Below are 215,414 nucleotides of genomic sequence, written 5' to 3'. Positions count from 1 at the left end.
TACAGCCTATAGGCTATGTTTTACCGTAGCCTATGTGGTAACTTACAGTTAACCAACTTACAGGTTTTCAATATAGCATGCATTCATTTCCCTTCATCCTTGTTTTTATAGAATGATTTGAGGGTTGTATTTCAGAAGTTAACCGCCGTAAGAAATGGCTCAGACAGTAATGAGCCGTGGCTGTGGATCAATAACGTGATGCTGCGCCGAGCGAGCGCAAAGCCACGGATATGTGAAAGAATGCGCGAGGGGTGGAGTTCTACTCTTTTACTTTCCACTCCACACAGTACGGACAGAGAGATATCACCGCTGTCAGAAGAGCCGCTTACTTGCACTCTTCTTTGAGTTTTTCATTTAGCGTACCAAACCCGTTGTGTAGTAATCTTTTTTTCTTGTAACATTGCTGATATCGTATGATAAAGCGCATCACAGGGCATCTGCGCTCTCCAGCGCGCGACCAGCACAGACGCTGATTTTCTGACACCCTGCTGCGGTCTTGCGCGCTCCCGCGTCTCCCTGGAGCTGTGAGATTTTAGGAAGCACTGCAGCACCACGAACTGCTAAACTGTTTGAAATAGAGAGTGTCCTCTTGTCCCGCGCGCAAATGGAAGGGGACGTTATGGATAAACTGGAGGACATGGCCTCAGTGAGCGAGTTCGACCCTATCACGGGGAGTATTCCCGCCACCAAAGTGGAGATCACCGTCTCGTGCAGGTATGAGATAGAATCATATATAATTAGAGTATGATTACATTCGCTCACTCAAGTTGAAATCACTTTAATTTAATGGCGTTTATAGTTAATATGGACCCCGTAATGTCAGGTGTTTGACTAGAGAAAAGTTCTTAAAAGGTTTGTTTTTATTTTTATTTTCAGCAAATAATCATTGTCTTCTATAGAAAACAAGTCTACTTTGTATTAGTGGTCTTGACTGGTTGGTTCTTTAGAGAAAAAAGTTCTTGAATTTTCTTATTGGCTCTGTTAACTGAGAAAAATTATGCTTTTGTTCTTTGAATCACCAGTATGTAGATGGTTTTGTAGGGAAGCATAGGAATGCTCTCTTTTTGCATGAGGCTGTCCTCTTTTCTTTTTTTTTTTTAACGCCATGAATTATATATATATATATAAAATAGTTTTAGAAGTAGCAGTTCACATGCAACAATTATGATACAAGACTTTCTGGCTCTACAATATTGATATGAGCGTAAATATCTAATATATCCAGTGAGCTGCGTGTATGTACTTGCCCAAAGCATTTAACGTTGCTGCTCAATTGTCTCCATACCGAGATGCCATAAGTTGTCAGATGTTCTGAACATCAAGTCCCCACAAGCATATCATCGTCCCCATATCATCGCTTTCCATCGATAATAAATGTCACATGTTTGTGTATTTAGTTGTATTATAAGAACTGCTTGTTAGAGGAAATATATCTTCAGTTATTCTTTGTTGGCTTTCGAAATTTGTATTACTAGTCGCCAAATCATAGCACTGTAGTGCTGAAGCAAGCAGTGAATATTCATAAGAAGGAGCATAAAAACCCCACCCAGTGTCTTCATGTCAATGAATACAGCATTCAAAACAGCATAGAGGGGTTTATATGTTGTATGTAACGCAATTTCTTTGAGTGAACAATTTTTCTTTTCTTTTCTGATGCTTATAACATCATCTTTACTTTTAGAGCAGAGGTTGGTCTTGATAAGAATGCATCACTGAAATGCTGCTGTTACTGGAAAAGCAGGTTCTGAGATGTGGTGAAAAAGAATTTCAGCCAGGACCACAGTTGGCTCATTGCTCAGAGTGATAGGTGGGCTATTGGTTTGGGGTTTTAATCATCTTGAGGTGTAATGGATACGGCTGGTGTACTCAGCATCTGCCATGCCTTTAATAGTCGCTTATAGTCAATTATACACGCTCCAGTCCAATTTAGACAAAATGATTTTACTGAATTTCCCAACTTGACAGTCAAACCATCTATTTAATGAGAGCAATTTCCCATGCAAGTAGCTAATAACCATAAACTCGCCAACTTCTCAGCTGCAAGTTAATATTGCATGCTGTCTGCAATAAGAAAGAAAGAATACTAATTATCGGTGTAATTTGGTCTGATTGTTAGCTGAATAAATTTCTCTGTTAAAGACCAAGACTTCACCACATTAGCTAAATGTGATCTCAACTGTTTTTAATTAACCAGATATAAATAGATTTTTAGATTTGAAATTAAATTTTCAGCTTTTACATCCACTAAATGATTATATCAATATACAAGCAATACATACTGTACTGTGCATTACACAAATATTTTGACTTCAGTGATAAATTGCATTTTAATTTGAACTCGACATTTATTTGACAAGGGCCTTAAGTGTCATGCACATGCATGTAAGAACATATTATTTATTTTTTTCCCCTACCTGTCTCTTCATTCTTTCTTTATACTACTTGTAAAAAAAAGGAATACTGCATGCATATAAGAAGATTTCTTTCATATATCCAATCCTTATGGGTGCTAATAAGATTCTAATGAATAAAAAATATAAAGATTAAACTTAAAGTTGGAATTTCAGTTTGTACAGTATGATCTCATTTGATTCTAAGAGAATTTTTAGAGGATTCTTGTTTGATCTCACCAGGATTGGCTCCCATTTCTAATTATGAAATTCCATTAGCATTCCCTTTATATGATTTTTCTACCCTTCTTGCTTCTACACCCCCACATAACTGCAATAATTCAAACACAGATAAAAAAACCATTAGTGTTATCAAATATGCAATCAAGTTATTGATTTGTAGATTATTGTTATTATTTTAATTGAATTAGATTTTTGCCTCATCCTCGCTTCTGAGATTGAATCAATGAATAAAGAAATCTATTGGCCCTGAACCATTATGGCCCTCTCTGTCAGCGCAGAATTCTCTCCAGGTTTGTGATGAGACTCTGCGAGGCGGTGGTGGAAATCATCGCCTGTGTTTGTTCTCTGTAATTGATTTAGTTTGGGCTGATTATCAGGGGATTGTGGCAGACATGGAATTGAATCGCTTCACTTCCCCCTCCAGATTCCCTTATAACATGCCGATGTTATTGGAGTGCAGAAAGTTTGGCCTGACAAACCAGAAACTCTATGATAACCCTTATCACAAATAAAAGCTGCCCTGTGGCTGTGAGATATGCAATTGATCCAGTTGTCTGGCACTAATTGGGTTTTGGGTTCCGATTGTTTTGTGTTTTAGTGTAGTCTAGTGGCAAGAAAAGTATTTGAGTGGGTTTTGAGCATTTAAACTACTACAAATATGAAATATTCAAAAGTGTGCTGTTCAAGAATCAAAGAACAGTTTCCACTAAATGGCCGTACACACCGGGACGAATATCGGCACGCGTTAATCGCCCGCGTTTTTCAATGCGTTTTTTGTGTTCACACCTAAGCGATTTTCGCTGACGATGAGCCGAGTGAACATGCAAATTCATTCCCTGACATTAGGTGGCGCTTAACCCTTTCACACGTAAGTTTAAAATATTCTAACTGACCCCCCAGCGTGAGTTTTTCAAGGCGACCGTTATTTAGAACTTGTCACTTTAATGTTTCCATGGTGACGCAACACAGCGCTGAATGAATGATGATCTGCTTTTATGTCATTTTTCCTTTTTTATTAAAAATATTCACAAATGTATTAACCATAGCATGAAACACTGATATTCCGATTGTCAAATATGTGCAAGTGGATGTGTTTTGTTGTTTAAACACCTTTATAACGATCGCGTTAGTTGAGCTGTATGCGCGAGAGGCGGCGCCATGTTAGTTTGCTTCACAGTTCAGAGGATCGGATCTGTTGGATTTATAACACGTCAATTCCTCCACTTCTCACGAAATACATGAAAGTAAGTGGCCGGTGAACTGGCAGAAGAATAGGGTAACATGTAAAGCTACTTAAACAACTCAAACATCTTGTCTTCTTCCCGGCAGTGTATAGACGCTACTTGGCGTATAACTTCTTCGCCATTACGTATGTGTGCTCGGCAAGACCGTTTTGTGTTTGAGCGCCCCCAAGTTGTGTTTTACTGTAACTTCAGAAGTTCCATACACGTGAGCAAAAGTGGCAATCTCATTGGTCGGATAGTTTTTGACGCGGCGCGTCAAACCAAAAAAACGAACCCGAGGCGTTTAAAAAAAAACAGCCTGTGGTGTTTTTCGCGTCGGTGTGCACACTCACATTGCCGCCCTTTGTTTAATCACTAGGCGTTAAATGTCGGCGAATATCGCGCGCGAAATTCGTCCCGGTGTGAACAGGCCTCTAAGTTTAATGTTTTCAACATTGATAATAATAAGAAATGTTCCCTATTATTATTATTCGCACCAAATCAACACATTTGAATGATTTCTGAAGGACACTGAAGACTGGAGTAATGGATGCTGAAATTTTAGCTTTGCCTTTACAGGAATAAATTACATTTTAAAGTATATTCAAAAGGAAAACATTTATTTTAAGCTGTAATAATATGTTATTATTTACTGTTTTTAATCAAATAAATGGAGCCTTGGTGATTTTAGATCCAGTTTAACAAAATAAAACCTAACATTTAATTACTTTGAATTCTGAACATTGAATTTTGAATTTAATTCTTGCTACAGGGTAATGCATGTCCTTGCCAAAAATCATGTGTCCCTGTTGTTACTATCCTTCATGAGTTGCTCCATAAGTAGCTCTCTGTAATGAAAAAGTGGAGGAATAAAGTTGCAGTTGTTGGCAAGCTTCAGTTTCACTGCAGATCTACGTCCTCCTCTTAGTTGACCTTGCAGGTGAGGAACCAGATCATGGAATGCATCTACATTCACTCTGCACTGCTCTGCTGCTAGACTCTCCACTGCTGAGAAGTGCTCTGTCTGGTGGGTATTTGCAAGCCTGGAGATGATTTACAGTTGGGGTTCAGCTCCCTTCTCAGCATGTGACTTGATTCCAAATGGAGCCGTGGTGTATTGTAACCCGTTATTGTTTTTTTTTTTGCTATCCGTTCAGCTCCAGTGCCTTTTATTGCTGGATTTCCCCAGGTTATACTGTATATGCTAGAATAGCAGAGTACCTATTGTCCCATATCTGTGAATATTAGAGCAGACATTCACGTCTTCTTATGTATCCTGCTTCCAACATGTCTTCATTCATAGATTGAAATACTCTGCCACCGAAATGAAAAACAATCAGGTTTGATTTTACAGACGTTACTTGAACCTGAACTGGTGAAGAAGCAAGTAACACCAATGTGAGACTGAGAAAAAGAGAAATGTAGAAAGAAGATGGCTGAATTAATTGACTGGATGGATGGATGGATGGATGGATGAATGACAAGTATATCAGAATACTAAGGCTTCTACATGATGGCATGTCAGTCTCTCAGAGTCGGAGCCTTTCATGGTGGAAACTGAAACCCACCCTGAAACCCACATGCATCATCGCACCCACCCTGTTTTCCATCTTCATTGCTGCATACTTCATCTCATTGGTGAAGAGCTGCCATAGGGTTTCTAATCATGTACAGAACTGAGGGCAGACTCTTGAACCTCAACAGGTTCAAGTCAACTACACCAATGTCTTTTCCAAGGCACACAGAGCCCTGGGCCTAACCTTAAACATCAAGAAGACCCAGGTCCACTATCCTATATCTCTTGAAAACGTGGACCACTTCCCTTACCTCGGCAGCCTTCTTTCCTCAAAAGCTGACATCGACTCTGAGGTCAACCATCGCCTGAGTTGTGCCAGTGGAGTCTATGCAAGACTCAGGAAAAGAGTCTTCCAAGTCAAAGACTTAACAGACTAATCTAAAATCCTGGTCTGCAGAGCTGTTGTCCTCCCAACCCTGCTGTATGGAGCCGAGTCATAGACCACCTACAGCAGCCACCTGATAGCCCTGGAACAATATCACCAAAGATCCTTACGAAAGACCCTGAGGATCAGCTGGGAGGACAGATGGCAGAACAACAGCGTCTTGAAGGAAGCCAACATAACCAGCATCACCACTATAATAATACAGTACCAACTTCGATGGACAGGCCATGTCATTTGTATGTCCAATACACGTCTCCCCAAGCAGATCCTGTACTTCCAGCTGAAGGAAGGTCATCTAGCCACTGGTGGGCAAAAGAAACGTTACAAGGAAAAGATCAAGGTCACATCACATCAAGCAACTGGGAACACATTGCACTGGACAGGAGCTCCTGGAAGAAATCTGTCCAGAAAGGTGCTGCACATCATGAAATAGAAATCCGCCGTGCCGCAGAGACAAATTGACAGCTTCACAAGGAGAAAGACAAAAAGGCTCAACCACCAGCAATTGGCCTCTATAGCCATCTGAAGACCCACAAGTAGACAACCCAATAGAGAGGACAGTCATACTTGCCTTGAGTGACCGTCAATGATGATGATGATGGGGCGTAAGATAGATGGTGAGGTCTTCGGCTTGTGATAAAGAAGCTGAATCAATGCCAAAAAATGTGAGAGGCTGAATGAAGCTCAGATATTTACAGTCATTATGTATTCACACTGTAATCTACTGCAGAAGTGATTGTGTGTGTCCTAGTTTATGTATTGGTTCCATCCAATCTCTTTGTCCGGTTTTTGTAGTGTTTTTTTGTCTATACGGTTGACTGGCATAATTGACATCTAGAAGAACCAACCGATATTACACTGAAGCAGTAATTTTGAACCTTAAGGAATAAACAAGCCCTGGGATGTGTCCAGTATGTGATTAAAATAAAATCATAGGTTGGTAGATAACAGTTTTTAGGAGGAGGGACTGAGTGTCTGACCTCTGCATGTCGCAGAGGGAAGCACTTAATATGGTGAATAGTCTAACAGATGGTTGAGCGAAAAAAACAGCTGCTGAACGGATGGATGAACTGGATGAGAGCTTGGCCAGTTGTTAATTGAGCTGGCTGATTTAGTATGCATATAAATGTGTTAGTCGGAGAGCGACTGAGGGTATGCCTGCGTTTTGACAGAAGATGGTGTTGAATCAAAGAGCTCAAAGCGGCTGTCTCACAAACCCAGAATTCTCTTGTGTGGTGTTTGGGAATATTGTGTGATATGACAAAGATACTAGGAATGACAAAAGGCTTGTCTATATTTGCTATTAATCTCTGTTGTTACACTTTATTTTGATGGTCCACAGTCTATTCTACTAACCATAAGTAACTTTGCAACTACATGTCAACTACCTCTCATTAGAGTATTAGTAGACAGTTAGATTAGGTTGACATATACGTAGTGGCAAAGTTACTTATAGTCAACAGAATTTTTGTTTGGGAACCATCAAAATAAAGTGTTGCAGATATTAAGTAGACAATCTTGTAAGGGGACTTATAGTTTAGGACCCTAGGACCAGATGTTTGAAAGAAGATCCGGAGTCCAAATTATAATAAATTGAAGAAAAGTTTTACTGAAGATAGTTTGCAGTTTCATCAGCAGAAGTCAGCTTCAAGACTCACACAGGAGTTCGTAGGCCACCAGCTTACAGTTACAAAGATCACAGCAATTATACCATTCACAAAGGTCTAAGCTACGTCCTTGCTTCAGGTTGCAGTTTCTGATTGGCTGAGAACACAAAGTCTAAGCAAATTTCCACACATGAATACATTGGAGAGTATGTCGCCATTATAGTAGTCAAGATAGTTGTCGCACGATTCATTGATTTAGGTCTGCGGTGACCTCGGAGGTCGGAGAAAGGCATCTTCGGGTCTGTTGTTGCATGCCGAAGTGTCCTAGCTCCTATACAAGACCTGCACAGAACATTCAACGCACACACAAAAGCACTAGGGAATCGCAGTTTCTCCAAGGTTGAAGAGGGCCTGAGCTAACTATCATCAGGACAAACTACCAAAACATACTGATAATACATTCCCTCCTCAGGAAGAAGTACAGATACTATTCACTTTAGTTTCTAGAGAAATACACATGAAAGAGGTACCATTCTGGTGACGTCACGTATAGTTGGACCCCTGTAACCTTAACTCGTCAGCTAGAAACAGATATATATCAGGTCACATCAGAATGTACCTAAAAGCAGCTGGTTAACACTAACAGCAAACATATGATTTAATGTATATTTGAATTACTCCTTTAATATAGAAATGATTTATGTAGAAATGCTTATCCTTGATTATTAATCACTCATTACATATACATTGAAGCAGCAGTGGATTCCAATCCTTCCCCTTCAGTCTTATAATACTCTATATATACTCTAATGAAAGTTAGTTGACTTGCAAAGTTACTAGTAGAAGGTCTAAAGTGGACTATCGAAATAAAGTGTTACCTTGATCCTTATTGGGCTTATTCAGTTGAGTGTGACTGCCCCACATTGATTGGCATCACAGTTTTGAACTCCAAAACAAGAACTGACTCAATGAGATGTGCTAAATATCAGCATTGATATTTTCACATCACTACTAGTAGTTTTTGTTTTTTTATCACCGGATTGGGAGTTTTTGATTGTTGCACAAGAGTCAACATGAACTGACCCCATTTACTTCTTGTTTTCTTTAATTAAAATATAATTGCTTGCTCCAAAACTACTACATTTAAATTACTTTTCATTATTGTTGACATCTTCATGAGTGCACTGGCAACTTAAGTGGACCACCAGCAAACACTGTTTAGCATAGCAAGTAGAGCTGGCGTGGAGGTCAATATTTGGCTTTGGGCATCACTTATTTTAATTCTCATTTCCTTTGATCTACTTCCATAAACAATAAAAATGGTTTTCAGTCAATATTATCTGGTAACAATTTCTCTGGTAATTGTAATCTGCATTTCTCTAACCTTCTGTGAATTTTTGTTTTTTAAATCTTCATACATAACACATGCTTTTTATGATTTTATTAATAAATCAGGCCATGCCCCTGTGTGACGACAAAACAATAATTTGCGTATCTGACTCCGAGTAATATTTAATTTGTTATGACGGTTTTGATGTTAAATAAAGCTTGCAACATGACTGAACCACTAGGCCTACTTCTGCTGCACGAGATGAGAGGAGATTTTTTTTATTTTCTGGGTCATGAAAGAGTCTGCGTTTGTGATATAATTCCTTTTTCCTCTCCTGCTAAACGCTCGCTCTGTCTGGTTGTGTTTAAATCTGCACTAAGGATCCTGTCACATTTCACACATGCGCACTTCAATAAGCCGACAGAAAGCAGGTTAATGCGTTTACATACCGTGTGAAATTGGAGTAATAAGAGGCAAAAAAAAGTTTCTGTTTTTAGCTGTTTTAAATGACCTTACTCTGTGTGGCGAACAGGACAAGGCCGAGGGCCGTGAGAGAACGGCGCGAGGCCGGTGGAGTTATTGATAACAAAGAGTATAGAAGAACAAGAGGTGAAACTCTGATGCTTTTTTGGTAACAGCCACTAGGTGGCGCTTCGGTAGCGTGGCCACCATTTTGGGGTGAAGATTCCAACTGGAGTTACTGGACAACAGCACAGTTGCTTTATTGAGTATTTCCATTTTAATAAAATTTGTACCTTAATGTTTTTTTTTTTTTTTTACAAAGCAGCTGATATTGCCATAGCGACAGCAAGAAGCTACTGGATAGTGATGGGAAGTCTTTTCAAAGAATCGGCTCTTAGAGACGGCTCGTACGACACATCACTAGTGGACTGCCGAGTCGCTTTCACCCCAAAATGGCGGAAGAGTAGCGCTGCTGCTGGGCACTGGTGTTGCAATGGAACGTTCTATTGGCTTTCACTTCTTGTCAATATACGTTCTTTGTTGATAATGAGCGACACCTGCGCGACGCACCGGTCCCGATCTTCACTGTCGTCGCTCCTCCTTATGTTGATATCAATCATGCCACCTGCCTCGTGCCGTTATTTCACGCCACCGGCCTCGCACCGTTCTCTCACGGCCCTCGGCCTAGTCCTGCTCGCCACACTGATAAAAGTATAACGGGCTTCCGTGTTTACATGACCACGTGCGTTGTTGGCTTATTACGCATAATCAGATGTTTTCAAATAAACACTGACGGAAAAATATACACGTTTTAGGGCTGGACGATATGATGATATATAGTAGTCAACATTTTAAGTGGATCAAAAACTTTCATCAAAGTTATACATGAATTTTGAACAATACCCGTTCTTGTCTTATAGGACAACTTTGATGAACTTTTTTGATCCACTTTAAATGTTGACTACTACTGTATATAACAGTGATATGACACACTCGGATTTAGACACACTAGAACACTAGAAACACTACATTGAGTCCAACCTTTAGTTTATATTGATAATCGTTTGTTTTACTTGTATTTTCACAGTTTCCCCTATAAAATCCAGTCACGCAGCAGGCTCTTTTGCCACTCTGTCCGGCTGAGGGGGCGTGTCCCGGCGGGAAAGTGACGTCAATGCATTCCCTCTATTGTAAAATGTATTGCTAATGTATTACCACTCCAATTACTTAATCACATATTACCATCATTTTAGCCATTTTAATGACTTTTTTTAAACCACTTTTCCTTTTTATTGTGCAATCTGACACTTTATTAATATTTAATCTGCTGAACTCAAGTTTTATTGTTTGTACTGTCCTCTGTAATCAAATAAACAACATGTTTATCCTATAAATTCAACTTAAATGAGCACCATAGATCAGGATGTGCTGTGTAACAGTGATTAAGTGTAGCATTTACAAGCTTGAGCGAGAGACATGCAAAACGAGACCATTGGCCCTGTGGCTTCTAACTTCACCAGAGGTTTTTGTGTAGATTTATGCCTGGTTTATGAACAGGGCTTGCCAGGATTTAATTACCCTGTTTCAATGACGAGCTGGAAAAATGCTGACACTTCTGTTCTTCTGTAATTACTTCTTGAGGTGAAGACAGAGGGATTGTAATTCATATTACATTTAATGAAACACTATAACAGGAATTCCTATAGGTCTTAGACGTGGCACAGGACCTGTGAGAGACATACTAAGAACGCATTGGTTGATTGCCAGTACCCTATGTGCTGTAAGGTGGCAGTTAGATGGAGCCCTAGGATGTTAAATATGCCCTGCTAGCCATCTTTTGTTTTGATTCATGGGAAAAGTTTTGCCTAGTGTTGTTCGTACTCAGACCTGCTCTGGGTATTGTTCAGAGTTCATCAAATAGCCATGATGATAAGCACTCTCCATTGACCGGAGAGTCTGTCATGTTGGTAATACCCCTGCCAGGTTGGCTAGACTACAAGAGTTTTCATTTCAGACGAGCGACATGATCCTTTCCTCTCCTCCACCTCAACGTATGTGGCTTTTGGCTGAGATGCACTCTGAAATTTCTCTTTGCCAGATAGCAACTTGAATTACTTTTTCCTGCTCCTTTGAACCAATGAGGATTCATTGGCTGAGGAGTTTAGAATCTATTTTGATCCCCTCTGGCTGAAATAGCTTCTCCCGCATGAGGGTGCCAATTACAGTGCCACTGGTTCTGGGAGAGCGGGGGTGAGATCGAGATTGGATCACAAGCCCAATAGTGTCAGACCACTTCCTTGGCAAAGAGAAAGAACTGATCTGTGGTGCTAATATCACCTTTCAAAGTGAGATGTGTTACAGCACACAGATCAGTCAAAACATCAACATAGAACACTACACTACAATTACAAGTCTGAGCTGAGTTCAGAAACATTTAGTTTTATTTAATTGAATTGTTTTATTCCTATTTTTTATTTATTTTTGGCGTCCTTTCCTGGCGATTCCCTTTGTTGGTGGATGAATGGAAACAGAGTCTCTCTCGTGGCTGAAGTTTGAGGCTGGGAAAGTCTTTAGAGTCGTTGACTGGAGCTTTTCAGCTAAAAATTTAACTTAGAAAACGAGACTCAATGGGAAAGAAAATAAACTAAGTAAAAATATGAAAAGCAAGTGAGATGAGAGTAGGCCTAGTCTTGGCTTGCATGAAGCTATTCGGTCTTAACCCATTTTCAAGTCTGATCTTGATCTGATCTCTGTCTCGTCATCTCGTCTTAAACTCAGAGGTCTGTCCAACCCTTCAGAAGAGTTGTGACCAATAAGACATTGTCTTAAGTTCGGGGTGTGACCTCACCTCACATAAATGATCTGATTAGTCACATGATCTCTTAACTCTCCCACTCAAGCAGAGTACAATTTAGAAATTATACCTATAATAAGAGTACAATACATTTTACATAGATTTGATTCATACGATAATTAAAGAAATGAGAAAACATTCATGCTGATATCAAACAAGACTCATCCCCAATGGCATAGGCCTACTATGTTATTAGACTACATAGCCTATAATAAAAGACAATGAATTTCAAACCTGAACCAAACATATTTTTATTCAAAGATCAACAGTCTGTCATTAGTCTTTAGTCTGCCACAAAAGAGCAGCATGTTAGGGTTCCGGTACACCAGACATGTCAATGAAACGAATGAATGAAAATTATCATATCAATGCATATATAAATTCGCGCCTACGGTATCTTTGTAGAACTTAAAAAGAAACAAAAAAGATGCTGCAGCCAATAGGCAGCCAGCAGGGGCTGGCTGCAGGATGACTCAACCTCCACGGACAGTTTTTAATGTTTTATCAGACAATAACTACTCAAGATTTTGCTTTAGTATAATTTTCAGGACAATTAGGGCCGGATTCGGGACAACAGCTTAGATTTTGGGACTGTCCCGAATTTTTTGGGACATCTGGTCACCATAGTTCTTTGTCTTATATGTTGAAGAATCAGTTTCAAAATGTCCCAATTAGTCCCAAATGACAGATCATCTGATTTAGGGTCATGAGTGTTGATTTGGAATTTGGTTCTTTTTTCAGTTTGGAGACAAATAGTATTTTTTTCCTAATTAGCTCTCAGTTCCTTCAGCACATTAATTGGTAAATTAAATTAAATTAGATTTCATTGTTGCGTTTATTTTTGGGACAACTCGGTTTGTCTTTTTTTCCTTTCTTCTGTGGAACACAAGATATTTTGAAGAAAATCATCTTTTGCATTCCACAGAAGAAATTGTACCTTTAAGACTGATATTAGTCTCTTTAGTAGCTTCACTAACATTTAGATGTGGACGTCAGAAAAAAAATGACATGACAAGCAAGGCATTGATGAATGATTTATGTGTAAATCTATGATTAATGTCTTGTCTTGTATGGCTAAATTTAATCCTTTCTCACAAACCTCAGACATTTAAACTACTGTTCTAAGATTCATCTTAGAATGCAGTCTTGCCTCAAAGCCCAAAGGAGTTAATTTGAACTCGTGGTCTGTGTTTGAACATCACAGATCTGTCAGAGCTTCTATATGTTCAGACAGTAAAGCCCATTTCAGCAGAATAATGGCTTTCCAGAAGTGTTTTAATGGTAGGCCGCAAATCATAGAACATTGTTGATTCTCTCTTAGTAGTGGAGATTTTCGGCCGATACAGATAACCGATAATTCTTTATATTTGAAAGCCGATAACCGATATATTGGCAAATAAATCTAAATCCAAATTCATGTCCCAAGCACACAATTATAATATTCTCATAATTTTATGTAGCCTAAATGACAGACTTGTGCTGCACATGTTGCACCTTTTTTGAAGTGAGCAATTCAAAACCATTATGGCGAACAGTGCGCAATCCATTAATTATCGGTTTTTATATATATCGGCCAAATCTTCTTATCAGGCCGAAAGTGATAACATTAAAAATGAACATAAATCTTCCTATACGGTTGTGGCCGATATATCGTGCATCGCTATATTTTTAATGCCGACCTCTTTGAAATACAGAGAGAACAGAAAAATAATAAAATAATACACATGACTTTATGTGAGGATTTTTATCTTGTTTTTCTAAAACACTGCTTGTGTGCAGTTAAATTATTGGTTTTCTCATTAATTAAAGCCTCTATTTTCCACTGGTGAAGGATTGAGAGACTCATTTAAAAGGTTTTCATTTGCAGAAGTGACAGTGTTTTTCTCCTGTCTTTGTCTGTTGGAGGTTTGATATGACAGCACACATTAACAACCTGTAGTTGACACTCATCTGTATTAGAGAACAATTTCATTTTCAAACAGCCATTATATAGTCCAGAGCCACATATACAATTTAATTAAAAACCAGTTTGTCTGACAGTGATATTGTGACAAAGATTAGATATTATTCAAGCCTGTCGAATCAAGCGATTGTTTTTTGTTGAGCCCCTCTCAATTTCTAGGTGTGTATAATCATGCAACTATTATAGTGATTTCAGACTCTCAGAGAGTCGATTGAACCTGTGTGCCAGAATCACTCTCTGATTCAATCAACTCTGATTCAAAGATACAGTTTACGAGAATAAGATCAGATGCCAAGAGCTGAATGGAATGCAGACATCGGCGTCATGCAAGCCAAAATTCTGGGGGGGGGGCACAATCTGAGACGTAAATATTCACAGTACGAACATTTTTAAATTCTGGCTGCTAAACATACCATTTCAATGCAGTTTGGGAGGGACAGAAATACCTTAATGGAGCTAGCAACAACCCTCCTCTATCTGAGGACTAAGCTAAAGTATCTATTTTGTAAGTTTATGTAAAAGACAGGTTGATGAAAGAACTGTAAGCTCAAATTCAAAAGCTTTTGAAGTCGACTTCATTAAAGCATGTTTACACACACACTTACTGTACATTCATCAAATCAATACATATTCTTCCCTTACCACTAAATAGGAATTCTCACTAAATCCCACAAATTACTTACCTGCCCTCTCAGTTTCTTGACAGGATACACTAGGGCTGTGACCTTCTGGCCTTTTCTTTTGAAAAAAATAACAAAATATTTCTCTTCATCATGACCTGTACCAAATAGAATTCAGTGTTCTGCTCATTTTAACATGTGTTAGTGGTCATATAGGCTATATATTATCTTACTGGCATAATATTTGAATAATATTGAGGCATTGAATCTATCATATTACTGCCATACTCTTTTACTAATGATAATAATATATTTTGTATTACTGCATTACTGTTGTATTATGGCAAGTAGTACCTCAGTTGTAAGTTGCTACTTGCGAATCATGAGCAAGTAAAGTGACCTGATAATAATAACAGAAAATATATGAGCACATGAGAGAGAGCCTGACTGCTACACTTTCTGCACTCTAAGGGCCCTTTCACACCTGCCTTGTTTGGTCCGGACTTTCGGACTTTTCAGTTTGGTCCGAATCAAAATTACAGGTGTGAAACCTACCCCGGACCACGGTCCGGACCAAACAGATGAAATTTGGTCCGACGAAAAGAGGTAGTCTCGGTCCGGATCAAACTGAACAAAGGTTTGGTTCGTTTCTAGTGTGAAAGCATTTCTGTATGGTTCGGACTTTCAGACCTTTTACAGGAAGTTCCGGTGGTTCCCACATAGCCGAAAAAACAGAAGGTGGCAGGAAAAATGAGCCGTGATAGCACATGGGGAAAGGAGGAGACGAGGTTTTTAATTGAAGTATGGTCTGATGACATAATAATAATAATCGCATGATTGCTTGCAGTCTTCTCCTTTCCTGCCGGTGACGATAAAATGTCCGCACAACGAAAAAATAACAATACAGTTGCAACGATATGCGTCTGTTCATTCATGTTGTCATAGTTACCTGCCGAATTGACAACACGCTGACGTCAGACGCACGTCCGTTTACAAACCAATCAATGTCGAGATGCAGCCCACATAGATGATGACGACAGGACGCAAGTATGTCACGTAAAGTTCTTTAGTGCGCTCGCATAATTGCAGTGTGAAACCAAACCAAAACTTTCTGAAAGTATAAAATGTATTAAAACGTGAACTTTGGTTCGGATCTTTACATTTACATTTACATTTATTCATTTAGCTGACGCTTTTATCCAAAGCGACTTACAATTGCTATATTTCAGAGGTCGCACGCCTCTGGAGCAACTAGGGGTAAAGTGTCTTGGTGCGGACTTTTAGGTGTGAAAACGCCCTAAGCCTACATCACGGTCATAGCGATCTGTATAACAACTATGCTGTAGCTTTCGAACGGGTTGCCTATCTTTTTTCACTGCATTTGAACTAGCTGCCTTATCCGTGAAGAACCGTGAATAACAGTCTATGGGAGAAACATCAAGTCGATGCCTTGATAACATTAGGTTGGATTTTGCAGTTAGCCTACAACAAATTTATCACCCTCGCTTCTATGAAACTGAAAACAATTGAACCAGCTGGAGAATTAACTAACAGAACAGATGTTTCAAAACCGATCAGATAACGTTACTATGGCTTATTGGCTTTGTATGGCAGGCAGTAACTGTCACGGAGCGCTCAATTACGCCTCCCTCTGGTCTCATCCGCTCCACCTCTCCGGAATTTTAGAACTGCACTTCCCATCTCTCTCTCTGATCATTATTCATCTCCATCCCTGCCTGGTTTATCTGATCATCCTCTCATCACCTGTTCATCATTATCTCCCCTTTATCTGGACTATCCCTTTCATTGTTAGTTTGCGAAGTCTTGTTTTGCCCCGCAGACATTACCAAGCGTCTCTCCTCGTCTCCCGTTATTATCTGTTCCTTAGATCTTTGCCTGGACCCTGGACTCTGTGAACCTTTGCTGCCGGCCTTGACCCTTGCCTGTCTTTCGTCTCGAGTACTGGATTGTCCCTTTATCTGAGCCTGTTTCAGTTCATGTCTGCTTTTCTCTGCTTTATTTCATGTGTGAATAAATTACTGCAAATGGATCTAAACGCCTCTGACTCACCCTTACAGTAACGTTAGCCAACTAGTTTACGGTTAGACTAGGCTAGCTATCGATAACGTTACACTGACACAACTTAAGTTAATGCTCTGAATTCGCAGCTAATATCAAATCCATAACTTTTTGATCAAGTTAAAATTTCCAGGTCAACCACAAATAATCCCACTACCTTTTAATATCATCCGATAAATAATTCAATGCCGATTTGTTGCTTTGCCCACTTACCACTTCAAGACCATCTGTAAAACTTTGCCAGCTCAACGTGCGAGACGAGTGAGTTGCTTGAACATACACAGCAAAGATTCTAGAGCGTTACACGCGTAGCGCTCTAGATTTGATACACAGACACCATATTAGGAAAAAGGGGCGTGCTGATGCTGACCGATTTATTACACATCCAGAAGAATACATTTGAGTCGTTATAAGCTCTGGTAATTATGGAGCATAATAGGAATAAAGTTGTGACAAAAAAAGAAAAATCTGAGGGGGCACGTGCCCCCTCACTTTGAATGGGCATGACGCCACTGGATGCAGAATTGTTACATTCTGCAAAAGATTCAGTTTTTGAGCATATTTTAGATTTATTTTTGTTATGTAACAAATGTAAAGACATTGTTTTTCTCTTTTTAATCAAAACTTGTCAGGTACTCGTTTAGCAGATTGTAAAATTCAGTAGCAGCCAACGATGGGCAGCTAAGTGAAAAATCACAGCGGCACACTGAGAATCTGTCATTTCGGCTCCGTTTTTAACCAAAGGTACAAAGATAGATTTGTGATTATCAGACTAACTTTCTACTTCTTGATGGAATCCTACCTGGATTCTAAGTGGTACCTTTTATATTATTCCTTTAGAAAGGCCCAAACTAATGTAAGGTAAATATAATGCTTCGTGAGATATAATTCTCAAGCAGTTTTATTGATATCTTCCTGCAGTTGAAACACTGGTTGAGAGATGTAAACTGCCAAACATTGTCTCTTCTTCTTCTGCACTTTTTACTGGTAGCAAACTGCGTTACATTGCTGCGTGCCCCCCTTCCGGAATGGAGTGTGGATCGCCGGTGACTGAATGTATTCATCTTGCGACTGCGTGCACCGAACCGTGACGTCTGTACCGTACAGTTTGGGATGATTAGATGTACCGTTACATCCCTAATATCTTAATGAAGATAAGGCTGTTTGATTGCTTGTAAAATACCTGTACATAAAGATATTTCATTACATGATGAGTGTTTTTGCGAGTATACAATTAAAACAGATTTCAAATGTATGTTATTGAGTTATTGGGGTACAGTTTATTTGCCACCCAAAAAGTGCATGTGAATGTATGTGTTTTATGAAGCATTGAGAATAGAGTTTGTGCTCTGCTAATGCTCCTGGAGCCAAATGTAGAATTTTTTGAGTGACTGGAGAACAATGTGCGTCCATTAAAAAAAGCGAGATGCCTTCTTTATTTCATATATCATGATGGAAGCGTAATTTGCTTCAAAACACAGTGACATTGACAAAATCTCATGTCAAGAGATGTTTTGTGGCTGCTAATAGAAGAGAATGAATGGATTTGGAAATAACATGTAAATGAGAGCTCCATCTGGTTTATTTGTGAGGCCTTTTATTCATTGTATGGCTGAACTTTTTGACCGAAGTGACCTAGTTTATCAGCCCTTAATTTTACTTTTTTTCTCTCCTGTTTCCCTAGAAACCTGTTAGATCGAGACACGTTCTCCAAGTCTGATCCTTGTAAGTATTTCTCTTTTTTCCATGGCTGAAGTACTTATTTTTTAACCTAAAATCTCTTTTTTCCCCACACACATACAATCTCGCTCCCCAGGCTTCGTACCTCACTGAAATGTTTTCAGGTTCTCAGGTTCTCTTCAGGTTCCACACACCTCTCTGACTTTCTTACGCTCTCCACACTTTGCAATTTGTCTACTCTGTTATTTCTCCAAGTTGCCTTAAACACATGCATAGAATTTGCATCACAATGTGACAGCTTTTCTTCACTATCAAGAAAAATGCAAAAGTGCTTAATATATGCAGATAATGATCTCAGCCCCTTGAATACAAATGCTGCATGAGTCATGGGGACTTGTGTACAGTAAATCTCTCGCTGAAGACATGAGATTATGAAATAGAGAGCAATAGGTCAAATAGTCTGGCCTCCTTTTTATTTCTAGTCCTTGCAAAAAAGAGCATTTCTTTCTTAGAGGTTGCTTTTTCATTAATGAAACTTGATGTTAAATATTATTAATTTATTAGAATTCTCAGTTCAGTTTCATTTAACCTTCATGTTGCACAGTACTGAGTGTGTGTAAAACTAATCATTTTAAAATTGTCCTTGTTTATTTTTACTTCAAACTTATTTTTTTTATTAAAAAAACACAGTAGTTAGATGTTGACCTTTTAACCTTCTGTTGAATCATCTGAGAACCTAAATTCAAATAATGTTTTTAAATTTGTCATGAAACTTGAGTGTTAAATATTAACTTGATATTTAGATACTTGATATATCTTAAATATTTTCTCCTAAAATTCTTAATCAGAAATGATTAATAGACCCACCAGATTACATTGTACAGAGTATCAATATTAAAATAATTGTATAAAATAATTTAAAAAAACATTCCATTTATTGGAAGAATGTAATGATAGAAAATGATAAGGTTTATTTCTCAGGAGAAAAATGTAAGCAGGAAACTCCATTTGTTCTCTGTCTAATTTAATTTCGGTCTATAAGAAACAATTAAGACATTAAAAAAGAGATCTCATTTGAGACGTTTCTTTTCCATGGGTCTGTTTAACTTACCTTGTAGTATTAAATCAGTGTTAGTTTAGGTAAATGTGTTGATTTGATTAAAAAAAGTTTGTTTTAATCATGAGCTAAGCTTCTAGCTTTTAAGCTATTCTTCAGAGATGCATCTACAGTAACTGTAACCTAAAAGCTTTTAAAAAAAATGAAATAGATGTTGATTTCTCCCTTTTTTCCCCCTTTCTCTTCTTCTCAGTGTGTGTTCTGTACACTCAGGGAGTGGAGTCTAAGCAGTGGCGTGAGGTAAGTGTCCACGTTCGGGAACAAACTTACAATCAGCTCTGACAGAGACTCCCTCATTTCCCCTAATCAGCTCTGCATATCCTCTCTGTCTCTTGCACCCTTCACTCTCTCCTCAGCCCTCTGGTGCCCATCACTGCCCATTGATTCTCCTTTTGAATATTCATGATTCTGTCCCCATGGCCCTTAGTGATTGGCTGTTAAGATGATTGTACACTTTCCGTTAGCGATTAGCATTTAAGTCAATCTTGCTCTAAAGTTACAGGCCAGGGCATTTGTAATGCTTCCAAGCTCATTGAACGTGATTTTTCACACTTAAGCTGTGTTGAGCTAGAGGACCCGGCCTTTGGATTTGGCAGGTCATTACAATCAGCTGAAAAACGGACATCCTCGGGCTCTCATATCCATCACTGAGCTTGCAATAAAGACCCTGAATATGAAAAATCGCATTGCGGCACTTTTTTGCAAGTTTTGGTTTGTGTTACCGAGACCCTTTTAATTAAATCCCTTATTAGCAGGTGACAGTTGTTCCAGCAGGTGTTTTCAAGGCCGACATGAATGCGTCAAAGCGGTCGTAAATGACACGATGTGCGCATGAAGAGCTGTAACAACTTTTTGACCCAAAACAAAACCGAATTGGTGTCAATCCTCCTCCTTCACAGTGGGTTTTGATGGAACACCTTTCTCCTATGATGAAAGGCGACTGCTTACATAACACTGAGCAAGTTGCTAACTACGATTAGCTGCGTAGACTTTCTCCATGCCTCTGCCCATGTAAGATGCCTCTTGTTTGGGTATAATACTGACCGCTGTGGAAAAGAGGCAGTCAAGCTGTAAGGGATTGATAAGGATGGAATTTTCTTTGTGCGTTTCTCTGTCTAAGCTGGAGATTTGGGAGTATGTGTGTCTGTCTCTTTGTTACTAACAGAGCATAAGCGCCTTACTTTCAATGAATGATTGTGCCCAGGGTTTCACTACTGTATTTCACTTTCTTTTAACTTTTTTCTTGTTTTTTTCTATTTAATTCTTTATATATTAATAAGCAATGAGACCAGAGGTGGAAAGAGTAATAAAATATTCTACTCAAGTAAAAGTACTACTACTTCAATGAAATTTTACTTAAGTACAAGTAAAAGTACCGGTCTAAAAATCTACTCAAGTAAAAGTAAAAAGTAGCTCATTTAAAATTGACTCAGAGTAAAAGTTACTGAGTTACTTTAACAGCGGGGGTGGGGTGGGGTGGGGGACCCTCCCGTGTAGGGTTGTAATGGTATAAGATTTTCACAGTATGGTAACGTCTCAGAAAATATCACGGTTTACAGTATTAATCAATTGTTAAATAAATAAACTGTATTATTAAATTATGGGTATTATTATTATTATCATCAGTTAAAATGACAGTTAAATTAATGTTTCTTTTTATTAGGGGTGTAACGATATTCGAACCAAACCGAAGAACCGCGATACAGAACCCACGATTCGAATGGCGATACTCTCATGGCGTACCGAACACGCCCCGCCCTGCAAGCTACCCCGGCCCCGCCCAGCCCATTGATTGGACCTGGAATCAGTGTTGCCAAGTCCGCTTATTATAAGCGACTTTGGGCTTGTTTTTCTGTAAAGTCGCTTACAAATATTGGTAGTCGCGGGTCGCGTTTTTTTTTGGGCTTGTTTCTAAAGTGTAGTTGCTTATTTGGGCTTGTTCTCAGCTCGTTGTCAAGCAGATATTTTCTATATGTTATTTAAACGTAGGAGTTTGTCTTGCCTGTTCCCTCTGTCTCTCCCCTTTCCCTATACACAGAGTTTTTTTCCCACCCACATCCTGCTTCTAATTGGCTCTGACCCAGATGGCAATGAGTACTAGCCAATCAGAGGCAGAGCAGGGCAATCGTGTTTTTTTCTGGTTAGGAAAACGTCAGTGAGTGACGTTTAAATGAAAATACGTGCGAGTCGCGACCGATGGTGACTGGACTGTAGGAGAGTTTTTATATATAAATTATATTTTAGATATTATAGATATAGATATAATAGTTTAATATCGTTTAACCCTTTAACTGTCACTCCCCCTTTTTTCGCATAGACATGAAAATCACTATTCAAACTTAAATGGTTGTAATTCAAGAATGCTTTGGAATATAGACCTATGGTTGGTCTTGTTTTAAAGAAGACATTTGCCAGATTAATGTTGAAGTGAAGTATTATGAAGTTATGAAAGTGAAACAGAAAAAAAGTTATACAAGTTTGAGTTTATGAAAATGAACAATTTTTAAAATATAATTATTTATATTTTATATAAAATATATATTACAAAATATATTTTACCCTAAAACTGCCAGAAAATGTAAGCCAAAAATCTGAAGAAGTTGTGTTCCAAATTTTAGGTTGATATCTCAAAAAATGAGCTTTCAGTAAGATTTTATTTGGCCGCAGTACCAACATTTTTCACTAGATGGACAGCCAAGCTTCATTACAGAAGAAAAATAAACTACCGTGTGCACAGTTTTACAAAACAGGGCACAGTTTACCAATCTGTCCACTTGGATGTAAATTGACAATCTGTACCCAAAGTTTAAAACTATCTGTCACCACGGATTGTAACAGTAGCGGCAGCGCGGAGTAAACGCGAGTAAACGCGATCATCTCTTCCTCAGTTACAGAATAAACATGAATGGACACCTGAAGGTATGCTGAAAAATACAGTATACTTACTGAAAGGCATCATAACTCGTGTAATCGCTCAATCAGTGTTTCAGCAGCGCAAAGACGTCAATAAAACTGCATAGCTTGTCACTAGCATTTTATTTACCTCAGCAGGCAAGTGATTCAGTGTCCACAACTTGTTGGTTCCTAGAGAAATTAACTCTTGCACTAAATAAATGCACAATATTATCCTATATATTATATTTTACTTAACCTGTTAATTATATCTTGATTATTTAAAGTACGTTTAAAATATCTTTAATGAAAATGACAGCAACTGTGTAAATTATTATATTTCAATAACAAATTAGAATAAAGTTAATGCAAAAACTGCCTTATGTTCAGTTTACATGTTTTCATACAATGCGTTGGGTGTTGATTATTATATCTAAAAAATAAATAGCATCTAAATTTAGGCTCTGTTGTTAACCTTTAATGTTATAGTAATGTGCGGCTCCCTATACAGCATTAGCAGATTTTTAATCCTTGCAAAACGTTTAATTGTAATTGAATTAATTTTAAGACAAAGACAGCATTTTTTCATTAAACCACTGTTTAATTTTTTTTTTTAGCTTTCTAAACCGAACCGAGACGTCAAAACCGTGGGAAATCCGAACCGTCAGTTTTGTGTATCGTTACACCCCTACTTTTTATGATTTAATCCAAATATATTATCAAAAACGGTGGTAATCAAATGTAAATTTAAACTTGTGTCCTTTTATTTTTTGGGGAAGCGCTGCAAAAACAGATTTACTAAATTAAACCATGAACAAAAAACAATATTCCTTTAAATAATGTTCAAATAAAATGTATTATTATTGTTGTTATTATTATTATTTTGAGAAGTAGGCTACGTTCTACTGTATGCCTACAATAGTAATATATTTCTGTCATAATTTCTCCTAGTAACACCGAACTTTTATTTTGAGGGTTGTGAAGACCTGTTAAAAGTGTATTTGACAATGGATTTTCTCAAATAAAATTATGAAAATGCTCATTAGGCGTTCTCTCAGAGCAGCTCTGGTAATGTTCACGTATTCATATCCTCAAATTGTTTGTGAGACGCTGAAAACACCATGAACGTCACGAGTACTTGAGTATGTAGTAGACAAACGCAGCTCAGCAGAACAATAGGGTTATATATTTACATGCAGTATTTTTGTGCTTAGCTTAAATATTCACAGACCATGTCGCGATTGGATTTATTGCACAGTTCTACTTTCCATGTATTCATCCATCCATTATTTTACATGTTTTACGTGACATCTGCATTAAGTGAATTCCATTTTCATGACTGGATTCCGGGATTCCCTTTGCATCACGTAAATCGGGACATACCTTTATCTGCAGGAGGGATGGTGTCCTATATCCTCTTTTTGCAGCCACTTTGCGTCCACATTTTTTGCAAATTGGATATCTATCCTCGAGGACAACCACGCTTTTTTTCTACTTTTCATACTGGCCATAATTCGCTTTGCGCTTAGCTTTCAGCTTCAGCTGGGCGTCACCTTTTTTGCGCGTTTGTTCTCCCGCCCTTCAATCAATTCAGTAGTTTCCGGAGTGTGTGATTTTTTTCCCCCCCCTTGTATTATTATTTTTTACTCAGTAACGGATATGATTTCAAATGTAGCGAAGTACAATACTTCTAAGAAAACGTACTTAAGTAAAAGTAAAAGTACAGATTTTAAAAACTACTTTAAAAAGTAGAAGTACACAAAAAAACTACTCAATTACGTAACGCGAGTAAATGTAATTCGTTACTTTCCACCTCTGAATGAGACCACTCAGTTATTCGCATTACAGAGATTTTACCATGGAAATGAGTGTTTTTTTCTGCTTAAATGTAGTAAAACAATGTTGCTTTGATTAAAATTTTTAATTTGATAAAAGACACCAATGTTCGATAAATGAATAGTACTATATATATATATATATATATATATATATATATATATATATAAACAATAAGGTACGAGAGGCTGTGCTGTATCTTGTATAAATCAAGGCTGAAGAGTGTACCTCGTGTACCTTATTGCTTTTATAAAACGGTTACCACACAATACAAATATTAAAGCCAAAAAAATATGTATTAGTGCAACTTCCGTGAAGTAAAATCAGTAAAAGCCTTCCTTCCACTGGAAAAAATAGTCCCTGACCGTGAACAGCTGCAGAAGTTAAATTTTTTCGCCATTAGATAGCGGCAAAGACTGTCTTTATGAGTTAGTCAGTCAGTAGAGAAGACTTTTATGTTGAAACGACAGAACACAGAGAAACAAGACACAAATGACAAATGATTAGCATGTCATGGCACGGGTAAACCCCTTAACTGTTAAAATGACAATATATTGCAGCAGACATTCAAACAGATTTTTTTATTATGAATATAACTGTTAAGACTGACCTGACGGAAAATGCTATACTGTAAATGCAGGTACACTCGCTCCCTCACAATACTACTCTATAAACTTCAATGAACAATATCAATGAGAACAAACATGTTTACGTTGCTAGCAGTGTTGTGTAGACATAGGCCCTGTGGGACTTACAATGGCTGCCACGTGTCCGTTAAGTCCATGAGACCGCAGAGCAGAGGTCTTCAACCCTGCTCCTGGAGGGCATCTGTCCTGCAGAGTTTAATTCCGACCTGCTTCAGCACACCTGCCTTTGTATATTCATGCGATCCTGAAGAGCTTGATGAGCTGATTCAGGTGTGTTTGATTAGGGTTGGAACTAAACTCTGCAGCGGAGCGAAGCGCCAGCACTTTGTGGTTGATTTGCACCCTATATGCGCACTTTTGCCGAGCCCGCACTGATGCAAGCTCTACAGAAGACTTCTTCCCTGTCAAGTTATTTGTAAAAAAACAAAAGGGGTTCGTACAACAACGTATTTGGAGCTTGTCTTTATTTAGCCACCAGCACATTAACAATTGGGCGAGAACCGGAATAACACTTTTTTTTTTAATAAAAGCATTCTTTTACAGTATTATTCAATAATACCACATCTCCCTTTCTTTGAGAACAAAGGGTAGACTGCCTTTGTCTCTGCAGATCTTAAGGGGTTTATTCTGCCCTTTTGCTGGAAGACCTGTCCCTGATCTGTCCCTTTTTTTTCTCTCTCTAGACAACCAATCAATAAATCACCAATCGAGTCTCTGCGGCTTTCTAACCTCTCTCCCACACCTGGTCCGCACAGTCTCTGTGGTGGGGCCCTCTCTGCTTGGAGTATTGTCACTGGTGGAGCTGGCTCTGGTGATGTTGGGTCTGGACCCCCACTGTTGGTCTGCAGTGGCACCAAGTGATGCCGGTTCCTCCTCAGTGTGCCCTGAGGCACCTGGATGATATAAGAGTGAGGGGTGTTGTGTCTAGATATCACTGTGCCCTGGACTCGTGCATCAATGATCCACACATCCTCTCCAAGTACGAGCGGCTAAAGGTTTCTCGCGCCGTGTCTCTTGTTGAAGGATTTTGCGTCGTTCCCCCTCTTCTCCCTTTCTTTTGACTCCAGCGCGTTGTAGTCAGGCAAAACTGGAGTCAGCAGGGTTGGAAGGGTAGGAACTGTAGTGCGAAGGCGGCGCCCCACCAACCGCTCCGCTGGACTATAACCGTTCTGTAGAGGGGTTGCTCTGTAAGCCAGCAATGCTAGATATGGGTCTAAAACCTTTGTTAGTAGGTTTGTACCGCGCGTTCGGCCTCCCCATTGCTCTGAGGGAAACTTGGGGCTGCTCGTGATGTGCACAAAGCCATACTCTGCTGCAAAGGCTTTAAAATGGCTACCAGAGAACTGGGGCCCATTGTCACTTTTAAGAACTTCACAAATTCCATGACGAGAAAAAATGGATTTCAGGTGCACCACCACATTTGTGGACCTTGTGGGTGACAGCAGTGCAATTTCCACATACCTTGAGAAGTAATATACTACTAGTAGGTAGGTCTTGCCTTTCAGCGTGAACAGGTCCGCTTCCAACATTTGCCACGGCCTGTCTGGCATCTCCGTCAGCATCAGCGGCTCTTTGACATTCTTTCTCTCTTGAATGCAGGTTCTACATTTCAGTACCATGTCATTCTGCTGGCTGCTGAGCCCTGGCCACCATACCGTCTGTTTGGCCCGGCCTCTGCAGTTTGTCACCCCCTGGTGTCCCTCATGTAGTCTCTGTAGCACATCACCTTGTATGGCGAATGGGATGACGAGCCTTGTGCCCCGCAGCAGCAGTCCATCATGCACAGTCAGCACTGTTCCCTCGGGCCAGTAATGTCTCAGCTCTCCCCGCAGTTGGCTTTTGTCAGGCCAGCCGTCTGTGCAGTACTTCATCAGTGCAGAGAATGTGCCGCCTGCCTTCAGGTGCTCGCGTAAGCTGCTCAGATAATCTCCACTGGCAGGAATGTTGCCGATGACAGAGTCTACATAGATGTTGGTGTCCTTCAGTAGGCTTGTATCTGTGTGTGTTCCTGCGGTTCTTATGGGAGCACGAGATAAGGTGTCGGCTGTCCACAGGCTTTTGCCAGGGACATGATTGACTGTATAATTGTACCTCATGAATCGCATCCTAAATCTTTGGTTTCTTGGTGGGAGGTCATCCAGAGCCTTCCTGCCCAGCAGACTCACCAACAGCTTATGGTCAGTTTCCAGCTCGAATGGTCTTCCCAGGATAAAACAGCTGAACCTTTCACATGTTGCAGCTAATGCCCTCCTTCTCTACTTGAGCATAGCACTGCTCTGTCGGTGTCATTGACCTGGACGCATATACCACAGGTGATCATCATTCTTCTGCAGCAGGACTGCCCCCAGGCCAAAGGAAGAGGCATCAGCAGAGATTTTTAGTGCATTGTTTGGGTTGTATAGTGCGAGCACTGGTGTGGATGTCAGCTCTGTTTTTAACTGATCAAAGGCGGCCTGCTGCTCCGTCCCCCAGTACCAGTGGTTCTTCTTGGACAGCAGGCCTCTTTGCACTTTGTCTTTTTCAGCCAGGTAAGGCAAGAAGCGGTCCAGCTGATTGACCATGCCCAGAAAACTCCTGAGTTCGCTGACATTTTTGGGTGTGTCCATCTCTTGCACAGCTCTCGTCTTCTCCTGACTGTATGGCGTGCAAGCCTCACATTTGTCCATGTTGAGCATAATGCCGGCCTTTTGTGCCTTCTCTAGCACCGCATGTAGCCGCATATCATGATCGTCCTGCGTCTGTCCCCAGACCAGGATGTCATCCATGTGACACAGTACCCCCTCTAGGCCATGGTCACTTCTGTTATCATCATCCTTTGAAAGTGCTCGGGGGCTGAAGCTATGCCAAAGGGTAGCCGGTTAAAATAGTAGCGCCCAAAAGGCGTGATGAAGGTGATGTATTTGTTCAGTCTGTCCTTGTCGGTCCTTGTTGATGTTACGATTTGCTATTGCCGGTGTGTATCTCCTGCCTGTTTGTTCCCTGAGAATTATTATTATAAGTAAAAGTTTTTTGTTCTTGGAAATTCGACTTCTCGTCTTCCTCTGCATACACCCACCCATGACAGAAGGACCGACCACAAAATGGACGAAGCGAGTCAGATTCTGTGTCCATCTCTCAGAATGGCCGTAAGATTGAATCCTACTTAGAGGAATTTATAAAGTACAGCCATCTAACCACGCTTACAGATCAGCAGTTGATGGATTTATTTTGGATTGGACTAGACCCACACTTCTATTCATAGATGCCACCAGGAAATCCCGGTATGACCATTGAACAATATCTCGAGGCCGTGTTAAGATGGTTTGGCTCATCGTAGATGGTCAGTACTGTTGAGTCAACGCTGGTCCCGTCCAGCCCAGAGCCCTCACCGCTGGTCCCGTCCAGCCCAGAGCCTTCACCGCTGGTCCCCTCCGGCCCAGAGCCCTCACCGCTGGTCCCGTCCAGCCCAGAGCCTTCACCGCTGGTCCCGTCCAGCCCAGAGCCTTCACCGCTGGTCCCTTCCAGCCCAGAGCCTTCACACGCTGGTCCCTTCCAGCCCAGAGCCTTCACCGCTGGTCCCGTCCAGCACAGAGCCTTCACCGCTGGTCCCGTCCAGTCCAGAGCCTTCACCGCTGGTCCCGTCCAGCACAGAGCCTTCACCGCTGGTCCTGTCCAGCCCAGAGCCTTCACCGCTGGTCCCGTCCAGCCCACAGCCTTCACCGCTGGTCCGTCCAGCCCAGAGCCTTCACCGCTGGTCCCGTCCAGCCCAGAGCCTTCACCGCTGGCCCCCTCCAGCCCAGAACATTGTGCTGACCCAGTCACTCCCCCCAATTTTTTTTTGGGGGGGGGGGGGCATAGACCCTCGACCCCACCAGAAGGGTCTCCACCGCTACGGCCGCCCGAGGGGTCCTCACCGCCGTGGCCGCCCGAAGGGTCCTCACCGCCGTGGCCACCCGCAGGTCCTGCTCCGCTCTGGCCGCCCGCAGGCCCTGCTACGCCCTGGCCGCCCGCAGGTCCTGCTCCGCCCTGGCCGCCAACACATCCTGCTCGGCCCTGGTCGCCCTCTGGTCCTGCTCCGCCCTGGCCGCCAGCAGGTCCTGTTCCGCCCTGGCCGCCTGCAGGTCCTGCTCCGCCCTGGAGGCTTCCGGCTCCAGATCTGCCACGCCCTCGTCAGCCTCCAGGGCTGTTCTATGGCGCGAGGTCGCGCCTGTTTGAAGGGGGGCGTTCAGTCGCAGTCTTTGTCTGCACCTGTCTGTCTTAGTCTGCACTACACTCCCCAGAATCCTCCTTGTCTTCACACCTGTACTCACTCCCTCACTTACCAGCCTGTTCATCGTTATCTTCATCCGTGTCACCTGTCTTCACCTTGTTATGTTTGATTTGTGCTTGTATTTAGTTTGCTTCTGTTCAGTCTGTCCTTGTCGGTCCTTGTTGATGTTACGATTTGCTATCGCCGGTGTGTATCTCCTGCCTGTTTGTTCCCTGAGAATTATTATTATAAGTAACAGTTTTTTGCTCTTGGAAATTCGACTTCTTGTCTTCCTCTGCATACACCCACCCATTCCAACAGCAACGTATTTGGAGCTTGTCTTTATTTAGCCACCAGCACATTAACAATCGGGCGAGAACCGGAACAACCCTTTTTTTCAAAATAAAAGCATTCTTTTACACTATTATTCCATAATACCACATTCCCAACAGTCAAAGCGGCGTTACGTCACTAAAATGCGGACTCTTAGGAAGACCGTGAGTGCTTAGGGTGCCATTTGGGACAGGACCATAGAACCATAGGGTGAAGAGGTCATAGCTGTGTTTTATCGTGAATAAAACACAGCTATTGACCAATCAGAATCAAGGACTGGAACTAAAGTTAACCGTTTTATAAATATTGTGCCTAACAGCGCCCTTCAGCCGTGACACTTATTCACGATACAGCACAGCCTCTCATACCTTATTGCTTGAATAAAATATACTGTGTGTTTGTATATATATATATAATATATATATATTTATTATTATTATTATTATTATTATTATTATTATTTAAAGGTTCTGTAAGTGATGTCATCCTTTCTGGAGTTTCCTCCTGACTGAGTTAGACACGCCCCTTTTTAAATCAAAATAGCGTTCTCACACCCCAACCTTACAACTACTGACGAAGCTGAAAATAGTGTTAAACATAAATGATAATGCTTCCACTACCACACTCAGTTTAAGAGCTGCCCATGATTGCACGGAATCATGGACAAGCAGAAAGTGCATCAATGTCTTTTGTCTGACTAAACAAAAAATCCAACTGGCATCCCCTGGCACATGCCAATAATGTCAGTGACACATGCCACTATCCATTGGCACATGCCAATGAAGACCGGATGTGCCACCGGATGTGCCAATACGCATAGTGACACATGCATAGACAGTAAAAGAAATGGACACAGCGACACCCTTGATTTCAACAGAGAAAACTGAAGCCCAGTAGAAGCACTCACTTCCTGTTGGCTGAGCATCAGGCTCAGGCTCAAACTGAGCTTGTGCACCTGCGCGGGCCGAGGACTGAAGCTCCTTTCAGACAGGATGCGGAATTTGCGGCGCTGCGCTTTGAAACCCATGAATTTCAAGGACTTCCAAAGATACATAACACCTACAAGTGTATGCACTATGCAAGCACTATACAGGATTCACCCTATTATAGCCTACTTTATCGACACAAATTGATAAGTCAAACAGCAAACAGCCACCCACAAAAAGTCCATAAATAGGCTGTCTTTGAGTTCACTTGAACAAGGGTTAAATTACTCGTCAGGATACAGAAGAATACCATAATTCCTTCGTTAAATTAGGCCTAAGACATCGAGAGTCACGCAGACCTACAGTATAACAACCCAGCCAAACCATTATTGGGAATAACATGCCTTACCTTAAAACAGAATGGATTTCCAGTACTTCGCACGCAGATCAATGGCCTCCAACGTTTATATTTTTTCTACGAATCTTTGAGTTAACATGTACTAAACATGATTGGAATTTACACCGCAGCGCCACCACACCTTGATGCTCATGTCAAGAATAGCATGTATAGTTATCTTTATTGAAGTGAATTAGGTTTAAATCGCCTTTGTGCATGAATGAATGATATTTTTACTATTTTACACATAATAATCCACGATGATCACATTACACAAAACTGAAATTGCACGTCAAAATAAAACCAGAATATTTTGTGAGACCCCCCAAAATTTCACAATCACGTTTTCAGGGGAGCCCATGTCTTATTAAGGGGAGCCGAGCTCCCCCTAGCTCCCCCGTAGTTTGCACCCTGATGAAAACGTCTAGAAATCCCAAGTATCTTAAATCTCATTTTCTAAAGTCACAGATTTTCTTCCTTCTTATATTATCGACTATTGACAATCAGATCACATCATGATTAATTTTCACTTAGTGTACTTTTTCATCATTGTCATTTTAAAAAGTAAATTTTCTTTATTTTTCTCTTGCATCAAAATTAACTTTATGAACCTTAATTTTTTACACCTCTTGTGATTTCATCTTTTTGTCTCATCACTGCTATTGCGGGAATCAAAATTTACAAATCATTTCTGAATGTGACCTTGTGCTAATTCTCCTGTTTTGCACAGTAGTCTGAACAACACACTTCAGCCCCTTTTCTCTGCCTCGGCTTTGTCTCTAATACTCAGTGGGTGGTAAAGCTTTTCCAAAAGCAGTTTGGTGATTTAAGTTAAATGTTTTGCTTTGCATCTCCTCTCTCCGATGGGATTTCTCTCCAAAAACAAAAAGAATGTTGGAAACCAGTGCAATACTTGCAGAATAGAATAATGCACCACAAACATAGAAGGCTTTATGGCTTTATATAGCAGCAGGTCAACAGAATAATTCATAGCAGCCGATGAAATGATAAAGTAAAGCCAGACTGTGAGGTCTTATTAGCAGTACATAAAGCATTATGCTGTGAATGCTAATGACTAAGTGCTCTGCTATCACGGAGCCTTGCTTGAGAATGTTTAGTCATTATGTTTATGGCCTTGAAATATAAATTTAACCTAATTTTTATAGATTTAGGACTTCTTGTGGTTTAATTCTGTTTTCTAATTCTATTTAATTCTAGAGTTTATGCATATCTAAACTACAGCAGAGAATGTCAGACAGACATACCTCAGGTACTAACCATATATTGCACTGCATGTTTGTAAGAAAGTCAGACTGTTGTGATACAGTGTTTTTCTTTATCCCTTACAAGATCACTGTGGTCTTCAAAATCACCTACAGTATGTTTAAATCACCACATCACTCCCGTATCCCTCATAAGCTGTCTCCTTCATTTCTGCGTGGCCAGGGTGTTGTAACACCCTTCCGGTGATTCATTTATTTATGCATTTCTCATCTGCCTCATCTTGTTTAATTATTCATGGGAAACACAATTAGCTGAGGGAACCGACTGCAGAGCAGCCTTCAAGAATACAGTGCAAAGACAACAGGGTTCTGTATTCTCTTCTCTTATCTTCTCTTCTCTTTCACTTCACTTCACTTCTCTTCTCTTTCACTTCTCTTCTCTTCTCTTCTCTTCTCTTCTCTTCTCTTCTCTTCTCTTCTCTTCTCTTCTCTTCTCTTCTCTTCTCTTCTCTTCTCTTCTCTTCTCTTCTCTTCTCTTCTCTTCTCAACCACCCCAAACCAAACCAAGCCAAACCATTTGTCGATGTTGGGCAGAATCCTTGTATCTCCAAAAACGCTGACATTTTACCACAACCAAGCTCAATGGAGTTATGAGGATTTTGACCAGAGAATTTTCGGTTTTATCTGTCATTAGACCGGCTGAATTAAGTGCATTGCATTACTTTCATCATCAACTTACAGGTTATAAAGTTTATGATGTATAGTTTATCAGTTTTCATTTAAATGTTGTGATCTTGTGAATTTTAGTTTAGTTATATAGTTTAGTTTATTTATAATTATATATAAATATTATATATATTATATATATATATATATATATATATATATATATATGTGGCCACAGGAAAATGACACAGGACCAACAAATACAAATGGGGTTCTTATTTTATTCCTTATATATTAGTTAAGAGTCTCTGTTTCTTTTCTGGCGGTTACAGACAGAAAACTCACAATAAAACAAAATACAGTGCCAGTGTATTCTCAGATCACACAGCAAATTGTTCCCCAAAATAAAGGAAATATAAAAAGAAAATACAATGGGTCATCTCTTTTTGTGTGCAGTAATCAAAACGATGCAAATACTGAAACACCAATGACAATAATACGGTAGTGGTACTTTCTATAAAGAAAACACATAACATCTTAGAACTACATAACAATTAAGCTGAAATAACACTCACAAAATACACCTGAAATTACATAGTATGTATAATACTCACTTTTGCCTCGTGTTTCTCACATTACACACTATGAAATCACTTCTTCAATGAAAACAGGCCTCGTCTGTACACGCGGTGCGTTATCTCGATTACACTCACACGTTTACGCAGTCCGGCATAATCATCCAACTCCCTACATATATAAATCAATATTCTAGGAAATCTTCTAGAAAGCAACACATATACACTATCACAACTCTATTATACACAGATCGGTACCTGAATACCTGACGGGTACCTGACGGATTAACTCGAACCGCAGTCACAAACACATTAACAGCATACTCTGTAACTTCCTCTTTTTTCCGCGTTCACGTTAATTTTTCTCATACGTATACACAATGACGTCACCCGATGCCTCTTAAAGGACCCTTCAATACTTGTAATACACATTCTAGAAAGATACATCTTATTCAGAATAAAAGCATAAAGGACCCTAACCAGCACCTGGTTACATTCTCCCCTGCATATGAGTAAACGACCTCGATTACTCATTAAGGGTCAAAGTATTCTTAACTTCTTTAACTGCTTCTCGGAACAGAACAGAACTTAACCCGGCTAATATCTGTGAAACTGCTACCGGAGTTATAGATGGACAATCTAAGACAGATCTTGGCTCATGGTGCACATTTGAATGTTGGCCAGCGTTTGGTCTCCTGCTACATCTACGGGGTGCCGCAACAGGAAGAGTCAACACCCTGGTAGCCGTATCCAGCCTTTCCTCCATTTCCAAAGCCTCAGCAGGGTCTTGTTGAACATTGACATTGTCAGAACCAACTGATTCTCTGCTGTGTACCACATTGGGCACATGAACTATATTTTGTTGGTCAACTGGCGAAGTGCTAAGCCCTTTTACTGCAGGCGCATGAGGTCTCTCTTCCCTCACAACCACACCTTCCTCTGAATCCTCAGATTCCGCTTCACTAAGGGACTCAGACTTCTCCTCTCGTAACTTTGGCAGTCTTCTAGGGGCAGGAGTAGGTGGACTCACACAGGATCTGATGTCTACTCTGTTTACTCTCTTTGTAGGTCCTCCTTCCAACGGTTCCACTGTGTATGTGTTTTCTATGACTCCTACTACTCGATATACGATTGGGCACCAGGCATCCTGGATCTTGTGACGGACTACTGGTCTACTCCTCAGGTACACAAGTGCTCCAACCTCGATCTTCGGACAAAAGACTCTATCCTTGTGCAAGGAGATGCGTTCAGCAGCCTTCTGTTCAGAATATTCCCTTGCCCTGGCGTGAGCATCATTCAGACGTCTCTGGTGGATCAACAACCAGTCATGTTTCTGATCGCAAACTTGCTCCTGGCCTAGGAGGGCATCCACGGGTAGGTAAGGATCAACCCCAAACAATAAATAGTATGGAGATTATCCAGTGGTCGCATGAGGCGTTGCATTGTAAGCAAAGACCAACTCTGGTAAGTATTCGGGCCACCGTCGTTTCTTTTCAGGGGGCAGTGTTCTCAACAGGTCATGCAGCGTCCTGTTAAAACGCTCACACTGAGCGTTGCCAGTGGGATGATAAGGGGTGGTGCGGCTCTTCTTCACCCCATAGAGCCTACAAAGTTCAGCTACAACTTCACTCTCAAAATTACGCCCCTGATCGGAATGTAGACGTGCGGGAATACCATACTTCATGAACCATTCCCGAAGCAATACCTTGGCTGTGGTATCCGCTTTTTGATCTCGGGTGGGGAAGGCCTGGGTGAACTTCGTAAAGATGTCAGTGACTACCAGAACATTCTCCTGAACATTTTTTGCGGGTTCCAACACCGTGAAATCCACAGCAATTACCTCAAGCGGTCTAGAGGCCAAGAACGATTTCATGGGCGGGTGGACCCTTGGCTGCGGCATTTTGGTCAGCACACAACGTTGACAATCTTTAATCCACTTGTCCACATCGTGGTGCATTCCTACCCAAAAACACCGTCTCCTCAGCAAGTGAAGGGTACGCTCGATACCTTGGTGTCCCATAGAATCTGGCACATACTCCAGAACAGGCTTCTTCAAATTGAGAGGTAACAAGAGCTGATAACATTCCCCGTGCCGCACATCCTCCAAGACACGGTACAGTAGACCCTGCCGCTCCTTCATGCTGTTCCAGTGCTTCAGCATTGTCCGAACAGGTTTTGGTAGAGCTTTTAGTTCTTTACCATAGGGTCTTTTCTTCTGATCCCAGAACTTACGCCAATCACAGGGTCTTGCTGTTGAAAGCGAATCAATTCCTCATGTGAATAACCTGGAAAGGTAGGCGTATTTCCTTGACCCAATCCATTACCATCATTCAGGGAATTTGACACTACAGCTCGCATTTGCCTCACTTGACAGTTGTGCATCCCAGAAGCCACAAGTGCTGGATCCAGGTCATAACCTCTGTGAATCCATCCACAGACGGCCACACATCCATCATACTCGGCATCCTCTGGGGCTGGCTCAGGCTCCCCTGCACATGGCTGCCTAGATAGTGCGTCAGCCACTGTGTTCCGATACCCCGGACGATACTGGACATCGAAATCAAAGACAGATAGTTGTGAAATCCATCTTTGTTCAATCGCTCCGAACTTTGCGGTTTTCAAGTGAAACAGATGATTATTGTCAGTAATCACAGTAAATTTGGACCCCAACAAATACCCTCGAAACTTCTCAGCGAGTGCCCACTTGAGAGCGAGGAGCTCAAGCTTCATGCTGCTGTAATTTCTATCGTTTTTCTCTGTGTCTCTCAGCCGTCGACTGGCAAAGGCAATCACACGTTTTAAACCCCCTTGTTTCTGGTATAAAATGGCACCTAGCCCCTGATTACTGGCATCTGTCTCCACAATGAAAGGTTTTGAATAGTCAGCCACTCCTAAGACAGGCGCACTCGTAAGCCGATCTTTGAGAGTTTCAAACATGGCTTGACATTGTTCAGTCCATAGACAACCCAACGAGACATTAGTTCTTTTTGAGCCTTCAGTGGTCAAGCATGAATTCACCACATCATGAAGTGGGCCAGCTATCTTAGAGAACCCCTGAATAAACCGTCTGTAGTAACTACAAAGGCCAAGGAATGATCTCAATTCCTTCAGTGTAGACGGAACTGGCCACTGCTTTATAGCTGCCACTTTCTGAGGGTCTGTGCCAATACCATCGGCAGATATCTGATGCCCCAGAAACACAACCTCCGACTGAAGGAAGTGACACTTCTCTAACTTGACCTTGAGACCAGTGTCCTTCAGCCTGCTTAATACAATTTCCAGCCGTACCAAGTGCTCCTGGAACTCTGAAGAATACACTAGGATATCATCTAGGTAAACTAACAGAATCTGGAAAACAAGATCATTCATGGTAGCCTGCATCAGCCTTTGGAAGGTTGCAGGACCATTGCAGACCCCGAACGGCATACGCAAGAATTCAAAGAGGCCAAAAGGGGTTGAGAAAGCAGTTTTGTGCCTGTCTTTTTCCGCCATAGCCAACTGATGATAGCCGCTTGCTAAATCAATTGTCGAGAAAAAACACGCCCCCTGCAAAGCATTGAAGCTCTCGTCGATTCGAGGTAAAGGAAAGGCGTCTCTTTTTGTTTTCTTATTTAGTTTGCGGTAATCTACACACAACCGGATACAGCCGTCTGCTTTACGTACCAGCACGATTGGTGATGCATAGGCACTGTTACTATCTTGTATGACTCCTTTCATTACCAGTCGTGAGATATGCTCCTTCACTTCTTTATACTGATTAGGAGGAATTCAACGGTAGGGCTGTGTGACGGGCTCATCATCAGTGAGGTGGATTTCATGTCTGATCTTGTCTGTGTAACCGAGGTCTTCCTCCTCTAAGGCAAAGATATCGATGTATTTCGTCAACAACGACTTGAGCTGAGCTTGCTCCGACTCACTTCCTCCTACATCAATCTTATCCAAGATATCCTGCACCCGGTCTCGGCCCTGCTCATTCCTCATGTTTAAAGTCACTTGTTCCAGGTCCGCCGAAATCTGTTGAAATTTTACTTCACACCGCTGCGAGCTGTCCACACACTCCACTGTTGACAGGATACCCAGACGAGTCTTTGGTGACAACCACACATCCTCCTGAGACAAATTCAGAATTTTTACAGGTATGCAGGGACAATGCGAGTCAACGAGGGTGGGGATGACCATCAGACCTCCTGGCAACGGAGTACTGAGCGGTTCTAACAACATAGGACTTCCTTGTCCACCACCCCTATTGAAACCCGTCGTGGTTATTGTCACCACCGATTCTGCAGGTATGCGCTCTGTCCATTTTCCAGCAACACGCACAACGGATTTTCTGTTTACAGTGCATGTCTGGACTTTCTGGAAAACATGTCTCCACTCAGAATCTAATTTTCCCCCTAAGGTGGTATCAAATTCTGCTTGAACCAGCTGTCCACATCGCCTGATTATATTCATTCCGATGATGCATGGAACTGTGTTGCCAGAACTGGAGATGTCTTTGACCACTAGGAAACCACAATTCGGTATCTTAATTCCCTCCGCCTCCACTTCCAGCTCTAAATAACCCAGGTAGGGTATTTCCAGACCATTGGCCGCAGTGAGCTTTAGCCAACCAGCCATGGAGAGAATATCATCATCTTTACCACTCAAATGGTCTCTGAAAAAATGCTCATTTACGGTGCTAACCTGACTTCCTGTGTCCAATAGGCCTTTAGTGGTGACGCCACAAATTAAAAGGTCTACGACAGGACATGTGCCAACAGCACGTTGCAATAACTGGTCACAGGTTGGAGGTGTGTCTTTTGAGTCGGTATGTCTCCCCCGAATTGCCTGACTCACAACAACCGAGGGCTCCCGTTTCCCTGGGAGTCAGAGGATACAGGCCTGACTGCTCTAGCGGTCTGCTTCTGAGGGCAATTCTTTGCCACATGTCCAGCGACTTGACACTTGAAGCATATTGGCTGTCCATCTTCAGTGAATTTTGGCTGTGTTTTTGGCCTAAAGGTTTCTACTCTGGTACTACCACCCATTACAGTCAGATTTTTTACGGCTTGAGTGAGTTCACTAATTGCTTTGCCTTGTTCGGCTACCACTTCGAGAACATCCTCTAATGTGACACTTTTTCTCTCTTGTGCCCTGAGAACGGAACATTGTGTCATATTAGTACTACACCGAGACTTAGTAGTTTTGGCTGTGGCCTCTTCTACGAACCAAAGCTGCGCTTCATCTCGCACCTCTATCATAGTACACTTAGGGTGGTCTCTTACAAATTTAAGAAACGCTCTTCGAAGCGATGGGTCGCGGACACCTTCAACAAATTGATCTCTCAATGCCACCCGTTCGTTCGCAATAGCATTAGGAGAACATTTCGATACTAAGCCGAGGGCTTGTGACAGAGCATGAGAAAAGTCTCTAATGTTTTCCCCCTCTAGTTGTTTCCGGCTGTAAAAACAGTGGAGGAGCTGAGGTGCGCTGCGTCTATCTCTAAACGCCGCCCTGAGGTACTCAAACAAATCGTCAACCATATCATCAGTATCACTGCGAAGACGTACCTCTTCCAAGGCTGTACCCCTTAACAGAGACATAACAAAATCATACTGGTCAGACTGGTGCCTAACACGCAGCACCCGCTCGACTTCCTCTATAAAATCATCGACTGACCTGCCATCTTTCTCCAGATCACCACAATATGGTGGAATGTGCCTTTCTCTCGGGACATACACATGAGACTTCTGATTCAGTGAGGAAATCGCAGCCATTGCTTGATCATGTTTACTTTGCAACTCTCTAATTTGCTCTGTTAAATTATCTTCACTATGATCATCATCTCCGAATTGTTCTGTTAAATTAGCTCTGCTATGGTCATCATCTGGGTCTGACATTGTAAAATCTCACGTCCTTACAAGTCTCTATGCAAAGCTCTGAAAAGGATAAGTGCTTGTTGAAGTCCTTCCAATCTGATGCAACACTGTCGAACAGTCTCTCTTAGCCCCTGGCGGTGAGATCCAGCCGGGCCCTGGCGATCATCCACGACAATCCGTCTCTTTCCTCGCCACAGCCGTTCCTCCTCGCCTGCAGAAATCTTCAGTCTCCTCTTCACCACTACCGTATTACTGCACTGCACTATTTTTCATTTTATATTGCACACACCAATAAACAACCTGATTTTCCTAACTCTCCTGGAATACCCCACTCCTGGTACCAAAATTATGGCCACAGGAAAATGACACAGGACCAACAAATACAAATGGGGTTCTTATTTTATTCCTTATATATTAGTTAAGAGTCTCTGTTTCTTTTCTGGCGGTTACAGACAGAAAACTCACAATAAAACAAAATACAGTGCCAGTGTATTCTCAGATCACACAGCAAATTTTTCCCCAAAATAAAGGAAATATAAAAAGAAAATACAATGGGTCATCTCTTTTTGTGTGCAGTAATCAAAACGATGCAAATACTGAAACACCAATGACAATAATACGGTAGTGGTACTTTCTATAAAGAAAACACATAACATCTTAGAACTACATAACAATTAAGCTGAAATAACACTCACAAAATACACCTGAAATGACATAGTATGTATAATACTCACTTTTACCTCGTGTTTCTCACATTACACACTATGAAATCACTTCTTCAATGAAAACAGGCCTCGTCTGTACACGCGGTGCGTTATCTCGATCACACTCACACGTTTACGCAGTCCGGCATAATCATCCAACTCCCTACATATATAAATCAATATTCTAGGAAATCTTCTAGAAAGCAACACATATACACTATCACAACTCTATTATACACAGATCGGTACCTGAATAATGACGGATTAACTCAAACCGCAGTCACAAACACATGTGCAGCATACTCTGTAACTTCCTCTTTTTTCCGCGCTCACGTTAATTTTTCTCATACGTATACGCAATGACGTCACCCGATGCCTCTTAAAGGACCCTTCAATACATGTAATACACATTCTAGAAAGATACATCTTATTCAGAATAAAAGCATAAAGGACCCTAACCAGCACCTGGTTACATATATATACATACATATATATATATATATATATATATATTGTATATTCACATTTTATTAAATATTACAATAATATATAATAATGCTAAAATAAAAATGCCTCAAACATCTATTTTTTACGTTTTTTTTCTCAAATGCTTTACTTTCATTTCCTTCTTTTTGGTTTCCTTTTCCTTCCTCCAAACTCTGATTTAAGTTTCATACATAAAACCAACTACGGACACATCCCATACAGAGACAGTAGAAGATGAAGAGGAGCTTTTATCATTAGTGAATCAATCAGTAGCGGCTCCTGACCAAAAATGTAGGTAGGGCAGATTCACAGAACCTCTGACTCTTCTGGCAAAATCAAACAATTGCCTGAAAACTATTTTATCTGTCCTTAAAATCAAACAATGCTCTCAGATCATACACAGTACACACAGCGAGTCAAAAGTATAAACACTACAGATCATTCATTAAACACTACATCAAAAAATGGAGAACACAGAATCCAAAGCATGCAGTTACTGAAAAAAAGTATATTGTAACACAGTAAAAAAATTCCGTAAAAAAGTATACTAATGACAACTTACAGTGGTGAATAAATTGTATACTGTATCCACTGCAAGTGTAGTATTGTACTGAATATTGAATAGGCCAATCGAATGTCTGTATCACCACTTGCATACTGTGAAAATACAGTGACCCAACTGCAAAAGCCAAAAAGGTTACAGTAAAAAACTCTAAATGAAAAGCATGTTACAGTAAAGTACACTCAGAAGAGTTGTGCAACTGTAGAATCGAGGTCAGTGAGAAAGATTTTATTCTGCTACAGCATCATGTCTTCATGTTGGTCCGACCGGAGGAGTTTCTCTACATCTCAGACAATATCATCTCTGCAGTAAAAGAGAAAAACCCTAAAGCAGATCCAGCCTTTACAACACTACACACCTGCTCTTCCTCGTCCTCCTTGTTCACCACCCCTTACTCATCCTCTTCCTCCTCTCCCTCTCATATTGTTTACATCCATTGTTGGTATCAACATTCAGTGCAACATTTTGAGTACATTTTGGGACTCTGAACTGACTTGTATTATGTACAGTTGGTTTGGTCACATCATTAGAAATAAGTGTGAACAATTTTGAGTCGTTGTGTGTAAACGATGACAACTGTGTTGTAGTTGTGTTTAACTTGCACCTGCCTGTGTTTAGCATTTTGAAACATAAGTGCATCACAGTGCAAGATGTGTTTTAGTGAGTGAGAATGTGTTTAGAGTTTTGAAAAAACAGTCGGTGAGATTTGCAAAAAGTGTTTTAACTACCTGAACTTGTTTAATGTTTTACAGAAAGAGTGATTTATTCAACAGATTGGTTTAGACTATTGAGAATTTAATCCAGAGAATGGGGTTTAGTGTTTTAGCAATTCAGAAAAACTGTAATTTGATACGCTACTCCACATAGGATGAAAAGATATGCCAACTAGTTACTGACCTGATGCAGAAAATTATACACAGTTGAAGATGATTGATATCGTCTTGGTCTGGAGCGAAATTTACGTGAGGTAACATGAAAATAAGCAGGGCAGACTGAAATCTACCCCAATGGCTCTTAATTAGAGCGCACTGCAGTTCCATTTTTCACCACAGGCTTACATTGGGAAAATAGTGGGGCACTGTAGAGCTGGGAAGAGCTCGCTTAATATCATAATACATGCCTGCCGAATCCATACGCTAAATTTTTTATGTATCCTGCTCACTTTGTGACTTAAAATAGTCTATAAAATCTGAATAATATTTGTTGCAGTATATTCCACCTGTTCTTACATCTGGAAGGAATGGCGTTCTGCTTTTTCAGAGGATGTTACATAATGTATTGAAATGGGAATGTTTGTGGTTACACAGTAATTCAGATATAGCACAGATATTTGTACATTAACATAGAAATCACAGTTTGCAGTACTGCATACAGTATGTTCAGGTGGATGAATAGACTGTTATTAAATTTACATCCCAGGCATGAGCTCAGAACCATGAACTCATGAATATTCCTGAATATTTATTACCTGTGTAGTCTTCATTTGCACACAAACACACACACCCATGAACACACACACATACACATTACTGATTCTGAGCAGGGGTTCTTGTTGTTCATTAGAAGCATAGATACTTCGCCTTTCAAAATATCACCTCTTCTAGTTTTTCCTATGGCTGCAGAGTCAGAAGAACGAGGCTTTTAATGGACTGAACAGAGATACCGGTGACTGCACTGTGACAACTTTTTCATTCTAATGTTGCTGTTCTCTCTCTTTTTGTGTAGTTTGGGAGAACTGAAGTCATTGACAACACCCTGAACCCAGACTTTGTGAGAAAGTACATCCTGGACTATTTCTTTGAGGAGAAACAGAATCTTCGCTTTGACATGTGAGTTATTCCCTTTGATGCTGACACACAGAAATCTGCCTCACTCTCCTATGTGCTGTCCCACTCTAGGCTTTCTGCTCTCGCTCCGTCTGTTTGTCTATCCCTCTCCCAGTGCATCTTCCTCTGTAATTATTGATGTTGCCTCTCTCTTGACTGTCATGTGTAAGGGGCTGGATCAGTGAAAGGGTAATAAATATTTCAGATGAGTTTTATCCTCAATCTTTACGCAGCGGTTCAAAAGCAAATGTGTGGTGCGGGATCCCAGATGATTTACAACGGATTCCTCCCTTCCCTGCACCTGACTGTCTATCTCGCTCTCATTCACCACCTTAAATGGGTTATTCTGCTGAGTTGAAAAGGGGCTGCTGCAATGCAGGCTGGAGAATTCCGTGTGTTGTCAGCGAGAAACCTTCCACGTTTATGCAAACTCTCGCTTATACAAAATCAAATATTCACAGAGCCAACCAGCTGTGCCCCAGAACAGCACACCCACTCACATTTTAACAGCGGCAAGAATTTAAATACAGATTAGTAGTGATCTGATTTAGGGTGAAACGTATCATTTCTTCTACAGTAGTGAAATGTAATTGCAAAATACTCCTTCTATCTTCTATTTTTCCAGACATAATTATTATGACAACCAAAGTTTTGATTTGGTAAAATCACGATGCAACGGAACTAGCGACAAATATTTTTCTCCATATTGTGATGTACATCTGAGTGTGACGAATTATTATAAAATAAAAAATTTAGGACTTGGTCTATGCACCGATTCTTGATTGCACTTAAGTGACGGCAGATGAACATGAGCTTGCAGAGTGGGAATAAATGATTGGAAAAGTCTGGCATATGCCATTAGAGAGAAGTATGTAATTTTTACTGGAAGGTCCAGTTAAGACATTTTAATTGAACATTATACAAGGTCAATTTAAAAATAAAATAAAAAAATAAACGAATGCACAGATGAATTGTTCACAAAATGATCTATAACATGCATTTAGAAAATAGATAGGGGGAATTTTCATTTCATGTGGACTTTAAAGTGGTCATCGAATGACCATTTTCCACAAGTTGGTATGATTCTTTAGGGTCTTCATGTAAAGTTTGTAACATACTTTGGTATAAATTCCTCAATGGTTGTGTAAAACAACACCCTTTTTACTTCCTCAAAAACAGCTCTGTTCACAGCGACCCATTTCGATGCATGTCTCTTTAAATGATAATGAGCAACTGCTCTCCCCACCCCTCTCTTCCATGGGGGATGTCGACACAAGACATATGAAGTGCTGCCTTGGCAACCTGCCTTGGTGGACAGTATACAAATGGCTGAGGGCCAAAATATGGTAATACAGGACAGTCCGTCGGTGGTTGTGGGCGGAGCATGAGCAATATGACATCATACTTCTCAGAAAATCCAAATGGCTTGATTATTGAGAGTGTTAAAGCTTTTTGAGGATTAAAAAAAAGAGTGAATGGATTTTTTTCATTGTATGTTGGTTGTGTCCACACACTGCAAAGACACATTTATATGCAAACATCACATAAAAGTGAATTTTGCATCTGATGACCCCTTTAAGAGACCTTCTCTATAAAAAATCAAAATATCATTATCATTAATCCATTTTAGATCAAAGAATGTGAGGATGGGTTAAGCATTCCTCTTCATAACAAGGGAAAATGGGCCATACTGTCATCTAACAATACCAACTGAAGCTGTTCTCTTGAATTTCAGATATGACATTGACTCCAAAAGTCCTGATTTAGCCAAACACGTGAGTATATAGCAGCACTTTGTATGTGTATGTATGTGCATGTGTGTTTGCTTGGATATATATGAAAGTTCCTTGTGTTCTTTTGCGATTGCACTTTTTGACATGCATGCTTCTTCATTCTGCGGTTGGTTTTATGCAGTCTAAAATGATTGAAAATGATGTCATATTTTGTATCATTATCAAAGCTGTGCAAAACTGAAGAACGAAAGTTCTCTCTCTGGCTCTCTAATAAAACACTCACTTTGGCCCACAATAGCACAATATAGCACTGTATTCTGCAGTGTCCTTGACTCTTGTAATTACAGACAATTTGTTCCCTATTAAACTGATCAAAAGCAAGCTAAAATATATAATGAGTTGAGGGATGAATTTACTAAACACTTGCAGCACTTTTCATTCACAGGCCTTGTCATTCTTTTTAGCAGAAACAAGCTTTCTTTCTATGTAAATTAGACTTTGTAACGCAGTTCGTTGTTATGGGAAGGAGGAGGTGAGAACCGGCAAACATTCAAAGATTTTAATATCAAACATAAAACAAATACAAAACGAAAGTAAAGACGGCAGTCCCTCACGGTCGACTGCCGCCACACATAATAAAACAAAACATCAAATAAAATCCAGGCCTGGTCTCTCTCGATCTCCACTGTCGTCGCTCCTACTTTTATGCTTCCGCTTCTCTGTGAGAGATACGAGGGCGGTGCGTCGCGCAGGTGTCGTTCATCATTAATCACGCCACCGGGCTCGCGCCATTCTCCCACGGCCCTTGGCCTCGTCCTGATCGCCACAGACTTATTATAATGAAAATAAAAATACTTATTGTAATTCAAACAAACTATTTGCTTAGAGAAATTAATGAAAAGTATAATTCATTATAAATAATTATTTATTATTATTATGCATTATCAAATTAATATAAGTATTATAAAACAAGTTTTAGGGATTTTTGCATCATAGTTTGAGTGAACCAAAACTATGGAGCCAGTGAACAAACTGGGGTTAATGAAATTACGATTTTGTGTAGGACCAACCGAATGTTTTGTGTGTGTCTGTTCATTTTAATCTTTAGTGAAATTCAGATTTATGATTTGGTTTTCTCACTCTTTTTTGTTTTGTTTGTAATCCGTGATCATCGTGGGTGTTTTTCCCCTTTCTCTCTTCTCCAAGATCCTTTCTCACTATTCTCTAACTCTCGTTTTTTCTCTCCTATCCTCTTCGGCCTGACTTCTTCAATTCGTTTTTTTTTTTTGTCTTTTTTGTTACATGATATGCTCTGTTGTTATTGATATATTTGCGGCCTCACCTCCCTCCTGGAAGCCCTCCGATTTCAACGTACGTCTCTGCCTTGCACTCCTAGAATTTTCTCTTTACCGGTACAACTAATTTATACCCAGTAACATGACTCATTCTGCTCTCTCTCCTTTACTTCCTGCGTGCCAATCCTGCCTCCTCTGGCCCTCTTTTGTTCGGGCCGCCCTTCTGTAGGACTTCCTAGGTCAGACCTTCTGCACTCTTGGTGAGATAGTGGGTTCACCAGGCAGTCATCTGGAAAAGCCTCTGGGGTAAGAAGCTAATGCACTGTTCTATGAGCCACACTTACCTCCTCAATCAGATCGGGATGTATTCAAAGTTAGAGAAGCTGTATGGGCTCAACGGTTGTGCCTGAAACCATCTCAGACAGATTACCAGCCACAGGAAACAAAGAAATTACTTTCTGTGCAGCTGTTCTTAAGTAGATTGCCTTCGTTCCTATTGGCTGTCTATCTATCTACACTGTAAAAATGGGAATTACATTGGTGTTTTTGAGCCACATATACTAAGAAATGACTTACACATAGATTAAGAAATTATCTACACAAAAATGCATATTCACTGCTGTTTAAAGTTTAGGGTTGGTAAGATATTTTTAATGCTAGAGTTAGGGTTAGCACATGTAGTTAATTAATACTCAGTACTAAAATTTAAAATTACACTGTAACACAGACACCTTAAAATAAAATGTTACCCAGTGTACTTCAAAGAACCAGTTCTTATTTTACCCTTGCATTGCAAACAAGAAGAGATGGTCAAAATTCACTGTCTGTTGCACACAAGCTATAAGGTTTTACAGATAGCTTACAGATAGTTTGAGGATCCAGTGGAGTTATGAGGTTTAGTCACAAGCTCCTTTTAATACTTTTCATTGGTTAAATATTTGCAAAACCCACAGACAGATGTAAAGACTATATGAATTCATATTTTCTCATATTTTTTAAATAAAAAAAGATATTACGAATATTAGAAAATAATCATTCATATTGTTCTGATAATTGTCATTTTACAACAATACTTTTAATTTTAAACATAAAAAAAAATCTTTACAAAAAAAAAGATTTTTTTTTTGAAATATAGGAAAAATAAGTGACGGCATAATCTGACCTTCATATAGCAAAATCTTAAATAAAGAATAAAGAAACAAAACATTTAAACAAAATAAAGAAAATCTACCCATTGGGCATAAAAGTGCAGACACATCTTCCCCCTCCAAATTTGTGCTGGCTGCTTGTACAAAATGCCAAGAGAATACAAGCTGAAGTTTAGGAGGTAGATGTAACAATTGCATGGTTTAGTCAGCCTTTAAATACGTTACACAACTGAGTGAGTGCTGTGGATGGAACAGACCCTATTGATCAACCTGAAACACCCACTCAATCTCATACTGGACTGAGGCGTGTGAATTGCTTTCATTTATGGGCATTATCTATGCAGAAAGGAGGGTGCGATTGGTGAAATTTGGATGTGGAGAAGAAATTGCCCGGTGATGATGAGCTGTTCTGCTCAAAATCTGTGGGAGCTGAAGAGCTTTAGGAGGAATTTGAGCCCCTGATCTCAGTACAGTTTTCCCAGACGGTGTTGAACCACATGGAGACAGACAGGGAAGGGTAAGGGCTGTAACAGAGAGAGGGAGAGAGAATGCATCCACACAGCAGCCGAATACACTTGTCAGTCCTTAGAGAGATAAATAAGGCTGTGTACTGTATTCTGTTAGTTGTCAGGGTAGCAACTGGTTTCCACACCAAGACTGTCTTAAATTTTCAGGACTCGCAAACAAAGTCTGACAGCAGGTATATTGGATAGAATGAGCGGCACTGTAGTCAACAACTGCTATCTGTTGTGTCACTGACATACAATACTGTGCAAAAGTCTAGATGTTTCACAAAAATATTTGTCTTGAGAATCGAGATGGTTATTTTTATTTACTGCTTTAGTCTGTCAGTATAAAATATTATTTTAGTTTTCCAGAAGTTTGTTTTGCCAATTCCTTGACTAAAAGTGAAAAGCAAAGGGTGTCACACCAAATATTGATTTCATTAATTCACTTATAAATAAAAAAGCGCCATTAATGCCACTGTACATATGACATGAGGCACACAGATATTGCTGTTGTAGCGCAGAGATACACTGAAGACGAGGATGAGGGTAACAAAGTTTATTTTAAATTACTGAAAGACACCAACAACACGAAACCGTGTGCACAATACCAGGGCTGCCAACTCTCACGCATTGAGCGTGAGACTCACGCAATTGACCCTATTCTCACGCTCTCACGCCACACCCCCGATTTCTCACGCTGAAGTGTCAACCCGGTCGGTCAAATGCCTGAAAGATGAGTTTATCTATATATCTACCTGTTGAGCCACGCGTGATCAACTAGTTATACTGCAAATTAGTTAAAATATCCCGTAATCTATCTAGAGCGAGCGTGCATGCGAGACAGATATTGTGCTTCAAACCGCGCGCGTAAACGGCAGAGACGTAAGCGAGCGAGAGACCTTGCTGCGTGTGCAGACAGTACCCCCCCCGTTGGAGTAGTCTCACGCCAGGCTAAACTCGAAAGTTGGCAGCTTTGCAATACACAAACAATAACCGACCGTGAACACAGAACTCAGGGGAACATAAATACACACCCTAATTAACACAAATTAACAGAGTCCAGGTGACACAAATGATAATAGGTAATTAACAAGATATAGGTGATGAAGATGGACTAATGACGGTTGATATGGGAACGGATGAGTGGCGGGAAAACAAAATGCATGTGACTAAGATAGAAAACAAAACAGAAGATCTAACAGAACAGAATAAAACAGACACAAACGTGACAGCTGTTAATTTGAAAATGTTAATATTTATTTATTTTATATATAAATTTTATATATATATTTACACTCACCTTAAGGATTATTAGGAACACCATACTAATACTGTGTTTGACCCCCTTTTGCCTTCAGAACTGCCTTAATTCTACGTGGCATTGATTCAACAAGGTGCTAAAAGCATTCTTCAGAAATGTTGGCCCATATTGATAGGATAGCATCTTGCAGTTGATGGAGATTTGTGGGATGCACATCCAGGGCACGAAGCTCCCGTTCCACCACATCCCAAAGATGCTCTATTGGGTTGAGATCTGGTGACTGTGGGGGCCATTTTAGTACAGTGAACTGATTGTTATGTTCAAGAAACCAATTTGAAATGATTCAAGCTTTGTGACATGGTGCATTATCCAGCTGGAAGTAGCCATCAGAGGATGGGTACATGGTGGCCATAAAGGGATGGACATGGTCAGAAACAATGCTCAGGTAGGCCGTGGCATTTAAAAAATGCCCAATTGGCACTAAGGGGCCTAAAGTGTGCCAAAAAAACATCCACCACACCATTGTACCACCACCACCAGCCCTCACAGAGCTAACATGGCATGATGGATCCATGTTCTCATTCTGTTTACGCCAAATTCTGACTCTACCATCTGAATGTCTCAGCAGAAATCGAGACTCATCAGAACAGGCAACATTTTTCCAGTCTTCAACTGTCCAAATTTGGTGAGCTCTTGCAAATTGTAGCTTCTTTTTCCTATTTGTAGTGGAGATGAGTGGTACCCGGTGGGGTCTTCTGCTGTTGTAGCCCATCCGCCTCAAGGTTGTGCGTGTTGTAACGAGTGGTTATTTCAGTAAAAGTTGCTCTTCTATCAGCTTGAATCAGTCGGCCCATTCTCCTCTGACCTCTAACATCAACAAGGCATTTTCACCCACAGGACTGGCGCATACTAGATGTTTTTCTCTTTTCACACCATTCTTTGTAAACCCTAGAAATGGTTGTGCGTGAAAATCCCAGTAACTGAGCAGATTGTGAAATACTCAGACCGGCCAGTCTGGCACCAACAACCATGCAACGCTCAAAATTGCTTAAATCACCTTTCTTTCCCATTCTGACATTCAGTTTGGAGTTCAGGAGATTGTCTTGACCAGGACCACACCCCTAATTGCATTGAAGCAACTGCCATGTGATTGGTTGATTAGATAATTGCATTAATGAGAAATTGAACAGGTGTTCCTAATAATCCTTTAGGTGAGTGTGTGTATATATATATATATATATATATATATTAGTGCTGTCAAACGATTAAAATATTTAATCGCGATTAATCGCATTAATGTCATAGTTAACTCACGATTAATCGCATTTAATCGCACATTTTTATCTATTCTAAATGTCTCTTGATTTCTTTTTGTCCCATTATTTTTTCTCATTTTAATGGTCTTATCAACATGGAAAAGTGGATCGGCTTGCTTTGTGCAAATGTTTTTTATTGAAAACAACATTGGCATATATTGTGTTCAATTTCACACTAAAACATTCTTACTTGGAGCAAATAATCTCTCACACAATGTAACACTGTCCATCAATAAAAGGGTGAAAGAAATACTGACGAGGTCCTGATATTGACGAGGGGGCGGAGAATTCGCATCAGCTGTGTGTGTGTGTGTGTGTGTGTGTGTGTGTGTGTGTGTGTGTGTGTGTGTGTGTGTTTGGCCATCATCAAGTGGTCTTTCAGACTGGACGTGCTGCGATGATGATAGCTCAGTTCACAACGACAAAACACACAGATCACTTTGGTCTCGTCAATGGAACCATTTGGCAACTTTTAAAAAGTAAACGTTCCATTCAGAATCTTATTGGCATCCATTTCGGTGTCTCGCGCTCGTCATCCACTCAAAACTGGACGTTTTGAACGTTCCTATAACATTCAGAAATAACGTTTTTATAACTTAATGGGAACGTTATGAAAACGTTCTTATAACCTAAAATTGTTAGCTGGGGAAGAGGAGAGATTCGCGATTGCACTGAACACGTTTTAAGTGCAGGCACATATTGTCTGAGCGAGCCCAGAGAAAATTCTAACAAGAGCAGCGTGTATCTGAGAGCGCGCGACTCGAGCAGAGAGATTCGTGCTCGGCACATTATATTCCACGCGCGAGCAGAGAGATTCGCGCTCGCGCATCCGGCTCGCAAGCCCAAACAAGTGTGTGCGGCGTGCCTGTTGTTTTGTTTCCGGTCTAGCTAGATCCGCTTGCGCTTTCAAAACGTCCATGCCGCGTCCTATTGCAAAAGCATGTGAAAAAAAACTACAAAGTTTGCTAGGCCAAAAAGACCGTTAATCGCGCGATAAAAAAATTAACGCCGTTAAAATGGGTTTGCGTTAACGCCGTTAATAACGCGTTTAACTGACAGCCCTAATATATATATATATATATATATATATATATAGATCCATGCATATCATTTACATTTACATTTACATTTAGTCATTTAGCAGACGCTTTTATCCAAAGTGACTTACATCTGAGGACTAAAGCAAGCGAGTCATCGTGAAGAGGGAAGAACGACGCAAGAAGTGCTCAAAATACAAAGTTCAGGCATTGCTCAGAGTAGCAAAAACCAGACAAGGGAAGATTTAAAAGGGAAGGAAAGATTTAAAAGAGAAGAATTTTTTTTATTTATTTTTTTATGTTAAGTACTCATGGAAGATATGAGTTTTCAGTTGTCTTTTGAATGCTGTCAGGGATTCTGCATTACGGACGAGGGTGGGGAGATCATTCCACCAGCATGGAACCGTGAATGAGAATGTTCTGGAGAGTGATTTAGTGCCTCGCTGTGATGGCACCACGAGCCGTCGCTCCTTGGCCAATCGTAGGCTTCTGGTAGGGACGTAGACTTGTAGTAGGGAGTGAAAGTAGGATGGAGCTGAGTCTGTGGTAGATCTGTAAGCAAGCATCAAAGCTTTGAATTTGATGCGAGCAGCGAGTGGTAGCCAATGCAGTGAGATGAACAGAGGAGTGTCGTGAGCCCTTTTGGGCTCGTTGAAGACAGACGGACTGCAGCATTCTGGATCATTTGTAGAGGTTTAGTAAAACATGATGGAAGTCCAGCTAGAAGAGCATTGCAGTAATGAAGCCTAGAAATAACCAGGGCCTGGACGAGAAGTTGTGTTGCATGCTCAGTTAGGAAAGTCCTGATCTTCCTGATGTTATACATTGCAAACCTGCATGATCGAGCTGTATTTGTAATGTGGTCTGTGAAGGTCAGCTGGTCATCAAATATAACTCCAAGATTTCTGACCGACCTTGATGGGGTGATTGAGGATGACTCTAGCTGGATAGTGAAGTCGTGCTGTAGGGACGGATTGTCAGGGAGGATGAGAAGCTCAGTCTTTGCCAGGTTGAGCTGCAGGTGATGTTCCTTCATCCATGCCCTAGATGTCCGCCAGACAGCTTGAGATACGTGCAGCTACTGTGGGATCATCTAGTTGAAATGAGAGGTAGAGCTGGGTGTCATCAGCATAGCAATGGTAAGAGAAACCATGTGCCTGTATGATGGGTCCCAATGATGTGGTGTAGATGGAGAAGAGGAGCGGTCCAAGAACTGAACCCTGAGGAACCCCTGTGTTCAGTTGATGTGCTTTGGATACCTCGCCTCTCCATGTAACCCTGAAGGATCTACCTGTGAGATAGGACTCAAACCAGTGGAGGGAAGTTCCTTTGATGCCCAGTGATGAGAGGGTGGACAGAAGGATCTGATGATTCACAGTGTCGAAGGCAGCAGAAAGAACCAGCAGAATGAGAACTGAAGATTTGGAAGCAGCTTTTGCGATGCGCAGGGCTTCTGTGACCGACAGTAGTGCAGTCTCGGTTGAATGGCCTTTCTTGAAGCCAGATTGGTTGACATCTAGCTGGTTAGTCAGAGACAGGAAAGATGACACTTGGTTGAAAGCAACTCGTTCAAGGGTTTTCGCAATGAATGGTAGGAGAGAGACAGGTCTGTAATTCTCTAAAAGTGATGTGTCTAATGTTGGTTTTTTAAGCAGTGGAGTTACCCGAGCCTGCTTGAATGCTGTAGGGAAAATTCCAGTGTGGAGGGATGAGTTGATGATGTGTGTGACTGCTGGTAGAAGTGTTGGTGAGATGGCTTGTAGAAGGTGTGAGGGAATGGGGTCTAGAGGGCAGGTGGTAGGATGACTGGAGAGGAAAAGTTTAGATACTTCTTCCTCGGTTAGCGGAGAGAAGGTAAAGAGAAGGTTTCTGGTAGTGGGAGAGGATGGTTTGGGTTCCTGTGTGTTTTGGAGCAGAGAACTGACTGCTAATGGTTGTTGTTTTGTTGGTGAAGAAGTTAGCAAAGTCATCAGCAGTTAAAGAGGAGGTGGGTGATGGTGGAGGTGGACAGAGGAGAGAGTTAAATGTCTTGAAAAGTGTTCGTGTGTTAGAGACGCTGTTGATCTTGCTGTGGAAATATGAAAAGGAAGAGAGCAGAGATTGATACATACTCAGGTCAGACGTGTCTTTTGATTTGCTCCCTTTCCTCTCCATTGCCCTGAGTTGCCTACGAGTAGGGTGCCATCCTCAGGGAAAGAGGACAGCAGCACATCCAGCTCCTCAACAAAGCTTCCCAGTTGACCTGGGGGGCGATAAATAACTACAATATGGATCCTAATGGGAGTTGTAAGTTTAATTGCGTGATATTCAAACGAGTTGTTATTGCATAGAGAAGAGAGAGTTGAGAATATCCAGTTGTTAGAAATGAGAAGACCAGTACCCCCACCCCTCCCAGACTGGCGAGGGGTGTGGGAGAAAGAGAAGTTGTTAGAGAGAGCAGCAGGGGTTGCTGAGTCTTCTGGACGGATCCAGGTCTCAGTCAAGCCCAATATATTAAGAGTAGAATGAGATGCAAAGGCTGGACCATGCACACTCTAATGGCTAATATTGTGATGAGAGACTGTGAAGAGAGTCTGGTTGTTAAGAGTGAGGTTTAGGTAAAGCTTCATTTATACTATATATTTCATTATTTTATCTGCAACAATATTGTCAACGTTTTTAAATACGCAGAGCATTATGTATTTGCCTTTTATATGCATTATTATATAAAAATAGTAGAGTTCTCTGCATAAAAAAAGACCCACAACTGGCAGAGCAACGTGTTTCTACTTTCCCTCCAATACGGACTAGCATTCACTCTATCCTGTGCAGCAGATATAGATGCAGCCATCTATTGAAATGTATCCGTCCGTTGTGTTGAAATAAATAAATCTACAAACTACAGACTTGGCAGCTGAATACAGAGAATTGTTTGGCAATAAACAGAGTAAGGAGAATTTAGCTGCGGGTAGAACTGCTTTAAGACAAACTGCAAAACTAGTCTGATTGGATTAGAATTTCAGCAATGTTAATTCATCATCTCCCTTCACTGGCTGTGTGCTGAAAGAACACAAAACATATCCCAGCTTTAGATTCAATTAGAGCTGTCTACACTTCAGATCGTGTTCATATAGGCGATATAGGAATGGAGGTAACATAAACCTTATTGAATACAATACATTTGGTACATCTGTGCCTTAAAAGCATCTGTAAAACTTTCTCCTTTAGTGGTTGAGATTTAATCAGATATATATAAATATATATATGTATATTTATTTATTTCTTTATTTATTTTTAGGGAGCATAAGTAGTACTTGTAGCTCACTTGGTGCCTTTGATTAGACCAAAGGAAACAATAAGTTTCTTATTTCTGCTTAATTTGCATTTGCATTGTATAGAAAACGTCTCGGTTACGTATGTAACCCTCGTTCCCTGAGTAGGGAACGGAGACGTTACGTCGGATGACGACGAATGGGGTTTCGCTTAGAACACCTATCGACTTTGAGTATTACAAAACGAGCCAATGGCAAAGAAATGCCATGGGTCTGCGGAATTTGCATAGCGTAACTCCGCCCCACCTCGTGGGTATAAAAGGAGGAAGCCGGCAAATGCAGATATGTTTCTTCGCTGAGGAGCCAAGACTGAGCTCAGGCGATCCCCGCGGTACAGCGGAAAGTGGCAGGCAGACGTAACGTCTCCGTTCCCTACTCAGGGAACGAGGGTTACATACGTAACCGAGACGTTCCCTTTCGTTGTCACTCCGAGTTACGTCGGATGACGACGAATGGGGTTACCAGTCTAATCACGCCACCTTCTCGGCTGTCTTCCAGTGCCCTGCGTAAATCTGAGATCCTTGTCGTGAGACTGGCACGGACGAAGGACTCCTATTTAGCACAGGAATACCAAGGAACACTGGGGAGCATATCCCATAGCTTAGAGGAAATATGCAATAATTGCCAACCCAGAGGGGGGGACTTAGAAAATACACATATGACCCAGAAGGATGCATATGGAGAACACTGGGGTGTCCAGCCGCAGGTGGAATATTTCAACCCCAGGGGTGGCAAGGTGGCTTGCCAAGGGAAAGACACATGCTCAGAGAGGCTTACAGTGGAAATACACATGTGGGGGTCGCTCAGAGGAGGGACCATGCACACGGGAGGCACCTAGCCGACGCGCAGGCAATAGACACTGGCGCCGATGTCAGGAGTGCTGGAGGAAATCAGGGCTTCCTGAGAAGCTCACCTGAGGAGAAATGCACGTATCCAGTCCGTGGAGTGGAATGGCGAGCAAGCGAAGACACCTGAGCCCAGCCTGCAGCTCTGCAGATGTCTGTTAGCGAGGCGCCATGCGCTAGAGCCCAAGAGGACGCCACAATCCGGGTGGAGTGGGCAGTCACACCAAGGGGGCACGGTCGACCTTGCTGCTGGTATGCCAAAGCAATGTTGTCCACTATCCAGTGAGACAACCTTTGCTTGGAGAGAGCCTTTCCCTTCAGCTTCCCACCATTACAGACAAAGAGCTGGTCTGAGGTCCTGAAACACTGCGTCCTGTCTACATAGGCGCGGAGAGCGCGTACTGGACAGAGCAGTGCCAAGGCTGGGTCTGCCTCCTCCAGGGGCAGCGCTTGCAGTTCACCACCTGGTCCCGGAAGGGAGTGGTAGGAACCTTGGGCACATATCCAAGCCGGGGTCTCAGGATCACGTGAGAGTAAGCCGGCCCGAATTCCAGGCACGCTTCTTCAACGGAGAATGTGTGCAGGTCCCCTACCCTCTTGATGGAGGCCAGTGCAACCAGGAGCGCTGTCTTCATAGACAGGAATTTAAGCTCGACTGATTGCAGGGGCTCAAATGGAGCACTCTTCAGGGCAGTTAGAACCACTGAGAGGTCCCAAGAGGGAACGAGAGGAGGGCGAGGCGGATTTAGTCCCCTCGCTCCTCTCAGGAACCTGATGACCAGGTCGTGCTTCCCCACCGACTTACCTTCGATGAGGTCATGGTGTGCGGCAATGGCGGCAACATAGACCTTCAGGGTGGAGGGAGACAGCCTTCGCTCCAACCCCTGTTGAAGGAAGGAAAGCACAACGCTGATCGAGCATCTCCGGGGGTCTTCAAGTGTGAGAAGAGCACCAGCTGACGAAGAGGTTCCACTTCAACGCATAGACGTGTCTCGTGGACGACGCCCTAGCGGAAGTGATGGTAGCCACCACCGCTGGTGGTAGGGTACTCAAACCTGCCTCGTCCCATCCAGGAGCCACACGTGGAGGTTCCAGAGATCGGGACGAGGGTGCCATAGGGTGCCCCGTCCCTGAGAAAGAAGGTTCTTCCTCAGAGGGATCGGCCAGGGAGGTGCTTTCGCGAGGAGTACTAGTTCGGGGAACCAGGTCCGGTAGGGCCAGTAAGGGGCAACCAGAATGACCTGCTCCTCGTCCTCCCTGACCTTGCGCAAGGTCTGCACAAGAAGGCCCACTGGGGGATACGCATACTTGCGGCCCTGCGAACAGCTGTGCACCAGAGCATCCGTGCCGAGCGTGCCCCCGGTCAGGGAATAAAACTGGGCGCAATGGGTCGAGTCGTGACAGGCAAACAGAACTATCTGTGCGTCCCCGAACTGGTCCCAAATCAGCTGAACCGACTGGGGATGGAGTCGCCATTCTCCAGGGAGGGGCTGAAGCCGTGAGAGCTCGTCGGCTGCACAGTTCAGGACTCCGACTCTAGACGAAAAGAACTACAGGCTTTGGACGGGGGCTTAGGATTGCGCCGGGAAACACTCTGAGGACACAATAGCATGGCAACTGAGTGTTCAACCGGGGGGACCCCAGTGTACCCATGGGCAGCGGCCCCTGAGGGGAGGAAAGGCGGATGAGACCAACGAGCGGACCCCGTGATCTCATCATGCACGTCCGGGAGGAAAGATTTGGGGTTTGCCATGGACGCGGGTCGGCGGCCTCACCTAAAAACCAATCGTCCCGGGAAAGCATGGCCATCATCTCTGGATAAGACTCAGGCACAGCCGTATGCACACCAGAGGGTGGCAGCTGTGACGAGTCATCATTTCCAGAAGAATCAAGCCCACCTAGTGATGCTGCTACAGACACAGCATCATCCTCTGTGGCTTCAAATGAAAACACACGGGCCACCCGAGGGTAGACTCGTGGAATCAACAGTTCGCTAGCAGGCACCGTCATTAAAGAGGGGGGCTGGGGTCGCGGACACAGAGTCAGCGCTTTGCTCCAGACCAACACCCTCAGGTCACCCTGGCCACCAGCCGAAGATCGGGGGGTGGATGAGGGGACTCTTGCGAGTTCACCGAGTCTCGACCTATATATGACGCGATGATCACGTTCCCAGCGAGAACATGAGTCACCCACGAGCGCTGTTCAAGCATGATCAAAGCCCAAACACACTAGACAGCGCTCGTGCCCATCAGAGTCCGATACCAGTCCGCTGCAACCAGAAATGCATGGGCGAGCCGTCTTTAAAAAGTGCGTGCGAGCTCTTTTATGAGAGGAGAAAAAAACTCCGCAATGTTGAAGCGCACAGGGAGACACACACACACTGGCAGATCACTGCACAGATCAGCAAGCACTGTGAGCTCGCTGCAGATCGCCGTCACACCAACACCGGAGAGAGAAGCTCGTCTCGTAGAGCAAAGTCAGAGATGACTGTGGAGTGAAGAAATACTCTTGGCTCCGAAGCGAAAACATATCTGCATTTGCCGGCTTCCTCCTTTTATACCCACGAGGTGGGGCGGAGTTACGCTATGCAAATTCCGCAGACCCATGGCATTTTTTTGCCATTGGCTCGTTTTGTAATACTCGAAGTCGATAGGTGTTCTAAGCGAAACCCCATTCGTCATCATCCGACGTAACTCGGAGTGACAACGAAAGGGAAGGGCAGTTTTGACATTTGGATTTTTGTGCCCCATTCGGTTTAAATGGGCATCCTGCTTCTGGCCCTTGGCGTTGGGTTATTATGTCATGCTGATGGATTGGGCCTGTGCTTTATATCAGCGTTAAACAGGACTTGTATGCTTTGATTCTGGAAATGCATTATGCTGAGCTGCATTGACAAATAGAGAGGGGGGGGGGGGGGGGGGGGGGGGTTAGGAAGAAAAAGAGAGAGAGAGGGAAATATGGGGTAGCGAGTCTTATCTAGGCCTTAGATTCGATACTCTTGTGGGACAACACAGCCATGTGTTTCTGAGTCTGACTGCGGGCTGTTTGAGCTTTTTACTGAAGAAAAAAGTCTTTCAAATTTAAATGGTAGCCAGTCAAAAAGCACAACAAGCTCAACTAACGAGCTGTGGAGTGCAACAGCAGACAGGGCAGAGGAATCTGTTGGAGGAATCTTTTGCCCTCAATGACGGGCACAGTCCCCAAAAAAATCCCCTTTAAGAAAAACAAACTGCAAAAGTGTGCTGTGATGCTGCTCTGATTCACTGGAGCTATTTCTACCTGATCCGACTACTGACTACTACAGTCTACTTTCATGGGAGAAATGTTGATTTAGTCATAAACATATTATTAAACTGACCTTTCTTCAAAGTAAGTAGCTATAATAGAAATTTTTTACAGTATAAAAATCATTAATCATTTTATATATATATATATATATATATAATTACTTTTGGCCGAAAGAGAAAACCAGACGAAAATATACGCCTTCCCGCCTCTCAGCCCTCAGGTTTCACTCTCGCTCTAGCCGTTATCACTCCGAGCGTGATGCTCCACTCAATATTTCGCTGTATGCTATGTTAAACGAATTGTAGTTGATCCATGATCCGTGTGGCATCAGTTCGATATTCGTATGCTATTATCTGTGCGCACAGCACAGCTGCACATACAGTTCACAAAGCATGAGCACAGAGCTGCGTTTCAGAGCACGCAATCAGCAAAGTAATTCCTCTTTTGCATCCCTTAATATGCTTCAACGGACACATACACACAAAATTATGTATGAAAACCTCTGCAAGTATTCTCGTAAACACAGCCGGTAATGTCTTAAGTGAACGTAAAGAACTGAAAAAGAAATCGGATGTGTCATTATATTGTATCCGTGCATTCAGTCTTAAAGGGACATCAACCTATTATACCTGCTGCTAAGTCATTAATGTTAATCAAACACAGCTCTAACAAAGATGGATCTATATTTAATTAATATTGGCTTATATTGTTTAAACTCTGTATCATTAAAATGATTGAATTTCATAAAAAAATCATTAAACATTTTATTAAGTTTATATATAAATCATAACACAGTATGTCTGAGCCATAGTAGATGAAGTGGCAACAGCAGATCAGCAAAACTTAAAAAAATAATGATTATTATTATTATTATTTTTTTACTAAATAGTCATATTGAAAGGGAAATCTAGTGTTAATCAATCACCTTGGATGAATTAAATTGGAGTTTAAACATTCAGCACGGAAATCCGTGATGGTCTAAGCCGCTCTATATTATGCAAATACACAAACATTCACACTGAAGGATGGTGGTTTTCAGGGCATTTTTTTATAGGTCCCATCACAAAATGAAATTTTAAGCCATTCTGTCACATTCAGGGAGCTCAGGAAAGGAAATGCATGTTCCATTCCATCTAGAGTAGCACTCTAGGCTAGGGTCATTTATGAAAGGGAATTGTTGTCATAATGTACAGTATACAATGATTGCTCTAGGCTGAGTATTTAAATAGCAGACAGACCATGTAAAACACCTCCACTGCCGGAAACAAATTTGACCTCATGGATATTCTTCCTGTTGTAATTTTGATAATAGCTGAAGTGTTCACTTATGGTCATATTGAGGGCAAGATAAATGTCTCATGAGTGGACAAAGGCACACCGCCATCTCTCTGACCTCTAGAAGGATAGACTCTTGTCTTTTTACTACTGTAGGAGACCTCTGACAAGCTTACGGTTTCATATTGTTAAACTTAAACCACTATAGGTAGCTGCCTATATCCATAAGGACAAAAGCAAACAGAATTATAGATATGAATGCCATCAATCCCTATGCAGTCCCATTGCAGTGGTAGGAAGAAGAAAATAAATCAGCTATGACTCTCTGAAGAATATCTCATTCACGGAAAGTCATATACCCAGAGTAAGCACAATTACAGGTCTGTAACAAACATCCTCTTCTCTTCTGCTAGATGAATGGCTTACATTATGTTTAGCTGAGGTAGATCCTGTACTCCATTATGTTAAATTGATTGTTTTATGAATAACACTGAATTGTAGGTATGCATGCATTCTTGCACAATAGGCAGTAATTATTCACTTGTAGCTTGATAACTATAATGCTTCTTAATTAGCTCTGGATGCTTAAAATGAGTCTTCATTATGATAAAGCAGTGGTTGGAGGAGGTTTCCTATTAATTATGGGTTATGCAGCCTCTTGCAAATCATGTACGGTGGTTGGATTTTCTTTGGTTTGGTTAAAGCCATTTTGCAAGTTTCTTCAGCTGTAAGAACATTCACTGTTTCTGTGTTTAGCTCTTTGAGGCTGTTGAAACACTAAATTCCACAAGTGGTGGAGAACGGTGCACAAATCTTAATTCAAATCCGGGTGTATTTAAGGATTACGGTTGTCTGTCTAAGTTTGAAAAGCAATTGGATTTAAGTTATAATCTCATTCCAACCCCTTGTGGAGTTCTGGAGCTTTATGTAATGCAGCTTGACTGCGACTCGCTCTGCGCGGTGATTCAGTGATCCGTCATATTTCACCCTCTGCTCTGTTTGTCTTAGTTTCACATGAAATGAGTCTGGATGAACTTATTCACTTAATCTCTTTGTTAGACAGATGAATGTAAACGTTCCTAACAGCTCAATGGCCTGTGAATGCACAGTTTATCTCTCTCAAACAGGGCTGTTTATTTCAGGTACTCTAGTTACATGCGTGCTCACATACCCTGAAACACATGAATATTTATTCTGTCTTTTTTTGTTTTCTCTCATTCTAATTTATTTCTCACGTTCAATATATATTCTCTTTGAATGATGCTGAAAATCATGAAGCATAGGATGAAATTTTTATGGTCGGACCAAGTCTCTTGTAAACACACACACGCACACACACACACACACACACACACACACACACACACACACACACACACACACACACACACACACACACACACACACACACACACACACACACACACACACACACACACACACACACACACACACACACACACACACACACACACACACACACACACACACACACACTGGATTTCCATGTTTTATAGGGACTTTCCATAGACAAAATAACTTTTTATACTGTACAAATTGTATATTCTATCCCCTTACCCTAAACCTAGCCCTAAAAACAACCCTCACAGATAACTTTTTGCTTTTAACATTTTCAAAAAATATCATATAGTATGATTTATACTAAAGAGACAAAAAAAAAAAAAATTCCCCACAAGGTTAAAATGTCTGGTATTACAATGCTTGATAGGACATTTGGTCCTCATAACATGGCATTTACCAGGACAACAAATTTTGGACACATTTAGATGAAAACAATTCTAAATAGAGCATATTTTACACTGTTTTTATCCATGTATACAATATTACCTACATTTAGACTTGTTACAAACATGTTAACATTTTAATTTACATATTATCAACCATGCTCTGTTATAATTTTTCCACCAAAATGGTGCTAGTTTTTGGTACAGGTGTGGTGCCGAAATCTGAGCTGGTGATGCACTGCTGTTTGGTGGGGGAACTGTTAACCTCAGATTGCCATCTTGCGTTGCTGATAGCAGAAAGATGTTATGATGGACACCTTATAATCTGCACATAATCTTTTTGGTATCAAATTATTGTGATCCCAAACAAAAATTTGCCATTTTCAAGAATCTGCTATAGGCGCATCTTTTTCGGCAACACTTGAACCATTAATACTAACACTGATTATTCTAAATCTATTAGAAAAAAAACAAAAAACCTTGCTACGTGTACTGTGTTTGACTAACTGGGACTGGTCACGGCACTTGCATATTGTTGCCCTGTTGTTGGTATGATTGTTTCTATTGCTCTCCTCATTTAAAAAGTCGCTTGGGAAAAAGCGTCTACTAAATGATTAAATGTCAAATTAAAATCATAAATATATAAAATTTGCTTAATGTGTTATTTATTTAACATTATTTTATTATTTCATTTTATTATTTTTATTGTTTTAACAATTTTATATTACAGTTTTTTTCGATTGCTAAACGACAGTAAGCACAACTGGAGCTACATGTGCAAAACTCTAACTACAGTCTGCACAGCAGCAGTTCATGTGGACCAAACTCTAGTTCGTTTTTCATTGCTTGAACACGGTTTTCAAAACTCTACACACTTATCCCATGACTTTAACCACAACCTGCACAACCCTGTGGATTTACAGCACTTTGTTCAAATGCTAACACACTGCTGTCAAAACTGTGAACCACACATTCAAAAACAGAATAGATTCCAGCCTTGTGCCTTTCAAACACTGCTAATTGCAATTTCAGCTGAAAGGCTAAGCAGTGTCTTGTTTGTTATTTGTTCGAATTACAGTATGTACTTTTAGTTTCTATCTTTTTTTTTCTCATTACTGTAATTCCGTAAATGGACAGACTATTGAAGCAAACTGCTAATTTTCATTTACCTTAAAGAATTGTTATGTTCTAAAAATTTAAATAAATCATGTGAAAGAATGTCACTCTTTTCTTTGAAGAAAATATTACTTTGTATGAAGTCCCTGAAATTGTTCAAACTGTAAAGATGAAAAGTTTGTATTTTCTGTATTGGTGTTTGATGCTAGTGTTTTTACTCTCAGTGTGTTCTGAGTGACAGTGTGTGTTATCTCAGTGAGGGTTTTGTATAGTGTTTGGCTGCACTGAGCCTGTTTTGAGCCATGTGTTAAGAGTTGTGTTGCTTGGAATGAGTTTTGCAGGTAATGTGAACTGTTTAGCTCAGGTGACTGTTGGTAATGCAGACTGTAGTTAGAATTTTGCACATGTGGCTCCAGTTGTGCTCACTGTCGTTTAGCAATCGAAAAAAACTGTATTATTTATTATATATTATAATAAATACGGCCCTGATTGTTCATTAATTTATTTTTTCCCCTCTCTCACCTGTCAACTTGGCGTCTACTTAAATACCAACATAGTCCTTCATCCTAATGATGAAATGTGCAAACATCTCCACAAATGTCACTTCCTGCTGTATAGAATGACAATGCAGGCTAGCGTTAGATCCTGTTATGCATCTTCCTTAGTCACATGAGATGAAATTTTAAGTACTTTTGATTACCCAGAGGGCTTTTGGCAGGTTTAAGACATCATGGGACACCATGTTTATTTACAATGCAGTTTATTTTATTCTTCGGTACATTATACAATTTTCTGTGATTCTTCAGAGGACAAGGATAAAGAGAAATCTTCCTTAATTGTAAACCCTGGAGTCTTTGTCAACAATTTGATGAATAGCTTCTGATATAGCATATAAAATTACCTCACAAGCCAAGCCGCAAGTACCAAGCAATTTGTTAGGCTGACGCGTAGCTCCATAAATCACCTGCTTTTCTCACTTGATTTGGTCAAATCAGGCCTGCACGTGTGAAATGAGATGCTGAACTGCTACAGATACCATGATGAAGAAAAGGATGCACAGAGTGCAACAAAGACTGAAAACATTCAGCATAATACCAACTAACTCCTCTCTCACAGCCAACTTTCTTTCATCTGTGATCTGTATGTAAAAATATTCTCCCTGTCCCTTAAGGACAGGATTTGGTGTGCATACTTTGTAAAAGGACTGTTTGATCACAGTGAACAGGTCAGGCTGTATGATATTGACTTATAAGTCATTTGGCTTTGAATGGCGGATTTGGAACAGTATCATTGATCCTCTGAATCTCCATTGGCCCCAGTTAAAGGTTAAAAAGTTGATATAAGCTCTTGGCTATGTGCAAAAAGATACCTTGATCACCTTCCTCATGCCGGTGTGCGCTCTAGATCATTGATATTGCTTATGCCAACATTATCGCGCTTTTCCTGGGAAGGTGCAATGCTGTGAATGCCAAGAAAATCTACCTATAGTCAAATCATGGGCTGCAGTTTGTGTAAAGTATGGAGTTTGTGTCTAATTTATACTGAATTATTGCCTCATTGCAAAGTATCTAGCATCCTTGCTGAGTAAAGGTGGCAACAACAACTTGATAATGTTACAAAAAGATTCCTATCTCAATAAATGCTGTTCAAATAAACTGTCTGTTAATCAGAGAACCTTGAAAAAATATATAACTCACAAAATAAGTTCTCACAAAAATATTAAGCATCATTACTGTTTTTAACATTGATAATAATAAGAAATGTTTCTTTAGCAGTAAATCATCATATTAGAATGGTTTCTAAAGGATCATGTGACGCTGATAACTGGAGTAATGAAACTGAAAATTCAGCTTTGCCATCACAGGAATATATTACATTATTATTTTAGAAAATAGAAAATAGTTATCTTAAATTGTAACATTTCACATTATTACTGTTTTTACTCTGATGACCTTCCGAAATCTTACCAACACCCAAGCCTTTGAATGATAGTGAGAAAAGTCAATCTGAACGGATAGTGTCTATATTTTTAGATTTCACATTGAGTTTAATGGCTGAGAAATGTTCTAAATCTTATTTTCTGCCAATGTGGACCTTAAACAGCATAGATAATCTGACTTGGTTCCAGGTCATGATATTGCTTCAATGGCAATACTAAATGTAGTTCAAAATAAATTTAAATAACTTTTTCAATTTAAGCTTGATGAAAGTAAAATTAAACTTGAGTGAGTTTCATTAATAAGAATAAAATGGCGTGCTGCGTTCAATGCAGGCTAAAGGCACCAAGCGGTTCAGATGTTTGATCAGACTCTAATCAATTGGCAATGCAGCAGGGAGAGGCGTGAGCGCCATTGATTTTGCTCTTCTGCAGAGCACAGCTAACACACAGTGTTAAAAGCCACTTTCCAAATAAACAAATGGACACACCAGTGGGGTTTGTGATAGGAAACAATACCGTATTTCGAACAGTTTCATCATTTTTACTTTCTTGTCGCATCGAATGACTGTGCATATAGCAGGTTGTGAATGAATATGGTTATAAAAGATTGCTTCACTTGTTACAGTTGACATTTTATTCATGTATCTTGCAACTACAGTGCAACAAGTATAATATTGCTGTGAGTTGTTAGCATTCTTTCTTTTGGCAGTTTGGAAGCCTGTCACTAAGAGCATTAATCAGGGTATGACCTTAGAAAATGAGTTGAACTCCATAAGTTTACCCTGTTTACTTGTTTCTGGTTCATGTTCAACAATTTGAGTTTTGCTGTACATCTTACCACTCTGTCTATGATTTAAGGGTAATTGGTTTAGAGACTGCAGAAAAGACACTGGAGAACACGTTATAACTTTCCAAAGTTTTTTTTTTTCTTTAGCAAAGAAATAGTTTTTAATAAATTGAACACAATATGTTTCATCTAACAAGTCATCTCTAATACCTGCGGGAAAAACATGAGCAGCAGCAAACACTGACTTTTCCAACATGTGGAGGTGAGACTGAGTGATCCTGCAACTTCAGAAGGTTAATGGGGAAACTGGCCTGAAATCCATTGTGTATTTGAATTATTCAGTGTCATTTTTTTTTTACAGAAGTGTCTCCTATAAAAGCAAAGGACAAATTGTTTCCTCATTTGACATCCTTACTGTGACTCGAGTTGAACTAGCCTGCTTTTTAATTCTCAACTTTAGTGTAATATAGTTAATAGTTCAGGGAAGAAGGAGATGGAAAGGAGATGGAAACTTCAACATAAACTTTAATGTAAAAATAAATTAACACCACATAACTAAAGTAAAGTGGCAGACTGCTGCACAAACATAAAAAAACACAATGTGGATTCCAGGCCTGGGGCCTGTTTCAGAAAGGAGGTTAAGTGAAAACTCTGAGTATGTTGACCCTGAAATGATGCAAACTCTGGGTTTTCCATTTCAGAATGAGAGGTTCGTCAAACCCGAGAAAGCAGAGTAAGTCAAGCCCATTCCCTTTCGTAGTCACTCCGAGTTACGTCGGATGACGACGAATGGGGGTTTCGCTTAGAACACCTATAGACTTCGAGTATTACAAAACGAGCCAATAGCGATGAAATGCCATGGGTCTGCGGAATTTGCATAGCGTATCTCCGCCCTACCTCGTGGGTATAAAGGAGGACGCCGGCAACATGCAGGTATGTTTTCGCTTCGGAGCCAAGAATATTTCTTCACTCCACAATCATCTCTGACTTCGCTCTACGAGACGAGCTTCTCTCTCCGGTGTTGGTGTGACGGCGATCTGCAGCGAGCTCACAGTGCTTGCTGATCTGTGCAGTGATCTGCCAGTGTGTGTGTGTCTCCCTGTGCGCTTCAACATCGCGGAGTTTTTTTCTCCTCTCATAAAAGAGCTCGCACGCGGCACGTCTTTTTAAAGACGGCTCGCCGTGCATTTCTGGTTGCAGCGGACTGGTATCGAACTCTGATGGGCACGAGCGCTGTCTAGTGTGTTTGGGCTTTGATCATGCTTGAACAGCGCTCGTGGATGACTCATGTTCTTTCTGGGAACGTGATCATCGCGTCATACATAGGTCGAGACTCGGTGAACTCGCAAGAGTGAGAGTCCCCTCATCCACTACCCGATCTTCGGCTTGTGGACAGGGTGACCTGAGGGTGTTGGTCTGGAACAAGGCGCCGACTCTGTGTCCACGCCCCAGCCCCCCCTCTTTAATGACGGTGCCCGCTAGCGAACTGATGATTCCACGAGTCTACCCTCGGGTGGCCCGTGTGTTTTCATTTGAAGCTACAGAGGATGATGCTGTGTCTGTAGCAGCATCACTTGGTGGGCTTGATTCTTCTGGAAATGACGACTCTTCACAGCTGCCACCCTCTGGTGTGCATACGGCTGTGCCTGAGTCTGATCCAGAGATGATGGCCATGCTTTCCCGGGACGATTGGTTTTTGGGTGAGGCCGCCGACGCGTCCACGGCAAACCCCAATATCTTTCCTCCCGGACGTGCATGATGAGTTCACGGGTCCTCTCGTTGGTCTCATCCGCCTTTCCTCCCCTCAGGGGCCGCTGCCCATGGGTACACTGGGGTTCCCCCGGTTGAACGCTCTGTTGCCATGCTACTGTGTCCTCAGAGTGCTTCCCTGCGCAATCCTAAGCACCCGTCTAAAGCCTGTAGTTCTTTTCGTCACAGTAATCTGTGGCGAAATCCTATAGTGCCACAGGACAGGCAGCGGCCTCACTGCATCCCATGACCGTTCTGCTGGTCTACCTGACCCAGACGCTCATGGACATGCAGGAGGGCGGGACTGACCCGAGGCTCTTCAGTGAGCTGCACGCCGCCACTGACCTTGCTCTCCGAGCGACGAAAGTGGCCGTACGCTCTCGGAGTCAGGTGATGTTCACCAGTTTGGGGCTGACCAGTCTGATGTGCACGATGTCGGGCGGACCCGTCTGCTCGACACCCCCATCTCCCAGGTCGGCCTCTTCGGCGGTGCGGTTGAGTGCTTCTGCCCAACAGTTCTCAACCGCCCGTGAGCAGATTGAGGTTATTCTGCCCGACGGCCCCGCCGTCCGCTCAGATCCCTCAGTCTGCCCACCGCCAAAGGCTCCCTCCCACGGTTCCAACCCCGCACGTTCACCCGGGCCTGGCTCTGGAAGACCGTAGGGGGATGCCACAGCCCTCTCCAGCCCCGCACCCCGCTAAACGCCGGGTTAAGCGGCACTTTTGAGATGGGCTGCTCAGAGATGAGACTCAGTTCTTTCCAGGAGTTGGTAGCAGGGCCACTCCTTTCCCCGGTGGAGGGCTGGGGAAGAATCCTTATTCAGAAAGAACTGAGTCTCTCCTCTCTGAGCATACAGAGTTCTCGGACGACACAGAGCGCCGCCCACAAGCCGTGCTCTCCTCATCCCCCTCTGCCCCAGAGGTGGTTGACACGGCGTGCCGTCCACGGACCGTTTCGCCCCTGTCCCCCTCTGTCGCCAGACCCCTGACAGAGCAGGCCCCCGTGGAATGCTGGTCCTTCCCTGGCCTCCTCTGTCAGGGTGCGGTTATGACCTTGCCCCCACACCGGGCCGCTATGCCGTCCTCGTCTGGGCTGGTTATTCCGCTTCGCTGCCACCGGGGGGACGTCTGTGGTTCTTCACTCCGCTGGCACAGTTGGGAGCCTGCACTAGAGCTTCCCTATCTGTTCCGCTGGGTCGTGCGAACCATCGGCTCGGCTATGCGATTCAGTTCGCACGGTCTCCTGCCTGCTTCACGGGAGTCCGCTCCACTTTGGTCGGTGGCTATGCCCCTATCATGAGAGCGGAGGTTGCTCCCTACTGGCGAAGGGTGCGATTGAGACTGCCCCTCCAGCCGAGATGAGGTCCGGGTTTACAGCCCCTACCTCATTGTCCCGGAGAAGTCTGGTGGGTTACGGCCAGTCCTGGACCTATGCATCTGAACCGCTCCCTTCACAGGCTGCCGTTCAAGATGCTCCTGGCCAAACGCATTTCTGGATGTGTGCGGCCACAGGATTGGTTTGCAGCGATCGACCTGAAGGACGCCTACTCTTATGTCTCCGTTCTCCTTCGACTCAGATCGTACCTACGTTCTGCTGTCAGGGCGCGCGCATATCAGTACGCTGTTCTCCCATTCGGGCTAGCCCTGTCTCCTCGCACCTTCACAAGGTTGTTGAGGCAGCCCTTGTTCCTCCATGGGGAACACGGGGTTCGCATCCTGAACTATCTCGGTGACTGGCTGTCTTAAGCTCACTCCTGAGACCAGGTTTGCGAATACAGGGACCCAGTGCTCCGGCACCTAGCTCGTCTGGGCCTTCGGGTCAACTGGGAAAGGAGTAAACTTTGCCCCGTGCAGAGGAGCTCTTTTCTCGGTATGGACTTGGTCTCCTTCTCCACTCAGCCATTAAACAAGAGTGCGGTCCCACTGAAATTGTTTCAGAGGCTCCTTGGGCATATGGCATCTGCAGCCGCGGCAACGCCGCTCGGATTGCTTCATTGAGACCGCCTCAGCTGTGGCTTCGCGATCGAGTCCCGAGGTGGGCATGGCATCATGGCACGCTCCGAGTTACAGTAACTCCGACCTGCCGTCAGTCCTTCACCCCGTGGTGGAACCTCAGTTTTCTACGGGCCGGTGTTCCCCTAGAACGAGTTTCCAGGCATGTTGTTGTCTCCACAGATGCCTCTTCCACGGGCTGAGGCGCCATGTGCAACGGACATAATGCCGCGGGCTCCTGGACAGGACCTCAGCGCCTTCTGCATGTCAATTGCCTCGAGTTGCTGGCAGTACGCCTTGCCCTGCACCGTTTTCGCACGTTGCTCAAGGGTCAACACGTACTAGTCCGTTCAGACAATACCGCGACTGTAGCGTACATCAACCGTCAGGGTGGTCTACGCTCCCGCCGTATGTCGCAACTCGCACGCCACCTCCTCTTATGGAGTCAGAAGCACCTGAGGTCCCTTCGTGCTATCTACATTCCGGGAGATCGGAACTTTGCAGCCGACGAGCTGTCACGGTTTCGGCCCATCTCCGGCGAATGGCGACTCCATCCCCAGTCGGTTCAGCTGATTTGGGACCAGTTCGGGGACGCACAGATAGATCTGTTTGCCTCTCACGACTCGACCCATTGCGCCCTGTTCTATTCCCTGACCGAGGGCTCCCTCGGCGCGGATGCACTGGCGCACAGCTGGCCGCGGGGCCTACGCAAATATGCGTTTCCCCCAGTGAGCCTTCTCGCACAGACCTTGTGCAAGATCAAGGAGGACGAGGAGCAACTCATTCTGGTTGCGCCGTATTGGCCCACCCGGACCTGGTTCTCCGAACTGGTACTCCTCGCGACAGCACCTCCTTGGCCAATTCCTCTGAGGAAGGATCTCCTTCCTCAGAGACGGGGCACCCTTTGGCACCCTCGACCCGATCTCTGGAGGCTCCACGTGTGGCTCCTGGACGGGACGAGGCAGGTTTGAGTACCCTGCCACCAGCGGTGGCGGCTACCATCACTTCCGCTAGAGCATCGTCCACGAGACATGTCTATGCGTTGAAGTGGAACCTCTTCGTCAACTGGTGCTCTTCTCGTCGAGAAGACCCCAGGAGATGCTCGATCTCTGTCGTGCTTTCCTTCCTGCAAGATGGGTTGGAGTGAAGGCTGTCTCCCTCCAGGAGGTGTATGTGGCCGCTGTCGCCGCATATCACGAAGCAGTTCAAGGTAAGTGTCTGGGGAAGCACGACCTGATCGTCAGGTTCCTGAGAGGAGCGAGGAGACTGAATCCTCCTCGCCCTCCTCTCGTTCCCTCTTGGGACCTCTCAGTGGTCTTAAATGCCCTGCAGAGGGCTCCCTTTGAGCCTCTGCATTCAGTTGAGCTTAAGTTTCTGTCTATGAAGACAGCGCTCCTGGTTGCTTTGGCCTCTATCAAGAGGGTAGGGGACCTGCACGCATTCTCCGTTGACGAAGTGTGCCTGGAATTCGGGCCCGGTCACTCTCACGTGATCCTGAGACCCCGGCCTGGATATGTGCCCAAGGTTCCCGCCACTCCCTTCCGGGACCAGGTGGTGAACCTGCAAGCGCTGCCCCGGGAGGAGGCAGACCCAGCCTTGGCACTGCTCTGTCCAGTACTTGCTCTCCGTGCTTACGTAGACAGAACGCAGTGTTTCAGGACCTCAGACCAGCTCTTTGTCTGTTATGGTGGGAGACTGAAGGGAAAGGCTCACTCAAAGCAGAGGTTGTCTCACTGGATAGTGGACGCCATTGCTTTGGCTTACCAACAGCAAGGCCGACCGTGCCCCCTTGGTGTGACAGCCCACTCCACCCGGAGTGTGGCTTCCTCTTGGGCTCTAGCGCATGGCGCCTCGCTGGCAGACATTTGTAGAGCTGCAGATAGGGCGACACCCAACACATTCGCCAGATTCTATAATCTCCGAGTGGAGCCTGTGTCCTCTCGTGTACTCGCTTCAGTTAGCTAGTACTGGACCCGCTCAGGTGTCTTTGCTTGCTCGCCATTCCACTCCACGGACTGGATACGTGCGATTATTCCTCAGGTGAGCCTTCCTCTCTGAAGCCCTGAGTTCCTCCAGCACTGTTGACGCTGGCGCCAGTGTCTATTGCCTGGGCGTCGGCTAGGTGCCTCCGTGTGCATGGTTCCTCCCTGAGTAACCCCCACGTGTGTATTTCCACTGTAAGCCTCCTTGAGCATGTGTCTTTCCCTTGGCAAGCCACCTTGCCCTCCTGGAGTTGAAAGTTGCCACCCCTCGGGCTGGTCACTCCAGCGTTCCTCCATATGAAGCCCTCCGGCCATATGTGTTTCTTAAGTCCTCCCTACGGGTATCTCCTCTGAGATATGCTTCCCAGTGTACTTTGGTATTCCTGTGTTAAGTAGGACTCCTTCGTCCGTGCCAGTATCACGACAGGGGGATCAGACTTTCGCAGGGCACTGGAAGACAGCTGTGAAGGTGGCGTGATTTCACGGGGACCCCCATTCGTCGTCATCCGACGTAACTCGGAGTGACTACGAAAGGGAACGTCTCGGTTACGTATGTAACCCTCGTTCCCTGAGTAGGGAACGGAGACGTTACGTCTCCCTGCCACTTCCGCTGTACCGCTGGGCAGACGCCTGAGTTCAGTCTCGGCTCCTCAGCGAAGACATACCTGCATGTTGCCGGCGTCCTCCTTTATACCCACGCGGTGGGGCGGAGATACGCTATGCAATTCCGCAGACCCATGGCATTTCACCAAAAAGACGTGCCGCGTGCGAGCTCTTTTATGAGAGGAGAAAAAAAATCCGCGATGTTGAAGCGCACAGGGAGACACACACACACTGGCAGATCACTGCACAGATCAGCAAGCACTGTGAGCTCGCTGCAGATCGCCGTCACACCAACACCGGAGAGAGAAGCTCGTCTCGTAGAGCGAAGTCAGTGATGATTGTGGAGTGAAGAAATATTCTTGGCTCCGAAGCGAAAACATACCTGCATGTTGCCGGCGTCCTCCTTTATACCCACGCGGTGGGGCGGAGATACGCTATGCAAATTCCGCAGACCCATGGCATTTCATCGCTATTGGCTCGTTTTGTAATACTCGAAGTCTATAGGTGTTCTAAGCGAAACCCCCATTCGTCGTCATCCGACGTAACGTCTCCGTTCCCTACTCAGGGAACGAGGGTTACATACGTAACCGAGACGTTTCTGAAAGAGAGGTAACTTATACTCAGAGTCAGTTACCATGGTAACTTACTCTGTGAACCTAACCTCGTCGGGAGCAGGTTTTCTTATGTAAACCCAGAGTTTTTCTTTTAGTAAATGCATTTTGATTTAATAATTTTTAGATATTTTGTACGGTGGCCGAGAGAGCTCAACGTGCTGCTAATGAAGAAAACGCATGCACATAGAAAAAACACCCGCAAATTAAGAAAACATCTTCATCAGTTTCACAACACACGTGTGCTCCAAATACTCACAACACAACCAAATACAGAAACGCGGTGCAAAAGCTCACAACACACAGCCATTACAGACCCGCCTGTCAGACTGGGGATACGAAGCGGCGAAGGCGGGTATTCGAATGCGATATTCCCATCATCGCACCTTCCGAAAATGAAACGGATTACTGTATGGAATGGAAGGATGCCAGATGGAAAGATAGTCAGAGATAGGCCGTAACCACCACCACAGCTTTTAAATACACACAAATTATTCACAATTTATTTGGTCATCTTTATATCCTACAAATACAAAAGCAACAGTTATACTTTTTCCTGTTGGATTTTAATATTCTTCCAATATTGTGTATCTCCTCTTCATCTATCAGTGATGGTGCAGGTCCAGCCTATGCCTACTTTCTGTTGACCCAGTAGAAGTCAAATGTTAATTTCATTAGCCTAATTAAAAAAAAAAAAGTCAAAGGTTGGATTAGAGAACATTTAATTATGTGAAAAGAGCACTATACTATGTGGGAACAGCAGCTGCACATTGAAATAAACACTGAATTATATTTATTTAATATGTCAAATGTTTGTAAAGTCATGGAGTCTACAGCCATGAATCTTTTATGCTTAAAGATTTAACTGAATGAAATATGAATTTATTGTTCATTTTTAGTTGCTGCCACGTGTTTTTTTTTGGTTGTATTTTTTGCCTGTGGTATGCCATGAAAATAAGTATTAGTTCAATAACTTACCTTTTTGTCAGTTTTCACCTGATTATATCAGTGAATAAGAATTATACTTGTGTATTGACTCGGAAGTATGTGGACGTCTTTTTGTTGGGTGCTGTTGCCATGGTGAATCGTAATTTCGGAGCTCCATTGATCATGGCTTTTCATAGTCATGGTGCACGTGCTTAACTCAGAGTCAACCTACTCAGAGTTGATTGATCTAGCTCAATTCAGCTGTTCTGATACTGAAAACTCAGAGTTTCCCATTTCAGGGTAAATCAACTTTTAACTAAGTTTTAACTCAAAGTTGGTTGAACCTCCTTATCGAAACAGCTAGGCCCCAGGTCCTCTCTCGTCATTCAGTGTTGTCACTTCTCCTTCTATCATTCCAGAGCTCGCCTCAGATGTGGTGCGCAGGTGACGCTCATTATCACTCACGCCAACCTTGCTCTGTTCCCACGGCTCTCTGCCCCACCCTGCTTGCCACATTTAGATTTGTGAATTTGTTTTCCTCCAGCCATTTGAACTCAAAGCTATTTAACAATAGGTTTATGCATTAGTTGAAATGACTGTCCCTATTCTAAATTAATTTTATGTAATTATATAATATTCATTACTGTTCAAATGTTTGTGGTCAGCAAGATTTTTTTAATTTTATAAATTAACTAAGCATGCATTACATAGATACACTAGATGTCGCCTTGGGGTTCTAAGCATACGTCAAAACCGCCGCCATCTTGGAACGAATGTCTTGTCATAGGAAGTAGCTAGGTAACGGTGAATTCATGGACGATGCCGGACTTTTGTGCTGCGTATGGATGTACACACGAACGAAATCTGAAAAACAGACAGCAAGGGATTACATTTCACAAGAATGTGAAATTTTGTTCTTTTTTTTTAAATTTCTCTGGACTCAATGATAAATACATGTCTGACCGTTGGAACGAACCAAAAAAACTAGAAAATGACCAAAAAAACATAAATTCATGACGATTTATGGTGATTTTATTTCCGTTAGCCCTTGACGCTGATGCATTAAAGAGGAGGGGCTCCCCTGTTACATGATGGTGGCTCTATTTACGCATTTGTTCCAATGCATAGCCAAGCCGACATCTAGTGTATATATCTATGAATGCATTAAAGGGGAATTTGGCAACTCTAGCTGTTTCTTCGCTGATTTTCACTTTTGTTGTGGCATATTGTCTCAGCGAGCTCCCCCTACAGCTCTGGGGCGAATATTTCACAACACTGTCGTAAAAAAATTCACTTGCGGCACCCTCCTCCCCCTTTCTACCGCTGCTCATGTGCATTTGTTATTATCGGAGCCGGCCAACTTTATCGTGTGAAGCTATGTCTACCGAGGTGGGTAATACATCATACACATTGAGGGCAGCGTGTGTGTTAATGTCGAATTGCCGTAAAGCAGTTCGTGTTTCTCGCTCGTTCTCGCTTCTCACGAGACTTCCTATTTCCAACATACCGGAACGTTAGTCCCCATGTTGCAAGGTTGGTTTTCCGCCTGGGAACGCAGGGAGGAGCGGGGAAAGTCAACATTCTCACCAGAACAGGATATTTAACCATCCAAATGATTTCTAAACGGTTTTAAGTTGAAATAGTTGCCAAGTTCCCCTTTAAAGAGTGACATTACATTTAATGTTACAAAAGATTTCTCTTTCAAATAAATGCTGGTTACTTTTTATTAATCAAAGAATCCTGAACAAATGTATAACAGTTTCAACTGTTATAATAAGAAATGTTTCTTAAGCACCAAAACAGCATATCAGAGTGATTTCTAAAGGATGATGTGACTCTGAAGACTGGAGTAATGATGCTGATAATTCAGCTTTGGAATCACAGGAATACAATGCATTTGAAAATATATAAAAATAGAAACCAGTTCTGTTTTTCACTTACTTTTATTCAAATAAATGCAGTCTTGGTGAGCATAAGAGACTTCTTTCAAAAAACATAACATAATCTTACCGACCCAAGACGTTTGCATGCGCTGTCATGTGAAAGTTAAACTGTGGTTTAAAGTAATTAATTACTATTATAACCTACACACAGTTCACAATAGTTTCCCACAGTTTACATGATAATGCAAAGCATGAAGGAGGTTTGCAAATGAACTGAGTCAGTTTTGCATCTGAGCACTTTGATGCATTGCTTATTTGTTATCTTTAGTCTGCAATGACCCTAAAGACAGAAGTAGACACGAGAGGCTACATTTTCTTTGCACACATAACAGGGTCAGCATAAAATCCTTTACATGATTGTGCACCGGTTGACATCTAAATTAGAATCTTCAGTGATTGACAGAAATAAACTGGTGCGAATCAGCCAAAGATTTAAGCTTTACAGCATCCTAAAAACATCCTGAGGCAGAGATTTATTTTAACAATTGGTGGAAAACAATGATCTGAAATATCCAGTTTTTGTCAGCACACAACACAACTATGATCTTCAGCTCCCCAGTATATCATCTTTTCTCTGATACAATGTATCCTGCTGCTGTTCTGGCATGTGGCCATGTGCAATCCTGATATTTCTTTGACTGTAATTATATGGGAATCAGGTCATTATTATCAGTATTTTTGTTTTGTTTACACTATTCATGCCCTGCTATTCCCAGTAACACAGATCCGTTTGCACTAATGCACTGTGTTATTCTTTCAGTGGTATCCCTGGGAAGAACTGCGGTACCATTATTCTCACTGCAGAGGAACTTGGAAACTGTCGGGTAAGTCAGCAGTTTTACTTTATCCTCCACAGAATAGTTTTGTTCTGAATAATTGTTTTTTCAACCGCCTTTCTTTTTGAAATGCTTGTAACTCTTCAACAGTGAAAACCTTTACTGAAATGATTCACTTTGATAAGAAAGCTGTTTTACTCTTGAGATCAGACCATTCACTGCCTGGCAGCCAAATACATTATTCCAGAGAAATAAACTGCAATATGTTATCTCCACAGACAAAAGGGAAACAACTTCAAAAACCAAAAGACATATTATAATACTTTTATTTCCATTTTACTGACAAAATGCTTTATAAGCATAAATAATGGAATAACAGAAAAAACTTGGTCTTTGTATTCACAGGTTTGCATCGTTATTTAATATTTCTAACATGAATTATTAACCTTCTTTTATATTGGCCATTTACTTTATCTCTGCCATTAACTAAATAAAAAACAGAACATGGGCTGATGGAGCAACATTTGAAAAATGCCAGAGCTTTCAGTAGTGAAGACCATTGCCCATTGGGTACTGTAAGAACGTTTGATCTAGTACACAGTGAAGGCTGTGTTTGTTTCCCTTGTTCTCCTGAATGCTTTAAGCTGTATTTTAAGACCAGCTCTTATTGAACCAATGGATCATGGAATTGGCATCAATGTTTTCAAGGAAGAATGGACACAGAATGGACTGTTGCAGCAACTGGTTTCACAGCTTGAGTATAAATAATCTGCATTTCTTAAAATTGCTTAAAAAAATCAAAGTGAGATATGGATATTGTGACCTATTTGAACTAATTCAAGGATGACGATGTCCCTAAAGTTCCCTTCAAAGACTTGAATGCTCATAAGGATCCATATGAATTTTTGGAATGCTCTTTGAAGTACTTTGGTCACATTTTCTACATGTCTTGTATTCTTGTTTCAACCTGCATTGATTGTCTGGGCCTAACAAATTGAAGAGGATCAAGCATCCAATCTTATATTCTGCTTATGCATTTTAAATTTGTTCTGACATCAAGTGTTGATTGGTGTCCGGATACTGAAGGGTTCGAGAATAGCACTAGATGTATATGTTAAGAGGCTTCTTATAATGGGAGTGATGGCTTGGAAAAATGACAAGCAATAAAATGCTTATTAAGTGGCGTTTGATGAATGCTGGTTCTGTAGACATGCATATGGACTGATGAATAGGTGCGGTGAGCAATCAGACCATGTAGTGTTTCCTGCAGAATAGTGTTTTATTTTATACAATACAATATCAAATTTGTCAAATTTATACTTTTTTCCCTCAAATTTATTATATTATTATATTTTAATAATAAAATGTTATTTTGATAATTAAAAAAATATATATAATGAATCAGTTAATGTTTTATTTTAATTTATAAAATTTTAAATATCGGTTATTTAAAAAAAAGGTGATCTTTTGATATGCATTGTCATATGAACGCCCAGTTAGTAATGAAACTTATTTAATCGAATTCATGAATTCTTGCTTTATTTCAAATAAGACCGATGTTAAATCATCTGCTTTTTTGATGGATTCAAAGTTTATTCACAATAATGGAATTTGTGAAATTCATTAAAAGAATAGACTAATTTGTTCGGACTACAATTGTGTTTTTTAGTGCAGCCAGCAAAGATAAAGTAATAGATTTTTTTAAACTGATATTGTTTTGAAGTCCACAGTTGTTTTATTTGATCTCATTCTCTTCAGACTACAAGGTAAAATATAACAATGCCGTGGCTCTGTAGATTAAGGAGGTCAGTGATCCAGGAAAAGACAAAAAAAAGTCCATCTCCTTCCCTCCCATCTCTTTATCATGTCTTCTCACAGGACTGTTCAGGTTTCGTTTCGCTGTCTAGTAAAGTTTACACTGTCACCGTTGATAGTACTCATTAAATAGCAGAAATAGCAGCACAGAGTAAATTACAGCTTTTCCAGGTTGTAATTGGCTATGTTGTGTTGACTACAGGCTCAAACACACACAAAGGACTGCTCATTTGAGCGACCTAATGCACACACTCGCAGCCACACTCAAGCTCATTTGAAATGCCCAAAAAGTTTTTCCCCACTGCTTGAGGGTAATAGATTGGTACATCTGCTTGATCTATATATATTTCACTTGGTAGATCAAAAGATTTTACAGGATGCTATGAAAGGCCTAGTTTTGATCAGGTAAGAACATCTATGAGGAAATGCACCATGTGGAGAGGAAACCTCTGATTTTAGCGAGAACGAAGTTTGCAAATATCTTCAAAAGTCTGTCTCTTTCCAAGTAGTTACATAGCGGAATCACATTCAACGACCAGATAAAACCTACAAACCCAGACTAATGAGTGAAATGTTTTGTCTACGAAGTAGAATGTGGCCAAAGACAGGAAGCTTTAGCTCTGACGTGAAGGGCTTTGAATCCTTGAATTGTTTACTGTTGCTGAGAAAGCATTTCCAAGAAAACTTTCTCTTTAAGCTTGATTGCTCGATTCATAGAGTCTGGATTCAAAGCTAGGTTAGGTTGATATTTTGCTTTTTTCTGCTCAAATTGTTTTCAGCTTGAATTGATTTAGCTAAGTTTCTATTTATGGGATCATTATAATTTTGAATGCTTGGTTTTAATGAACTCGTTAACCATACGAAAATTCTTCCTCACACTGTGGTTAAATTAATTTAACAAACAATATGAGCAATGTATAAGCCTACAGTACTAATACAAAGTTAGTGTTCTTTTGTCCATCAAATATGATGTAAATTGTCCCTTGACTAGCATGAAAAGTCTCCTTGCTATTCAAGAAATCATTACATATAGCCTACCATTAGTTTTAATGTATCAAATACCACACATCATACCATTATGATTAATAATGTTGTCTTATTTTGTTAAAGGGTTAGTTCACCCAAAAATTAAAATTCTGTCATTAATTACTCGCCCTTATGTTGCTCCAAACCCGTAAGACTTAAGTTCATCTTCGGAACACAAATAAAGATCTGAAACTTAAAACTAATCCATATGAATCGAGTAGTTTAGTCCACATTTTCTGAAGAAACACAATCGCTTTATATGATGAACAGATTGAATTTAGGCTTTTATTCACATAAACATTTATCAATTCACACATCATATGTGGTAAACCAATGGAAGCTTAAGCATGTACGCTTGATTTGCAAGAACCAATGAGGTTCATTCTCGTGTGCTACGCAGCACGTTTGAGCTTCCGCAAGAGCTTCTGCTAATGTTCGCTGATCAATGTCAGTCATTACTGGAGTGTACCAAGTACACACTGGACGAAGTGTCTTGTGATTGATTCCTCTGGAAATCTTCTTCAGTTCTTCTTCAATCTCTTCTCTCACTCACTCTTCCTCCCTTCTCACTGACTCCAGCCTACAATTTGATCATTCTCTGAATGGCACTCTCAAAGCAAGATAGTGTTTAGTGGCTAATTGGTTCAAATGGAATTGATGCTTGCTGATGGCAGGCACAGATTAACCATTTGGGGCACAAAATAGCCATTTAGGGGCTTCAAACAGTTTTTCTTTTTTTATCCCCCAAATTTGTATGTATTACTGTAAAATGATGTCATAATAATAATAATAAAATTAGTATCTTGATTCATGTGAAGTGTTATTTTAGTATTATTTATATAGTATTGTTATATTTATTAATATATTGAATTAGCTTTTATTTTTATATTTTTTAGTTTACATTTTATTTTAAGTTTGAGTAATTTTTTTGCACATATTATCATTGTAGAGTGGAGCAGGTATGAGGTCAGAACCTGGAAGACTAATTCGCCACTGGTTACTTATTTTCTTATGAGTTTTATAATGGGGGTTTTCAATTGATCAGTAAATAAAGCCTGTAGTAAACATAACTTCACAATACCTTGAAGTTTATAAATCTCCAGGTAACCATTATAAATCTCAAGGGAACCATGGGTGAGGGATTTGACATCATCCCTTACCACTCTATTAGAGATGTTGTTGTGTAACACTACCTCATGATTGTTTGTAAAATGTATTAGCATAAAACTGCTCCAGTAAACAAAAACATTATAATCTAGTCATTGGAAAAGACGTCAGGGATGTCAGTATTGACATGGCTTGAAATATTCGGATTAAACAAGAGCCAGCCATGTTTCTTGAGAGCTAAATATTGAGCCGCTGTCAGGGTCAGTGGTATTTGTTGGAGGAATCATTTATTAGCGAATGATTTATTCCAGTCTTTTAAAGAATAGGAAAACAAATATTTGTTTTAGCTTTAAACCTTTCCCACCAAAAATCATAAGGTGAATGAAGGAGACGCAGCTGTCTGGAGCACATGACTTTATAAAATGTGCAAGCGTACATGTTGAACTATAGAGTCATGGTGGGGGTGAATTGCGCCTGAAGGTCCAGAGACACTCATCATTCATCTAAGCTGCTCAAGAAAAAGCAATGTGCCTCTGATTTCACTAGCTTTAGCTGCTCTTTGCACTTTCAATCTCTTACCTTCCATTTTTCCTTCCACCCCCCATGTTCTTTCTTTTCTTCTTTCTCTTTTCCCCACAGGACTGTGCAACAATGCAGTTCTGTGCCAATAAGCTGGATAAGAAAGACTTCTTTGGCCGCTCTGACCCGTTCATGGTGTTCTACAGAAGTAATGAGGACGGAACGTGAGTTCTCTCTCTCTCTCTCTCTCTCTCTCTCTCTCTCTCTCTCTCTCTCTCTCTCTCTCTCTCTCTCTCTCTCTCTCTCTCTCATTGATTCACAGCACTCTCTCAGACAGGGAAGCATGTATGAGAATTGGTCTGGGTCTTAGGAATGTTTTTGAAAATTGTCTAGCCAATAATATTCACTTAGTACTTTTATCAATATGCAAACTTCTAACCTATACACTGCGTGCAGAATTATTAGGTACTGTATGTTGATTTTCTGATCATATTATTTTTCCAGGCACATTTGGCCATTTCCAAACCAAACTAATCTTAATAACTACTATTCATTTTGTATTAATGTTATAAGTTATAAGTTATAAATTATAAGTGATATATAATTGTTCATGAAGGCTGGAAATGAAAAACGCCTTATATTCAGGTGTGCATAATTATTAGGCATGTTTTCTTTTACAGATAAAAAAAAAGCCAAAAAAGAGATTTAACTCAGACTGAAAAGTTAAAAAAAATTAAATGCTCATGAGAAGGATGCATTACTAATCCAATACTAAAAATTGCAGTTAAGGCAATTTTTTTTTACCTCTTGTACCAATGTTTGAAGAATTCATCTTCCAGAATCTGGCAGTAAGTAAGTAAGCACTGCTGCAGTCTATCTCCTACCCTGAATTCCATTTTGCAGAGATGGACTAAAAATGAACTAATAATGAACTCCCAAAACATACTGCAAGGCTTTTTTTAATTTCCAGTCTTATGAGCAATTATAAATCACTTTTAATAGTAGTTAATTAAGATTAATGTGGTTTGGAATTGGTGAAATGTGCTTGAACGTACCTAATAATTCTGCATGCACTGTATATAATAAAATGTAATAATACAATGTGTACTGCTTTTTTTGAATTTCACATCTTTGTGTTTTGTTGCTTAGGTTCACTATTTGCCATAAAACTGAAGTGGTAAAGAGTACACTGAACCCTGTCTGGCAGGCGTTCACCATCCCTGTCAGAGCGCTTTGCAATGGAGATTATGACAGGTGCACTCACACACAAACAGACATGCATGTCAATATGCACTGATGCTTTACGCCTGTCACCAGTGTTAAGAGGTTTCATGTACTAACTGTGCATGCACGTAAAACCAGTGTGCAAAAGCTTTCACACTGTAATTATGATGTGTCAATACATTTTTTAAAATGTAGGATCATTTTTTAGGATAAAGACATAAACTATTCACAGAAAAGTATATATTATATTATATTACATTTTATGATTTTATTTGGCTATTTTATTTATTAAATTAAAATATAACAAAATAAATCATATTGTTTGTTTGTTTATTTATATTGCACAGTTTAATAGAACTCACGTTGCCCAAAGTGCTTCACAATCACAGACTACAAAACACAAAAAAGATAGCAGAAATAACATGTCCACATCACATAAACACACATAGACAATAACACATTTAAGAAAACTCTCCATTCGAATTTAAAAGATGTTGTTTTAACATAGCTTAACATGTGTAAAGATTTGGAATTAAAATATCCTCACATCATCACACACCGTTCACCATACCTAGAGATTGGCATGGGGTACTTTCCATAAGATCATCTCTCAATGCAAATCAAACCAGCTATTAGGCTAACTGAAATAAAACCATGACAATCTCTAGGTATGGTGTAGGACGTGTGATGATGTGGGGATATTTTAATTCCAAAGGCCAAAGGAACTTTATCAGGATGCATAGTATCCTGGATCCATGAAACAACTGGCCTATAAAAATAAAAATATGTCTGGCTCTATGGGAATTTAACATAGGGGTGTCCTGACTTACGCACCCTGTATTTTAAGGAAGAACATTTATTTATTTGCGATACATTATTCATTCACAAAGAAAATTGGTGTTCTTAAAGGTTGGATTTTTCCTCATTTTTTGAATTAAGGCATTAAGATCAATTTCCAAAAGATAATTTTTTTTCCTCTTTTTAATCAACTTAAGCATGGGTGTGTTCACTTATGCTAAGCACTGTAACTACGTTGTCTTTTTTGAGAGTAACAAAATTGAGTAATGTTATTGTTCAGATATGCAGTCGATCACTTGTCGTATATGACTATGTAAAGGTGTTTAGTATGTTGAATAGCCTTATATAGAGATGTTTGGGTGTGAATTATGCTGGTTACTCTGTGGGTATGCACTCCGTTGCTTAGACTCATTTTAGCAAGGAGGGTTTAACCTAAGAATGAGGATAAGAGCACATTTGTGTGCATACGCTGTTGTGAATCCTGTCAAAATGTAGCGTGAGAATGCTGTTGTTTCTGAATAAGACTCTGTGTATGTGCGTGTCGAGAGGGATCGTGTACCTGGGCTCTTTGATTCAGTCGCACATTGAGACCTGACTGCTGGTACTCATTGCATCAGGATTATTTGATCACAGACAGCCCTGTTCACGGTGCTGCACTGTTGTGATTTATGCTCTACAAGGACACATTATTTTTGCTTTCTACTTTCTGTGTAGCATATACTGTATGTGTGTGTGTGTGTGTGTTTGCAGTACACTGTTTCTTTGTTGGTCTACATAGGCCTATATGCTTTTTTAGTGTGTCAAACAGTTTTTTGTGTTCAGTGATATTTCGTAGGCCAGGGACGGGCACCATTTTACATTACTTTTACATTTACATTTATTCTTGTAGCAGACGCTTTTATCCAAAGCGACTTACAAATGAGAACAATAGAAGCAGTTAAACTAACAATAGGACAACAATATGCAAGTGCTATGACCCTTGCCAGTTTAATTTAACGCAGTATGTGTACTTTTTAAAAAAAATTATAAAGATAATAGATATAGAATAGAAGATAAAGTGTTAGTATTAATGGATCAAGTATTGCCGAAAAAGATGTGTCTTCAGCCGTTTCTTGAACATGGCCAAGGACTCAGCAGCTCTGGTTGAGTTGGGCAGGTCATTCCACCAGGAACAGACCTGAAAAAAGGTCAGAGAAAGAGAATTTGTGCCTCTTTGAGATGGCACCACAAGACGACGTTCACTTGCAGAGCGCAAGTTTCTTGGATGGCACGTAAGACTGAAGTAATGAGTTTAGGTAGGAGGGAGCAGAGACAGTGTTGTTCGGTCCTGGAGTCCTGGAGTGCCGCTGTCTTCAGAGTTTAGCTCCAACTCTAATCAAACACACCTGAACAAGCTAATCAATGTCTTCAGGATTACTAATGCTACAGACAGGTGAGTTTTTCTTATCAGGGTTGGAGCTAAACTCTGGGGGACAGCGGCACTCCAGGACCGACCTTGCCTACCCCTTTCTTAGTCTATACTTTTGTGTTCATTTTCATGGCAAGGGTGAGGATTGCAGACGCATTGGAAGCTGTGTGTCGTCTGAGAGCTGTCATAGCCAATCAGAACACAGGGAACAGAACCACCTGCCACCCAGTCCCCACCTGGCCTCTGATCCCTTGTGTGTGAGAGAGACAGAGCAAACAAGAGAAAGAAAAAGGAAAGGGAAACTCATGCTGTTGTGGTCCTGTGCTAATTATTACCTGCTGTAAGGATGCCAGCTGAGAGGAGTATTTATATTGTGGTTGGTATATTTTTTTCAACAGAAAAAGGTCCATAATAAGTTTTAGATGTCCAAATCAGAATAGCAAATAATAATGACTTTTAAGCGGTAATGTGGCAGAAAGTATGCTATTATGACATTATTTGGTTCATTTTATTGTAACAGAGTGCTGTTGTACTGATGATCAGCTCAGGTTTTGCTAATATGAACCAAAAGCTCAAGTTATTTTTAGAACATAAAGCATTATCTGTCTTGCTGACCATCAGTGTGCATCTCCTGGATGTATATCTTATTCTTTTCTTTGAAACAAATGCTTGGATTAAATTAGGTTAGAAAAGAGGGCAGGGTCTCCTTCAGGGGTCTTAAACAAATGAGAGAAAACTTGGTTTGATTGACATGAGAGGAAGCCATAATTTGCCCATAGTGTCATAACTGATCTGCATCTGTCTGTGATCTTGGGGAGAGACAGGAACAGCACTTAACCCTGTCAATCAGCCAAGCTCCGGAGGGACACGTCTCAGACTTTACAGAGGAAATTACCTCAGGGCTTCCGGATGTTTCCGACACTCTGGGAGATTGATAGAAAGTTGTGGAAGTTGTTTTCCAGTAGAAAATCCTGTTATGTTTGGCATTGGAGGTTTTAGTGGATAAATGTGTGCAGAAATTCTAATTAGTCTAGGCTATACATTTTCCAATACTTTTCTATTTTTGTCTGGTTTGAATTGAGAAGAAAAAAGTACTTGTTATATTTAAAATGTTTAAAATATTAATATTAAAATATATTCAACTGTATACTACTATTAAAAAGTTCAGCAATTTAATTTATTATAACAGTTAAATACAGCAAATAACAGTGAAATTGTGAAATATTATTACAATTCAAAATAACTGTTTTTTATTTGAATATATTTAGAAATGTAAATAATTCCTGTGATGGCAAAGCTGAATTTTTAGCATCATAACTCCAGTCTTCAGAGTCACATGATCCTCCATAAATCATTCTGATATTATGATTTGGTGCTCAGGAAACATTTCTTATTATTATAAATTTTGAAAACAATCATGCTGCATACTATTTTTTGTGGAAACTGTAATACATTGTTTTCCACAATTGTTTTTTTTATTAATAGAACGTTCAAAAGAACAGCATTTATTTGAAATATAATTTTTTGTAATAATGTAAAAGTTTTACTTCCATCTGATGCATCCAATTAGTGCATCCTTGCTGAATAAATGAATATGTATTAATTTCTTTTAAAAGAAAAAAGCGGTACATGTATACAAGATAATTTGATATATGATACCACAATAATAGACTGGAGTAGGGAAAAATAATTATATTATATTTCAGATTAGGCATGAAAACAAAATAAACTGTGGTTGGTCACTTTACATGTCAATCAGACCCTTGTAGAATAAGTTGCAATTTGAACCAGACCTATTGCTGTTTAGTTAAATATCTGTGAATCTACTGGTTGCCTGTCTGCAGGGAATCAGAGTACTGATAGACAGGATGTGTGCCATATGATCTCTGATGAATCGCCTTCATCTGTTCTCTAACTCCAGAGCTGTACCAATCTGCTTTACCAACAGATGGATTGGAGATGTATGGAAATACTCAATAGAAGCTCAGTGCTCTGACTTTAGGTCCATTTAGGTCCATTCTCTCATCCCAACTCAGATGATGCATTTTATGCCACAGCAAATTATTCTAATCAAGCAAGCGTACAAAATCATGTTTTACGTCCTACGAATACGGAAATTTCCTGATTTTCCAAGTACAAATCCACCTTTTGTAGCATAATCTTTTGAAAAAATATATTTAAGTCTGCACAAAACAGTGTTTTGTGTCAGTGTTTTGTTGTCCATACAATTGAGTTGTTTTGGATGCCATTGACAGTCATTTTAAGGACACAAACAGCTGAAATATTCTTCAAAATATATATTTTTTTGCGTTCTAGAGAAGAAAAAAATACAGGTTTTGGAACGACATGAGGGTGAGGGTCATTTTTGGTTTAACTATCCCTTCAAGAAGATAGCACAACATACATTGTGCTGGTTATTAAACGGGGAAAGAATGACTGTTCATTCAGTTTCATCGCAACAGTACAATACAAGAACATCCGTGTTTTTGTGATAACAAGTGTGTGACATGCTTCGGCGCCGAATGCCATTTAGAGCTATTACCCTTGATAGACATTTTTATTAACGAGGCTACAAATATCTGCTGCCTCTCTGTAATTGATCGCGTTAACTTGCTTTGAACAGAATGAGGTTCTAATTATTCAAAACTTCAGATGTAATTAATGTTTGAATGAAACTCGCCTGCGTCCTGTCAGGTGAAGTGATGCTCCAGGGCTGCTCTGTGTCACAACCCGGGAGTTCGTTCCCTGCCGACCGCTGTTTAATTCCGAGTGCACTGTCTGGATAATAGCCTGTAATAGGTTGGTTTTAGAGTTGAGATGAAAAGACAGTGAGACAGGGTCTCTAAGCCCTTTTATAATCAGAAAGCATCCATCAATTCAGCTGCTGCTCTCTTTTCAGCTTCTGACATATCACGGCACCATGTTTCTAAATTCTCTGTTTTAAATCTTTCAGGTCAATTAAAGCGGAGGTGTATGACTGGGACAGAGATGGCAGGTAGAAAAACACACATTTGTTTATTTACACTACACATTTATGTGATATGATCTCATGATCTAATATGTGCATTTGGTAAACCCCACACAAAGACACATCACTGACACATCATTATTTTAAATTAGGATTTTTTCTTGAAAACATAGTGGAAAAATGTCCTCCTAGCTTAATAGAGTATTCATTTAACCCATGCTCCAAAATGCCCGGCACTAACAAATACTGATCACTCTCTCGTAAATAAGTTCAAATCCATCTATTTTCATCATCACAGACAGTAAGAGTCTCTTTGTTGTTCCTTGTGCTTCAGTCATGATTTTATCGGGGAGTTCACCACCAGCTACAGAGACCTCTCTCGTGGTCAGAGTCAGTTCAACGTGTATGAGGTGAGTTTTAGTGAATCAGATACTGATCCATTAATCCACTGAGGATCCATTGTGTTCATATAAAGGAGGTGATTCTAGATTTATGAAGTGATGATGGCAAAAAAAGAAATAAAAATGTGTGTATGGGAGCTTATCTTGTTGAAAAATATAGGGGAGACATTACTTAGTTGGAACATCCCCTTGATATTCAGAGTATTCATTGACATATTTTATTATGATTATTGTTATCATTATTAAATACATAATACTTAAATTAGACTAATATCATAAGTGAATTTGCAAAGCACAAGTTTGGTTTAAGCTAGACTTTTAAACTAGTCTTTTAACACTGTGGACACAGACAACCTGGACCAACCTTGTTGGAGTTGGTTGACACAAGCGCACAACATAAATTGAGCTAAAAGTGCGCAACTACTTTGTGATCTTGAAAATTTGTTTTATCTTAGAACTCAATCTTTTTTGTGTATGATAAAGGAGGAGGGGGTTGGGTGTGTATGAAAGTGCTGTGTGTATGTATGTATTCACCCTAGCATTACCCCAGTGGTGGTAAGGGGGTGGTAAGATGTTCTACAGGAGTGTGACAGTCCCAGCGGTGTGCTGAAAGGATTTGGGGTTTCCTGGGGATTGAGTCGGACAAACAACACTAGAAGCTAAAGGGTCGGTTCAGCTAAACCCCAAATCACATCATCTGTGTCCTGGTTTCCAAACTGTTAGCCAAGGTTGCGTATGTAACTGACCTGAACTGGATTTGTCAAAGCATCTGAACATATAGAACAGTTGTGTCTTTTAAAGTAAACACACACACACACACACACACACGCACACACACACACACACGCACGCACACACACACACACACACACACACACACACACACACACACACACACACACACACACACACACACACACACACACACACACACACACACACACACACACACACACACACACACACACACTTCCTGTAAGTGATGTGTTATCTCGAAATTTTATATTTCAGGTGGTGAATTCTAAAAAGAAACTCAAAAAGAGAAGATACATCAACTCTGGCACAGTGAGTAGTGAATTTGCTCTCTTAATATCCTGCACAAAAATATATATTTTTTATCTTGTGTTTTAGTAGACTACAAATGTTTTAACATGTTAGATATAATAAGATAATACAATTTGTTTTCAATATATCTTGAATTAAGGTATTATTTGTTATCACATTGTTTTAGAGAGCTTTATGCTTAAAAAAAGAAAAACATGTTTGCAAATGGAGAGTAAGAACAAAACTCAATTCAAGATATGTTCTCTGAAAAAAAGCTTTTCTGTCTTTAGCAACTGTTTAGCAACAAAAATACTATTTTAGTATTTTTCTACAGGATTTAGTTAGACTGTGGGGGGTGAACCTCGGTCCCTCTAGGATAGTCCAGGGACATGGTCCACCAGAAAAAAAATGCTGTACATGTTAAATTCATCAATCTGTTGAACTTTGAGAGTTCAAAATTAAGAGCTCCAACCCATGTTCAGTGTGCAAATTGAATCAAGGAAAACACTACGAAATTGGTGAACAAAAACTTGGCAGTAGTCTTTTTTTTACAGTAAAGATTTTATAATCTATCCAAAACTAATCAACGGAATCTTTTCTAAACATTCATATTTAGTCTGTAACATATCGTGTTTATGCGAGTGTGAGATAAACAACAGCGCGCACGCGTCTGTGTCGTTCATTCATTCATTCACACACAGACATGCAATTCATATTTAAAATCTTTTTGCGGTTTACAGACACTATTCCGTATCACGATTAGAACAAAGCACTTAAGAATAAATTTACTATTCACATCAGATTGATGCGTTGCTCCTCAAAATGAAACTACCAGCACTTCTGAGGTAAATGTTCCAGGATTATTACGATAGTATTATTCCTCACAGCGTAGCAAGGTGACGTAAAGTACATGATTCTTATTGATGTGTTTTATCCAGCTGACGTGGGCGTTGGCATGTTTGCATGGCTTGCCTCAGATCATTTGCGTTTGAATTGCACGCGCTCTCCGTGGGCGTGGTCACATTAGCAGTAAAGGAGCTATAATGAGCTGAAAAGAAAAACATCGATCTCTTTTTATACAGATTACATAAACTGAGAATAATTGCTTTTTATATAAATTACTTCATTTAAAAGAAGAGAATTCAAGCTTCATAAAGAAAAATATCTCATGCCTGTATGACAAGTATTCGCTGAGTTACAGTTCATTTTCGGACGCGTTTCAGAATGGACTTCACTGACAGAGAAGGCGAAACTCGCATCATGTTTATTTTTCTTTATTTGACAAAAAGCACAACAAATTGTTTTTATTGTGACTATACACAAAAAAATAGACACTTAACAAGATCGAATGATGTATACTGAATTACTGCATTCTTACAACACTAAATATATTTGTCCAGTTGTATTCCACAAGGACTCTGTACTGTATGTCTGGTTATTATTCAGATAAATTACTTGACAATCTGTGATCTAAGTCCCTTGACTGGATAGTGGTTTCTGTTTCATACTTTGTTAAGGAGAGCAGTGAAGAAGTAATATCGGAGGTCTGGGTGGATAAGAGTGATTGATGATCCACAAAGACTCTCCGCATTGACTGCCAAGAATTGGCTTTGAGATTTTAATCAAAACTCAAATGAATAGTCCGTCACCTGTCTTCCTCTCAACATGGAAAGATCCTGGTTGTCTAATGACAATACTAATGAAAAAGACTGTGTGGCACTGACAGCTGAGAGAAGAGAGTCTTTGCATAATGCCATGATGGATTGTTTTGTTGCAGATGTGGTTTGTGCGCATATATGCTGTTGTAAACCATCTGTTCTTTGTTGCTCAATTACCCAGGTGACAATGCTTTCATTCTCGGTGGAGGCCGAACACACGTTCCTGGACTACATCAAAGCAGGGTATGGGTGAAAATACACACATTTACCTTCATGTAAGCTTATGTACTGTATTTAGCCTGTTCGAAAATGCTTCTGAAATCTCAGCGTCACAACATGTAATTTTTGTAAGCACTCTCAGTGGATGTAAAGGTCAAAGTCACTAGGATGTTATCATTGTAATGGCGTCAAACAGCTCATCAAACAGCTTTGGAAAAGAGTTCTGGTAAACAAGACCCGAATAACCCCTTAAATACTAAACTAGAACAACAAACACGGCTATTGTTGTAGTTACTGTAATCAGTATTCAGGGGTTGCCAGGTCCTTTTCAGTTTGTTCTGATGAAAGGCTGGCCTTCTGCTCAGATGCCAGTTTTGGGGAAAACATCTCAGGGCCGCCGACCTTATACTGTGGTCTGATCCACTGATATATCTGGCATTAGGAAGTATGACCTGCTTGCCCCTTTTTGTTTGTTATCTCTGACTTGAAGGCTTTGTCCTAAACTGGAAAAAAGCTGCATTGACAGGCAGTATCTGGAGGTAGGAAGGTATCAGGGCTTGTCCGAATCCAAGGTTTGAATAATATCCTGCTTATTAAGATACCTCCGTCTGGTTGGTTTTAAAAGGTAGCGATGTATCCTGTCTGTTTGGTGTGGTGATGAATTGAATAAATTGAGGTCAAAAGAAATTAGTACTTAGTTAATTTTAATAGGGATGGTAGAATTAATCAAAATTGACATTTATATATGACATTTTATAATGTCAAGATATTTCTATTTCAAATAAATGCTGTTCATTTTAACTTTCTGTTCATCAAAGAATGTATGATGGTTTCCACAAAAATATTAAGCAACACACCTGTTTTCAACATTGATAATAATAAGACATGTTTCTTGAGCAACAGATCAGCATATTAGAATGATTTCTGAAGGATAATGTGACACTGAAGACTGGAATTATAATGCTGAAAATTCATCTGCCATAACAGGAATAGATTATATCTTAAAATATAATCAAATAGAAAAGGTTTTTTTTTTTTTTTGTTGCCTTTATTAGGATAGGAAAGTATAGAGTGGACAGGAAGCAAGAGGGAAAAGAAAGAAGGGGACGGGATGGGTAAAGTTCCGCGAGCTGGGGCTCACACTCGTATCGCCCCAAGCGCAATGGCGCTATATGTCAATGCTGCCTACAAGGCTATTGGCGCCAACAGAAAATAAATAAGCCTTGATAAGCATAAGAGACAAAAGAGAAGAACCCCAAACTTTTGAATGATAGTGTATATGCTAATTTATGTTAAACTTATTAATATAAGTTTTTTGTACTGAAAAGTAAACATTGTATAGTTATTAAATATTTGCCTAGATGTCTCTTAGGCTTTTTAAAACATTTTCGTAGATCATGAGGTGAGATGTTATTGTTCCTGTTGAAGATATCTTCATTCATTATATTTTCATTGATTTATTAGGCAGCAGTAGTTGCTTTAAGAAAGAAAGCTGTGGCTTGCAACCTGACTGTAGTGTTGAGTGAGTAATGCGTGACTCTCTTGTTCTGGTTGATTCATATAAGATTCAACAAACAACAGACAACTCTACCTAAAGTGCCTTGACTTTGCTGTTGTATTCTATGTGGATAGTACAATTACTAGTACTGTTTTACAGCTTTGAATTACTCTTCGATCTTGTGCTGTGGTACATTATTCTTCAAAACAAATTTTTGCTTTAAGAATAATAATTTGCTTGAAATTCACATCAGCTTACATAAGAGAGTAGGACAAAAGACTTAGTGGTTAGCGTACATGTTCTAGACTTATTGAGCCATGACGCTTATGTGGAAAAGGTTCAATTGTGATATGGTTTTAATAAATGGAACTATGCAAATACATACAACAAACTTAAGCAAAGGATGCATATACAGTACACAGAATAACCAAAAGTAAAGAAAGGAAGAGAGAGAAGATCAAAGAATGGCAAATATCACAAACAGTTAACTTTTGTGAGCCAGTCAGGAAAGTCAAGTGCTTCGAATGTCTTAACCCGAAGAAGAAGAAAAAATTTGCAAAATGAGCGAAGATTCTCTAGTGTACGTCTCTTATAAGGACAAATCAATACACACACTTTTCTTTTCTGATATTCCCTGAAATTAATTTCTTTGTCTCCTTAAACCTTAAAAATTAATACAAATGCATTTTATCGTAACATGTTATACGTCATTAATTAAGGCATGAAGAGAGGGACATTTTAATACCAAATGTGAAGACATTAAAGGAGTGAAACATTCTCCCATATGAATATAAGCATTTAAAATTACCTTAACATAACTAAATAATCATAATTAGGCTAATATAACACGGGGATATGCCCAAGTCTTTATGTGTATTAGTTATGTCTATTCAAATGAGTGGAGTAGGCCTTTATTTGTGTGTGTGTTTTTTTAAGTCACCACGGAACTTAAAAGTGTTTCTGTTTAGCATGTGCCAGGCAACTAATGTGACAACAGGGGCAATTCGGTACAGACTCACTGGAGCCAGGGCTGTGATTTACATGAAGAAGTCAAAAGTTAAAAGCTTTGCTGAGGCCTAGAGCTGAGTCGATCACCTTGATTCAGTCCAGACACTACACCTGTAATGGCAAATCTGAATTTTCAGCACCATTACTCCAGTCTTTAGTGTTACATGATCTTTCAGAAATCATTCTAATATGATGATTTGGTGCTCAAGAAACATTTCTTACTATTATCAATATTTTTGTGGAAACCATGATAAATTTTTTCGGGATCCTTTAATAAATAGAAAGTACATTATTTATATGAAATATAAATCTTTTGCAACATTATAAATGTCTTTACTGTCATGTTTGATTAATTGTTTGAATAGTTTAATGTATCCTTGCTGGGAATAAAAAAAACTATTAATGTGTTTTTATTTTATTACTGACCTGTTTAGATATTTTTAATGGAAAACAACACAAAAGTAGTCATTAAGATCTTTTTGTTTTTTGTTTTTTTACAAGGAATTAGGTGAAATAAGTTTGGGGATATAAAATATTTTTCTTTGTCACTAAGGTAAAAAATAAATATGGCAAAAGCCGAAAAAAATAAGAAGAGAGAGGTCAGAAAGTGTGTAGACTGTTATGAATATCCAAAAGACGTGGGTGACCTTTCACACTAGAGTAATCCATATTGCTCTGACATCACCCTGTGTGCCACGTTCAGTTCACACCGAGTCAGATCACTGTATCCACACTCAAACTGCTTTCTGTCAGGTTTTCACCTTTGTTATTTTTCTCCATCACAATCTGACCTTTAATATTGATGCTGAAAGCAGACTTTTGTATGGATTTCGCATTGCTACATGTTTCATTCACTTTCCTCTTTATAGAGAGGACTATATATTACCCTTCTGGCTGTTAAATCAACATAGCCTGCTTCAGAGAGTGCGATGGATTCACTTTTTACTTCTGCGATTGAGTGAAAGAATCATGTCTTGAGTGAGGTGTTAATTTAGTGCAGGTCAGAAAGGTTGCTCTCAGAGTTAATGTACAATTTAAAACCCTTTCCAAGGAACTTATTAAATGTTTAATCATGTTTTTGAAAAGAAATGGACTGCAGGAAGATTTTTTTTTTCTATACTAATTATTTTCATTTATATAAAGGTTAAACAGGTTAAAGGCAGATAGGTTAAAACTTTCAACTATAAGATGTCACCATACTTTCACCAGCTGATTTATCACAGTACATTAATACAGTTGTTTTGCATTACAAGTTATCTGAAATGTTATATTTAAATATGCAAATCATGTATTACCTAATAATATGCTCTAATTTGCATAAATTTTCTAAACAGAAATCTGAACATTGGAAAAAGCCAGGTTCAAAATTGTTTTTGCCTGTTGTATCTTGCCTTAAGCTCAGTATTTATTGGTAAAAAAAAATCTATTTCTTCAACAGCAAGCAAAGAGTTGCTTGCAAAGACTGTGATTTTTTAACATGCTAAAATCATGTAAAGAAACCAAATTTACCATATGTGCAATTTGCGGTTGGGATAGGTGGGACATGACCCCACCACTTTTTTGAAGGCCACTGAAAAAATAATGTGAGTATGGATTACAACGCAATTCATAAACGAAAACGATATACAGTGTTTCGGCCTTTTCTCAATGCCTCGGAAGCATGGTGTTGTGATGTCAGTCTGTGTTCCCCTGTCTTTTCATGTTCAGCAGTTCCCTGTTATATCTATTAGTCTCCCCAGGTTTTTCAGATTAGCCACGCCCCCTTGTCATCTTGCTTAGCTTGTTTGCCCTTGTATTTAAGCCCTTTGTTTTACTTCAATCATTGTGAGGTCTAATGTAGATGTTGGTTGTTCTGTTCCCGAATCCTGTTCCTAGTCGGAGTCATTGTCTAGTTTTGAGTTTATCTAATAAAGTGTGCTGCACTTGGATCTTGCTTCCTACTTGGTTCAACCTCAGCATAACACATGGTAGTGGGCTTGTGTTTTGTTACGCACTTCATTCCACCAAGTGTTGTTTGTTTTCTTATTTTTATTTAAATCCAGATAATTGATTTACAAAGCATCGATTGAAATTAAGGTACAAATTATACGAAACGAAAAAACTTCAAACAACCTTATGAACTGGTCAAAAACCCATTCAATCCATTTCCACGTCCTTTATGACTTATCCCATTTTCGATATTTTCTTTCTTAATTAACTGATTAAATTAAAATAATAATAATAATAATAATAATATCATAAAATTGTAACAAAAATATGAAACCAAAATTTATTTTAACCATAAATTTACTTAAATGCCTACAACATACGGACACTGTGCATATGTACTCTTTTACTCTGTTATCAGAGTGATGATGTAAAAATAATACTTTACATTTACACTTTTAGATTATTTAAATATACCATATTCATGAATGGAGGAAAACGTCTCAGATTAGGACTATAACCATAGTTCCCTGAGATAGGGAACGAGACGATGCTTCAATGACGCTTTGGAAACGCTTCCAGCGTGAATGCGTCTGAAGCATCTATGTCAACTAGTCCAATGTATGGAATGAACGTCAGAGGTGGGTGACGTCATGACCAGGAAGAGATAAGAGCGCATCCGGTGAAAACCAGCATTAGCTTCAAAAATTGCCAAAGCAAGTCGATCACAGGGATGCAGGAAGTATGGCAGGGCGACCCATCGTCTCGTTTCCTATCTCAGGGAACTATGGTTACAGTCGTAACCTGAGACATTCCTTTTCGAGGGAACTCGCATTGCGTTTATGACTCTTTGGGAACGAGAATACCCAAATCGCCAAACTTTCAAATGCTTGAGTGTCAGCCTGTTGTCATCACTACACTGAGCACTAAGCTACTGAGACCTTGGGGCAGCGTTCAGGTGGTAGGCACCTAGGAACATACCCATGTTTGGGGTAAGAATGCCTTGACCATCCCCGGTGCACTCAAGGCAGGTGGGGACCGAAAGGGCCTGAAGGTCTCCGACTCATTGAGGGACGAAATCCCCTGCCGGGGGTGAAATATTGCGCCCCCTCCCTGAGACGGAAGGTCTCTTCTGATCGGGATCTCCAAGGGAGGGCCATCGATGAGAAGAATTAGGTCTGCAAACCAAGTTCGGCTCGGCCAGCGGGTTGCTACTAGCAGTAGGCTTATTCCATCCTGGCGGATTCACTCCAGAACTCCTGGGAGGAGAGCAACAGGGGGAAATGCGTACAGACGTAGCTTCGGCCATGTCTGCACCATAGCACCCCAGGGGGGCTGGTTGAGTGAGGGAGAAGTGTGGACAGTGGACAGTGTGTCGTGTGCTGAGACGCAAACAGATCCACTTCTACCTGGCAGTAAACTCCCATATTTGCATACTCCCATATTTGTGACTGTGTATGAGGTTTCTTTGACAACAGTGGATAAGCTGGAAGCGTTAATAAGTTCATACATCAGGAAATGGTTGGGAGTTCCACGCTGCCTCAGCAGAGTGGGACTTTATAGTAAAGGAGTATTGCAGCTGCCAGTCTCTGCTTTAACCGAGGAGTTTAAGTGTGCCAAGGTCAGACTGGAAATGACTTTAGCAGAGTCACGTCACAAATGTGTAAGGGAGACAGCCCCTGTGGTAAAAACTGGTAGAAAGTGGTCAGCAAAGAAATCTGTAGTAGAGGCAAAGGCTGACCTTCAAATTGGGGATATCGTGGGACAGGTACAGCATGGAAGAGGGGGTTTTGGGCTCAGTTTAGCTCCTCCTAAATGGCACAAGGCAGGCCCAGCCCAAAGGAGGAAGCTGGTAGTCAACGAGGTGCGAAAGCAGGAGGAGAGGATGAGATGTATAAAGGCCATTTCCCAGGCCAAGCAGGGAGAGTGGATGAGATGGGAGAGTGTGGAACAACGCAAAATGGGCTGGCAAGACCTTTGGTCAATGGAAGAGAGTAGGATCAGTTTCCTTATTAGGTCAACATATGATGTTCTCCCATCACAGCAGAACCTAAACCTTCTGGGTAGGAGAGGATCCATCTTGTCCTTTGTGTTCATCACCTGCCACATTAAGGCACATTTTGACAGGATGTAAGGTGGCTCTTAGCCAGGGTCGGTTTACTTGGCGCCATGACCAAGTATTGCGATGTTTGGCTTTAGCATTGGAAGGCAAGCGTAGTATGACCAATAAATTGCCGCCTGTTCTAGCAAAACATTACACGCAGAAGACAATATTCCTCCGCCCAGGCGAGCAACCACCAAGAAAAGGTGCTAACACCAATTCTCGCCCAGGACAACTGGAAGCTGCTAGGGACTGGAAGATGCTGGTTGATCTTGATCAACGGCTTATTTTTCCACCTGAGATTGCCACCACTAACCTACGACCAGATATTGTTTTGTGGTCTGGATCAGCACGCATTGTTCAACTGATAGAGTTAACAGTGCCATGGGAGGATGCGGTAGATGAGGCATATGAGAGGAAGAAACTGCGGTATGCTCATCTGGCCACTGAAGCAGAACAGCGAGGATGGAGAGTCCAGGTTTATCCAGTGGAAGTGGGTTGTCGTGGTTTTGTGGCACACTCTACAACCCAGTTCCTCAGAGACGTCGGATTCAGTGGCCAAGAGTTGCGTCGTACAGTAAAGAACTTATCTGAAGCAGCAGAAAGGAGCAGCAACTGGCTGTGGTTGAGACGGAAAGATTCTAGCTGGCTGTGTACAGGCCGCCATGCTACGGTTTCGTAGAATTCTTGAAAACTTGAAAGGTCTGTTGGTTTATTTGTATAGGTTGTATAGTATTTACAGTCATTACGTTCCTGTGTATATTGCGTGAATGACGGGTGGTTGGGCAGATATTGTGTTTTGCGGTAGGTGGTATGCCATACGGAACCGTTGCCACTGAAACTGCATATTAACGCACCAGTGGGGCTCGACAGCCTTAGTCAAACGGGTTGGCGCGTATGGTTGGGTTGCGGAGAGATTGTGAGATTGTGGTTAGGTCTCAGCAGCAACTGTTGGTTTATTTGTATAGGTTGTATAGTATTTACAGGCATTACGTTCCTGTATATATTGCGTGAATGACGGGTGGTTGGGCAGATATTGTGTTTTGTGGTAGGTGGTATGCCATACGGAACCGTTGCCACTGAAACTGCATATTAACGCACCAGTGGGGCTCGACAGCCTTAGTCAAACGGGTTGGCGCGTATGGTTGGGTTGCGGTGAGATTGTGGTTAGGTCTCAGCAGCAACTGTTGGTTTATTTGTATAGGTTGTATAGTATTCACAGTCATTACGTTCCTGTGTATATTGCGTGGATGACGGGTGGTTGGGCAGATATTGTGTTTTGTGGTAGGTGGTATGCCATACGGAACCGTTGCCACTGAAACTGCATATTAACGCACCTGTGGGGCTCGACAGCCTTAGTCAAACGGGTTGGCGCGTATGGTTGGGTTGCGGAGAGATTGTGAGATTGTGGTTAGGTCTCAGCAGCAAGAGGGAAGTAGAGGTCAGTAAGCTGGGCTGAGTTGAGTGGGGGACGGAGGGGGTAACTCTGGGACGCCAGAGTCACTGTCGAGCCCTCTTGAGGTGTCGTGGGCTAGTCGACGAAACACTGAGGACGGAAGGTGCCCACTTGAAGACCCTAGAGATGTTCCCTACTCCGCTCAATCCAGAGGGTTGTTATGGGGGGACCGCACTGTGGTTGCAGCCGTTGTGTGTGCTGACGCGCAATACACTGTATTAACACCAGACAGAAAATTCACGTCACCAGATGGAAAGAATGGATGGAGAAGCATAGGTTACTGTAAAGCTACGTCTTAGTTGGTGATTATCTTGGCGAAAGCCGAGTACAAATCAGCTTGAAGTTTTAACATCTACTCTCGTGTAATGGAAATCATGCATACTCCCATATTCCGGTACTCGAGAGAGAGCAATGGATCCCTCGGGAAAAAGAAATCCATTTGCGATCCCCTGGAATGCATTCTCCACGCTAGAGATGCGCGGTTGGCGGTTATAGCCGCGTACTCCGCGGATAAACCGCGGATCGGGCAGATGACGTGAGGAAAAAAAATATTTTAATTAAATTCAGGCGGGTGGCGGGCGGTTTCTAGTCTCGCGTCTGTCATCAGCAGCGCCTTGTATCAGCGGACGGCGGGCGGGAAAATTGGTCAAAAACGTTGGTGCGGATGGATGGCGGACGGATGAGGAGTTTTGTGATGCGGTTGCGGATGAAATAGCCCATCCGTGCATCTCTACTCCACACTGCATCGGCAGACGTGGGTCCTGCACCCTGAGAACCGCGAGGCTGGCCACTTTCCTTGAAGAGTTTTTTTAAGCCCATTTATCGGTCCAAATGGGGATTTCCGATAGGACGGGTGAAGGTCTTTGCGCATTACTATCTTTCCTTTTACGTAACACAACAAGATTAAATGAAATACATTTTCTCATATGTATTACCTCGTTATTTCATCTGACTCCATAAAAGAAAAAGATTTGCATGATAGTAGAGCTTCATTAAATGTGAGGGAATGTTTGATTATTCTTTTTAGCTCTTTACTTATATTTTACCCGTTCATATCAGGAAGCTATGTCGCTCAGAGGTCCTCATGCCTTGTTTAACGCGGCTCTCACGATCACAATCTCGCCAGCTTCTGTCACTAAACAGAGGTAAATGCTATATACCTGAGATCGGTCGCATTCACGCTTACACAATCAAAGCTACTTTTGTATAGCCCCCATGGAATTGCATACACTTGAATTTAATGTCACGTTTACTTCAGTAGAGGAATGGCCATTATTACAGATATAAGCTGACCGACAATACTTCTCTTATAATAGCTTTGGATTGGCCATGCCGTGGTTTCCCACATACACTTATCTAAACTAACATTAAATTAAAACACAGGTAAGACACACCCAAATTTAGATTGGTCAAGCAGCATTTGCTGTTCTAAATGGAAATTCACTTGTTTTCTTTGCAAAACCAAGTACACTTGAATTAGTGCCAAATATTAGTCGTCACTAATCTGACGCAGACTTGCGGTAACATACGAATCCGTTTAATCTACTTGGGAAAACAATTTCAGAGTCAGTCCGAATAAAGTCAAATGTTTACAATTAAGACCAGGTAATAAAACAATAATTCAAAATCCAATTCATAGAATAAAATCATTGGTCGATGATATGTAATAACAACAATTCAGAAATCGAGGAATTTTATGCTTGCTTACCAAATGGTGGTGTCTGGCATTATAATTAGATTTTTGTCCCCTATTGAGGGGTTCACAACTGTGGGATCAGAATTTGGTATTGAATGGGTTCTTGATACCTGTAGAAGAGAATACTTATTTACATACAGGAGGTAGTTTGAATGGAGGATTTGGGGGAGGGTACAGCTTTAAGGGGCACACGACATTTCTCATATTTTATTACTTCTTTTAGCTTTTCATTATGGCTGGGAGAATGAGATCATTTTACCAGGCACACTGAGACACTTTAAATGATACCAAACATGTATAGTTTTTTTTGTACACTCTTAACATTGCATAGGTTTTCAGTGAGTTTTAGGTGAGGAGGAGAAGGGGGGAGCAGGGGGAGATGATGAGACTGTAAAAATTAGGTGTGAGCTGCCATCTGTGGTGCGTCTCAGATGTTGCTGTTACAAGAGAGAATTCAAATGTTAATTCTCAGGAGAGCCTTTTGTTTTCTCGAGGGGTAGCCCAGACTTACTGGCACCTGCCTTACAGTGTCAAATATATTAAAGAACTCAAGAGGGGAATATAGCCTTTAAGAAACAAGAAGATATTCATAACTTAACCATACAGCGAGGAATGTCTAAACTGCCGCATTGCAGAGTTGTGTGTTCTTGGATCAAGTTGCACATATGTTTATATATCTTGTATGTGTGTGTTTGTATATATATAAATATATATCTGTCTGCACTGTTGCTAATGTGACAGGCACAATCCCATCATTCTATATCATTCTTCTCCAGCTGTTTATTCACTCCTATAGATGACATTCAGAATTCCACCATTAAGATAAATGTTCTTCATATGAAAGCTCCAGTTCAAAATATCTCAGAGTTTTCTCGTCTCCAGCACAGGAGCTATTGAGGTTCCCGGTATAATGCAGATTAATGCACCATCCCAGACTTTGTGCCTGGAGACATCAGTGATAATCACAATAAAACTTGAGATGGACAGAAAAAAAGAAATGAAGATAAAGGAGCATACACAGAGCTTGTTAATCACCATTGTGCTGCTCCCCCTGCCTTCCTGTTTATATTGTGCTGAGTTAAATAATGGAAAAAAGCAAGGGCTGATAAAAAGGAAGCATTTTTAGGGGTGCTTACCCAAGGTCTTTGCACAAACACAATACCCTTGTGTTGCCTATGAATGTGATTTGGCCAGAATCACTCATTAACATATATGTCGTCATGTTTGTGGATGTAGAGTGAATGTTTAAAATTCATAATTACTCTCCGATGACCCATCATCACTGATGAATCAGCTATTAAGAAAACATCTCGCTGCAGGGATTGCCAATGAATGACAGCTGTAGTCGCCGCCTGCTGATCAGGGCCTTCATTTAAAATGTTTTCCCCCCATTTCGTTTCTTCTTTTTACCCGCTTGCATCAAAGGATGATTTCTTTGTATGTTTGGAAATGTTTCATAAATATTCACTGACCTCATACTCCATGTTTTCCAACAATATATTTGCGTCCAGAGCTCATTTCTCATTTGCACAGAGAGCACAGCAGACACGTGCAGAGTTCATGCTGAAAGAGGAATGCCTTTGAGATTCAGATATTAGATGTCATTATAATATTTTTCGGTGCTTCAGAGGTTATCTGTGCAAGTGTTGTACTCCCATCAGCAGCAGAAAAAGTTGCTTGCTATCGTATAATCGTTTCCATTGTGCAGGTGTTCAGATTTGCCGTTTGTTTTCTGTGGGCTCAGTGCTCTCTGTTAGTTTATAGGGAATAAAATGATCTAATGCAAGAGGTAAACAGTATTAAAATTTGTTCTGTAATAGATTTTTCTTTTTCTTTTTCTTTGTATAGCACTCTCACAATAGTATTGTTACAATATATTTTGTACTAAAGAAGCTTTAAAAAGAATAATGCTTTACTAAGACAAAATTTATGCATGTATGTTAATTTATGCTAATTTATATTTTTGTATTTATTTTATTTTAATGGCTTACATGCCATTTTGTTTTTATGATTTATGATAGTGGAAAACTGACAGGAAAGTTAAGGGAAAACAGGACTGGGACATTTTTATGTTGTAACGGCACTACCCTATAGTCAACCAAAATTGAACTTGAGCCTGGGATAAACAAAAATTCTGAAACTGAAAAATTAAATAATAATAATTAAAATAAATATATACTTCAATTCAAATTTTCAATTTTTTTAGTTAGAGCAACAGTGAAACTGGTCTCAGAACATCAGTCTTTCCGTTTCTGTATTGAAATCAGTGGGAACTCCAGCTAAATCCTGGATTACAGATGCTTGTCCTGCAGAGAAACTGGCTAGAGGACAATACAGAGTTTTGAGAGAATCCATGATTTTTGGCAGTTTTGTATGTGGAAAGCTTGTCGACTGCTGTTCTGAGACCAGTTTCACTGTTGCTCTAATTAAAAAAATGAAGAAAAAGAAGTGGGATTACACAGATGTTGGATCTGCCCACCAGGCAGAGTTGATTGTGAGGAATGTCTGGCTGGTGAGCGGGAGGTTGGCTGTCTGCCTGTCAGGTGAGAGACGGCACAATGCAGGGCTGGAGATGGTAATTGCACCAACCCCTCGAACAGCAGGAGTGGAAACATTGGAGTGTTTTGAAGAAGGAAATGTTATGTGCCATGGCTTGGAGTGAATCAGGATCCATCACATTTGTTGAGCTTCAGCTTCAGGCTCTCACATCTGTAATGTCAATTTAAATGCTTTCATTTGATATTCTTACCGTCTCTCTTTCTCTCATTCTAGCACTCAGATCCATTTCACAGTGGCCATTGATTTCACTGCCTCCAATGGTAATTTTCTCTGTGATGATTGTTTCTTGTTTTGAGTTTGTTCACCATGCTGTTGGCTAACATATCTGAATCGGATTTGGCCTTTATTCATGATCCATCTCTCTTTAAACTCTAGGGAACCCTTCACAGTCTACCTCCCTGCACTACATGAACCCCTATCAGATGAACGCGTACGCCATGGCGTTGAAGGCCGTGGGCGAGATCATTCAAGACTATGACAGCGATAAGATGTTTCCTGCATTGGGCTTTGGAGCCAAACTTCCTCCTGATGGCCGGGTTTCCCATGAATTTCCCCTGGTACCTGTTCCTAGATATGATAGATTATGTGGATTTCACAGCTAGCTGGCACATATCCAGAGGATTTTTCTGCTCGAGTCCTAAATACATGCCGAGTTTTATTTTAGACACTCTGAATAATGTGGCTTTATCATGTGGGTGAAATTTTATGTGTGAGGTTGTGTATGGTTGTTTTGAGGTATTTATTTAGTTGTTTGCACATATGTTGATGATATTGTAATTAGTAATGCTTGGTTTCATCTATGTGTAATGTGTAAATAAGGCGCTCTTGACACTCCTGCTCATTAACGTTACCCAGGCATTCATGATGTGTGTGTGCCAAACCCTCATTTCGTCGAGCATTTTGAGTCTCTTAATTAGTTTTTGCTCACTCTTTCTTTTTTCCCGTCTTCATCGGCTACTCCTACTTCCTATCTCTCTTTCCTTGAGCTGGAACTTGGGATCATGACTGTTCATTTTCTTTCTTGCTGCTTCACTCCCAGATTTTTTTAATATCACTGTCATTAGAGCATGAATAATTATCTAATGAAATGAATCATAAAATACTGAGCAGATACTAAGATCCCTAAGGGTGATACACTAGAGAAAGTTTTGATGGTGCATTTGAAGAATATGAATGTGTAAGATGGGTTGCGAGGATGCAGAAAGAACGTTAAAAAACAGTTTTGGTTGAATTACACATTTGCAAACCCTTGCGGTTTCAATGGATTCACAGTTGAAATCACTTGATGCAATGCAAATTAAAGTGTCTAGACGCCCTTATAAGCATCAAGTACTTTATATTGTAAAGTTTCTTATTCAAATGAAGAACTGCAGATATCTTGAGAAATGTATATTATGATAAATCTAATCTACTGATTTGACCTTGACAGTAGAGGCATAGTTGTTGATTGACCTCTGATGTTCTTTTTGAAGAATGGTAATGTAGATAACCCATACTGTAACGGAATGGAGGGCATCTTGGAGGCTTACCACCAAAGTCTGAAGACTGTCCAGCTTTACGGCCCCACCAATTTTGCTCCTGTTATCAACCACGTAGCGAGGTGAGAAAAATGCAACAACGCTCAAAGGATTGTGCTGGAACAGTTGAAAACTCATCCCGTGTAAACCAATAGAAAGAAACAGCAGTGAAACAGATTCCTGGATTCAAATGAATAGAAAATGGTTGTATTGATTGTAATTTATTGTGACATACTTTATTTAAAAGTCTATTTTAAAGAACTACAGGACTCCATAAAACTTAACAGATTTTCAGGCTGACCCAGGTGCTGATGTATTAAAGCTAGTTCCCTTTCGTGGGAACTCCTACGTCTCGTCGGTTTCCAACGAATTGGGATCACGCTAGAGAGACCAAATGCCTTTGAGTGAACTAAAACGAGCTAATGAATATTAGCATGCAAGATTTGCATTCCACGCGCCGCCTGCCAGTGCGGGTATAAAGTGGAAGCAAGCGCACACACATTTGCTTTTTGCTTCGGAGCCGACTGGTTGTGTCCTCTGAGTGAATGAGTGTTAGAAGTAGTGTATCTTCAAGCTCAACGAATCTGCTTTTTTTCAAAGAGCTGTTGTCACAGCTGGTAATCGGTTGATTGCACACAGCGGGCTTGCAGTTTCCCCGCTGTGTTGCCGTGTTGGTGCTGTGTGCTTCAGCACAATAAGAGAGCGTTTCTGCTGAAAGAGCAACACGGGTGGAGATTGCGTCCTTTTCAGGATGACGTTTCACCCGTGTGTTTCTGGGTGCGGTCAATATTTGCTGCCGGTTAATGGTGATGATCGCTGTCTCTTGTGCTTGGGCCTCGCGAACGCTGAGGCAGCGTTCGTGAACAAGTCATGTTCTCACTGCGGGAACATGACCGTTGCGATGCTTAGATCAAGACTGCAAACCCTCAAACGAGGGGGAGTCCCTTTGGGGATTCCCCGATCTAGTTCTTCTTCTGTTTCACTTCAGAAGAAGGCTACTTCGGTTAATCCCATTGGTGGTCTGAGGGTTACAGTGAGGAATGTTCTGCCGGGTGCAAGACCCCCGCAAGTTCCCCCCTACTCCATTTGTAGATCAGGTAGTGAACCTGCAAGCACTGCCCCCGGAGGAGGCAGACCCAGCCCTCGCTTTTCTCTGTCCCGTCCGCGCCCTGTGTTGTTACGTGGACAGAACGTAAAGCTTTAGGACCTCAGATCAGCTCTTTGTCTGTTACGGAGGCTAGCAGAAGGAGAAGGCTGTCTCCAAGCAGAGGTTAGCACACTGGCTAGTGGATGCTATCGTCCGGGCTTATGCTTCCCAGGACGTGCCTTGCCCACCTAGGTTGAGGGCACACTCTACTAGGAGTGTTGCCTCCTCCTGGGCTTTGGAGCAAGGCGCCTCGCTGACAGACATCTGTAGAGCTGCGGACTGGGCGACACCTAACATGTTCGCTAGATTCTATAGCCTCCTTGTTGAACCTGTTTCCTCCCGTGTACTCGCTACGGCCAGTAACGCAAGGAATTAGGTTATGTCAGCTTGCTACGCCATTCCCGCCTCTCGGCCGGATACGTGCGTCTTCTTACTCCGTTGGTTCCCCAACATACGGCTAACCTCGTGAGTTCCTCCATCACCCCCTCAGCTCCAGGCGAGGCGGATCACCCGGCGCCAGGTCTATTACCTCTCGTATAAGTTGTTTGTAGACTGGGTGGCCTTCAGTGGTCCCTTCGGGGACCCATTTCTTCCACGATCTAGCTACCCTCGTCCTTCCGCAGCGTTCCCTCCTACAGTTCCGGCACGCTTTCCCAGCGTTATCCATATCCACTGAGAGGGTCTTGCAGAACAGCAGTGTTATTCTTCCTAGCTAGCTCCCGCCAAAGACGACAAGAAACTGCTCCGGCGGGAAGCTAAGCTGGGCGCTGGAAGGGGCTAGCACCATGGCGTTTTATTAGGGATCCCAATTCGTTGGAAACTCCTCCAACGAGACGTAGGAGTTCCCAGGAAAGGGAACGTCTTGGTTACATATGGTAACCCTCGTAACCCTCCCTGAGTAGGGAACGGATACGTCTCGCCCCGTCGCCATGCTGCTGTACCTTCGCGGAGGACTGGACACCATCTGGCTCCTCAGCGAAAAGCAAATGTGTGTACGCTTGCTTCCGCTTTATACCCGCACTGGCACGCGGCGCCCGGAATGCAAATCTTGCATGCCAATATTCATTGGCTCGTTGTAGTTCACTAGAAGGCAATTGGTCTCCCTAGCGTGATCCCAATTCGTTGGAAACTCCTCCGACGGGACGTCTCCATTCCCTACTCAAGGAATGAGGGTTACCATACATAACCGAGACGTTTTCACCTCTCTAAAAAATTAAAAACAATTGTGAGATAAAGATTAAAATGAGAACCATATTAAGGCGAGACACGACAGGCAAAAACATCGTTTTTTGTTTCACTGGTCAGTTTTGAGATTTTGGGATATTTGTCTTCAATACCATGTCTTCTTTCAGACTTGTGGTGAAAAAAGTCAGAAATACACATTTAGGTCTTTATTTTACTACACTTTGTCTGTATGCGACTGTAGATTTCTCATAAATCCATCAAAAGTTGTCGTTATAAATCATCCCTCTATTCCGCGATCTGCACCCTGTCATCACACACACCACACAATATATATTGGCAGTATATTCTGATTTACAAGATAACAAAAGTAGATATCCATAAATCCCTCTGTAATATTTTCCCATCTAATATGTGAACACAATGAAAAAATAATTTTGAACCTGGCTTTATTAAATACTCAGATTTCGTTTTTTTTATATATGCAAATTAGCACATATTTAATTACATAATGCCTAATTTGCATATTTAAACATTAAATTACAGAAAACTTGTAATACATTTTTTTCTCATCGCAATGTAGGTAATCAGCTGGGAAAGTTTCATGGTGATATTTGCTAGCTAAAAAAATTATCCTATTCACCTGTAGTGTCTCGCCTTAACCATAAAACCATATTGTGACAGTCAAAATTATGAGAAATAAAATCGCAACTGTAAGAAATTGTCACAATTGTGGGATATAAAGTTAGATTTTTGAGAAAAAAAAAAGTCGCAGTTGTGAGATGTTGCAACTGTGAGAAAGTCACAACAGAGAGATATATAATATATAATTTTGAGAAACAAAATCGCACTTTTGAGATATGTTGAAATTATGAGAAAAAATTTCACGATTGTGAGAGATAAAGTTACAGTTATGAGAAAGTCACAATTGGAAAATACAAAGTTGCAATTGAGAAAAAAAAGTCCCAGGTGTGAGGAAAAAGTCACTATTGTAAGACGTGAAGTCACATTTATGAGAAACAAAGTCGCAATTGATATAAAAGCGAGTATTATGAAAAAAAATTGCAACTATTAGGAAAAAGTAACTATTACTTCAGTAGCAATTACAGTTTTTTTACAGTCGCTAGGACATATTTCTCAATACTTAGGTCACTTTTTCAAAACTCTTCACACAGTGAGCACAACAGAAGTATATGTGGGCTAAACTGTGGATCATTTATCATTGATTTGGCACAAAATGCATTCAATGACTACATCTTTCAAATTACATTAATTGTTTTCTCACTTCGACACAACCACCAAAACTCTGTGTACTTACAGGCCAATTTGAACATGCATACATACTGTTTTCAAAACTGTTAAACTTATGTTCAAAACAATAACATAATACAAAACTGAATATGACAGCAATTTGCGATGTTGCTATGTATGAAGTGATATAGTAGTTTTAGTGCATTTTGAAAATGAAATGAACTGCTGTGCCGAGCTGAAAGTTGGTTTGGAGAACTGTGTGAAGAGTTTTTAAAAAGTGACCTAAGTATTGTGAAATGTGTCCTAGCGACTGTAAAAAACTGTAAAAGAAAAAAGTCACACTTGGCCTTTTTGTTTTGTAATCAGAGACAAACACAGAATTCTATACTCGTGAATACTGTAGCTGATTGTACTTATTGTCTAAATCAGGGACGGGCGACGTCTGTCCTGGAGTGCTGCTGTCCGGCAGAGTTTAGCTCCATCTCCAATCAAACACATCTGAACAAGCCCATCAATGTCTTCAGGACATACAGTAACCACTTAAAGGCAAGCCTGCAACCTTAGCTGAAAAAAGCGTAACGCCTCTTAATGCTGCTGGACAGACAAGAGATAAGAGTCCTTTTTTAAATGGATGTCAATGGAGGGGAGGCTTCACCATGCTGAATAAACCACTTTTGTGAAGAAAATATCTTATTTAATTAATCGACAGCCTATTGTTACGAATTAAATATTAACTCTACTCAAAGAGAACAAAACTACCCGTAATAATTAACAGGGATCTGATCAACAAGACCCCTGGAGTCCCCGCTCTCACTCCCAAGGCTTCAGAAACAACGGAACAGTCTTAAAGTGCAAAAAGTATATTTATTAACATAAGTAGCTAAAGAGCCACAAAGTTCAGGAGGGGGAAAAGCCAAAACAAATAACAAAACAAAACTAACTAATTTAAGGATACTAACCTGGAAATCAGATAACAATCAAAAGATACAAAAACTTCCCTCCCTACTTATCAAAAACAGGAGAAAACCAAATAATAAATAAAAGAGGCACCCACCTCCCTACCATGCTCCAAAAGGGTTTAACATAATCAATCACAACTTAACATAAGGTTGTGGTTCACATCAAACGTCTTTAACATGTACTAGTAGATCACGGTAACACATCTCTTCATCAAGGAAGCCATGAGAGCGAGGAGCTGTAGATCCATGATCCAGGAGACTTAAATGCAGCGCCAAGCACTCCCCATCACCAATCAGGTCACTCGTTAGCAGCTCCACCTGTGAGTCATTACTGTGAGAGAAAAACTAGAGAGAAAGAAGCACACCAAGGAAAACTAAACCAATACACTGTTTTCCCCAACATCACAAGACCAACACACTTCCACGTAACACGATTCCAGCCTACCTTGGATGTATCTATTTTTATAGATTACACCGAAAAGAATGCTGTTTTATAAGAGAAGTCACAGACTTGACAGCTATGATTTCTGTGGTATCCGCGAACAGTGATTGACTGTCATACAACTCTGAACGAAATTCAATGACATCAAGGCTGTGATGTGATTGATTATCAAGGCACACGTTATCCAAGTTAGCCGTTACTCTTTCTCCAATATTAGAGCCACGGCCCCTCGTATCTCCCAATAATAAGACCATCTCTGTTCAGGATTACTAGTTTTTTTTTGGATCAGGGTTGGAGCTAAACTCTGACAGCGGCACTCCAGGACCGACGTTGCCTATCCCTTGTCTAATTCAACATGCCTTGATGATTTAACAACCGCCAAATGTTGGTTTCTTGTTGATGTGACCGAGTGGGGAACTCCGAGAGGCCAGATCTTCTGTCACAGCTTCTGAAAAGTGTTTTGCATCACAAAGAGCATTATGGGATTTTGATGAAGGCAGAAGAGCTATGTCAGTAGCACAGGGACATCCCTTAGCAAATATATATATGCATGAGGTTCAGCACTGAATACTAAGTGTTTAATGAGGATGATCATTCTTTCATTATTCATCTGGGATGCTAAAACACAGTCAGTCAACTGAACCAGCATGAAGAAATTTTCATGTTTGGCTAATGGTTCATTTGGGTGATTTGGATTTTTACTAATATGTCTGTTAATATGAAAAGGTGATTGTTTGTGTGTGTGTGTGTGTGTGTGTGTGTGTGTGTGTGTGTGTGTGTGTGTGTGTGTGTGTGTGTGTGTGTGTGTGTGTGTGTGTGTGTGTGTGTGTGTGTGTGTGTGTGTGTGTGTGTGCGTGTGTCTGCTCACACAGGTATGGCGCAGCGGTTCAAGATGGCTCGCAGTACTTTGTACTTCTCATCATCACAGACGGTGTGATATCAGATATGGCTCAGACTAAAGAGGCCATTGTCAATGTAAGTCATCTATGACCTCACTCTCTCTCTTTCTGTCTTCGTAAACTGTTTATATCACCACACTGGTAAAAAAAATTGCATCACAAGAGCCCTAAAAGCCTATGAAGAGTTAAGGTGTGTTTTGGGTCTTCCGGAGGTCCCCTTCACATCTAATGGGATTCGTCTGTCACCGTTGCTATAGTTACCCAGCAGACTGGATTTAAAGGGAATTTGCGACTGTTTAGTCACATTATTAGAACAGCCACACCTTCCTTTTAAGATCTTGCCTGCTGCTCTGTCTCTTCACCCTCTTCCCTTGATGCTTTGGATCTCCAGTCACACGGTAAAATTTCTGCACTGACTGTTTTGGGTTCACACCAAATGACCGAACAATGCATGTGCGTTATTCATTTCTATGCCTCAAGTGATTTTTTTATTGAAGTCTGCTGTGAGAATTCCACTTTTGTGCTCTTTTATGTTATTCTTTTTTTTAAATGATTAGATTAAAATGAGCACTTTGAAGTATTTCTCATATGCACTCTCTCGCTCTGTGATTCTCTGCACTTACAATTTGGCCTCTTATATATTCTGAGAGTAGCTGAAGTGAAATGTAGGGTGATTCAGTAAACTGAGTGGTCACTTTCTGTCACTAATTTAGATTTTTGAACAAGAAAAGACAGATATGCTCGCTGGTTCTCTGGAATTTTTTCTGGAATCATTTTCATAATCATTATTTGTCTTGTTTTTAAGTAAAAATAGCTAAACATCCTTTAAATAAATAATTTACTTGATAAAGCAAGGTTAAAATATGTTTAAATTATGGTTTAGCTTAGATCTCTTTTTATCTATTTTCTGAGAGAAACTAAAATGATGTAGGTTAATTTCCATCTACTAAATGGTTGCTTTGGAGTTAAAAAAAAACACAATAATAAACAATTTTATACACACATGCACCTTTGCTAAACTGTAAAAATAAGTGTTAATTAGTATTTCTGTCTTTTAATTTCTTTAGATTTGTTTAAACATCCTTAAAATAAAGAACAAATAAATGTAAATAAAAAGTCATCCCACTTAGCATAGTTTATTTTAAGTTTAACACAATTAAACTGTTTTGAAAAAACATAAAACATTTTGTCAATTGAAATAAAGAACAAATTGAAAAATAAACTTAAAGAGACAGTATATGTGTAAGAATGTTGTTTTTTATATTGAATAAATATGTTAATTGACTCCAAAGAAGTTTTATCCTCACCGATACCAGCAGATGTGAGCGTGTTCTAGCATCCACTGAAAATCTAAGAATACACTGAAGCCATACAACAGGGTATGTGGCTAAGCAGACAAGAAAACACTGTAATTCACAGAGTTTATTATAGGCTAGCTGTAAATGTGTCACCTCACATAATTCACAGTAATCCGCACTTATTTCAAGGCTGAGAAAGTTATTTGGTAAAAAAAAAGGAAAGAAAACAGGGAGAAACAAGAAGGAGAGGGAAAGTAAACAAGTGAATGAGAAAGATTGCGAGAGAGATGCTTGAAGGAAAGACCTACAGGAAACAGAGCAGTGAATACATGAAGTGTGTGTGTGAAATGTGTTTGTTTAGACTCATCTTCCAAGCTATATTTATTTCATCTCATGACTGCCTCTGTCCCCCGTGAGCATTTCCGGGAATGCTGACCTACTTCCAACCCCATAAATATGTTTTTATAATCCTTGCCCATTGGCACCAAGCACTCAGTGTGCTGGCTGCACAATGCATACAGACAGGGATGGACTGGTAGACAAAAAACAGCCTGGAACCAATACCATCCCCATCACAACATCACAAGTGGATCAAATAATTATTGGCTGTATTTTTTTATGTTTTTTGGTTGTTTGTATGTATGTATGCATGTATGTACTGTATGTATGTTTGTACAATATATACACTCACTTTATACACTCACTGGCCACTTTATTAGGTACACCTTGCTAGTGCTGGGTTGGACCCTATGTTGCCTTCAGATCCGCCTTAATTCTTCGTGGCATAGATTCAATAAGGTGCTGAAAACATTGTTTTATATTGACATGATAGCATCACGCAGTTGCTGCAGATGCTGCACATTCCAGCACATCCCAAAGGTGCTCAGTAGTATTGAGATCTGGTGACTGTGGAGGCTAGTATAGTTAACTCTTTGTCAAATTCAAGAAACCAGTTTGATATGATTTGAGGTTTGTGACATGACGTGTTATCCTGATGGAAGCAGCCATCAGAAGATGGGTACACTGTGGACATAAAGGGATGGACATGGTCAGGCAATAATACTCAGGTTGGCTGTGGCATTTAAACATGCTCAATTAGTTTCAAGATACTCAAAGTGTGTAAGAAAATATCCTTCACACCATTACCCCACCACCAGCAGCCTGAACGGTTGATACAAGGCAGGATTGAACCATTCTGTCATGTTGTTTATTTCAAATTCTAATCCTACCACCTGAATGTCGCAGCAGAAAATCGAGACTCATCAGACCAGGCAACATTTTTCCAATCTTCTATTGTCCACGCTTCAAGATTTGACGTGTTGTGCCTTTGCATATGTGCGGAGAGCATTCACTCAATATTATTATCTAATTTTTGAGGCTTTTGCTTCGGAGGTCTTCATACATATACATATATATATATATATATATATATATATATATATATATATATATATATATAGTATATATGGGTGAATGACGGATAAGGATTTAAAATTTGAAAAAAAATTAAAACTGACAAAAAATTCTATTTTTGGGCCTTTATATACTTATTAGAGTTTTGTGTATGTAATGCAATTACGTGTACACATTTCAAGAATGTATCTTTCATATCTTTTTCCCCATGAAAATTTCATTCCTGGGTAACATAATGAATTTTTAAATTAATTACATCGCTACCATTGTTGGCATATACAAAATGTACTGATATCCATAATTGGACCTCAACAAACAATTAGTGCTCGGAAAACGTCTCGGTTACGTATGTAAGCCTCGTTCGAACGGAGCGAGACGTTACGTCGGATGACGACGAATGGGGTTTCGCTTAGAACACCTATCGACTTCGAGTATTACAAAATGAGCCAATGGCAAAGAAATGCCATGGGTCTGCGGAATTTGCATAGCGTAACTCCGCCCCACCTCGTGGGTATAAAAGGAGGAAGAATACACATATGACCCGGAGGGAAGCATATGGAGAACACTGGGGTGTCCAGCCGCAGGTGGAATATTTCATGCCCAGGGGTGGCAAGGTGGCTTGCCAAGGGAAAGACACATGCTCAGAGAGGCTTACAGTGGAAATGCACATGTGGGGGTCGCTCAGAGGAGGGACCATGCACACGGGAGACACCTAGCCGACGCGCAGGCAATAGACACTGGCGCTGACGTCAGGAGTGCTGGAGGAACTCAGGGCTTTCGGAGAAGCTCACCTGAGGAGAAATCGCACGTATCTGGTCCGTGGAGTGGAATGGCGAGCAAGCGAAGACACCTGAGCGGGTCCAGTACTAGCTGGTTGAAGCGAGTACATGAGAGGACTCCATTCGGAGATTGTAGAATCTGGCGAATGTGTTAGGTGTCGCCCAGCCTGCAGCTCTGCAGATGTCTGTTAGCGAGGCGACATGCGCTAGAGCCCAAGAGGACGCCACACTCCGGGTGGAGTGGGGAGTCACACCAAGGGGGCACGGTCGACCTTGCTGCTGGTATGCCAATGCAATGGCGTCCACTATCCAGTGAGACAACCTTTGCTTGGAGGGAGCCTTTCCCTTCAGCTTCCCACCATAACAGACAAAGAGCTGGTCTGAGGTCCTGAAACACTGCGTCCTGTCTACATAGGCGCGGAGAGCGCGTACTGGACAGAGCAGTGCCAAGGCTGGGTCTGCCTCCTCCAGGGGCAGCGCTTGCAGGTTCACCACCAGGTCCCGGAAGGGAGTGGTAGGAACCTTGGGCACATATCCGAGCCAGGGTCTCAGGATCACGTGAGAGTAAGCCGGCCCGAATTCCAGGCACGCTTCGTCAATGGAGAATGCGTGCAGGTCCCCTACCCTCTTGATGGAGGCCAATGCAACCAGGAGCGCTGTCTTCATAGACAGGAACTTAAGCTCCACTGATTGCAAAGGTCTATCTGTGCGTCCCCGAACTGGTCCCAAATCAGCTGAACCGACTGGGGATGGAGTCGCCATTCTCCAGGGAGGGGCTGAAGCCGTGAGAGCTCCGGGACTCCGGGAATGAAAATGGCTCGAAGCGACCTCAGATGCTTCTGACTCCATAAGAGGAGGTGGCGGCCGAGTTGCGACATACGGGGCAAGCGTAGACCACCTTGACGGTTGATGTACGCTACTGTGGCAGTATTGTCTGATCAGACTAGTACGTGTTGACCCCTGAGCAAACGCCCGGAAGCGGTGCAGGGCAAGGCGTACTGCCAGCAACTCGAGGCAATAGACATGCCATACTGCTCAACACTACATGCGAGAATCACTGAGCTTCAGGAGCAACCTTGCTCAACACCTAAGTGTGAAGAAATTCACTGAACTTCAGGAGCATTTCTGCTCAACACCTGGTGTGATAAATCTCACTGAATTTTTCAGGAGCATTTCTGCTCAACATGAGAGTGTGACAGCATGTCCATTGCGCATGGCGCCCCAGCCCGTGGAGGCATCTGTTGAGACAACAACATGCCAGGAGGCTCGTTCCAGGGGCACTCGGACCCGTAGAAAACTGAGGTTCGACCACGGGGTGAGTACTGACGGCAGGTCGCAGTAACTGGTACTCGGAGGGTGCAGTTGTTCCCATGCCCACCTCGGGACTCGGTCGCGAGGCCAAAGCTGAATCTGTCTCATATGAAGCAATCTGAGCGGCATACCACGGCTGCAGATGCAATATGCACTAGGAGCCTCTGAAAAAACTTCAGTGGAACCGCACTCTTGCGCTTGATAGTCTCAGGCAAGTCAGCAATGGCTGAGTGGAGAAGGCGACCAAGTCCATACCGAGAAAGAGCTCCTCTGGACGGGGCAAAGTTTACTCCTTTCCCAGTTGACCCGAAGGCCCAGATGAGCTAGGTGCCGGAGCACTGGGTCCCTGTATTCGCAAACCTGGTCTCAGGAGTGAGCTTAGGACAGCCAGTCACCGAGATAGTTCAGGATGCGAACCCCGTGTTCCCATGGAGGAACAAGGGCTGCCTCAACAACCTTGTGAAGGCGCGAGGAGACAGGGCTAGCCCGAATGGGAGAACAGCGTACTGATATGTGCGCGCCCTGACATGCGCGCGCCCTGACATGCGCGCTCCCTGACAGCAAACCGTAGGTATGGTCCGAGTCGAATGAGAATGGTGACATAAAAGTAGGTGTCCTTCAGGTCGATCGCTGCAAACCAATCCTGTGGCCGCACACATCCAGAAATGCGTTTGGCCAGGAGCATCTTGAACGGCAGCCTGTGAAGGGAGCGGTTCAGATGCTTAGGTCCAGGATTGGCCGTAACGCACCAGACTTGGACGGCATAGTGGTCCGGTGTGGGGGCAAGGTCATAACCGCACCCTGACAGAGGAGGCCAGGGAAGGATCAGCGTTCCACGGGGGCCTGCTCTGTCAGGGGTCTGGCGACAGAGGGGGACAGGGGTGAAGCGGTCCGTGGACGGCACGCCATGTCAACCGCCTCTGGGACAGAGGGTGACGAGGAGAGCACGGCTTGTGGGCGGCGTTCTGTGTCGTCCGAGAACTCTTTATGCTCAGAGACGAGAGAGTCAGCTCTTTCTGAATAAGGATTCTTCCCCAGCCCTCCACCGGGGAAAGGAGTGGCCCTGCTACCAACTCCTGGAAAGAACTGAGTCTCATCTCTGAGCAGCCCATCTCAAAAGTGCCCGCTTAACCCGGCGTTTAGCGGGGGGCGGGGCTGGAGAGGGCTGTGGCATCCCCCCTACGGTCTTCCAGAGCCAGGCCCGGGTGAACGGGCTAGGTTGGAACCGTGGGAGGGCGCCTTCGGCGGTGGGCAGACTGAGGGATCTGAGCGGACGGCGGGGCCGTCGGGCAGAATAACCTCAATCTGCTCATGGGCGGTTGAGAACTGTTGGGCAGAAGCACCTCAGTGTACCCATGGGCAGCGGCCCCTGAGGGGAGGAAAGGCAGATGAGACCAACGAGCGGACCCGTGATCTCATCATGCACGTCCGGGAGGAAAGATATTGGGGTTTGCCGTGGACGCGGGTCGGCGGCCTCACCCAAAAACCAATCGTCCCGGGAAAGCATGGCCATCATCTCCGGATCAGACTCAGGCACAGCCGTATGCACACCAGAGGGTGGCAGCTGTGACGAGTCGTCATTTCCAGAAGAATCAAGCCCACCTAGTGATGCTGCTACAGACACAGCATCATCCTCTGTAGCTTCAAATGAAAACACAAGGGCCACCCGAGGGTAGACTCGTGGAATCATCAGTTCGCTAGCGGGCACCGTCATTAAAGAGGGGGGCTGGGGTCGCGGACACAGAGTCGGCGCCTTGTTCCAGACCAACACCCTCAGGTCACCCTGGCCACCAGCCGAAAATCAGGGGTTGGAAGAGGGGACTCTCACTCTTGCGAGTTCACCGAGTCTCGAACTATATATGACGCGTTGATCACGTTCCCAGAGAGAACATGAGTCATCCACGAGCGATGTTCAAGCATGATCAAAGCCCAAACACACTAGACAGCGCTCGTGCCCATCAGAGTCCGATACCAGTCCGCTGCAACCAGAAATGCACGGGAGACCGTCTTTAAAAAGACGTGCCGCGTGCGAGCTCTTTAATGAGAGGAGAAAAAAACTCTGCGATGTTAAAGCGCACAGGGAGACACACACACACACTGGCAGATCACTGCACAGATCAGCAGGCACTGTGAGCTCGCTGCAGATCGCCGTCACACCAACACCGGAGAGAAAAGCTTGTCTCATAGAGCGAAGTCAGAGATGACTGTGGAGTGAAGAAATACTCTTGGCTTCGAAGCGAAAACATATCTGCATGTTGCCGGCTTTCTCGTTTTATACCCATGAGGTGGGGCGGAGTTACGCTATGCAAATTCCGCAGACCCATGGCATTTCTTTGCCATTGGCTCGTTTTGTAATACTCGAAGTCGATAGGTGTTCTAAGCGAAACCCCATTCGTCGTCATCCGACGTAACTCGGAGTGACAACGAAAGAGAACTACATTTTAATAATAATTAATATAATCAATTTGGGATTTCATATAGACATGGGGTCATTTTTGGCTGCTGATAAATCAAAATTCAGAACCAAATTTTAAAGAAAGCTAGGAAATGTTTAAAAATGTTTTCCAATAAAGTAAATAAGACTTGTTTTATCCTTAACTCAACAAAAAAACTGAATTGTGTAATCTAACACACAAATACGGGTTAAATTAATTTCCTGTGTCATTGTTAGCTGGAATGACATATTGTTAGACGGAAGGACATTCTGCAATATTTTTCAGGATTACCATGAAAACCAGCCTCAGTATCATTTTTCTTTCCAACACTCAAACTTGAAACAAAAGTAAGGAATACCACCATGGAAAACTACAACTTAGCTTTTATCGCTATAAGGTAATCTTTTAGATCAAATAGATAGTTTTTAATATAAAAACATTGTAAATGTTTATTAGTGTTATCCAAAAGGACACATGATATTGCTACAAAGTGCACCAGTGACCGAAAAGGTCAAAATATCAACATTTTAAAAGAAGCTTACTCACATTTGCACATGTTCTGGTGCTCATTCAGGGTCTTCTTTTTGATACAATATTATGTCACTTGACATACCAAAATGCATTATGGTCCAAAATGGTAATTTATGTCTGTTATCCAGGAATGACATTAGAGAAATCACAATTTGGAGACAAAAGTCTTTATGTCATAAAAATGTAAATGAACTTAGTATTATCACTATATTTGTAGGTATCATTGAAAACATCAATACAATATGCCCAAGTAGATTATAAATACTTTTATTTATATTTTTTTACATTTTTGTCGTATTTTTATATTCAGATTTTGAGCCGGGACAGTTACCCGGAATGACATTTTGGGACTTTTGAGCTCAATAGTTCCTTCAAGATTAATTATTTATATTGAATTCTCACATGAGTAATTAAAGAGGGGGAAGTTGAGTCATTTAATGAAGTGCATTAATATGCTTTGGACACCGGAATTGACACGCCACGTCATTGACCCATATATATATATAATGTATATATATACATACAGTACATACATAGTGTATTTCAGAAATAAAGAAACATACATGAAAGTCAATATAAATTTTACATTTTTTAAATGTAATTTACATTATACATTTTTTATTATTGCCTACAACTTTATTATTATTTTCAAAATAATTTATTTTAAATTTATTTATATTGATTTCCTCTATATTTATGTTTGAAATTCAGCCGATTCTATTTTAGTATTTGTTCATATTCTCATAATTTGTTGACTCCATATTTGGTTTCCCACATAAAGCTTGAGGGTTACTGAAGAAATTGATCTCTGAATCGTAGTAATTAATGATCTAAATCACTCATTGGTTTGATTAGCTCCCCGGGCCCCGCGGTTCGGGGGTTGTTTGTGCTCTATGTGTGTGTGTGGCTCTTTTTCATCTTGTGTGATGTGTTTTAGTGTGTGGCCTCCGGTGAAATTCCAATTCTAACTCCATTACAGACCACAAACTTATCAGCGTGACTGAGGTTGTGTGTCCAGCCAGCTTTATTCAACAAATTATTCATTCCTCTCAACAAGCTTTCACAGGCCCTCTGGGAAAGTACTTTCAAAATCCAGACCCTCAGGACCCTTTAATATTTCTCTCATTATATTTTTGATACTGTATATTAAAGGTATACAGTATATCTCAGTATAAGCTCTTTAGATTACATGTAATATAAATCATGTTTTCCCCCTTGTATGTATTTCCTTTATTTTAGTCTGTTTCTGCTGTGATCATGCGTAATACATTACTGAAATTACTTTTCATTTCAAACCAATGGGAAGTCGCTTTAGGGAGAAAGTGAGTTTTGTTTCTGTGAATATCCTGTGGTTTTCTTGTTATCCGTTGTCACACATAAGCTGCCTCTGAGTTTTCTCAATATAGACTCACTCTTTACTTCTCTGATAAATGGGATTTGACCTGTCATTCAGGCATCATATAACAAGGAACAGGGAAAGCTAGCACAGGAGAGAGAATCTTGATCCAGGAGGGCCTGAATAATGCATAGCTTTTCACCTCACTGTATGAAAAAAAAAAAGAAAAAAAAAAATCACACTTTCAATTTTTTTAAAACCATCTCACAGTCAAAATGATAATGTCCTTTCAAACCTGATTGGCTCAACATGTACTGATAAAAAAAAATCTATTGTTATCTCCATCACAAGCTGTGTGTTAAATGTATAAAAATGTTTTGAACTTTATTGTCGTTAAGCTAAAGCTTGTTTTACGGTATCGACCCTGTAAGGGTGAATCATACAAAAACACATCCAGTTAAAATTTGGCCCCCAAAACAGAAAAAATAAAGAATAAATTGTATTTTACATAAAGCAAATTAAATTAGTTTTTGTTTTGTGATTCTCATTCAAAATAGTCGGTAATACCTCTAAACAGAACACTCAGGAGATAAACTATATGCAAGGAAGTCCGCTGTAGGACCCATGTGCAATTTATTTATCCAAACATGAACAACATACAAAATAGACAGGCTTGAACTAAACTTCAACTTGAACATAAACCAAAACTCACCCACAGAGGTTACAGTAAACAAAGCTAGACAGGGAACAATGGAAACATGACGGCTAAATATACACTTATGCTGCGTCCCATTTCGCATAGTATCCGTCCTAAATAGTATTCGAATACTAAATGCAAATGTAAATTAGAATCAGTGTATCCCAAATCGTTGTCCTATGTTGAAATGAGTATTCCATAGATACACGGATGGTCTACTTTTTCGGGTTAGAATCCAAAGTGCAGTTCTATGTTGTTCACATTTTATTTAATCTGCAACAGCATTGTGAACTTTTGTTGAAACAAATTGAAAACACATGAGGAGAGTTCCTCTGTTTTACACACAAAAAAAAAAACAGTACACAATTTTAGGGCATAGTATAAGTAGGCGAATTGGGGCAACAAGAGACTAATTACTAATAAGGAACACCTGTGAATAATCAAACAATGAACCATTGTGAACATAGAACATGCCTAGACCAACCAATGAGAACGACACATGAGGATCACATGGCAGGATAACACAAGAAGCAAGGGAAGATCATGAAAAACAGAAAACATGACTTAAGACAAAATTAAAGACATGAAAATATAAACATGAAACAAAACCCAAAACAACATGACACTATAGAACATTCACTTTAATACCAACAATATTGGACAAAGAAACTGAGGAAACACAGGGTTCAAATAGACAGGGGATGATTAAGGTGATTAAGGCATGTAAAATATATCATGAGGTAGAATGTATCTTCTCTGTGTTCTTCTTCTCAGGCGGCAAAACTACCTATGTCTATCATTATTGTTGGAGTCGGCCAGGCTGAGTTTGATGGTAAGAAATCTAATCTCGCACTTTTGTAAACGTTCAGTCTTTATCTTACTTAGTTTTATCTTTATATCTTTATTTTCTGTTTATTTACTCTTATTTTCATTATATTTGTATGTACTGCAAACATAAAAAGAAAATGTACTGCAAAACCTTTTTTTTGCTTGCTTGTTTGTATTGTACTCAGCATTTTCTGCTCATAACTATCAACTCCACTAAATGAAAGCTAACATTAGCATTCCCACATGGAGGTTTAAAACTTGAAGGCATGAATGCGACTTCACAGTTTGCACTCACATAAAGTAGAGTTTCTGGATGAAAAGTCACCTAATTTGGAAGGTTAGGGTTTCGGCATGATAAGCAGATGTCAACTCACAGATCTGACAGCTGTTCAATATAATTAGCCTGTCCCACCATCTGCTATTAGTATTTGTGTTTAGCCTTTCATAATGTTCCAGCAAAGAGGTAAATGTTGGTGTCATGCTGGGAGGAAAGGCTCAAGATTGAGTTGTACTGGCTTGAGGGCAGATAACATGATGATCTCACTTTTTAGCCATGGTAGAACTGGATGGCGACGATGTAAGAATATCCTCCAGAGGAAAGCTGGCGGAGAGGGATATTGTACAGGTACATATCTTTATGTATTTGTATATGTATGTTTATTTATTTATTTTTGTATATAAATTTATATGGGCGTGTTTACTCTTTACACACAAATACACACACTATTTTATGGCGACTAGTGGTTGTCTATGAGTGAGACATTTGAAACATTAATTCAGTTTCGTTCAAAAAGTCATTGATTAATTCAGGAACTGAGTCACTAAATTATTCACTTAACTTATTTGTTCAAAAACATTGATTTAATCAGGAAGTGGATCACTGCTGGATGGTAGGTGGTGTATATATTGCCTAACTAGTGTCAAAATAATGCAATAATTTAATTATATTATTAAGTAGATTAATAATGCAATAATCTATTTGAGGAAGTTTCTTAAGGTATAACTTTGGACCTACATTTACAGGCATCTCAGATTCAACACTGCAACACCACACATAAAAAATAATCTCAAGATAACAAACAACAAGCTGTGCGCAACCAATAATTTTTTTTTTTTGTAAAACAGCCAGGTTTTTGTTACATTGTTTACATGGAAATTTAAAAACATAAAAATGATACAGGGAATAAATAAACGCCTATAACTAACTAACTTTTTAGCCTTGTCTGTGCCTGCAGTTCGTACCATTCAGAGACTATATGGACCGGACAGGAAACCATGTCTTGAGTATGGCTCGACTTGCCAAGGATGTCCTGGCAGAGATTCCAGAGCAGTTAATCTTATATATGAAGTCAAGGGGCATCAAGCCCAACCAGCCACCACCAGACTACAGCCCACCTGGACTCAGCCCAACCCCCACCATATGAGTTTACCCAGCATGCTGAAAGAAAACAGCCATGCTTGTTATGTCACCTCCAATTTGGATCTCATTCAAAGCCAATACGACTGAATCAGTATAAGGCGTCTAGACGAGCGGATGGCTTCAATTCTCCATTTTTGGATCCCATACACTGGAGAAATTGAAAACTAAATCTGTGTTCTGACCTTTGAACAGAAAAGGATGGTTCTGACTGGTCTGTGAGTTTGTTTCCCCCATAATTTCTTCATGAATTAGTCAATGCTATGAACAGATTAATAGTTTGGATCATTTTTGGTGCTGGATATATGGAGAAGATCTGCACAAGCAATACAATTTTCTACTTATTTAACATCTGAAAATCGACAAAAACGCTTGTGCGTCAGCAATTCGAGGACTGTGTTATATTAGGAAAATCTTCCTTTATAATTGATATCCACCAGAGGTGGTAAACAAGAAAAATAGTGAAATTATAAGTGATTGTTTGAAATATTATACCCTTTATGGGTAATCTATGTAGTGGAATAGATTGATTTGTTTGTAGAATTTGTAGATAGTTTGTGTAATTGTGGTTTTATTTTTCCACAGGCAAAGTCTTTTTAGTACAAAGTAATATTTCCCATTGCAGTTTCCCATTTATAGCTTTTTAGAGCTATATGATAAACAATATTTTCTATTCTAAAGCATGAAATCCAGGTAAAAACTATTGTACATTGCATTAAGACACTGTAATAAATGTATTTACATACTTTCAAGTCAGTTAGGAAAAATCCAGTGTAAAAGAAAGCACAAATATTTTCTTAATGCTGTACAATTTGTAAATGTGAATCAGAGAGAAGTCAGAGATTTACTCACCCCGTAAATGATCAGCTCTCAAGAACGCCAGATTTACTGTCCTTTTTAATTTGCCACTCCAATTCCTTTTTTGCTCTGGAGCCAGTATATCTTGATATTGTACAGCAGCACGACCCATCAGGGGGGAACATGAGAGATGCCTCGCCGCTCGCTGCTAAAGATGATTGGAGATGAGGCAACATCTGCTGTGTTTCTGTCTGCCCGCATCCAGCCACACTAAACCTTTGCCCTTTCATTTCTGGGATTCACCCTGGAGTTTTCAAAAGATAAAAAAAAAAACACTTTGCATGCAGCTGAAGTTGCTTTTCTCGCAGTGCAAACAAATAATGCCATTTTGTTTACATGTTCTAGCCTTGGATGATTTATAGCATTGGCATAGTAATTTGATAAACATCGAACAGTAAAATTGATAAACTTGCCTTACAAACAGTAAGTTTACATTAATGGTTGATAGCATGCATAAATTAGAAACAGTATTTTATATATTTTTACAAAGTAGCTCATGTTGATTTTCTTTTTAATTTTACTACCATAAAAAACTTAAAACATTTAGCATTAGAAACACACACAAAAAACATACATAGTATACAGCCTCTTTTGTCAGAGGTCCATTTTAAAACCTAAAAATGATCAGACTATGTATGTATCAGTAAATACGGACTGTTTTTCTTTATTGGACAGCAGGGCTGTTTATACTTGCTCTTACTCACAGTTTTGATACATTTTCTTCTTGTCGAGTAAATCTTGGCATATTTTTTCTTGTTTGTCCCAAGCTATAACAATGTTTTGGCTTTAGAGCAAGCACCTGTTAATATATTTCAATTTTACATGCACTGTAGATTATGAACTGTGAAGTTGAATTGCATTTTTTTTAAAAGTCACCATTGGTCCTGAAACTAAAAATTTATGAGTGAGCACAGATGTTTACAAAATGAGAAATCCTCCTTTTAACCCACTTCTACAACAAGAACAACACTTTTCTTTTGCAGAGAATGTTACATTCGGTAAATCTGCTCCCAGGTGATTCAGTTCAAGACAATGTGTTTAAATGCGCCTCTCTTTTACCATGAGTTATTGCTAGCACACCTTTGAAAGGTTTTTTTTGAGAGTGTCAACAGGTATATTGATTTATTATACTTATATACTTATTCACTGGATATTGTTTTTTTTTATTATTATTTGGTGTTTTAAAGGTTTTTTTTGTTTGTTTGTTTGTCCCCGCCAAAGGGGCTTTCTAATAATTCTGAGTTCTAGATCTAAACTTGTAATTTCTACTAGCATAAATGTAACTTTTAAAAAAAAATCCTATTTAATATATTCATTAACGCATTGCTGCTAGGTGGCTTGTAAATCTGAAAACAAATTACAGGCTTCCTGAAATGTATATCACTATCCAGAGAATGTTAATGGGTTAATTTTATGGCATGGTGTAAATTTAGCAAATACTAATTTTTTTTATCCCACTATAATAAATCCAGTAAGTCATAGTGAAGTAGCTCTCAAAATTATTACAAAGAGGTATAATAGTATGAAAAAGTGTAAATTGTGTACTAAAGATGTGGCCCTTGTTCAGTGCTCACATTCCCTCTGTGAGATTTGCATGATTGTGCCAAAATGGCCGATGGGTTCAGTGACAAACTGGCCTGTTGCTCTTCTTTTAAGTCTCATAACCGGAATACAGAGCATGAAGCATCTCGTTCTTGCTGGATTCCTTTTCCTTTTCTCTTTTTCTCTTCTTCTTTACCTCTCTTTATATCAGTGGATATGCATGTTGAGCTATTTCCAAACAGAACATAGAACATTGCTGTTGTCATTCCCGTGATGTGTGAAATTTGTAATGGATTGCCTTAAAAATGACAAAGAATAAAACAATGACGTTTTTCGAGAAGATCGGAAAGAGTTTTTTTTTTTTTTGTATTCATGACTTTCTTCTTTATGAATAATCCATCAGTTACGAACTCTTACAGTCTATTACAAACCGAAGGAGCCTTTAATGGGAGGGCAGAGAGATTTTCTCATTAATTCATGTTATATGCCACGGCTGGGCCCTCCAGAGACAGGTGTGCATTTACATAAGTCTATTCGCTTTAGTTCCTCTGGGTTTTGTCACATTCATTCTGAGCGATTAGTCACTAGTCTCTCTGGTCACAGTGTTTAGATGGTGTACATGGGTGAATTTCCTCTCCTAAAAGGGTAAAAATACTGTAACTGTACAAATGTCTTTAGTTTCTTCCCCCTGCTGCACTAACTGCAGAAGTTCTAATCTATCCTGTGTTCATTATGTTTACTTGTTAAATTATTGCTATTTAGTGTGTGGTCAATTCTGTTTAGGCTGAAATTGACTGACAGAGGGCCTTCCTGATGGAAATAGAGAAGCAAACTCTAAGTCAGGAGATTGGTAGAATTTTAACTAAGTGACAAGTATTGTTCAGACTTGTCCTTCAATCACAGTCTTTTCGTCATTGCCAAACAGCTGGAAAGTAGGGAACTAACTCACCGTCCAATCAGTGGCCTCCCTGGGGCCTGCTGTTGTGTTTCCTTCCTCAAGAGCACCTGCAGCATTTAATAAAATTCACTTCTGACACATCAGCTGCATCACCTGAATTGAAGGAAGGAAGGACAAGATACATCACTGATAAGGAGTTGATTTGTTTTCTCCCTCAAACAAAAATGCATTTTCTAAATTGCCGTCCTGCGTTTTTAGGCTTTCAGCTGTTCTATAATAAGTCGACCTCTTTGAAATCAAAAGCTATTTTTAATGTTACCAGGGGAGATGGGGACTTATAATTCTGACAGATTGATCGACGGTCCCTTCAAAGACCACCATATCGATTTTGAGTGCTAATGCCAAATTAATTTTGCAAATTGCTCTGAATAACCAGCGAAAGCAATGGCTTTCACTGGCAACGGATTCCCAGAGAGAAAAAAAAACATCTGGACAATATTCTCTGGAAGAACAGATCCAAAGTATGTCTGAAACCATCTGGGAAAGACACATACACCATAACAATCCACACAGATGACATGTCAGTGATAAAGCAGAGATGAACTATAGTCAGTTATGCTCATACAGGGTTCCCTAAACATTTTCATATAGGACCCAGCACCCAATTATACATTTTAGGACTCATTACACACTTTTTAGAGTAAAATATATATTTTTTATATTCCTCAGTTTCGTTGCATAAGTATTATGACAAAATCAAAAAATCGGACAACCATGAACAAAAGCATCACTGTGAGTTACAGGTAAAGAGTGAAAATATTTTTTTACTGTCTTGGTGGCACAGCAAGTAATGGTCGCCTAAGTGTTTTTAGAGACATTGACATGGAACCTGCAGTGAGTTCAGTGAAAGGGTTAATCAACCGGAGCGGCTATTGAATCAACATATGACTGTTGATTCAATAGCCGCTCCGGTTGATTAGATGAGATCATTCAGTGTCAGATTCATCAAAGTGATTATAGCTCAAGAGTTCGTGGGTGCTTCTCAAATGAAAGGTGTCCTCGGTTTATTTTGAGATAAAAAATATGTTTGTGTGTGAATTGGAATGTATGCGGATGATTGGATGATGTGAATGATACACTTGATGCTCTTGATGCTCTCCAAATTGAGACATCCTTGCAACCCAGGCTCATGGGAAATACGTTACTCTGCCTACATTTTTGCAAAACCTGAAATACGTACCTCCAGGTACGTTTCCCTGCACTTTTCGAGTGAAAAGTCCACTAGAGGCGCTAAGTGGTATCATTTTTTCTCCGTTCCAGATGGTTAAATAAAGTTTATAAAAACAATAATATGAGTAATGTTCAGACTTCTCCGTAGGCCTATACACTCATTTTAATATAAATTAGGAATTATTTCCACGCTTTTGAGGTGCCACACAGCCCAGTCTCACGGCAGTTCGTGATATGGTCACGTCATTTAATCTACTGGTTCGTGATACTGACACGTTTATTTCATTATTTTCGTGATATCAGCATTTTTATTTAGCCTATTTATTTTTTTAGTAATGTAATGCACGATTCTTTCTGCCAGGCGTGCTGCAGCAGAGAAAGCAGTTTAATCGGCATTTATTCACGATATCTGATCATGTTTATATTTGTATTTATTTTAATGTTATTATTTCGGTCTTATTGCCAGGGAAGCTGGACTGTTTTGCTGTTGATTTAAAAAAAAAAAAAGTATAAACGACTACGCGAATTTTATCAGTAGGAAATCGCGTTGAAGAAGTCTCCTTCCGAACACATCGCGATATTTGGCATCAGTTCATGTGTCCCAGATGTTGGTAAGTAGTCGAAAATACACTGTACTAATAATGCGTTATATAATGTATATTCTGATGGTCGAAATGAATCAGATTAGCTCATGTTCAGTCACTGCATTATCTGTCATCTCCACGGAGGCTTTGCGTTTCATTGCTTTCTAATTCAAAACAGGGTGATTAAACACTATCTGTCACGTGACGTGCTACAGGCCTAGACCTTCTATCAGTTAATCATATTCATATTAGGTTTAAAGTAAGTTAGTACAATTAGTTCCAAAGTGGTATTTGTAGTAGAATCACAGTAAAAACAACACTAACCTTGGTTTTACCACAGTAGCCTTAGTTTTACTGTGATATGTGTGGTAAAAGGACAGTAACCACAAAACTTACCACACTTTTACCACATTATTTGTAGTTTTAATGTGATATTTTTTGTAAATGCATATTAACCACAACACTTACCATGCTTTTACCACATTATTTGTAGTTTTAATGTGATATTTGTTGTAAATGCACAGTAACCACAACACTTACCATGCTTTTACCACATTATTTGTAGTTTTAATGTGATATTTGTTGTAAATGCACAGTAACCACAACACTTACCATGCTTTTACCACAGTAATCTTAGTTTTACTGTGATAGGTGTGGTAAAAGGACAGTAACCACAAAACTGTCCGTGCTTTTACCTCAGTATTGGTAGTTTTAAAGTGATATTTGTTGTAAATGCATATTAATCACTACACTTATTATGCTTTTAATTTCTAATAATGAAACAACAAATATTTGTAAGGTAAATCAGTAATTTTTCCATTAAATAATCCGATATATTATATATAATGATATTTTCTTTTCTCTCTTTTTAGCTGAAAAGACCAAAAGGGCCTTTCGGACTCAGTCAGCTCATTATTGTTTGAGGAGAAGTAAACGGGAGACGAAAAGCTACAAAGGCAAATATTCGCAATGGTATGTATGTGTTGGTTTTAAGCCTAAATCAAACATTTTATCAATCATTTGTTGTTTCTTAAACCTTTTCTTACAAAACCCATAGCCCAATCAGTACAAACATAGTCTCAAAGTCTTAATAATTCACAAGATTTAACAAGTTGTCAAATTCGTACAATACTTGTACATAATCATGCAGCTTTTACTTCTTGTGCTGTCAATGGCTAGTGCCTCAATTCCTGTACATATTTATCTCCATATTTGTAAATCAGTTGCGCACCTTCTTGGAAAGTAGTCGGATGTCCCATACACTGTCAGAAAAGTTTATATTAATAGCATTGTATTCATTATAATTATTACAAATTGGACCCTGTCTGTTGATGTTCCAATGATACATGATGTCTCTCCACAACTCATAACCTTCCTCTGTTTGCAAGAGTGCAAAAGCTAATCTGACTTGTCACATGACATCAGATACTCGATTATTTTGTCGTAATCATATCAGTTACACTGCTGATAACTGTCCCGCTTGCATGTAAATCATGTTGTTGTTTTTTTACGTTATCATGTAACATATTATGTCATGTTATCATAATCACTTTTTTAAGTTCATATGATTATTGCATGCTATTAAAGACATATTTTTATTCATAGAAATGCTCACATATCAGTGAACTTATTACATAAAAATGCTTTTAATATATAATTATGCAACACTCCTTACATAAATAAATCCTAATGTTATATATAAACTGACTACTTGCAAGTAATGTATTAAAAGGACCTTCCTTTCTGTTTTGCAGGATTGTCTTTTTTAAAGCTCTACAATATCAAACTCAACAGCTCTTTTAGGAACCAACCCTCTCAAGATCTACTAGTGAGTCGCAGCAAATCTTGCCGTGATCAGCCCTTCCCAGGTAAAGTTTCTATAATATTTCAATCAGTATTTACTCATCAAATGTTCTCCCCTGAATCGTATGGTAAATTAACTTAATTATAACTGTGTTAATTGGTATGTTTCAAGAACAATAGTAATTGCACATAGAGTAAGTGGAGACTTTCTTGTTTTACAGCAGAGAAGGAAGACCAGTCCTTATATCAACGCAAGCTAATCGAATAAGTCCTTTGTTTCGGGTGAGGAAGAAACATCTGGTGCCCAAAGAAGACAGAAAGGTGCGCAAGTCCATTGGTATGTCTTGTATTCAAACAATGCTGTGTATTACATAATTTGATCTTGACAATTTTACATTGTACAGATTATCACTCGATTTTTATATGGGTTAAACTGTTTTTCTTCAGTACTTAGCTTATATTATGTGCTGCAATATTATATATATATAATACTTCAATGTGTATATTATATAATGTACTGACTGCTGCTTTGTAAATTTAAATAAGGAACAGGCAACTCTGGCCCTTTTGCGTTCTCCTTTTTGAGGTGGAGAGTTTACCTCCAACCCTAATTGAGCACATCTGAACATTTTAACCAAAGTCTTCAGGTTTACTTGTAGACAATAGGCAGGATGGTTCGAGGTTGGAGCTAAATCTGCAGGACAGTGGACGCTGAGGGCCAGAGTAGCCCATCACTGCTTTAAATAAAGCTACACTGTGTCATTTTTTATGTTGATTCTTTGCAAAAAAACACTTTGTTCTTTCAAAATTATATGTGCTCATTCATGTGTAATTACTTCCACCAACTAATCAAGTACTCTCGTAAGTGTAGAATCTGCCATTCAGAATACATATGAGCGAGTCGCTCGAATGGCGGCAGCCATGTTGCGCCTCCATCTTGAAAATACATTAGCCAAAGAGGGACATACCTGGAAATTCAAGCTTCGCCTTTCGAGCCTTTACTTAGTGGCACCGTGACGAATGCGAGGGGGAGATTACTCATAATAATACGGCCACCGTAGGAGTTAAAACGCCCTCGGAATGGGAGGGGCTAGAAAGTAATATTCAGTTGGTAGTCTTATACAATTTCACCGCTATATTGGAGAAAATCTTACACAATGTAGCTTTAAATAACACAGAACATAAGCTGACCTGACTGTCCATTAAACAGTTTAATTTGAATTGTTTGTGTTTTTTGTTTTACTTACAGAGCAGGACTGGAGAACGCCTGACGATGGGATGTTGAGACTTCTTCCTCTGAGAAAAAGCTACACCACATCAGTAATCACATCTTCTGCTCATCAGTTGTACTGTAGGGCACAACTGAACAAACTGTTTTCACGAACAAACTGAAGAACACGAACACGATAGAGACGTACAGGGAAGAGCAAGAAACCAGTTTAGCTGTGATATTGAATTAATTTTTTCCAACACAATATAAAATCTGTTTTCTGTATCATAGGTGACTGAATAGGATTCTCTGGCACTCATTTGTGTGGCTTCAGCAGTTGTGAATGGATTAATTTGATGTTAATGTATTTTTGAAGGCTCATTGTTATTTTTCTTGAATCTCATTTGTCTTTATGCTACTTTATCAACTTTATGTTGTGTCCTCAAATAAAGTGTTGTGTAATAAAGTATGGTGAATATTGTGTATTGAAAGTGGTGTTTGGGACAGAATTTTATTTGAGAAATTTGAATTTCTTATTTAGCTTAGTTCATAATTTAAAAACAACTAAATATAATTAATTACCATAATTATTTTACTTAGGACATAAACATTTTGTTGTGGTTAATGATATTTGGGACAACAATGCAGCAAAAGTTGCACATACTTGCATGTATGCCAGTTTTCAGTGAAATAAAGAGAAGGTGTGTGAATAACAAGAGGCTGCAGTGGGCTATCTTGCTACAAACACTTTAAGTATAATTGAAGATGATCCATGTTGATCATTCTAGTACATCTACTACTGCATTTAAAATGAAAGCATAGACATTACTGATGTCAGGCAAATAATCAGCAGTCAGATGGGGTGAAAAGGATATTTTGGCACTGTTTTGTTGTTTTACTGAACGGTGCATTATCCTTGTGATATAGTAATAGTTCAAAATCTAAAATCTGTGTAGACTGTACTGCCCGTCCACCCCCAGGGGCCCAGCAATGGCCCCAAGAAGAGCAAAAGAAAGCACATTTCAAATGGCTGTAACTCAAAGTCCGGTTAGTGTATCAAAGAGACAATATGAAGGACAACTGCTTATGCTATGTTTACTAAATAATGTTGGGCACAGTTTTCAGACATATATGGCAAGCTGGCATAAAGGTTATTTTAAAAGTGCTCGCAGTAAAATATCAAATTGCAACCTATCCCTCATATATATCATAAAGGTTTGCACAATTAACAAATTTAGATATCCAGTTGCCCATTAAAGATATTATTTATTTAACATTTACTGTTTCATTACTAAACGTTTTAAACTACATTACCCACATATCTCTGTCATTATATCAATGGAACAGGAAGCCTTGTGCTGTAGTTCATTGAAATGTGCAGACATGCTTAGGGTTAGGGTTGGGATCTCGGTAAAAGAGAAATTTCTCACAACATAGAGACACTTTCTAGTTACCTTAAGGTATAACTAACGTAATAATAACACCAAAACATACTTTGTAACATGAAGCGCCGTTTTATATGGGTTAAAAGATAGTCCAATCACAGCGAGTTCTGCGATAAAGTCACAGCCAATAACAACCCAGCTGAACAGATGCGTCACACTTACTTGCCCAATTATGGTAAATGATGACAGATCTCTTCCAGTTCCGGCTGCAGGGATAGATTCCTTAAATATTTAATATTTGGGCTGTTAAATATGTATTGTTTCTAATTAAATTATAAAACTCACATTTAAAAACAAAAAGACTCCTTTGTGTGGTTACCATCCAAAAACGTTGGATTCATATGATCATGACACAAATTTGCTTATTTGATTAGACTGATGCATACATTTGAAAGAGAAAGCAATGGCACCATGGCAGGGTAGTTTGCAGTTTTTTTAATTAAAGATAATTGCATGTACTAAAGTGCTACTAACATTTACAATGTATGTATAGTATATCCAGTATATTATATAACAAAATGTAACAAAAGCATAATGAATGCACACAATTTTTAAAACAAATTCCAATATTTAATGTCAAACTGTTTAAAGACAAATGTAGTGCCAAAACTAATCCACAACAGAATAAAAATCAGATAATTGTAAACAAAACATAAAATCCAGATACAGGGGCAATCTATTATAGTGACACATACAGTTATTTAAAAAAATCGCTGATGAAGTTATATTTTTACAAACCACAAGATGAGATTCAACTTTGTTATGTGAAAATATATTTGTTTCTTCCCTTTAAAGAACAAATAGGTGAAAACTTAAGCACAACATTTTACATTCTCAACTTTAATTCTATATCCTTGTGATTATTGGTCACTTTTATTGTAACTAAATGAAAGGAAACCTAAAATAGTTAATTATTATAAATGTCAGCAAGAAAATGCTTCTATAAAATACATTCACAGGTAGGCCTGTATTACAATTACATTAACCAGGTAGTCATTCAATGATAACATAGATGTAGTTATAGTGGATAAATAGTGACCACTGTAATCGAAGGTTTAATGAAGCTAAATGTAAGACATTAAGTCTATCTAAATGTAAAGGTAACAAACTCACAGAATAATGTCCAGTTGTCAAGTGTCATTTCTGTAATACTCTTTCAGCACCAAACAGAACTCCATGAATATTGCTTGTTTTAAAAGGTTTTCCTGAACACTCTCACTATCTTCAATTGTTCGGACAAACACCTGCTATATACACTTGACGAAATATACATTTGACTATTGTCATGAAGTCGCTGCATGACTAGAACTAATGGATGTCAATGAATATGTCCTTTACCAAAACTTAAATAATGGTTCTGCATATATCAGAGATCATAAGAGTGGGACTCCACATAAAGACTTTCAGAAACTGTGACAGAAAAAAAGGGAGCACCTCGCTGGACACATCCTACGCATGCCCAAACTACACCACCCAAAAACAGTTATGAAGTGGACACCACTAGGAGGATGCAGGAGACAGGGAAGACCAAGGAAGACATGGAGACAGATGTTTCATGAAGACCAGAAGAATGTCAGTGTCCCATGGGAAGATGAGGAGAACTGGTCCACGGATCGAATACGTTGGAGGACACTTGTTGCCCAATGTGCCCAGCACAGGACTTGATGATGATGTTGTGAGTTTATCCATAACTGTGGGATATTTTTCTGTAAGGAGTATTGCATAATTAAATGTTAAATGCATTTATGTAATAAGCTCACTGATATGTGGTCATTTCTACGAAAACAAGTATGTCTTTAATAGCAAGCAATAATCATATAAACTTGTTTAAAAAAAAAAAAACATGATTTACATGCAAGCGGGACAGTTATCAGCAGTGTAACTGATCTGATTACGACAAAATAATCGAGTATCTGATGTCATGTGACAAGTCAGATTAGCTTTTGCACTCTTGCAAACAGAGGAAGGTTATGAGTTGTGGAGAGACATCATGTATCATTGGAACATCAACAGACAGGGTCCAATTTGTAATAATTTTAATGAATACAATGCAATTAATATAAACTTTTCTGACAGTGTATGGGACATCCGACTACTTTCCAAGAAGGTGCGCAACTGATTTACAAATATGGAGATAAATATGTACAGGAATTGAGGCACTAGCCATTGACAGCACAAGAAGTAAAAGCTGCATGATTATGTACAAGTATTGTACGAATTTGACAACTTGTTAAATCTTGTGAATTATTAAGACTTTGAGACTATGTTTGTACTGATTGGGCTATGGGTTTTGTAAGAAAAGGTTTAAGAAACAACAAATAATAAATAAAATAAATAAAAATAAATAATAGATGAAATGTTTGATTTAGGGTTAAAACCAACACATACATACCATTGCGAATATTTGCCTTTGTAGCTTTTCGTCTCCCGTTTACTTCTCCTCAAACAATAATGAGCTGACTGAGTCCGAAAGGCCCTTTTGGTCTTTTCAGCTGAAAAAAAAAAAGAGAAAAGAAAATATCATTATGTAAAATAAATTGGATTATTTAATGGAAAAATTACTGATTTACCTTACAAATATTTCTTGTTACATTATTTGGCATTAAAAGCATGATAAGTGTTGTGATTAATATGAATTTACAACAAATATCACTTTAAAACTACCAATACTGAGGTAAAAGCACGGACAGTTTTGTGGTTACTGTCCTTTTACCACACCTATCACAGTAAAACTAAGGTTACTGTGGTAAAAGCATGGTAAGTGTTGTGGTTACTGTGAATTTACAACGAATATCACATTAAAACTACAAATAATGTGGTAAAAGCATGGTAAGTGTTGTGGTTACTGTGCATTTACAACAAATATCACATTAAAACTACAAATAATGTGGTAAAAGCATGGTAAGTGTTGTGGTTACTGTGCATTTACAACAAATATCACATTAAAACTACAAATAATGTGGTAAAAGCATGGTAAGTGTTGTGTGCATTTACAACAAATATCACATTAAAACTACAAATAATGTGGTAAAAGCATGGTAAGTGTTGTGGTTAATATGCATTTACAAAAAATATCACATTAAAACTACAAATAATGTGGTAAAAGTGTGGTAAGTTTTGTGGTTACTGTCCTTTTACCACATCTATCACAGTAAAACTAAGGCTACTGTGGTAAAAGCAAGGTAAGTGTTGTTTTTACTGTGATTCTACTACAAATACCACTTTGGAACTAATTGTACTAACTTACTTTAAACCTAATATGAATATGATTAACTGATAGAAGGTCTAGGCCTGTAGCACGTCACGTGACAGATAGTGTTTAATCACCCTGTTTTGAATTAGAAAGCAATGAAACGCAAAGCCTCCGTGGAGATGACAGATAATGCAGTGACTGAACATGAGCTAATCTGATTCATTTCGACCATCAGAAAAGACAATATATCAAACATTATTAGGACAGTGTATTTTGCTACTCACCAACATCTGGCACACATGAACTGATGCCAAATATCGCGATGTGTTCGGAAGGAGACTTCTTCAACGTGATTTCCTACTGATAAAATTCGTGTAGTCGTTTATACTTTATTTTTTTAAATCAATAAACAGCAAAGCAGTCCAGCGTCCCTGGCAATAAGACCGAAATAATAACATTAAAATAAATACATAAACATGATAAGATATCGTGAATAAATGTCGATTAAACAGCTGCCCGACTGGCAGAAATAATCGTGCATTACATTAGTAAACAAATAAATATATTAAATAAATAAATAAAAATGCTGATATCACGAAAATAACGAAATAAACGTGTCCGTATCACGAACCAGTAGATTAAATGACGTGACCATATCACGAACTGCCGTGAGACTGGGCTGTGTGGCACCTCAAAAGCGTGGGAAAAAATCCTAATTTATATTAAAATGAGTGTATAGGCCTACTGAGAAGTCTGTACATTACTCATATTATTGTTTTTATAAACTTTATTTAACCATCTGGAACGGAGAAAAAATGATACCACTTAGCGCCTCTAGTGGACTTTTCACCCGAAAAGTGCAGGGAAACGTACCTGGAGGTACGTATTTTAGGTTTTGCAAAAATGTAGGCAGAGTAACGTATTTCCCATGAGCCTGGGTTGCATCCTTGATGATGTGCACTCACTGTAAAGAAAATTCACCGGTATGAATACATCGAAATTGCAATTGCTGTAACGAAATACAGTATTTTCCAAATATTTGTTTATTTACAGTAAAATACTGGCAGCAGAGATGCCACCAATATTCTGTAATTCTATGCTATTACGGCGAAATTACTTAACAGCCAATTACTGTAAAAAAAAAAATATGTGCAGTACATTTCTGTGATTATTTCAATTTACAAAACACTCTAAAAAAAATGGTGGGTTAAAAACATAAAGAATTTAAATCAAACAGGAAATTACTACAGTAAAAACACTGGCAACAGTAATAGGCTATTAAAAAGGTGAACATTTATTTATTAGTAAGAACACCCAAAAAACACAAAAATACACTGCCTGGCAAAAAGAAAAAAAACATATTTTTTGCCGGACAGTGCATGTGGCAGCCGAGATATGCAACCTTTCTAGGACCGAATACTAGATATAGACACATCCTTCCGTCTGAGAAGAATGCTGTCATGTACTGTTTTTGACCTATAAAGTAGGGAAGTATGCAATTTGCATACATATGTGATTTGCATACATATGCAGCCACTGTTATGGTCTGCGTCCCATATGGAAATATGTGAGTACCCTACAAGTTATGTTCACCAACAAACTTTTTCATCGTACCTAATTTGAGTACTTTGTTTCATATTTGTTACATGACCCATAGCTCTCATTCATTCATTTAGTGCCGCGAGTGGAAATGAGTGAATTATTGTTCTGCGCAATCATGTCTTGTTTCGTTTTATTTAAGAACCACTAAAAACAATAATAGATGCTGGTAAATTAAGTATTAACCGCTAAGGGTTTGCAGACTGATTTTGCTACTGATTGATGCGCTATTAAAACATCTTAAGTTTTGTTTGTTTGTATCAGGCTATTATATGTTTGTCTCAGTAGAGATGTCAGTCCCCTTATAAAACACATGGCTGAAGGGAAGGCAGGTCTGAGGTCATCAGCATGCTGGAAACACTAATGTTCTTTGTCAACCTGCCTTAAGCCAGCCTGCTTTAAAATACAGTCACTCCATTGAAAAGCATGAGCCTGAAATAGAGAAACAAGGGAACATTTTCACAAATGTCATCTGAAATCTGGGGCATCGGAAGTCTAGAAGAACTCCAGCCCTCAAACACATTTCATTGCACCTGTGAGACTGCACATTTTCAAAAGATTTTCATTGTACAGCTTTGACATTCATGGCAATGCTTAGTGATATAATCAAAATAATCTCCCCCAGTGACAGAAAGAGAATAAAATCTACATATTCACAATAAAAAATAGACAAGCGAGTTTTTTTGTAGTAAATATATCATTTGTGTGTTCATTTCAGGCATATTTTAGCCAAGAACAGAATTCATTTGCTAGTGCAGTGAGTTAAATGGGTTTTTCTGCTCATAAAATTAGAGAGGTTTGCAACAACACATTCACTTTACTCAGAGGACAAACAGAACAACCTCCTGCATCTTCATAAGCAGACTCAGTCAATCGATTAGTGTTCTCTGCTGTTAAAATAAATGAAATTATGCCAATCTAACCTAAAATAAAATTAACTAAGCTGATATAACAGTCAATAGTTGGCACTTTCACCAATATAACTTTGCTGTCCTTACAGTTTGACACCCAAGAAGTAACATAATTTGGACTTGTTCACAGCACGGTATGTCTTAGCTTTACACAAATTGCATTTATTTTTTTCAACTCATTTAAGTTTCATCAGTACAGCACAATTGCAACAATAATCCCATCGAGTTCAGTCAGGAAGCTGAACTTCAAAGACCACATTGCAACGACAGCACACAGGTTTGCACTGCACAACATAAGATCAGGCCCTTCCTAACTAAGCACGCAACAAACTTCTCATCCTTGATATTCCTATAGGCTGGACTGTTGCAATGCTCTTAGGGACTTCCAACATGTGCAATCAAATCAAATTATTCAGATTTCATCAGCTCGATTGATCTTCAACAAACCCAAGAGAGTCCATGTCAAACCGCTGTTTATCTCTCTGGACTGCGGTTCGCATCAAGTTCAAGATATTGGTGCTTGCCTACAGGACGGCTCGGGCTCCGCACCCTATACCTCTACTCTCTCTTCTGTCTACATGCCCTCAAGGAGCCTGTGGTGGGTCACTGAGTGGCGGGTCACTGAGTGGCGGCTCGTGGTCCCATCACAGAGAGGCACAAAATCATTCTCAGCAAAAACGTTTTCGTACACTGTTCCTTGCTGAAAAAATAATATAAAAAATTGTAGTAATTCTTGAAGTGTGCTTGATCTCCAGTTTGACAATAGAAAACTCACAAATATAAAGTGCAATAATAAAACTATATAGGCTACAGTAGGTTAAGTAAAACAATATCATGTAAAATGTAATAAATGTAACGTAATCAACAAATTTGAGAGATTTAGTGACTTTGTGCATCTCTTCTGCTTAATACTTTAATAAATTCTCTGCTTTGGCATTTAATGACATTTACAAAAAAGCCTTTTGGTCACACTTTATTTTAGGTGTCTTTAACTACTATTTAGGCTACTTACATAAAAAAATTATTGTGTATATTGTTATGGAACAGAGACTCAAGACAGGGATAAAGTTAAAAGAGGTTTCAATAAAGTGAAATGGGAAAGATTCTGTAAGGTCACCAGCTGGAGTGACCTTGAGAGCAACCAGAGGGCACTCCACATCAGACTATTGTCATTCCCTCACAAACTACACCTCCCTTAACTCACTGCCCGGACTCTTCATCCATTATCACATTCACCTGCAGTGTCTCATTATCTTGTTTAGCTCACCCCATGTAAGCCTGGTTTTCTCGTTCATTATCTGCGAAGTCTTGTTCAGTGTTACACTGCAATTCTGAGCATTCTCCCTGGTTTCATGTCTCTTGGTATTGGATTTCTTGCCTGTTCCGAGGATTACTCTTTTGCCCGTGATCCCTGCCTTGTTGTGTTTGTTTGTTTGTATGTATGTATGGACTGCCTGCTTGTGTTTGACCTTGTCTGTACTTTGGATTACTTCTTTGGATTACCCTGTTCAATAAATACTGCATTTGGATCCTCAACCTTCTTGTCTCGGAGCAGTTCATGACAGATACTAATAGTCTCTGTATTGCAGATGAGTGGAGGTCGTGGATGGATGAACAGATGTTGAAGCACACACCTCGACAAAGAACAGGAAAGTATCCAATGGAACACAAAACTGTACTCTGGAGACAATGTGTAATAGAAAAACGAGGGAGAAACATTGGTGACAGGTAAAAATACTTCAGGAATCTCAAGTCAACAGGTGAGTCCTACCTCAAAAGGAAATCAGACAAAGTGACTGTGAGGAGTGTGTTTGTATGCATTTTGGGATGACGAGGGAATAATCTGCAGGTGATTAGTATTCCGGTTGTTGAGAACATTGTGATTGGCTGATGGTGGAGCCTGGCTGATCCGTGACATATATTGTATAATTGCAAAACACTTGAACTGCTATTGAGGTGGAATACAGGTAACGTAAAGGACAGGTTTGGTGGTATGGGTAGATTTAAAGGTGTAAGGTGTAAGGAAAGGGTCAACAGTGTAATTTAGATGTAATTACAGAAATTAATTACAGCTGTACATGCAGGTATTTTTAAAATATTAGCACAATGTAAAAACATGAATCTATACAATAAGTACATTGTATCAAATGATTAATTTAAATAGTTAAAGATATCTAATATAAAGTGGGACCAGCTTTCTACTCTACATCCTCTCCCTCTTTTTCTTTCTCATTAAGCTGCCTTGGCTCTTGTTGTAAATTGAGGAACAGCCCGTCTGGGGCACATCAAATACTTTCTCAGTAGTGACAGGAGCTGTTGAAATACTCCATGCGTAATTTAAACTTCCAGAAGCACCACCAGAACTCTCAGTAAAAGTCACTGAATGGCCTATTTCAGGAAGCAGGCTCAAATCACATGAGGCTCTGATTTTGACAATACCAACCTTAGAGAGGGAAGAACTGCATTATGCTCGGGGTGATGTTGTATCCTGCACTGCAGATGCTGATCAGACACCATAATAATTATGGGATCTGAGATCAAACTGAAAAGAAAAGTCTTCAGAAGAGTGACAGATGTTAAAGACTGCGATCTTTAGTGTCCTTGTTAGCATGTCTCTTATGCCGGAGACATTTGTTCGAATCCCACTCTGAGTGGGTCAAGTAGAACCAATTGCATATAGTTACTTTTAAGAAATATCACTTCAGTGCTGTTGTTCCAAATATCATTTGAATTATTTAGACAAAATATTAGTTTGAAAAGATTAATTTAAGAACAAAATACCACTGTATTTTTGTCGGAGATGCACAACAAATCACAAACGTCATTATGAATGTGATTGATTTCATGCAACAGTTCAATATTGTGTTTTGAATTGTATATTGAGTTGTAGTCGGTTACTGTTTATTGCTTAGTTAAAATTATGCTTTTAAACACTAAAAAGTTGGCCAATTTAGTCCCAAGTTGTGTTAAAGTACACTTACAAGTATACTAATTGATATTACTATAGCCTACTTACTACATAAAGAAAAGTTCAAGTATATTTGTATAAAATTTTTTGTAAGGGACAGGACAGGTCAGTGACATTTTAACAAGGTAAATGTCTTTACACTTGGTGTAAATGCGTTGCCCTGTCTGACTCTCTTAAACTGCAGTGTTCAAGGACTAATGGGGTGTGCAGAGGCAACACATTCTCACACCCAACGAAATGTGTTATTTATTTCTATTTGTTTTATGCTTCTCCTTTAGGGCAGTCGTGGTCTAATGGTTAGTGAATCAGACTGGCAACCTGAAGATTGCAGGTTTGATTCTCAGTACAGGCAGGAAATGACTGCGATGCCCTTGAGCAAGGTACCTAACCTTGTACCTAACCTAAGCAAAATGGCTGCCCACTGCTCCGTGTGTGCGTGTCCGTCCGTGTGTGCGTGTGTCCGTGTGTGAGTGTTAACTACTCCTAATGTGTGCACTAATTGGATGGGTTAAATGCAGAGGGCAAACTCTCCATATGGGTTACCATATATGGTCTTCACATGTCAATTTTACTTTCCAACAGACAAAAAAAGTCAGGCTTTCATTGAGGTTGACAAAACTAAGTGAACCGAACATGTCCCCTATCACAGTCCATTTGTGACTTGTTTGGTACAAAATAGTTTACTTGAAGCACAAAGTAACAAGATTTGATGTTGATAATGGTGTACTATCCAGTCTAACATTAACCATTCTGAGATAACTCAGATGGGCCAACTGAATCACACATTTAGGCCGATAACTCTCACTGGCTGTTTTGAGTCTGTTTCCCTGTGGCGATTGGCTGAGTCAGTGGTTGGCCATCATTCCAGGATGTCAGCGCTGATCAGGCCAGTCTTGAGAGCGTTTTAATGTGGATTTGGACTCATCTGGAGTGCAAAGAGCACCCCTGATACATCAAACCATTCATCCTTTATGAGCAGAGTGAGCAGGCAGACACCAGAGGTGAATTAAACATCACTGCTATAGGACAGCCTGGCTTAAGTTATATATTTCTTTGCCGAGCAGCATGTAAGTCCAATCACTTACACACAATCCCTCAGTACGTGAATTCAATGGTAAATAGAAGTGTTTGGAATACCTAAATATGTATTACTTGCATTATCACAAACTGGTGAATACTAAATCACAAACCTCTGACTTGCCTATCTGCGGTATGAGAGAAATATATTAGACATTGATCCGCTCTTTATTTTATTTATATCTCTCTGAATGAGGCATTGGTATCAGTGACAGGGACAAATACTTGGGGATAATCTGTACAGAAAGGAATTGTTTAGGTGAAACTTTTGATGGTGCCCATTTTTCGAACATATAAAATTATCTGAGGAAATAGAAATGTCTGATAAAACTGCAATGATTCTGTCACAGACAAAAGTTAAGTTGTAATGCATCTTTTTCACAGACATCAGTGGAGCTGCTTGGGGCTTTTCTCGGTGCGTAACTGCTTGAATTTGTTTTTGTTTTTTTGTAACTCATACCCATCTGTGATGCATGAGCATATGACACGATTAAGAATAGCTGCTGATCTAATCAGACTTTCAGTGGAGTAAATGTTCCTTCTACAGAAACTCTGCCTTTGGAGGGTAAATGACTGCAAACTGTTATTTCAATTTAAACGGAATAGTATTTCAAGATGAATTTGAGAAAAATTAATAGAATTTTGCAGCTGTGCACGTAATCAGTACTATCATAAAAAGCACTTCTCAAACTTTTATTGGCAATTGTAAAATCAATAAGATTAATTCAGAATTTTTCCCTGCATTTATTGCATGTTACTGTATAGCTGAGTTTAGAGTATTGAACAACTCTGCCACCTTCTGGTTAAAACAACAGCCTATTCAATTCACACCACCTAAAGCAGTGCTTCTCCCTTTTTTGGTCAAGAATAAGTGATAGTTCACCTGAAAACAAAATATCTTTCCATCATCTACTCGCCTTCATGTCATTGTATATGACTATTTTCCCCCGGAACAAATTACATATGTAGTCTATGCATCTCTTGCACAATACAAGTCATTTGAGGAACATTGCATTAGAAACAATATTTAAGATCTATTCTATGATATTTAAGATCTATTCTGCCACATTAATGATATGCAGGGACATATTTGTTTGCTTTCAGAGATAAATTCAACATGCCCAATAGCACATACAACCAAATCAGGGTAGTCTCCCCCACACTTTGAGAGCCACTGCCCGTGAGAAAGCTTTCAGTAAGAAATGAAGTGCCAGATTAATCAAAGAATTACTTAAGGGCATTTTTCTCCATTAATGTTTAGTGCTTTGAGCAGCTAATAAAGTCAAAGTATCCTCTTTATGCCACAGAAGTTTATGCAAATTTTAAAATACCACCAAGAATTATTATTTTAATAATCTTCAAATCCTTGGTCTGTCACACGTCACATGTACATTTTCTATCCCGAGTCCATCTGTGTCAGGCTGCCAAACATTTCTCACATTAAATAAGTTAATTTGGATGCTTTATAAACATTTCAGTTTCATGTGTAGAATATGGATGGTTTAAAAATCATATGCATTAATTGTCAAAATTGGCTTGATTCTAATCTTTAGATCAATCTTTCAAAGATCACTTTTAATGAGAACCTTTATTTCCATCTAAAAACAAATCTACCACAATAAGGTGCTTTGTAAATGCTACATATGTTATGTCAAACATTAGAACTGAAAATAATACCATCAGATTGATGCCATCAACAGTTTTTGGCACATCACTAATGACTTGGAGACAATACTGTTGATACATAATTATTAAACATTTACATAAACATAAGTACTTCTCTTTATCACAAACTGCTTTATTTTGACTTCTGAATCTCCTTAATAGCCGCTTCAAGAGGATCACCAGGTGGTTTAGGAAGATCAACCTGATTAATTCGATACATTTCATAAAGTCCACACAACACGTGGTCACTTTTGCATTCTTCAGCAGGTATGGTGAAGTTCTGAAGGAGCCACTGCTCTCGCTCTAATCTGAGGGTCAAGGCAGAGGTCACTGGTCTTGTTTCAGGGGGTGTGAGCGCAGCCACAGCGGAAACACAGGTCTGATCATGGATGCTGATGCTGTCCATCGAAGAGCACATCTCTCTAGAGTTGGTGCAGCCCATTTGAGGACTCTTCTCCTTGGATGATTTTGTTGGATTATCATGCTCATATTCATACATGGAGCTGCGATCAGGTGATCCTACATCTTTAAGTGTACAAATGGATTCGTTGTCATCCGGAGGAAGGCTGCTGCCAATCGTGATAATATCTTCCGATGCAACTCGGACGAGTTTCAAACGCTTGCCGCATGGGCCATGGTAAGAGTCGGTGCTCATGTCTAAAAGAATGCAGTCAGAATCTTGATCCATCTTAGAATTCCCATTCATGGTATCATGATCTACATCCGCATCATCTGAATCCCTATCATTGTGACTAAGTCGGGTTATTTTTGACTCTGGAGAGTCAAACACCACACCTCGAGACTCAGGATGTGAGGTTCTTTGAAGCACGCCTGTTATGCCGTTTGTGGAGGCCTGAATATCAGAATTGTTCATGTAGTGCTTGACCGACTCTGGAATCACCACCTCTTTAGACTTCTTGCGGGGGCTCAGGAGGGAAGAAAAATAAGGCAGGCAGTTGCCCACTATAGGCACTAGCGAGACAGGATGCAGGGCAGACACAAAGTCCTCTAGCTCCTGGTAGGAGGAATGATCAGAGTATGGCACCACATAGACATTACGGTGGCAGGAGACCATAGGGCGACTGGTGGGCAATATAGCGATGGTAGGCTGCACTTTATTCCACGCCAGCAAGTTGGAGGCGTTGATCACAGACTGAGAGACCACGCGAATACGGCCCGCACCAGAGTCAGTGGTGAAAACGTCAGGAAGCTCCAGAACTCGCAAGGTTTCCAGACGCATTCTATCCACCTCCACCCATGTTTTAAACTCCATGGCCAGCTCCACCAGCAAGGACTCTTTACCCAGAGAGTAAAGACCTGATAACAGATAGCAGGCTCATTAATAATTATTGCAATTTTAACTCAAAAATGAAAAACTCAAAAATGTGAGATGAATTTAGTCACTTTTCTATGGAGCCTATAATATGACCATATGATATGAATTTGAATTGTGTAAATTTGAATTATTTACAAGTGTAATCTAACATAATTAAATATTATGTGGAATTTAAAATAGTTCTGAATTTGATTTCTTTAAATGAATATTGAACATTTGAAATTTAATGAATTGAAATGTTTTTAGGCTGAATTTTTATAGACATGTATTTTCAAACAGCTGTTTTTTTTGTTCTGAATTCTTAGACTGCAAATATACAGTTTTAAAAAATACAGATTCAAGTTTTCAAGATGAAGAATAAATTCAAAACTTCAAATTCAGTTTTCTAAGATTCAAAACATGGTCAATTCAGATAGTACTGAAAGTAGGTCACAGGTCATCCACAGAGAAGAGTAGAGGCTCTCAGAGTTGCACTGCAGTAGTTTTGGTAGTGGTGGTGGTTCAAGAGAATCCGTGAATCAGTCGTTTTTTGATTTAATATTAAAAGCAGAAAAATGAGGAAACAGCTTGAATATTAGATTTCTAATATTCTAATAATAGTCCTCCGCTGCTGCAGTTGTACAGATTCTTAACACGTTTATTGCAACTACGTAGTAAAAATGTATAGGCTACATTTAATCTTTTTCTCATCAAACAACCAGACTAACCAATGGCTTGACACAACCTAGGGAAGAGCCTAGACCGGACTTTCTTCTGTGTAGATATAAATTCACATACAGTTGCACAGATGGGTATGGCAGGGTAAATGATGGCTGTCATAGCCTACCATGGTCGCCCAGTAAATTAAAAATAATTATAAATTAAGACATAAATCAATATAATTAGTAGTAAATTAAATATTTTAAACACTAATACAAAAAGGAAAGAATATTATATTGACTGTTGGTTATATAATAGACCTTACGTTCATGCATGAACTGTCATTCAGACTGACTATCAGAGATATTAAAATACTCTTCTGAGTTTTATGATGTAGGCCTTGTTTTATTTTTATTAAAATGTATTATAATTTATATCTTAAAAGGATGCGCTTGTGCATTCTCTGACATTACATTATTTATTTATATATATATTATTAATATTGAGTATCAATGGATGCCAAACAAAACGGTGTGTTATTTTCTCTGCCAAGTAAACCTCCAAAGCAAGTCATTGTGTGTTTTCTCCGCGATGTCGTGTGTCCCGCAGCTTTTCCACACATATTTTGAGAGTTGGCCAGCTAAACAAAATAGGCCAAAGTAGTAGACTAATGGCTAGTGTCCGGGAGATGCGAGGTACATTCATATTTATGAAATAAACATTTATTATAGTCTAACCTATTCTTACATGCTAGTTAGTAGTTAGCCATATGTGAATTTGTCTACACCAAAATAAATTTCCATGGACCCCTTAATAATAACAACAGTGATTAAGCCCAAAATTAATGTGGGTGGGGGTAATGAACACAAAATGGTCCTTTTTTTTGCCCAAATGGTCTCCACACCATGCATTTTGTAATGATACAGAAACATTTTATAATTGATCGTATTTGCCTGAAAATAAGTCGCATACATCTGAGTGTAAGACACACCAGGCCATGATAAGAGAGAAACACACACGCGAGTCACATCGTTTAAAACACTTTAATATTAGCCTATTCAGCAATAGTGTAAAAGGACGGTAAATCAAATACAACATTAGCATTATAAACACTATTAAAATGTAGGCTATGTGTATTTTACTTCCCCTTACTGTATGACAAATCCTTAAATGAATGGTATTCAGAAAACAACAAGACTGAAAAATAAGTAGCCAAGTATAATAAAAGAATATATACATAGAAGCTTAGCCTATGAAAATAGTCTATTGTGCCCTTTATTACAAACAACATTTAGCTTATTTTAAACGCCAAGCCTAACAGTTTCCATATTTGCAATGTAACATTTGAAAGCTAACTATTAATGTAAAGAAGGCTTCGTAGGCTACTTCAGTTGAGTCCCTTATAAATCAGCATCTTCACAGCAAGGGTTTGGAATAACAGCAAGTAGGTGATGACTGACCGGCACAGCCTTTATATTGTACAACAGACCATTTAAATTCAGCAGAATAACTTGTTATATGTTTGGTTGACTGTTTTATCTTGATAATGAACAGGCTGCGATGTCAAGTTAGCAATGCCAGAAGTGAACTGATACTATGTTGCGTGAACGCGCAATTCGCCAGCTCCATCACTTGGGTTTGTTCCTCAGCAGGGGGAAATAACTTAATACTCTGTCATTTATTGTCATTTATAGTCATACAGATTTAATGACATCATTTGAAACGGTAAAATATTTATTTTTATTTGTGTACATTCAAAATGACTACAAAATGTCATGTCTTTGAAAAAAAAGAAAACCACATGATGCGCTGCTTTAGCGCGTCTCGGTCTCCTTGAACATCTTTCTGGCGCACACCAAAAATGAACAAATACAGTGAATAGCCTTCTTGGCACGCCTACTTTTGAAATTCAACATTTAGATTACTTGATAAATGCATTATATTGGCCTCAATCACTTTGGAATAAATCACAGCGTGTTTCATGATAAAAAACTTGACTTTACAGTCCGGAAAATACAGTAGGTTGTAGCAAATTATTTTCAAGCTGTTTTCTCATTTTTCTACTCTTAATGTTAAATCAAAAAACGACTGAACAAATGATTCACAGATTCTCTTGAACAACCACCACGTTTGTGGCAGAAAACTACTGCAGTGCAGCTCTGATAGCCTCTACTCTTCTCTGTGGAAGACCTGTGACCTACTTTCTGTACTATCTGAATTTTCCACATTTTTAATTTAAAAAAACAGAATTTCTTCTTCATCTTGAAAACTTGAATCTGTATTTTTTTTAAACTGTATATTTGCAGTCTAAGAATTCAGAACAAAGAAACAGCTGTTTGAAAATACATGTCTATAAAATTCAGCCATAAAAACTTTTAAATTCATTGAATTTCAAATGTTCAATATTCGTTTAAATAAATCAAATTCAGAACTATTTAAAATTCCACATAATATTAAATTTTGTTAGATTACACTTGTCAATAATTCAACTCATTATGTCATATTATAAGCTCCATACTTTTCATAGTATGTTTTCTACATAACATCAATTAGTCGATACATGAATATGAAAAGAAATATATAAGAAGTATATACACTACCATTCAAAAGTTTGGGTTCGGTAATTTTTTTTAAATATATTTTTGAAATGCGTCTCTTATGCTCACAAAGAAAAGTAATTCAAGTAAGTAATTTATTCATGTGATTTATTCAAGTTCATTTATTTATATAAAAGTCTTTACTGTCACATTTGATTAATTTAATGCATACTTGCTGAATAAAAGTATTAATTTCTTACTAACCCCATACTTTTGAACGACATAGAAGTATGTATAATGGGAAAGAGAAAGAGTCACGTAAAAATATTTGGAGACTTTTTGTTGTCTGCTGCTTTAAATGATCAAACTCTGGATCCTGATTCTCAAATGTTTTTTACTGTTCATCACCTGGAAAAAAAAATGTTTCCAACAATATCGTTCCTCTGTGTCGTTATTGTTGTAATTTGTTTGAAACTGTTTTGTGGAGATACGGACTTCCCTATTCTCACAGAATTAGAACGATTATTAAAACTTTATAGTTATCATTATAGTTATGGTATACAGTACGCTTGCTATGGTAGTCTGTGTTACACTGTGTTTGGCCGTACATCAATGACATTACTTCCCCACGTTTTGCTTTTTTATAGAAATGAAAACCATATAGATCAGTTGGACAATGGTAGTGATAGGGAGTCGACTCTTAATAGCCCTAGTGCTGGAGTCGACTCCAGCACAGAAATCGACTCTTGTTGTCAACTCCGTTGCTGTGTCTGAAATCGCTCATTCATGCATAAAGACTTCTGGAGCTGTCACAGAAACAACGTTACAGTCACATAGTTTTATCCTACATTTACAGTAGCTCTAAAATTAGGTAGTATTTGCAACAACTAGGAAATGATGGTGACATCATTTCAAGGTAATGTCATCTCTAAACTAGACTAATTTGGACACTCTCGCTAAAAGTGTGTTGTTTTAATAACGGTAGTTTTAGGCTTTGTGTCCTAAAAAAATAATAGCCTAGTGTGTAATAATGACGGCAATTTTGTATTCCTATATTGCCGACCCTGTTTTGACAAAGTAAGTGGAGCAAATGGAGTAGGGAATCGGAGTTAAATCCAGAAAACACTGAATCGAACAACCCTAGACAACAGACGCTAGACTTATAAACTGAAAGTGTCTGCTCTGCGCCATACAGCACGGGCTGCAGTGTTGTAGCACAGTACAGGAGTCAGATTTCACTTATCACATGACGAGAGCAAGACAAGACGATGGAGGAGGACTTGGTGCGCAACAGATCTTGATCGTCATTGACAAATATCTTGTAAAATGTGAGGACACTACAGCCACTCCCTATACACAGAGTACACATTCAAAAGTGATTTCAATACCCCGCATATAAATAGTGGCAAATTATACGCCTACACACAGAGTGGGCAACACGTGACCACAAATTCGAAATCGAAAAGGGAGGACGCATTTAACAGTGATTCACAGTTTTATCTGTAATACTGTTGTCGCAAGTTTAAAAACCGGTGTGAAAATTTCCTCACTGTGACATCGATATTATCATTACAGTTGGCCTTTATTAACTAACAGACTCAAATCTTTTTCTTTTTTTTGTAGAAACACATGAAACTGTATTACATAAAATTCTTTAATGTTGAAAGTGTGAGAGTCTTACCAATAACGACGGCGTATCCAGAATGAGCCCTAATGATCTCTTTAATTTGCTGAGTTGCTCGCTGACGAGAAGGTACAGCTCGAGTGGGGTCACAGTTTGTGTTGTCCAGATACAGCACGTCAATGGTAGTGTTGTTCCTCAGACATTGTTCACGGAGCATGGATGGGGTATAACGGAAGTCACCTGAGATAAAACGCATTAACTATCATTAAAATATGACAGTGAGAATCAATAACGTTCTAAAGAAAAACTATTAGAATTTTGTGCATTTCCATAAAATAAATTTTCACCAGTGTAGAGTCTGGTGCCAAAGTATCCTTCAAAGAGAAACATAACTGCCCCAGGACAGTGATTGGCATCTATTAGAGTAACGGTCAGCCGCTCTTTTCCAAGATCATCTAGCAAAAGCATGTGAGCTTCCCCAATCTCCAAGGGACGAATCCATTTCTGTCTGACCTGTAGATCACAACAACATGACACAATTTTTCATCCCTGCCAGTTTCAGCTATTTAGCGTACATAGGTGTACTTTTATTCATATCTGGATATTAGGTCCAGGATTAAACATCATCTCTATGGAATCTGTTTATAATTTTTCATCCATTTTGTTTTCTAGACCTCTGAGGTTTTCAAACTTAAGGACCCCCAAAATATATTGTTCCCTTTGCGAAGAGACCCGTTCGAAAATATAAATACAGCTAAATACATTAATGTAATGTATAAAGACCAATTTATACCGAGTGAGAAAAAACTTGATATGATAGAAAACATGTTGTTTGTAAAAATGAAATAAAACAGGCTTTTATATGGCTACAGTACCAAAGCCAAGCACATGCTTACAAAATAGACCCACTATTAATAATAATAAAAAAATTGTATAGCACTTTTCACTATAAATGTAATTCCATATAACATCATTTACAGTTGACTTTGATATATAACAGTGTTATCATTGTTAAAATAGTAAACAAATAATACTAAAATAGAACTGATATATAAAAATATAGCCTATATATTGTTTTCTTTTAAATGTTCCCCAGAACCCTGTGCGGCCCCCAGCATTCACCTGCAGTTTGAGATGGAGCAGTTTGGCAGTGAGGGGTGAGCAGTAGATGGGCCTGTGACTCCAGGAGGATGACAGGCCAGATGTGTGATCCGCGTGCATGTGAGACAGAAAGAACAGACGGACGTGATGGCACTTACGGAGCTGCCAAAAGTCTACGGCTATAGGAGTGTCCGGTAGGACTTTTCCGTTCATTTTTTACGCTTCTGTGAGGAGCTACAGCTTATTCCTAAAGGGATTTTCTTTTGACAAAAGCCGTAGTTTAGCTGCACTGGTTTTGTTGGCGTTTGAAAAGCGTGACTTCTCTAGCACCGCTATCATAAACGTAAACATACACAATATTCAATATGCACAGGCAAGTGTTTGTAATGTAACTGACAGCTTAAGCAAGCAGCGTTAGCAGTAACGTTAAAGGAATAGCGGCATCGCATTTAAGTTTCGCTTTGCGAATGCAGGCACTAAGTTAGACAAAGAAAGATAAATGTAACGGCATGCTTGCCAGTCTTTGTTTATCCGAGTGTGTTAGCAGGCCGGTTAGCCGGGCAGATGATGATGTGCTCTATTTTTGCAGATGAGCGCCATGTCGCGGTGTGTTTACCAATTCAAAACATTTCAGCGCGCTATGATATTTGCGACTGGGTTGTCCGCCAAAAAATACGTTTATTGTCCACGCCTCCATGTCGCTCACGAGCTCATGTGACGTCACTGACTTCCGTGATGTGCAGATTTCGGGTCTTTTGCTTGAGCTTAACCCAAAAATCGCTGCTTCCACCAAATATTATTTTTTAACGAGTATTGATCACTGTAGATGATATTAAGTGCCATTCAAACTTCAAATAAGATGCTTTAAATGCCGTTCAGTTCAATTCTCATTTTGCTTTAATGATGTCTTTCTTTCTTTCTTTCTTTCTTTCTTTCTTTATGTGATAGGCTTTGAGAAGCAGTTCATTATGTAATAAAATCAGATATAATACGGCCATATATTATTTTGACTTTAATATGAAACCACTGGGCGTTGCTGTTCGATCAATTATAGATTATTTTTTGTATAAGTTATGTAGATGTTGGTCGTGTTATATATTCCCTTATCAAATAAAAAAAAAATAGTTTTTTTTTTAAATTTTAGGTTGTGTTTAAATCTTTTTTTAAACTTTTTAAAACTGTGTTTAAAACGTGCAAAATTGGCCTAGTATTAATGGAATGCTTAATTTTATATCCAGCGCCCATTATCTCCACTAGAGGTCAGTATAACACAATGATGCGGTGCGGAGTAGCCAGAGTGTTTTATCTTTTTAGTACATCACTATTGAGGAATTCTTAACAGACATTTAAGAGAGAATATCAGCAACACACGGTGACTAAACATAGGCTTCTAGGGGTTAATTGTGGTTGGTAGTCATTACTCATAATTACTCTGACATTTTCTCAGAATTCTGTGTTTACATCTCAGAACTTTTTGTGTTCTCAGAATGCTAGTTCATATCTCAGTTTATATCTCGCAACTGTGACTTGTAAGATATAAACTCAGTATTGCGAGAAAAAGGTCAGAATTTTGAGAGTAGGGCCTATGGGTTGTTTACTTTTTTTTTATTCCGTGGAAATAATCTCCCATAGCCAGTTAGGAACCGGAGTTGAAAGCCTGTGATAAACGATGTTGCATGGCTAAACTCATTTGTAATTTATTCCTTTTTATGACACATTCATACAAGCTATGATCATTTACCAAATACATACAGACACATACAGAACTATAATAATAACAGAACAGATCATGTTTCATATTATCATATATATATGTATATATATATATATATATATATATATATATATATATATATATTTATATTGTCTTATATATATATATTGTCTTTCATTGGTAGGCTTTGAGACAAACAAAAGTTGATACCAAGAGCTAGAAGGCAAATGTGCTGACAGTAAAGATGATGAATGACGATGAACCACTTCCATTGATTGTAAACTGACATTTCCTGTTTTCGAACATATTGAGAACTGCGTGGGATTCAGGGACAAAAAGCCCCCGCCTAATTCAGGCAATGCACTACCACTTTCTATACTGTGTATGGTCTGTCTGATGCAGTGCAGTAAAAACAAAATGCTAGAATTAACAAGCCCATTGTTCCCATTTACTCAGAAATATTTCATGTACAAATGATTGTTATTCCACAACTTTTAAACAATTATGAACATAATGTACTTGGACATGGTGCATATAACATTGCTATGTACAGATTAAATACATGTTCAGTTTTGATGTCAGTATAGACCTGGTATTACATGTGAGATCAAAAACCCCACAGAAGTGTGACAAGTCAAATGTGCCTAAACTCACGGTCAGGATGCTCAAACAAACAGAGCAATGTTTTGATAGTGCCACAGTGTTTTTGAGGAAATCAACCTAAAATGGCTTTACTTTTATTTGGGATAGGAGAAAGCATTTTATCATCTCAAAAAATACACACTTCATCCTTAACCCTGTAAGGGACATCGTCATTTATAAATGTCACTAATACAATGACAATGTTCAACAAAACAAAACAAAAAATGTTAGTAATATCATATGACCTCCCATTCAGCCAATAAAATTAAAATCTATTTGCAATGTGCTTGACATTTTTGGCAACAAGGGAGTGGAGACATCAGTATGTTAGGTCACATGATGCCAAGGCTCCAAAGTGAGTTCATTTTAGACTAGAAAATATATATTTTCTGTGTAGCTGCACTATTTTTCAGTATTGACAGGCAGTATAATAGTCTTTTTTAATGTTAAGTTTTATAGAAGACAGGGAGGAAAAGCTGTATCTTTTCAAGAAAGTATTAATGATAGTGATGGGAGTGCACCAGAAATTAAGTTTGTGGTAAGAAAGGAAGAAGTTGAAGACCAAGTAGGATAGATGCAGTGAGGGAGCTGGCAGAGATGAAGAATATATGTCATAGAGTGTTATTGTCAGGCATTTGGCTACATTATCGTATGCCAGTTTGGAAGATGTGATCCATACTACAACCAAAGGTCAGATGCCACTGCCCATTGGTGTCAATACACTGACAAGCAGGGATGCTCAAAAAATGATGACTAAACAGGTCAAAATCGAGTTACGTGTGGAAAGTGTGGGCTACACTGAAAAATAAGAGTCTTGTTGATTTTTACTTGTGCTACAATAATTTATTTGGAATTCCAAGAAAGAAACAAACGATGTTAAAGATTTTTTAAATTATTTTTGAAACATTACGACATGGTTTCACTAGTTTATAGGAAGTGAAATTTTTTGACTTTCACATTTTAATTCCTAATGAAATATAGAAGCACAAAAAATGAAATGGAAAGTTAATGAAGCTTTTTAATGTTTTTTGAAACACTTAAACCTTTTCAGTACTTTTCAGATTGTGAAAATTCATTCAAATGTGAGTGAGGTTTCAGACAATTTGCCAAGAATAATTGACCCTAATAGGACAAAGTCAGTTAAAAATGACAGCACCCTAAAAAAAGGTGAAAGGTCAAATGTATAGAAAAACTAATTTTGGAAAATGATTTTATATGTAAAATATAAAATCTTTTTTTTTCTAGCTGTGGGTTTAGAATTAGTCAAACTAGTTTATTATTGTATCTAGTTTTTATAGAAGTGTGAATATTCTGCTTAAAATACCCTTCTGTGTTATACAGGAGAAAAAATGAATATGGTTTTGGATGAGTGTGTATAAATGATGACAGAATTTTTGTTTTTGGGATGTCTATCTCTTTAATGCCTGGTTCAGATTACACGATTTTTTTTGTCTGTTACGATAGTCACTGTGTCAGATTAAGCGATTTTGACTCCTAAAATCTTGTCGTGTGGTGGACAAGAAACATGTCAGACTACACGTTGCTTCCTGACCAGTCATCCCGTGCCGTCTTTAACGACGCGCGTGATGTCATTGAGAAGGCGAAAATAGTAGCGAGTGACTTCCGGAAACGAACGTAAACAAACAATGGATGAAGCGGTGAGTGTTGTATTGGCTGTCCTGTGTTCAGAATGGACACGTTCCTGGATTGCTCGAAGAGGACAGTATGGGCTGTCAATCCTCCAAAGAGAACTTGAGGTAAAATATTGTTTTCTTACGAACCTTTCCTCCATGTCATAACTCCACCTAGTAGCACCATCGTCTCTCTTTCGTTTCGCCATTTTTGAAAGTTGTGTATGGAAAAGCTTCTGTGCTCCTATTGGTCAACCTCATACATGTGACGGAACCTGTCGTGGACGACCGTTAAAAAAATTAAACATGCTAGTCTTTTTGTCTTGATGTCGTGAAGCATCGCAAACGCGACGTAGGTTGTCGCCCACTATGACACACTATACAAGATGATAAGATCGAATCTTGCGTCCCGACGCCTGTTGTCGTTTACGAATCCCCACGACACCCTACGTCAAACGGATCGTGCCAAAATCGGGCTAAAATCGTGTATTCTGAACCAGGCATAAGACAAATACAAATTAAGATCAGTTGGTTCACTCATTAGTGTTACATACTCATTCAAATCCTTCCAATGAGTCCTTTGTTTGTTTTGGTTGAAAAAGTAAATAACTACTTCTATAAAACTGAAAGGAAATACATTATTGGATTTGATCTTTTATTAACCCTGAATATTCAAATAGTGGATATTTAGTCTTGGATACAGACAGTTCCACTTTTGTTTTCCGGTCACAAGAAAAAAGAATAAATAGGACTTCAGTGCATCTTCATTTCCTCTAATAATTCTAGCTTTGTAATGACATGCGCAAAAATCATACACATACACGCACACAAATTTGCAAAAAGGCAAGAGAACCTCAATGTGTCTGTTATTGAAATGCAGTGTCAGCTGCCTGCAGTACATACTTTCGTCCTTCACAATAACAGATCAGTGCTCAGACACTCCATAATAGGACAAGAAAAACCTGTGTCCACCTCCTTGTCACTGTTTCTGACATCATCTTCCTGCCATCGTGCACAAAGGTTCAGAATACAAGTAGAATATCCAAGAACCTTGATATCTATAGAAGCTCTGATATCTGTTCTGCATACATTCAGATTGAACCAGTTTACTGGTGAATAGATGTTTCCAGAACTGCACGATATACAATTGTGTGCAGTATTTGAGCAAATATTTCTATATTTTTATAATTTAATTGTATGATGTGTACGGTCAAACTCATTTTACTTCAAAACATTCTTCAAGGCCTCTCTCCATAAAGCAAGATTTCCTGTGATTCCCTCTTACGAACTTTCTCTTCTCTTATGAGCGATGCAGTCTCATTCCAATAAATGGACATTTCAGCCAGAACAGTCTGTGGTGAGCTCTGATTTACATTCAAAAGAGACAAACCGAGACTTGACAGCTTTGGCTGTCCAGCCAGCAGAAGGCATTCGAGCTCCCCAGAGAATGCTGGGAAGTCATTCAGACGTTATGTTCCAAAGCAGGGTCTAGACAAGCAGTGGCGGCGGCGATATAGTGATTGTTATCCAGTCTCTCGCTTGGCTGGCTCTCAGAAGGAGGAGCCTCCTTGCAGCAGAGGTACTGTTTCCAGATCCTCTGGAACGCAGTACGAAATTTATTGATGCGGAAAGCGTAAACGATGGGGTTGACAGCAGAGTTGGCATGCGAGAGCAGAATGGCTATATAAATGAGGAACATGGGCTTCTCATACTTCGGACAGAAGAGCGTGATGCAGTTCATAATGTGGAGAGGGAGCCAGCTAACAGCGAACAGGAAAAGGACTAGTGCCAGAGACTTCGCCAACTTCAGTTCTTTGTCGTAATACTTGTTCGGTTCAGAGTGACTGGACACCTTCTTATTCAGCTGCTTGTGGATCATGTAGAAGATTTCAGAGTAAATGATGAGCATAAAAAGAAGAGGGGGAAGCACCCAACCAAAGAAGTTGAAGTAGACCATGTACTCCATGCTGATGACGTTCTCAAACTGGCAGGTGATGATGAGGTCAGGGCCGAGTGAGCTGTTGTTACGTTGCAGGTTGTGTAAATTGTTCCAGCCCAGCATGGGAGTCAAGCCGATTATGAAGGCCACCGTCCAACACATGAATACTGCAATTCTAGCTCGTTTGGGAGTGACCACTCGCTTATAACTACAAAACAAGAACACAAGAGTTAAACAAGTTTTTATATTCAGTATTTGATATGCAGTATTATAGATACTTCAAAATGTGCAGGTAAGAGAACACTTACATACTCACAATATCCATTACAAGAAAATAAAAGGTTAAATTGTGACAAAGTACCACCACCAGAAAGCTTGTTTCAGTCAAACTCACTCCCTCTCGTCCTTCAATATTGGTGCATCTTCTCTGAGATGCCATCTTTCATCTGAGATTCAAGGTCTCTCTCCAATCTCCTAGTCTTTTATGTAAATTATTTCACAACAAAGGCACCTGTGATTTAATGGCAGACTTTCATGTCTCCTCAGCTGTCTGACTGAGTTACACGCAAAAATGCTCTGAGTCAATACTCCCTGTTTGTTAAGATTCAGTGGATGGTTTTTGTTTGAATCATTGCTTGAATGTGCTTTTATTAAACACATTAAGTAAACACAGAAATGTTAAATGATTAATTGTTTTATCTCAATATGCATACTCTTTTTACATGATTTCTGTTGCCCAGAGCCACATAACTCTGTTTTCACTTGTAAGACTGAAAAAACTGGAAGATCTGGAAGATAGCGCAACTCTCTGAGAGAACAAAGCAAATTAACATTTGAATTTCTCTTTTGTGCACCATTCGAGACGCAAGTCTCACCTAGGCAATCCTAATCTACATCTTTTCCCTTGACCCCCCATTCTGCCTCCACTCCTTCTTTCATGCTTGAGATCATCTGAAATTCACCCAAGAATATATATATAGTTTAATGTGAATAATTATCATACAGTATCACACATGTTTGATATCATTTGAAATGTCTCAGTGCGTCTGGTACAAAGGTCTCATTCTCAAAGAAGTAAACCAGAAGGTAATAAGGTATTTAAGAGTTTAGAAATAATTCTCATACATAGGAGGTGTGTCTTCCAGGCAAATGCTCTCCTGCTCTCAGAAGGTGTTAACTCAATGCAAATTCCCACTGTTAGCAAATGGTTTCATGTAAATCAACTTATGCCCCCAGTAAGTCTGGGGACGGTGAATAAGGTGAATTATCACTGTGAACTCATGTTTACATTTGAAATGAGGTCTGTTTATATAATGAAACACAACTAGGTACTTTCTGTACCTCAGATCAGCCCGTGAATGCTGAGAGTCGCCGAGACTGATTATGAAATTGTAATGATACATTTACCTGACATAATAAATTGTTACATTTGATTATTCTAACTGACTTTGACATTATCTCTTTTAACTCTAATTTTAATGAAAATAGTCAAACATTCGCTCACATTTATTGATGCACGGATATCATTGAAACCTTTTTCATTTATGGAGTCAGATGAAATAACGAGTTAATACTTATGAGAAAATGTATTGAATTTAATCAAAAATACTTTGTCGCGAGAAAAGACAGTAACACACAGAGACCTTCCGTGCTGGTTGGATGCCGGACTTTGGGCCAATCGAGCGCGAGTTTACACACTCATGCATACTGTAGGCCCAAGAGAAGTGCTGTTGCTGTGACTAAATTATCAGTTTTCTGATTGTACAAAAATAGAAGGTTGTATTTGGAAAGCTGTGATGCATGACTACACTTTATACAGAATAAGAGCCATAGGAACATATTCGTAACATAATTTGTACCCGTCTTCTGCAAGTAGGTTGTAATGCACATGCAACATTTTGCATCAGCACAGTAGACCACAGAACTTTAGTATTCTGTACTTAAGCTTATCCTTCCATTATTCTAGGATCATGCTGGGATAACATGGATGGAACTTGTGGAATTCATACAGATCGAATGCTGCTATCAGTTAGACATATTAGATAAAATGATACACTATATTCAACTTTCTACTCAAATTATTATACTGATGAGATAAAATGCAATGGAAAACGATTCATTAAATAAGAAAAAAGCATTATTTTCTCTAGTGGTCTTATATTTTTGGACCCCATGGTAGGTCCTCTATTTGATAACTTGTTCTCATCTATTGTGCACAATGAAGGATCCTGGCAGAGGGGACAGGCAGTTGCTCAGGGCAGCAACTCTATACATTTCTCAGACACACTTCACTTTCCTATAGCTCTTTCCCAACAGTTTCATGGGATTGTTTTTGCGCTCCACTTGCCCCTCTCAAAATAAATTGTTCAGTAGGAGGTAACTTTTTCCATATAGCCCCCATGTATATTTTTCTACTGTGAGTCTGCCCACAAGTCACCTCACAAAAGTGTTGAAGGGATGGATTTCATGTTCATTTTGGCATATAGTATAGGTCATGGTAATCAAGAAGGTGAAATCACTGAAATTAAACTCAAATGAGATTTGAACACAGGACTCCCATGTTTGATGCATTACAGTGAGAAAAGAGCACAGAACTATATTCTCCACACAAAAAGCCTCTTTAAAAATGGAATGGCTTTTACATAGCTGAGTATTTTGCATTTAGCTCCTCTAGGGAGAACCCGGGCATAGTCTGTAAATAGGATGTTGCTAGAACTTAAAAGCAGATAGTGTATGCATTTTGTGCCCTAAACGCATACGGAGTCAGGTGCAGCTTTTAAACTGTTGTGATGAGTTGAATTGTGGCATGTTTCTTGGATTTTGTCCATGATGTCTCTGACACTTGACATTAAGTGAAGCAGTAAGTAGGCCTATAGAAAGTTAAAGGAACAATACAAAAATATGGAACTGTATACAAAAAAAGGATTAAAATGTATAACAGGCACATTTACCAAAGAATATAATATCTGTTCTAAAAACGAAAATGAGATCCTTTTCAGATCTGTTGACATAGTGCTTGCTTACTTAAAGACACATTGTTTTAATTCAATTGTTTCATATACAATGTATGGAAAGCTCTGCAAATAGTGCACAAAGTGTTAGCCATGTGGAAAGGCATGAGTCACATGCCATTATAGGTCAGGTGCATGAGGTTTCTTCCTTTACCCCTCAAGCAACATAAACTGTATGTTGATTGAAAACAGTCTGGCCAGACAGGCTGATATGATGATAATGATTATTATTTAACTTATTAAATGTCATCCTTTTTTGATCATTTGCATTTTGTATGAGAGTGTTACAGGAAAGTGTTGAAACCAAATCACAAATTTGTTTACATCTCAGTGACAGAATAGTAAATAATATTTCTTCCATTTACGTCATTATTTTTCATATTTTTGAATATATATATATATACACCCCCCCCCCCCCCCCACACACACACACACACACACACACACACCTACCTATCTCATTTTTATATATTGGGTATATTGCATGCTATGTGTGTCAGCATTATGTAGCCTTCTCTCACAGCAGATAGAAATCTGCAGAGCTGCTCCAGAGGGCATTAGAGAAGGATAACTTTACCTGGTTGGGATCTTCACCCTCAGGTATCGGTCGATGGCTATAGCGAGCAAAGCGAGGATCGAACTTTGGGTCAGAACCAGCACCGTGCACGCCACCAGCAGACAGCTGTAGAAGTGAGTCTGGAGTCCGATACTTATAGTTATCGCCAGTGGGATGACCAGCGCTCCTACTGCAATGTCCGCGAGCGCCAGAGAAACAATGAAGCAAAATGTAGTATCTCTTAGAGATTTATTAATTTTTACTGCCCAAACCACCATCACGTTTCCTATCACGGATGACACGGCGATCACCACCTCCATGCCCATGTAGAGGGCTTTGGCCGCGGAAAGCTCCTCGGGCATTCTTCTGCTAGACGATGAATATCCACGCGAAAATGGGGTTTCAAGTAAAAGTGATGTGTAAATTGATTAACTGTAGTCCAGAGAAAAATCATCCAATTAATGCGTTGCCCCTCAAGAGTATCGGTATTCCACACATGCCTATTCACATTTTAAAATGAACAAACCACAGAAGTGACTTACAAAATCTTCTGCTAAAAATATCGACCAGTTTCGGCGTTTTCTCCTCAGCGCCTCTTCATTGGATCCACCTGCGCTCGTGCGAGACATGCGCGCGCCACTTATTCATCCCACAATTAAACACATACATTTATCCGTGTCACCTACAACTGTCAGGCAGTTCTCTGAATGTCCAAACAATAACAAAGTAAATTAAAAGACGCACCATATTTGTCCCTGGATATGTGAAACAGTAGCCTATATTGTCCAGAGCGCGGGTCGTTTACACTCCTGTGCTATGCGGTGCCCCAGAATAGCTGTCGATGGGTAGAGCTCTTTGTCTCACACATACTCGCCAATTTAGCAATTTAATCAATTGGGAGCAAAATGAGTCCAACTAACCCGTGTTGGTTCCTTTTTTGTGTGAAAATCCCAAACCCAGAGGTCATTCCGCTTTCCTTTAACAGGAGAACAACCCACCCCAACCACCGCGCCGTCTATGGTTCCCTGCTTGAGCATATCTGAGGGACAACCAACATGCGTTTTCTACTGCCTTTCCTCTTCAGAGTTTAACTCGAGATAAAGAGTGAGGCGGTGAGACCGTGCCTCTGTTTATATAGTGTAATATTAGTGTGCACTATAATAGCCTATGAGATATTGCACCCATGAGAGTGCAGGGAAGTGTAGGAGGTGACAGAGGCTGATAAGCACAGTGACTAATTTACGGTCAAACGACGCCCCAAAGAAGATATAAAATTTTTTTTGTGAAATATATTTGCAACATTTCAACTAAACTAATAGGTTTAATAATCTAAAATAATCTTAATGTGCCAACTGAGACATAAGTTAATAAAAAAAATAAAAAAAACAGTGTTCTCCAGTTATCTCACAAATGAAGCCAGTCTAATGTGGTTACTCAAAAATGATGTAGCTATGGACATGTCTTTTGAAAGATTCTTTTGATGTTTAAGTTTTAAATAGTGAAGACCAGGGCTAGTTGTCCAACTTTTTACCCCATTTAATATTTATCGGTGTAGGTTTGTAAGTTCATTTTTGTATAAATTGTCACTCTAGATAGAACATGCCATTAAATAGACACAGCAAATAACAATATCAAATATAAATGGAAATGTACTATTTATTTATTTGATCCACATACATGCTAATTTAGAATGTATATTTATTAAATATTTATTAAAAAATAAAATGACAATTCCGGAGCATGTTATGTTTGTTGGCATTGTGGATCATTGACTAAGCCTCTGTCTGTGGCTGACAAAAATCTCCTGTTTTTGAGGTGAATCATAATGAAGTCTTCCTCCATCTGTCATGTCCTGGTCAAATCCCCCCACACAGGGCTTTCAGTCATGGTTTTCTCCAGCTTTTGCACAGAACCCCTCCATGATAGATGCAGGTGATTTTAGCAAGTAGAAAAATTCATAGCATGAGAAAACTGGCCACAGTGCCAGTCTCATTTCCATAAGAGAAGTTTCTGGATGATGCATCAGGTGCGGTGAATCCATTCATGCACTTCACACAGAATTACAACATGAGATTTATCCTGTGATTATGAGGAAAAGGACGTCACATTCTTCTAAGTGAGTCTCCAATGACTACACAGGAAGAACTTTTATGTAGCCGTGTTAAGCTTGAATTTTTGGCATGACAAATATTTGCACATTATTGAAACAGTGTTTCCAGCTGATATGCACACAGATAAAACAATACAAAACAAATGAAGAAAACACAACACATTTCTTTTTTATCATTTAAAAAAAATCAAATAGTTTAAATAAGAAATAAAAAGCACATAAAAAACATCAGTTATGTCAGTGGTTTATGAAATTAACTTTGTGTTGTTAATTGTATTCTACAATTCTCCAGTGTGCTCTAGGACATAATAATAATAGTCAGATCAATACACAGATGTGCAGTAACTAATTATTCAACCAATAAAACTAATAACATGACTGAATATGTTGCGAGGTCCTTTCTGTGTCTTATAAGAGCAGGTTCAGTGTCCCTGGGAGTTGAAAAATAGTAATGATAATGGTAAACATCTTTTTTACATAAAATACAACTGGCACTAAGAATCTTTAACCCCAGCAGAGCAGGACCACATAAATGGATCTCACTCAAGGGATGACAAAAAAATTAGCATCAACAAACAAACAAGCAGACTGTGTAGGATTCTCAGGATTGTAAGACTGGAAAAACTAGTTGAGGAACGACCACTCCTCGAGTGGACAAAAGGACCTTGCTGCAAATTAACATTTGAACTCCCCTCGTGCACTGTCGAGACGAAGGTCTCACCTCCCTCATCCTAATCTACATTTCTTCCCCTCATCCGCCACTCTTGCAGAGATCACCCAAACTCACACAAGAATCTACACTCTCAGAAAAAAAAGGTACAAAAGCTGGGACAGTTCCCTATGTGTACCTTTTGAAAAGGTGCCGCCACAGTGACAGTTTTTGTACCTTTTTTTCTGAGAGTGTATATGGTTTTAATGTGAACAATTATCATACAGTTTTATACATGTCTGGTATCATTTTAAATGTCTCAGTGCGACTGGTACAAATGTCCCATTTCCTAAGAAGTAAACCAAAGGTAATAAAGTTCTTAAGAGTATAGAAATATCTTGCACACATAAGGGTGTGAAGGGTTCAGTCAAATGGTCCTCTGCTCTCAAAAGGTGTAACCTCTGAATGCAAATTTCCATTGTTAGCACATGTTTCCAAGTGAAAGAAGGTTCTGTCTTTATAAAGAAATGCAGCAAAGGGCTCACGGCCTTTCTGTACCTCAGATCAGCCCGTTAATGCAGACAGTCGCAGAGACTCTCAGCATGAAATAACAAGTTAATACATATGAAAAAAATTATTGCGTTTAATCAATACTTTGCCACGAGAAAAGACAGTAACATGCAGAGACCTTCCGTGCTGGTCGGATGCCGGACTTTGGGCTGATCGAGCGTGAGTTTACAGGATAATAAGGGTGTTTCTTTTGTTTTGTATACTAGATTACGATGGGAAATCTTCCAGGCTCTTATCAAAGCTGTTCAACTGTTTGTTGGCATAGAGCGCAGGCCAAAGGGTCATACGCAGGGGGTTAGAGGTCAGAGAGTTGAACAAAGAGCCCAAATCATATATGGAGATGGACCTATTTCCTAAGCAAAAATACACATATAATTTCAATGAATATTTTTATAAATATTATTTTTGTAAAAATATAAGTAGTTATTATTACTGTTATAATGTTATTTGATCATTTTCAGTTACTCGGTATAGGTTGTTTTTGTGCATTTTCTTTTTATTCACCTATAAGCTGCAAAGACTTTGGCAATAAAAAAAGATCATAAAATCTACAGGTAGCCTACTAACTCCTGCATTAATTGCTGAAATGTGGTCTGCCAGAGGCAATAACAAAAATAGACAAACACAATTTGCCTAAACAAATAACACCCAAACTGTTGCCCATGTTGTGCTTGACAATACTGAACACATTGTCTAAACATTTACCTAAATGGTGTTCAGCTCCTCTCTGTACAGTAAACACCTCCCAGACTGACGTTAGGGTAACAATCCCAGTGCAGCGAGGACTAGACAATCTGCATCTAATATGCATTTCTGTTTATTTATTCAAATAAAGCAGAACTCTTTTACATTTTACTCGACCTGACTGCAGTCTTGGCACGAATATGTCCCTGATCCACCTTGAATATACCAAGCATGGCAAGAATCTCCACCCTATATAAGACATGAATTGAGTGATTTCCCTGAAAAGAAACGCATCTGAAAATGTGATGTGGTAAGCACTTTTGTAACCCCAAGGCCATCCCCCTGAGACTCATTTGTGTAGATTTTAATGGCTGAGCCATTTTGTGTCCAGCTCCATATCATCCATATACGCATGCCTAAAAATGCTTTGAGGATGAGTTGTAGTAATTAAGCAGACAGAGACGTGCAGATCTTTGTGTGTTTCTCTTGCTTGCAGTGCCTCCCTAAGGAACATTTGCTATGTCCACAGTTTGAGAGCAGCACTTTACCAAGATCAGTATTTGTCTATTCACCTTAATGACCCACTCAGATTGTCCACACTGCTAGGTTTTCTTTAGCAAACATCTGGGCTTTGCACTGTTGCAGCTGACATGATTAAATTCATGTCGGCTGGTTCTATTTCAGTCTCCTTAGTCAGGACACCTTTCAAGACCTATGAACACCATTTGCCTTTAAAAGCAAGAGAGAATCAAGTCATAAAGGACTGATTCTTAAAAGTCCCTACGGAGACCTGCACTTTACAGCCAAGCATCAGATAATTTACTTACTAATTTACTTACGATTATGACAGGAAAAACCTTACTTCAAGATCTTACCTGTTTTACAAAATGCATGTTTTGGTTGTTTATAATTGTAATTTGCTTTCTGGCTGTGTAGTGGTAGAGCATGGTGCCCCTTTTCAGACACTGTGTTAGGACAGTCAGTATTATTGAATATACCTATTACACTAGTTCTGATCCTTGATTCTGATTGGCAGAGTGGCGTTCCAAGATTGTCAATATACACTATAGCTATGTTTGCATCCAAATCTGTGAATTTAACTTATGCACAAAATTGGAATTTTGCATAAAACATTTGTGAATTAAACAGCGTTTCTATCTCATGTGTTCAAGAGAAAAAAAATCGTAACTTCCTGGGAAATTAATGCAACATTTCTGTAATAAAAAGTGCAAGTTGCTGCAATCGGGGAGCAACTGTGGCTTAAAAATTATCCGCCATTAAGCGCATATGTTTTTATGTGGATTTTAAGATTTGTATGCGCATCTTGACGTTTTCATCCAGCTTTTTTATGCAATATCCCAAAATGCACATAAAAATAGGTGGATGGAAACATAATGACACTGACTTTTCACTGTTTATCCACCTTGTTTTAACGTATGGGGGGCATGGCCATTGTAACTAGCCAATAAGAATCCACCTGACTTTAAAGAGCTTTGCCGTTAACAGCTGCATGTGCTTTGAATAAACAGAATGTTATCGTCATTGATATGGATGCCGGTAATATAATTATTGATACAGTTATTGTTGGTGGGACTTAAGTGGCGGGGAACTGCTTTCTGTATATTACATCGTTAGGCCAATAGGTGAAGTTGAGTCATTTACTCAACCAATTCATTCAAAAACACTGATTTATTCAGGAATTAAAGAAGTGACTGTTTTTTATAAGCGAGTCATTAAGTCATTCACTCAACTGATTCATTCAAAATACTGATATATTCAGGAACCAAACACAACCGCTCTTGTGCGTGGCTCTGAGACGTGCAGTGGTGAATTCTACTTTGACATTGTTTGGAACTACTTTCGTTAACAGAACGAAATTTGTGTCTAAAATGAAATTTGCTCATTATTAAATTCAAGTTTTTTGAATGGTTGTATAAAAGCAATATCACACTCTCAATTGAGTTGTTAGTCGTGATTACCAGCGTCAAAATGCCTTTGAAAGCTTGCCTAAAAGCATTAACTAAAGTTGGAAATAATTCTAAATTGATGAGATATTTCCCATGACTGTGATGATATGGCAGTGACTATAAATAATTGTTTAATTACACATTCCAGCTTTCCGCATTTTAAAGTGAAGCCTCTGTGAAGAGTGTGACCTCTTGAAGAGCTGCCAGCTCTCCTCTCCACGGGCCTGGATAGAGGAACTGCCAGATTTTTCTCTACGAAGAGTGAGAGCAGCTTGTCATCACATACAACTTGAAATATCAGCAGATGGTCCCTCAGCAAGACCACTAGCAGTTAGAAAAACGAGGTAGCTGAATTTGTATTAAGCTAAAACAGCGGAAGAAAGAAAAGAAGAGTATTTGGACATGCTTTTGTAGAGAACATTTTCTTGACTGCATTTTCAGAGCATCAAAGGGTAACCATTGCTCATTTTCTATACCTCATCACACTAGATGCTGAAGACATCTTGATTTAGTGTGTAAACCTATTTATTTATTTCATTTTATTTAATCTTTTTTTTATTATTATTTAGTTTATTTTAATAGTTTTGTGTATTAGAATTTATATTTGATTTGATTTTCTCACCCAGTCAATTGAAATTTCAGTCAGGGCTCTGTCCTAAATGGCCAATTTTCCACTTCATTCTGTCCATAACAGGAAGCTGGATGGCATGGTTTTTCCAGGCTATTACTGCACTTCATCTCTGGGATTCATAGAATTCGTGGTTGGGGGTCTATGAGTAGACCGTATTTTTCTCAGTAGCACAAAGAAACTGAGCGATGCTGTAAGTCATCATGCAGGGGTTTGTTATCGTGTACCATTCAGCAAGCAGGAGTGTTGGCTTAAGGCCTGTTTCTTTAATGTTGCCTCATCTACAATACTCCTTTCTCCTTGTTTTGCTCTCTTTTTCACTCACCAACGCACATACACGCACATGGAGATGCACACTCAGTCTATTCATGAAAATCAAATATTGTATTAAGCTGCTGCGACCGACCAAAATTTGCAGATGTATGTTTTAGAATGAATGTGTTTACATGCACAATCATACATTGATTTGTATAAGGTCATATAAACACTTTGCTAGCAAAACCTGCTGCATATGTTTTTCTCATCACCCAGATTTAACTTGCCATGATACACTTTTATCCAAGAAAGTCCAAAGCTATTAGTTAGCATCGATTCGTTTCAATGGCATTTGCTCAAAAAATGCTGATGATTATAAAAAAAAATTGTATGTGTGATTGAACACTCCGCAGAAGTGATTGGTATCAGATCTACTTAGAATCTCTCCTCCTCTTTGCTGTCATACCTTTTGTTTTATTAGCAATAAAATCTGATCAGACGAAACAGAATGGGAGCAACCTAACAAATGTCTCCTGGCTGCTTTGTTAGCAGAAGAAGAATGGCTGAGATTATGAACAATGGAACATTGCCCTTCTGCTTCAGTTCCTGGCTTCAAGTGGAGTTTTGTGTTGCCAAAGAAGCAGATGAGTAGTAATGCACTTCTGTGAGAGAAGTGTATCCTGCAGGACATTCAAGCAGGGAGGATGCTCTTATTAGAGAGAGAGAGAGCGAGAGAGCGAGATAGAGAAAATGGAAGATAGAGAGATGATGGAGTTAGTTAGCAGAAAGAGTAACAGAGAAGTAGGAACCTAGTATAAAAAGAGGATAAAATGGAAGTTAAAGGGCTACAATGTGTCTGATTTGTTGGATTTCCCTTTTCTTTTGAGTCAGAGAGCATGAGGAGGATTTCTGTTGACAAATATACTGGTTTCCATGTTTTATGGGGACTTATAGAACATTATTTTTATACTGTACAAACTATATTGTGTGCCCTAACCCTGGCCCTAAATTTAAGCATCACAGAAAACGTTTTTGAATTTTCACATTTTCAAAAAAAACATCACTTTGTATGATTTATAAGCTGTTTTTGTCAAGGGGACCAAAACAATGTCCCCTCTAGGTAAACATTTTTTTTTTTTTTTTTACTATGGGGACATTTGGTAAAGGCAATACCAGGTGCATACACACACACACACACACACACACACACACACACACACACACACACACACACACACACACACACACACACACACACACACACACACACACACACACACACACACACACACACACACACACACACACAGATCAAAATATGATATACCAAGCACATCTGTATTGTTTGATATACTGTATATAATAAATATGTGTGCACACATTCATTCAAACATCTTAGATCACTACTGAAAATGCTCCTGTTTTGCAAATGTATACTTTTGTTCAAATTTCTAACAGAAATGAACATAAAAATTTAACTGAAAAGTACATCATATATTTACATGAATTTGAGAATGTCATTGTATTTGGTTTGTTCCCCTTTTACTTTAATAACATCATCACTTGACCTGTATGTATTCCACAAATTTGTGTAAAACTATCTCAAAAAAGACAAAATATTTTAATAGAATTTAACTTGAACTTCCACTTAAACAATAAAATATGCCTAAAAATAAAAAATTTCTATGCCACATTTTTTTCCTAGATCTATAAATCATGATTTGAAAATGTCTCAAGCTTCTTTAATGGAGTTCACATTGTTACAAATGTGTGACAGAATCTTAAATATCTCATATGCAATTTGCATCATAACTTTTTTTTTAAAACGTTTTGATTACTTCCAGGTTTAAATCAGATTTTGAATCTTCAATACGTTTTCAGACTTTATGACCCCAGAACCCAACGTATGCGTTCAGAGGAATTAAATAAATATGTCAGATGAATTTTGCTGAGGATTATGTGGGGAATATCATTAGGAAGATTAGGATAGTTGATTGCGGTTTTCTGTTTGGACAAAAATGGATTATTAATGTGATCAGAGGACCCTACAATTGAGAAGAGAAGATAAGAAGAAAGACTGAAAGAAGAAATGGTGGTTTATCAGCATTTGCAGGTATTCTAGTGAGTAAGACCGACAACATACCCTCCCCAATTTCACTATACACTGCTGAGTCTGTAATTCCATGATGCATCAGGTGTACTACAATAGCTGAGATAAACCATCTGATCCTCACAAAAATTGAGATTAAATATAATTCCTATAGGAAAACAACATATGAAAATAAAAATGGGCCTTAGGAGAGGAGAAATAGTGCACTAAAGTAAATTTTCTGAAAAGAAAATGTCTGTGTAGAGCCCATTTTTAGATTTAATTAAAGCTCGTGTCCTTTTAGCAAAGAGAAAAAAATTTATCTCGCTGGCTCTCACCCCTTTTAGCGACCTACGTTTGCTGAAGGCCACTAAGAAAAGCAGAGCTCCCAGATTGTTACCACCTGCTTTTTTCATGAATACACTTTCACTTACTTCATTTAGCGGTCTAATTGATAACCTGCATCTGAGAATTGACAGGGTAAACAGAGATGCATCCTGAATGACCTCTGCCACCCTTTTACCACAAACCATTGATTTGTGTGTTTTTTTGTGTGGTTGCACATCTTTGTTTGTTTTAACACCTGGGGGCAGGATGTTGCATTATATTTGCAAATTAGAGATATTTACACCTCCCTTCCCCTTCAACCTTTGCTGTAGCATTTGCTGGAAATTGCAGTATTATGTGGAATAGATCTGAGAGATCTGAAAGGATGAGCTGCACTCTCAAAGGGATTGGAGAGGAAGAGAGAGGTGATTCCCCTTTGGCCACCCTGCTCACAATTGCTTGTTTATGTCTCTTTTTTTATTACTTTTTTTTAATCTTGACCAGAATTTAGTTTATTTAGAACCGTATTTTTATGAACACATGGTTAAATGTGGAGATGATTAAAGCAATGTCAAAACTTTAAAAAAATAAATCATGTATTTGTTATATTTGCATCACATTTATAAAAATCAGCGTGATAACAGGAAAATGATTCAATGATGCAAACAGTTGCTTTCGGCTCTACAGCAGCTCTAAAAGAAAATAGTGTCATTGTTCAGCTAAAGTCAAGTTGTAAAGATCATCAATTATTAAATTAGTTCATTTCAACTATAAAGCAGTTCTGATTTAATGTATATACTGCTACTATGTAAGCTCACAATATACGGAATTAAATTAAATGTAATTTATATATATATATATATATATTATACATATTTTATATTCTGGCATGAGTTTTATAGCTTTTATCATATTCACATGGTTGCACATGGGGAATCAAAAGAGAACATATTTTTCCTTTCATTTTAGTTTCATTTGATATAATTGTTGCAATTAATTTATTTTGGCAACTAATTGAATGTTAAACATTTAGTGTTTAATTTTTCAGTTGAAACTTTTTGAAACGAACCATTTTTTTCTTAATCCTATAAGATCTAAGTCACCCAGTATTACTTGAACTGTTCCACCACTTCCTCAATTAAAAAGTTGTGTTGTAGGCAGTAAAACAGTCCAGTACTTTATAGTCAAACTAATTTTTTTTAATGTTTGAATAATAAAGATTTCTGTGCCACCCCAGACTGGCTGCTGGCCACCCTAATGAAAAGATCCTGTCACCACCACTGGTGTGTGGATTAAATGTTTTACATGGTTTTTGCTTGTGGCTGTGGGTGAATTGAACTAAAATATGCAGTGACACCTCCATGGCTCTGGGAAATACAAATTTGAACGGTTATCGTTTAAGAAATCGTGCTTGGAACATGAAATGAATTATGTATTTGTTTAAGATTGCTTTGTGCTGCTCAAGATACACTTGAAGATTACATCTAAATAAATAAGGTGATGTTTGCGTTACGGCGTGTTCAATTTTTGGGTTTACAGATTGCTTCCTGACCCACTGTTTGATTACAGCGTTTTCTCTATGGGGAAAATGTGTGAGTGTGAGAGTTAGGATTTGAATAAGCTCTGCGGGCTTGATATCAAACTAACCTCTTATTTTCTGCCAAAACATCCTCATAATAGCCTGAATTAGTCAAAGCGATAAGAATCCAAGCTGTAGATATTGTGAGCCTAATGCCAGAGGGAAAATTTGTAGCTAGGAGTTCTCTTTGTGCAGAATGTGGTTCTTGGGTTTCTTAGAGATTCTTGGATCTTATCACATATTCAATTGTCTATAGCTATACATGCATCTGAATGTAGTCTATATACATCAAACACTTTGACCCCTGAAATGATTAATTGTCATCCCACTGCATGAAGGATACAGACGTCATACACCGAGGCTGAAGTGTACACTTAATCTGTTTCCGTGGCAACACTTTGCACGACTGACCTCACATGATTCCTATAAATTACTCTTCCTCACCAGTGGGGAATAAATGGGAACTGAGTCCGGGATGATGATTGCACTATGATCGATGTCATTTACCTGTCAGCCCTGCTGTTCTCTGCTGCACCTACCGCAATCTGTGAATGCACAATACCACACACTTTCAAGGTGCTGTAATAATCATCGTCTCAATAGAAATCCACGGTCATGACATCAAATTGAAAGTTGCCTCAGAAGGTTAATAATACGGAGCCCCTAAAGGGTCCTTTTTAAAAATAAAAAATATACAGACTTTTATGTGCAGAAGATACTGTTTGCGTGTTCACAAGAAACTTTTCACATGCGCACAGAATTTTTTTCCGTTACAATTTCCGGTTTATGTATACTGTTTTCTTATGTATACTGCCGAAAAACATCTCGGTTACATATGGTAACCCTTGTTCCCTGAAGGACGATAGGAGAGGGCTTACACAGAGTGCTTGTTACTGTTGTTCCGTGATAACCCACACAGTGAGATTTTTGGATAACACTGGGAAAGTGTGCTCTTTTATGGGGAAAGGGAGATGCTGCGGAAGCCACATTCTTGCCCAAAGGAGTTATGTGGGGAATACATATGGACTAGCCCGAAGGTTGTACTGCATATGATAAACTGGGTGACTTAGCCCAAGAGAAAGACACGGGCTTCCGTTTAGGAGCAGCCGTGGAAGAAATACACATATGGATCCCCATAGGGTCACACATATGGGACCCAGCCTAGACCCGGTTCTCAAGGATTCAATGGATAAAGGCCTGGCGCCGGACGCTCCGCCATGTCCGGGCCGAGGGTGTTGGAGGACTCAACAGGTTTTTCACTCTGGAGCAATAAAGGTGCACAGTAGGGTGCAGCAAGCCGACAGAGCCAGGCCTCTCAGTGCTTCTACCTGATTAGGGTGAGAACACGGGAGGAGACCGGCTCTACACATTGGCTATATTATCTAGTGAACATGTTAGGTGTCGCCCAGCCCGCAGCTCTACAGATATCTGTTAGCGAGGAGACACGTGTCAGCGGCCAGGAGGATGCAACGCCTCTCGTGGAGTGAGCATGCAACCTGAGCGGGCATGGCACGTCTTGTCAAGCCAAGGCAATGGCATCCACTATTCAGTAGGCAATCCTTTGCTTGGTGACTCCCTTCTGCTGTCCTCCGTATCAGACAAAGAGCTGGTCTGAGGTCCTGAGACTCTGAGTTCTGTCTATGTACAGACGCAGAGCACAAACGAGACAGAGCAAAGCGAAGGCTGGGTCTGCCACCTCCAGGGGCAGCGCTTGCAGGTTCACCACCTGGTCCCTGAAGTGAGTGGTAGGAACCTAGGGCACATAGCCAGTCCGGGGTCTCAGTACAACATGGTTGTCACCCGGCCCGAACTCTAGGCACGATTCGTCGACTGAAAATGCCTGTAGGTCCCCTTCCCTCTTGATAGAGGCCAGTGCAACCAGCACCAACTCTTCATGGAGAGAAGCTTTAAGTCTGCTGATTGCAAAGGCTCAAAGGGAGCATCATGGAGTGCTCAAAGCATCAGAATTAACAGCAGCATGTACTTTGAGGGTGCAGGGAGACAGCCTTCACTCCAACCCTCGCTGCAAGAAGGAAAGCACACCCTATCGATCATATTCGGGGGTCCTTTCGGCGAGAAGAACACCACTCGACGAACAGGTTCCAATTCAAGGCGTACGCACGTCTTGTGGACGGCACCCGTGCAGAAGTGATGGTGTTAAGTACCTCTGGGGGTAATTCACGTAGAACCTCCACATCCCATCCAGGGACCACACATGGAGTTTCCAGAGGTCCGGACGCGGGTGCCATAGGGTGCCCCGTCTCTGAGTCAGTAGGTCCTTCCTCAGAGGAATGGGCCAGGGAGGGAGAGCATGAGTTTTGGGAACCAGGTCTGGGTGGGCCAATAGGGAGCCACCAGAAGGACCTGCTCCTGGTCCTCCCTGACTTTGCACAGCTCGTGACAGCTCGTCGGCCACACGGTTGAGCACACCGGGGACATACATGGAACGAAGCAACCTCAGATACTTCTGACTCCAGAGGAGGAGATGGCGGCTAGTTGCGACATGCGACGGGAGCGTAGACCACCTTGTTGGTTGATGTACGCAACGGTCGTAGGGTTGTCCGTACGGACCAGCTGGTCCCTGCCCTGTAGCGGCTTTTTTAAGTCTGAGAGCGAGACATACTGCTTGAAGCAGTTGATGTGCCAATGCAGTTGGGGGCCCGTCCACACCCTTGACGCTGCATGCCTGTTGTACGTGGCACCCCAGCCGGTGGCAGAGGCATCTGTGAACACCACAGCATGCCTGGACACCTGTTCCAAGGGGACTCCTGCCCGCAGGAACAAGGGGTCTGACCACGGGCTGAAGGTCTGGCGGCACGCCGGTGTGATTGTACCCGGTGAGTGCCATAATGCCACACCCATCTCGGGACTGGGCCGTGAAGCCAGTGCTCAAGCGGTCCTATATGGAGCAGCAAGAGCGGGGTTACCGCTGCTGCCGCTGCCATATGGCCCAAGAGCCTCTGATCAAATTTCAGTGGGACCGCCGTCCTGCCTTTGAATGTGTTCAAGCAGTTCAGCACCGACTGAGCGCGTTCCTCTGTGAGGCGTGCTGTCTGTGCGACCATATCCAACTCCATACCGAGAAAAGAGATCCTCTGCACGGGGGAGAGTTTGCTCTTTTCCCAGTTGACCTGAAGACCCAACTGGCTGAGGTGCCTGAGCACGAGGTCCCTGTGTTCGCATAACTGATCTCGAGAGTGTGCTAGTATGAGCCAGCCGTCGAGATATTTGAGGATGCGAACACCCTGTTCTCTCATGGAAACAAGGGCCCCCTCTGTGACTTTAGTGAAGACAAGGGGAGACAAGGACAGCCCGAAGTGCAGGGCCTTCCACTTATATGCACGACCCTCTAACGCAAAGCGCAGAAACGGCCTGTGTCAAGGAAGAATTGAGACATGAAAGTACACGTTGATCGCTGCAAACCAATCTCAGAGACGTATGCATTCGAAAATGCATCTCTGCGTGAGCATTTTGAACGGTAGTTTGTGGAGACTGCGAGTTTTGAATCGGAGTCTCCACAAACTACCGTTCAAAATGCTCACGCAGAGACGCATTTTCGAATGCATCCGTCCCCGAGATTGGTTTGCAGCGACCGCTTTTCTTGGGTGCAATGAAGTAGGGACTGTAGTACCCTGACCTCCTATCGGCTGGAGGGACTGGCTCTATCATGTCCTTCGCCAGTAGGACTGCGATCTTCACACGCAAAAGACTGCTCTCACTGTAGTGGAGTGGATGGCCCGAAACTTTGGGGGACGCTGGGCAAACTGAATCGCATAGCAGAGACTGATGGTCCGAATGAGCCAGCGAGACGGACTGGGGATCGCTAACCAGGCTCGCAGAGACCGTACAAGCGGCACCAAAGGGACCGAAGTCGTACCCGCAGTGGGGAGGCGAGGTGGAACGAAGGGACGGGGCTCAGGAGGCTCTCTCTGGGAGGCGGCCCGAAGCGGGGTTTGAGTGCGCTGTGCAACACTTACCTGGTTCCACGGAGCAGGAGGCGCAGGAGGCGGCTTGGTTGCGTACTCGAACTGCACGCTGCTGGCGAAGAGGCGGGTGAGAGTGGTGAGGATTATAGCAGACTGAGGGGTCACAGGCGATGGGATGGAGGCAGCAGCTGATCGTCGTGGCAGGATGTGTCTGAACGCCTCAGTCTGCTTTTGTACAGCTGAGAACTGCTGGGTGATGTTCTCGACCGTGTCGCAGAAGAGGCTGGTCTGGGACACGGGGGAGTTAAGGAACCTGACTTTGTCGGTTTCCCTCATGTCAGCCAGACACAGCCAGAGATGGCATTCCTGGACCACCATAGTAGATTTCGCACAACCCACTGACCGCACGGTGACCTTCGTCGCACAAAGCGCGAGGTCCGTTGTGGCACGAAGTTCTTAGAGAACTTGTGCATCATGACCACCCTCGTGCAGGTCCTTCAGTGCCTTGGCCTGATGGACCTGCAACAGCGCCATGGCGTGTATGGCAGAGGGGACTTCTCCACAGGCCTTGTAAGCCTTGCAGGTTAAGTCCGACGAGTACTTACAGGCCCGGGAAGGGAGGCAAGTGGGGTTAGGGCACAGTTGCATAGTAATGACTGGTGGGATACGTGTGTAACCCTTAGCCATCCCGCCATGAAGGGTGGTAAGGGAGGAGGAGCCACCGGGACTGTTTCTGGCAGTAAAAGGTGCCGAAGCAAAAAGCTGAAGTGCAAGCGCATCTGCCTGTCATTATATACCCACGCTGCATGGCTGAACAATTGATGCAAATGATAGCATACCAATGTGCATCGGCTCATTTAGTTTCACTCAAAGTAGATTGGCCTCTCTAGCGAGATTCCTATTCATCGGTCTTGACGTGGCTTCAACTGAGCGACTGAAGAGGAACTGTTGTGAAATGGCCTGATGGTGCAAATACGGCTGTGTGCATTTTTTGCTGATGAAAAAGACTGTTGAAACTAAGGAAAGACAAATTTTTAGCAATCTCTGTTTCTTCACAGTAAGAGGGCAGAGTAACTCAAGGAAATATTGTACATAAACGCTTTTGTATTGTAACACGTGAGCATGCAAAAAATGTCAGTGCGCACCTGAAAACTTCCTTGTGCGCATGCAAAATATTTCTTGCGGGAAATCTAAAGTCTGTATAGAGAATACAGTATACTTTTTTTGCAAATGTCTTTTTATGGGCTCTGTATAATTCACAGGAATTTCAAATGTTTTTTTTTTAGAATAGCATGATTTAATTTATGACTAAAATAAGGTCTGTGGTTGACATTATTTTATGGGTGAGAAAGGTCAAGAGATGCATTTTTTATAAGTTGAACAACTTTTAAATTGTGCACAGTGTTTTTAGAACAGCATGTCATGTGCGAGATTCTGTAAAAGACATGCAACGGTCAAACACTTTCATCTAGTGCATGATTAAATACAAAAATGATGGAAAAGCAGCGCAATGGAATGTGAATGGCCCATTATTCTGCAAATAGTAAGGTGGCAGTAGTGTTCATTCTAATTAATATATTCAATATATAATTTTTTTATATAAATACAATTTACTCCTAAAAAATAATTCTCTATAAGAGTCATGGAGTTTTCACTATTTAGTGTGGCATCATACTTCAAAGACAATCAAATGGGTGTGTGATATATGAAAAACACTACAAATCTTTTTTGATGACTCCCAGAGATGTGATTTTAGATGTGGAAAGGCTGCATGGGAAAGTTTCTTAATGTTCTTAATTTGTATTGTTAGCCATAGACCTTGTTTTATTTTATAAACAACTTAACGCTATTTTAAAAACCCATTAGACATTCCCGACAGAACCTCTAACAGCTCTATATATAGCTAGCCTAACCACTGACAGCTTCTTATAAACAAAATCTGCTGATTTTTCTGAAACAGCTGCCTTCAGTCCTGAAGAATCAGCTGTGTGTTTCTAGACATTTGGGCATAGTCAGCAGAGAAACATTTGGGAGTTTTGTTATTGTTCAAATGTGTTTGATTTTTTGATTTTATAATACAATATTAACCATTTTAAAATATGAAAACTCAATTTTAATTCAAGCAGCAACCACCCCTTTCAGTACCATCTCTACATCAACTGATCCAGTAGCTAATTTTATTACCTAGTTTTCCATATTGCTATCTTTGCTGATCCTAACAAATAGTTTAATAAACAAATTGTTTACTTCTTGGAAGTTATATTTCGGACCACTCTCTGAGATTCTCTACTTTGGTACATCCAGCTCTAATCAGACAGTTTCTCAAACTTAAAGACAAACATTTCGTCTAAATTAATGGATTGTAAAACAAAGGTTCTCTCATAATCCAGTCTTGTGGTTGTTCAAGTCCAGTTAATTTATTCTGATTAGAAACAATTGCTTATCATATCAAAGACTTGATTTCCTTCTCAGCAAAACACATGCCACATTGCTCCACTCTGTCTCCTCCGCATATAACAGTCAGTGTACTGCTTGTAATCGAAATGTATTGATCTGACTTCTGATGTCTACAAGGCCTTTGTCCTCCTTGAGTTGGCAAATACAAAGCAGGCACAGGAATCCAGTGTTGGCCTGACCAAAAGAACTCCACCAACTTTCTTTGGATATCTTATATTGGATATTATGGATTTATCAGTCCATTAGGTGGCTTTAGCACATTTAGCCTGTGCTATAATATAGAGGCAGCCAAACCCAGGGTCAGGGTTTATGTAAATTTTAAAGTTTGTGATGTCACTAACCCGGGAGGAATGTCATGTAGACCAGCTGTTCGTTGTAGTCCTTAAAAAGTAATTTCTTTTAAAAGAAAATATATCCCTTTGCTTTGAACTTTGAGCGTCGTAACTTTGCAGATGTTGTTTATGCTCAAAAAGCAAAATTGCACACAAACTAAAGTTAAAAAAATGAAATTATAATCAACCACCCCTTTAATTAATCTTACATCATTGACACCAAGTTTTCTATATCATGAAAATCTTTTTTTCAACTTTTTTTCCCCTTTTTATATTGACCGTTGAATTACAAGAATAGGCTCCTGACAAAAAAAAAAAAACTTGATCTGTGTTTTCCCTATCTCCCACCACTGAGTCAAATTTTCACAATTTTTCTTGTTCAATTTCAACAAAATCCTCACAAAAAGAGTTATCCTGCAATAATTTAACATTAAAATGGCAATAATAATTTGGATGTGGTACTTTAAAAATATTAAAATCAATGGTAACAATATGATGGTCAGAAAATACATTTGAAAATGTATTTGTATTCATGATTTTATTGTTTTCTTTCTTGCTAACATACAGTATATTCTGTCTAGTCTTGCACCAGTAACAGAAGAATCTAATCTAATCTTAATTCATACTGTTTAATCATCTGGTTTCTATCCCTCCACACATCCATTAACTAAAATTATTTAGTTAAATTGAGAAGTGCATGACTTGACTGTGGGTGAGACTCTTCACAATTTCTCTAATAAAAAAAATTAATAGTGCAATTCCAGTCTCCACCCTTTATCACACAAAAATCATAATTTTGTTGCCTCAATACACTTTGCAATTTTCTAAGTTTTACATTATCTGGCCCTTTATTAGGAGCATAAACATTAATTAATAAAAAAAACAAAGCCCTTAATTGCTGCTTTAACTAATAAAACTATTCCTTTTTCTAATTCCATGGTTAACAAATTTTTGGTTAAAAAAACATTGATTAAACCCCTCAAAGACTGCTAGTATGTCTAGACCAGAGAATTTTCAGCGACTCTTTCTGCAGGTTTCATTGTTTCTCCAATAGGTGGCAACAAGTGCGGCATTAAACATTTGTTCATTCATTCAACCGATTCGTTCAAAAGCCTTGATTCATTCAGGGATGAAACCAGAGATGATCTTTATTGAAGATTTTTTTGTATAGTTATTGAATCATTCACTCAAGTGATTGATTTGAAACACTGATGCATTCAGAAAATAATCAAGAGTCTTTTTGAGTGAGTCACCCCCCTTTGCAATCATTCACTACTTTTTCGTTCAAAAACACTGATTAACTTGGGTATGAAACACCACTATCGCGCATACTTTTATGAAGTACACTGTGGGCTTGGGGACAAATTAAATATTTCCTAATTTTAGCTTTGTTTGGTTTTATGTATGTAAATGAGGTTTTGATGTTGTCATGTTGTTTGTACATTGTATTGATGTCACATTTGTCGTTTTAGAGGAAGTGTTATTGGCACAGGGCTTTTAAAATATGGAAACAGCATCTGGAAAAACAGACAGAGGTACAATTTAGCTGCTTATTTCACATATGGGCAATGTCTGTTTTCAATATTACTCCTCAGACACACTATCCCTTTCAACACTGCTGTCTTTATGGCTTGGTTGCGCTCTGCTCATTTCATGAACCAGAAGACAAATTGATCCTCCTGAGCTGTCGTCAATGGTCTGTTGAGCCACAGAATTGGACAGTGTGTCTGAACTGAGGCTGGCATGCCAATCATTCCACTGTCTTGTCTGATACTTCATTTCACATGCCATTTGTTGTTGTTATCCGCCAGGCATTTAAGCAGCCTGATTTGTCTTCATACTTTTAGTGTGTCATATCTTTTCTTCTTAAGAATGATCTTACTCTGCTTGTCTCTTACCCCTTTTGGTTTGACGGACAGATTTATGTGTGATGTGATGTGATGGGAATACTGAAGATACTGTGAATCTTGTGATCCATTTTCAAACAAAACAAAAATTGTGAGAATACATCAAATCCAAGTTTAGCCATCAAGGTTTTACACAGAGCTAATGTCTTTTATCCATTTAACACCAACAAATACCAACGCTTTCTATCCAGTAAATCTGACTCCATATAGATTGTTTAAGCAGCTTATACCTTGAGTTGAGTTACTTTTTTTGTAAATTGAAGACTTAGATGTAAATGTTATCCATGTTTACTGTATCTTGTGTGTAAATGGGGAACATAAACATATTGTGCAAAATAGGAATGAAACATGATGCGTCAGTGTCCAAAGTCATTTGCGCCGGGTGCAAGATAGGGCCCATACTGTAGGTTCTTCAGATCAATCAGCCTAATAGTTTCTGGGTTCTTTAAAGTGCCTCTTCAAAGACTCCTGAAGAAAAATGTTTCTGTGGAACAGTGTTCTTTTAGGCTGTAAAACTCTTTTTGGTTTGTACTTTGCAAGATATGGGGCACTGTTCTTTGAGGGCTTTGAGTAAGCCTGCAGGGGGGCGCATGCCAGCTCAAGCATTACTTGAATAGCTCTACTCTGCTTATTGACTTTTTGTGCATTTTATTTGTTTGGCAAAAATGTGGATAAAGACAATAGAATTCAACCTATGCTAGGTTTAAGTAGTAAGCAGACTTTATGAAGATTTTACCCTGTGGTGTTCAACTGGCAAAAGCTGAGAGATATTACTTTACCTTTTAAAAGTTGAGTTTAGAAAGATTTTTTTATTAATTATAAATTAACCAAGGACACAATACATATACCTAAAGTGGCTAAAAAGACTTTTATATAATGTTTGAACAAAATTATATTTCAAATAAATCCGTTTCCTTTGAACTTTCTATTTATCAAAAGAAAAAATCCTGGAAAAAACAGATATCACAGTTAGAATGATTTCTGTGACTCTAAAGACTGGAGTAATGGCTGCTGAAAATTCAGCAAAACGGTTATTTTAAATTTTACTGTTTGGTAACACTTTCGGCCCTATCTTGCATCCGGCGCAAATGACTTTGTACACTGACGTATCATTCCTATTTTGCACCCGCGCAAAGCGGACTTTTCCCTCCACAGACACATATCGGTTAACTAAGAAATACACTTGCGCTCCCCGGGGCGGTTCAGCGCAAAGAGGAGGCGTGTTCCGGCGCAAACTTTCCCTCATGCTATATTGCTGTTCTATAAAACAATTGCGCCACTGACCAGAAAAAAACTAGTCTAAAGTCAATGGCGCGTTGCGCATACATTCAGATGCTTTTTTAAGCGCGCATGCTTGGCCAAAATACAGAGTGTGAACAACGCGCATACACTGTAGATGATTCTCTCATCTACACAGATGCATTTAACTTTTTGCAAATGATACATTAGGCTATTATAAGGAAAAATATTAAAACACGAGGGAAATCATTGTTGTGTCCATGACGATGGGGAAAATAGGCATAAAGCTTACACATTTACCCAAATTATTATATGCATGTTTAATAACATGCATTGGTGGGTTGGTGGGTTTGTCCATCCCCCAATTGGTGGGTTTGTCCATCCCCCAATGTCACTTCTCTTTCTTTTACGGCCCTGACGAGAACATCGATCTCCTCGGCTGAGAATCGATTCTGAAGCGCGCCTGGTAAATGCGCCGTTATAATAGTATTGCGCCATGGAACAAGCGCACCTCGTTCATCATGCTCTTAAAGGGAATGTGACATAAAGCTCTTATTGGTTTGTTTCCCGTTACGCCCAAACCACACCTATGAATAATGAAGCTACTTCAGACCAACCCCTTTTAAATTTGCGCCAGGCGCAAGAGGCATTTATCCCGCCGGGAAAATAGCAACAGCGCCGGGATCCGCCCACAAAGTTACTTGCGCTTTGCGCTTTGACACTTGCGTTTCAGATCGTTAAAATAGGGCCCGTTAATTTGATGGTCTCTTTTAAACTCTCTGTTGACTTTAAGTAATTTTGCAACTACATGTCAACTAACTCTCATTAGAGTATTAGTCGACTGTCTGCTTACTATCTGCTAACTCTTTATTGTGATGCTCCTCCAACAGACACTATACTGACTTTAAGTAACTTTACAATATACATGTCAACCTATTCTAACCCTAACCCTACCAGTCTACTAATGCTCAACTCTAATGAGAGTTTGCAGACATGTAGGTGCAATGTTGCTGACAACAAAATGTATTAAAGGGACCATCAAAATAAAGTGAAACCTACTGTTTTTTTTACTGTATTTTTGATTAAATAAATACAACCTTGGTGAGCATAAGAGACTACTTTCAAAAACTTTACAAAAATTGTACGTACACACCCTAAAAAAGTTTCTGGTTGTGTATTTAACATTCAATAAACACTATACAAATATAGAACCTTCCAATTTAATTTGTTTTAAACCTTCTCAGGTACCGGTTTATATTCCAGCAAAGGTTTGTCAGATTAATTTTGATTAATTTTAATCATTTTACCAAGGAACTTCACCAGGATCTGAGGATAGTTGTAACAGCCTTATGTATAAGTATTCTGTATATTTAATTTCAAGGGAAGCTGCTTCTGGCATGTTGTCTTGGTCTTAATGTAGATTAAACCTTGAAACTGCAAATACTATCATCTTTCATGGGTATTTTAAATGGAGAAATGCCTGAAAATTCATTTTTTATGCATTCACTAAATTCACAGCAATCATCAGGGATTAAACAAGGTTATAGAGGTACTTGACTGAATTGTTTCCGCCACAGATCTATTTTCAGTTTTCTCCTTAATTTTGTCTCGTTCACTCAAGTCCAGTGGCCACTGGTGCTTATCTAGAGTTGTCCCGTTGCATTGTGGGACTGAGTTTAATCTTCTATTATCGGGGGGCACAGCTGGTAATTCAGGTATAGTGCAGAAACAGATAATTTCACAGTGTGTTCTCATTTGGAATAGATTTAGCAGCAAATAGGTTGACTCAGCAGGAGAGATTTTCTACCCCAATCAGCTCAAACACTAAAAGGCTCATTTTGATGTATTTTCATTCTCTTCTACCTCTCACCATTTGCCTTCTCATTTATACACTTTCATCAGTATTTCCATGAATATTTCATATATTTAATGAATTTGGTGTCCTTTATCTTTTTATAACACATCTAAGATTTTTTTTTTTTCACTTATTTATATTTCTCTCTTTTGTGTCATAATTAGTGTGATTGATTAACGTAATTATGTTTTACGAACAAAGTTTCGGGAGGAGAATGTTTAGATAATCAACCTAATTAGCACGAAAAAATTGTATATGTCGGTAGCCGACCTACCTCTATCCCAGCATCCCTCCACCACCCCTACTCCTCACTCTTAAATATTTCCTATCCCAACCAGGGATGAGGGAATACTCTGGATTCGGGCCCAATTCCAAGCTTGGAACCATCCCTTCAGACAGCACGCCAAGTAAGGATAATTTTACTATATCCGATTATTTAAGGGTGAACTTGTGAACTGTAGTGTTGTATTCATGATAATAAAAAAATGCATATAACATTTTAATAAGAAAAATTTGTAAATAATACGAATTATTAATTCCCCTTTCTTTATGGGACTTATGGTGTATTTTTAAGCTATTCAGCAGTATCAGAATAATTATTGTATGATTTAGACTCACCCAGATGGCCCAAGGAGTTTGCATAATCACACTATAATCCTGCTGCCAGTGAGGCATCTGACTTTTTTTTTTCTTTAGTCTTTATTTCTTTATTTCTTTCTTTATTTTTTTATAAATCTTCAGACTATAAAAGGTCCTAAAACAGATCACGCCTGTCTCTGTAAACAGCAAGAAATCTTTTGACAGACAGTTTAGATAAATTGCTATCCAGCACCTTTAAACCTCCATTGATTTTCATATTAAAATAACATATGATCCCAGTCAAGTCTGCATGTAATTTGTGCCATCGTGATTCTACAGAAAACTGTGCATTTGCAGATGAAATATGTGAATTAGTATTTTGAAAATGCTTTCTGCTACGCCCATCTACATTGAACTAATTCTGGTAATTAAACAGTGTCTGCTTACACTGAATGCAAATAGCCAACATTGTTGCAGCCCTTTGTCTGAATAGCATCTACTGCTGCTTGTTGTGTAACCAATATGCTAATTGTTGCTATTTATACTACTGTATGTGCAGAAAATATCCACCACTATTTTCTCTCCCTGGCTCTTGCTTTTGTACTACTCTACAAATAATAAATTAATTAATTAATTGCAAGTATGCCACTGAGTTATTCATCTGGGCCACCGTAAACAATAAATACTGATAAGTAATACAAATTTATGCCATGTTGCTATAGGGAGAAAGGAAGCCTTGAAGCATTATTGGAATCCATGATGGACCCAAAGCAGTGAATGTCAAGGATTTGACAGCACAGCTCTCACCTAGGACTAGACTGCAGGGCTACTACCTTCCTGTCTGTCCAATTACATGTCAGCAAAGACGCAGAACAGTGATCCCAGTACTTCAAAATGCTCAGGAAACCCAGGGTGACGGAACAGCGGGTTTCAAAATTTGTAAACTACTTCACACCGCTGGGAAGCTGTAAGACGGCCTGAGTGAAACAGTTTGATAGACACTAGTGTAAAAACGACATTGTGTTTTTTATGCATTATAGAATGTTAAAGTGCCTTGCCCAGGAGACAATTTGTAAAGGAACGTGAAACAGCTATAGGAAGGTAAATGCCAATGTCGAGGTCTTCATTCAATCCTTTGGGATAACGACTTTTTCAGGGTTGTGCAATATTGCAAAGCAAGGGCAGAGAACTGCACACTTGCCTTCATGAATACCAAGTATATTAGAAGCACTTTTCATCATATTGTCCTCAAGGAGAACAAAGAGTCTTTTTTCACATACAGTATATAAATTATGAATGCATTTAAAAGTATACAGTAATGTTCTGCTTTTGATTTCAAGTGTTTTAAATAAAGCAGATTATTAATTAATTTATTCATTCACAAAATTATTAATAACTAGATTAATTTTGCAGAAGCCAAATTTGGCCAAATTTAAGTAGATTCTCCTTCTGTTTGAACTAATATTTGTTCAAACAGCAGCTGGAACTCTGGAATTCTGCTTCCATACCCACTGACCTTTCCGTGCTCTTGGTTATCTGAAAATTATAATCAGTATTCAGGTTTGGTCTGAGACTCGAGTCTGGTCTTGAGACGGGACCAGCAATCTGTGATGCTGATATGAAGCTGATATGAAGCGGATATGTTTACAGGACCGACGATGCCAAAACCTTATCTCCACAAATGTGACGTATGAAATGCATGAAATGTTGTGGGTGTCAGGCTGATGTGATTCAGACTGAAACACATAACTTACTCCTTTTGATTAACCAGAGGTCTACAAACATTTCGCAAAAGTTGTGAGCTGACGATGCTGTGTGTATGTGTTCAGTAGGTGAATGTTTAATCAGAGTAAATGTGATGAACTTGTTGGCTGCTTGTACTCAGTTGTGTCCACTCTAATTCCCCTTTGGGTCCAGTTAGGCGTCGAACAGCACACAGAGGAGCCTCTTGATTGTAAATGGGAAATCAAAGCAAGAAAGAAAGCAAGCATGGGAAGATCCTCTTTCAGATGATGGAATCACTGTACCGAATTTAATATTGAGCTAATGTATATGTTTAGGCAAAGACGATTCTATAAATATCTAAGGGAATTCAAGGTTATTATAGTATATTATTTACTTGAGCCTGTGCAAATATTTGCATCATTAGGGTGCACAGACACACAATTAGATGTGACTGTGGCTATTTGTTAGGATTATAAATTTGAACAGATGTGTTGTTTACATCCAAGAACAGTCTAACCTTGACTGCACTCACACAGTACTAAACATGATGAAAGAAGTGAGAAGCTGAGATTATGTAAGATAAAGGTCTAAAGCATTTCTTGAATGTTAAAAAATTTAGCAGCCATCTGTGCATGGCTTAGAACAGTGCAGGAGAAAACAGGCCATGAGAGGCTCTATAGGATTTGAAATGATCTCTTTCACATTACCCTTTACCTGCTGTGGGCTAGTTGTTTTAGATGTTTTAAGTGGGTAAGGGCTGTTAATGAATTGGTCAATCAGGGTAGGTCATGCTCTTGACCTCCAGTAATCAGCAGCTGCAGCATTTAATGGACCCATGAACACTCATTCACTGCCACTTTAACCATCTGACTCTGCACTATTTCCCTTTTCACTTGTCATCTTGCGTGACCACACATTTGAGAGCATAAAGCTTGAAACTGATTGGTATTCTGGCTAAGAACCAGACACTTAGACAGGAAGAGACTGACTGACTGACTGACTGATTGTAATGTAAAGCAACCAATCACAGTTTGTTTTGTTTTGACATGCAGTTTAGATGGATCTAAAATCTATTTTCACAATAGTAGATCAGTGTGAAACAAAAATTTAATGAAAAATTGAACAGAGAAAACTGTTTTATTAAAGGAATCTTATGAAGTCGCAAGGAGTATCATGCCCATTCAAATTGAGGCGAGTGGATTTTAAATTAAATGATTTGTATCTTTCATATTACATGTAATTCAATTACGCCATTTTTTTGTGAAAATCTTTGATGTTTTAGAATATATTAACACTTAACTGTGAGTGCAATATTTACCTTTCATTAACTGTTGCCATATGAATAAGAACTTAGTACATACATTACAGTTTAAAAGTTTATGGTCAGATTTTTTTTAAATGTTTTTTTTTTTTTAACAAACCAGAAACAAATGCAGAAGTTATAATTTGAAATAAAGGATTATTTCACATATATTCATTAATTAAGGAAACAAAGTAAATTATAATTCTGCTTGCAGAAATTTAGTTTACTTGTTGCTAGGTGCATCCAACAAAACTGTGAATATCTTTTAAAGATTTGAAATTAAATAAACATGTCAGTTTGAACTGTTGAATATTGTTTTTTGGAAGCAATATGCATCAGATGTCAGTGCATGTATGGCATGAGACTGGTTTGCAATCAACACACTTGAAGCGTGTCAGACAAACAGGCGGAGCAAGATGCTTCTTTCAGTCTGCCATCTATCAACATCAGAATTGACTGACTTGCTCTTTGAGGGGCATTCAGTCTGCCTGGCTAAACAGAGTGTTGCAAAATGAAGCCCCCTCTGGGACGGTCCTCTTGCATTTAGTACATGGCATTTGTGTGTTGTCTGTGTGAGTGTGTTTGAGAGTCTGCTGAAACCTGCATTCGACACAATTGTGCATCCATATGTGAAGTGTTTTCCTCTCCCAAGTGCCGGACACCCTCTTCCCGTCCACGACTCACTGCGAACAAGACTGCTAATGCAGCAAAGACAATGCCTGTCTCTCTCATTCATTCTAGTTCAACGCCTCTGAAATTAGACCTCCTGAAAATGCTTTAGAGCCCAGTAAATAAAAACATGGGCAGTCATTATTTGATTAATTATAAATGCGCCACTGCCTAAAAATAAAGTAGTCAATAATTCACTGTGATTCAGTACATATTCAATATCAGATTTCATCTCCTGGCAGTGCAGTCAATAACATGCACTCTCAGATGCATTATCTTCTGTTTTATTCAAGGAATCTAATGAAGGGGCAAGAAGCATCATGCCCATTCATATTGAGGCAAGTGGTTTTTAAATTAAACATAAGATTGAAGGATTTTAATCTTTTATAATTCAGATGTAATTCAGATTATTATTTTTATTTTATTTTTTTAGAAAAATTTGTTGTTTTAGAATATATTAACAATTCATTGTGAGTGCAATATGTACTTTAATTTCACATTGACATTTATTCATTTAGCTGACGCTTTTGTCCAAATTGCTATGTATGTTTTGTGTTTTTTGCTATGTTTTGACTTACAATTGCTATGTATGTCAGAGGTCGCACGCCTCTGGAGCAACTAGGGGTTAAGTGTCTTGCTCAGGGACACATTGGTGTCTCACAGTGGATTCGAACCCGGGTCTCTCACACCAAAGGCATGTGTCTTATCCACTGCGCCATCACCACCCATATGACATGTGACATTGTCATATGAATAAGAACTCAATTCAATTCAAGAAGTCTCTTATGCTCACCAAGGAGTGAGCCTTTTTAAATCTGTTTTCTATTTTAATATATTTAAATATGAAATTTAATAATGTAACAAAGCTGAATTTTCAGTCTTCAGTGTCACATGATCCTTCATAAAATCAGTTCTCTTACAAGATGTTCTCTCGTATTGCGTAAGTATAGCTTACGCTATGGGAAAGATTAATCTTTTCGAGATATTGAAGCCAAAAAATGATCCTTAATTTTTGTATCCATTGTCAACGCAGTCCAGCAGCTAGCAGACCTAGAGCAGGCTGTCTAGCGTGCTCATAGGCTGCCCTGCGGGAACTGCGGCAGCCTATCACTGAACCCGACGTGACGTCACGTCCAATGAAGGCGCTCTGCGCCTTCACAGCTTCAAAGCCCGCCAATATGGGCGTGGCTTAGCGTATTAGGGTTCGTAGGCTGATTCTCTGATTTTCATATCTTCAGCGAAGCTCTTGCATCGCTGGATCTAGAGAGAAGCCGCTGCCGGCGAGAAAGCGACAAGCCAGCTTAGGACAGCGCCTGAAGAAGCCCGCCGTCTTCGCCACCTTCAGCCATCCGTGCGAGCTACGCTATCCGGCGACATATCCTTTCTGCAAAACTTACTGTCTAAAAGAGCAGCGAGCGTCTTTTTCAAGATGTCTCGCACTTCCTGTGGCTCGTGCAGAGCCCCGCTCAACGACAGAGACCGCCATGTGATCTGCGCTCTCTGCCTGGGCCAGGAACACGCAGCTCTTTCCCTCTCGGGGGTCTGTGAGCTCAGCGTGGCACTTCCGAAGTCGACCCTGCGGGCTCGGCTCGAAGTGTTCAACCCTCAAGCTGTCACTCCGCCCTTTGCAGGACCGCGCAAAGAAGCGCCGTTCTCAAAGACCGCTGGAGCCGGTGGCCACCGCAACGCACTCGCCGGACTCTCCCTCGAGCATCTATCTCTCCTTTTCAACCCCTCCTCCCGGATGCGCAGCCGCCGGCTCCCTCCCGCGCTGCCGCCGCCTCAGGGGACGAGGCGCTTGATATGGATGAGGACGCGCCACTGACAGCTGTTCAAACCGCGGCTAGCTTTCTTTACGTTACAAGAAAGCTACCCTATCCCGGCGAAATAAGGAAAGAATGTGTTAGTCCCACCGAGGCCGGACTATCCCCCAATTCTCAAACATTTCTCAGCTCCTCTTAATTCGAGCGGCTGGTAATGTCAATATTGCGGCATCAGCCTGTTGTATAACACGCACGCCTGCAAACAGACACCGACGCACAGAAACTGTGATGACGCTCTCTTTCTCTGCTCGTGCTAACTTAAGCTGTTGTCCTTTCCCCCTGTGGCTCAGTGGTGAAACCCACAGCTTTCGCGTCAGAGACCTGTGTTCGATCCCGGCTCTCGCAGCGGATAAAAATCTGCGAATAGCGCGTCAGGCGCGAGTGATTTCAATGTTAAGTCAATGCAAAGACGCGTTACGCGCGTAAAAAATTAATGCGCCGCGAATGAGGCGTGGAGCGCGGCGCGTTAGACGCGAATACACCTCATTAATCTTTAATATTTGTCCACTTCTATACGATAGAAATGCTACAGTCACTGTAATTTCTTGAACAAGAACATGTGGACATCAAAACATGCAAACTCCAGGCGCAGCTCCTGGATCAAATGATGAAATTCGCCGAACTGGGAACGGAGGGTCGGAGGGGTCTGGTTGACCCAAGTACGGCGACGACGACCCATACACCGCTGTTCTGCTCTCCAGAGCAAATACAGAGCGGTGACTCTCTCCACGAATGCTCGATCAACATCAGCCATCTTGTAAAAAGATGGCCGTCAACGGGTTTCGCCTCCGGAGTTTCATCGGATTTCGCCTCTGATGCGCGTCACGCGCGTAAATTTCGCTTCAAACTTTTGTTTTTACGCGCACAATATCGCTCTTGTCGCGCGAATGGATTCAAAATGGTCAAGCGTATAACTAGACGCGGTAGGCTTGAATTTGACACGCTATTCACGTCCGGTGTGAACGCAGCATTACGCCCGTTTTTCCGTACCCATGTTAACAGGTTAGAGCTTTCACACTGCACGCGGATGCAGTCCGTCGATCTGTTCCAGTTGCGGTGCGTATACAGCAGTGCAGCGATCGTTTCCGCACCGAGTCTATTTTTGCTGTGCTGCAAACGCTGAATTAAAGGGACAACGCACGGTTCGTGGTCAAAATGAACACAGATTGACCTGAAAATGTAGTAATTTCACCATAAATGCATTAAATTCAATAAAAGGTAGTAATCTCACCATGTATTTAATTAAATACTACTTTTCACCTTTTTACTTTAAGACCGGGGTTTTAAGCAAGGAAAATTACAATTTACCTCAACAAGGACATAATGAACGACACTCGTCTCATTCGTGGAGATGGAGAAACAAGTTCTTTGTGACATGCAAGATTTATTGTATTAAAATTTAAATGCAAAAGAAAAGGCATGAGAGTCGGCTGTTTTTGTCAATCTTAAGTTTTAACTTAAAATGTTTGCGATTTTAATATAAGTAGGCTACATGGTTAAATATTTCACCACTTGCTTGAGCAACTTAATATACAGTATATAGAAGTAATGCATGGAATTATAGGCCTATGTTGTTTAAATTGTGTTTAAACATGCATACGTCCATTCAAGCTTGTATACAAAGAGAATCGCAATGCTGACAACTTTTTTTTTTTTATAAAAGTTGCTGCATGACTTCTGGATTTGAAATAAAAATAGTGAGTAGCCTATGTGTTTGTGGTACAGCCGCGGATCAGTTACGCACTGCACTGCAAACGCAGCATATGTGAAAGCACTATAGCGTGTGCTGCTCCTGTACCGCATACGCACCGCAACACGCACCGCATACACACTGCACACGGAGTATGTGTGAAACGGGCGTTATGCAGCGCTCTTCTCTGTGAATGCGGACAGCTTTCTTACGTACAGAAAGCGCACAGGCCCTCCCGCGCGCCCCGGGCGCATGCGTCACCAGCGAATTGAGGAAAGAGTGTGTTTTAGTCCCGCCGAGGCCGGACTATCCCCCATTTCTCAAACATTTCTCAACTCCTCTTAATTCGAGTGGCTGGTAATGTCAATATTGCAGCATGAGCGTGTTATATAACACGCACGCCTGCAAACAAACGCCGACACACAGAAACTGTGATGACGCTCTCTTTATCTGCTCGCGCTAACTGAAGGTGATGTCATTTCCCCCTGTGGCTCAGTGGCAAAACCCACAACTTCGCGCCAGAGACCCGTGTTCAGCCCTCGCAGCTGCGGCTCTCCTCAGCGAGCTGCCATATTTCCGGCGCTCTATCACACGGTCATTAAAACTCAGGCTACTGCAGTGAGTCATTTAGCAGCCAACGAGTCGGTAACACAACCCGCTCGCCTGCACACAACCACCGTTTTTACGGCGAACCAGAGAAATCTCAGAAAGAGCATAATGTCTGGTTATCCGGCTCACGCCTGTGGTGTTTTAAGTGTAGAAAAAGTGCCCACGTCACAGTGCTCACCCCTACACACAAACACAGCCCTCCCCTTGTCACCCAGAGAGCTCACTGTCATAAAGCTGGCAAATGCTGCTCCAGTGCTAACGGCAGGAGATGTGCCCACGTGTCCGTGCCCACATCTACTAACTGCCCGCTTGAACACGCATCACAAAGTGCAGCCTCATATCGGTCAAGTTATGAATGTAAGTCCCGTGCCCGCTTACGAGCGCCCACGCTTACTAACATACACGCCGCCCATGGCGACGCTCGCGCATCACAAAGTGATTATAAAGGCTCCCCATTCACAGCGATCGGGACGCTATATATGAAACAGCCTGCTATCGCTGTCAGCGAGCCGCCCCATTCAAGCACAGAGAGCGAGTGCACCGCGCTCATTCCTCCGGTCCAGTTTCTCGAGCCTGCACAGTTCGGCGATCAGAACCCGGAGGCCATTCTGTCCCTAGCTGCACATATAAAAGCATGGGAAGCGATTCCAGGGGTATCAGAATGGGTGCTAAGCACAGTAAAGCAGGGCTATGCGTTACAGTTCGCTCGCCGTCCCCCTCGCTTTCGAGCACGGACCGCGACGACAGTGAATGCAGAAGTAGCACATCTACTTCGCTCAGAAATAGCAAAGCTGCTGTGCAAAAGGGCCATAGAACCGGTACCGCCTTCTCTGAGCGAGTCAGGCTTTTACAGCCGTTATTTTCTCGTGCCCAAGAAGGACGGGGGTCTCAGACCCATACTAGATCTGAGACATTTGAACAAAGCTCTTATGATAAGACAGTTCAAAATGATTACAACCAGACGACTCCTCGCGCACGTTCTCCCAGGAGACTGGTTTATATCTCTCGATCTAAAGGATGCCTTATTTCAGATTCAGATAATACCCCGTCACAGGCCATTCTTGAGATTCGCCTCCAACGGTCAGGTTTATCAATACACCGTCCTGCCGTTCGGTCTGTCCTTTGCACCCCGTACATTCACGAAGTGCATGGACACGGCACTCGCCCCCTTGAGAAATCAGGGCATGCGAATTCTGAACTATCTGGACGATTGGCTGGTTCTAGCACAATCAGAGACAGAAATACTGCCTCACAGAGCTGTGCTCCTCAGTCACCTGGAAAGCCTGGGTCTCACGGTCAAATGGACCAAGAGCTCATTAGTGCCCAGTCAGTCAATTTCCTTTTTAGGAATAGAACTGGACTCCGTGGCTATGCCGGCCCGCTTGTCAACACAGCGACAGTTCAGCGACTGGCCGCGTCTTTCCAGAAGAACAGCACCGCACCTCTGAAGACATTCCAGAGGATGCTGGGCTACATGGCTTCAGCCTCTGTGGTACTTCAGCTGGGTTTGCTACGTATGCGCCCGCTACAATGCTGGCTGGCCGCTCGTGTGTCTCACCGAGCCTGGAAGTCAGGCTGCGCCCCGATCAGAGTGACTCAGAGCTGCATTATAGCTCTGCAGCCCTGGTTAGCGGCCGACTGGTACCAGTGGGGAGTGAGTATGGGGACTGTCTCATACCGGAAGGTCATCTTGAGAGACGCGTCCAACTCGTGTTGGGGCGCTTTTCGAAGGCAGACCAGTCTCTGGCCTATGGTCAGACTAGGGAAAATTCCATATAAACTGTCTTGAAATGATAGTGGTCGAGTAGTAGGCGTTTCCTCCCGTTTATCGGGACCACCATGTTCTAGTCTGCTCGGACAACATGTCTGTAGTGTCCTATGTGAACCGTCAGGGCGGTGTCAGATCCAGAAACCTCTGCAATCTGGCAGAACGCCTCCTCGTTTGGTCTCAGAACCATCTGCGCTCGCTGAGAGCTGCGCACGTGCCAAGCCACCTGAACGACGGCCCAGACAGACTGTCCAGGGACAATGTTCCCCCTGGGGAATGGCTGGGCTGGGCTTCCCCTTCCACTTTTGTCAGATTCTATAATCTGGAAGTTCCCACCCTACAGGCGAAACTACTGTCAGTTTAGTGAGAGGTCAGTTCTGCCCAGATACTATCATGTGCAAACTACTCTATGACTAGCTCTTCTGGTTGAGCTGCACTGTATCAGGTTATGTGCTATATGCTTATACATTGACCGGCGTCGCCGCTCTGTATTCCCTGTGAGTGCTTATATACATGCGCTTATATATACATGCGCTTATTCCCGCTGATCTCGGTTCCCCGAAATTCTGGGACTCATAGGTGGATTCTGGCGTGCACGGCGTTAAAAAGGGGTTGCCTTAGCCTAAGCTATACTCACGCAATACGAGCGAACCTCTCGTAAGAGAACGTACTCGGTTACCTAACGTAACCTCGGTTCTCGCTAGAAGAGGGAACGAGTATTGCGTAACCTGCCGTGCTTGCGCCACGAGCGTTTTTCGCTTCAGTCGATGAAAACCAGAGAATCAGCCTACGAACCCTGCTTATATACGCTAAGCCACGCCCATATTGGCGGGCTTTGATGCTGTGAAGGCGCGAAGCGTCGGGTTTGCCTTTTCACGTCGGGTTCAGTGATAGGCTGCTGCAGTTCCCGCAGGGCAGCCTATGAGCACGCTAGACAGCCTGCTCTAGGTCTGCTAGCTGCTGCACTGCGTTGACAATGAATACAAAAATTAAGGATAATTTTTTGGCTTCAATATATCGACAAGATGAATCTTTCCCGTAGCGTAAGCTATACTTACGCAATACTCGTTCCCTCTTCTAGAGAGAACCAAGGTTACGTTAGGTAACCGAGTACGTTTCATATGCTGATTTGGTGCTCAAGAAACATTTCTTATTATTATCAATGTTAAGAACAGTTGACTTATATTTTTGAGGGAACCATAATACTCCCCCCAGAAATCTTCGATGAATAGAAAGAACAGCATTTTTTTTTAAATAGAAATCTTTTCTAACAATGTAAAAACATTCATATAAAGTAAAAAAACAACAACTCACAGTTCAGGGTGTGAGTCACTGAGTTCACTGTCTTCTTCAAATGGCTTGCTTATGAGCTAGTACCAGGATGTTTCTTGAATCTTTTTGACTGAACTCATTAAGAAGAACTTGTTCATAAGTGTTATTTGTTCACAAACCTGGCATCACAGCTTAAAAATATGGATGTATGCCTTTTTTTTTCACCTGTATATCTTTTTCTTTTTTTTAAATAACTGCAGCCTGGCTGGTTTAGTGCTTGCTAGCTAGTCAATCAGCATTGCCATACAAAACTTGTACGACATCTGGTGAAGTTGGTCAGCAAGCATGTTTTATTCTGAAGTTGGTTGAAGTCATGCAGCGCTGCTCTTTTTCAGTAGGGCTGGACTATGTAGGGTGTGCAGAATACAGTGAAGATAAAAAAGCAGTGCCACCACACAACTGTCAGTTCCATTGCTATGATGCCACTAACACAACATAGCTTCAGGCCAGTCTGGATGCTACCTTTAACAGTTTGTAATGTGCTGAAAGATCCCTGGCTTCACTTCGTAATAATGTGACCTTGATGCCTTATTTACATAGTTTTTCATCTTACACGCCGGGCTTATGTTGTGTTGTTTTGCTGAAGGTGACCCCCTACACCTGTCTAACAGAATAAAAATCTGTGTTTGTTTTTAACATATCGGCAAGCATAAAGGTCAAAGCTTTGCTTGTGGTGTTTTTCTTTAATGGAACAGGCTCCATGGCTCCAGCTGATTTGTGATTTTGTAATGCTAATGGTTCGGTCTGGAGGCCATAAGTACATAGCAATTTATTTGAAATGAAACAAAAACATGTTCCACACCATTTGTTCCTGCACTCAGTCAGCAACGACTCAGCACCTCTGCCTCAAGTTGGATTTGATATGCAAAAGCCACTGAGAGAGAATGAGTGGGTGAGAGAGAGAGAGTGCATTCCTAAGTGATAACCCTTGGTGATATCATGGGTTCCCAGCCAGTCCCTCTTGAGTACACACAGTTGAGTGAAGCTTTAATCTCTCACAGGTGTGATGAGACAATCTCTGTTCTCAGGCTTTGCATAGTATTTCTCAAAATGCACTGTAGCAGAACATTGATTGTGACGGCTCTTCTAAGAATTGTTTTTTTTGTTGTTGTTGTTTTTTTATGATGATGCAATTTCTCAAGGTTACACACATTTGAGAATAGAGTTATTTCACTGTTAGTGTTAAATGCATCTGACAAGGAGCGTTATAATACATGGAGGAAGAAACCCTTAGACATTCAAAGTGTGTGTGTGTGTGTGTGTGTGTGTGTGTGTGTGTGTGTGTGTGTGTGTGTGTGTGTGTGAGAGAGAGAGAGAGAGAGAGAGAGAGAGAGAGATCTAAGAGTTCTCTTAGAATACAGCACCCTGTTTTTGTGTTTGTTTTTTTTTGTTTGTTTTTTATCAGCATGGGTTATTTGTGAGATGTTTTTCCAATATTTCTCCACTGACATTTCAGAAAAATCTTGAGTAAAGACTTCCCAGCCGTGAAGCAAAACAGATTAATCACAACATTTCACAAGATATTTTAGAGTTAATAAATGAATGATAATTCAATCATTTGAAATAATGCCAAACTATGGTTTAAAAAAACCCATTAAATAGTTAAAATATGTTCAAAGATGCAGATTGTAAATATATGCTAATATATATGGTAAAAATATATATGCAAATGGCAAGTAAAAATCCCATTAGAATGTAAATTGCTACATTAAATTGCTAGAAAATAAATTGCTACATTAATGCTTGCATTTTTTAATTGTAAATGGCAAAAAAAAAGCTTTTTTAGAATGTAAATAGCATCTGCAAGGGGCTAATGGAGCCATGCTAATCTGCCAAACCTCCAGCCTTGTGTCTGACGGGATTACTAGAACAACACAGTCCAGGTGAATTGTGTAAATCCAGGAAGTTACCTGAAATGTACTTTCCAATTAAATTCTCTGAACAGTTTGTCAAGTAATCATACAAATCTGGCTCATATGGTAGAGCAGGACTGGCACAACTTCAATGAATGAACACTGGCTCAAGTTACCTTTTGCTTTCTCTTTTCTTTTGTATGTTATGTATGCATGAGACTGTGTGAAATGAAGATGTTTAGATAGCAGCTTGGTTCTGACACTATAGCTCTGCGGTCTTATAGTGCCCTGGGCCTCATAAAATGGTAATGAGAAGCAGCTTTTGTCTGCTGATGGGTGGAGACAGCGGCACACTGCACACCATAAAAACACTGCAGGAAAAAAAAAATTCATCTTTGCACAGTCAGTTTCATTAGAATAGTGTGAGATGTGAAAACAGTGTGAGATTTGATTTAATTAACTGCCATTCTCTATGTTATGCTGCAGTGGGACTCTAAAGCACAAATGACTGGTCTAGCACCTACTAGGTTTTCGCCTGACCTACTAAAACAGAATAAATTACCTTCTTTGAAGCCTGACTGAAACTGCATCAAAAAGACACAATTTCACAATGGCGTAAGCATTCTTACATTTACTGTAGGTAAATTTAGACTAGACTGTATGTTCAGTATTCAGGGCAAAGGTGATTTATTTTGCAAGAGGTGGTTGAGTTGTTCCTCCGCCCCTGCAGTGAAATCTTGTACTTCTGCATGCTTTTACACTATGAGGAAGAGAGAGGGAAAGCAGTTTCTAGCTTCAGCCTCCCCTGGACGAAAGGAAGTTATTTATAACTGACACAAGACACAACACCAGAACAAAGAGTATTATGGTGCGACGTGGAAGCTATTATTTTCTGGGTGAGATGACAATGAAGATGAGAAGGTTTGGAAAAATCCTAAAGAACAATCGTATATATGTATATATATATATATATATATATATATATATATATATATATATATATATATATATATATATATATATATATATATATATATATATATATACAGGGTCAAGACACCTGAAAAAAGCATAACCAATCTCTCATCTAGGTTGTTTTTCAATTAGTTTTTCTTTCTGAGGATTTAAATTAATTGCAGGAATATTGGCAATTTGTCGAGAGCCACAAATTAAACTGGATTTATTGCACATGGCAGGCACTGTATCTTCAGTTATGGTGCACTCAAGCTATAATTTTTTATCAGTATGTGCATTCCCTGGTAGTCATGACCGTGTTGTTGCCCTAACCATGTTCTTTTCCATTCACTCTAAAAAATGTTGGGTTGTTTTAACTCAAATTTGGGTAAAAAATGGACAAAATGGTTGGGTTAGGTTTTTAAATAAAAAATGTAACCCAACGGTTGGGTATGTCCGTATTTTACCCAAATTTGGGTTGAAACAACCCAGCATTTTTTAGAGTGTTTGAGGTACAGGGTCACATAGGTTTGCTTTTACTCATTTTGCACAGTGGGTTTGTGTTTACAGAGAAAGCATGAAGATCTAAGCAGTGTGATAATGTGTTTTCAGTCTTGCCCCTAGGGACCCACTAGCACTGTTCATTTTTGGTGTCTCATTAATCTGACACCCAATTCAGGTTATGGAGCTCTCTACAAATGAGCGGGTCAGGTGAATGTGAATGTGCAGTAGCCAGAATGTTTTGCAAAATTTTGTAATTTACATTTTTACATTTTTTAGAAAGTTCAAAAGAACAGCATTTCTTTTAAATGGATAGTCTTTATTGTCACTTTTGATCAATTTAATCGATCTATCCATGATGAATAAAAGTATTAATTTCTTTAAAATAAAACTCATACTGACTTTTATGCAAGTAAGCTGCACAATTATTGTACGTAAAGGAAGGTGTTTGTCTAAAACACTGTGGCAAAAATCACTCGTTCACATGCATGTCTAAATTTGGTTATTTCAATATTTCAGTCACTGTCACACTTTCAACAAGTTGTTTGCTTTTAAAACTGTCACCTTTGTATCGCTGGGAAAATTATTCACTAAATTGTCAAAATGTATATGGACTATTTTATATTTACTATTAAAATATCAATAAAAATGTGTGATTTATTTTGCATATACAATTTAGAAGTAAATGCTCTTCAGGAAGGCATCTTCCCCCATCTTCCCTTTGGAGTCATAGTCAGAATTATTAGCACCCTTGGCAAATATAATCATAGATGGCTGTGAAAATAAACCTGCATTGTTTATCCTTTTGTTTTTTAGTCTTCCTGTTTCGTCTACAGTATATTATTGTCTTAATCCACGATAGTTCGAGTGGTCAAAGACTCTCCCAGGAACACAACTAGCTGAGAATAGTTAGTCTTGGGGTCAGAAAGCCTCCAAAAATACAGTACATCCCCACAAGTTGTTTTGGAGGGTTTCAAGAGAAATTCTCTGCTCTCATTCAAAAACAAACTCCAGCCTATTCAATTTTCAGACACTTCTGGAACTTCAAATGGAACTGGGTTCTAAGGTCAGATGAAAAAAAAATTGGCAGCAAACCCATGAGATAGGTTTGGTGCACACAGATGAAAAAGTACATGTGATTAAATATATTGCTGGGTCTTTAATGTTGTGGGCCTATGGTTCTGCTGAAGGTCCTGGACATCTTGTTCATACATAGCATCATGGAGTCTATCAAATAACAACAGAGAATCTAAACTTAACCGCCTCTGCTAGACATCTTATAATGGGACGTGGTCGGATCTTCCATCAGTACAATGATCCGAAACAAACATCAATCGCAAAAGAAAAAAATCAAAAATGGGTCACTGAGCACAAATTAAGGTTCTGCCATGGCCATCCCAGCCCCCTGACATGAACCCTATAGAAAACTGAAGAGGACAGTGTATCAACATGGACTTTGAAAGGATCTGGAGAGATTCTGTATGGAGGAATGATCTATGATCTCTTGTCAGATGTTCTCCAAACTCATCAGGCATTATTGGAGAAGACTCAGAGCTGTTATCTTGGAGGTTGCAAAAATAATTGAATAAAAGGGTGCCATTAATTGTGGCCAATGTGTATTAGAGAAAAACATTTATTTCATAATGAGATTTCCCCCATTTTAAATTGTTTTACTTAAAAGAAAGGTTAGATTTTTGTAAATTCGAATAAAATGTCAAAAAATTAACAATGCAGATTTATTTTCACAGGCCTTTTTGTTTATGTATACACAAAGGTGCGATTAATTCTGCAAGTGAGCAGGGAATGCGTTTTAAAAAGGTGCCAGATTCTGTTTTTGCTATGCTTTTTTTTTTAGTCCTAAGGATTGTGCATTTGGTCACAGCTCTTGTGTGTTTATGCAGCATCTGACTGTTAATGGAGATGAAAGCCAGCATGTTGCCAAATAATCACATTAAGTGAGCTCACACTGATCTGCAGGCTTGTATCGGAGAAGAGAAAACTTACCAAGATACAGCACAGGTCTGAGGATTCAGGGGTTCATTGAATCCACTAATAGCCTGACATAATCCTCTGGTGACCTGTCTCACTGGAGCTACACTCAACTTCAGTACATGTTTAATACATTTTTTGAGGCCAGTCCGAGAACACACGTGGGAGAACCATTGCCTTGGTTACCTGAATAATGGCCAAAATGCTGTTTCACATTGTTGTAGATTATCTTGCTGGACTGGATGGGGGGAAATGTTTTTGAAATTAAGTGTTATTTTAATTTTTTTAACAAGATTGGAAAAAATATAAAGAGTTTCTGGTGGTGTTTTATGGGTTATTGTCATGGTGAAGATTTGAGTTTGTGGTTGGTAAGGTTGAGGACATATATTTTTCTTTCTTCTGTCTATTAGTAATGCACCAAATTTCCGGCAACCAAAAAGAAAAATGCCTGGCAAAATATCAAGAGGTGGCTTGTTGCTGAAGAACTTCACTACGACTGGTTTTATTTATTACCTGAGAAGACAACTGAGATCACCCTTAAAAGCATGCAATTAGTGTTCAATTACCCATTAACCAAATGTTTAGTGATGCACCGATACCAGTATCAGTATAAGGCCCGATACTAAGCTCATGTACTAGTTTGTAAAAATGCTCCGATACCAACAAGGCAGCATGTAAACAATGTTTGTGTCTAGAAAAAGAAACACTGACCACAGAGGGTATAATTGGGATAAAAAGAAGGCTGTCTATGAAGTAAATGTATCTTACTAGTGGAATATTAACCAAAATATAACGCCTATATAGCTGTGGTGTGCGAGCTGATAAGAGAAAATTGCGCAGTGGATTGAGCGTGCAGCGGCACAGACGCGTACAAGCTGAACGAGAGCATCCCTTTTTCCCAGACGTCAGTGGAAAGTTTGTAGTTCAGTCGGATGTCAATGGCAAAGAAAGTAAAACGAGGCATGTAGCTTATTAACGTTAACTGGTGAAAGAGAGAGAGAGAGCACTTCTGTTGAATGCTCCTGATTGCTGATCGTTCACTCAGCACGTGTTATTTGGATTAAAACTAAATCGTATATATAACTGTTACCTTATTTATGTATAATGGGTGGTTCCCTATTATTACAGGACGTTTGCAGGTCAGGAAGTTCCATGAACAAAACATCCAAAGTGACCGCTCCGAAAAACAACGACAGCGCGCAAGTTGAAAAAAATTGGTGCATCACTATACCTTTTTTAAAACCCCCAAAAAAGGTTACATTCAGTGTGCGCTTTTGCTCAGTCATTGTTAACAGCAAGGTATTCAGGGGTTTGACATGGTAATGGATATGACAATGTTGATATGTTTGGTCTTGGCAGATTAGATCTGCTATGCTACTGCTGTTGCTGCTGTTATTGTAAGTATGGGTCTTGTCAACCCGATCTCACTGCATTCCGGACGTATTTTATGCGGTGGCTAATTCATACAATATCATATAAGATTTTTGCTAAATCGTTCATATTTTACGAGTTGCCCAATTCGTATGAATTTGTTCGAATTCGTACGAATTAGCCACCTCGGACTCACTCGTACGAATTCGTACGAATTGGTTGTGAGATAGCGTTGGTCTTGCTACTTCCAATACATACATGATACGCTGCTAGCAAGTAAGACATGCTGCTACTGAACAATATAGCATACATGAATTACTCGTAGCAGATCTTTACAGGTGGAGCTGGGGAAGGTGGAGGGTTCCTGCTACAACTGCTACAGCAAATGCTGACCAAGTATTTTAAGGTTGAGAAGCTAGCTCATTGGCTGTTGATACAGCAGGAACCAATCAGCTGTGCCCAGAATGATGTGATTGCAAGCAGACTGAGTTGAGGACCTATCACCTGCACCATCTACAGTTTCATGAAACAACTTTGTATTTCCATATCTTTGAGTAGAGTTCACAGAGTTCATCAAATATAGCTTTTTTGAGTGGACTTCTATTTAAAAAAAATATCAGGTTTTCATAGCCCCTGTCAACACTGGTGAGTGAAGCATCTCGTTGTTTCCTCATCTGGTTAAGCTGCTGCTGTGCTCTGATGTTAAGCTGCATGTGGACTCCAAGCTAACAAGACCTTGCAGGTTAAAGTGGAACCAAAAACATTATTTTGTTGTGGGCGTACACTAGGTGGGCGTTCTGTTGGTTGACATATGCAGCTCGAAACATATATCACACTTAGTCCGTATGAGGGTGGTTACCCAAAGAGTTGACTGCAGCCTTGTGTGGGAGGTGTCATGTTTCTCTAACTGTAGTTTAAATTCAGTCCCTTTCATCAGTTCACAGAATGAACAAGAGAGAGACAATAATAGCAGCAGTGATGGAAATATGCATCTAAAAATAGCAAACTCGGGTGCAGTTTCATCTCATGTAAAGCTGATAGTGACATAATGATCTGTGCTGAAATGGCAAAAGGAATGGCTGTTATAATGTTATTGTCAAAAAGACACAAAATTATTTATTTATTTAAAATGATTTAAATCAAATGAATTTGTCTAATTAAATTTTCAATTATTTAAAATTTGTTTATTAAAAATGTATTTATAGATTTTTTAAAATATTTGTTTTAATTTAGTTTAATACAAGGTTCTGTCTTGAAACTCTAGATGGTGCAGGCAAATTATAGGTCCTTAACTCAACCTGCTTGCAATCACATAATTATCTATAGGGTACAGCTGATTGGTACCTGCCATTTCAGTAGCCAATGAGCTTGTGTGCTTAACCTTTAAATACATGCTCAACCTTTTAGAAACCCTCCACCTTCCCCCAGCTCCACCTGTATAGATCTGCTATGGGTAATTCAAGTATGCTATATTGTACAGCAGCAGGATGTCTTCCTTGCTCACAGCAGCGTGTCGTGTATGTATTGGTAGTAGTAAGTCCCGTACTTGCTCTGCAGAAACAACAGCAATAACCAACAGCAGCAGCGTAGCAGATCTATCCCGCCAAGACCAAACATATCAACATTGTCATACCCATTACTAAAAATAATGACTTTTAAGAAAACATACACACCAAGACTACTAGCAACACTAGCAACTACAAAGCAAAATATATTGCCACTTTATAACTCTTTTTGCAAATGTCTGCACTAATGCAAGAAGTAAAGACATTCAATAACAAATATCTGACCTTCAGCTGTCTTGGCCAGATCCAGAACTTACACTGACAAAAGCACTTATGTGGACCACTGCAAAACATTCCAAACATCCAATATCAACTGAGAAAATACTGGAACAGAAAGTGGAAGAGAACTGGACAGAGCTCAGCCTGTAAAACTGCCATCAGGATTACTCATACATCATATATTTTCCTAGGATTTTCCTCAGAAAACTGAGGCCAGACTGCCCAATGCAAGAAAGTTGTCCACAGCAAGGAATGAGAGAATTCAAGCCATACGACCTGCAAAAACTTGCCCAAAGCCATGTGTGAATATCTGTCAGCAGCTTTTTAGGTCCCAAAGGCAAAAAGAGAAAATATATATTTTTTCCTTAATATAACTAATAAAATAATAACATAATGGTCTATTGATCTTGATACCACTAGACAGATTATGGCACCTGTTCAGGTCAGACCAAACACTACAGAGCACTACAAATATGTAACCATTTCCATTTTGTGTAATGGAAAGGTTCCATGGATGTTAAAGTTTCTTCATGGAACCATTGTTGACAATAAAGAACCTTTATTTTAAGAGCATATTCTGATTGTGGCACATTGTAGATTTAGTTTATCAGGAAAAATTCTCAAGGACTTGTGATTTGCATCATTGCACAATAAATTAAAAGTAATTTATTAGGAACAGCTGAAATGTTATTCTGTCTGCACAAAGACAACAGATGGTCCACACTTGCTCACTTTCTTTTTCTTCAAATTTCCTTCCCCCTATAACCAGACAAACAGATGTTCGTGCGCCTGATTTCCTGAACTACTATATGTGTAAAATGATTCTGCTGATGAGAGCATGCAATCATATTTTATGGGGTTCAATGACCGAACCGTGCTACAGAATCTGTTAAAATCCTTAATATACAAAGCACCCATATTTGAACATAAAGCTGTATCAATTCTGTCCCTGTAGCAAAGCAAATATGGTAGCATCCTTTCTATAGGCGATATTTTATTCCCAGCCTGTCTTGTGTGTGACACATGCAATTAATTATTGGAAGTGAAATGGGAGAAATAAATAGGGACTGTCTAGCATCTCTGGTGGTTACTCTTGTTTGTTATCAAATATCAGTTTTCATTTAGAACAATGAGGTGTTCAATTGGTGTTATGTTTTCCCAATTCACACTCCATCCATCCATCCATATCTTTGATTTTCATCACATTGATTCAGATCCGCCTTTCTGATTAGAGTCATTCATCTAATCTTCAAGAGCAGCTTGTTCAAATCTCACATGTGAATGAATTCAATTGATTGCCTTATATAGTAATAACCAAACATCTGGAGTTCATCGTACAATTCCCTGCTCATGATACCAATCAGAGTAAAAGCAATCTTCCTTTACATGCAGCTTATTTTACAATAACATTCCCTGCAGTGCATCATTTTCTTAACCAGTATTTTTGGATAATTTAGTCTGCATGTATAATCTGTGGCCAAAGAATGTAAAATTAATATTGTATAATAATAATAATAAAATAATAATGTTCAAAAATCATTATTAATATTATCCATTTTACTTTCTTTGACATATGGGCCACAGAAATTTGAATGTCCGCTGATATAACACGGGTCTCTGATGATGAGTTCCTTCAGTCCAAGTCTGTTCACTGACTTTAAATCAGCACTTGTCTCATTAGTAACTGCAGCTGTCTGCTCACAGTTTGCTCAAACACAGGCTAAGAGCTGGACCTAATGAGGTGCTGTAACCGCTCTTGCTCAGACACACTGACAGACCTCTGTCTTCCACCAGTCTCTCATCTGTAAAGAATACACTTCCTGTGAATCTCAATGATAGTTGAATCAGGTCTGAAGAAACTGATGTACAGCATGTGCATGTGGCGTACGTTCACCTGTTCTGTTGCCAACTGATGGCCTTCACATCAGGTGCCAAAATGGTGCACAATTCTTTTTGCATTATTGCACTAATCTCACACAGCCAGACGCATGAAATCTGCTCCACATTGCAGCTTGTTCAAGCCAAGAACCGACAGACGAGAAGAGATCATCTGACCGACACACAAAGCGACCAACCATGTTTTTGTACGTGCTTATTTCAATATAGCGCTTGCCCTATAGCCTATCCAACATTAAATTAAGAAATATGCTGTAGGCCAACTATGGCATCACCTCATGTCATCTAGTGAGAAACATTCATCATGGTATAATTTTTATGCTCAACTTTGTAATATTCCAGCTAATCAGTTGTTATTTATTTAGCAGTGTATCAGTTCATTTGGATCGGTAAAATAAAGCGATGTTACTGAGGAATTTGAACTAGATTAGCCATTGAATAACTTTTAATTTGGGACTATTTCACACAGAGATCGTACTGTAAATGTCACCACTCCAGTATTAATGTAAAAGACTAAAGGTCATCTGTTATAGCTGGACAAATGCAATGATTCAATTTTGCTGCCCAGATTAATCTATTTGCATGTCTCACTTAAAAGATATCAGCCTCACATATCCTGTAATTAGATTAAATCAATTGTTTTTAATAATAAACGTTCAATAAATGTTCAGCCTCCTGTGAACTTTGTCTATGTTGTGACATTATTTACTGATGGTACAAGGCTACACACACAGCAGTTAAGAATTGCTACTCAATAAGTGAATTACTACAATTACATGGTGAGCAGCAGAGAGAACGGCTCCTGTTAAACTGTCAAGTCAGATAAGTGAGAAGTAACAACATTTGATTTCCAGCAGGGGTTGGGGCTTGAATACCAAACTCATTCAATCACTGTCATCCAGAGATGGCTGCTGATCATTCACAGTAAATTCTTTTTCCAATTAAAGCTGTAGAATTAAGTGAAACAGTTTTTCTTTAAATGTTGACTTAAGTGTTGCGGTGTAAACCGTGATAAATGTTTTCATCCTCCTAAAATCATGTGTGCTTTATTAAATTAAATTAAATTAAATGTTTTGGGGTTTTTTTTCTCTGCTCAAATATATCAAAGTTCTCTTTAGACGGAACAGATGAATTCACTGTCCTCCATTTTCAAACCCGTTCTATATTTCATCTTTTGCTGTGGGGTCAAAGGTCACAGATTAGCTGTAATATTGCTTCCACATCCTTCACTCTTCACTAAAGTGTCTGTTGAGCACTGAAATGAGGTGCAGTGAGTTAGTACACACAGCAAAAGAGCAGTAGGATACTGGTGCAGAAAGGTTGCCTGAACATCTGCTGATTTGAAGATATCCTCCAGAGACCAATGGCCTCCAGGTTGACAGACCCTCTGTATTTATGTCACAGTGTCACGGTAAATGCCATTCTGATGTTCCATTTCTCTTCACATGTCCACTTAATAAAAGGAATATGACACACACTTTCCCTTTTAGTTGAAACAACTGAGCTGATCTAATAACAAAAGAGAGAGAACATAGCCAACAATAGAGACCTTTACACACACAGGCACGTGCATTTATGTTTTATTTATTCATTTTTGCATTAGTGTACACTTGTTCGGAGAAGGTTGACATTGTAAATAGTGTACATACATGCATAAATAATAATAACTTTGGTTGAACCATCCCTTTAATAAATGTAAATTAGAATTATACAGATTAAATTTTGCATAGCATATTTCTTTCTACATTTTATTGTATCTGAGACAAGTATCTGATTATAGTGCAAAACAAAAGTAGTGCTTATTGCTTTTATTAATTTAAAATATTCATTTTGGCCAGGTCTGGGTATAATCCTGCCTCTAACACGTTGGATGAGGTCCTGTGTGGCAGTACGATCAATGGGAGTTTAATCACAGGGTTTTTTGTGAATGATACATCCAAAATAACCTGCAACAGAAGGAACTAGTTACATTGTTGTTGATTTCAAGAATCTGTAATTCAAGACTATTTCTTATTTGCAACATGTGTATATGTGTATTCAAACACATGACATTTAGTGACATTGTCTTTTATTTCCATTCCTTAGTTCCATTAAAACACAAAAGAAGACTATAAAAAAATCAGCAAAATACCTGACCAAAGTACATGAATAATGTTTGCAGCTGAAAAGAAATCAGACCCTTTTGGAAACCTGGTCTTGTTTTCAGGTACCTACCTTCAGTCTATACTCTACTTTGAGGATCCTGCAGTTGTGGATGCTGGTGCTGATTTCTGGGGGAATGACTAATACTTTGGTCAGATTCTGTCTGGTGGATGACACTAAAGCCTCTCCCTTCTCCTTCAGTATCTGTGTGGTGTGAACGGCTCTCTCGCCTCCAGCAAAGAAGCTCTGCTTCTGGTAGATGATGTACTTTGGCACAATTTTTCGAGTTGAGCTGTTGATAATTTCACCGTCAACAACTAGCCCTTCACCTGTTTGAGAAATAAACATTGCATTATAGCTTGTCAAATTATTCAAATCAATTATCTCTGTTTGATTTTTTTTTTAGTTTTTTTTTTTTAGTTGATAGATCTATTTATTTACAAAAATGCATGTTCTATTGCTTGGGTTACCTTGTTGGTAGCCTGTCTTTGGCAAGAAAATATCCATTGAAATATTTCCAGAGGCAAAAAATATGACATTTTTGTCTTTACTACCATGCTGAGGTGCCTGCAGAGGATGAAAGTTTTAGAGCTTCTTAGGTTATTACTATCCATAAAGTAACAGTTACTACTGCTAATCTGTTCATGTTAATCTCACCATTACAGTCAGATCGACATTTTTCTAAATTCCGGGCCTTTTACCATTAAAATTGTAAAACTTCTTGTCATTGAATTCTAATAGTATTGTTCGACGTTTGTCTGCATTATATGTTTCATGCATTAGATGAGCCTTTGAACATTATATCAGGCCCTGAAAATAATGATTTTAATCATACCATCAGTGTTGACTGATCATAATCAGCTCTGGCAAGAAAGTTAAACTTTGTTTCAGTTTTGCTCACAGCACGCAAAGACCTGGTCAGCTTGGCCTGAAGTCGGTAGTGGATTTTACCATGAGCACCTTTGAAAGATGACGGCAGCCCCCTGAGAGTAGAGACATTGTCATTGTCATGAATGACTAACATTCTTCAGAGAGAAAAACTTGCATCATATGATAGATCAATATTTCAGCATATAGGATATAGCACATTGAAGTATTGACTACATTGCAAAAAGTAACTTAGACTTTTTCAAAGGAAGATTGAGTTTCTCTCAGGAATCAATAAAGTATATATACTGTCGATTTGTAAGTCACATCTATCAACCAGACAGTATGTCTGGTGACTTACTGGTAGGGAAGCTGAAAGGCAAAAGAGAAGACATGTCTACCGGCCACTAGAGTAACAGAGCCTAGCAACAAAAAAACAAAAAAATACAGACATATATGTGTGTAAACGCTTTTAAACATACAGTATATTTATTATTTTAAATATACAGTCTTAATGTTGTTTCTACATTCATTTGGAGATTCTATGTGAAAATATGTATTAAAATATAGAAATATATTACAAATTGTAATATTAGGTGTAATTAATAGTGATTAATTACAGAATTCTTTTTATATACACTAACAATCAAAGGTTTTGGATCGGTAAGATTTTTAAAGTTAAAAAAAAAGTCTCTTCTGCTTACCAAGGCTGCATGTATTTGATAAAAAAAACAGTATTATTGTGAAATAGTATTACAATTTAAAACAGCTGTTTTCTATGTGAATCTATAGTAATTTAACTTAAGTGTAATTTATTCCTGTGATCAAAGTTGAATTTTCAGCTTCATTACTCCAGTCTTCAGTGTCACATGATTCTTCAGAAATCATTCTAATATGATGATTTGATGCTCAAGAAACATTTTCTCATTATTATCAATGTTGAAAACAGTTACATTTTAAAATATATTAAAATAGAAAACAGCTATTTTAAAGGAGCTGTATGTAAGAAATGTATTTCAATTAATCATAAAATGGCCCTGATATGTCACTAGACATTAAGAAATCATGTTAATTTCAAATACTTATATCACTGACAACAGCAGTCCGGCCAGGATATTGACATTTAAAAAGTGAAGTTGCAGCCCTCAACTGATGTTGATGTTGTCATGTTGTGTTTTGGTCTGATGCGTCACCCTCCACCTGTCTACCAATCACAAAGTCAGTAGTGTTGCGGCATCCGGGTTGCCAGCTCTGCTCTAGTTACCACAGCTGCAGCTACAAACGTGTCGGAATCGGATAAAAAAAAAAAGTCTAACGTTGCGAATCAGATAAACTGATAAATTCATAAACTCGTTATGAATCCGAAATACTTCGTGACAAAGTCCGAAATAAAACAAGGATCTGTATAGGAGATGCCTTTGAAAGATGGAGACGGCTGAAAACGGAGAAGAATTTCTGGACAGGTAAGATTCATCTATGTTTGGCTGACTTGTACTTGATGTAAATGGACATTTTAAATATTCATGACAGTCGAACAAAGTTATGCATGTTCGTGCAAAGTAACGTTACGTTAGCTCATATTGAGGAGGTGGGTCATCGAATTGGAAGCACTATAGGCGCAATTCCACGGTAAAATAACTTTTTCTAACGTCCATAACACCAATGAAAAGCACATTGTAGCCTATGATGTGAATAATGTGTCCCACTTGGAACGTTTTGTAGCCTACTTGTTTATCATGCAAGTTCTACAGCCAAAAATAATAGAATGACATGTAATCCTTCACATCACATATTTTAGCGTTATGGACGTGTACTGCAGAGTAAGTTAAAAAATACAGCTGGTCGCTTTCACTTTTTGATATCGATTACACACAGTGACCGAGGCTTGTGCTTGTACTTATGTTAATGACAGATACCTACAGTTAGTATACTAACAGCTACTGTTCTAACAATGTACTGTCACATACAAGCGTACATCTTTACTATTATATTTGGCTAATCGCCATTAGTAAATTTTTGCGATATATAATTACTTTGCAAAACATCTCTCATTTGAAGCATAAACATAATTAACAGAGAAAAAAAACTTAGCCTACTGTGTAGGACTCGTCACTTGCCATTGGAAGCTTCTGTAGCAGCCTACGCTCCTGCTGTATCCTGCAGCCTATCTGGCAACCTTGAGTCAGGGAGGAGGGGAAGGGGATACACCGCTCTACAGTAATTTGAAGGTGATTGCAGTACCAGTTTTGGCCACAATCCTACATACTGCTCCTTTAAATTGTCATAATATTTATCAATATGACTGTTTTTTTGTTGTTGTTGTTGGTATTTTTAATCAAATAAATTCAGCCTTGGTGAGCAGAAGAGACTTCTTTTAAAAACTTTAAAAATATTACCTATCCAAAACTTTTGACTTGTAGCGTATATACATACTGTATAGCCTATTAGTGTTGTGTGTTAGCAAATATTTGAAATATATGCAAAATATAATGTAACATATGAAATATTATGTTATAGAAATACAGTCCATTTTTGTCTCTTCAGTACAGTATACGTATACGCATAAAATGCAAAGATTGTTTTTCACAGATGAGTGTGTATAACAGCATAATGCATCATCAGATATTACCATCTGCTTTGTCCTCCGGTAAGACAGATAAGACAGTTTGTGAGAAATACTTCTCTTTATCCCAGTACGTCACATTATTTTCCCCTTGTGACTCAGTCCATGCCACATCAGCCCTGCCTTTTGCCTTGACAATGAGAGTTTTGATCCTGGTTTCCTTTGACACCTCCACAATAACCCTGCCTGCCAAAGTATCCCCATTGCTGAATGTGTTGTGATCCTTTAAGGCATCATACTCAATGGCGAAGTTCCGGATTGTCATCTCCAGAAAGAGCAGGTCAAGTCTAAAATTGTAAGCGTATTTGTAGGATACCTGGAGTTTAAATAATCCCTTCTGTTTTCTTTATCCGTGTTTTGAAAATACACCTGTTGGCATCTCCCTGACGGAGGACTCACCGAACTGGCTCAGCGGGTTTCACCTTGGAAAGACACAGGCCTTACCTCAACAGCTCTAGCATGTAAACTGAAAGTAAACCACATGATGAAATGGAAGAGCTGTATGTATTTCTATGGTTTCAGTGACCAAAGGGTCTACTGGGAAAATCTGTTTTTCGAGCATGTGAAGGAGCAAACATGAATACGGAAGAGCTTGTGAACAACGTTCCCTTTGCTCTCGCTGCACCTGCTCCACAAACCTGAGCTTTAATCTGTGCAGTTCATCATGGATGTGTGTTTTGTGATTGAATAGAATTTTAACCACAATCTTGTATATTGTTTAATAATTGCCTTCATTTATTTGAACATACTCTTTGTGTCAACAAAATGCAATGATGGATGAAGCAATTATGATGACAGTTGAATGGAAATAATATGTGGGATGACATTTCTACAGGATTTCTAAGTATTTTTGGAGTAAATCCTCTCCTCTTTTCAGGCACATACCGGTAATACATATATGGCAATGCAATAATGAAGTTAATAATAAAGGGATGACTTTGAATAAATCAATTAAAAGCTATTCTTGGCCACTGCATCCTGCTGTTATAAATCTTTTATAAATATTTTTCTTAATCCGTAATTTTTTTTCCTGTGGCTTGTAAAAGACAAGCTCTGCTCTGCAAGTCTGCCCTTAGAAAAGCAATATTTATAAATGTTCTCAAAAGCATATATATATATATATTTTTTATTTTTTATTTTATTTTTTTTATTTACATTTGTTCACAAGTAAGCTTGATTTTAAAACATTTATAGTCTTATATATTATTGTTATTTATTTGTTTGTTTTTGTTATCCATTTTTGAAGAATCTACCTTTTTAGTATTTGGTTAAATTAAAATATTCTATTAGTTTCCCATCATTAAGCAGTAATCATCAACATTCTAGCCTAAATATTGTTTCTGTTGTTGCACATTTCCGTTGCCTAATGTAACATACTCAAAAAGGACACACCAAATAGTATGATTTCCGTTGCAAGGACAATTCTATCAAAGAAAACTGACTCAAAATATATATATTTTTTTTAATTGCATCATAATGTGTTTAATAGCTAACAACAGTAGTGTTTGCAAATCAGTCACAAGACCCATGACATCTGACCAATGTATGGAAAGGATCCTGTCTTATGTTCCACAATGATAATATCGGTGTTATAGTGCATGAAGATGCAAGATGGGCGAAATGTGATTCTATAGATTTTCTGAAAATTGCCGAACACACTTACTGTCTGTAACATGAATCTAATAGTCATGGGTTTTCAAGGACAGAGTCATTAGACTTGTTCAATATATGTTTCACATCCAGCATTTCATTAAATACAAATTAGAATTAGTAGCTGAACTGATTCCTAATTGTTTTCAAGTTGATCATAAATTCTATTTAAATTATTTAAGCATGATGATTTGTTGAAATATGTACGGTTTGAATCAAAATTATTGGATGTTTTTAGCCTCTGTAATGAGTTAATGAGAGAACACAAATTAATTCATGTCATAATGTCAACATATCAGGCAATAAGTTTTTGATTTTTTTAATATAATAGTTATCTAAACACTGCTCCAGCATTGCTTATAACCTATTTCTTTTTTTTAAATCTCCAGCAAGCAGTTAGTCTTTATTTAATCGTAATCCCATGTGACTGATGCTGTGCTTACTGTTCTCATCTATAGAACGGACCGAAGGTTTTCAGACTATGTTTTGTCTAATTAAGGACTGCGGTCTAATCTTCAATGGCCTCCAGTAGGGCATAAAATAAAGAGCAATGACACAAATGAGAGCCAGGAAAGGATTTATTTTTTTCACAATTATCTAACTCAGTTGGGTCAGCAAGCATGAATTAAGTAAAAGTGTGCTGTTCTAGTTGAAGCTCCAATAATTTATTCAGGCTTAAGCTTGAATAAACATCTACATCAGAGCCGATTCAATGATGCTGAAAGTTAAACGTTACGCAAAGATACTTTTTAAGGATTCGGAAATGGAAAAAAAAATCATCCTCCTGGATTTCAGGTGTATCCTGCAGGGAATTAAAGGTGCAGTAACTTAAATATAACATATTGACCAGTGCAACATGAACAAAAATAGACCAATAGACTAAAATGGGAAAATAGAATTGTTTTTTTGAGGTATTTATAAACTCACTAGATTTTGGACTTAAATATCTGGGGGAAATACACTCTAAAGTCCAAACTCTCTATTAGTAAAGGAGTAGTTTTTAACACATTTGGCCTACAGTTTTGCCCTCTTGGCCATTATGCCTCTGAGATTGTCAAACAAGCATTGTGTAAAATTATGAGCTAACAGAGCTGTTATGGGCCAGGCTGTCCACAGAGCTGATCGATAGTACAGTGCAGTATATTTATGGAGAAGACATCAGACTTAAAAGGCCTAGTCAGACAGAAACTGAGGGGCAGTGAGACCAGTAATCAAGCAGATCTATAAATTGCTATGAGGTATAAAGCATAAAAGGAGAAAATTCAATTAATTTTTGTAATTAAATTGATTAAATAAACGCAAGCACACACACATAAGTTTGAAAAATGGTTTGAGCACACTTCCATTAACCATCTTACTGGAAGGAAATCTTTAGAAGCATTTATTTTCTCCTTCATTGACAAAAATTAATGATAACAAACACTAAACCAATTACAGTTTCTGTGATTAGTGTTCCACACATTTGAGGTCACAGGTTTAAAGGTGCTCTAAGTGATGTCTGGTGACGTCACTTCTTGTTGACGTTCGAAGTATTGTCAAACTAAATGGAGGCTAGCTAGACCCTCCTTCCTCCTCATCAGCGCACTAACTCCCCAAACCCCACCCCCGATTCCTTTTTCGGTTATTGGCTGGAACAGTTTGTTATGTTTTGTGGTGCGGGTTAGCGCATTTGTTTTTGTTGCCGTTTTTGGAGCCTGGAATGTCTGCAGAGACAGTTTTTTTTTACAGTGTGTTCAGGGGACAGGCAGCTAGCGAATAGTGGGGATGTTTGCTGTATGTGACAAAAAATACGTGACATCGCTTAGAGCACCTTTAATCATGCACCATGGGATTTCTAGCACCCTCACACTCTAATACTCATGTATACAGAAACATACACATGTATACGATGTATGAATCCTGATGTATTTAGAAAAATGTATTGATGTGTTATGCATTTTAAAGTCATCCTGACTGACTGTGCTTCCATCATGTCAGCTTTTTGAGCAATTTAACGCCTGAAAGATGTGCTGAGTTAGTGTATACACAGAAAAAAAGGTGTAAAAATGTTACTTTTAGGGGTACAACAGCTTGTCGCTGGGGCCGGGGCGGTAGCCTTAAAAGGACATCTTTGTTCCTTTTTTTTTACCACAAAAAGGTTCATATCCATTTAAGGCTACTGTCCAATGACAAGCTGCTGTACCCCTAAAGGTAAAATTTTTACACCTTTTTTTCCCCCTGTGTGTATGTGTGTTGTATTTTTTTTATATTTTGTATTTCTTGCAACAGACGGGCATGTTTTTTCCTGTTTTGCTTTAATATGAAATAAAGACTAAATTTATTAAGATGCTGATTATTTTACTCTATACACTGCATTGATTTGCTTTCTAATAGCAAGCAAAAAGCACGGTTGTACAAGTTTACCTTAAAAAAAAACTGTTCCAATAAATGTTTTGGTTTGTGTCTCATTGACTTGTTATATTACCGTTTGTGTGTTAATGATTTGTCCACTGAGTTTACAAAGATACACACTGCCCTCTACAGGTAGATCCATGTGTTAAATAAATAAATAAAACTATTAATGTAAACAGACGTTTAGACTGTGTAATAAATAGTTGTTGGAGACCACCTTTGCATTCTGACACGCCAGAGGTGTAAACAGCCTTTTTAAGTTGTCCTTTTAATTGGACACTACACTCATTGCCCGCAGTGAATGAGATTTCACCAAGACATGATCCTGGATCAACATCTTTGTTGATCCTATAAACATTCCATCAACCAGATAGATTTTAGCGACAAGTTTGGGTTAGACAACCAGGGTTAGGTGCTTCTACATCAGTGCTATTCACCTATCATTTCCCTCTGATTTTAAGGAGAAGTTATGGCTATAGGTTTAGGAGTAGGGATAGGGACTACATTTACGGAAACTAATGTTGTTCCAGGATCAACAAAATGTTTATCCAAAAACGTCTTACTTGGCAAAATCAGAAAGGAGGTTGGAGCTGGCTCTCTGGTACATTTATAACTACCTGGATCTGAACACACTCAAAACAGTGGAGATGATTGTGGACTTCAGGACTTCTATCCTCATCTGGACTTCTATCCTCATCTACACCATGAACAATTAAATGCCCCCGCTGGGAAATAAACATGCGCAATACAGAACACTATTTATACTCATATTTGTTTAACATATACCTTGCATTGTACATAACATATACCTGTACATACAGTGAATTTACATACTGTACATCTGATTCTGATTAATCGGTTTTAATTAAATCAGGAGTACCTTTACACTTAAAACTGCATAATGACCTCAGTTATGACTGATTGCTTTATTATTTCTTAACCTTTGGGTTAAGTTAGGTGCCACTGTCTGTTTTGTTTTTTAAAAGTCTTGAACTTTTTCGTATTGAAACAGATTTGTTACAGCCAGAAATTGATTGATTATTCAGTTTTCAACAATGTAAACGTCACCCTCAATGGATTACTGATCCTGGAGTTCCCTATTTTCAAGATGATTAACACTTACAGGAAAAGACTGCCCGCCCGGATGTGGGAGGTTCCATTATAATGTGTGCATGTGGAAAACTAGAAATTTACCTGGATTTTGACAGTCCTCCTGCTGTCACACAACACTTCTCATTTGTGAAATGCCCTTTATTATATATTCTGTCAATAAAAACATAGCAATACCCTATAACAACCTTACCCTACTCTACATCAAATAATATTTATCTAAAATTATTGTTGGTTATTGTTAACGAAATAATTTCTTAAAATTATTATAAATTATTAGTTTCATTATTGTTAAATTATTACAATTATTTTTTGTTAAGAGCTTCCTTTTATGATTAGTTTTATACAAATATCTAATTTGCATTTAAAATACACAATGCAATCATCTGTGTGAATAGCTAAGGTATACAAAAACTAAAAGTTAAATAAAATCAGCCTGTCTTAGCATATAACTGAACCTAAGGTTGTTTATTCTTTCTTCTTCATAAAACCTCTTCCTGCTTTTCTCCAGCCAAATTTCATTGTGTTTGTGTTATGTCAGCAGCACACAAATGTGTTTATTATTGGGACAGCCACATTCTTGCAGAATTAGTAAGTTACACATTGGTGGTCCAGAAAACATGCTCACCTTATAGGATGGCAAATGACCCATCCTCATACAAACGCACAAAAATGAACCCGGCCTTGTCGTGTCAGGGCCTGCATGTGGTTGGTTGTTCTAGCAGCTGCTCCTGACTCAAGCCGAGGGG

The 215,414-nt window shown here is 39.8% G+C and overlaps 4 protein-coding genes and 1 long non-coding RNA gene across 8 annotated transcripts; 2 read left to right on the top strand and 3 right to left on the bottom strand.

The window, feature by feature from the left end:
- The first annotated feature begins 261 nt into the window (after positions 1-261).
- Positions 262-124,498, top strand: cpne5a (copine Va). 2 transcript variants are annotated; one of them, XM_077223513.1, is made up of 21 exons: positions 298-714; positions 18,417-18,457; positions 19,723-19,769; positions 42,588-42,691; positions 44,424-44,463; positions 45,778-45,792; positions 45,946-46,022; positions 75,861-75,924; positions 80,464-80,567; positions 81,493-81,597; positions 86,727-86,768; positions 87,076-87,151; positions 88,154-88,207; positions 90,026-90,087; positions 102,521-102,567; positions 102,683-102,864; positions 103,780-103,907; positions 109,678-109,780; positions 120,279-120,336; positions 120,884-120,957; positions 121,568-124,498. In XM_077223513.1, exons 1-21 carry the CDS (start codon positions 605-607, stop codon positions 121,754-121,756), a joined length of 1,722 nt encoding a protein of 573 aa, XP_077079628.1. In that variant the 5' UTR covers positions 298-604; the 3' UTR covers positions 121,757-124,498. The 2 variants fall into 2 exon arrangements, with proteins under 2 accessions (XP_077079629.1, XP_077079628.1); XM_077223514.1 differs by lacking the exon at positions 45,778-45,792 and having other exon boundaries at positions 262-714.
- Positions 124,499-128,676: 4,178 nt separating this feature from the next.
- Positions 128,677-130,163, top strand: LOC143732643 (uncharacterized). Of its 2 annotated transcripts, none has more exons than XR_013201149.1 (3): positions 128,677-128,729; positions 128,889-129,001; positions 129,914-130,163. It is a non-coding gene; the product is annotated as an uncharacterized LOC143732643 (long non-coding RNA). The 2 variants fall into 2 exon arrangements; XR_013201148.1 differs by having other exon boundaries at positions 128,680-128,729; positions 128,886-129,001.
- Positions 130,164-142,636: 12,473 nt separating this feature from the next.
- On the bottom strand, positions 142,637-150,698 carry dclre1b (DNA cross-link repair 1B). Its single transcript, XM_077222603.1, has 4 exons — positions 149,991-150,698; positions 149,216-149,381; positions 148,926-149,108; positions 142,637-144,049 (listed from the first exon to the last, which is right to left on the bottom strand). The coding sequence occupies exons 1-4, from the start codon at positions 150,180-150,182 to the stop codon at positions 142,866-142,868; spliced, it is 1,725 nt and encodes a 574-aa protein (XP_077078718.1). The 5' UTR covers positions 150,183-150,698; the 3' UTR covers positions 142,637-142,865.
- Positions 150,699-152,109: 1,411 nt separating this feature from the next.
- adora1b (adenosine A1 receptor b) lies at positions 152,110-160,636 on the bottom strand. Of its 2 annotated transcripts, XR_013201040.1 has the most exons (3): positions 159,484-160,626; positions 154,466-156,103; positions 153,147-153,749 (listed from the first exon to the last, which is right to left on the bottom strand). XR_013201040.1 is itself a non-coding variant. In XM_077222663.1 (2 exons), the coding sequence occupies exons 1-2, from the start codon at positions 159,822-159,824 to the stop codon at positions 155,419-155,421; spliced, it is 1,026 nt and encodes a 341-aa protein (XP_077078778.1). In that variant the 5' UTR covers positions 159,825-160,636; the 3' UTR covers positions 152,110-155,418. The 2 variants fall into 2 exon arrangements, 1 of the variants encoding a protein (XP_077078778.1); XM_077222663.1 differs by having other exon boundaries at positions 152,110-156,103; positions 159,484-160,636.
- A 43,871-nt stretch (positions 160,637-204,507) lies between these two features.
- LOC143732967 (arrestin domain-containing protein 3) lies at positions 204,508-209,947 on the bottom strand. The gene is made up of 6 exons (XM_077224455.1): positions 209,521-209,947; positions 207,253-207,313; positions 206,860-207,007; positions 206,495-206,591; positions 206,097-206,353; positions 204,508-205,828 (listed from the first exon to the last, which is right to left on the bottom strand). The coding sequence occupies exons 1-6, from the start codon at positions 209,777-209,779 to the stop codon at positions 205,694-205,696; spliced, it is 957 nt and encodes a 318-aa protein (XP_077080570.1). The 5' UTR covers positions 209,780-209,947; the 3' UTR covers positions 204,508-205,693.
- Positions 209,948-215,414: the final 5,467 nt, after the last annotated feature.

This window comes from Siphateles boraxobius, unplaced genomic scaffold (assembly GCF_051911475.1).
Source record: "Siphateles boraxobius isolate OS27281-9 unplaced genomic scaffold, OSU_SipBor_1 9, whole genome shotgun sequence".
NCBI classification, from domain to species: domain Eukaryota; kingdom Metazoa; phylum Chordata; class Actinopteri; order Cypriniformes; family Leuciscidae; genus Siphateles; species Siphateles boraxobius.
Note: the sequence above shows the minus strand (reverse complement) of the source record. Positions and strands in the feature narration are given on the sequence as shown.

What these genes read in the sequence shown, in the direction of transcription:
- cpne5a (XM_077223513.1), top strand. Translation starts at nt 605, where the DNA reads ATGGAAGGGGACGTTATGGATAAACTGGAGGACATGGCCTCAGTGAGC. An exon ending in CAGAATCTTCGCTTTGACAT is followed by an intron (nt 42,692 to 44,423) that starts GTGAGTTATTCC and finishes CTTGAATTTCAG; the next exon opens with ATATGACATTGACTCCAAAA. An exon ending in AGGAACTTGGAAACTGTCGG is followed by an intron (nt 75,925 to 80,463) that starts GTAAGTCAGCAG and finishes TTTTCCCCACAG; the next exon opens with GACTGTGCAACAATGCAGTT.
- dclre1b (XM_077222603.1), bottom strand. Translation starts at nt 150,182, where the DNA reads ATGAACGGAAAAGTCCTACCGGACACTCCTATAGCCGTAGACTTTTGG. An exon ending in TGCTCCATCTCAAACTGCAG is followed by an intron (nt 149,382 to 149,990) that starts GTGAATGCTGGG and finishes TGTGATCTACAG; the next exon opens with GTCAGACAGAAATGGATTCG. An exon ending in TGGATACGCCGTCGTTATTG is followed by an intron (nt 144,050 to 148,925) that starts GTAAGACTCTCA and finishes ATCTGTTATCAG; the next exon opens with GTCTTTACTCTCTGGGTAAA.
- adora1b (XM_077222663.1), bottom strand. Translation starts at nt 159,824, where the DNA reads ATGCCCGAGGAGCTTTCCGCGGCCAAAGCCCTCTACATGGGCATGGAG. An exon ending in AGGGTGAAGATCCCAACCAG is followed by an intron (nt 156,104 to 159,483) that starts GTAAAGTTATCC and finishes CTTGTTTTGTAG; the next exon opens with TTATAAGCGAGTGGTCACTC.
- LOC143732967 (XM_077224455.1), bottom strand. Translation starts at nt 209,779, where the DNA reads ATGACAATCCGGAACTTCGCCATTGAGTATGATGCCTTAAAGGATCAC. An exon ending in ATGATCAGTCAACACTGATG is followed by an intron (nt 206,592 to 206,859) that starts GTATGATTAAAA and finishes CATCCTCTGCAG; the next exon opens with GCACCTCAGCATGGTAGTAA. An exon ending in AAGTAGAGTATAGACTGAAG is followed by an intron (nt 205,829 to 206,096) that starts GTAGGTACCTGA and finishes CTTCTGTTGCAG; the next exon opens with GTTATTTTGGATGTATCATT.